We start from the raw sequence: 288,358 nt of genomic DNA, 5'->3' as shown, positions 1-288,358 counted from the left end.
AGAAAGGGGAGAGATGTCAGAATGGTGAGAAAGGGCAGAGAGGTGTCAGAATGGTGAGAAAGGGGAGAGATGTCAGAATGGTGAGAAAGGGGAGAGAGATGTCAGAATGGTGAGAAAGGGGAGAGAGGTGTCAAAATGGTGAGAAAGGGGAGAGATGTCAGAATGGTGAGAAAGGGGAGAGAGGTGTCAGAATGGTGAGAAAGGGGAGAGAGGTGTCAGAATGGTGAGAAAGGGGAGAGAGATGTCAGAATGGTGAGAAAGGGGAGAGAGGTGTCAGAATGGTGAGAAAGGGGAGAGAGGTGTCAGAATGGTGAGAAAGGGGAGAGAGATGTCAGAATGGTGAGAAAGGGGAGAGAGGTGTCAGAATGGTGAGAAAGGGGAGAGAGGTGTCAGAATGGTGAGAAAGGGGAGAGAGATGTCAGAATGGTGAGAAAGGGGAGAGAGGTGTCAGAATGGTGAGAAAGGGGAGAGAGATGTCAGAATGGTGAGAAAGGGGAGAGAGATGTCAGAATGGTGAGAAAGGGGAGAGAGATGTCAGAATGGTGAGAAAGGGGAGAGTGGTGTCAGAATGGTGAGAAAGGGGAGAGTGGTGTCAGAATGGTGAGAAAGGGGAAAGATGTCAGAATGGTGAGAAAGGGGAGAGAGATGTCAGAATGGTGAGAAAGGGGAGAGATGTCAGAATGGTGAGAAAGGGGAGAGATGTCAGAATGGTGAGAAAGGGGAAAGATGTCAGAATGGTGAGAAAGGGGAAAGATGTCAGAATGGTGAGAAAGGGGAGAGAGGTGTCAAAAAGTGTTCCCCTCCTGTTAAGCAGGATATAGAAACTTTAGAGAGGGTGCTGAGATTTACCAAGTTGCTGCCTGGACTACAAATCACGTTTTATGAGTAAAGGTTGAGTGAGCTAGGGCTTCCCTCTTTGGAGTAAAGAGGATGAGAGGCAACTCAATAGAAATTTGTAAGATTATGAGAGGCCTAGATAGAGTAGGCAGCCAGCAACATTTTCAGGGTGCCAGTGCCAAATGCCAAAGGATATTTGTTTCAAGTGAGTGGAGGAAAGTTTTGGGGGGATGTCAGAGTTAGTGTTTTTATAATGAAAGTGGTATATGCGTGGAACACTCCACCAGGGGTGGTGCTAGAGGCTGATCCAATAATGACATTGAAGAGGTGGGTAGGCACATTGGTGAAAGAAAATGGCGGGTTATGGGATGTGTAAAAGTAAAGGATCAGACTGAAGTTAGAGTAGTTTAAAAGATCGACTCAACATTGTGGGCCAAAAAACCCACATGTTTGAACTGCAGATGCTGGAATGCGGAGCAACACGCAAAAGCAGTGGAAGAACTCAACAGGTCAGGCAGCATCAACAGAGAGAAATGCACAGTCGACATTTCAGGTTGAGTCACTTCATCTGGACTGGAAAGATGGAGGGGAGGTAGCCAATTTGAACAAAGTGAAGGGAGGGGCAGTGCAGAAGCTGACAGGTGGATCTGAGTGAGGGAGGAAGGAGAGTGGCAGTGACATCAGAATTTGGAAGGTGTTTAGTGGAAGGGACAAAGGTGTGAAAATGTGGAACCTTGAGAGAGGACTGGGGAACATGGAATAAAGGGAGAGAAGTTGGGAGGGGGGAGTAGTGGGAGGAGTGTGTGGGTGATGGGCAGGTAGAATGGCTGGGGGAATGGGAAAGATAGTGAAAAGAATCACTTGGATCAGGAGGAGAGAGAAAAGAAAAAAAGGGAGAAATGACAAAGGAGGGAGTGGTTACTGCAAATTTGAGAACCCAGTGTTCGTGCTGCCAGGCTGGAGACTGCCCAGGTGAAATATGGTGTAGTGAAGGAGCTTCATACTCCTTACAGATAGAGACAAGGGAATCTCTAGAGGAGCTATAGAAAATGGCAGAAGAACTGTCTTTGTTGAAGGCAAAAAAATAAAACTGGACAAAGGAGGTAAATAGCTTGAATCGGGCCCTTCAGCCCGTCAAGTACCAATCCACTTCTGAGGATGCCCTCCTCTCCACCATTGTCATCTCCATGATTTGGGTTTCATGTGTGTTGGGTCAACTCTTCCTTTGGCCATGATGGTCCAGTGTTGTTTCTTCCCTGAAGGGGCTAGGTTTTCGCTCCCTCAGTTACGTTGATGTGCCTGTCTTCTTTCAACCACCTCGCATTTTGCCTTTCTGGTTCCAGCAGCCTTTTATTGCCAGGAATAAAGCCTGGGTGTGAATCTCATCAGCGACAGCGTACTACCCTATTAGACTGGGCGTTCAGAACATCCGTTCACCATTTCCACCAGCTGCAATGAGATCCCACCACTAGTCACATCTTTCCCTCCCTACCCCTTCCAGCCTGCCACAGACACCACTCTCTCTGTCTACTCACTCCTCCCCTGCCTGGCCGCTGGAACTTCCCCTACAGGTGAAACACTTGTCCTTACACCCCCTCCTTCACCAGCATCCAGGGACCTAAATGGCCAGCTCAGGTGCAGCAAAGGTTTCTGTGCACCTCCTTCAAGCTGGTTTACAGGATTTAATGCTCCTGGTGTAACCTTCCCTACATGACCAAGGCCAAGTGCAAATGAGTCGCCTGCCCTGTAGAGCATCTGCAATCCTACTTCCCATTCGTAGTCCAACTCAGCTCATCCTCCCAATCCCAAACCGACCTATCCAAACAACAACAACACACAAAATGCTGGTGGAACGCAGCAGGCCAGGCAGCATCTATAGGGAGAAGCGCTGTCGATGTTTCGGGCCGAGACCCTTCGTCAGGACTAACTGAAAGGAAAGATAGTAAGAGATTTGAAAGTAGTGGGGGGGGGGGGGGGGAATGTGAAATGATAGGAGAAGACCGGAGGGTGTGGGGTGAAGCTAAGAGCTGGAAAGGTGATTGGCGAAAGTGATACAGAGCTGGAGAAGGGAAAGGATCATGGGACAGGAGGTCTCGGGAGAAAGAAAGGGGGGGGGAACACCAGAGGAAGATGGAGAACAGGCAAACAACTAAAAATGTCAGGGATGGGATAAGAAGGGGAGGAGGGGCATTAACGGAAGTTAGAGAAGTCAATGTTCAACTCATACTCTGTCTACATCCATACGGTATGAACCGATCAAACAACCTTTGCCCCCGTGGGTTCCCCTCAATCTCTCTGATCCCCTGTTTTTGCTCCCTTTCCCATACCTCCCTCCAGTTTTCCTCTCCCAATTTTGACCCCAGCCCCCTCCTAGTTCCTTCCACCTACCACCCACATAGTTCACCCACTGTATCCTATTTCCATCTGGTTCCATCCACCCTTCACCTCTCATCTAATGGTCCCGATCACTTTCCATTATTTATCAGACACCAGCCTTGTGTTCCTGCTTATCTCCTCCCAGCAGCTGTCTCCAGCCTCCCCTGGCCACCTTGTTCCATCTGCCTTTTTTTCTGTCTGCTTCCACCTATCACTCTCCTGCCTCTGTCTCCCAACTCTACCCCTTCCACTGCCCTCCTGGCTCTTTCTGCCCATTACCCTTTACACCTTCTTGGTCCACCAATCACCTCTCATATCCCTCCTCTTCCCCTTTTTATACTGGCCATTGCCTCAATCCTAAGGCAGGGTTTGCACCTGAAATGCTTCATCTCATTTCCCCAAGCTCCCATGCCAAAGGCTGAGACTAGAATACATTTCGCCAATCTCTTTGTCTCACCATCCTCACCATCTGCTGTGTCCTCGAGATCAGCTGAGCTGAGCATGTTGGCTGTCTGCATGCCCTGGCCCAGCAGGACCCAATGTTCACACTGTGTGTCTTCATCTCAAGTATCTCTATGAGGTGTTTCCTCAATGTCATTTGGCCACTCCAAGTATTGTGTGCATTTCTGGCTGCCCATTACAGAAAGGACGTGGAGGCTTAAGGTTCAGAAGAGGTTTATCTGAATTACAGAGTATGAGCTCTAAGGAGACATTTGGCAAACGTGGGTCATTTTCTTTGAAGTGTCAGAGGCTGAGTGGAAACCTAATAGAACTTCATAAAATTATAAGGCATAGAAAATATTTTGGATATATGCCTCGAGAATGGTTGAAAAGAGATAATATTTAATGAATATACTGTTGGTGGCTGGTAAAAAGATTCTTACTAGGAAATGGTTATCACAGGAGAGCCCAACTTTAAATGCATGGATGGAAATTACAATGGACATTTACAAAATGGAGAAGATAGCAGCATCTGTTAAACATAAGCTGGAACAATTTGATTCATACTGGGGAAAATGGTTTAACTACATAATGCCTCATAGGCCTGATTTTATTCTCACAAATCAATGAATCTGTTGTTAAAAAAAAAGATCACTCCCTACTTGTACATAGTTCTTTCCTTTTGCTTGTTTTTTCTTTCCACTCTTTTCTGTAAGTGTATACCTCAGATAAATACTTTGTGGAGATTTGTGATATACATGATTATATGATATATATGTACAATGTCTGAAATACATCTTATGGAAATCGTAGTGTTCTCACTCGGTGTGTAAGATAACGCAGAACTAAACACCGAGATAAACCGTAGTCAATGAAAACAGGGTTGCAGTAAGATTAACCATTTACTGTCCACTCTTCCTCATTAACGTATGGTGAAAACTGTTGATAAAACAATACAAGATTTGTACAGCATTTGTTTCCTCCTTGATATTACATTTACATTGTAAATACTTGCAAAAGTAAAACTACAACAAATACATCACATTAAAGTGCAGCATACAGTCAGAATCTACCTACACCATTGACTGCTTTAAATACACTTCAACTATCCGCAACTCTTTAACTAACGAAAACATAAACCTTATCAACCATCGTTACTTTTAACAGAATCGGCGTTAACATTTCAATTCAACATATCGATTATCTCATAACTTACGGCGTTGCTCTCACTGTGTTCCTAGTGCGTAGAAAGACAACTTTTCTTGCGCTGGACTCGCGCATGTGTGGCCCCCACCTTCCCGTTTCTCCAAACCAGTATTTTCCCACAGGACGCGGCGAAACCGGGTGTGATGTCACCGCATGCCGTGATATATCACAGACAACGAATTTACTTTAAACAATCCTAACTTTAACTAAAATGCTAACAAACGAATTACTAAGTGAAAATATTATAAACTAAATAACTGCCATAAAGGCAACACAGAAATATTTGTTTGATGATGAACTTCAATAAAAAATAAATTACAAAAAAGAAATCAAAAGGAAGTGTAGATTGTCAGTCTCTTTTTGGTGGAGTAGAAATGTTGAATACTAGAGGGCATGCATTTAAGGTAATAGAGGGGAATGTTTAAAGGAAATTGTGGGTAAGACTTTTTTGCACAGAGAATAGTTGGCACATGGAACAAACTGTTTTTTTCTATACAAAATATCTTTATTACAAATTCAGTGTTATATATACAAAACAGTGACTAACACAATTAATACACTACAAATACACAATACACATTAAACCAAAATGTTTCCATCTCTGTCAATGATGGCAATAACCCCCCCCATGGAGCCCAACGGTCCCAGGATGCCTCGAAGGCCGCTGTGGGCAGCATGTGTTCCTTTTCAATATTTACCCAGGCATGAACATACCCCCTAAACATTGCCAGGCAGTCAGCCTGGGCAGATCCTCTTGCCACCCTTTTCTATGATCCATGGATGGCTGTTTTCGCCAGCCCCAGGAGCAAGTTGACAAGGACATTCTCATCCTTCCATGCCCCCTCCTTACTGGACGACCATATATAAATAGGGTGGGGCTAAAATGTAACCAGAAGGCAAGAAGCAGCCCATGCAGATACGCAGAAAGGAGCTGCAGCCTCACACACTCCATGTACATGTAGTACACGGTCTCCTCCGGTCCGCAGAAGTGGCATGCGGGTGGGAGATCCGTGTACAAACTAAAGAATTTATTATAAGGCACCAGCCTCTACCCCAGATCCCCCAAGTGAATGGAAGGAACTCCCTCGTAAAGAGACTTCCTTTGGGAACTGCCCCCCCCCCCAACCTCCAGGTGGTGAGACCGACCGCCATAGCATGTCGGGATGGTGGACAAGGGCTAGGAAGAGGAGGGTGTGGAGTAGCAGCCCATAGAGGTGACTCCTACTTGCATTCCTGAATGGGACGGTGGGTATCAAGGAGAGACGGCTCAAGCTGTGCGGACTCGGCTCTTGGGTAAGATTGCGAGGCCTGGGCCCGACAAGCAGCTCAGCCTGAGTCGTTCCACACACCTGAACCGCGCTGATATCCGTTGAGGTAGGGCAAGTGTTGTCCAGGACTCCGCCCTCTGCCAGAGGAGGGGATTCCCGGCCTGAGGCAACCATGTTCCACACTCTTAGTAGGTCCTGCTAGAAGCCGGGCAGACACCACAAGGCAGCATGGCTGACGCCCGCTGGTGGAAGCCACATCTCTTCATGAAGACAGCAGCCCCTCTGGAGGAAGAATGTCACCAACGCATGCCACCTGGGAGGCTGTTCGGCATACAGGGATCTCTGCAGGGTCCTGAGGCAGAGAGCCGCCAGTCGCGTACATACACACACTAGCGACTGTCTGCCCTCTCCCACTGGGAGACTCAAGACTGCTGCAGAGACCCAGTGTTTCCTGTTACCCCAGAAGAAGTCCACTAACTTCCTCTGCGTTCTCGCTACAAAGGGGTCAGGAAGGGTCAAAGTGATCATTTGGTACCACAACATGAAGCCACCAGCTGGTTTATGACCACCACCCTGCCTCCATAGGAAAGCACCCTGAGAAGGCCTGAGAGGCTCTTAGATATGCACGGAAGGGAGGGATAAGGATTGTATGCAGGCAGAAGAGACATCGTTTAATTTGGCGTCGTGTTTGATGCAGACAGTGTGGACTGTACTGTTCTGTGTTAATTAGAAGAGTTTATATCTCAAGTGGTCTGTGATACTATTCCTCTACATGTGTATCAGTGCGACTTCTCCAAAATAAACGCAGAGCAAGCAGTTACCACTGCTTGGAACTCTATCTGCACATCTCCTGCAAAATCATAGCGCCAGGACCCTGCAGGGTCAGTGACCCACCTTCGTTTGCTGTGACTGCCTCCTTGATTTGATTGACAGCTTGCTCATGAGCATTCAGCCAACTCCTTTCCAATTTTGAAGAATAAATCTCATGATGCTCTGAAAAAAATCATCAGTGATGTAACCTGGGGTCATCGGGTGTTTCAGCTCTCTCAACATCAGACTCCCTCACCCAGGCAACCCGACTGCGGTTGATCAAGCCGTGACTTGTGTTAAAAGAACAAAGGCACAGAAGCAGAATTAGGCCATTCAGCCCATCGAGTCTGCTCCACCATTTCATCATGGCTGATCCCAGATCCCATTCAACACCACCATGATGTCCTGACCGATCAAGAATCTATCTACTTCCGTTTTGAATATACCCATGGATTTGGCCTTCACCGCAGTTCATGGCAGAGCATTCCGCATGTTCACTACTCTTTGGCTAAAAAAATTCCTCCTACTTCTGTTCTAAAATGTTGCCCCTCAATTTTGAGGCTATGCCCTCTAGTTCTGGATATCCCCACCATAGGAAACATCCTCTCCACACCCACCCTATCTAGTCCTTTCAACATTCGGTAGGTTTCAATGAGATTGCCCCCCCTCGCATTTTTCTAAATTCCGGTGAGTACAGGCCCAAAGCTACCACTCACTCCTCATATATTAACCCCTTCATGCCTGGAATCAGCCTCATGAACCTCCTCTGGACTCTCTCCAATGACAACACATCCTTTCTGAGAAAAGGGGCCTAAAGCTGTTAACGATACTCCAACTGCAGCCTGACTAATGTCTTATAAAGCTTCAGCATTATCTTCTTATTTTTATATTCTATTCCCCTTTAAATAAATGCCAACATTGCATTTGACTTCTTTAGCAACCTGTGAATTAATCTTTTGGGAGTTTTGCAAGAGGACTCCTATCCCTTTGCACCTCTGATGTTTGAATTTTCTCCCCATTTAGATAATTGTCTGCACTATTGTTCCTTTTACCAAAATGCATTATCATACATTATATTCCATTTGCCACTTTTTGCCCATTCTTCCAATTTGTCTAAGTCCTGCTGCAATCACATTGCTTCCTCAGCACTATCTACCCGTCCACCGATCTTCATATTATCCACAAACCATCAATTCCGTTATCTAAATCATTGACAAACAATGTGAAAAGTAGCGATCCCAATACTGATGCCTGGGGAACACCACTAGTCACAGGCAACCAACCAGAGAAGGCCCCCATATTCCCACTCGCTGCCTCCTGCCTGTCAGCCATTCCTCTATCCATGCCAGTATATTTACTGTAACACCATAGGATTCTATCTTGTTAAGCAGCCTCAAGTGAGGCACCTTTTTTCAATTTTCCAGTCCTCTGGGACCATGCCAGGATCAAGTGATTTTTGAAATATCATGACCAATGCATCCCCTGTCTCATCACCAACCTCTCCTAGGCCTCTGGGATGTAGTCCACCTGGTCCAGGTGACTTCTTCACCATAAGACCTTTCAGTCTGCCTAGCACTTTCCCTTTGTAATAGCAATGGCACTCAGTCCTACTCCCTGAAACTCACGGATCTCTGACCCGCTGCTAGTGAAGTCTGATGGAAAGTATTTATAAAGTTCATCCGCCATTTCTTTGTCCCCCATCACTACCTCAACAGTGTCATTTTCCAGTGGTCCTATCAACTCTCACCCCCCTTTTCCCTTTTATTCTTAGTATAACTGAAAATATCTTTTACTATCCTGCTTTATATTATCGGCTAATTTGCCCTTATATTTCATCTTTTCCTTTCTTATAGCTTTTTTAGTTGCCTTTTTTTTTGCACCTGGTATTCCCAGGCGGTCTCCCATCCAAGTACTAACCAGGCCTGAGTCTGCTTAGCTTCTGAGATCAGACGAGATTGGGCGTTTTCAGGCTAGTATAGCCGTAGGCCTTTTTAGTTGCCTTTTGTTGGATTTTTAAATCTTCCCAATCATCGAGCTTCCAGAACATATATATCTTATAAGCCCTTTCCTTGGCTTTTATGTAGTCCTTAACTTCCCTTGTCAGCCATGGTTGCCCAGCCCTGCCATTTCAAAACTACTTCCTCCGTGGGACATATCCATCCTGCACCTTGTGAACTAAATTCCCAGAAAATTCAGCCATCTCTGCTCTGCTGTCATCCCTGCCAGTATCCTCCTCCAATCCACCTGGGCAAGCTCCTCTGTCATGCCTCTGTAATTCCCTTTATTCCACTGCGACACAGGTACCTGTGACTTATGCTTCTTCCTCTCAAACTGCAGTATGAATTCAGTCATATTGTGCTCACTGTCTCCTAAGGGTTTCTTTATGTTAAACTGACTAATAAAATCTGGGTTATTACACAATCTAAGATAGCCTTTCTCCTAGTAGGCTCAAGCACAAGCTGCTCTAAAACAGCCATCTTGTAGGCATTCAATAAAATCTCTCTCTTGCGATCCACCATCAACCTGATTTTCCCAGTCCCCCATATTGCATATTGAATTCCCCCATTAGAATTGTGACATTACCCCTATTGCATGCCGTTTCCAGCTCCCTTTGCAATCTCAACCCCACATCTGAGCTACTATTTGGAGCCCTAGACATGAATCCCACAATGGCCATTTTACCCTTGCAGTTTCTTAACTCCACCCACAAGGACTTGGCATTTTCTGACCCTATGTCTCCTCTTTCTAAAGATGTAATTCCATCTCTTACCAACAGAGCCACACCACCGCCTATGCCTTCCCGCCTGTCTGTCCGATACAAAATATATCCTTTGGTGTTAAGCTCCCAGCTATGGCCTCCTTTCAGCCACAGCTTAGTGATGTCCACAACATCATAGTAACCAATCACTAACTGCGCCACGAGTTCATCCACTTTATTCCGAATGCTCTGCACATTTAAATACAGCACCTTCACCCTTATGAATTTTGCCTCTGTAATACAACTTAACTCTTTGGGTACAACTGCAGACCGAGCAATCATTAGCTTGTCCTTCCTTACATTCACCTTATCGACTTGCAAACCTGCTGCTCATCCTCAGCTCTCGCATCCTGGTTCCCAGCCTCCTGCCATATTAGTTTAAAACACTCCCAACAGTTCTAGTAAACCTGCCCACAAGAATATTGGTCCCTCTCCGATTCAAGTGCAACTTGTCCTTTTTGTACAGTTCACACCTGTCCCAGAAGTGGTCCCACTTATCCAGAAATCTGTATCCCCGACCCCTGCTCCAATTCTTCAGCCACACATTTATCTGCCACCTCATTCTATTCCTATCCTCACTGTCGCGTGGCACAGGCACTAATCCCGAGATTACTACCCTTGAGGTCCTGCTTCTCAACTTCCTTCCTAACTCCCTCTAGTCTGTTTTCAGGACCTCCTCCCTTTTCCTGCCTATGTCGTTGGTACCAATATGTACCTGGACTTCTGGCTGCTCACCCTCCCTTTGCAGGATATTATATGCAGATCCTGGCACCTGGGAGGAAATCTACCATCCGTGTTTCCTTTTCACATCCACAGAATCGCCTCTCTGTCCCCCTGACTATAGAATCCCCTATAACTGATTTCCCCCCCCCCCCAACCTTCTGAGCCACAGGGCTAGATGCACGGCCACTGTTGCTTCCCCCGGCTAGATGTTCAGGCAGCAAGTGCTTGCTCTCCTCGTCCAGAGCCACCCCGAGCCTTTCTCTGTTGCCTCAGTGGTGTTGCTGATGGCTGTCTGCCTCCTTGTACCAGCGATGCCCAATGTGCTGACGGCTCAGTAAAGAGACTGGCCGGCGAAGTCCTGGAAGCCCAAGGGCATGCACTTTGCCTTCCATCCCTGCCTCCAACTGTTGCTGATCAGTTCCCAGTATTTTTCTCATAAGCCTCCTCCAGACGCTCCTCTCACGGCACTGTCAGCCCCAGCAGGACGATGTGTTCTGCTGCCTCTGAGGCAGGAAGGATGTCTGGTCTCAAGTTGGTCTTGACGATGTGCTGTGGCAACTTTAGCTGTTTCTCCTACTCAGTCCTGAGCTGCCAGTTACGAGCGGGTGCCCGAATCCCTGCGGGTGGCCGTACTCCTGCTTCTGGTTGCTCTCCAGCTCAATAGGTACATTTAATGTCAGGGAAATGTATACAATATACATCCTGAAATTCTTTTTCTTCGCAAACATCCACAAAAACAGAGGAGTGGCCCAAAGAATGAATGACAGCTAAACGTTAGAACCCCAAAGCCCCACCCCCAGCCCCCACGTGTAAGCAGCAGTAAAGCAACGATCCCCCCTCCCTCACCAGCAAAAAAGCCTCGGCACCCCCCCACCCACCGAGCACTCAAGTGTGCAGCAAAGCATCAATAAAGACAGAGACTTGCAGCACCCCAAAGACTACTCGTTCACCCAGTGATTCGACATACCACAGGCTCTCTCTCTCTCCCTAATATGGGAAAGGGAGGTGTCCCCATTTCACAGCAAGAGGGGAGACATAACAAAACAATTCGCTGACTTGTGTTAAAAGTCTGTTGCCTCGCTTTTTCCAAGCCCTGTGCCCAAAGATCTCGGGTCTCTGGGCACACAGCCAGCAGCCAGCTCGCTGCTTCCGATCTTCCGTGTACTCCCACGATGCATCAGGCAGTGGCGGCAACACCAGCCTCGGATCAGCCCGTCTCCAGAGACGTGAAAATCGAAGGCACACTAGTCTCCCAGGCCGCATCCTTGGCATATCAAAAAGTGGCTGGTCGTGAGGCCCTGAGAGCAGGTCCCATTCCCGCAAAGGACCGAAGTCAGCATGTAACTCCAGGTCAGGGTCTTCAAAAGAAACTTGAAAGGGAAAAAAAAGAGAGATACCAAAGATAGAAATAGAGCTGCTTCCGAAGGTGCAAGTAAAGGAGTTGCCGTCAGGCACCATTGTCCTTAAGCCCTGCCCTCTTCACAAAGGTGATGGTTCAATTGCAGGTTTGAGCTCACCTGCTATTACAGACTGTTAAGAAGATTGCTTCCATGAGGGCTTTCAATACTTGGTCATGTCTCCAGCAGTGTCAGCCCTCTCCGAGGGCTTTAAGGGTATGCTTCCAGGTTCTTCTCCTGGAACACAACAGACAGTCTCCAGCCATGCAGGTTGGTTGGGCTGGGCAAGATGTCACACAACACCTGGACAATGGCCTTGATTTGGTGAGGCTCCACTCGTCAGAGATCAGTCTACGTCACTCTCCTTTCCATGGCCTGCTCCCACCTGGTCCAAGCTCCCTTCTGCTTCACGCCCACTGTTTTGGTGGATCTCACTTCCTCCTGGATGAGCCTGCGCTCCTCCCTCCCATTATCCATGTCATAATCATGGACTGGGAAGCTCTCCCTCGGGTCTCCGCTCCCACCGGGACACTGTGACACAGCCGAGATTCAGCCTACTGCACGGCTTCTTCCACTCTCCACTTCCTCCCGATCTTCACAATGACCCGCACCTGAACCGAGCCGCTAGACTCCCTATACCGCATCACCTCTCCAGCGCATGTCACCTTGAACCTTGCCTCCAGGGATTTCAAGGACAGCCGCGGTTTGGTGTTCTTTCCATGGGGGGGGGGGGGCTGCCGCCGCGCGTCCTGGGGAATCCCAGCCAACTCCGGAGAAAGCTGCCGACCATCTCGACAGTGGAAATTGGAACTTCACACACCGGCAGTGGCCAAAGAACCCATCCAACACCATTCCAACATCCTTCTTGCCTGAGTGCTTCTCAGAAACACACCTCAGAAACTGCTTGACTAGGAAAAGATGTTCCTTTACACTCAATTTAACTGACCAGCCCCTTACCCTTGTACAAGATTTCCCCACAGAGTGATAGTAATTTATAATAGGGTGGTCACAAACATGAACTGCAAAGGTTTTGAAGGTCTGTGCTGTATCACTATGGTTCTGACAGGCTCAGTGACAATTAACGTTTGTAACCAGTAGGTGTCCCTGCAGACGCTGGTCCACAACTCTAACAGACAAGAACAATGGGAATTCCATCAGAGATAGAGACGAGGCTTCCTGAAGGGACACTTCTAAGAAATCATCAGTTACCCTAGACACAAATTCTTTTGACTCTTTCATCTGCTCCTCACTCACACCGTCCATCTCTGACAAGACTTCAGAAGAAGTCTTCGTTTCAATAGGAACATATATAGGTTTCAGAAGCAGACAGTATTTCAATGCAGATGCAAGGGTCTGCAGATATACAGTACTAGAATATAGAAACATAGAAAACCTACAGCACAATACAGGCCCTACGGCCCACAAAGTTGTGCCAAGCACGTCTCTACCTCAAAAATTACTAGGCTTACCCATAGCCCACTATTTCTCTGAGCTCCATTTACCCGTCCAGGAGTCTCTTAAAAGACCCTATCATATTCGCCTCCACCACCGGCAGCCCATTCCACACACTCACCACTCTCTGTGTAAAACACTTACCCCTGACATCTCCTCTGTACCTACTCCCCAGCACCTTAAACTATGGAGCAAGAAACTATCTACTGGAGGAACTCAGTATCAGAGGAGGGGGAAATGGAACGCTCACTGTTTCAGGTTGAAGCACTGCATCAACCTGATGCAATTTTCTGATGTAACATCGACAGTTCCTGACTGATGCTGCCTGTCTTGCTGAGTGTGCACAGCAGATTGCTTGGCTTTGCAATGCATTTCTAAATGCTAATATACTTCACAACCTCATTGGGAAGAGGAGGACATGTCAAGGGACGTTGGGGACACTGATGTGCCCATTGTCAAGGTAGATGCTAAATCCATTTGCAGAGATGGGAAAATTACCCTGCTGACTGTGTGGGGCAGGTCAGTGCAGAGTCGCGATCAGCCGGATAATTCTGATGCCCAAATGGATGCTCCTTAGCACTGCAGATTCTGCTTATTTTACAAAGAAACATGCACCAGCCCCACCACGTACCAGCCTCACCCAACAACACACCAGCCCCACCATACAACAGCCTTACCACACACCAGCCCCACCACACACCAGCTCCACCACACACCAGCCCAACCACACACCAGCCCCACCACACACCAGCCTTACCACACACCAGCCCCACCACACACCAGCCTCACCCAACAACACACCAGCCCCACCATACAACAGCCTTACCACATACCAGCCCCACCACACACCAGCCTTACCCAACACACCAGCTCCACCACACACCAGCCCCACCACACACCAGCTCCACCACACACCAGCCCCACCACACACCAGCCCCACCACACACCAGCCTTACCACACACCAGCCCCACCACACACCAGCCTCACCCAACAACACACCAGTCTTACCACACACCAGCCCCACCACACACCAGCCCCACCACACACCAGCCTTACCACACATCAGCCTTACCACACACCAGCCTTACCACACACCAGCCCCACCACACACCAGCCCCACCACACACCAGCCTTACCACACACCAGCCTTACCACACACCAGCCCCACCACACACAGCCCCACCACACACCAGCCTTACCACACACCAGCCTTACCCAATAGCACACCAGCCCCACCACACACCAGCCCCACCACACACCAGCCTTACCCAACAACACACCAGCCCCACCACACACCAGCCCCACCACACACCAGCCTTACCCAACACACCAGCTCCACCACACACCAGCCCCACCACACACCAGCCTTACCACACACCAGCCCCACCACACACCAGCCTTACCACACACCAGCCCCACCACACACCAGCCTTACCACACACCAGCCTTACCCAACACACCAGTCCCACCACACACCAGCCCCACCACACACCAGTCCCACCACACACCAGCCCCACCACACACCAGCCTTACCACACACCAGCCTTACCACACACCAGCCCCACCACACACCAGCCCCACCACACACCAGCCTTACCACACACCAGCCTCACCACACACCAGCCTTACCACACACCAGCCCCACCACACACCAGCCTTACCACACACCAGCCCCACCACACACCAGCCTTACCACACACCAGCCCCACCACACACCAGCCTTACCCAACAGCACACCAGCTCAAGTGAAATGCAAAAAAGCAGTATCTTCCAGCATTCATGGCCCTTTTTGACCTTACAAAAGCCTTTGATTCCCTCATTCAAGAAGTTATCTTCACAAATCTTGATGACCATAAACATAAGACCATAGAATTAGGAGCCCAGCCCCTCTCATTTGCTCTGTATTCATTTCCGACTATCTACCACCACATCTCAGCTTTAACATTCTCCTGCTTCTCAGGATTGCCTGAGATCTCAGCGTTCCAACAATGATACCAAAGGTATTCCGAATAGACGGTCAGCAATTTGTTATTGAGTTATAGGGTCATTCAGTATGGAATCAGGTCCTTTGGCCCCTTGTGACAAAGCTGACTTTCAAATGCCTTTCCATGCTAATCCTGTTTACCAGCATCCAAAATGTGGTCCTTAGCCTATGAAATCTTGGCAATTCAAGGACTTATCCAGATCCTTCTAAAATGTAGTGAGAGTCTGTGCCTCCACTACCACCTCAGGCAGGATGTTCCAGATTTTAATAATCCTCTGGGTGAAGAAATTCTTCCGAGGTCCCTCTAAACCTCTTAACTCCTCACCTTAAACCCAAGGCCTCTCATCCTAGTCACCTCTGTTGTCTGATGTATGAGAAATATTTGATGGCTCTGGGCCTGTACTCGCAGGAGTTTAGAAGAATGAGGAGGGAGCTCATCGAAATCTCTTGAATAGTGAAAGGTCCAGATAGAGTGGATGTGGAGAGGATATTTCCAAGAGTGAGAGAGTCTAGGACCAGAGTGCACAGCTTCAGAATGGAAGGGTGTCTCTTTAAAACAGAGATTGTGCTGAACTTTTTTAGCCAGAGAGTGGTGAAATCTTTCACAGGCAGCTGTGGAGGCCAAGTTGTTGGGTGTATTTAAAGCAGAGATTAATAGGTTCTTGATTAGTAAGGGTGTCAAAGGTTATGGGGAAAAGGCAGAGAATAGGGTTGAGAGGGAAAATACACCAGCATGAGCAAACTTGATGGGCTGAATGACCTAATTCTGCTCCCATGTCTAATGGTTTTATGATTCCCCTCCCCTAGCAATATGGCGGTGTTGAATGGTGTTCCCTGTTTGAATCTGAGAGCAGAGTTTGAAAATGACACCTGCGTGGTTGTTTTTCAGCCCGAGTCCACACTATCAGATCAGGTGCACTTTAATTAAGTGGCAGTCCCACGAGCTCGGTGTGCAGGCGTTCCCAGTGCTCCACACTGTTCTGCTTCCATTGATTCCTTCTTGATGCCTGAGAGTTGAGCCGCAGCTTCCTAGCTGGTGAACAACAGTGACCCCATGAATACTGATAGTCAGCAGCAGCCAGTGTTGACCGGAGGGCTCGACTTATAAGGAAATTCTGCACCGTTTTCACCGGAATGAAGGAAGCTGAGGGGTAACATCGGAGAGGGTTATAAAATCATGAGGTGAATAGCCACCATCTTTCTCCCAAGGAAAGGACCCCTTAGTTAATGGTAATGATCCATGGTGTAAATAAGCTTGGGAACCCCTGCTTCAGAGGGGTATAGGCTAAACACTGTGATGGGCACTACCAACAAAATGGGAGAAGAATAGTCGCTAGCACCACTTTATCCATGCGCTTGTCCAGACAGATTGGGCATGTATTCCTTGGACTTTGGAAGAATGTGGGATGATAACCTAAGATCTTAAGAGGACTAAGTAGACTCACTTTCAAAGACTCTGGTTGAACAACCTAGTTGGATGGTCTTTCAATAATTCTGTCATGGTTATTATTCTATAGATTAATCCCAGGGTTGTATATGGTGACATATATGTATTTTGATAATAAAATTTACTTTGAACTTAGACTTTTCATCTTAGATTCGCGACATTATTTATTTATTTTTGTTTGTTTATTTATTATTTACTTTCTTTTTGTACTTGCACAGTTTGTTGTCTTTTGCACACTAGTTGTCCACATACTGGTGACAGTTTTCATTGATTTTATTCTGGTTATTAAATTTATTGAGTATGCCCACAAGAAAATGAATCTCAGGTTTATATTTGATGACATAAGTGTACTTTGATAACAAAGATACTTAAAACTTTAAGCCCTGAGGATTGGGCAGAGTAGATGTTGAGATGTTTTCACCCATGGGAATGGTTTTCCAACAAAGGGATGGGGCTTTGAGTGCCAACCTTTCTTCACTCCGAACAGTCAGGGGCCAGATGTTCCAGGTGCATCACAACCTGGAATGGAAGTACCAATGCCCAAGAACGGAAAAGTCTTGGATACAGCCCAGTCCGTCACAGGAAAATCCCTCCTGATCATTGAGCACATCTACAAGGAGCACTGCCACAAGAAAGCAGCACCCATGACCCAGGCCATGTTCTCTTCTCACTGCTGACATCAGGAAGGAGGTACAGAAGCCTTAAGTCCCACACCACCAGGTTCAGGAACAGTAATTACTCTTCAACCATCAAGCTTCTGAACCAGTGTGGATATCTTCATTTGGTTCAACACTGAACTGATTCCGCAAAAATAAGGACTCTACAATTCATGTTCTCAGTATTATGTGTGTATCTGTGTCTGTTTGCTTATTTATTTATTTGTTGTTTTTCTTTAGTATTTGCAGTTTGTCTTTCGCACGTTGGATATCAGGCTTTGTGTGCAGTATTTCATTTCATTGATCTGTTATATTTCTTTGTTCTACTGTGAATGCCTGCAAGACGATGAATCTCAGGGTTATATATAGAGGCATATCCATACTTTGATAATAAAGTTACTTTGAACTTCCAACTCAACAGACTTTTAACACCATAAGCCAGCGAGTTGTTTTGTTATGTCTCCCCTCTCACTGTGAAAAGGGGCCATCTCCTTTTCCCTTATTAGGGAGGGGGGGGAGAGAGAGCCTGTGGTATGTCAAATACCGGGTGAATGCGTAGTCTTTGGGGTACTGCAAGTCTGTGTCTCTGCAGTTACTTTGCTGCATGCTTGAGTGTTCGGTGGTGGGTGCCGATGCTTTTTTTTGCCAGTGGGGGGGGATTGTTGCTCACTGCCACTTACCTGCGGGAGGGAGGGGAGCTGGGGAGGACTTTGGGATTCTAACATTTAACTGTCGTTCATTCTTTGTGGTGTGGATGGTTGAGAAGGAGAAGCATTTCAGGGTGTATATTGTATACATTTCTCTGTACGTTTTCATCTTACACTCCACATCAGCAAAACCAAGCAAATTGCCTGTGGACTGTGGGGAGTCAGGCAAATGTCTCTGAAGGGTCTGATGTGGTGAGCAGCCTCAAGGTCTAGGGAGTCACCTACTCGAAGGACCTATCCTGCTCCCAGCACATAGCTGTGACCATGAATAAGGTGCACCAATGTCTCTACTTTCTCAGAAGTTTAAGGAGATTCAATATGTCTTTGATGACTCTGGCATACTTTGACAGGGATACAGCGTAAGGCATTCTGACTAGTTACATCACAGCCTGGTATGGAAACTCACCAGTCAAAGTGAGTTTGAATGCACATTGAAAGTCCGATACACAGGAATGCATGGAATACAGAGTGCTGGTTCAGCCCGCTCCATTAGAGGCACAGCTCTCCACACTTTTAAGGACATCTAGGAGAGTCGAAATGTCAGAGAGGCAACAGCCATCATCAGGGAGTCAGAAACAATCGGGTTAAGTAGACTGTTCACTCTTTTCCATAGATGATGTTCAACCTGCTGAGTTCCTCCAGTATTTTGGGTGTGTGGCTTGGATTTCCAGCAGCTGCAGATTTCCTATTGTTTGTGATCAGGTTAAATATCACTGGCACAGGTCATGAAATTTGTTGTTTTGCACCAGGATTACAGTGCAAAACATTAACAAGCATAAATTTCAAAGGGTAGGTTCATGGTCCATTCAAAGCTCTGATGGTGGAGGAGGAGAAGCTGTTCTTAGAACATGGAGTCTGTCTTGAGGCTCCTGTGCATCCTGCCTGATGGTAGCAAGAGAAGAGAGTATGTTCTGGGTGAAGAGGGTCCTTAATGATGGGTGCCAACGTTTTGAGGCGTTGACTTTTGAACATGTCCCTGGAGCTGGGAGACCAGTGCTGGTGACGGAGCTGGCTGTGTTTGTGAACTTCTGCGGCTTCTTCCGATCCTGTGCAGTGGCCTCTCCGCCATCTGAACCACGCGTTTTTCTCTTTGCTGGCATCAGGCAGGAGGTACAGGAGCCTGAAGACACACACCTCAAAGTTCAACAGCAATTCCTTCTCCACTGCTATCAGGTCCTGAACCGACAATATGTCAAATACTACTTTGGACTATATTTCTGTCTTTCAAAATGTACTAGTGTCAATTTGCTTATTTTGTTGTGTAAGTTCAAAGTCAAACTCAAGTTCAAGTACATGTAAGCACAGGTGCAATAAAAAGCCTTAATTGCCATCAGTATCACAGGCACATACACCATAGTGTATACAGTTTGAAGTACCAGTTTGTTAGGTACACCTGTTCACCTGCTTGTTATTGTAAATATCTAATCAGCCAATCATGTGGCAGCAACTCAATGATTAAGAGAATGAACATATAGCCAAGAGGTTCAGTTGCTCAGACCAAACTTTGGAATGGGGGAGAAATGTGATTGACCGCCACTGTTGGTGCCAGACGGGGTGATTTGAGTATCTCAGAAACTGCTGATCTCTTAGGATTTTCATGCACAACACCTCTGGATTTTACAGAGAATGGTGAAAAAAGCAAAAAACATTTGGTGAGCGACAGTTCTGTTGGCCTTGATGAAAGAGGCCAGATGAGAACGTCCAGACTGCTTCAAACTGACAGGAAGTCAAATAAAAATACCTTACAACAGTGGTATGCAGAAGAGCATCTCTGAACACACTTCATGTCGAAGCATGAAGTGGACGGACTACAGCTGCAGGATACTACCCCGCGGGGTCTCCGCCTTCTGTGGCCACTTTATTGTGGTACATTCCTGTCTCTAATAAAGTGGGCACTGAGTGTATAAACAGCACTCAGAAAAAAAAACATAAATTACACACAAGTTTTATAAGAGATAACCAAAAAATAAGTCCCCATTGTAGTGCAAAGAGATCAGAACGGTCACAGTGTTGCTAAACTGTAGTGATTAGGGATGTACAGGCTGATTCAAGAATGAATGATTGAAGAGAAGTTCTTGTCTTTGAACCTGATTGTGTGGAACTTCAGGTTTGCATACTTCCTGCCTCATGGTAGTTATGTATAATTCATTAATTTAACATTATGTTAATTGGTATTTGTCATGTTTGTAATGCATTATGCTGCTGCTAGAAAATCTTTCATGGCATTTATACCCTATGTCAAAAGATTGCATTTGACAGGCACTTTTTTGGGAAGGATTAGGGAACATCCCTGAACGTTTCCTCTCTCCACCCAGTAGATGGAATCCGTACTGCACTTCCGAGGACAGCCCTTCAGCCACTTGGAGGAGCTGGCTGAGTAACTTCCTGGCAAAGGTTACAGAGAGCTCCCTGAAGTTAAAAACAAACTGCTGGAGGAGTTTATGAAGGAAAACTCCATGAAAGAGAAATGGTCTGTCGAGATTTTGCATCAGAATGAGAAATTTGTTGTTTTGTGGAAGTAGTGCAGTGCAAAACTGCAAAAAAACTACAAAAAACTACAAAAAAAAACTAAATAAAAGTTCAAAGTAAATTTATTATCAAAGTACATACAGTCACCATATACAACCCTGAGATTCAATTTCTTGCAGACATACCCAATAAATCCATAATAGAATCAGTGAAAGACTACGTCAGCTTGGGCATTCGACCAAGTCAAGTCAAGTTTATTGTCATTTAAGTATAAACAAGTATATAGTGTATATAGAAATGAAACAACACGTCTCCAAACCAGGGTGTAAAGTCCAGTAGTACATGTAACACACAATGATTTATAAAGGTAAGGATAAAACCCGCAGATGAATCACACACAAATAACAAGCTAAAGTGCATTAATATTAACAATCGTAAAGTACGGAACAGTGACACTCCGAATACGATGTGGCAGCGAGTTCAGAAGCCTAGTGGTCTGGGGAAAGAAACTCTCATTCTAACCAGTCTTTTTGTTATGCATCGTGCATAACCAGTGTGCAAAAGACAACAAACTGTGTAAATACAATAATAATAAAATGAAGCAATAAATATCGAGAACAGGAGATGAAGAGTCCGTAGGGGGGGGGGGAACATTTCAGTGATGGAGCAAGTGAAGCTGAGCGAGGTTATCCCCTCTGGTTCAGGAGCCTGATGGTTGAGGAGTAACAACTGTTCCTAAAACTGGTGGTGTGAGTCCTGAGGCCCCTGTACCTTCTTCCTGATGGCAGCAGTGAGAAGGTAGTGTATCCCGGGTGGTGGGGGCCCACGACGATGGATGCCGCTTTCCTGCAACAATGTTCCATGTAGAGGTGCTCAACAGTTGGGACGGCTTTATGTGTGATGGACTGCATCATATCCATTATTTTTTGTAGGATTTTCGGTTCATTTCAGGCTGTGATGCAGCCAGCCAATATACTCTCCACTACACATCTATGTGTCTATAAACTGTTTTGTCTTCCTAGTGGCATTCTGGAACCTCCCAGAAAGAATACCGTACATTTGTGGGTAATTATGTCCTGGACCCATTAGTTATTCTGATCAAAACAGTCTGAGCTTCTTTACATACAGAGACCAAGTGTCTCTTTCCATAGGTGCTCATCTCTGCTGGTTAGGTCTCATCAGCTTGTTTTGATGCCAATTGAGAGGATCTTCCTTTAAGGAAAAGGGACTTCTAGGACACTGTTACTAGAAAGCAGCTCTTTGCCTTGGACACACAATTTTCTCTATGCTCTTGCTGCTTCAGAAAAATAAATCAGAACCAGAATCCGGTTTATTATCACCGGCATGTGACATGAAATTTGTTAACTTAGCAGCAGCAGTTCAATGCAATATGTATTATAGAATAAGTAAATAACAGTGTTTGTATATTGAATAGATTGAAAATCATGCAAAAACAGAAATAATATATATTTTAAAAAGTGAGGTGGTGTTCAAGGACTCAATGTCCATTTAAGAATCGGATGGCAGAGGGAAAGAAGTTGTTCCTGAATCGCTGAGTGTGTGTCCTGAGGTGCCTTGTCTACTGTCTTTTTTAATAGGAAATGGGATGAAATGATCTCCTTTGCAAGCAGTAGGCTGACGGAGATGTTGCAATCTTTAACAATAATTTTATCATGGTGCAGTGGGTAGGACTCACCGCTCTGGTCACCCAGGTTCAGTCCTGACCTCTGTGGCTGTCGTTGTGCCCCACAAGGCTCTAACTTCCTCCCGCACCCCAGACAATGCTGCTTGTTCAGTGGCAATGGAACAAAGGACAGGGAACTGGTGGGCATGGTGAAGAGAATGGTATGGCCCGTATCCCCTGCCAAGAGAGACGTTGTTTACCTGCCCCAATGTTGCATGACTCAGGGTCAGATTTTGTTTGATAACACTTCTGAAAATGGCAAAGTTCAAAGTAAAAGCATAATTATCAAAGTACGTACTATCTGTCACCATAAGCTACCTTGAGATTCATTTTCTTGCTGGCATTCACAGCAGAACAAAGGACTACAGTGTGCAAAAGACAAACAGTGCAAGTACAAAGAAAATAAATAAATACGTAAATAATGCTGTGAGTAGTCCTTGAAAGTGTGTAGCAGTAATGGTCTTGTACAAGGGCAATTAGTTGTTGCTAAAAATGCCATTGTCATCACTGACATTTTTACAGTTTCTAAATCAACAGCCTCCCCTCTTTTAGATGCGCCTGGCTGAGTAACAGCCCTGGGTTTATAATTCCTTCCTGTTTTACTATGTAAATAACATTACTGCCTGATGCTCATACACTCTTTCGATTGCCTTAATCCTTACTCAATTGTCAGCCCTGGACAAACAAGAGAAACCGCAGATGCTGTAAATCCAAGCAACACACACAAAATGCTGGAGGAACTCAGCCGGCCAGGCAGCATCTATGGAAAAGAGTACAGTCGACGTTTCGGACCGAGACCTATCATTAGGACTGGATTTTTTTTTGGTGGAGTCAGAGTGAGAATGTGGGGGGGGGGGTGCGGGGGAGGAAGAACCACAAGGTGAGAGGTGGGGGGAAGGAGGTGAAGTGAAGAGCTGGGATGTTGATTAGTGAAAGAGACACAGGGCTGGAGAAAGGGGAATCTGATAGGAGAGGACATAGGCCATGGAAGAAAGTAAAGGGAGGTGGGGGGTGTGGTCAGCCCTGGGCTGTTTTAGACTCAGCAGCCAGTGAGAAAGGCCCTGGATGGAGTTTCATCTGCAGCAGCTCCTCAGAGAATAAAACTTAACTCTCAAAGAATCGTAGAGACGTACGTCATGGTAACAGGCCTTTCAGCCAATCAACACCCAGTTACACTAATCCTACATTAAGCCCACATTCTCATCAACAACACCCAGAGCCTACCTACACAATAGTGGAAACATGGTATAGCAACTGCTCCAGCTGACACCATAACAAACTGCAGAGAGTTGTGGACACAAAAACTAGCCTCCCCTCCATGGAACCTGTCTGCACTTCCCATTGCCTCGTTAATGCAGGCCAACACAATTAAAATCCTGTGCCGCTGTCTCTTCTTCCCACCCCTCTCCTTTTGGGCAGAAGGTTCAAAAGTTTGAAACATATACCGCCAGGCTCAAGAACAGCTTCCAATCCATGGTTACCTTTTGTATAACAAGATGGACTCATGACCTCACAACCTGTCTCATTATGTCCTTGCATCTTATTATCTGCCTGCACTGCACTTTCTCTCTAAGTGTAAAACTGTATTCTGAATTCTGTTGTTGCTTTTCCCTTGGGCTGCCTCAAAGCAATGAAGTGATTAAATGATTTGTATGGATGGCATGCGAAGCAATGTTTTTTATGGCAGCTCAGTCCCTGTGAAAATGATAAAACGATTTACCAACAGCCATCTTTGGGGTGTGTAAGGAATCTGAATCACTTAGGGGTACACACCTGTTCACAGAGGGAACATGTGCGAACTCCACACAGTCAGCAGTGGAAGTGAGGATTGAACCTATCCAGCCAGTGCTCTGAGGCAGTGGCTTGAGCTGCTGCATCACTGTACCACGGCCCAGCGCAGGTGAACGTCTCCCTCGTGGGAGTGGACATGCCATGGAAGTTTGGGCAGACCCCTGGGAACATTGGAGCTTGGTCTGGTTAAATTGGTAGTTGGGTTTTTATCGTCACTAGTAGCAAGATAAAGTGAAAACTTTTGCTTTGCATGCCATCCAGTCAAATTACTCCAAACATTAAGATAATACCATAGGACCAGACTGGAAAACCAACACCGGGGCTGTTTACAAGAAGGGGGTGAGTAGACTCTATTTTCCAAGGAAGCTGAGATCCTTCAATGTGTGCAGCAGGATGCTGGAGATCTTTTACCAGTCTGTTGCACCGAGTGCAGTCTCCTTTGCTGCTTTATGTTGGGGAGCAGCATCGGTGCTGGTGATACATGTTACGAATGAAGGGCGCAAAGTCGCCCCCCCCCCTTTTTGAGAATCGCAAAATCGCTATTATTTCGGGTCTGATACCCAGGAAGTGAGAGGGATACACATCATGTCAGTAATGAGAGAGAGAGAGAGACGCCGGATCACAGCAAAGACAGTTGTTATAGACAATGCAGAATACACAACAAGGTGGAATGTCTCCTATTGACAAAGAGAGAGATTACTACTATTGTCTCTTGGAGAAGGAATTGTGTATTGAGTACTGTACTAGTCATTGAAACCCCTCAGGGGGAAATCAGAGTGGTCTGGTTGAGGGATTGCATCATCCCAACCTGATTGACATCTGAGACCCCGAGAGTGAGGATAAAAGTCGGGTCTGGGGAAAACACCCCTCAGACGCACCAGGAAAAATGCTAGAAATCCAGTGACAGCGTTTTATAGCGAAAGCCAGTGGGAGCTCGTGTGTGTCCTCCCTTGCCTGGGTGGCGGGCTCATCACGTAAGAATGGTTTAGCTAAAGGAGAGGTCATACTTGAACAGCCACAACAACAAGACAGCGATGGATTGAAATCATAAAGGAAGGTTGGAAAAACAATAGTGGTAATTGTTCCCATTCTTCTATCTCTCTCTCTGTCCAACAAATTGCAACATAGCGACAAACAAACACCATAGCCTGTGTGAACTGAAACGAACTTTATATTTCCATCAGACAATTCATTATCCCCTAGACAACAATAGAGTTTATTTCTTATTGATTATTATTATACCCGCACTTTTAGGTTTAGTATTGATGACGTATATTATCTGTATATTTGCATTGATATTATTTTTGTGTATTTTTACTAATAAATACTGTTTAAAATAGTATCATCAGACTTCAACAGCTACTCCTATCTTTGTTGGTAAGACACCCAGTTACGGGGTTCGTAACATACAAAAAGACTAAATAAACACATCAGAAAGGCTGGATCCGTCCTTGGCTACAACCCGGACCCTTCTGAGTTAGTGGTGGAGAGGAGGTCACTAAACAAACTGTTATCCATTATGGACAATCAGGCACATCCTCTACGTGACCAACTGAATAAGCAGCGGAACCCCCCCCCCCACCCTTTTCAAACACACTCATTCAGCTCCACCATCACAAGGATTGTTACAGAAAATCTTTCCTACCAAATATGATAAGCATGTACAACAGTTCATCTCTGTGCAACAGGACACATTTCATAGTACAATAGTCTCTGTTTTATTATTTCATACATTATTATTGCGCATTGGTAAATTAATATTGTGTATATTATTATTCTGTGCTTCATTATTGGTTAGGTCTGTACACCACTAAGTGTGTTTTTAAATGTTGTTATTACTATTATTATTATTATTACAAGAGGAGAATTAGGTCATTTGGCCCATCAAGTCTGCTCTGCCATTTCAATATTGCCATTCCATTTCCCTCCCAGCCACAATCTCCTGTCTTCTGCCTGTATCCCTTCATGCCCTGACTAATCAAGAAACTATCAACTTCTGCCTTAAATATACCCAATAACGTGGCCTCTACAGCTGCCTGTGGCAACGAATTCCACAGATTCACCACTGTGTTACCTTCAAAGCATTTGTTTAGTTTATTATATTTTCGCTTTAGTAATTCACCTGTTATTGTTTTCTAGTTAAAGTTAAGGTTGTTTAAAGTAAATTCATTGTCTGTGATATATCGCGGCATGCGATGACGTCACACCCGGTTTCGCCGCATCTTGTGGGAAAATACCGGTTTGGAGAAACGGGAAGGAGGGGGCTCACATGTGCAGGATCAGTGCAAGAAAAGTTTTCTTTCTACGCACTAGAAACATCAGTGAAGCAACGCCGTAAATTCGTGAGATAATCGATATGTTGAATTAAAAATGTTAACGCTGATTCTGTTAAAAGTAATGATGGTTGATAAAGTTTATGTTTTTTGTTATCTAAAGAGTTGTGGATAGTTTGTGTTGAAGTGTATTTAAAGCCAGTCGATGGCATAGGTAGATTCTGACTGTATGTTGCACTTTAATGTAATATAGTTGTTGTAGTTTTACTTTTGCAAGTATTTATGATGTAAATGTGATGTCAAGAAGGAAACAAATACTGTATATATTTTGTATTGTTTTATCAACAGTTTTCACCATACGTTAATGTGGAAGAGTGAACAGTAAACGGTTAATCTTACTGGGACCGCCTCATTGGTTTATGCTTGGTGTTTAGTTCAGAGTTCTTTTACACCCGAGCGAGAACACTACAGTGAAAAGGCGGCGTTATCAGGTGTTTCAAGTGCTGCAATGACAACTCGATCCAGCATCAAGTCGTTGCCATCCAGCGACAGGGGCAGTAGGGCATCATCAAGTAAGGCTGCCCATGCAAGAGCTAAGGCAGAAACCGCCAAGGTGCGAGCGTTGTACGCTGAACAAGAAGCAAAATTGAAAAAGGAAGCGGCTGCCAGAGAAGCCGAAAACCAGTTGGAAAAGGTAAGGATAGAGTCAGAGTTAGAAGTGCTGACGCTACACCAAGAAGCCGAAGCTGCCAGGGTGGAAGCAGAGATAATAGAAACTGCTGAAGAAATGCATGTTCTGATTGACATAAAATCTACTTCAGAAAAGATCAGATTGGAACGCACAAGCAACTATGACCGATCTCAAATGGAAGATTCGTTCTTCCTCTCCATACTTATTTGCTAACATCCCACCTCTCGAGGAGTCTCAGAGAGGCCCAATTGCATCACATCCATCCGAGGAAGACAATTTACCCTTGCAACTCCGCAATGAATTCAAGAATGAAAGGGCTGATGACAAATACTTCTCGACACCGAACTTACCAGATTTGGCAAGAGGAGAGGCAAAGGCTGAATTCAGAACAGCAAATTGTATAACAAATGTACATCCTCAGTCACATACTCGCCAACATATTCCCCCATCCAGCATGCCACTAGCAGATGAACTCATGGCACAGTATTTAGCACGACGAGATCTCGTCCCGTCAGGACTATATCAGTTTGACGATAAACCTGAAAATTACCGTGCATGATACTCCACATTCGCCAACGCTATCCACGGAGTCCAGCTCGGAGCAACTCAAGAGTTGGACCTTATGATGAAATGGTTGGGAAAAGAATCATGCGAACAGGTGAGACGCATACGTTCAGTGTACATTAACAACCCCAAGCTAGCCTTACGCAAAGCATGGGAGAGACTTCGGGAGTGCTATGTGGCCCCTGAAATTATTGAAGCGGCACTATTTCGACGTCTGGAAAATTTTCCTAAGGTGTCAGCCAAGGACCACATTAAGTTAAGGGAGCTCGGAGATTTACTCATGGAGATTCAAGGCGCCAAAGAAGATGGCTATTTAACTGGTCTATCATACCTAGATACTTCATACGGATTAGACAAATCGTGTACAAACTTCCATTTGGGCTGCAGGAAAGGTGGGTGTCTGTTGGCTCAGAGTACAAGGAAGAGAACGATGGTCGATTTCCTCTCTTTGAGTATTTCACTAGGTTTGTGTGCAAGGAGGCGAGGAAGCGAAACGACCCTAGCTTCATGAGTCCAGGTAGCAGTACAATTTACACCAAGCCAGTTAAATCCACTTAGAATAATTTCAACATTAATAAACCGGTCTCAGTGCTTAAAACTGAAGTCTTTACAACTACCAATGACCCAAGTAAGAATTGTCCGTTGCATAACAAACCCCACCCCCTCAAAAAATGCAGAACGTTTAAGAAAAAACCCCTTGAAGAGAGAATGGCCCTTCTCAAGGAGAAAAAAATATGTTTTAAATGCTGTTCCTCTACCTCTCACCTTGCCAGAGAGTGTACGATCTCCGTGAAGTGCCCGGAATGTGATAGCACTAATCACGATGGGGCCATGCATCCCGACCCATTACTGCAAACCAACAAAGCTCCTTCACCCTCACAACAGGACGGTGGGGAGGGAGAGGCTCACTCCAGGACAACTGTTGTCAGCTCAAGCTGCACAGAAGTTTGCGGTCAAGCTCAGTCAAGCCGTTCTTGTTCAAAGATCTGCCTCACTAAGGTGTACCCTAAAGGAGCCAAAGATAAGGCCATCAAAGCCTATGTAATTCTGGATGATCAGAGCAATCGCTCACTAGTCCGACCAGAGTTCTTTGACTTGTTCAACATTGAGAGTAATCAGTTCCCATACTACCTTAGAACTTGCTCAGGCAGCGTGGAAACATATGGAAGGAAGGCAGAAGGCTTCCAGCTCGAGTCCCTGGATGGTAAAGTTGTTATTTGTCTCCCTCCACTCTTAGAGTGCAATGAAATCATGAAAAACCGCACTGAGATCCCGACGCCAAGTGCAGTGCTACACCAGCCACATCTCCACCACATTGCCAAGCACATCCCAAAAGCAGAAATACTCCTGCTATTAGGAAGAGATATTCTCCAGGTGTACAAGGTTAGGCAGCAGGTCAATGGACCACACGACACCCCCTTTGTGCAACGCCTGGATCTGGGCTGGGTGGTGATAGGAGAGGTGTGCCTTGGCAATGTACACAAACCGACAGTTAACACACTCAAGACCAATATGCTAGAGAGCGGCCGCCATTCCATTTTTCAACCCTGCACAAGTTTCATGTGTATCAAGGAAGCATGACAAGGCTTTAACAAATGTAAAGTAACCAACAAGACACTGGGTCAGTCAGTCTTCGCTCAAACTGAGCATGATAATAAACTTGCTCCATCAGCACAAGACGCCATTTTCTTAAAAATAATGGACACCAAGGTCTTCAGAGATGAAGCAAATAATTGGGTCGCCCCACTACCTTTCAGAGAACCACGCCAGCGCTTGCCAAACAACAAAGAGCAGGCAGTCAAGCAGTTCACGTCCTTGCAAAAAACCCTGAAAAGGAAACCTGAGATGCAGCAACAATACGTAGCATTTATGGAGAAGATCTTCGCTAATGGACATGCTGAAGTAGTACCGCCACTGAGGGAAGGCGAGGAGTGCTGGTACCTCCCAATGTTTGGGGTTTACCACCCCCAAAAGCCCAATCAGATCAGGGTGGTCTTTGACTCCAGTGCTCAGTGCGCTGGTATCTCCCTATATGATGTGCTCCTTACAGGCCCCGACCTTAACAAAACCCTTCTCAGGGTCCTGCTGCGCTTCCGGAAGGAGAAGGTCGCAATCATAGTGGACATCCAGCAGGTGTTCCATTGCTTCTTAGTAAAGGAGGACCATCGCAATTTCCTCCGTTTCTTATGGTACAAGGACAATGACATTAACAAGGATGTCATTGAGTACCGGATGAAAGTCCACGTTTTCGGCAATAGTCCATCACCGGCCGTGGCCATCTATGGGCTGCGAAGAGCCATCAGAGAGGGCGCACAGGAGCACGGTGATGACACCGTTAAGTTTGTAGAAAGGCACTTCTATGTCGATGACGGCTCGATATCGCTACAGAAAGAAGACGAAGCAATCGATCTGCTCCGATGTACACAAGCTTCACTCGCTGAGTCAAACCTCCGCTTGCATAAGTTCGCATCAAACTGTCAGGCAGTAATGGAGGCCTTTCCACACGATGACTGTGCTCCGGCAATCAAAGACCTAGATCTAGATGGAGAAGCCATACCCACACAAAGGAGCTTGGGTCTCCTTTGGGAGATTACAACTGACACATTCACATTCTCCGTGCCGACCGTGATCAAGCCACTCACCCGCAGTGAATTCCTCTCCACTGTCAACAGTGTTTTCGATCCCTTGGGTCTACTGGCACCAGTTACGATCCAGGGAAGAGTCCTTCTCAGAGAACTTACCTCTGAGCTCTCCGACTGGGATACTCCCCTACCAGGAGACAAGCTAAGCAAGTGGGAGGCTTGGAGAGATTCACTTCAAGATCTAAAACAGCTTCATATCTGACGTAGGTACACTGCGACCTCACTCACTGAGGCAGCGCACACAGAATTGTGTGTTTTTTCGGATGCGTCTAACAAGGCCATCGGTGCTGAGGCTGACTTGAAAGCAGTCGGGAAGGATGGTCAAGTTGAAGTAGGATTTGTAACCGGTAAGGCGAAGCTCACTCCTCAGTCCGAGCCGACAATTCCAAGGCTTGAACTGTGTGCAGCTGTCCTGGCCATGGAAATGGCAGATCTTATCCAGGACGACCTAGACCTAGAGCTGGACAATATCAAGTTCTACACAGATAGCAAAGTAGTGTTTGGTTATATTCATAACGAATCAAAACGCTTCTACGTGTACATTCATAATAAAGTTCAACGTATCCGCCTGTCATCAAAGCCTGAACAATGGCATTATGTACGTACAGAAGATAACCCTGCAGACCATGCATCGAGATCCTTACCTGCATCCTGCCTGGCTCAGACATCCTGGTTCACCGGACCCCCTTTCCTGTATCAGCCACCAATGGAAAAAACTCAAATGAGCAAGATATTTGAGCTGATCGAACCCGAAAGAGACTCGGAAATTCGGCCGCAAATACAAACAGGAGTCACCTATCTCGAAGAATAGATATGTACTAACGAATGCTTTCAGCGGTTCTCCACTTTGAATTCTTTAGTGAGAGGACTTGCGTTCCTCATTCACATGGCCAGAATCACTGCCACATTCCCTAGTAGGGATGGACATCTTAGGAAGGTTGAGTTGAAAACTTCTGACCAAGGTGATGGGAACATTTACCAAAGACCAGTTGCAGAAGTCATTCTACTTCTACCTAAGGACTGATTTAGAGACTGAAGTTTTGTATTATGTTCATTGTGACCTTACGAAGGTCAAGCGGGGAGTGTGTTGCCTTCAAGGCATTTGTTTAGTTTATTATATTTTCACTTTAGTAATTTGTTTGTTATCGTTTTCTAGTTAAAGTTAAGGTTGTTTAAAGTAAATTCGTTGTCTGTGATATATCGCGGCATGCGAAGACGTCACACCCGGTGTCGCCGCGTCTTGTGGGAAAATACCGGTTTGGAGAAACGGGAAGGAGGGGGCTCACATGTGCAGGATCAGCGCGAGAAAAGTTTTCTTTCTACGCACTAGAAACAACAGTGAAGCAACGCCATAAGTTCATGAGATAATCGATGTGTTGAATTAAAAATGTTAATGCTGATTCTGTTAAAAGTAATGACGGTTGATAAAGTTTATGTTTTTTGTTATTTAAAGAGTTGCGGGTAGTTTGTGTTGAAGTGTATTTAAAGCCAGTCGATGGCATAGGTAGATTCTGACTGTATGTTGCACTTTAATGTAATATAGTTGTTGTAGTTTTACTTTTGCAAGTATTTATGATGTAAATGTGATGTCAAGAAGGAAACAAATACTGTATATATTTTATATTGTTTTATCAACAGTTTTCACCATACGTTAATGTGGAAGAGTGAACAGTAAACGGTTAATCTTACTGGGACCGCCTCATTGATTGGTTTATGCTTAGTGTTTAGTTCAGAGTTCTTTTACACCTGTGCGAGAGCACTACAACCACTATTGGGCTAAAGAAATTGTCCCTCTTCTCCATTCCAAATGGACGTCCATTCTGTTCATTCTATTCTGAGGCTGTGTCCTCTGGTCTTAGACCCCTCCCCCATCATAGCAAACATCCTCTTCACATCCACTCTATCGAGGCCTTTTGACAATCAATAGATTTCGATGAGATGACCCCACCCCCACACATATTCTTCTGAAATCCCATACAAAAGTATAAGCAATACCAAAAGATCTGTTGGAAGTCTGGAAGTCGAGGCCTGGGATCCCTGAATCCGGAAATCCACTGGGGAAATCAACGTCTGATGTCTGCAAATCCAGGCAGGGAGGAACAGGACTTCATTTGCTGCTGTTGTTTAGTTACTCATTGTGTTCTGTGTTGCTCTGTCTAGCATTTCTGGCACGTTGCATTGACGCCGGAATGTGAGGTGACACTGGTGAGTTGCCCCCAGCACATCCTTAGGTTGTGTTGGTTGTTACGCAAAAGAACCCATTTTACTGTAATAAAAACAAAGAATCTGAAGTGATACTGTGACAATGCAGGCAGACAATAACATGCAAGGCCATATAGTGTGTTGTCAAGAGCCCACCTTTATTGTACGAGAGTTCTGTTCAGGAGTCTTGATATTGCAGTTCAGTGCATCACAGCGACCCTATGGATAGAGTAGTAAGATATGGAAGTAGATTTCCAGGTCTTTCTTCCGTGCAGATTCTGCTGCTCCCAGGTTGGGAGCTGGCTGGTCTTGAACTCAGGACCATCTGCCACAAAGTCCAGTGCTGATGCCACTGCACCACCGGCCGGCCCAAGCAGGATAAGACACCATAAACATTGATCACTATATCCAGATATGACCACTGATATAGAACTTGTTTCTAAGGGCCATTGCCTTTGATAAACAGAAAAAATCGTCGCAGTTCCTGCTATTTGTTTACAAGAACAACACAATGACGTATGTGACTCTTTTGGACATTTACCGTGTACACATTATTAAAAGGCATATGACCCATTCCATCTGTCTTCTTTGCAAACACAATCAGTTTGCCATGCATGCATTTTCCATGAGGGTAGTTATTTTAAACTTTAGTCATTTAAAAAAAACAATTTACAAGAATAAACTGTGCAATGCCTTTTCATCTTTTGCATTCACAGTCAATCCTTTCAGCACCATTCTATAACATTCCAACACATCAATAAACCATCAATGTGGTCCTCTGGCATGGTATACTGGTAGTGCCTTTAATTACATTTTCCATGGCATTAGGGGCTAAGTGTTTTTGATCCCCACCGCCCCTCCAGGTGCTTTGCTCCTTCTGTTGCAGAGGAAGAGTTTGTTACACAAAGGTTTTATACAGAAGGAAATTGTACCTCCACAGCTCCTTTCATAACTTCAGGATGTCACAAAGAGATCCGCAGCCAGTGAAATGTTTATTAGGGACACATGATATAATGAAAAGCTTTTGTTTGCGTGCCATCGAGAAAGATCATTCCATGAGTATGTCATGACAGTGAAAAACATAAAATACATAATGTAGCCTTGAAATTATTCTGCAAAATGCACGGGACACCTGACCATTGTTGCGCAGGAACCTAGCAGACAATGTGTATAAAGCGAGATCCCAGAGACAACAAAGTGTGATGGACATTGTAGGATAAGCTATCAGAATCTCTTAGAGGTGTCAAACACCAAAGGACCTGCTTTTAAGGTTGGGATGGGAGAGAGAGAGAACTTTTTTTTACACATGGAGAGTGCTAAATGCCTAAAATACATTACCAGAGGTGGTCATGGAAGCAGGCCGTGTGGCGGAGTTTAAGAGGCTTTTAGAGAGACACATGAATATTAAGGGATAGATGGATATGGGCAATACACAGGAGGACATTTAGTATGAATTGGCATCAAGATTGGTACAGTGTTGTGGGCCGAATGGCCTATGTTTTGTAGCTAACTCAGTGTTGATTGAAAAATAACTATTGGCCAGGACAGGGGAATCTCCCTGGATATTCTTCACTCCACTGCTTCACTTAAAAAGATTCCTCTTCTCAACAATCCATTGGGCTTAGGGATGAAATTTACTCCAGTTTGGTGGGTCCTGGAGTGGCTGGGAAGGCACTGCAGGGCCTTTCACAGATAAAGTGGGCAGGTGGACAGTTTATGTGCAAGGACACTGCTTTCAGTGATTATGAAGGGACTCAGTGTGATACCAGTACGTGGCCTTGACATTCTCAGAATCTTCCCAAATGCTGGGATAGCACAGCCGTGTTAGCCAGTAGAGCTGCTGCCTCTTAGCATGAAGACCCATATCCCAATGATGTACTGGTATTGGTTTATTATTGTCAGGGAGAAACTTGTTTGTATGCCATCCAAACAGATCGTTCCACACATGGGTACATTGAGGCAGTAGAAAGAAAACAACATATTATTACAGTTGGAGGGTAAGGTAATTGGGAGAAATGTACATAATTCACAACCACCGCCAGTGAGTTGAAGCCTCGGCAGGGTTGTCTACTGTTCCTTACGGACGCTCTTTCAGGGCAACGCTTCCTGTGTGACATGGGTGCTCAGGTGAGTGTGCTGCCAGCAATGCCTATTGATGAGAAGGCAAAGAGCAACGAAACCTTGCTGGAGGCCACCAACGGAGCAGATTTGTGGGACATGAAGGGCTTCAGCGAGTGACGTTACACATGGGACTTCGTCCTAACTAAAATGGCCAGACTGCTGCTTGCTGCAGATTTCCTGCGTGCCCAGGGACTACTGGTTGATCTAATGAACTGCCAGCTGGTGGATGTCAAGGACTTTGGTCCCTGCTCCCAAGTAAGTTCCCCACAACGACTCTGTCAAACGCATGCACCACCGCATGTGAGCTTACTCGACTGCTGGGCAAATTCCCAAACTTCACCAAGCCCACACTCTCCACTATGTCAAAACGTCTGGCTGAGCACCATACTTCCTCAGCTGGCCCACCAGTCCATGCCACCAGTCCAGAAAAGCTGGCAACTGCAAGGCTGAGTTGCCAACGTGGAAAGGCTTGGCATTGTACGCCAGTCGAATGGCCCCTGGGCTTCACCCCTCCATATGGCCCCTATGGTCCCTCAGTCCGATGGTGGTTGCCACCCATGTGGTGATTAACTAGCTCACCACCCTCAGTGGTTACCCTGTCCAACACATCCAAGACTTTTCACCACCTTTAACCAGATAGTTAATTTTTTCCAAAGTTGATCTAGCTAAGGGCTACCATCAGGTGCCTGTGTGCTTGAAGACATTCCCAAAACAGCTGAGATAACCCCATTTTGAGTTTCTGTGCATACTGTTGTGACTGAAAAATTACAGCACAGACTTTCCAACGACTGATGGACTCTGTATTAAAAGACTGAGATTTTCTTTTCATTTACCTGGATGACATACTTGTCACCAGTGTGTCCAAATCTGAACACATTATCTCATCTCCGCACACTTTCCAAGCGCTCCCTGTGTATAGTGCACTTAAAGGCAATACCCCTAATCATGCGCTTGACTTGTCAGCGGACATGACCAGGGCATTTGCTGATACCAGACGAGCTCTTTCTAACACGACCCAACTGGCACACCCAGACCCACTTGTGAACTCTGACACGTAGTCTGGGTGGCATTGTTGCCATGTAGACCAAGGTTCTGATATTTTGGCCATTTCATGCATGGTGGGGTGGGAGGAGCAGTTTGTAGTCAACGAATGCTGTGAAATGGCGACTCTCTAGAAGGAAACAAAGATGGTGGATAGTCAGATCGAGACCAAGAAGCCCACAGTCAAACATGCTGTACTTCCCTTCAGGGGAACAGAGCATCTGTCGCAAGCCTCTGACCAGCTGTTCGTGCACAGCACCCAGAGCCATTACCACTGACACCTCCGATTATGTGCACTCAAGTTTGTCTGGCACAGCCTCAGAAAAGATTGTGTGATTGGACTGCAACAGCCTCTATAGGGTGCCAGAGGGCAAAAATTAACCATCATGTCCGGGCACCATTGGCATCTTTCGATGTCCCTGAGCAATGGTTTGATCATGTCAACATGGACCCTGTTGGTCCTCTTCCCCCACACACCTCCTTACCATGGTGGACCGTACCAACAAGTGGGCAGAGGTTGCCCCTCTAGCATCCGCGATGGCCGCAGGCATGGTTCGGACGTTGATCAGAACCTGGCTGCTTGGTTTGCTATCCCATCTGATATTTCCTATGACTGCGGTCCCCAATTCTGAGCTGTGATGGCCCAGAACTTCTGTGTTAGACCGCTTCTTAAAGGCTGTTCTGAGGGCTTCCCTGACTGATATGTGTTGGCACAATCGTCTCCCTTGGGTCCTGCTCCAAACGAGGCCCTGCAGTCATCCCTGCCAGAGTTGGTATACAGGCAGCCATTACGAGTGCCCGGTGATTTCATCCCTGATGCCACACCGCCTGGTTGGCCTCTCAACGGCGTCCCACCCTCCTCAGTAAACCCGTTTCTTTTGCACCTATTCCTACCCCATCATGGCGTACAGCATCTTGGGGGTCCCCGTTAACATACATTCTGCCTCGCTTGTTTTCAGCCACCAGGATGCTAACCAACATCCCCTTAGGCCCCGCTTACGATGGCCCACTCTGTGTTTTGGAACAAGGAGAAAAGACTTTGAACATAGATAAGCAGCGTAAACCTGAAGGTAGTTTGGAAGATTGCCTTAAACCAGCCCACCAAGACTTGGAGTATTCCACTGCCATGCCCCTGGCATCACAACATGACCATGAATATGTCAACGCACCTCTGGACGAGCCAGAGGCCTCTGCTGCTCCTCCACCGATGGAAAACAGGACCCGAGCCGGGCAGCTCGTCCGAGCTCCAGACAGGCTCTCAGTGCTGGTTACAGTAAATTCAAGGGGGGCCTGTGTAGGGTAAAGTAATTGTACATAATTCACCACAACCAACATTGATTTGGAGTTTCACTTTAAGAGGCTGGTCTGATGTGATGACATTGTTATGTAAAGACTTTCAGCGGCTTTTGTGTTTAAGGCTTTGGAGTTCAATAAAATGTGTTACAGATTTCATTAAACATAATCAGAATCAGGTTTATTATCACCGGCCTGTGACGTGAAATTGGTGAAGTTAGCAGCAGCAGTTCAATGCAATACATAATCTAGCAGAGAGAAAATAGTAAGTAAAAATAATAATAATAAATAAATAAGTGAATCAATTATGTATATTGAGTAGATTTTTAAAAAGTGCACAAACACAAATACTGTATAGTAAAAAAAGTGAGGGAGTGGCCAAAGCTTCAATGTCCATTCAGGAATCGGATGGCAGAGGGGAAGAAGCTGTTCCTGAATCGCTGAGTGTGTGCTTTCAGGCTTCTGTACCTCCTATCTAATGGTAACAGTGAGAAAAGGGCATGTCCTGGGTGCTGGAGGTCCTCAATAATGGACACTCTTTTTTGAGACATCGCTCCCTAAAGATGTCCTGGGTTCTTTGTAGGCTAGTACCCAAGATGGCATGGGGCCTCACTTCATTTTATTTGTGAAAATCTACACAGTTACAGGGAAAGGGCAGTGCATGTGGTGAACTACGTGTGCCTGTCTGGACATGCCCCCCTGCTGACTGCTCCTGTGGCTCCTCCCACAGACCCCTGTATAAAGGCGATTGGAGGCACTGCTCCTCCCTCAGTCTCCAGGATGTTGTGTGGTGGTCTCTTGCAGCTAATAAAAGCCTATCGTTCGCCTCCTGTCTCTGAGAGTTATTGACGGTGCATCAATTGTATTTGTTTTAAAAGAGAGTCCCCATGGGGCGAAGTTTCTTACAAGTATATTTACAGGTTAAGTCTATCAGGCGGTCGAATCTGTCGCTGCGATCTACATAGCACCGGTGGTGATTGCACCTGTGCCAGTGGTGATTGCAACGGTGACGGTGGTTGTGCTGGCTCCGGCCTGACTTGAGGTGCCAGCCCGTTAGGTGTCAGTAATCCCTCATGCGTGTGCGAGGTGCCCGGTATGGGAGTGTCGTAAGGAGTCTGTGTAGGGCTTGGTGTGCGCGGTGTCTCGTGGGTATACACCTCGGTGGGTATGGGGTTCATAGTCACCGTGGAGTGTTCGGGGTAGTGGTCTGCTGCTCCTGCAGGCGCCAGGTTGCGGATGGAGACCGTGTCCTCCCACCCATCAGGTAAGACCACGTAGGCATACTGGGGGTTCGCATGTAGTAGGTGAACCCTCTCGACCAGCGGGGAGTATTTATTGCTCCTTGCATGTTTCTGGAGCAGCACTGGCCCTGGGGATGTCAGACAAACCGGTAGGGTGGTCCCAATGGCAGACCTCCTGGGAAAAGAAAAGAGGCGCTCATGAGGGGTGGCATTGGTGGACGTGCATAACAGGGAGCGGATGGAGTGGAGTGCCTCAGGGAGGACCTCCTGCCAGCGAGAGACTGGCAATCCCTTTGACTGAAGGGCTAAGAGTGTGGCCTTCCACACAGTGGCATTCTCCCTCTCCACCTGTCCATTCCCCCGGGGGTTATAGCTCATGGTCCTACTAGTAGCAATACCCCTAGCCAGCAGGTACTGGCTCAGCTCATCACTCATAAAGGAGGACCCTCTATCACTGTGGATATAGCAGGGATATCCAAACAGAGTGAAGAGCTGGCGCAGGGCTTTTATGACGGACGTGGCAGTGGTATCGGGGCAGGGGATGGCAAAGGGGAACCACGAGTACTCGTCGATAATGTTGAGAAAGTAGACATTGCGGTCGGTGGAGGGAAGGGGGCCCTTAAAGTCAACACTCAGTCGCTCAAAGGGGTGGGTGGCCTTGATAAGTTGTGCCTTTTCAGGACAGTAGAAGTGCGGTTTGCACTCAGCGCGGACTTGACAGTCCCTGGTCATCGTCCTGATTTCCTCAAGGGAGTAAGGCAGGTTCCGGGCTTTCATGAAATGGTAAAATCGGGTGACCCCCGGGTGGCAAAGATGTGCATGGAGGGCGTATAGCTGGTCGAGCTGTGCACTGGCACACGCTCCCCGGGATAGGGCATCAGGGGGCTCATTGAGCCTTCCAGGCCGGTACAGGATATCATAGTTGTAGGTGGAGAGTTCTATTCTCAAAATTTTATCATTTTTGATTTTGCCCCACTGTTGGTTGCTAAGCATGAATGCAACTGAGTGCTGGTCGGTCAGCAAGGTGAACCTTTTGCCGGCGAGATAGTGCCTCCAGTGCCTAATAGCTTCCACTATGGCCTGGGCTTCTTTCTCCACTGCAGAGTGCCAAATTTCAGGGCCTTGAAGGGTACGAGAGAAGAATGCTACTGGCCTGCCTGCCTGATTGAGGGTAGCAGCCAGTGCGAAGTCGGAAGTGTCACTCTCTACTTGGAAGGGAATGGTCTCATCCACCGTTGCTTTGGTAATGTCCCCTTTCATGCGGCTGAAGGCCGCGCAGGCCTCGACAGAGAGAGGAAATGCGGTGGACTTGACCGGGGGTGGGCCTTGTCTGCGTAATGAGGGACCCATTGACCATAATAGGAAAAGAAGCCCAGGCACCGTTTGAGGGCTCTGAGGGTGGTGGGAAGAGGGAGTTCCAACAGGGGACGCATACGGTCGGGGTCAGTGCAGGTAGACAAGTATAGTGCAAGGGGCATGGTAAGATAGGTTGTGAGATCAAGAGTTCATCATTAGTGTAGGAGAGGTCCATTCTGTGTGGGTTAGCAGGTTAACTGGATGCTGCAGGTTGCCCTGGTGAGATCAGATCTGGCCTATGGGCCTGTTCCTCTGTTGTTTCCATGACTGTATGATCCTACACTTGCTCTTGCAGAAGGAAGACACAGCTCACTTGGCCTGGAATTTATTTTGCACTCACTGCCTGGGTAAGGATCCAACTCACAAACTCCTGACTCGGATAAGAAATCTGGGAAACATTTCCCTTCCCTGGACTGGTGAGAAGAGAGAGATTTAACAGAAACATGAAGAGTAATATTTTTTAAGAAATATAGTCCAGGGGAAGCGGTTGAGACAGGAACTTGGACAGGCACATAGATAGAATTAGGTTTAATACTACTGGCACATGTCATGAAATGTGTTAACTTTACAGCAGCAGTACAAAGAAATAGATGATAATTAAATATAGAGAAAGAATGAGTTATATTAAGTATATATACATATGTATGTCTATTAAATGGTTAAGTTAAAATAAATAGTGCAAAAAACCAGAAATAGAAAAGTAGTGAGGAAGTGTTCATGAGGACAATGTCCATTTAGGAATCATTTAGGGGAAAACGCTGTTCCTGAATCACTAACTGTGTGCCTTCAGGCTTCTGTACCTCCTTCCCGATGGTAACAGTCCATCCTGGGTGGTGGGGATCATTAATGATCCTTCCTAAGGCATCGCTCGTTGAAGATGGCTTGAATAGTAGAGAGGCTGGTACACATGATGGAGCTGACTAAGTTTTCAAGTTTCTGCAACTTACTTCGGTCCTGTGGAGAAGCCACCCACCCCCATACCAGACAGTGATGCAGCCAGTCAGATAGATAAGGTTTAGAGGATAGGAGCCAACTGTGAACAAATGGAGCTAACTTTGATGGGAATTTTGGTCGGCATGGATGTGTTGGGTTGAAGGACCTGCTCCTGTTTTGTATGACTCTGTCACTAGTGCACCTCTGTCAGGTACAGGGGCTGAGATTTCACACCCCTGTCTGAACTGGGGTGTGGCAGGTGAGTGGGGGATTGGAGACCTCCTTTACCCTAATTTGCCCTAACAGATGAGTGGTCACCTGTATGGGGAGCAAGTGTATGGGGATCCTGTTTGAACCTTATAACTGTGTCGTGCAAACATGTTTAAAATGTTCAGCTAAAGATTCCTTCCTCAAAACTTTGCAAATAAAAGCAATATCATGATGTAATCGTGAGTGAGTCAGGGAGGTGAGGCAGCCTTTGGCACACTCTGTATACATGCATTAAGTGACATGTTTCAGGAAGGAGAGTGCTGCTCAGTGTTCACACGGGACTTTTTTTTTCAAAGTCAATCATGTGTTGCTAAAGAATGGTGCCAGCTTTGGGTAGAAAAGCTTGGGTAAAAATTCAATCCAAGAGGGGTCTTATCAAGTTTAAAGTAAAACACTGCAGATGCTGGAAATCTGCAATAAAAGCTGCAGCTGCCTGAAGTGCTTAGAGGCCGGGTAGTGTCTGTGCAGAAAGAAGGGGAAAGGAAATTAACTTTAATTCTGCTTCTCTCTCAGAGACACTGTCTGACTGTATGGGCAATTTTTGTTAGTCCTCATTATGATAGGTGTTGAAATTGGACCGGAAGCTGAGCTCGAATGACCCCGTCTAACAGTGCGGTGCAGTACCTATAGTGCTACAATATCGACTTTTGGATGAGAGCTCGCAAGTGTGAGTTGATGTTTAGTGATCCCATGGAAAGTTGTCTTTGGTAGCCTGTCATACTGACCTCCCATAATTGATACCACTTAAATAATCACAGAGTCACACCTGCAATCTCACAGCTCCAGCGAGCTGATTCAAACACGACCTTGGGTGCTGTTGGCACGTTCTCCCCGTGATCGCAAGTGTTTCTCTCATGGGTTCCAGTTTCTTCCCACATCCCAAAGACCTGCAGGGTCAGTAGATTAATTGCCCTGGGTTAACTGTTCCCAGTGTGTAGGTGAGTGCTAGAATTTGATGGGAATATAGGGATATAAAAAATGAGGTTAATATAGGAATAGTGTCGATGAGTGATTGATTAGTCAGCATGGACTTGATGGTCTGAAGGCCCTGCGACTCTACAACTGGTGATCTGGAACAACAAGTAATCTGCTGGGTGGAGGAACTCAGTTGGTCAAACAGCATCTGCGGAAGAACTGAGCTCACCCCAAGTTTCTTCTCAGGATTGTATTCAGATTGAAACTGCCACGTGACAGATTCCGGGGGTTCCCAACCTTTTTTATGCCATGGAGCCTTCCTGTTATCCATGGACCCCAGGTTGGGAAGCCCTGGGTTAGAGTCAGCTATGCACAAGAAAGTCTGAGGATGTTTGAAATCTGAAGCAAAACAGAAAACATTGGAGGAACTCAGTGGGCCAGACAGTGTCCAGGGAGGGAAATGGATAGTCAATATTATGGGTCAACAACCATTTGCGGCTAGAAAGGAAAGGGGAGAGAGCCATATAAAAGTGTGGTACTAGTACTGGTGAATGATCCAGGTGTGGTGGATGGTGGAGCAAAGATAGACAAGTGATGGAGAATGAGAGTAGATCAAATGTAAGAAGCTAGGGGGAGGGGGGGTGATAGGTGGAAATGACAAAGGGCTGGAGAAAATGGAATATCATAGGAGAGGACAGTGGACCATGGAATGAAATGAAGGAGGAGAGGAAGGGAACTGGAAGAAGGAATTCATCTTCCGGCAAGATGGTGGCACATTCAGATGCAGCGGCCTTTTGGGGGTCAACCAAAGGGGCTTCTTCATTTGTTAAATGTGCTTTTTATGATCGCAAGACTATACTGGACTTCAGGTACAGCAGGTCTACCGCATCAGTGAGCTGCTTGTTGATTGGAGTAGCTAGCCGGGGTGTCAGACGAGCTGGCTGGGAAGTTCCGGTCTGGGTTTGGAGGAGCTGGGTGCAGACCACGTTGATATCTGCTACTCGTAGGCATCAGAGCTGGTGTGCCAAGGTGAGATGCTGCGTAACTGTGGGTGATTGTCTTGGACATTTCTCTTGCAATCGCAAGGCATTGTTGGACATTGATAATGTAAATTGCCACAGGCCTGTTTCCCTTGCTTTGTGGTGTAACACGTGGCGTGGGAGCTGCATAACTTCGGCTGTAGCATGGCCTCAAGCCATGGGCTAGCCTGCTGCTGCAGTCCAGGTGAGGCAACACTGGAGACTGGGTAGCATGGCGTCCGTGCTCAGTTGTGGGCTGGCCTCTCCTGCCAGTGCTGCCCTCCAGCGTCTGATCAGTGGAACGACGGGCTAATTTTCCAGTAAGTGTACCATCAATTTGCGGGACGTGTTGCTCGGGGTCTTGGACTACACATATGTTTCTTTCCATGACTATGTCTCTTTCTGCTTGCAATTTTGAAGGTTTTGCACCTTGGCCCCAGAGGAACACTGTTTCATTTGGCTGTATCCGTGTATGGTTGAATGATAATTAAACCTGATTTGATTTGGTTTGCTTTGATTGATTTGATGTGAAAGTGAGATAGGAGCATGAGATAGAAATGGGGTAAAGTGGAATAAGGACAAAACAGGACAGAAGTATGTGATTACTGGAATTTGAAGAAATCAATGTTCACTTTGACAGGTTGAAGACTACCAAGGTAGAATGTGAGGTGCTGTTCTCTGATCTGTGTCTTAGCCTCAACTTGGCAGTAGAGCAGGGTGTGGCCACCAGATCTGGACTGTTACAGTGGATGGAGTGAAGGTGTCTGATGAGCGTTAGTGAACTTCAGTTCTGAATTTTATTTGCTTACTTTTTAGGAGCATGATTTGTTCTCAGGTTTTGCACTTTGGGTGTTTGACAGTATTCTTTTATTAATGGGCTCAATTGGTTTCCTATCGTGTGGCTGCCTGTAAGGAGACGATTCTCAAGATTGTATACACCATAAATACTTCAACCAATGCACTTCGAACTTTGAAGCAATTACCCATTCTGTGTCGGGTTTCACCAGGATACATTAAATCAGACAAAGTTATGGAGGTGAACAAAACCCTGGTCAGAGATTAGAAATTTTGCACAAGTGTTTACGGAAGGAATTCTTGAGTGGATGCTAGGGAGCTGAAAGCATAGCATCAGTATTGGTGTGGTGAAGGTCAGTTATGTCCAGGAAGCCAGAACTGGAGAAGCCCAGAGATTGTCGAGGACAAACATGGTCTGTAGAGATCTAAAACCTATTTGAGGTCCCTCACCCTTTTTCTGCATATTCTCTCCTCGGTGTTCAGCAGAGCAATCTGAGCAGAACCACTCTCTGGTTGTGCAGTGGCAGAGGAGCATGAGAGTGTAATCTAGTGCAACACAGCTCGAGAGAATATCGAGCGGGTAGAGGCTAGATCCATCCTGCCACTGACCATTCAGCCCATCTATCGATGTGCTCACTCAGGTGCTGGGAAATGAGTTAGAAAGAAGGATGTGCCAAGCTGAGGCCACCCTGAGGGTAAAAGAGCATCACCTTATATTCCGTCTGGATAGTCTCCAACCTGGAGGCATAAATACTGATTTCCCCTTCCAATAAACAAATATCCCCCCTCATCTATTACCCACTCCGACCTTTCATTATTCCCCACTCCTGCCTATTACTTCTGCTGGATCCTCTCCTGCTCCCCTTTTTCCTATGGTCCACTCTCCTCTCCTATCAGATTCCGCCTTCTCCAGCCCTTGACCTTTCACATTCACTTGGCATCACCTATCGCCTCCTTCCCCTCCCCTCATCGTTTTATTCTAACATCTTTCCCCTTCCTTCTCAGTCCTGAAGATGGGCTCTCGGACCCCGAAACATCAACTATCTATTCATTTCTATAGATGCTATCTGATCTGCTGAGTTCCTCCAAAATTTTGCGTGTGTTGTCATAAAATTTGTTGTTTTGTGGTAGTGGTACAGTGCAATGCGTAATAGTGAAAGTATATTCTATAAGTTACAAAAAGAAATAAAAAGTAATTAAGTAATGCGAAAAAAGAGCAAAATAGTGATGTAGTGGAGCAGGAGTAGGCCACTCAGCCCCTTTAGTTTGTCCCTCCAATCAATATCACCATGGCCAAACTCCTCCTATGAACCAGATCCCCAACCTATTAAAAAAAAATCTACCTTCACTTTAAACACCTACTATCTAGCCCCCATAATCATCTGGGTCGGAGGCTCACCGTCATCTGTGAGATGAGATTTCTATGTACTGTACCTCGGTTTCAAATATCTGGCCCTAATCTACTCTCTGCCCCCTCATGGAAAATTCTCCCACCCGTGGAAACATCTCCACATCTACCCTGTTGTTCTTCCTGAGATCTCACCTCATTTCTCTGGCCCGGGACATAAGGGAGAATTGCAGGACACAAGAAAGTGCAAGTGCTGGAATCTGGAACAAAAAAACTGAAATTGCTCGAGGAACTCATTTGATCAGGTAGCACCTGCGGAGGCCGAGGAGTGGTCTATGTTTCAGGCCGAGATGCTGCATCAGGACAGAGTGTGCCAAGGAGCGATAATCAGTATAAAGTGGAACCGAGTGAAGTTGTAGGGTCATAGAACCATACAGTATGGAAACTTGTCCTTCGTCTTTCCCATCTATTGTTAGTCCATTTGCCCATATTTGATCCACAATCCCTTTCCTAACCATGTACCTACCCAAGAGTCTTTTAGATATTGTTACTGTGCCTGCAAAATGTTGTTATTGTGTTGCTGTTGTGGGGAATGATGGGCAGTTGGAGCCAAGTGCAAGGAGGGGGATGTAAGTGGAGGAGAGCGAACGGTTAAGTGGAAACGGATAAAGGAAAAGTTGGACAGAGGGAGGCAAGTGGAGTAAGGGGAAGGTAAGATAGAGGCCAGAAGATAAGTGGACCGAGATAAAACAAGGATGATAAATCCAGAGCGTAGGCAAAGGAAGAAGGAACCCAGGTGGATAGGTATGGAGGAGATGGGTAGGTGGAAATGGGAAAGATGAACAAAAGAATGCTGGGTGGACTGGTAGGGGAGGGAAAGGAACACTAGGGGTTACCTAAAATTGTAAAATCCAATGTTCATATCATTGGGTTGTAGACTACCCTAGTGGAATATCAGGTGTTGATTTAGTAGCTTGTGTTTGGACTCACTTGGCAGTGGAGAAGGCCAAGGACAGATTCAGAATCAGCTTCGTTATCACTGGCAGTTTGTGAAATGTGTTGCTTTGCAAAAACAGTGCAGTGCAAGTTACAAAAACAAGTAAGTTGTGCAAAGGGTGAATAGGCAGTATTCATGGGTTCACAGGCTGTTTAGAAATCCGATGGTGAAGAGGAGGAAGCTGCTCTTAAAATGTTGAGTGTGGGTCTTCAAGCTGCTGTACCTCCTTCTTAATGGTAAGTATTGGAGTATAAAAGTTGCATTGTTTGCTGTGTAACCAAAACTATGTAGTCAGCTTTGAACTTGCTATTTGCTATGCATGTATCCAATTTAGTAGGAGAATGAAATCTTAAGAATGTAGAAGATAATGGTGTGTTAATGAGAGGCTAGCTAAGAGATGTAGATTATAATGGTGGGTTAATGAGAGGTAGCTAAAATATGTAGATTAGAACATGATTAAGTCAATGGGTAGAAACAATAGTGGCGGATGTACTAGTGATACGCAACTGTAGATCGATTGGATATGCTAATGCAACTAAACCAGGAGATTGCTATAAAAAATGCTATGTACAAGGATCGGTGGGCAATTGTCATGGTCGCCAATTTTGTCGTGGTTTCTCGTGCCCCACAAATGACCAGGAGACGCAGAAGATTCTTCAAGAAGTGTTAAACTTTAATTTGCAAATCCAAGCTGAGACAGTCATTGAGCTAGTCGCTGATTACCCACCGATCCTTGTACATAGCATTTTTTATAGCAATCTCCTGGTCCAGTTGCATTAGCATATCCAATCGGTCTACAGTTGCGTATCACAAGTACATCCACCACTATTGTTTCTAACCATTGACTTAATCATGTTCTAATCTACATCTCTTAGCTACCTCTCATTAACACACCATTGTCTTCTACATTCTTAAGATGTCATTCTCCTGCTAAATTGGATACATACATAGCAAATAGCAAACACAAAGCTGACTACATAATCTACATCTCTTAGCTACCTCTCATTAACACACCATTGTCTTCTACATTCTTAAGATTTCATTCTCCTACTAAATTGGATACATGCATAGCAAGTTCAAAGCTGACTACATAGTTTTGGTTACACAGCAAACAATGCAAATTTTATACTACAATATATCCCCCCTTTGAGACCCAGAAAGTAGACTAAATAATGTATGGGACACTGGAAAAATGTTGAATTTCCCCTTGGGGATGAATAAATTATCTATCTATCTATCTATCTATCTAAGAGTCCGCGCACAAAAGCCCCAATAAACTCAAGCACTTATTCCCAACTTGCGAGTTAAACTATAATTTTCTGCGTTAAGACCTCAAAGTATTCTCTCCCTGTTACCCTGGGCCACTGAGCCAAAAACCTGTCCCTTTGTACCTGAGACAGGGAAAAAGACTCAGAAGCCCACACTGTTGTTTTGCTCTTGTCCATCCTGCAGGTGTTATAGGCTGTAACGATACATTTTCGGTGTTTCTTTCTCCACTAAGCTTGCTTCAGTAATTGCCACGAGCATCGGAAATTGTTTGGTTGCAGCACGCACTACAAGAGATTTGAGACAAGGAAGAAAACAGCACAGCACAAGCGCACAGCTCAACAATACAATACTGACAGTTATTGCCATTTTAGTCAGCCATGCTCCCCATCCTCTGAGTCTACATTCTAACCAGTCAAATAACTGATGTCCGAACCCTGCATTCTGTGCACATACCTCTCACTGTGACAAGACTAAGTCCACTGAAGTCTGTAAATAAGGTGACCAAAAACCATCCTTCTTTATTTTCTTTATCACTTCCCCTCTTGCACAATGGTCCTTCCCATGCGCTTCTAAAATCACAATCGTCAGTAGAGGGGTGGGCGCTACCAACAAACCATCTTCCATGCTCCACAAACCTCCGGGTTCTGCTTGACCCCCTTCGTCTCCACATTGTCTGTTCTAACAAAGTTGCCTTACCTTGTATTTCAATTAGGTCCTCTACCTCAGGTTCTGGAGTTAGGCTTACCTGGGGGGCAATGACAGCTGATGTACACCCAGACGCTTTTCTGGCTGCCTCGTCTGCAGCTTGATTTCCCTTGTTATTACATCATTTCCCTTTTTATGTGCCTGGCATTTTACTATAGCCAATGCTTTAGGTTTCATTATGGCTTTTATTAAGTCTAGAATTTGCTGACAACGTTGTATGGGATCTCCACTGCTTTTTTTTAAAACCCCTGTTTCCACACTGCCCTGAACAAATGGCATACTCCATGAGCATATGCCAAATCAGCATAGATGTCTACTGTCTCACCTTCCATCATTTCACACGCAGCTGTCAGGGCTTTGATTTCCGCTGGTTGGGCGGAACACGGTTGGGGACAGGACTCCATCCTAATAATCTTATAGCTCGACTGATCCTGCTGCACTACTGAGAACCCTGCATGATTTCCATCATAATCCCTATAACAAGAGCTATCTACGAACAGAAGCTTTTTATCTGCATCCTCTAGTGGTTCTTACCGTAAATCCGCTCTCAATTTGGCAAATGCCATTGTCTTCCCTACACAATCATGGGGTTCTCCTTCATAGCCCAAAGGGACAAAATCGGCTATATTACTGGTAGTGCATCTCTGTATAGTTATGTCTGGTAATGTCAATAGCATCTGATACGCTGCTATCCTGGCTGGCGTCAGCACAAATTTCCCTCTTTCCAGCAATTCTGCTACTTTGTGGTGTGTGTACAGAGTCACAGGATAGCCCAGGGTTACAGATGATGCCTTTTCATATGCATAGTACAGCGCCGCCAATCCCTGAGCCACCTCATCTAGTCTCGTACTGTAGTATGCTATCGGCTACTTTGCTTTTCCTGTGCCTGTCTCTTGTGTTAGAACCGCTGTGACATAACGCTCCTGTTGGTTGGATACATACAAATGAAAAACCTTCTCGTAGTCAGGCAAAGCTAATGCTGGTGCAAACTGCAATTCCTGCTTAATAGTATTGAAAGCTATCTCCGCCTCTTCATTCCACTGTAAGCCATTCTTCAAATTTGTATGTCCTGCTTCTTTCATTATCTTTCTCAAAGGTGCCACAATCTCAGCATATTCTCCTATCCAATCTGAGCTGTACCCTGCCATTCCCAAAAACGTCATCATCTGCCCTACAGACTGAGGTTTGGGGGCCTTAGTTATTACCTCAATCTGATCTGGTGCTATCGCCTTCACTCCCTTGGATATTACCCTGCCTAAGAATTCCACCTGCTGTGTGCAAAATTGCAGTTACTTTTTGGATACTTTATGTCCTCCGGCGCCAGCTTCTCTAACAGAGTTATAGTGTCCTGCTCACACTGTTCCTTACCGTGGGAGCAAATCAATAGGTCATCCACATACTGTAACAATGTACTTTCCAATGGTATGCCCTCTAGGTCTGCCTTCAACACCTGATTAAAAACATGTGGTGAATGTTTAAACCCTTGCGGCATTCTGGTATAGGTATACTGAGCACCTCTGTAAGTAAATGCAAACAGATGCTGACACTGGTCGGCTGGAGGAATGCTGAAGAAAGCCGAACACAAATCAATCACTGAAAAGTAACTTGCTTCTGGTGGAACATTAGTCAAAAGCATGTGTGGGTTGGGGACTACCGCTGGCCAGTCCTCTACCACGTCATTTACCGCTCACAAATCATGCACCAATCTCCACTTAGATTTATCTGCTTTTAAAACCGGCAGCAACGGGGTATTGCATGGACCGTTTGTTCTTTTAAGCACTCCTATTTCAAGCAACCCCTGCACTGTCGATGCTATTCCCTCTTCTGCTTCTGGTCTTAGAGGGTATTGTGGTCTCCTGGGTGGAATTGCTCCCCTTTTCAGCCTTATTTCCACCAGACTAGCTGTTTTTATTTTCCCTACGTCCGTGTCAGGCTGTGACCACAGAATAGACGGCAACTCATCTAACCTTCTATCTTTCTGCTGGCCTCTTTCCTTTCCCAGCAAGGGCAGGTGTGGTTGGGGAGTTATTTCGACCTCTCTCACTGTCCCTACCATATCTACACTTACCATTATTTTAATGCAATTGTTGTCTTCTGATATCCACACCTCTGGCGTAATTTTCCTCCACACTGTTACGGATTCAACACTCTTAACTAAGGGTCCTAAGTCTTTAGACTGATATCCCTTGTTTACCAACAACGCTACGTGGGGCGCAGCCTCCGGTATCCTGTACCATTTTTCTAAAAAGGTGTTCCACTTAACTTGTAAAGTTGCCCCTTGCCTTCCAATTATCACAGCCTCCCCTTCCAGGTGCTGTTGGGTACATACCTCCAGGTGCCATCTCTCCTCTAACTCCCTGTTCTGAGTCTCGTCAAAAATCACTGTACAATGTAGCTCAGATTTGGGCATTACAGCCCTGGGTAATATAACCTGCACGCCCTTTTCCATTTTTCCCAGGTTTCCTGAATCTGATCTGCGATGTCTCCTATCCAAAAGACATTAGCCTTCTTGTCTTCTCGCACTATCAATTGAGCCCCTGTTCTTTCCACACTCAGCCCATTTCTGGTGCATTCTAATTTCAATTCCAGTTTCAATAAGGCGTCTCTGCCTAACAAATTAATCAGAGTTCCTTTAAATACTAGCACTGGCAAAACAATTCCTTTATTTCCCATTCTCAACTGCACTGGAGCCGTGCACTGTGTCAATTGTGTTTTCCCCGAGAACCCTACCGTCTTAATAAACTTTCCTGACATGGGAAGGTGAAGGGCATACTGTGGCTGTACACAAGTGTACGTGGCTCCAGTATCTATCATCATTGTTCTCAGGTGCCCTTCTAACATAACCTGAACAATGATTCCTCGTCTGCCTCCTTTGTTATCATTGGGTAATGTCCCTTCCCACTCGAATTCTCGGGGCACCCCTAATACCTCGCATAGGGGTTCACAGGTCCGCTTGGGCCTGTGGGGGCTGGTCCTTGGCTAAACTTTAGTTCCCTTCTTATTGGTTCCTGCTGGTGTGTGACAGGCCATGGTGTAAACGGACAATCTCTTCTCATGTGACCTGGCTGATTACATTCCCAGCACAATCTCTCTACCTCTCTTTCCCCCTGTTTCCTCACTGGTCCCCTTTCCCCTTAGCTTCTCTGTCCCCCTCCTTGGAACTTCCAGTCCTGTCTGGGCTGTTTGAATTTGGTCTGTTCCTGATAGGGCATTTGTGGGAATGCTCCTCCAAAGATGTTGATTATTGGCATGGGGTTTTCCACCCCTTGTCTTACAGTATGATCGGTTCCTCCATATAGCAGTGCTTTGTCCAGTTCGATGGCTGTACTCAGACTGGTGGTTGCTGGCAGCATCTTTTTGCTTTTCTCTTTTTCCTTCTTTTTGAGTTCTTCGAGCTGCATTTGTATTAACTTTCTTTGCACCTCTTCCTGCTGCTCAGCCAACCTTCGTTTGTCTTTCCGGTATTTCTCAACCGCATGGACTCTGTGGTCTCTAAATTCTTGTGGGGTCATTGACGTTAGCCCAACCACTTCCTCCAGTTTGGATTTTACTTGTGGAGGCATTGCATCCAAAATGCTATGTCGGAACAGTGTGGTGATAAATAAGCTGTTCTCCACCTCTTGCTCAGTCTCCAGTCTCCACCTTTTCAACTGGTTTTCTACCTAGGCTGCTGGGTTTTCAGTGTCTCCCAGTGGATCCCCCTTTAAGGCTTTGGGGTCCACTTTGAGTGGATAAAGCTTTCTGAGGGCCTGCCATACCCTCTGCCTCACTCTGTCAAACCAGTCTCCATCAGTTCTCGGGTCGTTCGAGTTTACTATGCCAGCCAATTCCATTAGTTCGTTAAATTTGGAGGTTCCCATCAACCGTATCAATAGTGCCTTCAAATCTCCCATAGCCAATAATTTTCCCATCATTTCTTCTTCAAAGGCTCTAATCCATTTTCCTGCTCCTTCATGTATATTGGGCAGAGTGTTTTTCAGCCCTTCTAGGCCCTGGGATCCCCAAGGGATATACTGCACTTGTCCTGATCCTTTAACTAACAATGGCATCATTCTTCCTCCTTCTTCCCACCAGCCCTGGCTCTCCTCCTCACCTGACTCCCCATCTGTCTCAGGGTATGTCTTTACTGCCTCCCACACAAATTTCTCCAGGGTCCTCTTCTTCCCTCGGTCTCCCTGTGGAGTCCTTCCTTTCTGTCCTGATTCGATACTTGGTTGGCCCCTGGAGTATTTTTCGCATCTCTTCTGGCAATCCCCTCTCAGTAACTTATCTGGCTTTCTCTCTACTTCCGCAAGTCGCTCCCCTACCGCCTCCTTCTGCTCTTCTAGGCTTCTGACTCCTAGCTCTTCCCCACAAATTCTCACATCCTCTCTCTCTCCACTTAACTCTTGCTCCTCCAATGAGTCACCTTCTCTTTCTTCCTGTCCGTGTCTGTACACCTGTGGCAGGGACTCCTCATGATCCTTACTCGTGCTTGATTCCCTTCTCTCTTGTGTTTCTCCAAGACTCTCATCTCCTATCTTTTTTCCACTTCCTCTTGAATGCCTCATCTCTTCCTGCCCCGATGAGCCACTTTCTTTTCTAGTCTGTTTATTTCTATGGTATAACCGATACTCCTCATACTCCTTTTCCTCTCTCAAGTATTTCATCTGTTCAATCTCTTCTTTCATTTCTCTCTGTACCTGTTCCACCTTTATCCTTTCTGCCTGTATCTCCTTCCATATCGCCGCTTTTTCCTTCTCGTATTGTCTTTTTTCCTCCTCATTATCCCAAACTTGTACTTCTCCCTGCATGTTTACTGTTCCCGTCAGCAGTGGGCACTGCTTAGGGGGTCCTTCCGCATTATAGGGAGGGGGCTTTTCTGTTTCTTTCGCATCCGGGTACAGAGCTGAAGCCAGCTTCTCACTGTACCTTCCTCTCTCTCTAACAGGCTTTTTCTCCAGCACCTTAGTGTCTTCCTCACTTGTAATCAATATTCTACCTGTCCTCCTCAGCCTTTCTCCCTCCGTTCTGAAGAGTTTTAGCACTTCCATTTCTCATTCTCTTTTTTGCCCTCTTTTCTTAGATTTATCTTTAGGTTTGTAATTTTTAATTAGTGCCTCCATTTCTTTGCACAAGCTTACATCAAACGTTCCTTCTCTTGGCCATTTTGTGACCAGGTTTTTGGTTCTCTTTTCCCATTTTTCTGAAGCTCTTGTGATCTCATATTTATTTACCGGGATTTTTTCGCTCAGAATCTCTACTGCCGTTCCTTTACCTGTCATGTTGTTCTCTCTTTTTAAGGTATTTCAGAGATTCACAGTTCATTTACTGGATAATATTATTTACTCTAATTCTATGCCTAGTCTATCGTCTATCTACCAGCACTTTAAACTATATATTGGACTGTCCTTGTTTCTTGTTCTGTTCTGCCCGTACAGACCTCTATTCAAAGCGGTATCCACAGAACTTTCTCTTTGCACCTCGTCTATTCAGACCCTTATCTCTTAAGGTGGTATCCACGAGGATTTTCTCTATTTTCCTTTCCCTGCCCGTTCAGACCTTCATTTCATACGAAGCGGTATCCACAGGGACTTATCAACACCACGTGGAATTTTTCTTCACTTAACTCCTTATTAACTTATTTGTACTTACCCTCACTGCAGTGTTCTTGATCAATCCTCTGAGCCTCCTGTTAACCCCCAATTCTGCCAGATTCTTTGGACCGGAGAGACCCTTCGGCAGTGGTTCCACACTTCTGAGACTCCAAGACCTCCCCAAAGCCAACAGAATTCTTAGTCCAAATTGTCGCAAAAAGCACTTACCTTGTGTTCGGGTGCACCCTTAATTCTGTTAGCCTTGTGGGAGTCCCTGGAGGACTGGGAAGCGTCCCCAATCTGCTGTTTCCTTTCCGTGGGTCTCCTTCCGGTCCTGCCGCGGTCGCCAATTTTGTCATGGTTTCTTGTGCCCCACAAACGACCAGGAGACGCAGAAGATTCTTCAAGAAGTATTAAACTTTAATTTGCAAATCAAAGCTGAGACAGTCATTGAGCTAGTCGCTGATTGCCCACCGATCCTTGTACATAGCATTTTTTATAGCAATCTCCTGGTTTAGTTGCATTAGCATATCCAATCGGTCTATAGTTGTGTACCACACGTACATCAGCCACTATTGTTTCTACCCATTGACTTAATCATGTTCTAATCTACATCTCTTAGCTACCTCTCATTATCACACTATTATCTTCTTCCTTCTTAAGATTTCATTCTCCTACTAAATTGGATACATGCATAGCAAATAGCAAGTTCAAAGCTGACTACATAGTTTTGGTTACACAGCAAACAATGCAACTTTTGTACTCCAATATAAGAAGGTGAAGAGGATAGTATGGTAAAGATAGTATAGGAATGGGAAGGGGAGTTGATTGGAGAATTCTCTTTGAAATAGTGATCTGTGATCTTTTGAAATGGACTCTTGACTTCACAACCTACCTCATCACGGCTCTTACAACTTATTATCTGCCTCTACTACACTTTCTCTCTTACCTAAACAATATTTTCTGTATTTTGTTATTGCTATTCCCTTATACTAGTGTACTGATGTGATGAAATGTGATGGGTGGCATTCTAAACAAGATTTTTCGCTGTACCTCAGTATGCAGTACATGCTGACATCATCACATCATCATCCCTGAGGCCCGACACAGTCGTTCTGTCAGAAACATCGAAGAAGGTGGCCATGATAGAATTGACAGTGCCTTGGAAAGACCGGATTGAGAAAGCATCTGAGCGTAAGTAGTCCAAATATCAGGAGCTGGCAGAGCCGTGCTAGAGACAGGGATGGAGGGCACGATGTGAGCCTATAGAAGTGGGGTTTAGAAGTTCTGCTGACTGCTCACTCTGCAGAACCTACTCCCTTCTTGGCATTACAGGGACTGCAAAGAAAAGAGTCATCAGGAGCGGTCACAGAGGCTGCTGAGCAAACCTCCAGGTGGCTAAGGGTCAAGCGGTGTGACCTGGACCAGTGCTGGTGGGACACAAGCCGGGGCTTGACCAACCTCGCCAGGGTCAACTCCCGATGACCCCAGGTTACAACGCTGATGATATGTTCCAGTACATCTTCAGATGTATCTCAGCATTATGTGATATTAATAAACCAATTTACCAATTTAAATATCAGATATATTTGTTATACAGTGAAATCCATCATTTTGTGTCAATGACCAACATTGTCCAAGGATGTGCTGGGGACCAGCCTACACTTCTGGCACTAACATAGCATGTTCACAGATTGCTAACGCTAGCCCATGCACCTTTTGGTATATAGTCATAAAGAATTGCAGAAATAAGCCCTTCAGCCCATCTAGTCTGTGCCAAACTATTCTATCTAGTCCCACCCACCTGCATCTGGACCACAGCAAATATTCAATGATCAATGTAATGAAATGCGTGGCTTTGCAGCAAAAATCACAACATATGTCAGTGAATAGAATGTGGGAGGAATCCAGGACACCCAGAGGAAATGTACACGGTCACGGAGGGAACCTAGAAATTCCGTACCGACAGCGATAGGAATTGATCTCCGATTTACTGCCAATGCTGTACAGCCTCAGGTGAACCTCTGGCAATATCATGCTTCCAACTTGTACCAGGACAGGTGGCGTCTGGGATGAAACTCCCCTTGGAACGACAGAAGCTCGGATAGTAAAGCAGTTTCTCAGGTAAGATGAGCAGCTTCAAGTTCCTGGATGTCACTGTCTCTGAGGATCTAACCTGGACCCAACATATCGATGCAGCTACAAAGAAGGCACACCAGTGGCTCTATTTCACTGGAGTTTGAGGAGATTTGGTTTGTCAACTTGCAAGTTTCTACAGGTGCTCTCAGGAGAGCATTCTAACTGGCTGCATCACGGTCTGGTGGGGGCAAGGTGGTCTTGCCTCTGCACAGGATCGAAATAAGTCACAGAGAGTATCCAGGGCATCTCCAAGTATTGATGCCTCAAAAAGGCAGCAGCCATCATTAAAGACTCCTATCATCCAGGCCATGCCCTCTTCTCATTGCTACAGTCAGGAAGGAGGTACAGGAGACTGAAGACACACACTCAACAATTCAGGAATAGCTTCTTCCCATCGCCATCTGATTTCTGAATGGACACTGAACCCATGAACACCACCTCACTCTGCTTTTTTATTTCCATCTTTGCACTACTTATTTAATTTTTTATAGATATATCTTACTGTAATTCACAGTCTTCTTTCTCTGTTATTATGTATTGCATTGTCCTGCTGCCACAAACCTAGCAAAGTTCACGATGTGTGCCGGTGATATTAAACATGATTCTGTTCTACACTGTGGAACTTCCTAATGAGTCAAAGGCTGTCACATCAACCAGCAACCATCTCAAAAGAGCCAGAGCTCTTCTCAAACCATCAGCCCCAAGGCAGAGAGGAGTGAATGGTGATAAGTGTGGGGTTGGTTTGTGATCTCCGAACCAATTGTGTAACACAAATTAACATTTATAAACCCAATCATTAACTCAACAATGTCTCAATTCCTGGGGAATGTTCAGATTACAACACAAATGGCCCTCTAATTCTTATCTACATTTGCACATTAATTTATTGTTACTTTAAGAAGCATTAAGATCTTGGAATCTATTTTGCAGCCTAAACTTTGTTCTCTTCCCCCAAGACCTTCCCCCCACACACTCCACCCCCCCCCCCCAAAATGGTGCCTGATTTGCTGAGGTTGTCATTTACATTTCTATGGCAAATGAATTTCAAAAGCTTCCCACAGCCAACATCTTTCTTTTAAAAAACGCAGTCACTGTTGTAATGCAGTAATTATTTTCACCTGTGCCCTTTTCGCAGCACACACACACACACACACACACACACACACACACACACACACACACACACACACACACACACACACACACACACACACACACACACACACACACACACACACACACACAACCTGATCAAGGTTCTTGGCCCAAAATGTCATCTGTTCATTTCCCTCCATAGATGCTGCTTGACCTGCTGAGTTCCTTCAGCCCTTTGTGTGTTGCATATACTAAAGAATCTGACTTGGCCCATCACCCCTCTCCTATCAGCGCCACTCCCTTTGTTCTTTCCTCACTGCCCTAGCAATGTTCCATCCCAAGTATTGGTCCAATTCCCATGTTGAGGAATTGCTCAAAAAAAATTGAGGAAAAGCTCCTGTTGAGCTTTCTCCCATCACCCTTCTAAACATCTTGCTTCTTTTGGAAACATTTTGGCTTTTCCACCATGATTTCTTACCCTCTCAACAAAGCAACAGGTTTTCCTTTTATGTAATCCCAGAATCATTTTCGATCATATGAGGGGCATTTGGCTCTCAGCCTGTACTCATTGGAATTTAGAAGAATGGGGGCGGGGGGGGGGGAATCTCATTGAAGCCTATCAAGTGTTGAAAGGCCTCAATAGAGTGGATGTGGAGAGGATGTTTCCAATAGTGAGGCAGTGTAAAACCACAGGACACAGTCTCAGAATGGAGGGGTGTCTTTTTAGAATGGAGATGAGGAGGAATTTCTTTAGCCAGAGAGTGGTGAATCTGTGGAATTTGTTGCCTCAAGCTGCTGTGGAGGCCAAGTCTTTATGTATATTTAAGGCAGAGGTTGATAGATTCTTGATTGGTCAGGGCATGAAGGGATACAGGGAGAAGGCAGGAGATTAGGGCTGAGGGGGAAAGTAGATCAGCTATGATGAAATGGCAGAGCAGACCCAATGGTCCAAGTGACCTGATTTGGTTCCTATATCTTTTGGTGTTATGGTGGTCAATCCCCTTCATGATTGCAAACTGCTCTAGCTCTGAATGAAGAAAGAGACTTGAGTTGCATTTCTGTAGCACCTTTCATCTTCGCTTCAGCACATCCTATAGTCAAAGGAGCACTTTCGGAGTGTAGACACTGTCATAATGCAGTCCGTTCACACGATCCCAGAAACAGGAATCTCTATGATGTTCAATATTATCCAGGACACTGTACACCAAACCATGCCAAACCTCCCTCTCCCACCACCATTGAATTTCTTCAAGATCCTATCCAGGGATTGACCCTGAGGCAGCAGACAGGGACACCTCTGACAGCGCAGCTCTCCCCCAGTCCTGCAGCAAGATCCCAGCCCAGCTTCCCGTATGCACCTCTCTGGGGTGTATCTTGAACCACATTCAACCATCGTACAACCTTCCTCGTTCGTTCAACAAGAGCCCACTGCCCATTCCTGAATGCTCTTTCAACACCTTGCTGAGACACTTTGGGAGTCAGTCAAGAGTCAACCCCCTGGCTGTGGGTGCAGAACCACACCAGGGAAGGGGAAAGACTTGAAGCCCTGTGGTGGGTGGGTTTATAGGAATGTCTCTTCACAGTCTGGCAGTAGGGCAGCAGAGCGACAGAACTGGTTGTGATTCTGATTCGGATTAGCTCATTGTCATAGATGCAATGAAATTCCTTGCTTACAGAGTAAACAATCTACGTGGTAGTAGTAATTACAAAGTCGAGCACAAAAAGCACAACTTTGCAACGATTGTACAGCAGTCTGAAGTAATGCAAACAGAAATGCTAAAGCAAATAACCAAGTAACCAAGAGAGGCAGAATTGCTGTCTCACAACACCAGAGACCTCTGGGTTCAGTGCTGAGCTCCAATGCTGTCTGTGCATTCTCCCTGTGACTGAGTGAGCTTCTCCCACAACCCAGAAGACGTGAAAGGTGGTAATTGGCTGCTATGCATTTTTCTCAGTGTGCGGGTCATGGGTGGAATCCGGGGGGCGGGGGGGGGGGGAGGTTGATGAGGATGTGAGAAGAATGAAAATTAAGTGGGTGGTGGATGGTCAGCAGTGGCTCAGTGGGCCGAATGCCCTGCTTCTCTGCTGCATGCCATCTACAAATTCACCAGTGACACAGCTATTGTTGGCAAAATCTCCGCTGTTGATGAGGCATACAGGAGAGGAGGAGGAATGAGGACTGGTTGAATAATGTCGCAACAAGAACCTTGCACAAAGCCTCAGTGAGTTTGTGGAACTGTCTCTGGGCCTCAGGAAGTTCAGTTGAGGGGACACACACAGGCCCCTATTGAGGGATCAGCAGCAAAAAGTGTGAGCAGCTTCCAGTTCCTGGGTGTCAACACCGCAGAGGGTCTATACTGGTCCCAGCATATTGATGCAAATATGGCACACCGGTGGCTAAAATCCGTTATGTCTCCAAATACTAGCAAATTTCTACAGGTGTACCATTCTGACTGACTGGGAAAAGCCTCAGAGGATTGCAGACTGGGCCATCTCTATCATGGGCTGGACCAAGGAGGATATCTTCAAAAGGCTAGGGAAGAGGGCAAGCGTAATGAGGGATCCTCACCTCCCAGGACATGCCCTCTTCCCATCACCACCATCATGGGAAGATACACGGACAGACCCACAGTCGACCACTAGGAACATTTTCTTCCCCTCCAACATCAGATTTCTGAATACTGACAATGCGTCTGATTTTTATTCTGACCTTATAACTTACAAGAAAATGTTTATCCCTTTAAATTTTAATTGCTCAGCCGTCTCGTTGGCTTTTTCTGGGAACACTTTTCTTGCGCGTTGCATTGCTATTTAAATGAAACATCGGACAAGTGGAAGTCGAGGGAGCCAGGAGCGGGGCCGAGGCGTGGGACGTGCTGCAGGTGAAGTTCGCCGGAGTTGTGTGAGTGGGAGGAGCCGGGAGGAACCGGGAGGCCGGGCGAGCAGCCGCTGAGTACGGGTGAAGGGAGACGTTCCTCTCCAACAGCGGGGCGATGGAGGGCGGCGCGGGTCCGAAGCGCAAGAACCTCGGCTTCTTCAAACCCAGGCTGTACATGCTGGAGCGGCGCCGCACCGACACCATCATCGCGCAGGCAGACGAGGAGAAGAGCAGTAACCTGCGCAGGAGCCAGTCCGATCGCAGCGAGTACAGCCAGAAGCTGAAAGGTAGGAGGGGGGAGACGGGGAGGGGGCAGAGAGCGATCCAAGAAGGGAGGGAAAGGAGAAAAGGGGGAAACGAGGGAGAACATGAGCAGGGAGATGGGGAGAGAAGGGACTGAGAAAAGTCAGGTGGGAGAGGAGGGGAGAACTTGGGGTGGGCGAGGACGAAGGAAGGGAGGAGAGAATGTGTGGAGCAAAGATTGAGGAGAGAGAAATGAGACTGGGAGACTGAGATGGGGAGAAATGAGAGGAAGTGGATGAGAGGGATAGAAGGGCAGGGGAAAAGAATGGAATTGATGAGAGCAGAGGGAAGAGAGAAAGCGGGATAGGGAAGGGGAGACAGGAAATGAATGGGGACTGAAAAGGGTGGGGGAAAAGGAAGAGAGGGTCGAGGAGGAAGATTAAATCAGGGAGAAAAGACAGGAATGGAGAAGGGAGAGTGCTAGGAGAATGTAAAGGACAGGCAGAGAGGAGCAAAGGGAGAAGGGGAGTGGATTAGAGTGAATCCAGGGAGAGAATAAACACAAGTTATTCCCGTCCAGCTCCCTAGGATGGCGTCTGCCAGCTCCCCAAGCTCCAAGGTTCTGGGGGTCCAGGGTTTGTGTGTTGTGGAGGTTACAGCAGCGACGTCAGGTGCCAAGGGTAGTGCTCTAAGCCTCTTGTGGCTCTGTCTTACAGCAAGTTCACTGTTGTAATCAGAGGAATTAAATCTGTGTGTGTTTTACACGGGGTGAGTGGTGGTCACACTCCCATAGTAACAGAGCACTCTCTGCAGACTTGGGTCCCGTCCGTACTGGATCCATCTTTCACGTTCTCATCTCTTTATCAGACCCCTCCTTATCCCCATCTCCACAACCTCCTTTTAAGATTTCTGCACCCTTCTGATTTGAATCTCTTGGGATGTGTTGATCCATTCAAAGTAGGTAGAGGACAATCCCACAGCCGCTAAAGAGTAAGGAGTTATTCCAGTTTCCTAGATAACTTCTCTTCACACAGTGCAGAGACCCCAGAATAACTTTTCTTTTTGGTTATTGAGTTCCCAAAACATTAACAATACAGGGTTATTAATACAAACACTTCCTTTAAAAACATAAATCTCTATTAGCACTATCCAAAGATGATCTTTTGCACAGAGATGCCTTGAGGATGTGATTGTATGTACGTAGGCCCAGTGGCACTTTTTGGGTACACATGTACACCTGCTCATTAATGCAAAGTATCTAATCAGCCAATCATGTGGCAGCAACTCATTGCATAAAAGCATGCAGACATGGTCTAAAGGTTCAGTTGTTGCTCAGACCAAACATCGGAATGGGGAAGGAATGTGATCTAAGTGGCTTTGGCCATGGAATGATTGTTGGTGCCAGATGGGATGGTTTGAATATCTCAGAAGCTGCTGATTTCCTGGGATTTTCACACACAACAGTCTCTAGAGTTTACAGAGAATGGTGCAAAAAACAAAAGAAAATGTTCAGTGAGCAGCAGTTTTGGGGACGAAAATGTTTTGTTAATGAGAGAGATCAGAGGAGAGTGGCCAGACTTGTTCAAGCAGACAGGAAGGCAACAGTAATAATAATCATGTGTTACAACAGTGGTGTCTGAAGAGCGTCTCTGAATGCACAACATGAAGTGGTTGGGCTACAGCAGCAGAAGTCCACGAGCACACACTCAGTGGCCACTTTATGAGGTAGAGGAGGTACCTAATAAAGTGACAACGAAGTGTAGTTCGGGTATTGACTTGAGCTTTAACATCTCTTAAATTATTTTGGTACAGAATTTTAGAAAGTGTTTTAGTGATTTGGAAAGTAAATTTACAAGGATGATATTGGGACTTGAAGGCATGAGTTATAGGGAAATGTTGAATAGGTTTGGACTTCATTCCCTGGAGTGTAGGAGAATGAGGGAAGATTTGATAGAGGTATGCAAAATTATGGGGGGTATGGATTGGGTAAACACATACAGGCTTTTTCCACTGAACTTTGATTAGATAAGCAATAGCGATCATGGTTTAAGAGTGAAAGGTGAAATATTTAAGGGAAACATTAGGGGGAACTTCTTCACTCAGAGGTGGTGTGAGTGTGAAATGAGTTGCCAGTGGAAGTGATGGATGCAAGTTTGACTGCAATATTTAAGAGAAATTTGGATAAGTACATGGATAGGAGAATTATGATCTCAGTGCTGAAAGATGGGACTGGGCAGACTTCATCTATTTAATATTCAGACCTGTAGCCTGAACTACTAAGACCATGAAACGTAGTAGAATTAGGCCATTTGGCCCATCAAGTCAGCTAGCCTTTCCACCAAGGCTGATTTATTATCACACTCAACCCTGTTCTCCTGCTTTCTCTCCATAACTTTTGATGACCTGACTAATCAAGTGTCTCTGATCCTCTGTTTTAAATACACCCAATGACTTGGCCTCCGTAGCTGTCTGTGGCAACGAATTCCACAGACTCACCAACCTCTGGCCAAAGAAATCCGTAGTTTGTTTGCTGTCAATATGTCAAGGATTTGGGTCCTGTTCAATGCTGTGAAGTGTAGCTCTGATCTTAAAGTAATTTAAGTTATTCATTGTATCCGGTCACTCTTCATGCTTCTGGGTGTTGCCACCCGCACGCCTGTAAGTCCGGGCAAGTGATTCGATGATGCATGGCTGAGGTGCAGCAGAGAGTTAAAGATGAGCTCATTCTCGAGTGAGTCACTGTGTAATCAGAGCCTGTTCCTTGTTCAGGTACAGCCCATATCATATGGATTCAGATTTACCTGAGCCAACAGGTGCATAGCAGAGTGCATGATGTAATGTGTGAATAGTTCCGAGGAACAGGTGCATTTTTCCAAAGCACAGACTTAACTGACCGACAGCAAAAATTCACAAATCACTATAGGCACCAGAGAAATGTCATGGTCATAGAGGGTTGATAATTATTTAGAATGTTTGCACTTTCCAGGAATTGCTCAGGGGGTTTATGTTGTTGGACTGCCTGCTTCAGTTTCTTAAACTTGTGTCCTTTAATTTAAAGTTTCGCTGCTTGTGAGTGGCATTTGTGTTTGCATTTGTGTCATGCTCAAAACAAGGGTGAAACAGTAAACCGGATGTCACAGATCAACCAAATGATACTGGTACCTGCTCACTAAGGTGACCTACCTGGATGACCTACGGCCCAGATGCTTTGCACGGGAGGAGCAAATCCTTGCATGCTCCTCCTGAGAGCCTGGTGTCAGGTCCATTGCAATACAAGGAATTGAGCTCTTGCTAAAGTTATTGGGACAAATTCACAACAATGAACAATGCAGCGCAGGAATAGGTCTGGTGGCTCACAGTGCTGTGTCAACCTAATTAAACTAGTAATTAAATACCGGACTAAACTAATCCCTTTTGCCTGCACTATGTTCTTATCCGTCCTTTCTCTGCACATTCATATGCCTAAGGGGCTTTTAAGCGCCTCTATTGTATTTGACTAGTACAATAAGATGGACTCATCCACAGAGAAGGTGCAGGGCGGATAGACAGTAAGATGCAAGGTCACTACTTCAGTTTGACCCTGCGCCTTTCTGTCCATCTGCCCTGCACCACCTCTGCACTGTAATGCTCCACACGGTGTATACTGCACACTGTTAGTTTTACCTTGTACTACCTCAGTGTTTCGGTCTGATAAATTGATCAGTATGGATGGTGTGCAAGACAAGCTTTTCACTGTAACTTGGTGCATGTGACAACAATAAACCAATTTACCAATTTAGCCACCTATCCAAGGCAGCCAGCACTCTCTGGAGAAGAAAATAGGCTCTGCAAATCTCCTTTGAGCTTGCCCCTCCTCGCCTTAAATGTATGCCCTCTAGAATTATACGTTCTGACATAGGGAGAAAGACGCTGGCTGCCTACTCTATCTATCCCTCTCATAATCTTATACACCTCTGCCAGGTCTCCCCCCAGCCTCTGCTGCTTCAGAGAAAGCAACCCAAGCTTGTCAACCTTTCTTTACGTCACACTCTCCCCAGGGCAGCTCGATAGGGCAGTGGTTAGCGCAGTCGCTTTACAGCGGCATTGATCACCAATCTCAGTTCGATTCCCACTGCCGTCTGTAAAGAGTGTGCACCTCATCGCTGTAACTTCCACCACGTTGTTTTCACAACTCGGGTTAGTAAGTTGTGGGCATGTCACGTTGACGCTGGAAGCATGCCAATACTTGCGGAACTCCCCCAGCACGATCCTCGCTAATTTTACAGTACTTGACATAACTCATTTCACTGTCTGTTTCAATGTTTCGATGTACATGTGACAAATAAAGCTAATCTTTATCTATAATGCAGGCAGTAACCTCTACTGCACCCTCTTACACACACTTCCTCTAATGACATAACCAAAAAAGTATACAATTCAAATTAAACTGCATTGCAAAAAATAGCTGATTTGCATTTATGTGGCATTTTTTACTGTGGAAACGCCCTCCCCCCACCCCGACACACTTATGAATTAGGTTCTGTCACCAAACCACGTACACAACATTAGACAGGTAATCAAGGAATGAGTGTGTGTTAAAGGGGAAGAGCAGAGTGTTTGGAATTTTGTCAAGAGAAGGTGTGGTTGTCATTGACGGGGAATTGGAATTTGACGCTGGATCTGGAAGGGTGCCTGGTTCTCAGAAATAGGGAGGGATTTGTAGAGTAATACAGCGTGGAATCAGGCCCTTCAGCTAACTCATCTATGCCAGCTAAGTTGCCCACTAAGACGGTTCCATATGCTCGCGTTACATCTGGCAGCTCTAAATGAAACTGCTCCACGGTTAGATTGAATGGAGGGATGACATGGTTAATGCTGGCATTATATAGGAACGTATAGCACATCAGTGACATTGTTTACAAATGATAGGTGTTTGAGTGGAGAGCTGTCACAGATTCACGTGATGAGGAGTCAGAAGGCCATTGATTTTACTATTAATTACCCAATGAAGGAGCAACAGTCAAAGAAATCACTCTTACAGTAAAGTTCAGAGTAAATTTGTTATCAATGTACGTACCTGTTACCCTATACCACCCTGAGATTCATTTTCTTGCAGGCATTCACAGTAAATGCAAAGAATGGGAAAAAAATGGATAAACAGCCAACTGTGCGATACCAAAAAAAAAACGAACAACATAATAATAAATAATTAAGCTGTAAAGTCCTCGAAAGTGAATCCATAGGTTGTGGAATCAGGTCAGTGTGGGAGTGAGTGAAGATGAGTGAAGTTATCCCTTCTGGTTCAAGAGCCTGATGGTTGAGGGTAATACGTGTTCCTGAGCCTGGTGATTTGGGATCCTGATGGTAGCAGTGAAAAGAGAGATGATAGGGGACCCTGCTGATGGGTGCTGCTTTCCCACGACAATGCGCTGTGTAAGTGTGCTCAGTGTGGGGAGGGTTTTACCCGTGACCCGTGATGTACCGAGTACTTTTTGGAGGGTTTTCCGTACAAGGGCATTGGTGTTTCCATGCCAGGCTGTGATGCAACCACTTTCTGAAAACATCAAAGCCAAGCTCATGACCTCTGCCAGATAAAAGCTGGGTGCTCTTTTAATAAATGCCTTCAACGATGTTTATAAGTTTATAGCCTTTTCTGTTTTTATGGAATGTCATTAAATTCCAGGATGCTGTCCAAGTTGCATGCCATCTTGGACAATGACTCCCATCGACTCCATAATGCACTGGTTAGGCACAGGAGTACGTTCAGCCAGAGACTCATTCCACCGAGATGTAACACTGAGCGTCATAGGAAGTCATTCCTGCCTGTGGCCATCAAACTTTACAACTCCTCCCTCGGAGTGTCAGACACCCTGAGCCAATAGGCTGGTCCTGGACTTATTCCCACTTGGCATGATTAACTTATTTTTTAATTATTTATGGTTTTATATTGCTATATTTCTTCACTATTCTTGGTTGGTGCGGCTGTAACAAAACCCAATTTCCCATGGGATCAATAAAGTATGTCTGTCTGTCTGTCTGTAAATTCCTGAAATATCCTCTTACAAACTTTATAACTTCCACATAATAAGAGATCCCTGTCTAAATCTAAACTATCTCGATTTTACCCTAATATTAGTCCTCTTTGTGATAAATGCAAAAGGGGCGAGGCCTCTCTCATTCATATGTACTGGTTTTGTCCTAGCTTGGAGAAATTTTGGAAAGATGTCTTCATATCGTTATCTCATATTCTGAATCACCACCTAGAACCTAACCCTTTAATTGCTTTGTTCGATTTTTTGGGTGAGATAGATTTACGTCTGAGTTCAACTAAGTGTCGAATATTATCTTTTGCTTCTCTCCTGGCTAGACGCTTAATCCTCCCTAGATGGAGAGATGTTGCTCTGCCCATGCATGCTCAATGGCTTAATGATATTATGTCCTGCTTAGACCTTGAAAAAATTCATTATTCAGTTCTTAATTCAGATATAAAGTTCCATAAGGTCTGGGGACCTTTTACTGAGTACTTTCATAATTTTCCTCTTAACTAAGGTTTTTTTTTCGGTCCCTTGCTTTCAGCTCCTTTTTTTTGGTAGTAGGCATTAATATCTTCTGTTGCTAAGTGTATTTACAGTTTTGGGGGTTTGAATGTCCTGATTTATACTCTCTATATTGTGTTGTGGTTTGTCTGGAGTTCTTTTTTTGTTGCGGGGCTTGGGGAGGATATTAATTTTACATGTCTTCAATTTGGGTGCTTTCTCAATTATCTTCTTTTGTATTATATTATTATTGTATGTTTATTTTTGCACTGTATTAATGTTCTTCATTTCGATCTGGGTTTTTTTTTATCTGTAGCGATGTAGAAAATGTATAAAAAAAACTAATTAAAAAAATAAAAGATCCCAGGTCCTCCAGAGAAGCAGAACCAAATCCACACCTGTAAGGTAATAAAGCACAGCTTCAATCAAAAATTTTGACAATTCCTTCACTCTTCTCCCCTCACAGATGCTAATCAACTCGCTTAGTTCTTCCAGCAGTGAGCTTTGAGAGAGATGTTGATGACTGATGCCTAAATGCTCACTCATATGCTACACTGTCCCAACTGTTTAGTGATGCCCGAACATACCAATAGGAATATGTTCTGTTGAGCTTCCTGATTGTTATTGAATTTAATGACGTTATAACTGATCTGTGACACAACGCCTGTGTGTGAACCATTGCCACATAGCCATCAATCCATTTCAGTAGTCAGAAGTACGTCAGGCTCAGATTTAAGATAACCAAAATTAAAGGTGGGTCCATTGCATTCTGCACGTCCATGTGTGCACGGGTGCAACGGAAAACTTACCTGCAGCAGTGTCACAGACTCAGAGGATCAGATAAACAGAGAAACGGAAATTGTACATTAAGTGTTACAAGAAGGAACACAATTAAACAAATTGTTTCATTAGTTCAATTAGAACAAAAAAGTTGATGAATTTATTAGTCACTTGCTGAGGTACAGCATAAAGCTTCACACCATTCATACCGATCAATTCATTACTGGAGTGCATTGAGGTAATAAAAGAGAAAAACAAAACAGTGCAAAGCAAAGTGATATATCTGCAGTGCAGGTAAACAATAAAGTGCTGGGTGCTTAGTGAGGTCTCATGTCCATCTTGTCATGTATTCTTATAAGCGTGGGGCGGAAGCTGTCCCCAAACCCGGTGGAACTTGCTTTCAGGTTTTTCTATCTTCTGCCCAGTGGGAGCGGGGAGAAGCGAGAATGTCTGGAGTGACTGGGGTCTCTGTTTATTCTGGCAGCAGGAAGTGTAGGTAGATCGCATGGAGGAGACTGGTTTCTATGATATACTGAGCTGTGACCACAGCTCTGCAATGGTCAGTGTGGTCGGGACCATTGGCAACGGATATGACCTTCTTGATGCAGTGCCTCCTGTAGGTACTACTAATAGTGGGGAGAGATAGGTCCACGAGTCCTCTCCATTTCTTCTTATGTTCCTGACATTTGAATTGTTATTTCAGAATCAGGCTTAATATCACTGGCATATGTCATGAAATACCAGACCATGACACCAGCATTCAGGATGCTTTCAACAGGAGGTTTAGAGAAGTTTTTAGAGTACTCACTGACATGGCTGAATCTCTTTAGCCTTCTATGAAAGTAAATAAATTTGGATCCACTCCCAGATTCAAACTTTTGAACTTAAGACCATAAGGCAAAGGAGCAGAAGTCAGCCATTCGGCCCATCGAGTCTGCTCCGCCATTTCATCATGAGCTGATCCAATCTCCCCTTTAGTCCATTCCCCCGCCTTCTCACCATAACCTTTGATGCCCTGACTACTCAGATACCTATCAATCTCTGCCTTAAATACACCCAATGAGTTGGCCTCCACTGCCGCCCATGGCAACAGATTCCATTGATTCACCACACTATGGCTAAAAAAAAATTTTCACATCTCTGTTCTGAAGTGGGCACCCTGCAATCCTCAAGTCATGTCCTCTCGTACTAGACTTCCCCTCCATGGTAAGCAACTTTGCCACATCCACTCTGTCCATGCCTTTCAACATTCGAAATGTTTCTTTGAGGTCCTCCCTCATTCTTCTAAACTCCAAGGAGTACAGTCCAAGAGCGGTCAAACGTTCCTCATATGTTAACCCTCTCATTCCCGGAATCATTCTAGTAAATCGTCTCTGAACCCTCTCCAATGTCAGCACATCCCTTCTTAAATAAGGAGCCCAAAACTGCACACAGTATTCCAAGTGAGGTCTTACCAGTGCCTTATAGAGCCTCAACATCACATCCCTGCTCCTATACTCTATTCCTCTAGAAATGAATGCCAACATTGCATTCGCCTTCTTCACCACCGACTCAACCTGTGGAAATAGCTTCTCTCCATCTGCCCCACTAATTCCCCGTAATATCTTCAGCTTCAATCACAAGACAATTTCTTAAATACTAGAACCCAGTGGTATTGTACCTCAGGAAGATGACCCAAACATTGGACTCTGACATAGCAAGAGGTGAGAGTATTTGCCCCAGAATGGTTTACATCACCTGAGAGTGTGCCTCTTATTGAACAAAGAGAGATTGCTTTCTTAAAGCAGCTTGTTTGATGGAAAGTGAAGTGGAAACAACGGTGTGATCAAGGTCGTGAAGCAAGTCCCTGTAACTCCCTTACTGCAGAACTCCATCAATATGACATCCTGGATCAGAGATAAGGGGTTTTTACATATCCAAAGTGGATGCCTTAAAGAGTTTGTACTTATGCAATGCTGATGATGATCTCAGACTTGAAATGTAGCAGTGACTATATATACTTAATATTTTATTATTTGTTAATTTATTAGTGGTAATATTACTTTTTGTTGAGTTGTGAGTTATATGTACTGTGTTGTGCACCTTGATCCAGTGCAACATTGTTTAGTTCGGCTGTATACAGGTATATGTTTGCATGCCAATACACTTGAACTTGAAAAGACAAGGAGAGGGCTTCAGTTATTTCCAAGTGAAGTTGAACCTATTGTCATGTACATAAACATACTGATGTACAGCTACATTGACAAAGTTACCTGCAGCAGCACCGCGTGCATGCAGGTATAGACAATATGCTGAATATAAACTATACATAAATTATCGAAGACAGTGAAGAGAAAGAGGAAAATAGATTGTTCAGTAAACAAGACATTAGTGCAAAAGCAGACACTGAAACAGTACTAAGTGATGCATAGTACAACAAAATAGACTCTTGACCTCAGAACTGACCTTGTTCCAGCCTTGCAGCTTGTCATCCAGCTGCTCTGCACTTCCTCTGTAACTGCAATACTTGTAAATCTGCCCACTGATATTACTTTACCTTGCACTGTTGTAATGAAATAATCTGTATGGATGTCATACAAAAGTTTTTCACTGTACCTCAGTACCTGTGACAATAGTAAACCAATCTGCAACTCCGTAACATTTGTAAATCACAACTAGTTAACAGCAGATGATATTTGATTGGCTCCTCACTCAACCCTGGAACATGTAGACAGTGAAGATGTATACTTCAGGATGCTCTTCATTGACTACAGCTCAGTATTAAATACTATCATCCCCTCAAACCTAAACCTAAGCTTCAAGACTTTGGCCTCAATACCACCTTGTGCAATTGGATCCTTGATTTTGTCACTTGCCAACTCCAGATAGTTCGGATTCTCACTTGCATCTCCTCCATGATCTCCAGCAGCACAGGTACACCACAAGGCTGTGTGTTTTCCACTCTGCTCTACTCCCTTTACACTGACTGTGTGACCAAGCACAACTCCAATGCAATATTTAGGTTTGCAGACTACATAACTGTCATTGGCCGAATCAAAAGTGGTGACGAATCAGCATATAGGAGGGAGATTTGAAAATCTAGCTTGCAATAGCAACAACCTCTCACTTAATGTCAACAAGATCAAGAGCTAATTATTGACAAAAGGAGATCCACAAGCTAGTCCTCATCGATGGATCAGAGGTGGAGAAGGTCAACAACTTTCTACAGAGGATCTGTCCAGGGTCCAGCACATAAGTGCCATTATGAAGAAAGCATGACAACATTTCTACTTTCTTAGAAGCAATGACTCAGCATATCATCTAATATTTTGACAAACTGCGATAAATGTGTGGTGGCAAGTATATTGGCTGATTACATCATGGCCTGATATGGAAACACCAATACCATTGAATGGAAAAGCCTGCAGAATGTAGTTGGTACAGCAAAGTCCATCATGGGTAAAGTCCTCCCCACCATTGAGCACATCTAAACAGGATGCCGTTGCAGTAAAGCAGCAACCATTATCAAGGACCCCAACCATCCAGCCCATGCTCTCTTTTCACTGCAGCCACCAGGAAGAAGGTGTAGGAGCCTCAGGACCCACACCACCAGTTCAGGAACAGTCATTACCCCTCAACTATCAGGCTTTTGAACCAGAGAGGATAACTTCACCCACCCCATGACTGACCTGTTCCCACAACCTATGGACTCACTTTCAAGGACTCTGCATCTCATGTTCTTGATATATATTGCTTATTTAGTATTATCGTTATTAACTGTACTATTGCTGTATTTTTATTTTTTCACAGCTCAAGCTGGTCTGTAATACAGGCATAGCCAAGTACACTCATTTCTCGATTACTAGGAACTTTCAGATCATTCTAGTGGTGTTTAGTATCGTGGTTTTCTGAAGATTTGCATAAATATTGCTGTGTAGGCCTAATTGTTTAATGCTGTTGTGTAGTGACTTCGGGATGATATCAGTTACAGCCATTTCTATTGGGACAGTGTATATTTTGCCCTTTTCATGTTCCATAGTCTTTCAATTTCCTCTTTTAATTCAGCATATTTCTGGTGTTTTTCCCTTATTGATTTCTGTATGTTATGTGTGTTTGGGATGGCGATATCTAAGTTGTTCTTGCTTGTTTATTCTGTGATATATCCAGCCGGTTATCATGGATTGTCCTATCAGTAATAATTGATAGTCAGAATATAATTTGTAGTACTCTGACTGTAAGCTGGATCAGGCTTTAACTTATAGTAAGGTATGGTGTCTTTTATGAGTTTATATTTTAAAGCAAGTTTTTGGTAAATGATGCTTGGCTCTTGAATGTACCTGTGTAAATAATCAGTTAAACTGCTGCAAGATCCTGTAATGTGTGGGATTGTTTCTGGCTTCTCTTGTCATTTTCTACATTTATCATCATGAATTAGTTGGTCTTTTATTATGTATTTTTGGTAATGTTTTGTGTTTACCACCGGGGCCAGTACTGGCACAAGGAACCCTTCTGTTTCTGGAAGGAGGTCTCCGACTCTGAGCCAGGTCTTGATGCTTCCTGGTCAACATCTAGTCTACTCAGACAGTGAGTTGCCTTCCATGGAGGGTCATGCTCTTCCACCGGTTAAGTTTTGCTTCTGTAGTGATGATTTCTTCATTTTTGTGTGTTGACCTTTATTTTAAGTGTTGTGGTGTGTACTTACCAGAATTGCGTACACTCATGTGGAGTACTGAATCCTGTTTTCGTTGATGAAGATGTGTCCTTAGAAGTTTTATCTGACTGTTGTGTAATTTTTTTAATGTTTGTTATTCCTCTTTATCCTTCTGTCCTAGGCAGTGCTAACCTAAGTGTATTTGGGTGTGCATAGTGTTTTCTAAAATTTGTCATTTCAATTCTTATTTTTCTTTGTAATTTTTCCAGATCGGTTTCAGAGCAAGATATTATACCAAAAGAATATGGGTATAACAAAAGTGTTATGGCCTTTGTTATATTTTCACTGTTGAATCAAAATCCGGTTAATATCGCTGGCATATGTAATGAAATTTGTTGTCTTTGTGGCAGCAGTACAGTGCAAAGCATAATGATAGAAAACAACTGAATTACGGCAAATGTATATCAAATAGCTGCATTAAATAAGTAGTGCAAAAATAGAAATAAAGAAGTTGTGAGGTTGAGTTCAATCTCCATTCAGAAGTTGAATGGCAGAGGGGAAGAAGCTGTCCCTGTATCATTGAGCATGTACTTCCTTCCTGATGGTAGCAACGAGAACAAGGCATGACCTGGTTGAGACTCTTCTAAAAGTAAATTCTGTTGGAAGTTTTCCTTTTATCACACTATGGTCTATTTTCTTTGCTTGTTGATATCCCAGATACTTCTATGCTTCATTTTCATCTGTCGGTTGTATTGTATCTGCTGCTCTCTTTTGTATTCTACTAGTTCTGTTGCTCCTTCCTTTATGTTTAATGTTCTGCAGTTATCCAGTCCGAAGTTCATGTTTATATCTTTAGAAAATAGTTCTACTATTTGAATTAATTGCCTTAGCTTTGTAGATGAAGGAGCGTATAATTTCAAATCAATGTATAATTCGTTTAGTTGTCTCTGATTTGATACCGGATTTTTGCCTGATTCAATAAATTTGAGAGTGGGTTTAAAGCTAAACAAAACCATAGTGGGCTTAGAGAGTCGCCCTCGGTTTATTTTGATGTCACTGGCTGCTAATAGGGTGGTTTTAGTAAGCCAATGCTTCATCAGGTTTTGCAGGAATTTCACAAGTCTTGGGTATAGTTTATATACATTAGGAGTTACTAACCATGAGTGTGGGACAGATCAAATGCTTTTTGTAGTCAATATAACAACATGGAAGATTTCTGCTTTTCCACCGGGTTTGATTTAGAAAGAATCTATTATCAGTTGTTCTTTACATCCTTTCATACCCTTATGGTATCCTTTCTGTCTTCTGCAAGAATATTGTGGTTATCTAAGTGAGTGGTGATTAGTTGTGAGATACACGGTACTACAATTTATATATAGTTTGTAAACGTAGTTTGATGGGCCATTTGTGATTCAGGATTTTTAATAATACTTATTACTTTTGCTTTCTGTATTTGCACATTGTACTGGTGGGTGCGGTCTTTCTTTGATTCTATTGTGTTTCTTGTATTTACTGTTGATAAGAAAATGAATCTGAGTTGTATATGGTGATATATGATTTACTTTGAACTTTGAACATGGCTCCAGAGATTTGTCTGCTTGGTACTTTTCCAGCTATTGCCGTCTTTGTGGAGCACAAAGGTTCAGCTAGCAAGCAGCTTTCTGTTCCCCGTGCTGTTTCTCCTGGTCGCTGGAGAAACCGGAGACTCCAACTTCTCCTTTCAAACTCTGGACACACTCCTGGAATGTCACTGTCTAATTCTCTCCTCGCTCGATCTTCACACATCTTCATTATTTTGGAATTACTGGATACTATCAGGAGCGGGAAGTCCAGTTTAGTTAGCTTTGGCTGTGCTCAGAAACTCTAGACTCCACCACTCAACCAGCCCCCATTTTGCAGCAAGAAGGTTGAGTCTCTTGTGAGACCTCAGTAGCCATTGATGAGATGTAGGCCTTGCTGGTAAGGCTCATCCCTACTCGCTGAGTCTTCCCAGGGACAACGAGTCATCCACATTGCTGTGTGTGAATTCACATATTGGGTTTTCAAGGCAGTTAGTGTTCAGTGCCCACCAGACTTTTCTGCAGATTAGGTAGCTATTTAAATTCCCAGTTAACATGAAGCTGTGTCTATAGATCAGGCCTCTGGATTACTAATTACTGTTAGAACCAGAGAACACGGCTTTAAGGTAAGACGAGAAACAGTTAATAGAAACCTGAGGGGTAACTTTTCCACACAAAGGATGGTATGTGTTTGGAACATGCTGCCAGAGGAGTGGTTAGAACTTGGGAAATTGGTTTATCATTGTCACATGTACTGAGGTTAAGGTGAAAAGCTTTGTTTTATGTACTGGCTATAGCATAGTAACATATTATCATAGTTTCATTGCAATAGTGCAGGAGAAAAGTACAGAATGCAGACTAAAGAGTTACAGGAACAATGAGAGTGCAGTGCGGGTGGACAATAAGGTGCAAAGCCATGGCGGTGTAGATTGTAAGGTCAAGAGTCCATCTTGTCGTACTGGGGACCATTCAATAACAGTTTTATAACAATGGGGGCGAGGTTCGCTTTTAATTTGGTGGCATGTGCTTTTAGGTAAGACACATGGACAGGAAAGACTTAGAGGGATGTGGGCCAAGTTTTATTTTATTTATTTGTTTAGAGATTCAGGACATTAACAGGTCCAATGAGTCAATGCCACCCAATTACACCCACGTGACTAATTAATCTGCTAACCCATACGTCTTTCGGATCTGGGAGGAAATCCACACAGTCACAGGGAGAGCATGCAAACTCCTTACAGACAGCGGCGTTAATTGAATTTGTGCCGCAGATGCTATAACAACTTTGTGCTACTGTGCTGCCCCAAGGGACCAGCTTTAATGGGTATGGGTGCACTGGATGGAAGGGCCTGTTACATGCTCAATGGGCATATGAATACACTGCTATCATACTATAACCATATTCAGTCTGATATTGGAGTGCCAGGTTTTGCTAGGCACGCACCCTCCCCATTCAGGAGGATCCAGGAAGCTGATTCAGCACGGGGAGTGCTACTCTGTCAACGGTGCGCTCTTTCAGATGAACCTTTACGAATGAGCTCAGATGACATGACGTATAAGGCCACAAGACGTAGGAGCAGAATTAGGCCATTCAGCCCATCCAGTCTGCTCCACTATTCTATCATGGCTGATTTATTATCCCTCTCAACCCCATTCTTCTGCCTTCCCCGCATAAGCTTTGACACTCTGACAATTGAAGAAACTGTCATCTTCCACTTTAAATACACCCAGTGACTTGGCCGGCACAGCTGTATGTGGCAATGGAATCCATTGATTCACCACCCTCTGGCTAAAGGAACTCCTTACCTCAGTTCTAAATGTGCATTCCTCTGTTCTGAGACTGCTCTCTGGGCCTAGACTCCATCATTATAGAAAACATCCTCTCCATATCCTCTCTAGGCCTTTCAATATTCGATAGGTTTTGATGAGATTCCCCCAACATTCTTCTAAACTCCAGTGTGTACAGGGCCAGAGTTATCAAATGCACTTAGTACATTAACCATTTTATTCCCAGAATCATGAACCTTCTCTGGACCATCTCCAATGCTAGTACTTCCTTTGTTAGACAAGGGGCCTAAAACTGCTTACACTATTAAGTGTGGTCTGACCAATGCCTTATAAAACCCTAGCATTACATCCTCACTTTCGTATTCTAATTCTCCAAAATGAATGCTAACATTGCATTTTCCTTCGTTACCACTGACTCAACCTGCTAGTTAATCTTTAGGGAATCTTGCACAAGGATTCCCAAATTCCTTTGCACCACTGATATTTGAATTTTCTGCCCATTTTGAAAACAGTTATCACATTTATTCCTTCTACCAAAGCCCATGACCACACACTTCTCTACACTATTTTCCACCTGCCACTTCTTTGCACATTCTCCTAATCTGTCTGTCCATCTGCAGACTCCCTGCAACCTCAATACTACCAGCCCCTCCAGTTATCTTCATATAATCTGCAAACTTGGCCACAGAGCCATCAATTCTGTCATCCAAATTGTTGACATATAACATGAAAATAAATCGTCCCAACACCAAACAAGACATCTTCAAAGATGCCCGTAGTATCTATGACATCTTCAAGGAGCAGTGCCTCAGAATGGCGGCATCCATTATTAAGGACCCCCATCATCCAGGATGTGCCCTGTTCTCATTGTTACCATCAGGTAGGAGGTACAGAAGCCTGAAGGCACACATTCAATGATTCTGGAAAAGCTTCTTCCCCTCTGTGCCATTGATTCCTAAATGGACATAGAACCCAGGAAACTACCTCATTTTAAAAAAAATATTATTTCTGTTTTGCACTATTTTTAATTTGACTATTTAATATACACTCCTGCACTCAGACACATGCACTGTTAATAAATTTCATGACATATGCCGGTGATATTAAACCTAATCCTGATTCTGTTTCTGAACCCCTGCGGAACACCAGCGGCTAAACAGAAAAGGCCCCTTTATACCTTTATTCCAATTCTTTGCCTCCTGCCAATCAGGCAATTTTCTATCCATGCTTGTTCTTTCCTGTAAAACCATGGGCTCTTGTTGAGCAACCTCATGTGTGGCACCTTGCAAAGGCCTTCCGAAAATCCAAGTAAATAACATCACTCACTTACTTTCCTTTGTGTATCCCTCCTTCCTCATACCTAATGACCAGAAAACCTGACAGCTGTTTCCTCCAAGAGTTCCAACAGATTTGTTAGGCAAGATTTCGCCTTGGGGAAACTATGCTGACTTTAATATCCATCAGCACTCTTTGAAGAGTAAGAAAAGGTGACTCCAACCTCCCATCCTCCCTCCCCCACCCCTTATGTCCTGGTCAATAATTGTCCTTCAATAACGTCACTGGAAGTACACTGTGTGTCTCAACACTCTGTCATCGTTGCCTGTAGCACAATAGTGTGTATGTACACTTTACCTGCTTTGGCATATCTTGGAGTTACTGACTTGCACTACGGAACTGATTATTGTGCGCCTCCTTCCTCATACCTGTGGTTTCCTCACCTAGGTGATGACGAGAAAAACCTGACAGCTGTTTCCTTGAAGCCTTTTGTCATGTACAATAGAAAGTGTGGAGTGAAGCCTCTTCAGTTCAGTGTGTGATGAGCTGCTCTCTGCTTCTCTTTACAGTACTGTGAAATACAGTCTCCTTCAGTCCTGGTACAGCACCAAAATGCTGCTGGGTCTTGAAGTCCAAGTTGTACAGTGTGTGCTGTTGAACACAAGGATGGCCTTATGCCATAATGTCACTAACTGTTTCCCTCCTTAGATTCTGCCTGACCTCTTCCAGAATTTTGGGTGTGGCTACAGTTCATCTTGAGGAAGGTCAGCCAGAGGATCTGAGGTCTTCCAAAATAATGTTTATGTTGTGTCTTAAGGAGTCTTTGAACTAAAATGTGACACTGAGCAGGAAATAGGGCAGTCAAGCTTGGATTTAAGGAAGCTGTTGTGTATTTACTATTTGAGTAATATTGTAAATATATTGTTTGATTAAGCATTCTTCGATGTTTACATAATTTACTACTGATTATATGTAAAAATGTGTAACTGGCATATTTATTGTGCCTGCACAGCATATGTGTGTATCTCACTAAAAGCAGGATGAAGCACACATGAGTTATAAGACGTAGGAGCAGAATTAGGCCATTTGGCCCATCGAGTCTGCTCCACCATTTCATCATGGCTAACTCATTCTTCCTCAGCCCCAATCTCCTGCCTTCTCTCCATATCCCTTCATGCCCTGACCAATCAAGAATCTATCAACCTCTGCTTTAAATATACACAAAGGCTTGGCCTCCACAGCTGTCTGTGATAACAATTTCCACAGATTCACCACTCTCTGGCTAAAAAAATTCCTGCTCATCTCTGGCCTAAAAGGACATCCCTCTGTTCTGAGGCTATGTCCTCTGGTCTTAGACTCTCCCACCACAGGAAACATCCTCTCTACATCCTCTCTGTCAAGGCCTTTCACCATTCGATAAGTTTCACTGAGGTAAACCCTCATTTTTCTTAATTCCAGTAAATACAGGCCCAGAGCTATCAAACACTCTTCACAAGACAAGCCATACAATCCTGGAATCATTTTTGTGAACCTCCTTTGAACCCTCTCCAGTGTCAGCACATCCTTTGTAAGATGAGTGGCTCAAAACTTCTCACATTACTCCATGTGAGGCCTCGCTGGTGTCATATAAGGTCTTTACATTACATCCTTGTGTTTTATATACTAGTCCTCTTGAAATAACTGCTAACATTCCATTTGCCTCACTCACCATAGATTCGACCTGCAAATTAACCTTTAGGGAATCCTGCACAAGGACTCCCAAGTCCCTTTGCACCTCAGTTTTTTTTTATATTTTCTCTCCATTTAGAAAATAGTCAACCCCTTCATTTTTTTTCTATCTAAATGCATGACCCTACACTTCCTGACACTATATTCTATCTGCCACTTCTTTGCCCATTCTCCTAATCTGCCCAAGTCCTTCTGTAGCCTCTCTACTTCCTCATAACTACCCGGCTCTCCACCTGTCTTCGTATCATCTGCAAACTTTGCAACAAAGCCATCAATTCCATCATCCAAATCATTAACATAACGTAAAAATGCTCAGTTCTAACACAGACCCCCGTGGAACACTAATAGTCAGCAGCAGCCAAATGGGAAAGACTCCCTTTATTCCCACTCTTTGCCTCCTGCCAGTCAGCCACTGCTTTAACCACGCTAGAATCTTCCCTGTAATACCATGGGCATCTAGATTGTTAAGCAGCCTCATGTGTGGCATCTTGTCAAAGCCTTTTGTAAATCCAAAAACAGAACTTTAACCAATAATCCTTTAACCTGCTTGTTATTTCTTGAAAGAATTCCAACAGATTTGTCAGGTAAGATTTCCCTTGAGGAAGCCATGCTGACTATGGCCTATTTTATCAGGTGCCTTCAAGTACATCAAAACCACATTCTTAACAATTGACTCTAACATCAGACTATCTGGCCTATAATTTCATTTCTTCTGCCTCTCTCTGTTCTTGAATAGTGGAGTTATATTTTCAAATTTTCCAGTTTTCTGGAACCATTCCAGAATCTAGTGATTCTTGAAAGATCATTACTAATGCCTCCACAATCTCTTCAGCTACCTCTTTCAGAAGCCTGGGGTGCACACCATCTGATCCAGGTGACTTGCGTACCTTTCAGTTTCCCAAGAACCTCTCTAGTTATGGTAACTTCATACACTTCATGGCCCTGACACCTAGAACATGCACCATACTGTTAGTGTCTTCCACATTGAAGACTGATGCAAAATACTTATTCAGTTCATCCTTCATTTCATTGTCCCCTCATCACTACCTCTCCAGCATCATTTTCCAGTGGTCTGATATCCACTCTTTTACACTTTATGTATCTGAAGAAACTTTTGGTATCCTCTTTAATATTATTGGCTAGCCTATTTCCGTATTTCGTCTTTACCTTAATGAATTTTAAATTGTCTTCTGTTGGTTTTTAAAAGCTTCCCAAACCTCTAACTTTCCACTAATTTTTGCTTTATCATATGCCCTTCCTTTGGCTTTTATGTTGGCTTTGACTTCTCTTGTTAGCCATAAATTGTGTCTTCTTGCCTTCAGAATACTTCTCCCTCTTTGGGATGTATATATCCTGTGCCTTCCGAATTGCTTTTTGGAAACTACAGCCATTGCTGCTCTACCATCATCCCTGCCAGTGTTATTCCAGGCTCCCATGTTTTTCTTTTAATTAATTTCCAGAGTTACAAAATGTAACAGTGGCCAGAAAAAAATTTAAAACAAATCCATGATAATTACCTACCTGTTAAAGAATGTTTAAGTTTTAAAAAAAACGCACAGCACAGTTTTTCAGAAGGGGAGAAAGACATTCTAATTGGGGAGAAAAGGCGGAAAGTAGACAGAGTTCTTGGTGAGTACTGGATGATCATAATAATAAATTTTAAAAAGCAGGAATGGCTGGCTACATCAGAAAGATAGAGGTGTTTCATTGCAACAGATATCTACAGGATGTATACTGAATGAATTGAGCAGTATTTTAAATCAAAATGAAAGATGAGTGTCAGTTTTGCTGAGTGTGATATGTGGAAAAGTATATAGTTTGCTTAGAAATTTGACTGCTCCAACCAGACCATCTGAACAACACAGACACACAAAATGCTGGAGGGACTCAGCAGGCCAGGCAGCATCTATGGAAAAAAGTACAGTTGACATTTTCAGGCCAAATCCCTTCGGCAGGACTGGAGGAAAAAAGTTGAGTAGATTTGGATGTTCATCCAAAGTGAGCTTTCCTGATTTCATAAAAGTAATGGAGGAACATTTAGAACCAAAGCCTTTGTAGATTGTAGAACACTTTAGGTTTTGTAAGCAGAATCAAAAGGAAGGGGTGTCCATTTCAACCAACATGGCTGAATTGAAGCATTGTCAGTTCAGTGATGGGCTTAACAATGCACTAAGAGACCATATAGTTTGAGGAAGAAAGCTTTCAAAAATGGCTCCTAACTGAAGCACAGCTCATGTTTAAAAGAGCAGTTGAAATCACTGTGTCAATGGAAACAGCAGCTAGAGATGCAGTCAGAAATGAAAATGAGAATGAACAAAATTGCAACATCTCAATAGAGACCTGCCTGACCAAACAAATTCTGTTGCCATCATGGCAGGAGCTTACATACACCAGAGCAATGCAAGTTTAAAGGTGAAACTTGCAAAAAGTGCGACAAAGTACGACATATACAGAGAACATGTCAGACAGCCAAAAATAAAAGGACTGTTCAGGGAAGAGAAAAAGTTAAGTCAAGTTGTAGTTTCAAAAAGACCACTGATCTGCATGCTTTTGAAGAAAAATCTGAGAATAGTGACTGAGTATCCTTGAGATTTACCATGTGAAAACTAACAAGAGACAAGCAATATGCTTACACCAGAAGTGAACAGCCAATCAATAAAATGGAATTGGACTCCGCCTCGACTGTTTCAGTCATTTTACAAAATAAGTTAAATGGCATTTTGAAGGTACCAAACTGAAACCTGCAGATATATAACTAAGAACTAATACTGGAGAAAATATAACTCCTGTTGGAATGACATTCGTGCCAGTGAAATACAACCACCACCAGCCACATTGGGCTTGTATATGGGAAAAACAGGAAAGCCAGCATTGGGGGCCATTGATTGGTTGAGACAACTGCAACGTGATTGGAGTTCCATCCACTATTTGCATGTCACATCCCTGGCAGTAGAGTCAACTGAAAGTAAATTAAGAAAGGTACTGGGTGATTCAGCAGTGTTCAAGGATGACATTGGAAAATTCAAGCATATCAAGGGTAAATTAGTGTGAAATGAAAATGCCCCACTCAAGTTTTACAAGCCTGTCCGGTTCCTTATTCCATCCGTGATAAAGTCACCAGTGAGCTAGATTGCATGGAGGCTGAAGGAATTATTTCCAAGGCTGAGTGGAGCCCATGGGCAATGCCGCTGGTCCCAGTGGCCAAGAAGGATGGGTCTATCAGGATCTGTGGTGATTTTAAAGTCTCCATCAATGGTACTGAAATTTAATCAATATCCTCTGCCCAGGATAGAGGATACCTTTGCACAACTTTCTGCGTGATGTACTTGGCTGATGCCTACCTACAGATGGAGATGGAAGAAGAGTCCAAAGTGTTTCTCACCATGAATACTCACGAAGGGCTTTATCACTATACAACAAAGTGCCTGCTGGTGATGATAAACCTGATTCTGATTTTTTTTTTTGGAGTAGCATCTGCACCTGCACTTTGGCAAAAAGACTATAAGATATATGGGCAGAATTAGGCCATTTGGCCCATTGCCTCAGCTCCGCCATTTCATTACGGATGATCCAAATTTCCTCTCCGCCCCAATGTCCTGCCTTTGCCCCATATCCCTTCATGCCCTGATCAATCAAGAATCTATCAGCCTCAGAAAGCTATGGACCAGGTGCTCCAAGGCTGTCCAGACACTCAGTGTTTACTATCTGGATGACATCATTGTTACCAGTAAGAATGCAAGGAACATCTCCAAAATGTTAAAAAGATTATAGGCTCTTGTGAAATTTAAAAATTAGCATAATTTATTGTGATCACACCATTGATGTACAAGAATTACAAAAGTGTTCTGAGAAAATTCAGGCAGTGGTGGATGCCCCAAGGCCAAAGGAAGTGTTGCAGTTGTAATGTTTTAGAATATGTCAATTACAGTAACCGGTTCCTGCCAAACCTCGCTCCCGTGCTCCACCACTTGAACTCATTGCTACAGATCGGGAAGAAGTGGCAAATCACAAAGCAGTGTGAGGTGGCTTTCCAAAAGACAAAGGAAACAGTGATGTCAGATTATGTCACACATTACAATCCACATTGTCCAGTGAAGCTTGCCTGTGCCACCTCACCTAATGGTATAGGTGCAGTTCTGTCAGATGTTATGAGCAATGGAAGTGAATGCCCCATAGCCCTTGAATCACATTCCCTTACTGCTGCAGAGAAAAATTATGCACAGATTGACAAAGGCCTTGATTCTGCTTTGGGGTGTAAATGTTTCACCCAGTAATTGTACAGGAGAGAGTTTACTCTCATTACTGATCATCAGCCTCCAGTGTCCATTTTCAATCCACAGAAGGGTTTTCCACTGATAGCAGCAGCAAGGACAACTAATCAGCAGAGATTATCCAAAAGGAAACCAGAAAAGATCCCATACTGTCTTTGGTCTACATAGCAACCCAAAGTGGCTGAAATGTGGAGCAGAAGTTCCAGTTTCCCCATTTTTACCAGCGCCAGGATGAAGTTGACTGGAACTGCTTCCGTCCGGTAGGCGCTTCAGATCCCTCCAGACTAAGACTAATAGGCACTGGAGAAGTTTTTCCCTACTGCGGTCACTTTGCTGAACAGTTAACTGCCGGTTAACTGTCGGCTAACTATTACTTGGATTGCACTACTTGTATGTATAATCTATATTTTCATCTATATTTATCATTATTATTGTTATGAGCAGAGAGACAACATCTGCTGGAAGTAAATTCCTTGTATGTGCACAGGTACTTGGCGATTAAAGTCTTGATTCTGATTCTGATTCTGATGTGTGGATTGAGAGTTGTTATACCATTAAGCTGAGAGCTAAAGTCTTGTAGAGATGCGTCATGCCAGTCATCTAGGATCAAAATAAAAGTGTCGGTTTGAAGCTTTGTCTGGTGTCCTGGGATAGATCAACGGATCAAGTTGCTTGCCATGCACTGTTTGGGATGCCAACACGTCCAGAAGATGCCAAGGGCAGTGCCTCTCCATCCCTGGGAATGGCCTGTATTGCCCCGGCACAGGATCCACATGGATTTTATCAGATCATTCGTGGGCAGACATTTCCTGGTGGTAGTGGATGCAGCTGCAAAGTGACCAGAAGAGTTTCCAATAGCTTCCACTGCATCCTTGTTGATGTGTTGAGAAACCTCTTCTCAAGAACTGGTGTTAAAGAACAATTTCAATCTTTCCTGCAAATAAATCCTATTACATCTATAACCCATCTACAAGTGGCTTGGTGGAAAGGTTTGTCCAGGGACTAAAGAACACACCAAGAACAATGTCAGTAGAACACAATAAACATTCACTGAGTCAGAAGCTGGCCAATCTCCTGCTTGCATATCGCAATGCAACACACTCCACAACCATCAGCTCACTAGTTGGGTCGTCCCTTGTGCTCACGCTTGGATCTCCTCAGACCCTCTCTCAGAAGGATGAAGAGCCGAGACAAACTGAGGGCTCCTCAAACAAGGTTTGAAGTTTCAATCCTGAACAAGCAGTCCTGGCAAGGGACTGCAGAGGTAAGGACAGAACTCAACCACTCTCCTATCAGTGGAAGTTGCACTTGATGTCATCTGGAGACGAGACATCGATCAGTTGGGAAGAGCAGAGTCCATTGTTGGGGAAGAAAGGTGTCCAGAGCTGTCAGAACCACTTCCTGCAGTTTCAGAATCTATATAGATGTAGATGCATTCGATATTGAGTTGGAGTTTATAGCTAAGTGGCAAGGAGTGTAGTGCATTTAATATTTCAGTAATATTTGATTAATATTGTAAATATATTACTTTGTTAAGCATTCTTTGTTTACATAATTCATTCTGGGTTACATGTAGATATGAAATGCATACGTTATTAAGGCACCACATCATATGTGCTTGCCTCACCACAGTAAAACAAAGCGTACACGAGTTATCCCAGGTCCTGTGTTTCTCTTTCGGTTAGTTTCTGGAGTTTCAACATATACCAGAAGCCTTCAGAGGGGAAAAAAAAGAATGGATTAAGGAGAACACTCCAGGACATGACCATTTGGAGAAGGATATCAAGGGCTTTATGAAGAATGAATCAGACCGCATTTGGAGCGTTGTGAGCAGTTTGGGATCTCATATCTAGAAAAGCATGGACTGGCATTGGAGAGAGTCCAGAGGAAGTTTACAGGAATGATCCCATGGATAAAAGGCTTAATGTATGAAAAGCGTTTGATGACTCTAGGCCTGCACCTGTTGGAGTTTAGAAGAATGAGTGGGATCTTATTGAAACCTGACGAAAATTGAAGTGCACGTGGGGATGATGTTTCCAAAAGTGGAGAGTTTAAGACCAAAGGGCACAGCCTCAGAATTGGAGAATGTCCCTTTAGAACAGAGATTAGGAGAAATTTCTTCAGCTGTGGATGGTGAAATTGTGGAATTCATTGTCACAGACTGCTATGGCGGCCAAGTCCCTAGGTAATATATAAAAAGAGTGTCAAAGGTTATGTGGAGAAGGCAGGAGAATGTGGTTGTGAGGGAGAATAAATCAGCCATGATGGAATGATGGAGGAAACTTGATTGGCCAAAGGACCCGATTTTACTCCTATGTCTTATGGTGTTATCTTTAAAACCTGCTGCCTCAAGGAGGCAGCGTCCCCTACCAGGGCATGCCCTCTACTTATTACTACCATCGAGGAGGAGTTACAGGAGCTGAAGACCCATATTCAATATTTTAGGAACAGCTTCCTCCCCTCTAGATTTTTGAATGGCCCATGAATACTAATTCATTATTCCTCCTGTTGCACTTTTCTGTAGCTTATGGTAATTTTTATGTATTGTGCTGTACTGCTACCAAAAAACACAAATTTCACGATGTATGTCAGTGATAATAAACCAGATTCTGATTTCTCCAAGGCAATTGAATAGATAAGACTTGGAGTGCTGGAAAAATATCAGCCATTTATATGAAACCTTTCTAGAATGGCCAGGGGGATTGGAGATATTAAAGAGCGGTAGTAACACTAAGCATAAGACCAGAGCATGTGTAGACCATTTGGCCCATCGAGCCTGCTCTGCTGTTTGCTAATCTGATGAAGCCACATATATGGAGAGGGTTCAAAAGAGGTTCACCAGGATGCTGCCTGGATAAGGAGAGGTTGGAAAAACTTGGATTGTTGTCTCTGAAGTGTTGGAGATGAGGGGAGATTTGATAGAAGTGTATAAAGTTAAGAGAGGGATAGATAGTGTAGAAAGTCAGAATCATTTTCCCAGGCTAGAATTGTCAAACACTAGAGGACAGAGCCTTAATGAGAGGTGGAAAGTTTAAGGGAGATGTGCGGGCCAAGTGTTTTTTTCCTTTACACAGAGAATGCCAGCTGCCCAGAACAGACTGTTGGAGTAGTTTCACCTCATAGTACAAGGATGTCGCTTTAGAACAGAGATAAGGAAGAATTTCTTTAACCAGATGATTTATAATAAATAGTATGTACAACAGGACAGTCAATATAGCATAGAAATACAATTGTGTCAGCATGAGTTCATCAGTCTGATGGCCTGATGGAAGAAGCTCTCCCAGAGCCGGTTGGTCCTGGCTTTTATGTTGCGGTACCGCTTCCTGGATGGTTTCCCAGGTGGGGTGACTCTGGTCCCAATGATCCTTTGTGTCCTTTTTACACACCTGTCTTTGTAAATGTCCTGAATGGTGGGAAGTTCACATCTACAGATGTGCTGGGCTGTCTGCATCACTCTCTGCAGAGTCCTGGGATAGAGGGAAGTACAGTTCTCATACCAGGCAGTGATGCAGCCAATCAGAAAATTCTTAAGATTTGAGGAGTCATGCCAAACTTCTTCAACTGTCTGAGGTGAAAGAGGCGCTGTTGTGCTTTTTTCACCACACAGCCTATATGTAGGGATCACGTGAGATCCTCGGTGATGTTTATGCCAAGGAACTTAAAGCTGTGTACCCTCTCAATCCCAGGTCCATTGATGTCGATAGGGGTTAGCCCGTCTCCATTCCTCCTGTAGTCCACAACCTGCTCCTTTGCTTTTGCGACATTGAAGGAGAGGCTTTTTTGACACCACTGTGTCAGGGTGATGAATTCTTCCCCGTTGTTATTTGAGATGAGGCCAATCAATGCAGTATTGTCAGCAAATTTAATTAGCAGATTGGAGCTGTGGGTGGCAACACAGTCATGGGTGTACAGAGAGTAAAGGAAGGGGCTTAGGACACAGGGGTTCCTGTGTTGAGGATCAGAGGGGTGGCAGCGAGGGAGTCCCCTCTTACCACCTGCTGGCAATCTGACAGGAAGTCCAGGATCCAGCTACGCAAGGCAGGGTGAAGGGCCACAATGACTTGTCACTGTGTCTTCGCAACCTCTTTGTTTACTATGAACATGCGATCAGGATGTGCACAGACTTCTGACTGCATTTTATTTGCATGTATTTGTTAAAGTTACCTTACCTCCCAAAGCCAGAGAACAGGATGCACTAGAAACAGTTTACATTGTGGCCTGTGCCTTGTGTATGCAGGATTATAATGTGCTGATGTCATAGATTTGGAGAGTTATGCATGGAAACAGACTCTTAGCACCAACCAGCCCATGTCAACTGCTTCCTTGCCCTTGTCCACCGTCCCAACATGCCATGGCAGTCGGTCTTTCCACCTGGAAGTGAGGAGAGTCCCCACTGGAAGTACCTTTATGGATCTTCCCATGCATCTGGGGGATCTCGGCTGGAGGGTACTGCATAGAGCGGTGTCCTGCAATAAGTTCTTTAGTTTGTACATGAATCTCCCACCTGCATGTCACTTCTGTGGGCTGGAGGAGACCGTGTACCACATGTACCTGGAGTGTGCAAGGCTGCAGCCCCTTTTTGCGTATTTGTGTGGGCTGCTTCTTGCCTTTTGGTTGCAAGTTAGCCCCACCCTATTTATATATGGTCATTCAGTAAGGAGGGGGGCATGGAGGGATGAGGATGTCCTTGTTAACTTGCTCCTGGGGCTGGTGAAAATAGCCATCTGAGGGTCTTGAAAATGGGTGGCAGGAGGATCTGCCCAGGCAGACTGCCTGGCAATGTTTAGGGGGTATGTTCGTGCCCAGGTAAATATTGAAAAGGAACACGCACAGTCCGCAGCGACTTTAGAGGTGTTCCGGGACCATTGGGCTCCGTAGGGTGTAAATGCCATCATTGATAGACGGGAACATTTTGGTTTAATGTGTATTGTGTATTTGTAGTGGAATAATTGTGTTAGTCACTGTTTTGTATATATTGTATAGCACCGATATTTGTAATAAAGAAATTTTGTTTAAAAAAAAGATTCCCATTTAAGCTGGCCCCACTTGTCTGCATTTGGCCCATATCCCTCTAAGCTTTTTCTAATCCAGGTACCTGTCCAAATGTCTTAAAATGTTGTGATTGGATCCACAAGTACCCCTTCTGTCAGCTCTTTCCATGCATTCCCAGGTGTATGGTTCCTGTATATTTGGGCATTAATGGCTCTTTGCCACCTTCACATCACTTTCCCATTGAGCCCAGAATCTCAATGGAATTTTGTCCCCAACAGTTCCCAGTTCTTAAGGACATGTAAGTACCAACAGATCCGGTGTGAGCCAGTGCAACACCGTCCTAAAATTCATTACACCCATTGACACAAAATCTTTCAGTAACACCGACTGAGAATCAAATAAGATGTGGAGTGCTGGTGTGGCGGGGCGGCACATGCTGGAGTTATTGATGCTCCCCCCACTCACTTGTGTTCGCTCTGCAGAAGACCAGCTGTACTGTACTTCGACTACAGACTGCTGCAACATGCATGAACTCAGGGACTTGACTATATATCTTTTGTGTGACTGTATTTTCCTGCTATCTTATATGTGCTCTGTGACTTGTGCAGTGTATGACTGTTAGCACTACGTTTTGCACCTTGGCCCCGGAGTGACGCTGTTTTCGCTTCGCTGTATTCATTGATATTCTTGTATGGTTGAATGAGAATTAAACTCGAACTTGAATAACAAGAGAAGCAATGAATTGTATCAGAATGCGGAAGAACCTTGTAATGAGAAACAACAGCTGGTTGTTTAGTGAGGTGTTTCGTTTAACTGGTTGGATGACTCTCTGAAGCCTGATTTTTGAAATACTGCATCCAATCATTTACAGATTTAACTTTGATATTTTAGTCATTTGATTAAACATTATTGGCTGTCTAGCCTGAATGAAAGCACCCAGGTAATCTTCCCTGTTGTTCACACCAGAGTTTACATTGGTCTGTGTAACAGTGAGTCATTTTGAGTTACATTACTGTCCTCCATTCACTGCCTATTACTGGAGAAAATCAGCCTGCTCTTGCTCCAAATTATTTGATGTTACATTCACGAGTTTAGGAATCCTATTGTAGCTAGAATTCGATAGACTCCTTAGATAGCACCTTCCAGGTCCCCACCACTACCAGCTAGAAGGAGAAAGGCAGGAAAAGCAGAGGGAGCAACTCCATTGGGAAATTGCCCTCCATCCTGACTTGGAAGTACAATCAGTGATCACTTTATCAGCTATACCTGCTTGCTAATGCAAACATCTAATCAGCCAATTATGCGGAAGAAACACAATGGATAAAAGCACGCAGGCACAGTCAAGAGGTTCAGTTGTTATCAGACCAGACACCAGAATGGGGAAGAAATGTGATCCAAGTCATTTTGACCGTAGAATGATTGTCAGTGCCAGTCAGGGTGGTTTGAGTATCTCAGAAGCTGCTAATCTGGGATTTTCATACACAACAATCTTGAAGAGAATGGAGTGAGAAACAAAAAACATCCAGTGAGCAGCAGTTCTGTGGGTGAAAACACCGTAATGAGAGAGGACAGAGGAGAATGGCCAGACTGCTTCAAGCTGACAGGAAGGTAGCAGTAAGTCAAATAACCACACATTACAACAGTGATGTGCAAGGAAGTATTTCCGAGTGCACTACACGTCAAACCTTAGAGTGGATGGAATTCAACAGCTGAAGATTATACCTGGTTCCACTCTTGTACCTAATAGCATGGTCACTTAGTGTATACCACCATACCCTCACTGTTTATGGGTCAGTCCTAGAGCTACTTCTCAACAGTAATGTTACTATACTCACACATCAAGGACCGGAATGGTTTGAGAACGCAGCTCACCACCCCCTTCTCAAGAGCCATTAGGGATGGGCAGTTAAATGCTGGCTCAGTCTGTAACCCCACATTCTTGGCTAGAGAAAGAAATTAGAACCACATGTCTCCTTCTTAAATCCATTTCCTGTTACTCCAACTTTCAATCCAACATTATGGTCCACTGGGAAATTCTTTGCTGTTTTCCTAAATAACTTCATACAACCTTTGTGAAGTGCACCCTGAGAACGACAAGGAATTCTTGGGAATTTCTGGAACTGATTTTCCACAGCCTCGTGCCCTTGCCACTGCCTTTCCCTCTTGGTCTGGAGGTTGCCCATTCCTGGATTTCAGCAGCTGGTACACCAAGCGTTAGTTGATCCATCTCCTGCCTACACACCTGGTTGGCACAGTTTGTTGGAGACACAAGAGTCTGTAGATGCTGGAAACAGGAACAAAACAAAATTGTTGGACAAACTTGTTTGAGCAGCATCTATGGCATCAAAGGGACTGTTGCTGTTTTAGGTTGAACCCCTAATTCAGGACCAAATTGGGGGAGGGGAGGGGAGTATAAAGTGTCCAGTGTTGCCACTTCCTCATTTCTATTATTTTGTATTTGTACAGGCAATCAGTCAGACATTCTTTGTGTGGAATTCTCATTGATTATTTTGTATTTCCTTGTTCTACTATGAATGCTGCTTCAAAATGAATCTTAAGGTGATATATGGTAAGATACATGTACTTTGATAATAAGTTTACTTTGGTCTTTGAACTCCCCCTACCTCATACTCCAAATCTTCTGGGCATGAGGGAAAGGTTGAAACTTGAAGAAAGTCCCAGCAGGGACTGGGGCCTAGTTCCACTTGGGTCTCCTCTACACATCACAGTGATACTGCACTGGGTTGGTGTTGCATGATCCCGCTTTCTGGCGTACACATTTTGTATAAACACCAAGCTTCTCCAGGGGGAAGTCCCTATTGTATTTCTTCTTGAGCTGTTTCATTAAGCTGTTGCTGAGCAACTTGGCAAAAACCTAGAAGAGGTGATCACTTGGGAAGTGTGCAGATGGGGATTGGAAAATGTAAGCTTTAAAGGGAGCTTGATACAGTGTAATTCCCAATCCAAGAGTGTCTGACCCTACAAGGTGTTCACAAATATTCCATTCATAGTGTCCATGAACCGAAGAACACTATCCATTTTAGTCTCTCTTTTGCACTATTTATTTATCTTTAATATATTTGTTATTGGAACTCATAGTAGTTTGTTATGTATTACACAGTACTGCTGCCGCAAAACAACAAATTCTGATTGATACCTGTTCCCTCTATACCTGCGAAAGAAACAAGGTCTTCTGACAAACATGGCATCCATTTTCTGTCTTAGTTCTACAATCTTTGATGTGCTCAGCAGGCATCTGATCACGGGTGATAGAAAAATGTTAAATGTAGGGTAACACATTAGCTAAAATGGGGTGAAACAGCACAAGACACCTGGGAGATAAAACAAGTAAATGGAACTCTCAGGGTAGAAGGTTGGAACCCACCCATGCTAACTCAAAGCCCATAGGACATTATACACATGGTGTTCTCTCTATTTAAAGAAGTCAGTGTTTACGCTCGGTTTGCTTCATTAACTAAAAGGATCAAAAAAGCAAACAGTCAGTACCACTGCCACAGAGTAGAGGATCCAGTGTATGCATAAAGAATGGTTAGACCAGCTGGAGTTAGGTACCACAGGGGTCAGTGCTAGGCCGTTATTTTCTATTTACACTAACTATTTGTTACTTCACAGAGTTCAGAGGGTGCCACCGTGGCAGAGCCCCAGAGACCAGGTTCGATCCTGACCTCTGGTGCTGTCCATGTGGAGTTTGCATGGTCTTCCTGTGACTGTGTGGGTTTCCACTGGGTATTCCAGATTCCTCCTACATCTCCAAGAGTGTACAGAGGAGGTTCACTAGAACAATCCCTGGAATGAAAGGCTTAACATACAAGAACATAAGACATAGGAGCAGAATTAGGCCCTCTGGTCCATCGAGTCTGCTTCACCTTCAATCATGACTGATCCTTTCTTCTTCTCCCCCCTCATCCTTCTGAGTTCTACTGAATACAGACCCAGAGCTATCAAATGTTCCTCGTATGATAACCCTTTCATTCCTGGAATCATCCTTGTGAACCTCCTCTGGACCCTCTCCAATGCCAGCACATCTTTTCTTAGATGAGGGGCCCGAAGCTGTTTACAATATTCAAAGTGAACCTCACCAGTGCCTTAGAAAGCCTCAGCATTACATCCCTGATCTTGTATTCTAGACTTCTTGAAATGAATGCTAACATTGCATTTGCCTTCCTCACCACCGACTTGACCTGCAATTAACCTTTCGGGTGTTCTGCACAAGGACTCACAAATCCCTTTGCATCCCAGATTTTTGGATTTCTCCTCATTTAGAAAAAAGTCTACACATTTATTTCTACTACCAAAGTGCATAACCATGCACTTTCCAATGTTGTATTTCACTTGCCACTTTCTTGCCCATTCTCTTAATCAGTCTAAGTCCTTCTGCATCCTACCTGTTTCCTCAACACTACCTGCCCCTCCACCAATCTTCATATCATCTGCAAACTTGGCAACAAAGCCATCAAAGCCATTCGTTCCCACAGGGGGCTTTAGAGGCCAAGCCATTGTATTTAAGGGAAAGACTGATAGGTTCTTGATTGGTAAGGAGGTTACCAAAAAGTTGCAGAGAGAAGGTGAAAGATGGGGTTGAAAATTAGTGTCTGAAGTTCCTCTCCATCAAGGTTTGAAACTTCAGTAACATTGTCTGCTCCCCTGGCAGGTTGTTCTTCATTTGGCATATGGCCTCTTTGACTCCTGATTCTTCAGTGGTCGTGCTGAGTTTGTTAGATCACGTGTGGTGGAAGGGAGTCGGGGGCCATTGTTTCAACACCAGAGTTGCTCCAAGTGCTCCTACCATGGGTGCTGACTGCCTCTCTGCCCTTCATGACTTTTTCTCCTTCTGGCTTCAGCTGAATGGGCTTTTGGCTGTTTGGGCCGTGGATCACATTGACAACCCAGACATTAATCAGTTTCGTTACTGACGGAGGGATGCACTGTCAGAGGCACTCTCTGCTGGGTGAGCCATTAAAACAAGACTTCATTGGTTCTCTTGGGTGGATGAAAAAGATTCTTACATAAAATAAAAGGTTACTACAAAGAGGAATGGAGGACTAACATCACTAAAACTGTTCAGGTCTGTTGGAAAATCATTAGCTGTTTCTTTACAGACACTACCTGATCTGAGGATTTCCTGTGGTTTTTTTCATTCTTATTTCATGAAACAAGATTATCTGATCTTAATTTCACTGGCATTAGTGTTAAGAATATAGCCTGTGATGTTGTGCCAAACTTGTAATTAAATGCCTAACTAAACTAACCACTTCTTCCAACAGATGGTCCATACCGCTCCATTCTCTGTGCATTCATGTGTCTCTTAAAATGCCTTTATTATATCTGTCTCCACTACCACCCGGGCACCATCCACTGCTCTGTGTAGAAGAATCTGCCCCATACCTCTGCTTTCAACTTTTGCCCTTTACTGTGGCTGGTAACAATCGCCTCTTGCCTCAGTACTAAACTGGCTCCGTGGTGTGGACTCACTTTTGGTGACTCTATGGGTTATGATACCGGTTCCCTCTATGAATGTTTGTTGTTTGTTTACATTTTTATTGTTTACATGACTTGGTCTTTGTTGTGTGGATTTTCCCCCATAGTTCTATTGGGTGTCTTTGTTTTGTGGTTGCCTGCAAAAAGACAAATCTCAGGGTTGTCTAGAGTGTTCATACTTTGATCATAAATGTACTTCGAACCTTTAACTCTAGTATTAGACATTTCAATCCTGGAAAAAGGATACTGGATGTTCACTCTTATCAAAAGTATGCTGCTGAGAATCTTATAAACTGATATCAGCTCTGCCCCCAGCCTCAACGGCTCCAGAGAAAACAGCTCTGCTTGTAGCACTTGCCTTCTACACCAGGCAGCATCCTGGCGAACGTCTGCAAAGCCTCTAATCCTCCCTATAATGCACGACCAGAATGCAACACAGTGCTCCAAATGCAGCTTAGCTAGAGTTGTATATTGTTGAATTCAGTGCTTCGATGAATAAATGCCATAATCATTTTCTGACAGTCAATCAAACGATGGTACGACTTTCATGGAGCTATGAACTTGGACCGCAATATCTCTCTGTATGTCAAATTTATTAAGTGTCCTGCCTTTAGCTGCGCACTTTCCTTTTACATTTGATCTCCCAAAGTGCACTACATCACGCATGCCAGGATCAACGTCCATCTGCCATTTCTCCTCCCATATCTGCAACTTACGTATATCCCACTGCATCCTTTGACAGTCTTCTGCACTATCCATAGCTTCACCATTTACTTTGTGGTCTGGGACCTTACACACTGATCCAGATCATTTATATATTGTGCATATCGCAAAAGCAGAGGTCCCAGTACAGATCTGTGCAGAGCAACACTCGTCATGAACGTCCAGCCAGCACAAATCCCATCAACCACTACCCTCTGAATCCTTGGTCCCATACAACTTAAATCTTCTGGATGGGCTTACCATGTGGGATTATTTTGTTTTGAAACTTGGCACCAATATTTCCAGTGCCACCTGGGCAAACCTGTCAGCCAGATGTTGCTCTGGAGATACTGAAGGGCCCAAAGGCAATTAGAATGATGCATCTTACTTTAATTTTCCAACACTATCATTTTTCAACTTCCACTGTAGTTATAGTAATGACCTTCCTAAAGTTCAAAGTAAATTTATTATCAAATTACATATACTGTATGTCACCATATACAACCCTGAAATTCTTCTCTCTTCTGGGGATACTCAATAAATCTATAATAGAATAATAATCATTTAGAAGCAATGAAAGACCACACCAACTTGGGCAGTCAACCTGTGTGCAAAAAAATAACGAGTCAGGCAGAAAGAATAGCGTGCCTTCAGGGCGCCAGATTTCTGTGGCCGATTCGAGGCTGGTGCCACCGAATGATGCGTTGCGGGAAAACAGGGAAGGTCGGAAGCAGCAGGATTGCTGTTGGCTGTGCCCAGAGGTACAGAGCTCAGATAAAGCGACGCAACTAACTTTTAACATCATTTAAGGACCACAAAATAAATGGCGAGTTGTTTTGGTTATGTCTCTCCTCTCACTGTGAAATAGGAACACCTCTTTTTCCCTTATTAGGGAGAGAGAGAGAGAGCCTGTCGAATACCAGGTGAACAAGTAGTCTTTGGGGTACTGCAAGTCTGTGTCTTTATTGATGCTTTGCTGCACAATTGCTTTGTGGGGGGGGGCACTGATGCTTTTTTTGCTGGTGGGGGGTGGGGGAACATTGCCTTGTTGCTGCTTGTGAGTGGGTGGGGGAACTGGGAGGGGTCTTTGGGGCGCTAACATTTAACTCTCATTCATTCTTTGGGGCACTCCTCTGTTTTCATGGATGTTTGAGAAGAAAAAGAATTTTAGGATGTATATTGTATACATATCCCTGACATTAAATGTACCTATTGACCCATTAGATATCAAGAACATGAGATGAAGAGTCCTTGAAAGTGTTCATAGAAAAGAAGAATATTTCAATGATGGGGCAAGTGGAGTTGGGTGAAATTATCCCCTTTGGTTCAAGACCCTGATGATTGAGGGGTAGTAACTGTTCCTGAACCTGGTGGTGTGAGTCCTGAGGCTCCTATACATTCTTCCTGATGACAGCAGCGAGAAGAGAGGATGTCCGGGTGGAGAGAGTCCCTGGTGATGCATGCTGCTTTTCTGTGACAATGTTTTGTGTAGATGAGCTCAATACCCATGATGGATGGGGTCATATCCATTACTTTTTGTAGGATTTTCCACTTAAATGCATTGGTGTTTCCATACCAGGCTGTGATGCAGCCAGTCAATATACTCTCCACTACACATCTGTAGAAGTTTGTCACAGATTTATATGTCATGCTGAATCTTCGCAAACTCGTAATGAACTAGAGGCATTGCCACGCTTTCTGTTAAAGTGCTGAATTATTGCTTTCTCCTAAGACTCCTTTCCATTGACAGCTCTGTCTTATTTTATCCAACTGGGAGAAATGTGGACTTTCATCTTAAGTCAGACTAGAATTTATGTTTGGGATCTGATGAGGACAGAACTGAGTTCAAAGCTCAGTACATAAGTTGTTCCCCTATCTATATAGTCATGGTTACAGGAAGCCTACGATCTTCACAGGTTCTCTTTGAGCACGTTGTTTGGTCATTGTATCCACCAGTAATAGAAAACAGGATCAAATAACATTTGTTGTTGATTTACCACTTCCTCATTAAATATTTGTTCTTCCATTTTTTTTTACAATGGAAGATTTATTCACAGGACAACAGGGTAAATAGAGATCTGAATAGCCATTCAATAAATCATTCCATCATCTCTACACTAATCTTTTACAGGCAATGTCTTTCTATATTTTTATATTTCAGGAGGCCATTGAGCCCATCAAGTCTGTGTAGCTCAAGATTCGTTTAATGTTATTTCCAGACACAAATGTAAAGGAAAACAAAATAATTGTTGTCCCAGATCCGATGCAGCACAAAAAATCACAATATGATAAAGAGCACAATAATAAAAACAGAATAAGTATAAATACATAAGATTGCTTATATACAGACAATGATTGTATGTCCATAAAGTAATGCTAGGCACAGGAGTGTGTGCAAAGGAGACGGACAGGAAATGATTAAGTGGTAGTGATGAGGGGGGTGTGGAGGGATGGGTCCATGGATGGAGGTGTTGACCAGCCTCATTGCTTGGACAAAGTAACTGTTTTCGAGTTTCGTAGTTCTGGCATGGATGCTACATAGCCCCTTGATGGAAGTGAGACAAAGAGTCCATGAGCAGGGTAGGTAAGATCCTTCATGATGTTACTGACCCTTTTCCAGGAACTACCTACTATATGTCCTTGATGGTGGATGGCTGGTGCCAGTGATGCATTGGAAAGTTTGACTACCCATTGCACAGCCTTCCTGTCTGCCGCAGTGCGATTTCCAAACCGTGCAGTGGTGCAGCATGTTAGGATGCTCTCGACTGCACATCTGTAGAACGATATGAGTATAGATGTGTATAGTCCAGCTCTCTTCAGCCTCCTCAGAAAGTAGAGGCATCAATGAGCTTTCCTGGTTTTGTAGGATGTGTTCTAGGACCATGAGAGTTTGGGTGAGATGTGGACTCCCAGGAGTATGAACCTGTTCACAGTTTCCACTGCTGTGCTGTCAGTGTAAAGAGGCGTGTGAGTTCTCCTGAACTTGATTACTATCTCCTCTGTCTCGTAGACATCGAGGAAGAGGTTATACGCCCAGCACCAGGCCCCAAGTTCTTCTACCTGCTCTCTGTAGGCCATTTCATCGTTGTTGGTGATGAGCCCCACCACCGTTGAACTTGACAATGTGATTTACTTGGGTGTTTGACCATGCCGTCGTGTGTGGCGATGTGGAGAGTGATGGGCTCAGCGCACGGCCTTGGGTGCAGAAGGTGAGGAGGGAGGAGCGCTTGTGCATCCGGACTATGAGATCTGTTGGTTAGGAAATCCAACCATTGCATAGTGGTGTACTTAGACTTAAGAATGAGAGCTTGTTCACCAGAATCGTTGGGACAATAGTATTGAATGCCGAACTGAAATCCAGTAAAAGCATTCTGATATGTGTCCTTGTTTTTTTAGGTGTGTCAGGGCCAGGTGATTGACAGATGCTACGGAATCTGTCATAGGGCAGTTCTGTTGGTGAGTGTCCAGTGTGGCAGGAAGGGAGACTTTGATATGTGGCAGTATCAGCTGCTCAAACCACTTCATGATGATCGGCATCAGTGCCACTGGGCGGTGGTTGTTTTGTTCCGAAGGTGCAGAGTTCTTTGCTACAGGGATGATGGTGACTGATTTGAAGCATATGGGGACAGCAGCCTGGATGAGTGGAGTGTCTCTGATGTCAATGAGCTGATGTTCACAGTCCCTGAGTACTCAGCCTGTTTGGCACCGGAAGCGGGTTGATTCTCTGCAGAGTCCTTCTCTCTCCTGCTGACTGCTCACCTGTGAAAGGGGTAACTTTTGTGGCCAGTGTTGTGTTGCAGTCCTCGAAGTGTGCATAAAAGTTGTTTAGTGTGTCAGGGAGAGAGGCATCGCTGATACAGTTGACACTGTTTTTCCTTGCGTAGTCAGTAATGCCCTTGATGCCAGCTATGTACACCGGGGACCATGTTCCTGAACATTTCGTGCATAGGCAGACTTTGCTCTCTTGATGCCTAAGATGAGATTTCTCCTGGCTGCTCTGAGAGCTGGTCTGTCACCTGACTTGAAGGCAGCGTCCCAAGCTTTTAGTAAGGAGCGCACCTTTGCATTCAGCCAGAGCTTCTGGTTGGTCTGTGAAGTGATTGCTCTTGAGGTACCAATGTAGCCTGCGATGGATGAGACGTATTCCTTGACATTTGTGTCTTCCCCGCTTTGTGGCAGCCACCAGTTCGTCCGTTCAGGGCAGTGGTGAGCACAACAGTAAACTCCCTCGGCAAGTAATGTGGCTGGCAATTAATTGTGAAATGTTCAATTGCCCAAAAACAGTGACTTCAGATGAATTTGTGCACCAACCTCTGTTAATGTACATGCAGATTCCACCTCCTTTGGAGTTCCCCGACAGGAAGTTTTTGTCTGTGCAGAACAGAGTTAAATCACTGAGTCGGGTATGTTGTTGTTTAGCCACGTTATGGTGAAAACCAGACTGTAGCAATTTCTCATCTCCACCTGTGCATTCAGAACACAGAGAAATCTCCTGAGTCTAGTCGTTTTATTTATTTCTCTGTTGTCTCCCACATCCCCATCAACTACCCTGTCCCCGTTTCTCCTATCACCCCCCCCCCCCCACACTAGGGGTTGATTTGCAGTGACCAATTAAACTACAATCAGAACATCTTTGGGATGTGGGAGGAAAACAGAGCACCATGAGGAAACACCATGGTCATGGGATAGCATACAATGTCCACACAGCAGCACCAGAGGTTGCAATCAAACCCAGGTCTCTGAAGTTGTGAATCAACAGCTCTACCTTCCATACTGCTGTAACAATCTTGCATTAGACCCTGGACACCCATTCCTTGTTAAAGCAAGACTTGCAGTTCTATAATGTCCTTGTGAAACATAGTATTTTGTAGCTACTGAAATATAGTCACTGTTATGATAAAGCTATCGAGACCAGGGCCCAAAGCTGATCTCAGGCACACTTTGTGAGGAGTTTGCACATACTCCCTATGACCACACAGGTTCCAGTTCCCTCACACATCACAGAGATATGCTGGTAGGTTAACTGGCCAGTGTAAATTGTCCCTTGGTAGATGATGGTGGAATAACCAGATGGGAGATGATTGATTATGAAGAGGACAGTTCAAAGGGAAAAGGGGACAGAGGGTGGGGACCTGATGGCCTGAGTGGGGTCCTTCTGAGCCATAAATATGTAAATAATCTGGAAAACATCCATTAGCACCACAGCAAGCTCCATCTAAGGCCATGAGATATAGGAGCAGAATTAGGACATCTGGCCCATTGACTCTGCACTGCTATTTCATCATGGCTGATCCAACTTTCTTCTTGGCCTCAATCTCCTGCCTTCTCTCTGTATCCCTTCATGCCCTGACCAATCAAGAATCTATCAACCTCTGTCTTAAATATACATACAGTCTTGGCATCCATAGCTGCCTGTAGCAACAAATTCCATATTCCATAGAAAGAGCCAGGGATCAATTGGCAAAACAATCTTTATGTATAATACAGGCCAAGATGATCTCTCTGCTTTCCAGGTAGGGTTGTGGGATCTTTTAAGTCCATCTGAGGGAGGAGACAGCCCATGATAGTTTTGGCATCTCTAATGGTGCAATATGCCCTCAGTACAGTTTTCAAACTAAATTAGAAGTAGAAAGCTGGAAGAACTCATCAGGTTGGGCAGCATCTGGGGAGGGAAAGGGTGTAAACTTGGTGTTTTGGGTGAGAACTTGCATCAGGACAGTAGAAAAGATTGCCATTACACAGCAGTATGAAGTGGGCTAGGTGGGATGGAGAGGTGATGATGGGCAGATGGAACTAGGGATAGTGTGGGGTGGGTGAAGTGAAGTAAGCTAAGTAGTCAGATGAGTGTATGCATGTCAGTGTGTGTGCCCTGGAGCAACTGGAAAAAGTCTGGGCAAGGGGAGACAGCATGGAGCCCAGGCACGAAGATCTGAGTTCAGTTGGGCAAGAGCAAGCAGAAGCAATGGGTCTTTAAGAAATAAGCATTTGTGTTCAGGTCGTGGTGTGGGCGGGACTTGCCAAATTATGACTTGGGAGCAGTCCACTGAGACAGAACTAACAAGAACAAAGATGCTTGTTATTATCCAATGAACTCTGTGTTTACGCTTCCACTAAATCCCTGATCACCTTGATTGCTTCTTCATGTTTCTTTGGGCCTCCTTAAGATCATTCCTTAAATCCACTTAAAATCATTCTAACAAAGACAGAGTTATCAGCAGGCCCTATGGTTCAACCTGCTTGTTCAGTGACACAAAATTATCTTCAGAACTTTAAACCCCTCCATCAATGAATCCCTGACTTTTTGCACCTTGTTGTATTTTATAATGTGGGGACCAGAACTGAGCATCATGCTCTGTGTAGGGTCTAACCAAGTCTTTGTATAAATAATGACCCATGTCCAACTGATAACACTTTATCCTGAAATAATGGTTTTAATTTTTTCCCATATGTTACACTTTAAGGGATTGTCTCAGAAGCTTTCTTTTAAGAACGGCACTTTTTCTTGCATTATTTTGAGAGATATGTCTGGGCAAGTGAAGAGGTAATTGAGAGGAGCTACTGGAAAGTGGTCACCCCAAGGCTACAGGAGATACATAAATGGGTGACTTGTCTGAAGGGAGAACTTCAGATAGTGGAGTGCACCCCTGTGGCCTTTCCCCTCAACAATAAGTACTCCACTTTGAATGCTGTTGTGGAGAACGGCCTTCCTGGGGGAAGCGACAGTGGCTGTGCCTCTGGCACTGAGTCCGGCCTTGTGGCTCATAAGGTTAGGAAACTGAAGAGCATGGCAGCAGGAACAGTGGACTGTATTGTCGGGGGACAGAGAGGCGATTCTGAGGATGTGAAAAAGAAACACGATTGATGGTTTGCCTCCCAGGTGCCAGAGTTCGTGATGTTTCTGAACATGTCCACAGTATTCTGAAAAGAGAGGGTGAGCTGCCAGAAGTCGTGGTACACATTGATACCAACAACATGGGTAGAAAACAGGAGGAGGGCCTGAAAAAAGAATACAGGGAGTTAGTAAGGAAACTGAGAAGCAGGGCCTCAAGGGTAATAATCTCGAGATTGTTGCCTGTGCCACGCAACAGTGAGGATAGGAATAGAATGAGGTGGCAAATAAATGTGTGGCTGAAGAATTGGAGCAGGGGTCAGAGATTCAGATTTCTGGATAATTGAGACCTCTTCTGGGGCAGGTATGACCTGTACAAAAATGTTCGGGTTGCACTTGAATCCGAGGGGGACCAATATTCTTGTGGGCAGGTTTACTAGAGCTGTTGGGAGTGGTTTAAACTAATATGGCAGGAGGCTGGGAACCAGGATGGAAGAACTGAGGATGAGCAGCAGATGATGGACGTAACATGAATGTAAGGAAAGACAAGCCAAAGATTGGGTACAAATGCAGACAGAACAAAGAATTAAATTGTACCACAGAGGCAAAATTCAAAAGGACAAGAAATGCAGGACTGCAGGTACTGTATTTAAATGTGTGTAGCATCTGGAATAAAGTGAATGAACGTGGTGCAATTAGTGATTGGTTATTATGATGTTGTGGGCATCACTGAGTTGTGGCTGGAAGGAGGCCATAGTTGGGAGCTTAACATTAAAGGATATATTTTGTGTTGAAAGGACAGGCGGGAAGGCATAGGTGGTGGTGTGGCTCTGTTGGTAAGAGATGGAATTACATAGTTAGAAAGAGGTGACATAGGGTCGGAGAAAGTTGTAGAGTGAAGAAATTGCAAGGGTTAAAATAAAACATTAGGGGAATCATATCTAGGGATCCAAATAGTAGCCAAGATGTGGGGTTGAGATTGGAAAAGGCATGTAATAAGGGTAATGTCATAATTGTAATGGGAGACTTCAATATACAAGGGGATTGGAAAAATCAGGTTTGTGTCAGATCACAAGAGGGGGAATTTGTTGAATGCCTACGAGAGGGCTTTTTAGAGGAGCTTGTGCTTGAGACTACTTGGGGAAAGACAATCTTAAATTGGGTGTGGTGTAAAAACCCAAATTTTATCAGTCAGCTTAACAGAAAGGAACCCTTAGGAGGCAGTGATCATAATCTGATATAATTCATACTGCAATTTGAGAGAGAGAAGCACAAGTCACATTTTTCAATATCACAATGGAATTAAGGGAGTTACAGAGGCATGAGAAAAGCCCTTGCTCTTTAGATTGGGGGAGGATACTGGTGGGGATGACAGCAGAACAGAGATGGCTGATGTTTCTGGGATTAGTTCACAAGGTGCAGGATGGATATATCTGCAGAAGAAGTAGTTCTCAAATGGCAGGAGGTAGGCAACTGGGGCTGACAAGGGAAGTTAAGGACTATATAAAAGCCAAGGAAAGGGCATATAAGGTATAAAAAGTGAGTGGATAGTTGGATGTTTGGGAAGCTTTTAAAATCCAACAAAAGACAACTAAAAAGCTATAAGAACTGAAAAGATGAAATATGAAAGTAAACTAGCCAATAATATAAAGCAGGATTCTAAAAGTTTTTTTTTCCCAGATATAAAAAGAGTAAAAGGGAGGTGAGAGTTGATCAGCAGGCCAGGCAGCATCTGTGGGGAAGAAGTACAGTCGATGCTGCCTGGCCTGCTGAGTTCCTTCAGCATTTTGTGTGTGTTGCTCGGATTTCCAGCATCTGCAGATTCTCTCATGTTTGAGATGAGAGTTGATATTGGACCACTGGAAAATTATACTGGTGAGGTAGTAATGGGGGACAAAGAAATGGAAGATGAACTCAATGAGTACGTACAAACAAGCTGGAGGAACTCAGCAGGTCGAGCAGCATCCATGGAAACGAGCAGTCAACGTTTTGGGCTGAGACCCTTCGTCAGGACGTCTTGACGAAGTGTCTCGGCCCGAAACGTTGACTGCTCATTTCCACGGATGCTGCCCGACCTGCTGAGTTCCTCCAGCTTGTTTGTACATGTTGATTTGACCACAGCATCTGCAGTGTACTTTGTGTGAACTCAATGAGTACATTGCATCAGTTTTCACTGTGGAAGCAGTGTGCCAGAGGTCTGTGAGTGTCCGGGAGCAGGAATGAGTGCCTTTACAAAGGGAAAATGTGCTGGACAAACTCAAAGATCTTAAGGTGGATAAGTCACCTGGGCTAGATGGACTACATCCCAGAGTCCTGAGAGAGGTTGCTGAAGAGGTGATGGATGCTTTGGTCAAGATCTTTCAAGAATCTCTTGATTCTATCATGGTGTCAGAGGGTTGGAAGATGGCAAATGTCACTCTGTGGTGACCCACTTCCCAGTGCATTCGAACCCGCTCACACAGTGGCGCGCGCCAGCATTGAGACCAGTCCCAAAAAGGGCACCAAGTCTGCTTCACCAGCAAGGGGAAAAGCCCGCGCGCGGGACGGGACTGTGAATACGTGCCCCCTACAGTATTCCTGCCCGGGGAGGGCGGGATCAGGAAGGCTTTAAAGCGAACCCGCGAAGTTTGAATAAATCTCTTTTGCAACTGCAGCTCATCAACTCCGTGTCGTTATTTAAGCGCTGCGTGTAACACACCACTACAACTCCACCCTTTAAGAGGGGAGGAAGGAAAAAGAAAGGAAATTATGGGCCAGTTAGCCCAACCTCAGTGGTTGGGAAAGTGTTGGAGTCTCTTTTTGAGGATGAGGCTTTGGGGTACTTGGAGACTGATGATAAAATAAGTCAAAGTCAGCATGGTTTCTGTGAAGGGAAATCTTGCCTGACAAATCTGTTAGAGTTCTTTGAGGAAGTAACAAGCAGGGTGGACAAAGGAGAGGCAATGGATGTCATTTACCTGGATTTTCAGAAAGCATTTGATAAAGTGCCTCACGTGAGGCTGCTTAACAAGATAAAATCCCTATTGCATTAAAGGGAAGATACAGACATACATAGAGGAATGGCAGACGGACAGGAGGCAGTGAGTGGGAATAAAGAGAGCCTTCTCTGGTTGGCTGCCAGTGCCAGTGGTGTTCCTCAGGGGTCAGTATCAGGACCGCTACTTTTCACGTTGTTTGTCAATGACTTAGATAGTGGAATTGATGGCTTTGTGGCAAAGTTTGCCGATGATACAAAGATAGGTGGAGGTGCTGAGGAAGCAATGTGATTGCAGCAGGATTTAGACAAATTGAGAGAATGGGCAGAAAAATGGCAGACGGAATACAGTGTTCGGAAATGTACGATAATGCATTTTGGTAAAAGGAACAATAGTGCAGACAATTATCTAAATGGGGAGAAAATTCAAACATTGGAGGTGCAGAGGGACTTGGGAGGCCTCATGCAAGACTCCCAAAAGGTAAATTCACAGGTTGAGTCTGTGATAAAGAAGGCAAATGCAATGTTGGTGTTTATTTCAAGGGGAATAGAATATAAAAACAAGGAGATGACACTAAGCCTTCATAGACAATAATCACTTCACACTTGGAAGATTGTCAACAGTTTAGGGCTACATATCTCAGAAAGGATGTGTTATCATTGGAGCCAGTCCGGAGGAGATTCACGAGGATGATTCTAGAAATTAAGGGGTTAACATAGAGGAGCATTTGGCAGCTTTGAGCCTGTACTCACTGGAATTTAGAAGAATGTGAGGGGATCGCATTGAAACCTACCAAATGTTGAAAGGACTAGATAGAGTGGTTGTGGAGAGGATGTTTCCTGTGGTGGGGGTATCCAGAACTAGAGGGCACAGCCTCAAAATTGAGGGGTGACCTTTTAGAACAGAGATAAGGAGAATTTTTTTTAGCCAGAGAGCAGTGCTCTGCCACAGACTGTGGTCAAGCCCAAGGTAGGTGTATGGAGTTGAGTGGGATCCAGGATCAGCCGTGATGGAATGGCGGAACAGACTCGATGGGCTGAAAGCCTAATTCTGCTCTTCTGTTTTATGGTCTAGCCCACTGATGGTTTGCATGATAGTGGCACTCTGGGTCTCTATAGTCATTTATTGAAGAAGCTATGCCTAATGCATAACCAACTTTTCTTTACTCCAGGTTTGCTCATTAAGGTTACACCGACCCTGTAATCCGGATTTTTTTAGCAGCTTTTTTAATGCAGTAAAATAGACCAGGTTTTTCCCAACGGGAAGCGCAGAAAGTGATGGAGATCACTGTTACTGGGTATGAATTTTATGGGGGCATTGATGGAACTGAGAGGGCGTGAAAATGTAGTGGAACGAAGAATGGGCAGTACACGTTGGGGCAGAGCAAGGTTGGTATCTTTCAGTGGGTGAAATTGTGAGAGATAATAGAAAGCTGAGGTATTTTTAAATCTTGGGAAGCTTTGACATGCTTCTGTTGTCTCAGTGGAGAAGGAATGGGGAACTGTTCATCTACTGGTGAGGAAATGTGTAGGGGAGGCTTATCAGCTCCTTCTGCATTCTCCCAGAACAGCAACTGCATTTGATATGTTCTGAAGTTATAATTCTTTCTTTTGAAATCTCTTCTTGCAATCCAAGTAAATTACACTCAGTGGAATTCTGGTTATTCCCAGGCAATGTCAATTAGAAGGGTTTAAAGGGAGTGTGTCCCAGGAGACATACACACTTAACTCTTTGGCTTATTACTAAATTTGATATCATCCTGCACCTTTACTGATTCCTGAGCAAGTTGCTGGAGAAAACGGTCCAGAAATTCACTCTTTTTCTAATGAGTCCCTTTCTGCTTATCTCAGTCCAGTTCGGGAACAATTATCCATGAATCATCAGGCTTCTGAACGAGAGGGGATTACTTCACTCAACTTCACTTGCGCCATCACTGTTCCCACAACCTATAGACTCACTTTCAAGGACTTTTTGATATTTATTTTTATTTTATTTTCTATTTGCATGGCTTGTTGTCTTTTGCACACTGGTTGTCTGCCCTGTTAGTACCGTCTTCCATCAAATCTGGATTTATTGAGAATGCCCACAAGAAAATGAACCTTAAGGTTGTATATGGTGACAACCTTATAGGTGATAATAAATAATTTGATAATAAATTTACTGTGAACTTTGAAGTTAATGCAGTACTCCTTGTTCATAGGGTCTCAGTGTTAACAAAATCAGCTCATTATGATGCAGAAAGATCTACATTCCTTTCTCACAATCAATGCCTGAAGACATCCCAAGCACGTCTGAGCTGTGCACTCTCCATAGCCTCAAGATGTCCCAAAACACATCCCAACTGTGCAGTTTGGCTGCCGATGAGACACTTGGCAGCCAAACTGTGCACAGCAAGCTCCCCCAAATAACATCATCAAAGTACCACCCCTGTTGGTCAGAACACAGTATTGCCCCAGTTGTCTTAAACTTTCAGGGGATCATAGAAATCACTTATTCACACGAAGGGAAATGGGAAACTGAAGCTTTTGATTTCCCCAATCCCCTTCCCCTCCCTGTTCAATTAAAAACTGTCAAAACTTGAGGATAGAACATGGAACAGTACAGCACAGGAGCAGGCCTTCAGCCTACAATGTTGCACTGAATTAATTATACTAATGGCACCTATTGTCTTCTACCTGTACATCCCTCCATTCTCTGCACGTTTGTGTGTCTGTCATTAAATGACTGTTTTATTTACCTCCAGCATCACCTCTGGCAGTGCATTCTGGTCTCCTTCCACTCTCTGCGTTTAAAAATATCTTGCCCCACATATCTCATTTTTCCCTCTCACCGTAAAGCAATCCTGTAGTATTTGACATTTCTACCCCAAGAGAAAGATAACAGCTCTCTTTCAATCTGCTCTCATAATTTTATAAACATCCACGAGGTCTCCCCTCAGCTTCCATTACTCCAAAGACAATAAATCAAGTTGTCCAGCTGTTCCTTACAGCTCATGCTTCTAATCCAGGCAGGAACCTTGTAAACCTAACAGGAGCAAACCTGCAGATGCTGGAAATCCGAAGGAACACCCACAAAATAGAACATAGCACAATACAGACCCTACAAGTACTGTGTGTAAACCTATTCTACAGCTCTCCAAAGCCTCAACATGGGGCAACCAAAACTGAATCCAGTTCCTCAGATTCAGACTAAAGTGTTGATAAGAATTATGGGTCAGGATATTCAAATACTGACCAGCCATGGCTTAACTGATTGGTGGAAGAGACTAGAGAACTAAGTGGCCTGCTATTCTTCAGAAAGGCGCCTTCAGCTTTCTCTTCATTCAAATCTTTCTCCCTTTTCTTCCCCCACTCAACTAACATCCCCACAGCTAAGATGACTCCCCACGCAATTCCTGAAGCCTCAGCAACCCCGGCACTGGACCCAAAGGAACAGAGAGAGCAAATGATGCGCAGGAGGTTAAAGGTCATCGAGGAGCTAGTACAGACCGAGAGAGATCACTACAAGGACCTGGATCTGTGTATCACGCATGTAGTGCAACCTCTCCGGCAGAAACAGGTAATCTTTTTGTACCTAGTCGAGCCACTCTGTGCTGTGATCCTATTGCTCAGCTCCCTCTGCTGGTTAACGTATGGAACGTGCTGCCAGAGGAGATGGAGTCGAAGCATGATTATGCCATTTTGCCAGGCACTTAAGTGGGGGTATAGAAAGACAGAGGTTCAGTGCTGGAACAAGGGATTAGTTTAGTGGATGTGCGTCACGTTCCTGGGTTTAAACACCCTGGAGTATCTATCCTGCGTCCAGATGCAACCATACTGCCAATGTTCAATAGTGCCCTTTGACATCAGAGAATGCATACAGTATACAACCTGAAATTCTTGCTCTTCACAGACATCTACAAAAACAGTTGCGTATTCCAAAGAATGAATGACGGTAAAATCATTTGAACCCAAAGCCCTCTTCTCCCCTGAGTCCCACGCACAAGCATCAACCTCCAACAGCTGATCCGCTGTTCCTGATATTCCCTCTTCTCCAGCGACACTTCAGGCACTGGCACTGGCATAGAATCGGCTCATCCACAGGCCTGCAAAGTTTAGGGCCCCTGAAGGCCCTCTTGGCTTCTTGGCTCTGCCCTTGGGATATCGAGAAACAGTCTGGTCAGTGAACCCCGAGAGCAGGAACCATTACCATAAGGAACCACAGTTTGAGTGCTGGCGCAGGTCAAAGGCACTGACAGAACCCATCCTTGAAAAGGGGGAAAAAAAACAGACATTCAAGGTAGTAATTAAGCATTTTCCACAGATGAGCTCAAAGAAGCTACTGTCTAACACCATCATAGCTCCGGCCCAAAGCCTCCATTTTCTTAGAAGTTTAAGACAATTCAGTATGTGATGCACCATCAATAACTCACTCTGAGACACAAAGGCGAGATATCGGTTTTTATTGACTGGAAGAAGGAACAAGCAGTGAGTGACCATCATACTACATCCTGGAGACTGAGAGGCCGGGCTCAGACCTTGATCGCCTTTATACCGGGGTCTGTGGGAGGAGTCACAGGAGCAGACAGCAGGGGGCGTGTCCAGACAGGTATATGTAGTTCACCACAGTATGTCATCAAAAACTGGCAAATTTGTCTACGGTGGAAGTCAATCTGACTGGTCGTGTCATGGCCTGGTAAGGGAATTCCAATGCGCAGAAATTCAAGAGGCTACAGAGAGAGGCGGACTCCTCCATTTCCCTCGTGGGTACAGCTCTCCCCACCATTGAGGGCATCCATGTACCGATGACTCAGCAGAGTATAGCATCTATCATCAGGGTCCCCCACCTTTAGGGGGAGGGGAATGGCCGACCTCTTCTTGATGCTGCAATCAGACGGGAGGTACAGGACCTCAAAGACCCACATCCCAAGGTTCAACAACAGATTGTATCAGGTTCCTGAACTTACTCGTAAACCTCAATTCTACCTCAGATCATGTCTCCCTCATCTTGCACTAACGTGTGACTATGTTTCTTTCCTTGTTATTTTGTCCCGTAAGTTGTACGTGATTTAGGTGGCAGACCAGCTGCTGGGGATTGGAAAAAAACATCCTCGTCATGGAGAAAGGTCTCAGCCTGAAACGTCGAGTGTTTATTCATTTCCATAAACGCTGCTGGACCTGCTGGGTTCCTCTGGCATTCTGTGTGTGTTGTCTTGGATTTCCACATCTGCAAACTTTCTCATGTTTATTATTGCTATTCCTGTGTTTTGTATCATTAAATGTTCTCTTTGTGATTTATATAAATGACCTAGATGAGGAAGTGGAGGGATGAGTTAGTAAATTTACTGATGACACTAAGGTTGGGGGTGTTGTGGATAGTGTGGAGGGCTGTCAGAGGTTACAGCGGGACATTGATAGGATGCAAAACTGTGCTGAGAAGTGACAGATGGAGTTCAACCCAGAGAAGTGTGAGGTGGCTCATTTTGGTAGGTCAAAGGTGATGGCAGAATGTAGTATTAATGGTAAGACTCTTGGCAGTGTGGAAGATCAGAGGGATCTTGGGGTCTGAGTCCATAGGACACTCAAAGCTGCTATGCAGGTTGACTCTGTGGTTAAGAAGACATACAGTACATCGGCCTTCATCAAGCGTGGGATTGATTTTAAGAGCCGAGAGGTAATGTTGCAGCTATATCGAACCCTGGTCAGACCCTACTTGGAGTACTGTGCTCAGTTCTGGTCACCTCACTACAGGAAGGATGTGGAAACCATAGAAAGGGTGCAGAGGAGATTTACAAGGATGTTTCTTGGATTGGGGAGCATGCCTTATGAGAATAGGTTGAGTGAACTCGGCCTTTTCTACTTGGGGCAATGGAGGATGAGAGGTGACCTGATAGAGGTGTATAAGATGATGAGAGGCATTGATTGTGTGGATAGTCAGAGACTTTATCCCAGGACTGAAATGGCTAACATGAAAGAGCACAGTTTTAAGGTGCTTGGAAGTAGGTACAGAGGAGATGTCAGGGGTAAGTTTTTTACACAGAGAATGGTGAGTATGTGGAATGGGCGACAGTGGTGGAGGTGGATATGATAGGGTCTTATAAGCGGCTCCTCGATATGTACATGGAGCTTAGAAAAATAGAGGGCTATGGGTAACCTTAGGTAATTTCTAAAGTAAGTACATGTTCAGCACAGCATTGTGGGCCGAAGGGCCTGTATTGTGTTGTAGGTTTTCTAAAAGAGGGCAACCTAATCATGATAGGCAAGAAGTGGCAAGGTTTTGGGACTGGTGGAGAGACCAAACAATGGAGTAATAATGTAAGAACAACTGATGGATCAATAGGGTCTGTAGCAGAAAGTTCCACAGCAAGGCAGCAGTGGGAATGTAGGAGTTGAGTGGCAAAGGGCAGAGATGGGTTTCAGTGGAAGCCATATGAACACGAGTGTGAAAGGAACTGAGTGGTGAAGAGAGAAGATTAGAAGGGATGGAAGCAGGCAGGTGTTAAGTCCAAGCACCAGAATGAAGCAGGTGGACTGAATGGCCTGGCCCCTGCTGTGGACTTAATGCAGTTTAATTGCTGCTGCCCAGGTATTTCAATCTGAAGAAAGTACAAAGAAGATCTCAAATACCTAATGACAGACAGAAATCTAATCACAGTCTACATGTCTCTACTTTCTGTGAAGGCTGAGGAAAATCCATCTCCCACACCCCATCCTCATCACATTCTACAGGGGTTGTATTGAGAGCATCCTGAGCAACTGCATCACTGCCTGGTTTGGTAATTGCACCATCTTGGATCGCAAGACCCTGCAGCGGATAGTGAGGTCAGCTGAGAAGATCATCGGGGTCTCTCTTCCCACCATCACGGACATTTACACTACACGCTGCATCCGCAAAGGAAACAGTATTATGAAGGACCCCATGCACCCCTCATACAAACTCTTCTCCCTCCTGCCGTCTGGGAAAAGGCTCCGAAGCATTTGGGCTCTCACAACCAGACTATGTAACAGTTTCTTCCCCAAACCTATCAGACTCCTCAATACCCAAAGCCCAGACTGACACCTTGCCCTACTGTCCTATTTATTATTTATTGTAATGTCTGCACTGTTTTTGTGCACTTTATGTAGTCCTGTGTAGGTCTGTAGTCTAGTATAGCTTTCTCTGTGTTGTTTTTTTACGTAGTTCAGTCTAGTTTTTGTACTGTGTCATGTAACACCATAGTCCTGAAAAACGTCGTCCCATTTTTACTATGTACTGTACCAGTAGTCATGGTTGAAATGACAATAAAAGTGACTTGACTTGACTTGATGTTGATTACAGCCAGATGCAGATATTTTGGATATATTCTATGAACCAAATCCCACGGGACACTAAAGTCGGAGGATGTTAATTGCCACACAAAATGCTGGAGGAACTCAGCAGGTCAGGCAGCATCGAAGGAGAGGAATAAACAATTGACATTTTGGCCTCAGATCCTTCATCAAGACTAAAGGAATGGGGAAGAAAACAGAAGCCATGTTGGCTCCTTCCTCATTCCTTTCCAGTCCTGAGGAAAGCTTTCAGAATGAAACATCGATTGTTTATTCCTCTCTGTAGATGCTATCTAAGCCGCTGAGGAGTTCCTCCAGCATTTTTTGTTTACTCTGGACTTTCAGCATCTGCAGTATCTCTTGTGTTTATGTTAATTTCCTGTTGGACTAAAACTATATTGCCTGATGTTTGAAGTGACGAATCTTTATAAATTAATTCAGCTTTCTCTCTGCAGATAGAGTGTCTCGATGTGGACGGGTTGTTCAGTAACATCGAATCAGTCCATCAGATATCTGCCAAGCTCTTGTCAATGCTGGAATACACAGTCACTGAGGATGAGCAAGAAACACAGATGATCGGTATGGAAGCAATGACCTGGAATATATTTGTATTTAACAGTTGGAGATCCCAGAAATCCATATCGATTTCTACAGAGATCTAAGCGGAGGAGTTGTAAAAGTAGAGGAAACCTATTCAACATGTTCATAATGTAATTTTTTTTAATGATTGGGTGGGTTGAAAGCTAGGATAATAAATAGAGAGAAAGGAAAGCCTTGAGGTTGTGCATAAAACCTAGAAAATTTAATTAATGTATTTCAGTCAGAGTGCTGCCCGGCTGCGAAGGGGACAATATAAAATGAAGTTCAGCAGAGATCGGAAAAAATGGGGTTGCCTCTAGATAACATTGCTGGGTAAAAACATACTGAGGCCAAAGGAAGTCACATCCAATGCACACCGTTTAAGGGAATACAAAATACTTAGGGGAACAAAATTAGGAAATCAAAAAGGAACTGTGAAATTGAATCTTGAAGGAAAAATGTCTTAAATTATGGGAGATGCAAATTGTAAAAAAAAGAGGATGATGATGAAATAGGGTAGACAGTCGAGAGTTAGAATCATTGCCCAGGTAGAAATATCAAGTACTGGAGGACACGCATTTACGGTAAGAGGGGAAATATTCGAAGAGATGTGTAGGACAATTTTTTTTACAGAGTGGTGGGTGCCTGGAACAGGTACCGGTGGAAGCAGATACAGTAGTGGTCTTTATACGTATCAACATGCAGGAAGGATCTAGTTCAATTCAGCATCATGTTCGGCACAGACATGATGGGCTGTAGGGCCTGCTCCTGTGCTGTGCTCTTCTATGTTTTATGAATATAAAACAAAATGGGATAGGTTCCCACATACAACTAATAAAAAGAAAAATTGGGATTATTATTGGCATATTCACTGGAGAGAGTAAAACCATCATAGTCTTTGAGTTATACGGTACAGTGCAAAAGCTTAGGCACATATACAGTTGGCCCTCCTTATCCGCGGGTTCAATCAACCGTGAATCAGGAAATCCCAGAAGTTCCCTCTCCAGCACTTCTTGTTTGAGCGTGTACAGACTTTTTTCTTGTCATTATTCCCTACACAATACAGTATAAAAACTATTTACATAGCATTTACATTTTTATTAGGTATTACAAGTAATATAGAGATGATTTAAAGTATACAGGAGGATGTGCATAGGTTACCGCAGATCGGGAATTTAAAAAAATTGGAAATTCTCTGAGTCAGAACAGATACATACGGTATTATTTAGTGTCAGTTAGTCAAACGTTTGTCTTAGTATATAGTATATATTTTACCTTTCTATGCATATAAAACACTTCAGAAACTTTATCCTTTAAAATTGTTCCAATCGTAGCCTAATGTTTTTCCAATGATCGATGGCGTTTCACCTCTTTCTGATCACTTTACTGTTTCCACTTTATTTTCAATTGTGATCGTTTTCCGGAGCAGAAACACTGCGGGTGGTGGGTCCTGAGCTCTGCTGGGCCGTAAAGTCCACCGACTTGAGCATCCGCATTTTTGGTATCCGCAGGAAGTCCCAGAACCAATCCCCCGCAGATAAGGAGGGTCGACTGAATATAGCTAGGGTGCCTGAGACTTTTTCACAGTACTGTATTTGTCAACGTGAAGCGGAGAGCAAGTTTGTAGATCTGGTGGGAGTAATGTTGGGAATGGCGACGGTTATGCACCGTGGGCGGGGTAAGGGACAAGTGGCAGAGGAGTGCCAGGAGCAGAGGGAGGGGTGGTACAGGTGCAGACACACCCAGCCCTGAGACACCAGGCAAGGTAATTTAATTCCAAACAATTGGTTTTATTGATCATTACAGAATGTATCTCTGCTTCCCTCCCTCTCCCTTCCCATTTCCCAACCGTGATTCTCCTTTCCCTGCCCCCTTCCCGTTTCCCAACTGTGATTCTCCTTTCCCTGCCCCCTTCCCGTTTCCCAACCATGATTCTCCTTTCCCTGCCCCTTTCCCGTTTCCCAACCGTGATTCTCCTTTCCCTGCCCCCTTCCCCCTCAGTCCACAGTAGAGACTCGTATCAGAGTCAGGTTTATCGTCACTCACATACGTCATGAAATTAGCTTTTTTGCCACAGCAGTGCCGTGCAGTACATAAAATTACAACAGTACTGTGCAAGCTACATATGTACATGTGCTCTAGACTTCTGCACAGTACTATACATGGAAATGGGCCTTTACTGTAATTTATCCATGTGCTGCACAGTAATCTAGTTCCATCTGCCCATGTTAGCCCATAGACTCTAAACCTCTCCTATCCATGTACATACCTAGATGGATTTTAAATGTTGCTTTAAATGCACCAGCAGCAAAAACAAAATGACAGATGTATTAAACAATTTGGTTTGCTATGTTAAATACAAGGGAGATGTTTTAGGTGAAACTGCAATTAGAAGTAAAATATCACATTATAAAATATTTTTAAAAAAATGCTTAACAATTAATCAAGTGCATGGACATGTTGGATCAAAGAGCTTTTTCCATGCTGTATGACTCTATGACTATGACTCAATAAACTCAGAAAATAAAATTCCTAGTTCAGGACCATTATATTTTAAAAGAGATTGCAGAGGTGTTGCTATAAATGAATAATAATTGGTTATCGTGTCAGAACATGGGTAGAGAGCTGAGATAATGCTACACTTAGGAAAAGAGATGGACTGTGATCTGGGAACAATAGATCTGCTTAACATCAGCAGTAGAAATTTATTGATGTTCTTGATAAACAAGGAAAGTTTAAATAAATCTTGAAAGCTAAAAGAGGTGAAATCAATGCTTGATTTTCAAAAGCAAAATCTTGTACAGCCAGTATTAAATTATTGAAGTAGTTGTACGGTAGCAACTCTGGTGGTTAAGTATATTTGAAGTTGCAGAAAACCTTTGATAAGGAGCCACTTATCAAGAGTGTGTGGGATCAGGTGCAGAAAAATGTGAGGCCAGCCATTTTGGTAGACAAAAAGAAATGGCAGTTTTAAATGGTGAGTGATTAAGAGGGGTTGGAGTTCAGAGGGACTTGGGTTCCCTTGTACAAAATTCACTGTAAATTAGCATTCGTTATAGCAAAGAATTGTGAAGATAAGCCTCTATTGCGGGAGGATTAGCATACAAATTTGGAAATGCCTTGGGCTCAGTGAGGTCACATCTGGAGTATTATGTACAAGTCTGATCTCCCTATCTCGAGAAGGAGGTATTTATTACAGAGCAACCCGCAAAATGCTGGCGGAACTCAGCAGGTCAGGCAGCATCTATGGAGGGGAATAAACAGTTGATGCTTCGGGCCTGATGAAGGATCTCGGCCTGAAATGTCGACCGCTTACTCCTCTCCATGAACGCTGCCTGATGTGCTGAGTACCGCCAGCATTTTGTGTGTGTTGCTCTGGACTTATAGCATCTGCGGAATTTAGTTTGGTTATTTATGACAGAGGTAGTGCAGCAAGGGTTCATGCAATTTGTTGTAAGAGAGAGATAAAGTATTTTAGTCTTGTATTTTTAGAGGAATGATGGGTGATCTTACAACATTCCATATAGAACTTGGGTAAGTAGATGTAAGGATGATGCTTCCCCAGGTCGGGGGTTTCCGGAGGTCTCAGTTACACAATAAGGGATCAGAAGTGAGGTGAGAAGAAATTCTCTCATTCAGGGCTAAATTTTTGACATTTTTTACCAAAGAGGGCTATTGGGGATTAGTCACCGAGTGCATTCAAGAAAGAGATTGATAAATTGTTAAAACTGGAGGGGATATGGAGTGGGAGAAGCAAAAATGGCTTTGAAGTAAAAGATCGACATTGATTGGCAGGTTATGGGTTCTCATTATTGGAGACCACAAAGTCTGCAATAGTGTGATCAGTTAGCTTCAGGATGGAGAGAGCAAGTGGTGTTTTCAGAGACCCAGAAATCTCACAAGTATCAGCGCTGGCACCACAGTTATTCATAGTAATACGGCACCAAAACAGACCCGTGGCCAAACTGATCCATGCCAACCAATGTACTCATCTCACCGACTCCCATTTGCCTCCATTGGGCCAATACCCCTCTAAACTTTTCCAATCCATGTACCTGTTGAACTGTCTTTTAAAAGTTTTTTTTGTGTCTGACTCAACCACTTCCTCTGGCAGCTCATTCCACCACATCCACCCTTTATATAAAAAAACTTGCCTTTCAAGTTCCTGTTAAATCTTCCCCCTCTCACCTTAAGCCTATTTCCTCCAGTTATTGAAAATACATGTCAACTGTCTGTACACTGGTCTTTGGAATCAAAATTACAATTTCTACATTTGAAATCTGAAAACAAGTTACAGTAGCAGTAGTCAATAGGAAAGAGGTGGTCATAAAGTCCTACAACTTGAAAACAGGCTATCTGGCCCAACTTGTCAATGCTGACCAGTGGAGACCCATCTGTATCAATTCCATCTTACATCATGTGGCCTGTAGCCTTCTATGTGTGGGTCATTCATAGAAACAGCCCTTAAATGCTGTCAGAGACTCTGCTTCCATTACTCTCTCCAGCAGTGTATTCCAGATATCACCACCCTGGGTGAAAATATCCCCCTCAGGTTCCCTATGAATGTCTCCCCACAAACTTACTCTAAATCTCTGTCCTCTCCTGTTATCTACTCTTACACGGGGAAAAGATTCCTGTGGTCCACTCTATCTAACACTTGCCTATATGCTCTCCATTCTGTAGCCAAGTGGCCACCCAGTTCTAGCATTTGATAATGAAAATTCCTATCCAACCAGTCAATGAAGATCTTTTCACTTTCCTTCTCTTACCCCACATGCCCTTCAATTTTAAGAATCTATCAACTTCTCTCAAGTACATTGACTAAAGACCTCAATCATGTCCTTTTTGAACCTCCTTTACTCCAGGCAAAACAGACCCAGCCTCTGCATTCTCATCTCTGAAATGCTCCATGAATCAACAACCTGGTGAATCTTCTCTGTGCTCTCTCCAGCGTGCTCACACTTTGTCTAAAGCAATTAAACAGGACACGTTACTAACGTACGAATAGTTCGTTAATACATTTCATCATTGTATCTTATTATTGTAACCCTATTTTGGGGTCAGGTGTCACTGGGGAGGGCAGCAGTTATTGCTCACTCTCAGCTGTCCTCGAGAGCGTTTAGATGAGCCTCTTTGAACCTCTGCGGTCCTTCCAGTGAATCTTTTCCCACTGTGCTTTTGGGAAAATTAAGGACTGATATTTTATTGTCATAATGGTATGAAACATTACCCAGAAAATAAGGAACTGAGATCCTAATCTATGGCGGAATAGTATATTCTTGTATTTTCAGCAATATTAGAAATCTTCTCAAGTCTGTGCCATAGTCATAGTTATTAATATAAACTTATTGTTGAATTAATCTCTGTTGCTCTCTGTGACTTTAATGTCTGCTCTTCAACCTTTGAGCCCAAAACTACACAAATAATTCCTCATGTCATCTACACAAATAAAATCAAAAAGCTGCCCATGTTGGAAAATTGAAGCACAAATAGGAAATGCTGGACATACTAAGCAGCTCAGACTGCAGCAGTTAACATTTCAAGTAAGGGTCAGACCTGCTTCCGTCCTGCCCTTTGGCCACCCATCACCGCCTTCTCACCTTGCACCTCCTGTTCCAATCCTCCCTCTTACTGATTTACCCTGACTCGCTCCCCTCCAGTGTCTCCATCCAGGTGAAATGACTCAACCCAAAGCATCAACTTGTACATTCCCCTCCATGGATGCTGCCCGACCCGCTGAGTTCCTCCAGGTTCCAGCACCTGTAGTGTTTTCACTCTCCATTTAACTTCTCCACTTTGAAGGATTTCTCCTCCCTTTGATAGGAGTTTCTGTGAGATCCCCTCTCACCGCTCCTTCTCTGATTTCTGCTCTTCCACCACGTTCTCACCTAGACTCACTCCCACAGCTGCTTGTCCTTCCGTTCTTCTACACTCTCTCCACCTCCATCGGCCTGTCACCCCTTCTCCCTCTCTCTCATACTGCCCTTTATCCGCAGCTACAGAGAAAGCGCAGTGCAGGCAGAGAGTAAGGTGTAAGGCCATAACGAGGTGGGTTGTGATATCAGAAGACCACCTTAGAACAAAGAATATAGAACAGTACAGTCTTGGTGTTGGGCTATGTTGAAAGCACAGTCAGGGGAGATGTTCCAGAGGCCAGAGTACACAGACATGCTCTGACTGAATCCATCCTTGTAAATTCATGAGTGAAGGCTTCGGCCTGTTTCCACTGATGCTTCGGTCTAATGTGTATTTTCTTCAACAGGTGAAATATTTTTGCAGATTAAAGCTCCTTTAGAGGAAGTCTATAAAATCTATTGTTATCACCATGACGACGCCAATAATTTGCTGGCAGTGTATGACAAAGATGAAGACATTCGGCAGCATATAAGAACTCAAGTTGATATTCTGAAGTAAGTGAGCTGTTGTTTTTGTTTTAATGAACATGTTAGCCACATCTAAGTGAGCGTCACTATCAGCTCTGGGTCTGACAAGTCTCAGTCCTGATGGCTGTCCTGGGCAGTTCTGAAGGAGTGACCTTTCAAGGAAACATTTACCCAGCCTGTCAGGAGTGAAGCCAAAACTTGAGGGAATTCTGCCAGTCGCGACCAATGTGTATTCCTCAACCACAACACGAATGGTCAGGTGTGACGTGGTTGGACCTCAACGAGGTGCAGCAGGTCCAGAGACATGGGTTCAGTCCTGAGCCCCTGTGCTGCCCGTGTGGCGTTTGCCATTTCTGTGTTGGCATAGCTTTCCCCCTGAGTGCCCTGCTTTCCTCCCTCATCCCAAAAACGTACCGGGAGATTAACTGGCCACAGTAACTTCCTCCAAGCTTTGGGAATTAGGGTGGTGAGGAACACGTGAGCATGGGTTAGGAATGCTCTGAATCAACAGAGATTCGATGGGCCAGACAGGTTCCTTCTGTGTTGTGAGGAATGTCTCTAAAGCAGAGCCTAAGGAGCACAGAGTGTCCTAACTCCCCACCGGCCTCAAAGGGTGAAGGCCACGGGAGCATCAGGGACAGTTTCTTTACTCAAAGGGTGGTGCGCATTTGGAATGAACTGCCAGAAACACTGGCTGAGGTGGGCACGTCAGCACCGTTTAAAAGGCATCCGGATAAATGTATGGATAGGAGAGGTTTCGAAGTCGACGGGCTGAACATGGGGAGATGGGACTAGCTTGCTGAGTAACACATTTGGGGTGGACAATTTGGGCCAAGGGGCCTGTTTCGGTGCTCTATGAACTATTGAATTGTGAGGGGAGACCGGATAGGCTGGAAGCCAAGGGGGACCTGGGGTATATAACTGTGTGGGACACAGTGAGGGTTAGAGGAACATTGCCCCAATAATGCAGTACTTGTAACTAACTTTAATTTTTGCTTCAGCATATTTTAATTTTTATCTGTTTCTTTTTTTAAATTAGGAAAATATATCAAGAGCAGTAAGTATTTATTTTATTTCGAAATTTTGATTCCTTGTCTGGCTTCTCCTCTCTCAGCAAACTGTTTTATAATGTAGTCCTTTCGTGTGTGTGTGTGTGTGTGTGTGTCCTTATCTGATTAGGCATTCCTGTTTGTTTAAATAATTCATTATGGGTTATATGTAAAATACATTAATTGCAAATGTTATCTTTTTAAATCCTTTTATTAACTTTTTAAGCAATCATAAATGAAACATGAATACAAAGTGTTTGAGAGTACATAGTTAATAGTTTAAGTAGACCTTCAAATATACAATAATCAATATATATAGCCTCCCAAACTCATAGTATTTATAAGCAAAAGAAATAAAAAGAAGAAAAAAAACCCAAAAAAGAGAAAAAAAACACTAACCAACATGGGCCATTGCATAATGTTAGATATATACAGTAGTGCCAATAACTCCAAACCTCCATCCAAATAATTAAGGATATTAAAAGTGAGGTTTAGGAAAAGACAATTTAACGCATATGAAAATGTTGAATAAGTGGTCTCCAAGTTTCTTCAAATTTAACTGAAGGATCAAAAACAGCTCTTACAATTTTTTCTAAGCTCAAACAAGAGATAGTTTGAGAAAACCACTGAAATATAGTTGGAGGATTAATTTCTTTCCAATTCAATAAAATAGATCTTCTAGCCATTAATGTAACAAATGCAATCATTCGTCGAGATGAAGAGGATAAACGACTATTATCCACCATTGGTAAACCAAAAATTGCAGTAATAGGATGCGGTTAATTGCAATGTTATCACACTACCATGTGATACACATGCACCTCGCTAAAGTAAGCTCAAAGTCAGACCCCCATTCACGGACTCTCATGTCTTCCTTGGGATTAGTTTAAAGTTTTGAAGTTACAAAACGTAACAGGATGGAATTGCTGATGCAGGGTTTTGACCCAAAGCCTTGGCAGTTTCTTCCCCCACAGATGCTGCTCGGCCTGCTGGGCTCTTCCAGCAAATCATTTGCTGCACCAGATTCTAGCAACTGTCATCCCTTGTGTGTCTGTAACTTGGGCGCGGTACCAAATCATTCATCTTAAATGGATTGCAGTTACCTTTTTAATAATAGCAGGAAGGTTTAAATCCTTTTGAAACTGCTGACCAGCCTAGGGTGCAAAGCCTGAGTTACAGCATGTGTAAATGTGAGGTGTTTTAAAAGGAAGCCAAGAATAAACCGAGGGTGGGGATGCACTGGTGGTAGGGTCAGACAGAGTTGTTTTTGCATCCACATTAAAGTGCTTTGCAATGCTGTAGCAGTAGTGCAAACCAACCTACTTAACACAAAGTCTGAAGCACTGTGTTGCTCCTCGACGGGTCAGGTCACCGTGGTTACCCTCCCCTCTAAATGTAGCAATAACTGCACCTGCGTTGTAACCACAACCTCATTACTTGTTTCCCTCTGCTTCTCTGTCAGTTATGTCTCTGTGTCTCAAAAGGCACTCACGGCCTGGGTAAGCATCGCCCTGCCTTTGAATTGTCTCCATTTCCGACACCTAGTCCCCATTACCAAAGATTTCTCCATTGTACAAAGGTTAATTTTTACACCTGCACTTGTATGAATGTCTCACTTGTGGGCTCTGAGCGTCAATATAGAACTTGGAACAAAGGGATTTATGGCTCAGTACAGGCCCTTTGGCCCATAGTTCTGTGTTGACCTTTTCATCTACTCTAAGGTTGATCTTACCCTGCCCTCCATTTTTCTATCATCCATATGTTGTCAGAAAGACTGGCAGTTATAGAATATAGAACATAGAATAGTACAGCACATTACAGGCCCTTCGGCCCACAATGTTGTGCTGACCCTCAAACCCTGCCTCCCATATAACCCTGATGCACCATCAATAACTCACACTGAGACGTAAGGCGAGATATCGGCTTTTATTGACTGGAAGAAGGAACCAGGAGTGAGTGTCTATCATACAATGTCCTGGAGACTGAGGCCGAGCGTCAGGCCTCGATCGCCTTTATACAGGGGCCTGTGGGAGGAGCCACAGGAGCAGTCAGCAGGGGGCGTGTCCAGACAGGCACATAGTTCACCACAAACCCCCCACCTTAACTTCCTCCATATACCTGTCTAGTAGTCTCTCAAACTTCACTAGTGTATCTGCCTCCACCACTGACTCAGGCAGTGCATTCCACTCACCAACCACTCTCTGAGTGAAAAACCTTCCTCTAATATCCCCCTTGAACTTCCCTCCCCTTACCTTAAAGCCATGTCCTCTTGTACTGAGCAGTGGTGCCCTGGGGAAGAGGCACTGGCTGTCCACTCTTGTCTATTCCTCTTAATATCTTGTACACCTCTATCATGTCTCCTCTCATCCTCCTTCTCTCCAAAGAGTAAAGCCCTAGCTCCCTTAATCTCTGATCATAATCCATACTCTCTAAACCAGGCTGCATCCTGGTAAATCTCCTCTGTGCCCTTTCCAATGCTTCACCACAATTCTCTAAATGTCCATAGATCCTATCTCTAAGAATTTTTTCCAACAGCTTTCCCACCACAGACTTAAGGCTCACTGGTCTATAATTACCCGGACTATCCCTACTACCTTTTTTGAACAAGGGGACAATATTCACTTCCCTCCAATCCTCCAGTACCATTCCCATGGACAACGAGGACATAAAGACATTTCAGCAATCTCTTCCCTTGCCTCGTGGAGCAGCCTGGGGAACATTCCGTCAGGCCCCAGGGACCTATCCGTCCTATTGTGTTTTAACAGCTCCCAACACCTCCTCTCCCTTAATATCAACATACTCCAGAACATCAACCTCACTCATTTTGTCCTCACCGTCATCAAGTTCCCTCTCAGTGGTGAATACCGAAGAAAAGTATTCATTGAGGACCTTGCTTACTTCACAGCCTCCAGACACATCTTCCCACTTTTATCTCTAATCATTCCTACCTTTACTCCTGTGATCCTTTTGTTCTTCACATAATTGAAGAATGCCTTAGGGTTTTCCTTTACCCTGCTCACCAAGGCCTTCTCGTGCCCCCTTCTTGCTCTTCTCAGCCCCTTCTTAAGCTCCTTTCTTGCTACCCTATATTCCTCAATAGACCCATCTGATCCTTGCTTCCTAAACCTCATGTATGCTGCCTTCTTCCACCTGACTAGATTTTCCACTTCATTTGTCACCCATGGTTCCTTCACCCTACCATTTTTTATCTTCATCACCGGGACAAATTTATCCCTAACATCCTGCAAGAGATCCTTAAACATTGACCACATGACCATAGTACATTTCCCTGCAAAAACATCATCTCAGTTCACACCCGCAAGTTCTAACCTTATAGCCTCATAATTTGCCCTTCCCAATTAAAATTTTCCTGTCCTCTCTGATTCTATCCTTTTCCATGATAATGCTAAAGGTCAGGGAGCAGTGATCACTGTCCCCCAGATGCTCACCCACTGACAGATCTGTGACCTGACCCGGTTCGTTACCTAATACTAGATCTAGTATGGCATTCCCCCTAGTCAGCCTGTCAACATATTGTGACAGGAATCCATCCTGGACACACTTAACAAACTCTGCCCCATCTAAACCCTTGGAACTAATCAAGTACCAATCAATATTAGGGAAGTTAAAGTCACCCATGATAACAACCCTGTTATTTTTGCACCTTTCCAAAATCCGCCTCCCAATCTGCTCCTCGGTGTCTCTGCTGCTACCAGGGGGCCTATAGAATACCCCCAGTACAGTAACTGCTCCCTTCCTGTTCTTGACTTTCACCCATACTGACCCATATTGTCCATCCCTATTGACCCTTGAAAAGGTGGGGCAAGCCAGCTCCTTGAACCACTGCAGTCATACCGGGGAAGGTACTCCCACTGTGCTGTTGGGGAAGGACTTCAAGGATCTGGGCTATTGAAAATGAAAGGGCAATATCTCAACAAGCTTGTTCTTTTTATGAAAGTGTCATTAGCTCTTATGCAATTGAACATTTCCACTGACTCCAGCTGCAGCAGCTTCGTAAAAACGTACAGCACAGAAACAGGCCTATTTGACTCAACTTGTCCATGCCTATATTGATATCCCTCTGTGCCTTTCTTATCCAAGTACCTGTCCAAAAATGGAATTGTATGTGCCTCCACCATTTCCTCTGCCACCTTGTTCCAGATTTTCACCACCCCCTACGTGGAAAATTTTCTCCCCTTTCACTTCAAACCTGCACCCTCTAGTTCTACACTCCCGTAACCTGGGGAAAAAGCTATCTTATCTTATCTACAACCCTCAGAATGTTTTTCATCTCCAAAAGGTTACCCCTCTGTCTCCTACATTCAGTGGGAATAATCCCATCGTATGCAATCTCTCCCATCGAGGCAACATTCTGGTAAATCTCTTCTGTATGCTCCCTATTGCTACCTTTGCGTCTGCCCCATAGTGTGTGGCCAAAAGTGCTCTGAAATGTAATCTAAATAACGTCTCGTACAGCAGTAACGTGACAACCCAATTCATATACCAGCCTCAGTCAATGAGGCAAGCATGCCAAATGCTTTCCTTGCTACTCTAGCCACCCGCGTTGGTACTTTGAGGGAGTTCTGTTCTTGTATCCCAATCTGTAATCAATGTCCTTAAGGTCTCTGCCATTTGCACTATATTTCTACCAGAATTCGACTTCCGATCTATCATCAGGTCATGGAGTCGTACAGCACAGAAATGGGCCTTTCAGCCCAACCAGTCCATGCTGACCAGGATGTCCATAAACTTCTAACCCTTACCGATCCACGTACCTATACAATTGCCTTTTAAAGTTATTGTATCCGCCTCAACTACTGACAGCATGTTGTATTAAATCTTTTCCATCTTGTCTTAAACCTTTGCCTTCTGTTCTGTGATTTCTGCAGCTCTGCAGGGGCGGAGTGGAAAGGTTGAGTGCCTTCACCCTCATGATTACCTCCCAGTTCCCTACACTCCAAGGAGGAAAGTCCTAACCTGGTCCAACCTGTGACACAGTCACTCAGACCCTAGCAACATCCTCGTAAATCTTTCCTGCACTTTCCAATTTATTAACATCTTTCCTATAACAGGACGACCAAAACTGAACTCATTACTCCAAATGTGGCCTCACTGGCACCTTCATGCCTTGGTCTCCCAGCTTCTACACTCCGTGCCCTGGTTGACGGAGCCCAGTGTGCTAAAAGCCTTCTTCAGCACCCTTTCTACCTGTGACTACCTCTTCCATTGAACCATCTGCTTGTACTCGTATGTCTTTTCATGACTCAGCACTCCACAGGGCACTGTCAATCCTTGCTCCTACCTGGAACACAGCTCACGTATCCAGATTAAGCTCCATTTGCCATTCCATGGCCCACTTTCTCTGCTATGCGAGGAAATGTTCCTTAACATCACCCTTCAACATCCTTGCTCTGATCTCTCCACTCGTCCTTGCCATGAAGGTCTCTGTATTGGAGGAAGAAGCATGCCTTGTCTACACAACATGTTCTCTGCCTCTCTACCCAGGGGGAAGTCTACCCTGTTGGAAATGGGATCACTGCTCATTAAACCTGTGCAGAGAGTAATGAAATACCCGCTGCTGCTGAATGAGCTTCTCAAGTCCACACCGGAGCTACATGCCGACCACAGGCCTGTTGAAGAGGCTTTGCTTGCGGTGATGCAGATCAACACCAACATCAATGAGTTCAAGAGGAGGAAGGATCTGGGTAAGAAATAAATTCAGATTCAGATTCAAAACATCAGCCTGTTACTTAAATATATAGTGGCCTCACCAACTCTTCATAGAGCATTGTGGACATGCTGTGTTGGTACCGGAAGTGTGACACACATGCGAGCCCCCAGCACCTCCTTGCATGTGTTGGGTGTGAATGCAAGGGACGCAGTTCACTGAATGTTTTGTGACGTGGTAAATAAATCTAAATCTAAAATCTAAAAGTTCTCTGCAATCTGAAGCAGATCTTCTAGTTGTTGCCCGGGTGACTGAAGCATTCACTCAGAGGCCAGGCGTAATGGAACAAGGATTTATTAGTGGGATGTGGGCTTCACAAGCCCAGTTGGCATTTAATTGTTTACCCTGAATTGTCCTGGAGGAGGTGGCAGCGAGCAGCCTCTTTGGATTCCCAGACCAATTTAGGTAGCAGGGGCTGCTGAAGCTCTTGGAAATGAGGATATTGTGCCCGGAGATGCAGTCAAGGCAAAGCAAAGTTCAGAACTAGGACGTGGGCAAACCCTCCACTCTTTACAATAGCAGCCGGAGGGGTCATTGTCTCCTACTGGGAGGAGCACACTCTCCACATTCCCACCCCACTGTGGGAGTTTGGTGCCAGATTGGAAATTTGCAAGGTTCATCATTGAGGTTTGTTTAGAAATTTGGAACCATTGTCCCTTACTTATAAATTTGCACCAAAATATAAAGTTTATATTGATGCCTTAGATTTTGGGATGAATTGGAGAGTGTGTAGTTCCACTAGTTGTGGATCTGGGGACCTTGATATTCCTGACAGTCTGACCAGTGAAGAACAAGTTTCTGGAACAGGCTCTGTTTGAATTTTATGTGTCTAGCAATTCACTGAAAGTGTGCCAGGTATCCACCCCTCTGTAACTTGAGCTCTAACCAAGTATGCGAAACAAGCAATTAAGCCTTGTTGTGGTTCCAAAGGCCACGCATCTGGATGTTAAACAAACCACAAATGCCCTTGGAAACCTGCACCTTCCATAGAATTAGCTTGGCTCCTCCCTTCTAGTGATCAGGTTAATACAGGGTAAAGCAATTAACTCATGACAGTCAAATTAAGCGGGGAATTCCTGCTGCCCCTATTCCTCCTACTGAATCCTGTCACAGATTCAAGGGCAACCACTTTCCTGCAACCATCAGGCTATTAAACTGACCTGCACAGCCCTAACCTTGCCTCAGTAACAGAACACCACCTAGACGACTTCTTGCACTACCGTGAACTTGTCTCTGATTATGTCTTCTTATTTTGCACTAAGTCTTGTTTTTCATTTTGTTTCTCTTCGCAATCTTGTATGATTGGCATTGTGCATTTTCTGTACCTACATAAGCTGCTGCGGGCAAGTTTTTCATTGCACCTGCCCCTCACTGTAATATCCTTTGGGATCTATAAAGTATCTACTATCTATCTCATGGTGCTTGTACATGTGGTCTGACCTGACTTGACTCATGACTGGAAGAATTGGATCAGCCCATGACTGAATGCAGGAGCAGACTCAAAGGGCCGAATGGCCTATGTCTGCTCCTATATTTTATGGTCTTATGGACTCTAGGTGAACAATTAAGACTCTTGGCAGTGTGCTGATTAATTTCACTTGCAACGCGTTCCTCAGTGATGAAGTACAAGCGGAGTGACGAAGACGAGTCTCTCAGGGACAAGCTGACTAAGGTGAACATTCGTTCGATCAGGAAGAAGTCGAACCGTGTCACCAGCCACCTGAAGATCCTCACTGGAGGAGAGCTCCAGGTGAGTGCACATTATATCTGCACTAACGTCCACGCGCTGAGATCCTAATTCCAAGTCCTTCAGTCGCTCAAATGTCGTCTTCACATCACCCTGCCCCAATCTCCCAGACTCCATTCCATTGTCAACAACAGGCTTAGATGTTCCAATGCTCCCCGCCACCCCCACACAGTAAAACATCCTTCATCCATCAGTCTGTCACCCATATCATGACTCTTACCCAGACCATTCATCCATCACTGGCAAACAGCTATGTCATGAAGTTTGTTGTTTTAAAACATAAGCAATACTATGAATTATATATAAATATTGATACAAAACAATGACTTACTGTTCATGGCCCATTCAGAAATCTGATGGTGAAAGGGAAGAAGCTGTTTTATGAATCATTGAGTGTGGGTCTTTCAGCTCCTGTACCGCACCCCCGACGTTAGTAATGAGAGAAGTGAGCATATCCCGGATGTGAGGCTCCTTCATGACGGAAGCTGTCTGCTTCTTGAGGGACCTCCTCTTGAGGATATCCTCGGTGGTGGGGAGGCTTGTGTACATGGTGGATCTAGCTGAGCCTACAACCCTCTGCAGTCTTTTGCAATCAAGTCACTGCTCATTCGCTGACTTTGCAATATAGAAAGTGTGCACAGCCAGCACTGTGCTCTTCAGAATAGCAATCCAAAGATCTTTCATGTTCACCTGAGACAGCGGGCATCACTCTGATTTGATATTGTGTTGCTCAGTACAATGCGTACACCTATAGAGCATAGTACAGTAGAGGAAGAGGTCTTTCAGCCCATAATGTCTGTGCTGACCAATCCAAACTAACCCCTCTGTCCCCACTTGATCTATACCCCTCCACCCTTTACCAGCTTATGTGCCTGAATAAAAGCCTCTTAAATGTCATTACGCCTGGCCAGCAATTCCAAACAATATATTCTTTTTACAAGCACTACTCTCCTATAAAAGCTTTCCTCAGGTCTTCTTTAAACTTTTCCCCCTCACCTTAAAACTAAGTCCTCCAGTATTTGATATTTCAACGGTGGGAGAACAACTCTCACGATCTATCTATGTTGTCAACGCAGTACGTAGGGCCGGCGTTCAGCTCAGCTCATGTTGGACTCTGCGCTGAACTGAGGCTGTGGCCTGCAGCTAGTGGGCTCCTGGATCAGCTGTGACAGGCTGCAGAGCTGTGAACTCACTCTCCTGAACTTTAGACCTAAATGTTATTTGCTTGCTTTTAATTGTTTGTGTAATTTGGTTTTTTTTTTGGACATTGGTTGTTTGACAGTCTTTTTTAATGAGTTCTATTGGGTTTCTTTGCTTTGTGGCTGCCTGTAAGGAGACAAACTCAGAAGGTCATGCAGTATATCTTTGTAGTACTTACTACAAAGCGAAACCCAATAGCATGAATGGCAGCGATGTTTCACTACCAGATGAACTCAACACCTTCTATGCATGCTTGGAAAGGGAGAACACAACTACAGCTGTGAAGATCCCTGATGCTCCTGGTGACCCTGTGATCTCTGTCTTGAAGGCGGATGTTAGGCTGTCTTTAAAGAGGGTGAACACTCGCAAGGCAAAAGGCCCTGACAGTGTACATGATAAGGCTCTGAAAACTTGTGCCAACCAACTGGCGGGAGTATTGAAGGACATTTTTAACCTCTCACTGATATGGGTGGAAGTTCTCACTTGCTTCAGAAAGGCAACAATTATACCTGTGCGGGCTGCCTGAATGACTATCACCCGGTAGCACTCACATCGACAGTGATGAAATACTTTTAAGAGGCTGGTCATGACTAGACCAAACTCCTGCCTCAGCAAGGACCTGGACCCATTGCAATTTGACTATTGCCACAATAGGTCAATGGCAGATGCAATCTCAATGGCTCTACACATGGACTACTGCACAAGACCGAACAAAGCTATAGAGGGTTGTAAATTTAGTCGGCTCCATCTTGGGTACTATCCTACAAAGTACCCAGGGCATCTTCAAGCAACAGTGTCTCAGAAAGGCAGTGTCCATTATCAAGCACCCCAGCACCCAGGGCATGTCCTGACGAAGGGTCTCGGCCCAAAACGTCAACGGTGCTTCTCCCTGTAGATGCTGTCTGACCTGCTGTGCTCCACCAGCATTTTATGTGTGTTGCTTGTCCTTTTCTCACTGTTACCATCAGTTAGGTGGTACAGAAGTCTGAAGGCAATTCAGGAACAGCTTCTTCCCCTCGGCCAAACGACCCTAAATGGACATTGAACCCATGAACTCAACCTCGCTTTTTAAGTATATATTATTTATGTTTTTGTATGATTTTTAATCTATTCAATAGACAGATACTATAAATGATTTACTTATTTATTTTTTTTCTTCTATATTATGCATTGCATTGAACTGCTGCTGCTAAGTTAACAAATTTCATGACACATGCTGGTGATAATAAACCGGATTCTCATTCTGCCTGTGGAGAGAGTACGACTATCTTTTCACTAGCGCCCCTGCACTTCAGGATCTGTGCTGTTGGTAGTGAGGTGGCCCTGAGATGTCCTCCCATGGATAGACTTGCTTAACTTCTTGATTCCAGGTCAAGGATGAGACATTCGACCAAGAAGAGAAACTGTTCCGAAACTTGGAGAGGGCTGTGAGACTTACTGTGAAGAACATATCATCCTATGTTCAGAATATTCAGGTGGGTGCCAGTGTAGATCCTGAGCCGTTCACTAACATCGAGCTGGTCGGTTCTGTCTGGGTGATGGGATTTGCTCTATATTCACAGCCAGCTGCCACTCTCTTTATTGGCAAATTGATTTATCATTGTCACACGTATCAAGATACAATAATAAAATCTTGTCTTGTTTGCCATCCCCACAGATCATTTCTTTTCAGCAGTGCACTGAGGGTGCAAGGGAAAACAATAACAGAAAGCTGAATGAAGTGTTCCAGCATCTCTCAATCTCTCAGATTCTATCTCTCAATCTTTCATATCTGTCTGAAGGAGCAAGCCTCATGCTCAGAGCTGTACACAATGTGTTAGTCTAGCATTCCTGGAGCAGAGCTTTAACCTGTAGTCACCTGGCTCCTGGATGTGATGCTAACAATTTTGGCTTCTACCTGGGTGTTTAACTTGCCAATGAAACTTGAGAACAGGGAACATGTTGTTGAACTTCCACTCTACTCATCTGTGACATTCTGGCATTTAATACAACTCTAAGGTTTATGTTTATGATGTCAAACCATCCGTGAAAAAGAAGATAATTGTAGGTTATAGAAACATGCATTACATTCGTACATCAGAACTGGAAGAATTTACTTTACTCATCGTTCATTGGGAGTGGTAATTAATGCCCAAAAGGACTGGAAGTACTCAGCAAGTCAGACAGGAACTGCTGAAAGAAAAAACAAGTTAACGTTGGGTTATTGAGCATCAAAGATAATGACATATGCTGGGAAACTGAAATAACAACCAAAAAGTTGACTCTTTCTCTCTCCACTGTTGTTGTCTGACTTGCTGAGATTTTCCCAGAACTTTCTGACTTAGTACCATGTCATCAGCATTTCAAGTTCAAGGACTTGTCAAGAATAGTTAAAGTTAAAGTCAATCCTGAGCCTTATAGGCTCAGCAGGCCGGTGCTAATGCTGGTTTCCGTGGCATGAAGTGACTGAGTCGATGAGACCCCCGTCCCCCGGATAGGACGCCAGTCTATCACAGTGTTAACCCCCAGCATTTTTCGATGAGACCCCCGTCCCCCGGATAGGACGCCAGTCTATCACAGTGTTAACCCCCAGCATTTTTCGATGAGACCCCCGTCCCCCGGATAGGACGCCAGTCTATCACAGTGTTAACCCCCAGCATTTTTCGATGAGACCCCCGTCCCCCGGATAGGACGCCAGTCTATCACAGTGTTAACCCCCAGCATTTTTCGATGAGACCCCCGTCCCCCGGATAGGACGCCAGTCTATCACAGTGTTAACCCCCAGCATTTTTCGATGAGACCCCCGTCCCCCGGATAGGACGCCAGTCTATCACAGTGTTAACCCCCAGCATTTTTCGATGAGACCCCCGTCCCCCGGATAGGACGCCAGTCTATCACAGTGTTAACCCCCAGCATTTTTCGATGAGACCCCCGTCCCCCGGATAGGACGCCAGTCTATCACAGTGTTAACCCCCAGCATTTTTCGATGAGACCCCCGTCCCCCGGATAGGACGCCAGTCTATCACAGTGTTAACCCCCAGCATTTTTCGATGAGACCCCCGTCCCCCGGATAGGACGCCAGTCTATCACAGTGTTAACCCCCAGCATTTTTCGATGAGACCCCCGTCCCCCGGATAGGACGCCAGTCTATCACAGTGTTAACCCCCAGCATTTTTCGATGAGACCCCCGTCCCCCGGATAGGACGCCAGTCTATCACAGTGTTAACCCCCAGCATTTTTCGATGAGACCCCCGTCCCCCGGATAGGACGCCAGTCTATCACAGTGTTAACCCCCAGCATTTTTCGATGAGACCCCCGTCCCCCGGATAGGACGCCAGTCTATCACAGTGTTAACCCCCAGCATTTTTCGATGAGACCCCCGTCCCCCGGATAGGACGCCAGTCTATCACAGTGTTAACCCCCAGCATTTTTCGATGAGACCCCCGTCCCCCGGATAGGACGCCAGTCTATCACAGTGTTAACCCCCAGCATTTTTCGATGAGACCCCCGTCCCCCGGATAGGACGCCAGTCTATCACAGTGTTAACCCCCAGCATTTTTCGATGAGACCCCCGTCCCCCGGATAGGACGCCAGTCTATCACAGTGTTAACCCCCAGCATTTTTCGATGAGACCCCCGTCCCCCGGATAGGACGCCAGTCTATCACAGTGTTAACCCCCAGCATTTTTCGATGAGACCCCCGTCCCCCGGATAGGACGCCAGTCTATCACAGTGTTAACCCCCAGCATTTTTCGATGAGACCCCCGTCCCCCGGATAGGACGCCAGTCTATCACAGTGTTAACCCCCAGCATTTTTCGATGAGACCCCCGTCCCCCGGATAGGACGCCAGTCTATCACAGTGTTAACCCCCAGCATTTTTCGATGAGACCCCCGTCCCCCGGATAGGACGCCAGTCTATCACAGTGTTAACCCCCAGCATTTTTCGATGAGACCCCCGTCCCCCGGATAGGACGCCAGTCTATCACAGTGTTAACCCCCAGCATTTTTCGATGAGACCCCCGTCCCCCGGATAGGACGCCAGTCTATCACAGTGTTAACCCCCAGCATTTTTCGATGAGACCCCCGTCCCCCGGATAGGACGCCTGTCTATCACAGTGTTAACCCCCAGCATTTTTCGAGTACCCATTTTCAGCTGGGTGGACAGGAGCAATGTGTGGTTAAGTGCCTTGCTGAAGGACACAACCCGCTATCTTGGCTGAGGCTTGAACTCACGACCTTCAGATCACTAGTCCAACGCCTTAACCACTTGGCCACGCGCCACAATCAAAAATAGTGTGTATGTTTAATTTATGTTTTCCTTGTGCATGCCGCTTGTATGATACTTTGTGACTCTGATATTGCTGCATTTAAGTTCTTCATTGCACCTATGCATACATAAAAGCTTGGCTTTGACCTTTCCAGTTTCCACCCTCTGTTAAACTGACTGCTTGTACACAGAGTCATAGAGCAATACAAAATGGAGACAGACTCAACTAACCTAGGCCAACCATGGTGCCCATCCAGCTGGTCCTAATTCCCTGCATTTGGCTTATATCCCTCTGTCCCACCCCTACACATACCAGTATTCAGGTGCTTCTTAAATAATACTATTGTAACTGCCTTAACCACTTCTGGCAGATCATTCCATATACTCACCACCCTCTGTGTGAAAGAGTTGCCCTCTCACCCTAAATATCTGCCTCCTGGTTTTAGACTCCCTTGCCCTGAGGAAAAAAGACTATTGCTTTTTCCATGCCTCTCCTAATTTTATCAACTTATGTAATGTCACCCTCACTCCCCTACGTACGCTCCGAGGAACAAAGACCTAGTAAGGCATACTTTTCCAAGTAACTTGTGCCTTCCAGTCCTGGCAGCATCCTCATTCATCAATTCTGTGCCCTTTCCGGTTTAACTATTTCTTTCTTATGACAGGGTGGCTGAAATTGTACACAGTACTCCAAGTGTATCCTCACCAATGACTTATATAACCACAACATCTGTACTCACTACCCCGACTGACGAAGGCTAGCCTGCTAAGTGCCTTTTTCTCCACCCTGTTTATCCCTGATGCTACTTTCAATGATACTCCTATCATTTATTTCACTTACATTCCTAATTCCTTCTGTTCCATTACACTCCATACTGCCCTACCATTCATTGCACAATTTCTGCCCTGGTTTGACTTTCCAAAATGCATCACATTACCTGCATTGAAAATTATTTGCCACCCCTCAGCCCACTTCCCTAGGTGATCAAAATTCACTTGAAATTGATAATATCTTTCATAATTATCAACAATAACTAATTTTGTGTCATCTGCAAGTTTATTTATCAAGCCTTGTGCATTTGCATGCAAATGGATGATAAAGATGAACTCTTCATCTCTATGTCTACCTCATCACGGGCCTTATATATTTTTAATATATATTCACTATGCACTTTCTCTGTAACGGTACCACTGTTCTGAATTCTGTTGTTTTCCTTCTGTGGTGTCTTCATGTACCGATATCTGGAATGATTTAACAAGGGAAAATCTGCAGATGCTGGAAATCTAATGGTTGTAAAAATTAGGAGCAAGTGTGAGTGACCTGTTTAGTTTCTGAGCTTCAACTTCCTAAGACAGACCATCGACAATGACTTTATTACTCCAATCACATAGACACTAAACCAAGGAAGCTCATTAGAGCCTCTATTTCTTCAGGTGGCTAATAAATTTGACGTGTCCCCTTTGACTTCGCCAATGTTTATCAGTGCCCCTTTGAAAGCATCCTACCCAGCTGCATCACGGTTTGGTTTGGCAACCACTCTACCTGAGATCGCAAGAAACCGCGGAGAGCTGTGGGCACAGTTCAGCACGTCGCAAAACCCAGCCTCCCCTCCGTAGATCCCATCTACGGATTTTACTGCCTCAGAGAAGCAACCCCATCCTCCCTAGACATACTCTATTCCCCCTACCAAGCCCCCTATCAGGCCTGACAAAAAGTCACACAAGCCTCAATGCTCAATGACATCTTCTAACCAGTTGTTCTAAGACTATTAAACAGTCTCCTCGTACAATACGATGGACTCTGAACCTCTGAATCTACCTCATTATGGCCTTACACTTTTATCATCTACTTGCACTACACTTTCCCTGCAACTGTAACACCTCTGTTATTGTTCTCCCTTGTACGACCTGTGTGGATGGCATGCCAAACAACATTCTTAACTGTTGCTTGGTACATGTAACAATAATAAATTCAAGTTACAATTTACCAATTTGCTTACTGTAACACAGAAGGATGCTCAATCTTGTCCGTGCTATCTCCCAGCAGTCCCATCCTCACCACGCCTGTCTCTGTGACCTATTCTCTCTCTCAAACCTGTCAACTTCCTCCAACTTTCCCGCCATGCACCTGCACTAATATTGGTCATACTTTTCAGCCAATATTTGACCATCTGCTTATGTTCTTGTTCAGGAAGGTATGCTATTGGCCGTTCAAAATGTTCACGGACTTCAAAGTACTTTCCAAGACTCGCACCAGACCAATGGCAACTCTCTAGACGGACTCAGAAACTATCAAAACTCTTTTGAAAGTTTTGTAAGTACTTATCAGTATCGTCCTCTTTGTTTAGTGACCTAATCCTTGAGGTATAAAGAAATGAAAGCTTAATCTGGGTGCTGTAATGAGCCAAGAGTAAGATGATACTGGAATTAAAGTAGTTCAAGTTTATTATCATGGACATTCATACGCAGGGTATAAATGACATGAAAGTTACCATTTCTTCAGCCACAGCAGAGTTCATTATAAACATGACAAACATAAATGACATAAAAAACAAATTAACATAGAGTATACATAATTTGCACAACAAAATTCAGAAAAATAAAGTTAATGGTGTTAGTAGAAGTTGAGAGAAATTTGGTCCATTGTAGTGTGAGGGTTTTTCAGGTTGGTTCAAGAACCTGATGGCAGTAGGGAAGAACCTGTTGTTGAACCTCAAGGTGTGGGTCTTCTGGCTGCTGTTTCTCATGCCTGATGGTAGCATTGAGATGCGGGCAAGACTCAGTAGGCTTCCTGAGACATCACTTGTTGTAGGAGTTCTCGAAGGTGGGGAGAGCTGTAGCCATGACAGATCTACGGAGCTCTCCACACTCGTCCTGTGCAATGGCATTACCATACCAGGCCATGTCTGGCACCAGAGGTTGCCGTTGTCTGTGTCTGGCACAAGACTAACATTTTGCAATGGTTTGTCTTCATTGACAGAGAGACCAGCTGGAGAGGGCAGTGGTCCTGCCGCTCGGCACGTTGCAGGTCCTCTTCTCGGCTCCGCAGAAGCTGATACAGAAGCGCTACGACAAGCTGCTTGATTACATCAGCTGCCTCAAGCAGTCAGAGAGCGCGAAGGAGAGGAAGGCCGCAGAGGAGCTGAACCAGGCAAAGAGGGATTACGAAGCTCTGAATGGACAGCTGGTGGAGGAGCTGCAGAAGTTTAACAAAATGGCAACAAAAGTTCTGATCAACTGCATTTACTGTTTTATGGCCATCTTCAGGGATCTCATGACCTCTGCACTAGAGGCATCTCCGTCCATCAAAAACATACCGGTAGGTTCAAGCTGTGGAGGAATTGGACTGGCTGCACTGCTTCCCTTATTGCTAAAATTCTGCACAGGGCAGATCAAAGCTTGCACACCCTGCAGAAATATAGATCCACAGGGTAACCCACCTGAGGCAAATCATCCCTGGTATTTCCTCCGCCTTCACTTACTCCTCAACAAACGTTGTCAATAGCAGACAGCAAAAGTCCTTGTCCACTTCTGTGTCTGTGATATATTGTCGCACACAGATAGATGGCTGAGATTTCCTACACTGTAATCTTCACAATACTTCAAAGCTAGAACCTCAAGGTGCAGTTCTCCACATTGCCTGGGTCAATATCGAGTTGTACAGTGCAGAAACAAACTCTTCAGCTCACCAAGTCTATGCTAGCCCACCTGCAGGAAGTTTATTCTCACTCAACACACCCGGGGCAATTTACAGCAGTCTATTAATCTCCCAACCTACAGGTTTCTGGGTCATGGGAGGAAACTGGATCACCCACACAGACACAGGGAGTACCAGTGGTTGGAAATCAAATGTCAACTGTTTATTCCCCTCCATAGATGCTGCCTGACCTGCTGAGTCCCTCCAGCATATTGTGTGCGTTTGGTTCTCAAGATTTCTAGCATCTGCAGGGTCGTGTGTGTTTGGGAGCAAGCCCAGGTTTCTGGAACTGAGAGGCATCAGCTTTACCCACTGCAGCCACAGCATCACAGGATTATCTTATGGAATCTTGCTGTGTAGAAAAGGGCTTATCTTATGTCCACATTACAATTGGTTAAAAGACTGGTTTATTGGCTGTGAATCCTGTTGGGATGCCGTGTAGATACAAGGCAGGCCACTTTTCACTAGGTGGCAGCATTGACCTGATCTCAATGCCCTCACGTCCTTAGCTGCTTCATATGGAAATCATTCAACCTTGCACAGTAAAAGGCCAGTTCTCACTTGTCTGTTCCAACTTTCACCACTCTCTACATCCATCGTTTCATATTCCTTAATAGCTTAGACCACTGCTTTAAAATCAGAGGTAGCTCAATTTTAACATTAAACCAGAAAATACGTGTAAAAGACTCTGGATTAGGTAGATGGATAGGAAAGGCTTAGAGGAATTTGGGCCTAACACAGGCGGTTGGGACTTGCTTAGACATGCATCACCTCCAAATGCTGAGGTACTTTAGCCGGAGGAAGGAGAGCAGTCTCTTTCATGTCCTGAGACCCACTTTGAATGGCGACTGAACACAAGCCTATACATACAGTAGTTCTGGAGAGAGACATGGCATGAAGACAGGCCCTTCCACCCACTAATGTAAAGACTCATAGGGTCCTGATTAGTTAGAGAAGTACCCTGAATTAGGTACAAGTAGGTAGGGTGGTAACGAAGATGTGTGACATGTGTGCCTTCATTGGTTAGGGTATTAAGTATACGAGTCAGGAAGTCATGATGCAGCTGTGTAAGGCTTCATTTAGGCCACATCTGGAGTGGTGTCTGCAGTTCTAGTCAGTCAATTACAGGAAGGGTGTTGAAGCTTTGGAGAGGGTGCAGAAGTAGGAAAGAAGCCAAAATAAGGAGGTAGGGGGAAGGGAAAAATCAAGTCAGCGGGTTATAGAGGAAACCAGGTGAGGAGGAGGGGAATGAAGTGAGAAGCTGGGAGGTGATAGGCAGAAGTAGTAAAGGGCTGAAGAAGAATGTCTCTTATGGGAGCGGAGAGTAGACCATGGGAGAAAGGGGAAGAGGAGAAGCACCAGAGGGAGGTAATAGGTAGGTGAGGAGAAGAGAAGGGGTAAGAGGGGAGCCAGAATGGGGATTGGAAAAAGAGTGGAGGGAGTAATTACTAGAAGTTAGAAAAATCTATGTTCATGCTCCTCCAACCTGAGAGAGTGCTCATTATGGTAATAGAGGGAGACATGGACCTACACGTCAGAGTGGGAATGAGAGGTAGAATTAAAATGGGTGGCCAGTGGGAAAACCTGCCTTTTGTGGCAGACAGAATGAAGGTGCTCAAGGCAGCCTTAACTCAGTAGCATTCTGTTTTGGATTCCTGATGTTAAATGCGGTCATCATTGGTGATGGGAGATAGATGTTCCCTATATAGACTTCAGTAAGTTATTAGCCAAAATCCCACATGGTCCAGAAGACACTTGGGATCCAGGCAAGCTAGTTAACTGGATAGTTTGGTATTAGGAGGCAAAGTTAATAGGAAATGTTTCAGATCGGAAGTCTGTGACCAGAGACTGGGGCTGGGACCCTTGTATAATAACTCGGATGAGAATGTAGGAGGAACACTTAGTATGTTTGCCATGGCATGAAAGTTGGTGTTGTTACTAATAATGAGGAGGTTGTCTAAAGCAAGATATTCACTCAGTGGCAATTTTATTTACATCTGTACATCTGCTCAATAATGCAATATCTGATCAGCCAATCATTTGTCAGCAACTCAATGCATAAAAGCATGCAGGCATGGTCAAGAGGTTCAGCTGTTGTTTGAATCAAACATCAGAATGGGGAAGAAATGTGACTGCAGAAGGATTGTTGGTGCCAGACAGGGTGGATTGAGTATCCCAGAAACTTCTGATCTCCTGGGGTTTTCACACATGACAGTCTCTAGAGTTTACAGAGAATAATGTGAAAAACAGAAAACATCCAATGAATGGGGGTTCTGTGAGCAAACACGCTTTGGTAATGAGAGAGGTCAGAGGAGAATGGCCAGACTGGCTCAAGCTGACAGAAAGGCAACAGTAACACAAATAACCCTGTGTTACAACAATGGTGTGCAGTAGAGCATCTCTGAACTCACACCACCTCAATCCGTGAAGTGGATGGGCAGCAGAAGACCACAAACATACACTCAGTGGCCACTTTATGAGGTACAGGAGGTACCTAATAACGGGGCACTAAGCATAGATCAAATTGGACGTTGCTGGAGAATTGGCAGATTCAATTTAATCCTGACTATTGTAAAGTGATGCATTGTGATGCACTGATTTCGGCAGATGAAGTGTCACCTCACCTGGAGGGACTATTTATGGCTCTGACCAGTGATGAGGGAGGAGGTGTAGGGGCAGGTGCAGCACTTGTCCTGCTTGCAGGGATAAGTGCCAGGAGGATTGGATTCAGAATTAGCTCAGTACTAGGAAGCACTGAGCAGTAGTCGAGAATCTTTTCTTGGACTAAAGGCTTGTGTCCAGTGCCAATGCTGGCACCTTTGTAATTTACACAAATGATTTGGATATGAATGTACAAGGCATGATTAGTAAAATAGTTGATGTTGTAGATAGTTTGAAACAGGCCAGAAATAGGCCCTTTGGTCCATCTAGTCCATGCCAAAACCATTTAATCAGCCTACACTGGGACCATAACCTGCCATGCCCCTACCATCCATGTACCTACCCAAACTTTGCTTAAATGTTGAAGCTTTAATCCTTAAGAAGGTTATGAAAAATTACAGAGTGATTTTGATCAGCTAGACACTGTTTGTGCATTGAGGAAGGGCAAATGCCTTCAGTCCAGAAAAATATGAGGTGTTGCATTTTGTGAGGTCAAATCAGGGTAGAACTTGTACGCTGTAGGGCCCTGAGGTGTGGTATGAAACAGGGAGATATATGAGTGCATGTGTATAGTTTGCTGGCTCAGGTGGCCATGGTGGTGAAGACGGTGTTTGGCACACAAGAACATAAGAAATAGGAGCTGGAGTAGGCCATCTGTCCCGTCAAGCCTGCTCCACCATTCAGTAAGATCATGGCTGATCTAACCATGGACTCACCTCCACCTACCTGCCTTTTCCCCATAACCCTTAATTCCCCTACTATGCAAACATTTATCCAACCTTGTCTTAAATATATTTACTGAGGTAGCTTCCACTGCTTCATTGGGCAGAGAATTCCACAGATTCACCACTCTCTGGGAAAAGCAGTTCCTCCTCATCTCCGTCCTAAATTTACTCCTCTGAATCTTGAGGCTATGTCCCCTAGTTCTAGTCTCACCTGTAGAAACAACTTTCCATCCTGTATCTTACCTATCCCTTTTATAATTTTATATGTTTCTATAAGATTTCCTCGCATTCTTCTGAATTCCAGCGAGTACAGACACAGGCGACTCAATCTCTCCTCTTAGCCTAACCCCCTCATCTCTGGAATCAACTTGATGAATTTTCTCTGCATTGCCTCCAAAGCCAGTATATCCTTCCTCAACTGCAGAACCAGACCAGAACTACACAGAGAACTCGTAGGTGCGATCTCCTATATAGTTCCCTATACATTTGCAACATAACCTCCCTGCTATTAAATTCAATCCCTCTAGCAATGAAGGCCAACATTCCATTTGCCTCCTTGATAGCCTGCTGCATCTGAAGACCAACCTTTTGTGATTCATGCACATGTACTCCCAAGTCCCTCTGCACAGCAGCATGCTTCAATCTTTTACCATTTAAATAATAACCTGCTCTTTCATTTTCCCTTCCAAAGTGGATGACCTCACATTTACCAACATTGTACTCTGTACTGGTCTTCAATGGTCAAGACAGTATAGGAGTTGGAAAGTATGTGTACGTCATTAGTGAGGGCTATCTTGGAGTCTTGTGCACAGTTTTGGTTGCCCCATTATAGAAAGGATGAGAAGAGATTTACGTTGCCTGGACTTGGGGATCTGAATTACAAGGAGTGGTTTCACAGACTAGGACTTTACTCTCTGGAAAGTAGTAGATTAAAGGGTGATCTAAAAGAAATATAAAAGGTCATGGAGGACATAGGCAGGGAGAAAGCACATGGGAAGAGATGCTGAAAACGATCAAAGACAAGAGATATAAAATGAATATCTGGGCAGCGTCTGCATGCAAATAGTACTGCATATTTGGAATGAACTGCCCAAAATAGTGGTTATGTACATTAGCAACATTTCAAAGCCATCCAGATAAGTACATGGATAGGAGAGGTTTAGAGAGCCATGGGCCAAACGCAGGCAGGTGGAATGAGTTAATTGAGCAGTATAGTTAGCCAAAGGGCTCGTACGACTCCGTGTTTTCGTGAGAAGAGTGTTTTATCTGCATTGTGTGCAGTGGGAGGAAAAAATGTAAATAAACAAAAATTACCTGTAGCTACTAATCATTCTTGTTCCATTCCTTCAGCTCTTAACTGACATTTTACAGGTATGCTCAGGGGCACGTATTTCATTTAGGAAAATAGATCATATCTCATGCAGGCGCATAAAGACAGCAGTAGAAGAAGGGGATTTGTTTGGCATAAAAACAAATTTGCAAATCTACGTGAGGGTGATGGAACTTTTTTAGTGAGAACTTCAGTGACAAATGTAGTGATAACTTTTAAGAATGTTTGCAGAGGTAGAGGGGAGCAAGGTTTGTTTGGAGGGTGACAAAGGAGATGAGAAGGGGCTTGCTCAGACATGGTGGGCCTCCGGTAAAGTTTGAATACTGAGCATCTGTTTTAACTTTTCAGATTACCTCCACAAGGAATGTCCAAGACAAGCAAAAACAAGTCATTGAAGAAATATGCAAGCTCTCCTTTGGTAAGGAGTTCAGTAATGGATCTCAGAGGGTGCTGGAGAGAAGGAACAGCTCAGAAGAAAGGTCAAAGAAAAGGCTATCAGCTTCCTTGGTTAGTGACCATTTGATACGGTTCCATACAAAATATACTGTGCACCCTGCTACACTGTACTGCTGGCACAAAACAACGTATTTCATGACATATATCAGTGAGAGTAAATGTGACTGATTCAGATTCTGTTTCTGATCTGAGATGCACATGTGATTCTGTAAAGGAACATCCTGCAATCTCCTTCTGGGTGCTAATCTCGGCTAATCTCGATTTAACCATAAAACAGCTGCCTGGATAATAGAGGTGTACAGATAGTGGCCAACTCACTGATGCATCTGCTTACAACTGTTCACCTTTTGGGGCCTGAGATGAGAATTATCCAGCTAAGTAATAATTGACAGGGCACCCGCTGGCACCGAGCGGGTTCTTCTACAGACAGCCATAGCCAATGTTGTCTGTAGATTAGAAAATACACAAAAATCACTTGATATGGTAACCAGCATTATAATGAATGGCATCACAGATACTTAAGACTGATAAGAAAGCACAATTGCTAAGAGTAGAGGGAAGGAGAAGATACTAGTTCTACCATTCATGAATGTTTGTACGTACATTTTCGTTTAATAATATTAAGTCAATATCAAGTTTATTGTAACGTGCACAAGTACAGTTATGGGATCAGCCATGATGGAATGGCAGAGCAGACTCGATGGGCTGGATGGCCTAATACTCTCCTACATCTTACATATACACAGGTGCAATGAAAAACCTGTTTGTAGCAGCATCCCAGGCACACAGCATCAGATAAGCAGCATTCACAAGGGGCAGGTACAATACTCAAAAGGCATTTGAACAGGTACCTGGAGTTGAGGGATTCAGGGTTAACGAGAACAATGGGGATTGGTTTTGGTAGACATCCCAGTTTGCAAGAATGAGGTGGACAGTATAGGCCTGCTTTCATGATGTACATATTTATAATTCTATAGAGGACTGGACTATTTGAGAGACACGAGTTCAAAGCCCACCTTGACAGCTGGGGAACTTAAAACTCATTTAATTAATTAGGTCTGAAATTAGAATACTCCTCTCTGTAACAGAACCTATTGAAGTACCAGATGCTAGTAAAATACCTGGGCTTCACTAACATTCTTCAGTGCCATCATTGCAAGGTTTTCCATCTCTGTTTGTCTTATCCATGCAGCTGAATGCAAATGCTCAGACAGATAGCAGTAAATATTGAAACATGCCTATAAGAACTATTCACCTCCCCCCTTGGAAGTTCTCATGTTTTATTGTTTTACAACATTGAATCACAGTGGATTTAATTTGGCTTTTTTGACACTGATCAGCAGAAAAATACTCTTTCATGTTGAAGTGAAAACAGATCTCCACTACGCGATCTAAATTAATTACAAATATAAAACACAAAATAATTGATTTCTTAAGTATTTACCCCTTTAATATAACACAGGAAATCATCACTAGTGCAGCCTATTGGTTTTAGAAGTCACATAACTAAATGGAGACCTGTGCGCAGACAAGGTGTTTCTATCAATTGTAATAAAAATACACCTGTATTTGGAAAATCCAGCTGCTGGTGAGTCAGTATCCTGTCAAAAACTACACCACGAAGACAAAAGAACACTCCAAGCAACTCCACAAAAAGGTTATTGAAAAGCACAAGTCTGGAGACAATACAAGAAAATTTCCAAGTCACTGAATATCCCTGGAGTACAGTTAAGTCAATCATCAAGAATATGGTACAGCTGTGAATCTGTCTAGAGTAGGCCGTCCCCAAAAACTAAGTGACCGTGCAAGAAAGGGTCGAGAGAGGGAGGCCACCAAGAAACCTATGACAACTCTGGAGGAGTGACAAGCTTCAGTGGCTGAGACGGGAGACACTACACGTACAACTGTTGCCCGGCTGCTTCACCACTTGCAGCTTTATGGGAGAGTGGCAAAGAGAAAGGCATTGTTGGGGGGAAAAAATCTCACATGAAATCTCGGCTAGAGTTTGCCAGAAGGCATGTGGGAGACTCTGCAATCAATAGGAAGAAGGTTCTATGGACTGATGAAACCAAATTTGAGTTTTTTGGCCATCAGACTGGACGCTATGTTTGGCCAAACACCGCACATCATCAAAAACACACCATCGCAACTGTGAAGCATGGAGGTGGCTGCATCATGCTGTGGGGATGCTTCACTGTGGCAGGCCTTGAAAGGCTTGCAAAGATAGAGGGTAAAATGAATGCAGCAAAATACAGGGAAATCCTGGAGGAAAACCTGATGCAGCCTGCAAGAGAAATGTGACTTGGAAGAAGATTTGTTTTCCAGCAAGACAATGATCCCAAGCATAGAGCCAAAGCTAAACAGGAATGGGTTAAAAACAACAAAGGTAATGTCCTGGAGTGGTCAAATCAGATCTGTTTTCACTTTGACACATCAGTCTTTTTCTGTTAATCAGTGTCAAAAAAGTCAAATTAAATCCATTGTGATTCAATGTTGTAGAACATCAGAACTTCCTGGGGGGGGAGGTGAATACCTTTTATAGGCACTGAGGGCAAAGAACAAATCTTACAGTTGAAACCATTATGTAGTTAGGCAGAAAGCATATTTTTCCCTTGATTTTGCGTTATCTTATTTTCAGGAACCAGTTGTCTTTTGGTTCTAGTTTCACTTCAACCTTTGACTTAACTTTTCTAATCTTAGTTCTGTCTAATGGGTTAGTTCAGCAAGACAGTCTCTCAGCAGATTTCCTGAATAAAAGGTCAATAAATGTGAGTGGGGAGTTACTGAACTTTGATCCAGTTCTTCTTTCCATTCCTTACCCCATTGTTTTGTAAAGCTGGGAGTAACTAAAACTTTTAGTAACGCGGGTAGGTGAATCCTTGGTGAATGAGATACTTAGTTATGGGATGAAAGTAGATGTGTGGAGCTGTAGGGCCTGATGGAATGGAATCATGGGAGGTACAACACATAGACAAGCCATTCAACCCACTGAGTCCACACTGACCATCGAACACACACTTGCATGTCTCCCATTTTTCATTCTAGACACATTCTCATCTACTTTTCCCTCCAGATTCTATCACACACTTACACACTGAGGGTAATTTCCGGTGGCAAGTGACTGACCTGTCTTTGGGACGTGGGAGGAAACCAGAGAACGTGGATTAAATTCATGTAGTCACAGGGAGGTGCAGACTCCACACAAGGCAGCAGCCAAGGGGCCAGGTGTAAGCCAGGTCTTTGAAAATGCAAGGAAATTGCCCTCCCAGCCGTGCACAATGAACTCAGAAGATTGACTGCTCTCGTCATCTTCCATGTTCCTTCTAACTCAATGATTATTATCACATGTACAGAGATGCAGTGAAAACCTTTAGTTTTTGCGTGCTGTCCAGATCGATCGTTCCATGTATAATTGCACTTTGTTCGTCTGTTATGTGCCGTGTTGTATGATGTGGGTGATCATAGTCTTTCCATGACCATGATTGTTCCTGGCAAATTTTTCTATTGTCTTTGCCATTGCCGTCTTCTGTGCAGTGTCTTTACAAGACGGGCGACCCCAGCCATTATCAATACTTTTCAGAGATTGTCTGCCTGGCATCAATGTTCACATAACCAGGACTTGTGATATGAACCAGCTGCTCATACGACCATACATCGCCTGCTCCCATGGCTTTACGTGACCCTGTTTGAGGGGCTAAGCAGGTGCTACACCTTGCCCAAAGGTGACCTGCAGGCTCGCAGAGGGAAGGAACACCTTACACCTCCTTTGGTATAGAGTTGTATCTCCACCCCGCCACCCAAATTACACTGAGGTAGTTAAAAAAGATACAGAATATACTGTAACAGTTTCAGAGAAAGTGCTGTACAGGCAGGTAGGTAACGTATAACATGACATGATGAGGTAGACTGGGGATCAAGTGTTTATCTTCTAGCCTAAGAAAGATCTATTCAACAGACTGACTGACAACAGCAGGACAGAAGCTGTTTTTGAGTCTCGTGGTTAAAGCTCTTGGGCATTTGCATGTTCTGCCCAATGGGAGGTGGGAGAAAAAAGAATAGCCAGGGTGGGAGGGGTCTATGATTACTTTGGCTGCTTTCCCAAGTTAGTGCGAAGTGTGGAGGGAGTCACTGGTTTGCACGATGGACTGAGCTGAGTTCACAGCTCTACAATTTCTTGATGTCTTGGGTAGACCAACTGCCAAACCAAGTGGTGATGCATCAGGATAGGATGCATCTATAACTATTACTCTGGCCAATGGATAATTACATGCTATTATCCTGAACTATGTTCTAAATGTACTTTTTATACTGTTTCCATTCTCGTGTCTCAGGTGGTTGATTAGTATAGACTTTTCAAGGTCCACCATTCCAAGATGGAGTGCAAAAAATGTTTATGTATATGGTTTAAGAGTATGTGAAGGACTTGAGGATTTATTCTAGGTAGAACTTAGGGAAACCTCAAAGCCAACATCATATGTATGCACAGATGTAGCAGCATCACAGGCACATAGTATCATATAAGCAGCATTCACAAAAAAAAAACAACTTGTCAACATCTTTACAAAAAAAAAACACAATTAAAACAACGGAAAACGAAGTTGACTTTCATATGAAGTGATCAAAGTGGTCACAGTTTGCCTAAATTGCAGTGATTTGGGAGCAATGTCCAGCACCAAATAGTTGAAGGGAAGTAACTGTTGTTGAGGCTAATGGTTTGGGATTTCAAGCTTCTATACCTCCTGCCCAATGGAAGCTGTGAAAAGATGGTATGACCTGGAAGGTGGGGATCTTTGATAATGGATGCTGCATTCTTGAGGCAGCACATCTTGTAGACACCACTGATGATGAGAGAGATGTGCCCGTCGTGTATTGGGCAAGCTCCAGTACTCCCTGCAATGTTTTTTTTCCCCTTTTTTGAGAAATATAGCACAGAAATAGGCCCTTTGTCCCATCTAGTCCATGCCAAAACCATTTAACCTGCCTACACCCAATGACTTACACCTGGACCATAGCCCTCCATATCCCTACTATCCATGTACCTATCTAAACTTCTCTTAAACGTTGAAATCAAGCTCACATGGGACATTTGCGCTGGCAGCTCATTCTACTCTCTCATGACCCCGAGTGAAGAAGTCGCCTTTCATGTTCCCCTTAAACTTTTTACCCTTTTACTCCTAAGCTTATCTTAAGCTTACCTTAACCCTATCTACTCTCCTCATAATGTTGTATACCTCTATCAATCTCTCAATCTTCTATGTTCTAAAGAATATAGTCAATCTTTCCTTATAACTCAGGTCCTCCAGACCTAACAACAACCTTGTATATTTTTTCTGTACTATTTCAACCTTGTTTACATCTTTCCTGTAGTTAGGTGACCAAAACTGCACACAATACTCCTAATTGGGTCTCAATAATGTCTTATACAACTTCAATATAACGTCCCATCTCCTGTACTCAATGCATTGATTTATGAAGGCCAGTATGCCAAAAGCATTCTTTACGACCCTTTCCTCCTGTGTTGCCACTTTAAAAAACTTACGTGCCTGTATTCCCACATCCCTTTGTTCTACTGCACTCATCAGTGCCCTACCATTCACTATGCTAGACCTACCCTGGTTGTTCCTTCCAAAGTGCAAAACTTCGCACTTGGCTGCATTAAATTCCTTCTGCCATTTTTTTCAGCTAATCCAGATGCCTCTGCAAGCCAAGATAGCCTTCCTCACTGTCCACTATACTCCTAATCTTGGTGTCATCTGCAAATTTGCTGATCCAGTTAAGCACATTATTATTCAGATCATTGATATAGATGACAAACAATAAAGGACCAAGTACACCACTAGTCACAGGCCTCCAGTCAGACAGGCAATCCTCTACTACCACTCCCTAGCTTCTCCCACAAAGCCAGTGTCTAATCCAGCTGAACGACTGAACCTTCTTGACCAGCCTCCCATGCGGGACCTTGTCAAATACCTTGTGCATCATTGTGCAGACCATGATGCAACCAGTCAGAATACTTTGGCTTGTGACCCAGTGAATGATGTCTGTGGGTTATTTCAGTGAGTGAGTGACAATTTTCAAAGGAATCGATAGAAGTGATATCTTGGTAAAGAGTCAAGGGACCTATGCATCAAAATCAAATGCATATCATTCAGACACATTTCTCATTAAAGGTTTAGAACAATTCCCACAAAAAAGGGCTGTTGTTGGGACTTGTTCAAGAACATTAAATCCAAGTTTGATTTTCGGGAACGGTGTAAATGGATTTGGAACTAAAATGAATGAGTGCCATTACACTGATCACTTATACACATCTCCTCTAGTCAACATCTGCTTTGTCAATTTATCCATTACTTTAGGACTTTAGCTTCCTGACAGGGCTGTATTTCAGCCTTGTCAAAGGGTGCCTTCATCTTCCCTCAGTATCGTTATCTTCCCACCTTGAAGGTCACTGGCAAACAGGCAAATGGGGACCTCACCACCAAGTTGCCTATTATACTGGCTGGGGAACATATTCATCCATTATCGCTGGGTCAGAGCTCTGTAACTCCCTGCCCACCAACTCTTCTCCCCTTCTACTGAAGTGGATTCAGAAGGTAGTTCACCTTCACCTTAAGGTCATCAGAATTTGAATCGGGAGCAAGTCACAGCTTGTGATTCAGCTGGGAGCTCAGAGAATTCGACCGTGTACGTAGGATTTAAGCCTACCTGCTCATTACCTGTGGAGGAGGGGGAACTGCGCAGGCGCGAGTGACGTCAGCGTCGAGCGCGCACTTTAAAAGGCAGGACTTCTTGTCAGAGCGGGCAGCGGAGTCCGTGGAAGCAGAGTTCTGGGCTTTGGCTAAGTGGGCTTCGGCGTAAGGGGACTTCGGTAAGCTTGTGTGATTGCTCGCTGAGGGGAAGAAGGTAAGGTCGCTAGGTGCTTTTTAGACTTATTCTATTAATCCAGTTCAGGTATGGGGGAGAGAGTCAGAGCAGTGGTGTGCTCCGTATGCAGTATGTGGGAGGTCAGGGTCAACACAGTTGTCCCTGATGACCACACCTGCAAGAGGTGCGTCCAGCTGCAGCTCCTATCAGACCGAGTTAGGGAGTTGGAGCTGGAGCTGGATGAACTACGGATCATTTGGGAGGCAGAGGCAGAGATAGATAGGAGTTATCAGGAGGTAGTCACACCAAAAAACCGATGGGTGACGGTCCAGAGAGGCAGGGGGAGCAGGCAGAGAGAGCAGAGCACCCCTGCGGCCATTCCCATTAACAATAAGTATACCGTACTGGATACTGTTGATGGGGATGACCTACCAGGAATGAGTTGTAGTGGTCCTGCCTCTGGCACAGAGGTTGAACCCTCATCTAGAAAGGGGAGGAGGGAAGAGAAGAGAGCGATAGTTTTAGGGGATTCTATAGTTAGGGGGGCAGATAAGGAGATTTTGTGGGGCAGATTGGGAGTCTCGGATGGTATGTTGCCTCCCTGGTGCCAGGGTCCGGGACATCTCAGATCGGGTGCAGGCTATTCTTGAGAACGAGGGCATGAACCCAGATGTAGTGGTCCATGTAGGGACCAACGATGTAGGTAAGGTGAGTGAGGGGGTCCTGCTTAGAGAGTTCAGGGAGTTAGGAGTGAAGCTGAAAGGCAGGACCTCCAGGGTGACAATCTCGGGATTGCTACCTGTGCCACGTGCGAGTGAGGCGAAGAATAGAATGATTATGCACATTAATACGAGGCTGAGAGCATGGTGCAGGAAGGAAGGGTTCAGGTTTTTGGATAATTGGTCTTTGTTCCAGGGACATTGGGATCTGTTTCGAAGGGATGGTCTACATCTGAACCGGAGGGGTACTAGCATTCTTGCAGGAGTGTTTGCCAGTGCTGCTCGGGGGGGGGGGGTGGTTTAAACTAGATGTGCAGGGGGCAGGGATCCAGATCCAGAGGGTTGGTCAGAAGGAGCATGGGATTAAATGTGTAGAAGGTTTGGGTAATCTTGAGAAGGTCATCAAAATTCAGGGTGCAATTAGCCCGATGGAAGTTCAAGGAGCTGGGTTAGGTACAGTAGACAGTCTTTTAAGCAAAGAGAGGAGGAATGGGCTAAGAATTCTATACTTGAATGCACGTAGTGTCAGAAATAAGGCAGATGAGCTTGAAGCTCAGATGAAAATGGGGAACTACGATATTGTTGGGATAACGGAGACATGGCTGCAAGGGGATCAGGCCTGGGAATTGAGTGTACCAGGGTATACGTGCTATCGTAGAGACAGAAATATGGGAAGAGGGGGTGGGGTGGCCCTGTTGGTAAGGAATGAGATTCAGTCCTTAGCAAGAGGTGACTTGGGAACAGGGGAAGTAGAGTCTGTGTGGATTGAGCTGAGGAACAGCAAGGGTAAAAAGACCCTAATGGGTGTTGTGTACAGGCCCCCAAACAGTAGCGTGGATATTGGGTACAAGTTGATTAGGGAGTTAACATTGGCATGTGCTAAAGGTAATGTAGTCGTTATGGGAGATTTCAACATGCAGGTGAACTGGGAGAATCAGGTAGGTGCTGGACCCCAGGGTAGGGAGTTTGTGGAGTGTCTAAGGGATGTATTTTTGGAACAGCTTGTGCTTGAGCCAACCAGGAACGAGGCTATTTTGGACTTGGTGATGTGTAATGAACAGGAATTGATAAGTGATCTTGAAGTAAAGGAGCCATTAGGAAGTAGTGATCATAACATGATAAGTTTTTATCTACAATTTGAGAGGGATAAGGGCAGATCAGAGGTGTCAGTGTTGCAATTAAATAAAGGAGACTACGGAGCCATGAGGGAAGAGCTGGCCAAAGTTAAATGGGCAGATGCCCTGGCAGGAAAGACAGTGGATCAGCAGTGGCAGATATTCTTGGGCATAATACAAAAGATGCAAAAGCAGTTCATTCCAATGAGAAGGAAGGATTCAAAGAGGGGGAAGGGGCCACAGTGGTTGACAAAGGAAGTCAGAGATTGTATAGCATTAAAGAAAAAGAAGTATGACAGGGCTAAGATGAGCGGGAATACAGATGATTGGGAAAGTTTTAAGGAGCAGCAGATCTTAACTAAAAAAGCAATACGGAGAGAAAAAATCAAGTATGAGCTCAGTCTAGCCAGGAATATAAAAGGGGATAGCAAAAGCTTTTTTAGCTATGTGAAGAGAAAGAAGATAGTTAAGAACAATGTTGGCCCCTTGAAGAATGAATTGGGAGAAATTGTTATGGGAAACAGGGAAATGGCAACAGAATTTAATGCGTACTTTAGATCTGTCTTCACCAGGGAGGACACAAGCAATCTCCCAGATGTATGGATGGGCCAGGGTCATAAGATATCAGAGGAATTGAGACAGATTGACATTAGGAAAGAAACTGTGATGAGTAGACTGGTAGGACTGAAGGCTAATAAATCCCCGGGTCCAGATGGTCTGCATCCGAGGGTTCTAAAAGAGGTGGCTCAGGAAATTGCGGATGCATTGGTAATCATTTTCCAATGTTACTTAGATTCAGGATCAGTTCCTGAAGGTTGGAGAGTGGCTAATGTTATCCCACTTTTCAAGAAGGGAGGGAAGGAGAAAACGGAGAACTATCGCCCTGTTAGCCTAACGTCAGTCGTGGGAAAGATGCTTGAGTCCATTATTAAGGACGAAATAGTGGCACATCTAGATGGCAGAAATAGGATTAGGCCGAGCCAGCATGGATTTACCAAGGGCAAATCATGCTTGACTAATCTGTTGGAGTTTTTTGAGGGTGTAACAAGGATGTTAGACGAGGGTAAGCCAGTGGATGTTGTATACCTAGATTTTCAGAAGGCATTCGATAAGGTGCCACATAGGAGATTGGTGAGTAAAATCAGAGCTCAAGGCATTGGGGGCAGGGTTTCAACATGGATAGAAAACTGGTTGGCTGATAGAAAGCAAAGGGTAGCAGTGAATGGGTGTTTCTCGGACTGGCTGGAGGTGACTAGTGGGGTACCACAGGGCTCTGTATTGGGACCACAGCTCTTTACGATTTATGTCAATGATTTAGATGAGGGCATTGAAAACTATATCAGCAAGTTTGCTGACGATACTAAACTGGGTGGCATTGTGACATGCGAAGAGGACGTTAGGAGAATACAGGGAGACTTGGATAGGCTGAGTGAGTGGGCAGATACTTGGCAGATGTCATTCAATGTGAATAAATGTGAAGTTATCCACTTTGGAAGCAGGAACAAGAGGGCAGAGTATTGTCTGAACGGTGTAGAGTTAGGTAAGGGAGAAATGCAAAGAGACCTGGGAGTCCTAGTTCACCAGTCAATGAAGGTGAATGAGCAAGTGCAACAGGCAGTGAAGAGGGCAAATGGAATGTTGGCCTTTGTTACAAGGGGAATTGAATACAAGAGCAAGGATGTCCTTTTGCATTTATACAGGGCCCTGGTGAGACCACACCTGGAATATTGTGTACAGTTTTGGTCTCCAGGTTTAAGGAAGGACATTCTGGCAGTTGAGGAAGTGCAGCGTAGATTCACTAGGTTGATTCCTGGGATGGCAGGGCTGTCTTATGCAGAGAGATTGGAGGGATTGGGCTTGTACACGCTGGAATTGAGGAGATTGAGAGGGGATCTGATTGAAACGTTTAAGATAATTAAAGGATTTGATAGGATTGAGGCAGGAAATATGTTCCAGATGTTGGGAGAGTCCAGTACCAGAGGGCATGGATTGAGAATAAGAGGTCAGTTATTTAAAACAGAGTTGAGGAAGAGCTTCTTCTCCCAGAGAGTTGTGCAGGTGTGGAATGCACTACCTCGGAAGACGGTGGAAGCCAATTCTCTGGATGCTTTCAAGAAGGAGCTAGATAGATATCTGATGGATAGGGGAATCAAGGGATATGGGGACAAGGCAGGGACTGGGTATTGATAGTAGATGATCAGCCATGATCTCAAAATGGCGGTGCAGACTCGAGGGGCCGAATGGTCTACTTCTGCACCTATTGTCTATTGTCTAAATGGGGTGGACATTTGCAAAGCCTACCAACTCAGTAGGTCAGGCAATATCTATGGAAAGAAATAGACCGTCAGCATTTGGGTTTGAGACCTTTCATCTCAACTTGAAAAGTAGGAGGGAGACACCCAGGATAAAAAGGCTGGCGGCATCAATATCAAATTCTTAAACTTGTGGTAATCTGTCCCCCATTCCTATTTCCCCTGTTTTTCTTCCCCTCTCGATCTAGCCTCCATCGCCATAACCCTTCCCCCCACCCCTCTCCCCTCCTCCACTTCCTTCCTCTCCATTCTGCCCATTACCTGCCTCACTGGATCCCTCCCCATCTCCATTCCATTTTCCTCCTAACAGGTTCCATCATCTTCGGCCCTTTGACTCATTCACCTTCCAACTTCTAACATTGAGCCTACTCTCTCCCTCCCACATCTGCCTATCATCCCATTCATCTGGATCCACCAATCGCCTGCCCACTCTTGCTCCCCCCTCCCCCCCCACACCTCCTGATGCCTTCGGTAGCAGCTATGTTATGTGAACCTAGTTGTTCAATACTCCTTTGATACATAAAACAGTACAATACGAACAGGCCATTGCCAATTGATAATGTTGTTCCTCCTCCTGTATATCATCAATATGCTTCCATTCCCTTCTACATAAAAGCCTGTTAAACACCAATTTGTCAGTTTCAACTGCTAGCTCTGGCAACCCACCCCCAGGAACCTACCACTCTCTGCATAAAAAAAATTGTTCTTCATATCAACTTTAAAATTCTCCCCTTTAACCTTATAAATACCTGTTCTCTGGTGTTTGATATTTGCAGCCTGGGGAACAGATCCTGACCATCTACCATGTCTATGCTTCTCATAATTATGAAAACCTCTGTCATACCTCCCCTTCAGCCTCCATCGCTCCAGGGAGAACAACCCAAGGATGTCCAAACTTTCCTTAAAGGAAGTCCTTAGATACTTGTCTACAAAGAATATGGAGTTTTCCTGAGGTATTGACTGCTATGTTCTATTTTCTCTGAAGCCCAAAGCTCCCCATCAGACCGAAGACCACCGGGCTAAACTCCTGTCGATGTACAGTCCTGACAAGCTGTTTCAGGCAAAGCGGAAATTCAACGCCACCCAAGAGTTAGACGCGTCTCTTCACGAGGGTGAAATCGTGGCCGTTCTTGAGAAGCAGGATCCTATGGGCAGTGTGAGCAGGTGGCTCGTTGACACTGGAGGTTGGTTTGCTCCTTCTGTCTTTAGAATATGGACAAGGCTATTTTTTTATCTTGTTGTTGGAAGAGCTATCGGATTTGTTCCCGAGAACTTGCCTCAAACAGACAGCATCTGGGGAAGCAGAGGCCTAAAGCAGGTCTTGACCTGAAACATTGACCAACGCTTTGCCTCCACAGATGCACCCTGACCTGCTGAGTTCCTCCAGTAGCTGATTTGTGGACTAGTCAGATGTTTGGACTTTGATCACACTTCATAAATTTAAGCACAAAATCTAATTCCAGTCAACTTGTAAGCAGCATAGAATTGTTAAAGAGGCTGGTGCTGAGGGAATGCTTCACTCTCTGAGCTGGTATCAAGGGACTGGCTTCTTCTTGGAGTAGGGGTACAAATAATTTGTTGCAGTATCGAGGATAGGACATTGGAGGGCTGATACTGAGGGAGTGCCATATTGCTATATGCATGGTACTGAGAGCACTGTAATATTGCAAAGGGCACTGAGGGAGGGCTGTACAGTCGCAGGAGAAATATTGAGGAAGTACCCATGGGTTAGCATTGAGGGAGAGGCTTACTGTCAGAGGGACAGTACTAAGGGTGTGTGTTGTCAGAGGGACAGTATTCAGGGAGTGCACTATTGTCAGAGGGACAGTACTGAGGGAGTGTGTTGTCAGAGGGACAGTACTGAGGGAGTGCGTTATTGTCAGAGGGACAGTACTGAGGGAGTGTGTTATTGGCAGAGGGACAGTACTGAGGCAGTGTGTTGTCAGAGGGACAGTACTGAGGGAGTGCATTATTGACAGAGGGACAATACTGAGGGAGTGTGTTATTGTCAGAGGGACAGTACTGAGGGAGTGTGTTATTGTCAGAGGGACAGTACTGAGGGAGTGTGTTGTCAGAGGGACAGTACTGACGGAGTGTGTTGTCAGAGGGACAGTACTGAGGGAGTGTGTTGTCAGAGGGACAGTACTGAGGGAGTGTGTTGTCAGAGGGACAGTACTGAGAGAGTGCATAATTGTCAGAGGGACAGTACTGAGGGAGTGTGTTTTCAGAGGGACAGTACTGAGAGAATGCGTTATTGACAGAGGGACAGTACTGAGGGAGTGTGTTGTCAGAGGGACAGTACTGAGGGTGTGTGTTGTCAGAGGGGCAGTACTGAGGGAGTGCGTTATTGTCAGAGGGACAGTACTGAGGGAGTGTGTTGTCAGAGGGACAGTACTGAGAGAATGCGTTATTGACAGAGGGACAGTACTGAGGGAGTGCGTTATTGTCAGAGGGACAGTACTGAGGGAGTGTGTTGTCAGAGGGACAGTACTGAGGGAGTGTGTTGTCAGAGGGACAGTACTGAGGGAGTGCGTTATTGTCAGAGGGACAGTACTGAGGGAGTGTGTTGTCAGAGGGACAGTACTGAGGGAGTGCGTTATTGTCAGAGGGACAGTACTGTGTTATTGGCAGAGGGACAGTACTGAGGCAGTGTGTTGTCAGAGGGACAGTACTGAGGGAGTGCATTATTGACAGAGGGACAGTACTGAGGGAGTGTGTTATTGTCAGAGGGACAGTACTGAGGGAGTGTGTTATTGTCAGAGGGACAGTACTGAGGGAGTGTGTTATTGTCAGAGGGACAGTACTGAGGGAGTGTGTTGTCAGAGGGACAGTACTGAGGGAGTGTGTTGTCAGAGGGACAGTACTGAGAGAATGCGTTATTGACAGAGGGACAGTACTGAGGGAGTGTGTTGTCAGAGGGACAGTACTGAGAGAGTGCGTAATTGTCAGAGGGACAGTACTGAGGGAGTGTGTTGTCAGAGGGGCAGTACTGAGGGAGTGCGTTATTGTCAGAGGGACAGTACTGAGGGAGTGTGTTGTCAGAGGGACAGTACTGAGGGAGTGCGTTATTGACAGAGGGACAGTACTGAGGGAGTGTGTTGTCAGAGGGACAGTACTGAGGGAGTGCGTTATTGTCAGAGGGACAGTACTGAGGGAGTGTGTTGTCAGAGGGACAGGACTGAGGGAGTGCATTATTGACAGAGGGACAGTACTGAGGGAGTGTGTTATTGTCAGAGGGACAGTACTGAGGGAGTGTGTTATTGTCAGAGGGACAGTACTGAGGGAGTGTGTTATTGTCAGAGGGACAGTACTGAGGGAGTGTGTTGTCAGAGGGACAGTACTGAGGGAGTGTGTTGTCAGAGGGACAGTACTGAGGGAGTGTGTTGTCAGAGGGACAGTACTGAGAGAATGCGTTATTGACAGAGGGACAGTACTGAGGGAGTGTGTTGTCAGAGGGACAGTACTGAGAGAGTGCGTAATTGTCAGAGGGACAGTACTGAGGGAGTGTGTTGTCAGAGGGGCAGTACTGAGGGAGTGCGTTATTGTCAGAGGGACAGTACTGAGGGAGTGTGTTGTCAGAGGGACAGTACTGAGGGAGTGCGTTATTGACAGAGGGACAGTACTGAGGGAGTGTGTTGTCAGAGGGACAGTACTGAGGGAGTGCGTTATTGTCAGAGGGACAGTACTGAGGGAGTGTGTTGTCAGAGGGACAGTACTGAGGGAGTGTGTTGTCAGAGGGACAATACTGAGGGAGTGCGTTATTGACAGAGGGACAGTACTGAGGGAGTGTTATTGTCAGAGGGACAGTACTGAGGGAGTGTGTTGTCAGAGGGACAGTACTGAGGGAGTGCGTTATTGTCAGAGGGACAGTACTGAGGGAGTGTGTTGTCAGAGGGACAGGACTGAGGGAGTGCATTATTGACAGAGGGACAGTACTGAGGGAGTGTGTTATTGTCAGAGGGACAGTACTGAGGGTGTGTGTTGTCAGAGGGACAGTACTGAGAGAGTGTGTTGTCAGAGGGACAGTTCTGAGGGAGTGTGTTGTCAGAGGGACAGTACTGAGGGAGTGTGTTGTCAGAGGGACAGTACTGAGAGAATGCGTTATTGACAGAGGGACAGTACTGAGGGAGTGTGTTGTCAGAGGGACAGTACTGAGGGAGTGCGTTATTGACAGAGGGACAGTACTGAGGGAGTGTGTTGTCAGAGGGACAGTACTGAGGGTGTGTGTTGTCAGAGGGACAGTACTGAGGGAGTGCGTTATTGTCAGAGGGACAGTACTGAGGGAGTGTGTTATTGTCAGAGGGACAGAACTGAGGGAGTGCGTTATTGTCAGAGGGACAGTACTGAGGGAGTGTGTTGTCAGAGGGACAGTACTGAGGGAGTGTGTTATTGTCAGAGGGACAGTACTGAGGGAGTGCGTTATTGACAGAGGGACAGTACTGAGGGAGTGTGTTGTCAGAGGGACAGTACTGAGGGTGTGTGTTGTCAGAGGGACAGTACTGAGGGAGTGCGTTATTGTCAGAGGGACAGTACTGAGGGAGTGTGTTATTGTCAGAGGGACAGAACTGAGGGAGTGCGTTATTGTCAGAGGGACAGTACTGAGGGAGTGTGTTGTCAGAGGGACAGTACTGAGGGAGTGTGTTATTGTCAGAGGGACAGTACTGAGGGATTGTGTTGTCAGAGGGACAGTACTGAGGGAGTGTGTTATTGTCAGAGGGACAGTACTGAGGGAGTGTGTTGTCAGAGGGACAGTACTGAGGGAGTGTGTTATTGTCAGAAGGACAGTACTGAGGGAGTGTGTTGTCAGGGGGACAGTACTGAGGGAGTGCGTTATTGTCAGAGGGACAGTACTGAGGGATTGTGTTGTCAGAGGGACAGTACTGAGGGATTGTGTTGTCAGAGGGTCAGTACTGAGGGAGTGTGTTATTGTCAGAAGGACAGTACTGAGGGAGTGTGTTGTCAGGGGGATAGTACTGAGGGAGTGCGTTATTGTCAGAGGGACAGTACTGAGGGAGTGTGTTATTGTCAGAGGGACAGTACTGAGGGAAAACTGGAGCAACAAAGATTCCATCATCCTAAATTTCTTGTGTCTTTAGTCGGAGGGGGCCATTCTGAGGAAAATGTGCTTTGTCGAGGAACACTTCCCTGGGAGGTGGTGACACAAGAAAGGACAGATGCTAGAATCCGGAGTAACAAACAATCTGGTGGCAGAACTCGGTGGGACGAGCAGCGTCTGTGGGAGAGAAAGGAATTGTTGACACTTTGGCTGAAAATCCTGCAGCAGAGCTGATGCAGGGTTTTGACTCAAACGTTGACAATCCCTTCCTCTCACTTAGATGCTTCTCAACGCACCGCGTTCCTCCAGCAGATTGTTTGGATCCGCTAAATATCTAAAATATTAGTTTATTGGAAATTTATTTATTATATTTGTATGTACCGAATTGCATGAAAATTGTTTTGCATCCTATCGATACAGATAATTTCATTATATCAGTACATCCAGAGAAGCAACATATAATAAAAATAATGCAGAACAAAGTCTACTACAATAAAGTGCAAAGTCATAGTGAGGTAGATTGGCAAGTCTACGGTTCATTCATCGTCCCATTCAATAGCTTTCTAACAGCAGGAATGAGGCTGGGAGTACATGCTTTCAGGCTTTGATATTTGAAGGGGAGGGGAGAGAAGACAGAATGTCTGGAATGGGTGGGGTCTTTGATTATGCTGGCTGTTTTACCAAGATAATAATAAATGTATTTGATGTAGTTTTAAAAATTGATGAGTGACTCATCTTTTGATTCCATGTAGTGACACAGGGCTATGTGTACTCCTCATTTCTGAGGCTGTACAACCCTGCGGTTGGACAGAATGGCCAGTCGAGTGAAGGACCCGCTATGGACAGCGATTTTGATGACATTACTCTATTCGTAACTTCGTACTCTGACATCATGAAGACTTCACATTTCAGCACCAGTGACAGTGACACTCCTCTGAACAGTTCTCGGGAGGTTAGTCCGTGCAGCGCAGAAACAACGTCGTTCAGTGGAAGTGATGACAACTCAAGTGACCTGGGAGAGCAGCAGGTAAACCAAGTCGCTGTTACCCAGTCAGTGCTAACTGATCAGTATGGTAACCATCCAACCCACCTAAACTTCTAGTCACTGTCATCATTATAGCTTGTCGCACCAGACAGCCAGCCACTCTAGTACTGTTTGGTTGATTCAGTGTCAGCTGAATCAGGTGCGCAGAACGTGTTGAATATTCTGCACCCTCACAGGATTCACTGGTCCCTAAACCCCACTTCACCATATTGTCTCCCGTCCCACAAACTCCTGCTCTCGCTTTGTTAAGAGTGACCACTTCCGGCTGTCCAGCAGTGCCCCGTCTGGCAACGTTTCTGCGGGTCTTGCACTGTTTTGTTTGGTGCGGTTCTGGCTTCTGTTTGTTGTCAGAGGTCAACCCTGTATGTTTGGAGGGATGTTCGATGCGGTAATTCCTCCACTGTAGCAAAGCTTTTCCTCGATTTTAGGCGGTTGGAAACTGGCACGATGATATAGTGGGTGCCATAGATCCGAGTTTGTTTGCCTTTTTCAGTTTTTGTTGTAGTGTGTCTTCAGATCTCTGGGGGAGCAAGTCTGTAAATGATGTTAGTGGGTGTGGGGTGCAGTGTGCCCGTGATTATTCAGCAGACTTCGTTAAGCAACGGGTCTATTTTCTTTGCATGGGCTGATCTGCCCCACACAGGTGTACAGTATTCTGCCGGTGCATAGCAGAGTGCTAGGGCCGTTGATCTAAGTGCGTGAGCATTAGCTCCCCACTTTGTGCCTGCTCATTTTTCCAAAAGAGAATTACGAGAACCAACTTCCCCTCAGAGTTTTTGTATGTGGGAGGCAAATGAGAGCGTCCAATTCAGTGTCACGCCCAGGTAAATTGGAGTCGAATGTTGTTCGAGCTCTTTCCCACACCAGAAGATCTTGAGTTTCCGAGATGCTTCGCGATTCCTCAGGTGGAATGCACACACTTGAGTTTCTGATGGATTTGGGTTCAGAGACCATTTTTCATAATACTGCTTCATTGCTTCGAGGGCCGCTGCAAGTCGTACTTCAACTTCTTGGAAGGAGTTAGCTTGTGTTGCTATGCATAGATTGTCTGCAAAGATAAACCTGCATGTGTTAGGAAAGATTGGTTGGCCATTTGTGTAAACATTAAATAGTAGAGGTGCCAGGACTGATCCCTGTGGTAGTCCATTCTTTTGTGGACGCCACCTACTCTTAATTCCATTCATTTCTAAATAAAATCTACCATTTCCTAGGAGGCTTCTTATTACTTTGACTGTGGTTTCGTTATTTAACACGTTAGATAATTTCAGTAGAAGGCCTCTGATTCACAGTGTCGTATACTGCTGTTAAGTCAACGAATACTGCCCCTGTAATTTGTCACATTTTAAAGCCATCCTCAATATACCGGTTTAAGTTCAGGACTTGACTGCAGCAGTAACGGCCAGGCCTGAACCCGGCTCAGTCTGGTGTTGGAAGATCTTCGACTAGGGGATATTCTTTTCCGTATGAATCTCTCGTAGAGTTTATAGAGGGTGCAGAGCAAGGAAATCGGTCTGTAGTTTTTAGGAATGTTGGGGTCTTTACTGGGTTTTACGAGAGCAACAACTTTGGCTCTTCTCCACTTTTTAGATATTTTTAATGATCTTAGACAACAGTTAAAAAGGGACAGAAGCCAAAGGAATGTTTTAGGTCCAAGATGTTTAAGGACTAGGTTTTGAGAAAACATGGCATTGTTTTCAACAAGATGTTAAATTGAGATGTAGAGTAAAGCTGATTAAATATCAAAGGTTCCCCCCCCCCCCACCTTGTTTGAAAGAAAACAAGGGCAGAGGACTCCGACTCTTTGCCCTAGTTTTTACATCATAACCAATTACTTTAGAGCGGACAACCTGTCATTATCACATCACTGCTTGTGAGGTCTTGCTATGCAAAATCTTTCTTAAGTTACAGCAGTGATAACGATTCAGAAGCATTTAATTTTACGATCCAGAGGCAATGAAAAAATATGCAACTCCAAGACTTTTATTAGTTTGTGGTTTCCAATACTATCTTGATCAGGGACCAGTTCTGTATTCCAGTAAAGATATTGTGGAAAGTTTTGGATGTTTGTAACCTCAGTCATTGGGTTTTTTTTGGATGCATGGCCTGCTATTTTAATGCCAACAGATTACCTTCATGCTTTGTGTGTTTTTTCCCATAATGTGAACCCCAAGGAACAAAGATGCACAGATGCTAAACCAGTGTTAGCTCCAAACTGTGTTGGTCATTGTTTCAATGATAGAACTTTTCTGGTAAGGATTTCACTCCAGATATAAAACATTAACCTGACGGGACCCTTCAGCCCAGTATATTGCATTCATAGAAAAGATGTCAGCATGAGTCAGATATGACACCAAGTCCCCACGGTGGAGGAAGTGGGTGTAATAGATGCCATTGTCACACTCGAAGAAGAGCAGTGTAACTATTTTAGAAATTTGCCCCTTGCCACAGTGTCAGCTGTGCCCCAATGGGAAACCCTAATGTGTTAAGTCAGATTGCAGGAAGACTAAGCCCAAATTCAGACTTTAGACAAGTAGCTCAGCATGAGATTCTGGAGCAGTGCTGCATTATCAGAGACTCCGTCTCCCTAATAAAATGTAATACAACAGGCCTGTTAGAGCAAAATCGCACAGTGATATTTTGAGAAGAGGCATGGCTGGTGGCTTTGTGGAAATAGTTTTTCCTTCTGTATATCCAATTGAAAATTTGGGTGAAATTTCTTTACCCAGAGAGAAGTGAGAATGTGGAACTTGTTCCCTAAGGAGAGGTAAGATAAACAGGAGAAGCTGGATAAGTATATGACAGAGAAAGGACTAGAAGATGACAATGGGGGAGGTGGAGGAATTGGAAGTATAAATACCAGCTTGGTGCAGTGGGGCCTATAGTAATGATTTCAAGCCAGATATGAAAGTCGAGCAAAGGCCTTGTGCTGGATTCTTACCCAAGCCCACTGTTTTGTTCTTTACAGATCTTCTATGCTGTGTACCCATTTCAAGCAAGGAGTGACTACGAACTCAGCCTCCAGGAGTACGAGCGAGTGAAGATAGTCAAATCCAGTGACTTGAGCGGCAACAAAGACTGGTGGTTGGCGGAGGTCAATGGCAAAAGGGGCTATGTCCCTGCAAACTACTTGGGAAGAATGACTTATGCATGAAGACCCAACAAGTTAAAACCTTTGAGATCCATGAATGGACCTTCATTAGCATGCGGTTGCTGACCTAGCTTTGGGCATCATGTTGAAGGAGCAAGGCCTGTTTAATTGGAAGTGGAGAATAGTAATGGGAAGCTGTGGCTGCAGCAACTGAGACTGTCTCGTTGTCAATTTTAAAACTAGTGCTCCTAATGCTCCATTAAAATCAACACAAAAATAAACCTGGAGACACAAGAGATGGCAGGTTCTAGAATCTGGAGCAGAAATGTAAGCTGCTGGAAGATCTCAGCAGGTCAGGCAGCACCCGTGGAGGGAAATGAACAGTTGATATTTCAGGTTGAGACCCAAAATTGTCAACTGTTCAGAATCAGGTTTATCATTACTGATATATATCATGAAATTTGTTGTTTTATAACAGCAGTATTGTGCAAAACATGAACATTACTCTAAGTTGCAGACATAAATAAATAGTGCACAGCAAGAATCATGAGGCAGTGTTCATGGGTTTCAAACCCTACATTGATGTTGCTTGACCTGCTGGGTTCTTCCAGCAGTTCTTCTTTTGTTCCATAAAACAATTTCTTGTGTCTCCATACACTTTCCAAAGAAATTGACTCATTTTCCATGTGGATAGGACACTACTGCTTTGAAGCAACTGTGTAGTGAAATGTTCAGTTGTGTGCATGTGTATGTGTGAGTGGGAGTGAGCACTATATGAAGGATATGGTACCAATGACCCAGATACCAAGGCTGTGTGTGAGTGGGAGTGAACACTATATGAAGGATATGGTATCAATGATCCAAATACCAAGGCCACAAAATCTAGATGTTGCTATTAAACGTACTCCTGTGGAGTAGAGACTTCATTAAAAAATCCTCTTGAGATATGAAAGTATACACTAATTCAAAGCTACCGGGAATATGCAGAATATTTAACATGAATCTTTTCTTCTATTAGAATTTCAATTATTAAGTATCACAGAAGATGAAGCCAAAGAATACATCAAGTTTTATTTCATTGTGGGATAGCATTTATCTTCCATCCCAGAGGATGGAAGATAAATACTGTCAATTAAGATCCAACTGTGGAGTTGCACAGAGACCAGAATGGATAAGCGAACAAACAAGAGAAAATCTGCAGATGCTGGAAATCCAAGCAACACACACAAAGTTCTGGAGGAACTCAGCAGGCCAGGCAGCATCTATGTAAAAAGGTACAGGCGACATTTCAGGCCGAGAACTGCCGAAGGGTCTTGGCCTAAAACATTGACTGTACTTTTTACTATAGATACTGCCAGGCCTGCTGAGTTCCTCCAGCATTTTGTGTGTGTTGCTGGGATAAGCTAACATTTTTTCCCCCTGTAAACATTAATAAAACAGCTCCTCCTGCATTAATCCAGCAGTTCTATAATTGCAAGATTGTAAATTCCAAGATTTTATTTACTAAAGTAAGTATAAAAATCCTCAAAATTCATAGTAAATTTATTATCAAGGTACATATATGTCATCTGAAATTCATTTTCTTGCAAGCATACTCAATAAATCCATAGAGTAATAACCACAATAGAATCTATAAAAGGCTGCACCAACTTGGGCGTTTAACCAGTTGTCAGAAGTCAACAAAATGCAAATACAAAAAGAAATAGTAATAATAATAAATAAATAAATAGATAAATAAGCAATACGTATCGGGAACGTGAGATGAAGAGTGCTAGTTTGTGCAGTGGAATTTAAACTTGTGCCTCCAGATTGAGTGTAGCATTATGGATAAGTTGTGTATTAAAGTACCTCCTATGTTATTGTTGCCCTTAGAAAGATGCAGCACAGCTTTTTGTTTTGCTACACCTGCACCAACCTATTGATAGTGTACACGGATAGCCCTTATATTAAACAGACCAGGGATGCAGAGATGAACAGGTAGCTGATCTTCTAGAATGCAAGCTAGAATGAAGATTTTTCCTGATTAATTATGATGACAGCGGGCAGTGCTGCCAATCTTTCAAATATTTGAACTCTGTGAAAGGCTTTTGCTAATAATTATCTTCTGCCTGTAAAATTCTGCATGGGAGAGACCACCTTGACAGATCCTGCCTGCAGTGTTTGCATTGGGTTTGTGGAGCTAATTCTCACTTTTTTCCCCCCCAAATCCATAACTTCTGCAAAATATGATAGATTTTTCAATTGATCATATTTCACAAGGGTTACAAAATACTACGCATTCTGAATCAAATTCCTGATTATCCTCCCTCAGTGAAGAGCGTAAATATTACTGTGCCTTGAAATCCCCAGTGTTACGATTAGATGAGATGTTTTCCTTGTGAGGTTGTTGAGGTACTTGTTATTGTTCAAGTATGCTACTTGTGCCTGTTTGTTAAAAGTGGAATAATCTTATTATTTATGCATTGTATTTGAACAACATCACTATCACTAGTAGATACAGCAGGATAGTGACCATGAATTTCAGCAAGCTGAATAGTGCTCTCTGTAACCCAAGTTTCACTGGGTTCAGGCACAAATGTTTTGGTGATGCAGTAACACCTCAGAAATGTTAAGAGCTTACTGTTGAAACCGAGAGCAAACACAGGAAGAGTTAGTGCCAAATGTAGCTACTCTCCCAATTGCCTCTGCAACTGCCTTCAAAGCTACACAGCTCTTAATACAATTCAAGTAAAAAGGAAGCAGTATTTTGGATCCAAGTGCTGTCATCAGTTTCTTCTAGGGAGTTGGCCCCAGTGACCTAGTCAAAAGTTTTCCCTCTAACAATGTCACAGGGATTATCTGGTCATTACCACATTCCTGTTTGTGGGAGCTTTCAGTGCACAAATTGTACAACAGTGAAACCTCTACAGTAAGTTTAATTGGCTGGGAAGAGCTATAGATGTCCTGAGTTCATTTTATAAATGCACATATTTATTTTAGACAGACTGCCAGACTAATGTGTGAAAACTAATTATTTTGGATGAATTTTATTACCAATTCTTTTATTAAGTTGTCCAAACACATCACTTTTTTTTAAAATCTGGCTTTTATCAACAACATTTTTCCTGTGAGCAGAACCAAAAGCCTATCGTATGAAACCACTGAATCTTGGTTTGAGGAGACATGCCTTCTGTTAACTTTTCTTTTGAGGCCAGTTAATGTGTAGCTTGGGCTGGAAGATATGAACAGCCTTCACATTAAAATGGTTATGAGATGGAAAAGCGACTTGGCTGCTGAATAAATTGAGTTAAAGCCTTAACTCGTGAAAAACTGTGAATTCTAGCCAGTTTCTTTTGAGGCAACTTTCTTTTTTTTGCCCATTTCTGTGCAGCGACTTTATACACTTTTATGGTACACATTTTAAAGTACAGGACCTGATGTGAAGTGCAATAGTTGTAGCTTTACCATGAAGGTGATGTGGAATTCAGGAGCTTTCAATTCTGGGTTGGGATGATTAATGATAAGACTGACCCTGTTTCAGAGTGAGTGTGTATGTGTGTAAAATAAAGATTGCTGAAGCTTTTCCTTGCTGCCACCCATTTTGTCTTGATCTAGCTCTTAGACTACACGACAGTTGAGTACTTTGACTAGTGGGGTGCCTTGTTCCGTCTGTACTTAAAGGAACAGCCTTTGAAGAGATGCAAATGATTTATCATAACCATGCAGTATGGAAAGAGATCCTTAGGCCCAGTGTCCATGTATAGCTTTCTATACTAACCTTTTACCTAAAGGTCAACCCTTCCAGGGACTCCATGTGAAGGATAGTGTGTACCCCTCCATTACTTTCACCAATGATTTCTCCAGCGCATTCAAACCCATTAAGAGATTTAGCCAGTTCTTTGATCATGAGGTTCATTTGGAGAAACCTCATGGTTTTTCAGTTAGCCAGATACACAAAGCACATTATTGGTTTTGATAGGACTTAGGAATTATCCTGTGCAATTTTGTAGAATTTGTTTTGTTTTTGTAAATATGTCACACATTTCTTGTGCTCAGCATTTTAAACACTAACACAATGTGTGTGTGTGTGTGTGTGTGTGTGTGTTTCTGAAAGGAAATAACTTTCTCTTATCAAATTGTAGCTGCACTATATGATTCATGAGCTGTATAAGTGATGATTTGTTTTGGATAATCTTGCACAATAAATTATTTTTAGACGTTAAGTGGCAAAGGTAAAATTTCTTAAAACAGCAGAGGAAATCTAGATGTAAGGATAATTGTGCCTGGCTGTATGAAGAGGTATAGGTTATGTTCAGGCTCCCATCGTGCACCTTGCTTTCTGGGAACGCAGCTGGTCTTGGCATTAACAACAGCTTTCCTGCAATCTCTGACAGGTCTTCTATTTACCCCAGCTCTGGTTCAACCCTTCTTTTTACAAAACTATAACAGTTTCTTTACATTACAAGGTACAGACAATCAGTATTTGCAAGATGGTGAGCACACTCAGATTAAAATATGGTTACTACGATCTATTAGGCAATCAATACCCCAGGGGGGCCCACCACATTTGGAAGTCCCCCAGTGTGCCCATTGAGACCAGATGCTCCCTCTCCAAGGACAGCCGGGACCCTCCATCTTTGTTGCCCAAGCAACAAAAGCTGCCAGTCCATTTCCTACAATGAGTTCAACTTAAATTTTATAACTTGCTGGCACATTGCCAGCCTTTAGAATTCAGTGCTCAAATCAGGAATTTCTGACAATTGTATCTCATGTTTTTTGTAATCACGTTTTTTTTACTTACTCTTCACTTACCTGGTCCAATTACCTCCTTTTCCTCCTAATCACTCTCTGTCAGCTAATGTCACTCACCCATTCTTCTCTTTCTCTCTTCATTCATCTGCCTCAGTCCTTCTGTATCTTGGGTGCTCTCTCTCTATCTCTGTATCTGTTTAACTCTAGCTTCTCGTTCTCTATAATATATCACTCTCTAGTTCTCTCTCTCTGTCCCCCCCCTCTCTCCCCCTTCTCTGTCCCTCCCTCTCTCTCTTTTGTCCCCCCCTCTCTCTCTCTCTCTCTCTGTCCCTCCCCTCTCTCTCTTACCCCACTCTCTCTGTCCCCCATCTCCCTGTCTGTCCCCCTCCCTCTCTCTCCCCCCTCGCTCTCACTGTTATCTCTCTTTATCCCCTGGCTCTCTCTCTCTGTTCCTCTCTCTCTCTCTGTTGCCCCCCTCGCTCTCACTGTCCCCTGCTCTCTCTGTTCCTTCCTTTCTCTCTCTCTCTCTCTCTCTCTCTCTCTCTCTCTCTCTCTCTCTCTCTCCCCCTCTCTCTCTCCCTCTCTCCCTCTCTCTCTCCCTCTCTCCCTCTCTCCCTCTCTCCCTCCCCCAGTCCATTTCCTACAATGAGTTCAACTTAAATTTTAAAACTTGCTGGCACATTGCCAGCCTTTAGAATTCAATGCTCTCATCAGGAATTTCTGATAATTGTGTCACATGTTTTTGTAATCGCGTTTTTTAAACCTTTCCATCTGGTCTGTCAGTTCAATTACCTCCTTTTCCTCCTAATCACCCTCTGTCAGCTAATGTGACTCACCCATTCTTCTCTTTCTCTCTTCATTCATCTGCCTCAGTCCTTCTGTATCTTGGGTGCTCTCTCTCTATCTCTGTATTTGTTTAACTCTCTAGCTTCTTGTTCTCTATAATATATCACTCCTTAGTTCTCTCTCCCTGTCCCTCTCTCTGTCCCCCACTCACTCTTTCTCTGTCTCTCTCTCTGCCCCCCCACTCTCGGTCCCCCCTCCCTTTCTCTGTCCCCCCTCTCTCTCTGTCGCCCCACTCTCTCTCTCCTTGTCCCCTCCCTCTCTCTCTGTGTCCCCCACTCTCCCTCTCTCTCTGTCCCCCTGCTCTCTCTTTCTCTCCCTCTCTGTGTCCCCTCTCTCTCTGTCCCCCTCTCTCTATCCCCCACTCTCTCTCTCTGTTCCTCTCTCTCTGTCCCCCCCTCTCTCTGTCCCCCCCTCTCTCTCTGTCCCCCACTCTCTCTGTCTGTCCCCCCTCTTTCTCTCTCTGTCCCCCCCTCTCTCTGTCTCCTACAGTCTATCTCCCACTCTCTGTATCTTTCTCTTCCTCTGTTCCCCCCCCCCGTCCACAACTGTCCCCTCTTCCTCCTCTCTTTCCTCTCCCTTCTGTCTTTCCTGCTCCCCCTCCCTCCCCCTTTCTTTCTCTGTCTCATCTCTTTCATCTCACCCCCTTTTGAGCTCTTTGCCTGTTTTCCTGTCTCTGAAGCTTCAATTATCTCATTTCTGGTGTCTCCCATCGCCAGAGGAAAAAACCTTTCCCTCCACTGTTGCTGCCTGACCTGCTCAGTATTTCCACCACATGTCTGCCTTACGCACACAAATTGGGGTGGGGAGGGGGCTCCAAGGACTGTGCACGGTCTCTCCCCACCATCATGAACATTGTTGCAATACTCGGAGCACGACTCACCTGACTGAGGGTGAAGTAACAATTCCTGTTTTCAGTTCAAAGAGTTGGCTTTGGAAACATGAAGACTGACCAGTTCAACAAGGTGCCAATAGTCACTTCAACATGTTGAAGTGCACTGCAACCTCTTTCATAATCCTCAGACATCGAGACTTCTCTGAGATCTTTTAACTTCCTCAATGAGCCAGTCAGTGCCTGGTGATCTTTTTCTTAAACTTGCTTACGTTTAAACTGCCGTTCCACCGATAACAGTAAGTGCATTGAAGCCGGAGATCACTTATAGATGGACCGTAGAAAGCAGATGATCATAGACTGGGATTGCAACTGCAAGATGTGACACGAGTACCAGCCTCCCCACTCCACTGACTCGGAACCAACATAATCAAAGACCCCTCCCATTCTGGTCATTCTCTCTTCTCCCCATTTCCATCATAGAAACAGAAAACCTACAGCACAATACAGGGCCTTCGGCCCACAAAGCTGTGCCGAACATATCCCTACCTAGGCTTTACCCATAGCCCTCTATTTTTCTAAGCTCCATGTAGCCATCCAGGAGTCCCTTAAAAGACCCCATTGTTTCTGCCACCGGCAGCCCATTCCACACACTCACCACTCTGCGTAAAAAAACTTCCCCTGACACCTCCTCTGCATCTACTTCTAAGCACCTTAAACCTGTGCCCTCTCGTGCTAGCCATTTCAGCCCTGGGAAAAAGCCTCTGACTATCCACACAATCAATGCCTCTCATTATCTTGTACACCTCTATCAGGTCACCTCTCATCCTCCACTGCTCCAAGAAGGCCAAATTCACTCAATCTATTCTTGTAAGGCATGCTCCCCAATCCAGGCAACATCCCTGTAAATCTCCGCTGCACCCTTTCTGTGGTTTCCACGCCCTTCCTATAGTGAGGCAACCAGAACTGAACACAGTACTCCAAATGGGGTCTGACCAGGATCCTATGTAGCTGCAACATTACCTCTCAGCTCTTAAACTCAGTCCTATGATTGATGAAGGCCAATGCACCACAGAGTCAACCTGCGCAGCAGCTTTGAGTGAAGGCAGAAGATACAAAAATGTGAAAACATGCACCATCCAACTCAAGGAGAACTTCCACCTGCTGATCTGACTTGTGAACAGTCCACTCACACGATAACGATAAACTTTTGATCTCCTAATCAATCTCGTTGTAGCCCTTATACCTTACTGTCTATCTGAAACGTAAATTCTCTGTAACGAATTCTGCACTCTGTTATTGCTTCTCCCTTGCACCCACCTCCATGCACTGATGATTTGAAATTATCTGTATGGATGGCATGCTAAAAATAGTTTTTCACTGTACCTCAGTACACGTGACAATAATAAAGTCAGTGAAGTTTGAGCATCAATTTTCATTTTGACTTTAGAATGCCATATTTTCCCAAATACTGGGGTGGTGGGGGGGGCATACCTGAAGTGAAATTGGACATTCTCAATGGGCAGAACATAAAAAGAGCAAGGTTTAGCATTTCAGGTCAATGATCTTTTATCAGAACTGTCCAAATAAACTAAAAAGCAGATAAGTTGACAAAAATCTTCCCTAGTTGAGCAGTATTCCTTTGTTGAACTCTGACAAATGAGAATTGCATGAAAGACTCAACCTGATTGGGTAAATTATGACCATGGAAACAACCAAGATGAGATCCTGCTAAAACTATAAACAAAATAAAATCTACAGATGCTGGAAAGCCAAGCAAAATGCTGGAGGAACTCAGCAGGCCAGGTAGCATCTATGGAAAAGAATATTGAAGCTCTTCGGAGTCTTGCTGAAGGGTTTCAGCTCAAAACCTCGACAATATTCTTTTCCATAATGATGCCTGGTCAGCTGAGTTCCTCCTGCATTTTGTGTGTGCCACTAAGATAATCTCAGATCTGAGCTCCTGCTTCATCCTTTGTAAAAAGACTTTGTTTAAGAAAGTTTTCATAATTGTCTCTCTGTGAACTTTCCTAATCTGAATCTGAGGTTTATGAAACACAAAGAATTTATTTCACCCACGTTGCCTGGGCTGACAGAAAAGGGGCTATCTGGACTCACTTCCACCTGGATGCTGCATTGAGACCATCCATGGCCTTTTTAACTGTGATGCAGATTTTTGTTTCTATCACTCCTTTAATTTTTTGTTATATATTCCCATCTCCCTTTTTACTTGAAAAGCTTTCTCTTAAAGCCTTCAGTCACTTCTTGTTATTGACCTCCCTGTTAAAGGAAATTTGTCCTATTTGTTCGTGCTATCTAAAGCTCTGGTAATTTTATGTACAGTATGTCACTTAAGCCACCCCTCTTTCTCCTCTAACCCAGAGGAAATTGCTGGCAATAATATTCTTCTCCTACACCCAAGGTTCTCAGTCCTGGCAACAGCTTTTCTGCAGGACTCTGGAATGGGAACACACATGGAAGGGGAAATTAAACACAAAAAAAATGGGAAGTTATTCATTTTCGAAGAAGTATGAGAAGGGTGATATCACACAAATGATACAAAGGGGCTGTAGGAATAGAGACCGGTGGGATGGGGACACACGTGTTATGTATCCATCAACCAGCACTGCTGATAAATAACAGTTCTATTTGTTAGGAGATAGAGCATCTGCAGAAACTCTGTGTCTGTGAGAAACTTGTAACCCTTAACGTGATGAAACAGGTATGAACGGCATAGTGTCCGTGCCACCAATTACACCCCTGGGATGTGATTTGCCAAGCTTTCAGGAATGCTCTGTGATACAAAGAAATGAAATGTTAATCTCCAAGACACTATCTGAGCAAACCTCAGGAGGAAAACCATAAAGATCATGACAATATCATAAAATGATGTTCTTTCGCTTGTTTCCATGAGCCCTCCAACTGCAGGAAGACTGCAGATTGTGGACAGACGTAGTTGTCACTTCAGTGATTACTCAGAAGGGTAATAGAGGAGCTTAATATTTAATTGGCTGTGGTGTCCTGGGTACCGTGAGGATGGATGTGGAGAGTCTGAGAGAAGCACCATAGAAACAGGATCTTCGGCCCACCAAGTCCGTGCTGACCATCAACCAAGAAATGTCACCCTAACCCCTTTTCACCTTCTTCACATTCCCAGTGGATGTTTGGTCAGTTCACGGCAGGAGGGCAAGGGTTTTGCTGTGTTTACATCAGGGCAGAAAAATGCACACCCCCCCCCCCCCCAGCAAGGCTGCAGATACTGAATGCACGCAATCATAGGAGGAAAGTGTGCAGCAAGTTGATTATTAACTGATGTGTTGGCTTGATGCTGCCCTTCTCACCTTAGCCCTACAAACGGTTAATGATAAACCATGTCCGAGTGTTATCATGCGTTATGATATGCTCCTTATCACAAGGGAATAGCAGGTGAAAGGGAGTGTTGTTATGTGTTTAGTATAGAGCATGACAGCACAGGAATGGGATCTTCAACCCACAGTTTTGAGCTGAACTAGCAAACCTAATGACGCCTAATTATACTAATCCCATCTCTTTGTACATGATCCATAATCCATGCATATTCACATGCCTATTTAAGAGCCTCTCAGCCATCTCCATCACATCTGACTCCACCACCTCTGGCAGCTCACTCCAGACACCCATCACTGTGTAAAAAAAACTCAACTTGTCCCCCCCCTCCCACCTTAACTGCATGCCGTGTAGTATCAGACATTTATTCGGATTCCTCTCAGCCCCTGACTCTCCAGGGAAAACAACCCAAATTTGTCAGACCTTTCTTAGAATATTTGCCCCCTAATGCATGCAGCACCCTCTTCTGAGTTCAAAGCCTGATTCAGTATGCATTTGTGAACATGAGCTGTACAGCCCACTGTTAAGTGTGAGCTCACATGGACGTCGAGCGGATGTCACTTCACATCATTGTATTTGCTGTTGGTGCAGGAGTGTGAATTCACATTGTGTGCTGGCTGGAATTAGTGACCGGGTTCACAATAGTTGTGCGTGTTCTGGGTAGGGGGTACAAGTTTGCATTGATGTCATCAGTGAGTGTGAGCTTGCACGGAGTCTGTGGATAACACAGAATATTACAGCACAGTACAGGCCCTTCAGCCCACTAAGTTGTAACCACCTTTTAACCTACTGTAAGATCTATCTCATCTTTCTCTCCCTCATAGCCCTCCCTATTTCTATCATCCGTGTGTGCATTCACACTGGATTTGATGGGGGTGAACTCACACTGGATGAATGTGAGTTCAAACTGGGTTTGGTGAACGAGTGTGAACTCACACTGGGTCTGGCTAAGGATGAGTGAGAGTTTGGTGAATCAGTGTACCTTTGGTTGTGGGTGAGTGCGAGCTCACACCGGACCTGGAAGCGTTCAGACTGTTCCTCCGGCTGTGGTGAGACGCCGGATCCGAGGGTGAGCGAGTTTCAGAGGAAGAGGCGGTGCCGCGCAGGACGGGGCGGCGCCTCCCCGGGAAAGCGCGCACTCGATACCCTCTCGTGCCATCCCATGCCGGATTGGGAAGGAGGGGAGCGGATCGAGCCCTGGGGATTTCTGCAGAGTGCAGCCGGCACCGCTGAGGCCTGAGCGTTGTTACTGACAGGTGAGCGAGAGAAAAACGTTACGTTAATTCGAGGAAGGCAAATTGATGCGTTTTGGGGGGGGGGGGGAAGAAAAGACTGAGAGGGAGCAATCCATTATTGGGGCGTAAATGAGATTAGTACCGTACTGGAGGAAGCGGGAGAGAAATTACTGCAACTCCGGGAGAGTGAGAGAGCTTGATGCAGCAGTGAGGAAGCTGAGATAACGGTGTAACGCTGGGGAGAAAGATAGAAATGCATCACGGGGGTATATTAATGCAATACAGAAGGAGTCCCCAGTGCATCGGGTTAATGCAATGTTGGTGTGTGTCTGTGTGTGAAGTGGCAAAGGCGGAGGGGTATGGTCGTAGAGTAGTGTACTGAACAAAATGGTCTGAGCTTAGAATCTGTGTTTCAGCAGCCGGTTATTTCATGCTGCAGAAACCTCAGTGGCCAACTTCACACAGTTTTGTTTTGGGGGGGGGGGGGTGTCTGCGATCTTCACTGAAGTTTTGGTTAGTGAACAAACTGAGTTACAGAGTTGAGTTTATCTCTGTGAGTGACGGTCTTCAGCTGGTGAATCAGATGTTAAAAATAGCCGATCAGAAATAATCATGTATAATTTCTGTTACGTAACTTTTACATTTCGGGGGGAGAGTGTCGCTGGATAGTTCTCTGGCACCCAGGCTAGAGGGCTGGAGGCCGAGACCCCAATCCAAAGACTGAAATTATTGAATGGTTCCAACAAAGTTGGCCATTTGGCCCATCACGTTCATGCTGACTTTTTACTGCAGTACAGTACCACTCTGAGGGTGTGCTGCTCAGTTAGATGAAGCAATGAGCAGAGGTCCCAGTTTGCTCGGTCCCATGGTTTGACTTTGCAAGCTCCAGGGATGTTGGTGTTGCTGAATATGTCACATTCCACCAGTGAGTTTTCTTATTTGAACTTGGTCAGTCAGTTCTGTCATTGCAGTGCCGAAATTTACAAACAAATTATGTTCAGTTTATTAAATGTATTTAACAAAGAGCAGTTCCTTAAGGACATTATAGCCAGGGGTGGTAATGGGAACAATATCCCACTGCGGATTAAATGCTCCCACTGGCCTCCGCCTCAAATAGCCTTTGACAACCAAGTGCAGTTCCTGGCCTCCACGTGTGGTTTAGCTACTAAGCCCGTGGAACCATTTCTCCTGACAGGAGGAGGGGCGAAGGTGGGTTACTGGCACCTTAAAACCAATCGCTTCGGGCAGACGGTGCTCGTGGGCAGTGGTTGGCAGCTGATCTAGGAGAAGGAAAACTCTGATCTCAAACCTCTGCTGCCTTGTGGCTGCACCCACTCGTAGGAAGGCTTTGGGAGTAAAACTGAGGGAAAACCTGGAGCTGGAGTCCCTAAGGCAGTCCTACGTTGAGTTCAACGCTGACTGACAACTCCTGCGACGCTGGTGGTACCAAACTGTATGGGTGTCTGCCGTTCCTTTTGGATTGATCAGATGTGCGGAGAGGAGGAGGCTGCACTCCTTATTGTACTGGCCTGGCTTGTGCATCTAGACAGCTAGGACGCAGCATCATCATCCATGGTTGACCCTGACCGACGGAGGCCTCATCCTCATAACAAGGAGCACTAGAAATTCCGTTGTGTAAATCCTCGCCACTCTCCCTCATTCATGCAGGACAGGATTGCAACCTGATCCAAATCTGTGTGAGTTATCTTCACGATTTAACTCCCTTATCCCAGCTGCACTGCATTGCGTCCCTCTCAGCCTGATCTCGCCTTCCTGACTTCTGTCTACAGAAAATGCTTTCAACAGTTCTGAATTTAGTATAGAGTATTATCTTTCAGAGTCACAATTTTCATCACTGCCTTTCTGGACTGAGTTATTTGTCAGACACACACTCACTCACACTCTAAACTTCGCATTAATCTGTGTAAAAGTCATTATTATCTCACACTGACACCCTCCCTAGGAGGGCGCAGCTTAATGGAACTGAAGTAATTTGTCTGTCTCCTTTGAGCTTCAATAATTCTTAATTGGTGCACCATAAAAGATGTCCTTTCGGAATGCATTATGGCTTGCTCTGCCTGTGACCCAAAGAAACTGCACAGAATTTGGACGCTGCTCAGCACAGCACAGACACCAGTGTCCCATTCATTTGACTCCATCTACGCTTCTCGTTGCCTCAGTAAAGCAGCCAGCGTAATCAAAGACCCCAGTCACAACAAACATTCGCTCTTTCTTTCCCTTCCATTGGGCAGGATATCAAAAGCCTGAAAGCACATACCACCAAGCTCAAGGAGGCCTTCTACCCTGCTGTTGTAAGACTATATAATAACATCACAACGTTATTATGACCTTGTACCATACTCTCTACCTGCACCGCATTTTACTTACTTACTCATTTACAGGATGTGGGCATTGTCAGCTAAGTCAGCATTTATTGTCCATCACAAGCTGACATTGAGAAGGATGTGATGAGCTGCCTCCTTGAACCACTGCAGTCCCTGAGGTGCAGGAGCACCCACAGTGCTGTTAGGGAGGGAACTCCATGATTTTGACAATGAAGGAATGTCGGTATGCTTCCAAGTCAGGATGATATGTGACTTGGAGGGGGATTTCCAAGTGGTGGTGTTCCAGGTATCTGCTGTTCTAGTCCTCCTAGATGGTCGTGGTCGTGGGTCTGGAAGCTGCTGCCTTAGGAACTCTGGTGTGTTGTTGCAGTTGCCCTTGTAGATAGTACACACTGCAACAACTGTTCATTGATGGTGGGGGGATTGGATTCTTGTGGAAGGGGTACAAACCAAGTGGGCTGCCTTGTCCTGGATGGTGTCAAGCTTCTTGAGTGTTGATAGAGCCGCACTCATCCAGGCGAGTGGCAAGTACTCCATTACACTCCTGACCTGAGCCTCGTAGGTGGTGGACAGGCTTTGGGGAGTCAGGAGGTGAGCTACATGCTGCAGGGTGTCTGGCCTTTGACCTGCTCTGGTAGCCATGGTGTTTATAGGGCTGGACCAGTTCAGTTTCAGTTGCTCTGTGCAGGATGTTGATAGTTGGGGATTCAGTGTTGGTGATGCCTCCGAATGTCAAGGGATGATGGTTGGAGCCTTTCTTGTTGGAGATGGGCATTGCCTGGCACTTGCATGGCTCGAATGTTACTTGCCACTTGTCAGTCCAACCTTGGACATTGTCCAGGTCCTGCTACATTTGGGTATGAACTGCTTCACTAATAACAAACACTTTTGTTATTATTTTACCTTGTACTACAGTACCTCATAGAGTCATAGAGCACGACAGCATATAAACAGGCCCATCTAGTCCACGCTGAACTATTATGCTGCCTAGTCCCATCGACTTGCACCTGGACCATACCCTACAATCCCAATCCATCCACGTACCTCTACAGATTTCTCTTAAACATTGACATTGATCTCACATCTACACTTGCCCCAGCAGCTCATTCCACTCTCTCATCACCCTCTAAGTGAAGAAGTTCCCCTTCATCGTCCTTAAATATTACACATTTCACACCAACCCAAAACCTCTATCTCTAGTTCTCACCCAACCTCAGTGTAAAAAAAACTGTACCTCTCTCAAACTTGTCCTCATTTTCCTACACTTCGGAAATAAAACTGTAACCTATTCAATCTTTCTCTGTAACTCGGGTTCTCAAGTCCAGTCAATGTACTGTGTAATTGATTGATCGGTATGAATGATATGCAAGACAAGATTTTCACTGCACTACGAGACTACTTTAGTCTAGAGACAGAAATTTACATAACTTTACAAACACGAGATAATCTGAGATGCTGGAAATCCAAGCAACACAAACAAAATGCTGGAGGAACTCCGCAGGCCAAGCAGCATCTGTAGAAAAGACTAAACGGTCAACATTTTGGGCTGAGACTCTTCACGAGGAGGAGAATGAAGATGAAGTCAGAGCAAGAAGGTGGGGTAAGGGAAGGAAGAAGTACGAGGTAGCAGGTGATGGGTGAAACAGAGGAGGGAAGAGTGAAGTAAAGAGCTGGGAAGTTGATCGGTGAAAGAGACGAAGGGCTGGAGAAGGGGGAATCTGATGGGAGAGGGTAGAAAACCATGGAAGAAAGGGAAGCAAGAGGAGCACCAGAGGGAGGCGATGGGCAGGGAAGGAAAGTGGGGGGGGGGGGTAGTTTATATAACTTTAGCTGGTTTACATAACCAGAGCATATTTGGAAAAAATTGTGTCCTGCCAAACCTGTTTAGCTTTGCTGACAAAATCTGGAAAGGTTTATTCATTGGTTTAGCCCAAGATTGGTATTTGCTAGAGTTTAGCATTTCCTGCACCACTGCATTCCCCCGACTCTTTCAATCATGTTTCCAACTACACTGTGAGAGAGCCTCCGCTGTGAGGAGCTTGGTTTCCTCCGGGTGCTCCGTTTCCTCCTACAATCTTAAGACGTCCTGTTTAGTAGTTTAATTGGTATTGTAAATTGTCCTGTGATTAGGCCAGGGTTAAATGGGTGGGTTGCTGGGTGGTGCCAGAAGGGCCTGTTGCATTCTGTCTGACAGACAGACAGACATACTTTATTGATCCCGAAGGAAATTGGGTTCCGTTACAATCGCACCAACCAAGAATAGTGAAGAAATATAGCAATATAAAACCATAAATAATTAAAAAATAAGTTAATCATGCCAAGTGGAAATGAGTCCAGGACCAGCCTATTGGCACAGTGTCCAACACTCCGAGGGAGGAGTTGTAAAGTTTGATGGCCACAGGCAGGAATGACTTCCTATGATGCTCAGTGTTACATCTCAATGGAATGAGTCTCTGGGTGAATGTACTCCTGTGCCTAACCAGTACATTATGGAGTGGATGGGAGTCATTGTCCAAGGTGGCATGCAACTTAGACAGCATCCTCTTTTCAGACACCACCGTCAGAGAGTCCAGTTCCACCCCCACAACATCACTGGCCTTATGAATCAGTTTGTTGATTCTGTTGGTGTCTGCTACCCTCAGCCTGCTGCCCCAGCACACAACAGCAAACATGATAGCACTGGCCAGCACAGACTCGTAGAACATCCTCAGCATCGTCCGGCAGATGTTAAAGGACGTCAGTCTCCTCAGGAAGTAGAGACGGCTCTGACCCTTCTTGTAGACAGCCTCAGTGTTCTTTGACCAGTCCAGTTTATTGTCAATTCGTATCCCCAGGTATTTGTAATCCTCCACCATGTCCACACTGACCCCTTGAATGGAAACAGGGGTCACTGGTGCCTTAGCCCTCCTCAGGTCCACCAATGGCTCCTTAGTCTTTTTCACATTAAGCTGCAGATGATTCTGCTCACACCATGTGACAAAGTTTCCCACTGTAGCCCTGTACTCAGCCTCATCCCCCTTGCTGATGCATCCAACTATGGCAGAGTTATCAGAAAACTTCTGAAGATGGCAAGACTCTATGTTGTAGTTGAAGTCCGAGGTGTAGATGGTGAAGAGAAGGGGAGACAGGACAGTCCCCTGTGGAGCCCCAGTGCTGCTGACCACTTTGTCTGACACACAGTGTTGCATGTACTGTGGTCTGCCAGTCAGGTAATCAATAATCCATGACACCAGGGAAGCATCCACCTGCATCACTGTCAGCTTCTCACCCTGCAAAGCAGGGCGGATGGTGTTGAACGCACTGGAGAAGTCAAAAAACCTGACCCTCACAGTGCTCGCCAGCTTGTCCAAGTAGGCATAGACGCGGTTCAGCAGGTAGACGATGGCATCCTCAACTCCTAGTCGGGGCTGATAGGTGAACTGGAGGGGTCTAAGTGTGGCCTAACCATAGGCTGGAGCTGCTCTAGAACAAGTCTGTCCAGGGTCTTCATGATGTGGGAGGTCAATGCCACCGGTCTGTAGTCATTGGAGCCACTGGGGCATGGCATCTTCGGTACAGGGACGAGGCAGGACGTCTTTCACGGCACAGGAACCCTCTGGAGACTCAGGCTCAGGTTGAAGACATGGTGAAGTACTCCACATAGCTGGGGGGCACAGGCTTTGAGCACCCTGGGGCTGACACTATCCGGGCCTGCAGCCTTGCTTGGGTGGAGACGTTTCAGCTGTGTTCTCACCTGTTCAGCTGTGAAGCCCACCGTGGTGGTTTCAGGTGTGGGAAGGGTGTAGTCACGAGAGCAGGGTGGGGTCTGTGAGGAGGGGTAGGAGGGGAGAGTGGAGTATGTGTTGGTTGGGGGCTGACAACGGATCAATCATATGGGAGGGGCCACAGTGTCAAATCTGTTGGAAGAACAGGTTAAGTTCATTGGCCCTGTCCACACTGCCTTCAGCTCCTCTGTTGCTAGTTTGCCAGAACCTAGTGATGGTCCTCATCCCACTCCAGACCTCTCTCATGTTGTTCTGCTGGAGTTTCCACTCAAGCTTCCTCCTATACCTGTCTTTAGCCTCCCTGATCTTGGCTTTCAGGGCCCTCTGTATTGTCCTCAGCTCCTCCCTATTTCCATCTCTAAACACCCCCTTTTTAGCGTTCAGGATGTCCTTAATGTTCTTTGTTACCCATGGCTTGTTATTTGAATAACAAAGGACAGTTCTTGCTGGAACACTGCAGTCCACACAGAACCAGTGATGCACTCAGTGAGCCCATCAATGTCCTCTCCATGTGGCTCACAGAGGGCCTGCCAGTCTGTCGCCTCATAACAACCCTGGAGTGCCTCATAAGCCTCCCCTGACCATTTCCTCACTGTCCTCGAGGTTGCAGGTTTACTCTTCACCAGAGGCACTTAGCAGAGATTCTCTCTGTATAAAGAATATAAAATAAATTAAAGCTGTGAACATCTTGGAGTGTGGTTATCTGTCCGACTTCCTGCTGCCAGTTCCTTTCTTCCCCAAGGCCACTCAATCCATGGACCTCCACAGATTCCCCTTCTCTCCAACCTGCTTCAATTCCAGACCCACCAAACTGCTGACCAGACAAATTCCCTCTTCTCCCGAAACAAACCTGCAAATGTTGGTAACCTAAAATAAAAGCAGAATATGTTGGAAATTCTCGCCCTATCAGGTAGCATACATGGAGAGAAACAAGAGTTGGAGGTATCAGGTCGAAAGTGCTTTATCGGAACTGAGAAGGAGAGAGGACAAGTTGGTGTCAAGCTGTTAAAAGCGGGGGGGGGGGGGTACGGTTAGGGAAAAGGGATGTCCCTCATGGGGTGAGGCCAGGGTTGTGCTGTGGATAAGCTGTAAAAAGGGCAGTCTGTTTGATGGGTTAGTGGGAACAGTCAGAGGGAGAGAGCATGGCCCTAAAGAAAGGGTTAACTAACAGGTCCATTAACCTACCAGCACCCCTGAGAGGTGGGAGTTAACTGGAGTGCCAGGGGGAAACTCAGTAGGAGAACGTGCAAACTCCATGTGGGAGAAGTTTAACGTGGATTTCTTCATTTGTGAATCAGCAACTGTAATTGCTGCCCAGCTGCTTATTAATTGCTCACTTCCGAGAATAAAAATCCAGTGGATTCTGGTTAATTGGGACACATCTGGACCAGTACGTTTTGGCCCAATTAGCTGAAATTTCATGGAAATAGTTAAAGTTATAACTGAGTAGCAAATTATGTACAAAGCAAATGAGAACACTATAAATAATCCTCCAAATCTTCATTTTCATTGTAACACTCAATGTGATTGTTGATACTTTCAAATTCTTCAGAGGTCCTAAGTTGTTGATCCAGGGAGATTGTTTCATTTTCACACCTAGCCATTTAAGCCTGAATGTTGAAAACCACAGTGAGCAAAACAGTTCTGAATTGCCTTTCTGCTTATTTCTGGTCAACCATCAGTAACTGAAGTCAGTACTTTTTCAACGGAAGTGCACGCAGATGATGCTGTTTCAAAATTGTCCTCTCTAACAGCCACACACGTACACATGTCTGACACTAGTTAGAATCTGTTCGGCAATGGTCTCCTGCCCCAATTAAGTGGCATGGTGTCCCAAATAAACAAAGGGAATCTTGGCTATTTTCCTCATTAGTTTCAACTCTTTATTTAAGAATTGTCCCAAATAAGTGGTTGCCCCGATTAACCAACAGCCCAATTAACTGTAGTCCACTGTATACTCTATGTCAGACTTCGATAAAAAGATTTGCTTGTATAGATGTGGAAGTAGAAATGTGTTTCATAGGGGATGGTAATTCCACAAAGCTGGTCACTAGTAGGTTTGTGGTGAGAGTGGTTGGAGGTGGATGGATAACTGCAGCTGTTCATTCTCATCAACCCCAGGACATCACCACAAGAGTTCCTCAGGGCAACATCTTTGGTCGTTGTTCTTCAGATGCTTCATTAATCGCTTTCATTCTGCCATAAAGCAAAAAGGAATATTCTGGATCTGATTGCACAGTGTTGATTGGTGTAGGCAAACCCTCAGCAAATGTATCAGCCCATCCCTGCATGCACCAAGCCCAGGACAACAATCAGAATCAGATTGAATATCACCGGCATTTGCCGTGAAATGTGTTAACTTTACAGCAGCAGTACAGTGAAATACACGATAAGTAAAAATAGAGAAAAAACTGAATATATAATATACGTGTGACCATTAAATAGTTAAATTAAAATAATTAGTTCAAAATAAACAGAAATAAAAAAAGTAGTGAGGTCGTGTTCATGGATTTAACATCCATTTAGCAATCGGATGGCAAAGGGGAAGAAGCTGTTCCTAAATTGCTGAGTGTGTGCCTTCAGGCTTCTGTATCTCCTTCCCGGTGGTAACTGTGTGAGAGGGCATGTCCCGGGTGGTGGGACCCTGCCTTCCTAAGGCTCTACTCCTTCAAGCTGTCTTGGATCCTACAGAGCCCATGATGGAACTGACTTATTTCAATCCTGTGTAGTAGAACCCTACCCAACAGTGATGCAGCCAATCAGAGTGCTCTCCACTGTACATCTATAGAAGTTTTTGAGTTCTAGGTGACAAACCTAATCTCAAACGTCTGTTTGTGGGAGCATGTGTTTGTAGCTTAAATTGTTACATTGTCTACATTTTTAACAATACCTCATTGGCTCTAAAACATTGTATAATTAACTAAGTTTGTGCAAAGATTACACTAAGCAATTTTTAAAGTTAGATTTGTATTATCCATCTTGATAAACAAATAAATATCTTGATTCAACTGCAGGCCCATTGTCCATTATGCTGGTTTCCCAGGCCCGTTGTCCATTGAGCTGGTTTCTCAGGCCTGTTGTCCATTGAGCTGGTTTCTCAGGCCTGTTGTCCATTGAGCTGGTTTCTCAGGCCTGTTGTCCATTGAGCTGGTTTCTCAGGCCTGTTGTCCATTGAGCTGGTTTCTCAGGCCTGTTGTCCATTGAGCTGGTTTCCAGGACTGTTGTCCATTGAGCTGGTTTCTCAGGCCTGTTGTCCATTGAGCTGGTTTCTCAGGCCTGTTGTCCATTCAGGCCTGTTGTCCATTGAGCTGGTTTCCAGGCCTGTTGTCCATTGAGCTGGTTTCTCAGGCCTGTTGTCCATTGAGCTGGTTTCCAGGCCTGTTGTCCATTGAGCTGGTTTCCAGGCCTGTTGTCCATTGAGCTGGTTTCTCAGGCCTGTTGTCCATTGAGCTGGTTTCTCAGGCCAGTTGTCCATTGAGCTGGTTTCTCAGGCCTGTTTATTTTGCAGCATAGCAATGGTCTAGTGAATCCCAAAGCTTCCACCAGTTCCATAACTCTTCACATCTTTTATAAAATTAATGGGTTTGAGACATGAGGTAGCAGTGAGATTGGGGGTGAGGTATGTAGATCTCATCAGCTACCACCTCACATGCAGTTCCATTGATCCCGACACAACTGAATATTGGATCAAGTGGCATCTGTAGAGAAAGAGAAATAGATAATTTTGTATCAATAACTCTTGATTTGACTAATAAATCTAATATGGAGTTCAAAACAAAATGCCCCTGAGTATATGGTAGATACTGTTGGATTAAACAGCCCAATGTTGTTTTGCACATTCACTGTTAATTAATGGTCTGCGTCAGGGGGGCAGAAACCTGAAGTCCCACACCATCCAGTTCTAGAACAGCTGCTTCTCTTCAGCTATTTGGCTCTCGATCCAACCTAAGCAACACGCACGCATGCACAATGCTGGAGGAGCTCAGCAGGTCAGGCAGCATCTATGGAAAAGAGTGAATAGAGAGTGGATGTTTCGGGCCGAGACTCTACTTCAGGACTGAGAAGGAAGGGGGAAAGTTGCCAGAATAAAAAGGTGGTTGGAGGGGCAGGTGATAGGTGAAGTGAAGCCAGGTGGGTGGGAAAGGTCGAGGGCTGGAGAAGAAGGAATCTGATAGGAGAGGAGGGTGGACCATTGGAGAAAGGGAAGGAGGTGGGGACCCAGGGGGAAATAATAGGTGAGAAGAGTTAAAAGGGCAGTCTGGAGAGTACAACTCTAAGTTCCCCCTCAGTATAGCGACAGTGAATACTTTACACTGCCATGGTCTTTGTTTTATATTTGTTTTTGTTATAGTTGTTCTTGCTTGTTTCATTCATGTTTAATTGAATTTTTTTTCTTGGTGAATGTTTTTTTCTAAAGCTGTATGCCTGTGATACTGCTGCAAGTAAGTTTTCACGGCATTTGTGTATGAGTGTGCAGTACTGTACAATAGTCTTTATATACCCTAGCTTTATGTACAGTAAGTGCCTAAGAGTTTTGCACAGTACTGTACTTCTGCATATGACATTAAGTGTGACTTGACTTGCTATTTGTATTGATGAATATAATGACCCTTGTCCCTACAATGAATTTGTAGCAGATTTGGTACACTGGTTGTAAATCTTAGAAGTGTCAAATGCAATTGAGCCAGAGACTCAGCCACCCCAACCACAAACTGTTTCAGCTGCTTAATTCTGGCAAATGGCGCCGCAGCATTAAGGCCAGGACCAACAGGCTATGGGACATCTGCTTTTACCAGACCATCAGATTTATCAGTACACATTGACCTGGTTACATATCTGACTGTGCAAACATGGATACAACCTTAGTGTTTGGGCAGTATCCTCCCACATTTCCCTCCCTTATTACTTGTACATTGCAACGGAGATGCAACATGAAGAGTTTTACTCCCTCATGTTGTAAGATGGATGTAAGATAGAAAATTCTAAATCTATATGACGTGAAATTTATTGTTTCGCAGTGCAGTACCGTGCAAAGGCAAACAGGACTGTAAACTGCAAATATGAATGCTGCAAGAGAAAAGCAATAAAGAGATCGTGGTCACAGACCATTCAGAAATCCGTTTCTAAATCATTGAGGCACGAAGCTGGAAATCGTGAGCAACACATACAAAATGCTAGCAGAATTCAGCAGGTCAGGCAGCATCTACGCAGGAAAAGAAACTGTCAGTGTTTCAAGCCAGGGCTCTTGGGTCTCATGCTGAAGCATCAGCTGTTTATTTCCCTCCATCGGATTTGCCTGACCTGCTGAGTTCCTCTAGCATTTGTGTCTCCATCATTATGTCTTCAGGCTTCAGGCTCCTCCCTTACGGTACTGACACGAGGACATTTCCGGGATGGTGAAGGTCCTTGATGATGGATATCACTTTCTTGAAGCACTACTTGTTGAGGATGCCCTCAGTGGTGGGGAGGGCTGTGCTCATGATGGAGGTGGAGGAGTCCATAACACTGCAGTCTTGTGTGTTTTGGAGCCTCAGGTCCCATCTGTAGTCATTGGTGAGAGAGAGAGATTAAGGATTAATTTACAGGACTTTAAAATCTAACAAATGGTTGTGTTTTCCCCCTTAGCTGATGGTAACGTGCTAACATGGAGGAGACCGGACACAACAGTGACGTGCAGCTCAATAATGTGTACTCTAATGTGGAACCCAGCCGTTCTGACTCGTACAGTCACGGAACGTTCAGTGGATCGACAGTGACTTTCAACAATATCTGCTACCAAGTGAAAGTCAAGACGGGCTTTCCATGCAAACGGCAAACTGTTGTGCGGGAAATTCTCAATAATATCAAGTAAGTGTTAGTGGGCAGTATCTGTAGTTTGACTCTGAATGTTAGCTGCAGCAATGGTGATGAAGTGGGGTGGGGGGAACGGAGTGAAGAGAGAAAAGACAAGAGGGAGTGTGGAAGGGTGCGTGTTGGTGTGTCTCCTTATACTATGAGGAGATTCATTTTTTTGGCTGGCATTAACAGTTGAAGAATTAGAATAAAATTTAATGGAAAATCTACAGATGAACAAAGACTGACAAACAATGAGTGTGCAAAAGAAGACAGATTGTGCAAATAAAAAATTACTGTATAATAGTAAGCAAGTGTGCAGTCTACGGGAAATCCTAGCACAGCCTCTGGATCTCAATGGCATCATCTTTTTTAAAAAAAAATGCATGGCAATCTCCAAACTGATAATATGCCAGAATAGCCATTGACCTGGGAGACTTGTGGGCTTGCCTGTAATTTCTCTGCAGTTATTCAGAGGAGGAGACAAAAGAAGGAAGTAAGTGTTTGTTTGACTGAGGCGTAATGTATGTCAGGCACTCTGAAAGGCGTTGTGTTTGTCAACAATTCACTATCTGAACCTTTGTCTCCATCAAATGTTCCAAGGTCATTCTGCTGGACTGATAGCCTGCCAAAGGAAGGAAATTGATTAATAAATAATTTAGTTCATAGCAGTGAAATTAATGGTAAAGATGATTCCCTCTTCATGTGTAAGCAGCAAATCAAAGTTCAAAGTAAATTTATTATCGAAGTACATATTTGTCACCATATTCTTCCTTGAGATTCATTTTCCTGCGGGCATATTCAATAAATCAATAATAGAATAATAACCCCAGTAAAATCAGTGAAAGACTGCACCAACTTGGGTGTTCAACCAGTGTGCAAAAGTCGACAAACTGTGTAAATAGAAAGAAATAATAGTAATAAATATATGACCAATCGGTTTAATATCACCGGCATATGTCATGAAATTTGTTAACTGAGCAGCAGCAGTACCATGCAATATATCATAAAATATAGGGAAATAATAAAATAAAAAGAATGACAGTATAGATGTATTCTAAATAAATACATTAAAAATAATAGTGTAAAAGTAGAAATAAAGTTTTAAAAGTGAGATAGTGTTCATGGGTTCAATGTCCGTTTAGGAATCGGATGGCAGAGGGGAAGAAGTTGTTTCTATATTGCTGAGTGTGTGCCTTCGGGCATCTGTACCTCCGGGCATCTGTACCTCCGGGCATCTGTACCTCCTTCCTGATGGTAACACTGATAAGAGAGCATGTCCTGGTGATGGGGGTCCTTAATAATGGATGCCACTGTTCCAAGGCACCATTCTTTGAAGATGTCGTGGATACAACAGAGGCCAGTACCTGAGATGGAGCTGACTAATTTTACAACTTCCTGTAGCTTCTTTCGATCCTGTGCAGTAACTCCCCCCGCCCCACCCCCATGCCAGACAGTGATTCACCCTGTCAGGATGTTCTCCACAGTACATCTGTAGAAGTTTTTGAGTGTTTTGGGTGACAAATCTCCCTAAACTCGTAATGTAGTACAGCTGCTGTCATGCTACCTTTATAGCTGCATCAATATGTTGGGGTCCTCAGAGATATTGACACCCAGGAACTTGAAATTGCTCACTGTCTCCAACTTCTGATCCCTCTATGAGGATTGGTTCATGTTAACCTTGTCTTACCCTTCCTGAAGTCCACAATCAGGTCTTTGGTCTTTCTGACGTTGAGTGCAAGGTTGTTGCTGCGACACCACTCAACTAGCTGGTATATCTCACTCCTGTACGCCCTCTCATCTCCATCTGAGATTCCGCTAACAGTGGTTGTATCATCAACAAAGTTATAGATGATACTTCAGCTATGCCTAGCCACACAATCATGGGTATAAAGAGAGCAGAGCAGTGGGCTGAGCACACATCCCTGAAGTGTGCCAATGTTGATCGTCAGTGAGGAGATGTTATTACCAACCTGCACAGATTGTGTTCTTCCAGTTAGGAAGTCGAGGGTCCAATTGCAGAGGGAGGTACAGAGGCCCAGGTTCTGTAGCTTCTCGATCAGGATTGAAGGAATGATGGTGTTAAGAATAGCATCCTGACATGGGTGTTTGTATAGTCCAGGTGATCTTAGGCTACGTGAAGAGCCTTTGAGATTGCATCTGCCGTAGACCTATTGTTGCAATAGGCAAATTGTAGTGGGTCCAGGTCCTTGCTGATACAGGTGTTGATTCTAGCCATGACCAAACTCTCAAATGATTTCATCACCATAGATGTGAGTGCTACTTGACAATAGTCGTTCAGGCAACTTGCACTGCTCTTCTTGGGCACTGGTATGATTGTTGCCCTTTTGAAGCAGGTGGGAACTTCTGACCATAGCAGTGAGAGATTGAAAATGCCTTGGACTGAATATTGAGAATGTGAGATGAAGTGAGTCCATAGGTTGTGGGAACATTTCAGTGATGGGGCAAGTAAAGTTAAGTGAAGTTATCCCCTTTGGTTCGGGGCAATAACTGTTTCTGAACTTGATGGTGTGAGTTCTGAGGCAGTGAGAAGAGAGCAACACCTGGGTCCTTGATGACGGACAGTTCAGTAACTTTAGTTCTTGTACATCTTGTTTTCAGAATTTTTGGACAATCTCTCTGTTGCAAATCATTAAATGCTTAGCAATGGACACAAGATCCTGGAAGAATTCAGCAGGTCAGGCAGCATCTATGGAAATGAATAAACAGTCAATGTTTCAGGCCGAGATCCTTCTTCTGGGCTGGAAAGGAAGGGGGAAGATGCTAGAATAAGTAGGTGGGGGAGGGAAAGGAGGACAAGCTAGAAGGTGATAAGTGAAGCCAGGTGGGTGGAGAAAGTTGATGAAATAAGAAGCTGGGAGGTGATAGGTGGAAAAGGTAATAGGCTGGGGAATAAAGAACCTGATATTAAAGGATAATAGACCATGGGCGGGGGGAAGGAAGGAGGGCACCATTGGGAGGTGGTAGGCAGAGGTAGAGAATTGCAGAAGAGGGAAGGGGGAGGGTGAAAAGTTACCAGAAGGTGGAGAAATTGATGTTGATGCCATCACGTTGGAGGCTACTTAGATGGAATATAAGCTGGTGTTTTCAAGGAGGCCATGGACCAACATGTCAGAATGGAATTAAAAGTGGTTGGCCATTGGGAAATCCTCCTTTTTGCGGATGGGGTGGAGGTGCTCGACAAGGCAGCCCCTCATTCTACTTCTGAGTCTCACCAATGTAGAGGAGGCTGTTTTGGGAGCACTGGATACAGTAGATGACTCCAGCAAATTCACAGGTGAAGTGTTGCCTCACCTGGAAGGACTGTTTGGGGCCCTGAAAGAAAGTGAGGGAGGAGATGGATGGACAGGTGTGGCACTTGTTCTGCTTGCAGGAGTAAGTGCCAGGAGGGAGATTAGAAGGAAGGGATGAATAGACAAGGAAATCACACAGAGAGTGATCCCCACAGAAAGCAGAAGGTGGGGGTGAGGGAGTGTGGTGAACTACATATACCTGTCTGAACACGCCCCCCCCCAACCCGCTCCTGTGGCTCCTCCCACAGACCCTGGTATAAAGGTGATTGAGGCCAGAGCCCTGCCCTCAGTCTCCAGGATGTAGCATGGTGGTCAATTGCTGCTTGTTCTTTCTTCCAGTCAGTAAAAGCCGATATCTCGCCTCACGTCTCAGAGTGAGTTATTGATGGTGCATCAGGGAGGGAAAGAATTATATGCTTAAGTTAAAAACACAAAATGCTGGCAGAACTCAGCAGGCCAGACAGCATCTATGGGAGGAGGTAGTAACGACATTTCGGGCCGAAAACCTTCACTCCAGATGAAGGTATTCGGCCCGAAACGTCGTTACTACCTCCTCCCATAGATGCTGTCTGGCCTGCTGAGTTCTGCCAGCATTTTTTGTTTTTATTTATCTCCAGCATCTGCAGATTCACTCGTGTTGCCTTTAAATGCTTAAGTTCTTGCTTAACAAGGGGCCCTCATTTGAAGCCAGCGTGTAAATAATCACTGATTTGTGTTGCGTGAGGATCTTGGTGGCCAAGAGTGATGTTCCCACTAGAGGCTTTGGCCTTTCTTCAAGGACATCACCGAGCAGCCTGCTTCCCATGATCACCTTTGTGTCTGATAAAGAGGGAGTGCCTTGCACTTTATAATTCCGTACCAACTCCACCCCTACCTGACTCGCTCTGCTCGTCATCCTTTGAGTCTTTTCCTCCTGTCCTCTTTATACCGATCATCTCCCCTCGTCACTCCTGGTCCTGATAGAACCATAGAACATTACAGCACAGAAACAGGCCTTTTGGCCCTTCTTGGCTGTGCCAAACCATTTTTCTGCCTAGACCCACTGACCTGCACCTGGACCATATCCCTCCATACAAGTCTCATCCATGCACCTGTCCAGGTTTTTCTTAAGCGTTAAAAGTGAGCCCGCATTCAGCACTTCATCTGGCAGCTCATTCTACACTCCCACCACTCTCTGTGTGAAGAAGCCCCCCCCCAATGTTCCCTTTAAACTTTTCCCCTTTCACCTTTAACCCATGTCCTCTGGTTTTTCCCTCCCCTAGCCTCAGTGGAAAAAGCCTGCTTGCATTCGCTCTATCTATACCCGTCATAATTTTATATACCCCTATCAAATCACCCCTCAATCTCCTACGCTCCAGGGAATAATGTAGCTCAGTTTCTCAAGTCCCGGCAACATTCTTGTAAACCTTCTCTGCACTCTTTCAACCTTATTAATATCCTTCCTGTAATTAGGTGACCGGAACTGCACACAATACTCCAAATTCAGTCTCACCAATGTCTTACACAATCTCACCATTACATTCCAACTTTTATACTCAATACTTCTATTTATAAAGGCCAAAGTACCAAAAGCTCTCTTTACGACCCTAACTACTTGTGACGCTACTTTTAGAGAATTATGTATCTGTACTCCCAGATCCCTCTGTTCTACTGCACTCCTCAGTGTCCTACCATTTACCTTGTATGTTCTACCTTGGTTTGACCTTCCGAAGTGCAATACCTCACACTTGTCTGAATTAAACTCCAAGTGCTATTTGTCAGCCCACTTTTCCAGCTGGTCCAAATCCCTCTGCAAGCTTTGAAAACCTTCCTCACTGTAGGGTTTTGACCTGAAACGTCACAGTTCCTTCGCTCCTTGCCCCACAGACCTCCAGCAGACTGTTTTCCACTCTACCTTCCAGCATCTGCAGTCTCTTGTGTCTCCAGTGTCAATGATCTCTCTCCCAGTCAACATCCCGGGTGCTGTAACCCTGGCCGCGCTTGGTCCACTACATTCAAAGCCATGTTGCTTGCATCATCTGCAGCTGAAGCAGATACTCCACACCAGGCTCTGCCAGGGGAATATTAAAACCGGGCAGTACCAGATGTGTGGAACTTCACAAAGGAAGTTGGAGACTCAGGAGAGCGGCGATGTTCTTTTGCTGAGTGATGAGAGGTGAATTATTCAGTTTAATCACTGCACCATTTTGCAAATTAAATAACCCAGCTGCCAAGTAACATCGCAGACAACTGTAGTCACAGTCTCTCTTTGTGATCGGTATGGATACTCCTCAGAACCCAGTTGATAAATGCAGCCTCATGTACTGGTCAAGGGCAGGCTGGGCCAGCAGACTGTGTGGTACCCTTTCAGCACCCTGGCAGAGAGGGCTGATGTTATCAGAAGGTAACACCTTGTTCTTCCCATGAGGACAAGGCTACCACCCTTGGGTTTAGCATTTGTATGGCTTTACAGAGCAGCAGCATTTGGGAGTAATACAGAGCAGTGGAGGATGAGTTTCTATAGTACAGGGTATCGGAGTATCACCACTCTGAAGTTCCCTTGGGCATTGCACATTATCCCTGTTTGGAAGTACTTTGGTTAAACTTGTCATCTCTCCCTGAAAATCATGCAGCATTTTCCTTAACTGTGCACGTTCCCCACAGTGCATCACGAAGGCAGCTCCACCTCTTCGGAAGCACAGTCCCAGCGATGAGCCATCCCTCAACTCATCAGGCTTTCCTTTCTCCCCTTCCGCATCGGGTGCCGCAAAAACAAGATGGTAGCTTACCGAGCTTCCATGGATGCAGTGCAAGGTTGAATTTCTGGATAATGTTTTGCCCTCACAATAATTCTATACGTTGTGGCGACCCACTTCCCAGCGCACTCGAACCGGCTCACAAATTGGCGCACACCGGCATTGAGGCCAGTCCCAAAGAGGGCACCAAGTCTGCTTCACCAGCAAGGGGAAAAGCCCACGCGCAGGACGGGACTGTGAATACGCGCCCACTACAGCATTCCCACCCGGGGAGGGTGGGATCAGGAAGGCTTTAAAGCGAGGCCGTGAAGTTTGAATAAATCTTTTTTGCAACTGCAGCTCATCAACTACGTGTTGTTATTTCAGCGCTGCGTGTAGAACACCACTACAACATCTCCCTTTCCATCTGTGTGGTGAACTACATATACCTGTCTGGACACACCCCCGGCTGACTGCTCCTGTGGCTCCTCCCACAGATCCCTGTATAAAGGCGATCAAGGCCTGAGCCCGGCCCTCAGTCTCCAGGATGTAGTATGGTGGTCACTCACTGCTTGTTCCTTCTTCTAGTCAATAAAATTGATGCACCATCAATAACTCACTCTGAGACGTAAGGCGAGATATCGGCTTTTATTGACTGGAAGAAGGAACAAGCTGTGGTTGACCACCATACTACATCCTGGAGACTGAGGGCCGGGCTCAGGCCTCGATCGCCTTTATACAGGGGTCTGTGGGAGGAGCCACAGGAGCAGTCAGCAGGGGGCATGTCCAGACAGGTATATGTAGTTCACCACATTCACCCCCCCTTTGTTTTAAAAGAGAGTCCCCATGGGGCGAAGTTTCTTACAGGTTAAGTCTATCAGGTGGTCGAATCTGTCGCTGCGATCTACGTAGCACCGGCTGTGATTGCACAGATGCCGGTGGTGATGATTGCACAGATGCCGGCGGTGATGATTGCACAGGAGACGGAGGTTGTGCTGGTTCCAGCCCCACTAGGCGTCAGTGATCCCTCACGCATGTGCGAGGCGCTGGTATATATGCGTACGAAACACCCGGTATAGGAGTGTCGTGAGGAGTCTGTGTAGGGCCTGGTGTGCGCGGTGTCACCTCGGGTACAGGGTTCATTGTTACCGGGGAGTGTTCGGGGTAGTGGTCTGCTGCACCTGCGGGCGCCAGGTCGCGGACGGAGACCGTGTCCTCCCGCCCATCAGGTAAGACCACGTAAGCATACTGGGGGTTCGCATGTAGAAGGTGAACCCTGTCGACCAGCGGGGAGTATTTAGTACTCCTCACGTGTTTCCGGAGCAGCACTGGCCCTGGGGACCTACATATACCTGTCTGGACATGCCCCCTGCTGACTGCTCCTGTGGCTCCTCCCACAGACCCCTGTATAAAGGCGATCAAGGTCTGAGCCCGGCCTCTCAGTCTCCAGGATGTAGTATGGTGGTCACTCACTGCTTGTTCCTTCTTCCAGTCAATAAAAGCCGATATCTCGCCTTGTGTCTCAGAGTGAGTTATTGATGGTGCATTAATCTGTACAAAGTATATGATGGTGCTTTATTGTGTTTGAAGTCATTGAACCCAGTCTGTAAATTGCTGACATGTAATCAGTTCAGAATTTTTACTGGCCATTACTAAGCAGAATTTTATTGGAGGTAATTTATTAGTTGCACCTTGAACTTTAGACACCGTAACCTTTCCTGATGAGGTATTTTTTGGGTGAACCAGCTTTAGCATGCAACTCAGACTGTAATCACTTGTTTCTGAACCAGAACCAATAGAAGCCGCTATCTTTTCGGATCAGCATGTACAATTACGACACTGTAGCCATTTGAGAGTTTTGGTTGCAGGAGAGGCAGGACAGGCAACTTAAAGTTCAGAGGTTCTGTTGTTTTACACGCAAGAGAGCGGTGGGGGGGAGGGGTGGTAATACTCGTCAGGAAAAATGTCACAGCAGGGCTCAGTCAGGACAGACTGGAGAGTTTGAATAACGAGGCTTTATGGGTAGAACTGAGGGATAACAAAAGCATGACCATGTTAACAGGATTATATTATAGACCACCCATCAGTCCACAGGATTTGGAGAAGCAACTATGTAGAGAGATCGCAGACCGTTGCAAGAAGCACGAGGTTGTGACAGGTGATTTTAATCTTCCACGTATTGACCTGGATTCCCATACTGTAAAAGGGCTGGATGGGAAAGAGTTTGTCGAATGTGACCAGGAAAGTTTCCTGAATAAATACATGGATGTCCCAACTAGAGAGAGTGCGAGACTAGATCTTCTATTAGGGAACGAGAAAGGGCAGGTGATAGGTTTGTATCGGGAAACACTTTTCATGTAGTGATCATAAAACCATAAGAGCAGAATTAGGCCATTTGGCCCATTGAGTCTGTTCCGCCATTTTATCATGTCTGATCCATTTTCCCTCTCAGCCCCAATCTCCTGCCTTCTCCCCTTATCCCTTCGTGCACTGACTAATCAAAATTCTATCAACCTCTGCCTTAAATATGCCATGACTTGGCCTTCATAGCCGCCTATGGCAGATTCACCACTTTGTTTAAATAAATTCCTCCTCATCTCTGTTCTAAAAGGACACCCCTCTATTCTGAGGCTGTGTCCTGTGATCATAGCCTTTCCCAGCATAGGAAACATCCTCTGCACATCCACTGTATTGAGGCCTTTCAATATTCGATAGATTTCAATGAGGTCAACCCTCGTCCTTCTGAATTCCAGTGAGTCAAGGTCCATCAAACACTTCTCATATGACAAGCCATTCAATCCCGGAATCATTTTTGTGTACCTCCTTTGAACTCTCCCCCATGTCAGCATATCTTTTCTTAGATAAGAGACCCAAAATTGCTCAATACTGCAAGTGAGGTCACATCAGTGCTTCACAAAGCCTCAGCTTTGCATCCTTGATTTTATATACTAGTCATCTCAATATGAATACTAACATTGAATTTGCCTTCCTCACCACTCCCGAAACCTTTAGGCAGTCCTGCACGATGATACCCAAGTCCTTTTGCACCTCAAATTTTTGAATTTTCTATCCATTTAGAAAGTAGTCTTGTGTTTTTATTTCTTTTATCAAAGTACATGACCATACACTTCCCAACACTGTATTCCATCTGCCACCTCATTGCCATTCTCCTCATCTGTCCAAGTCTGTCTGCAAGCCCCCCCCCCCCCGCTTTCTCAACACTACCTGCCCCTCCACCTATCTTCATACCATCCACGAACTTGGCCACAAGGCCGTCAATTCCATCATTGAATTATTACGCAAAAAGAAGCAGTCCCAACACAGACCTCTGTGGAACACCACTAGTCACCGGCAGCCAACCAGAAAAGGCTCCCTTTATTCCCACTTTTTGCCTCCTGCCACTCAGCCCATACTAGCATCTTTCCTGTAATACCATGTGTTAAGCAGCCTCATGTGTGGCACATTATCAAAGGCCTTATGAAAATCCTAGTGCACATCTGATTCTCCTTTGCCTATCCTGCCATTAGTTTCAAGGTAATTTTGGAAAAGGATAGGAGTGGTCTTCGGGTAAATTGGAGAGAGGGTAATTTTGGTGGTATCAAAGGATCTGGCAAGTGTGAATTGGGACAAGTTGTTTTCCTGCGAAGGCTTAGTTGGTAAGTGGGAGGCCTTCACAAGTGAAATTTTAAGAGTACAGACTTTATATGTTCCTGCCAGAATAAAAGGCAAGGATAACAAGTTAGGAAAGCCTTGGTTTTCAAGAGATATTGAGGCCCTGCTTAAGGAGTAAAGGGTGCATAGCAGGTATAGGCAGGCAGGAACAGTTGAGGTACTTGAGGAGAATACTTCAGAAGGAAATCAGGAGTGCTGAAAGAAGACGTGAGGTTGTCCTACCAGACAAGGAGAAGGAAAATCCCTAGAGCTTTTACAGATTCAGTATGTTAAGAGCAAAAGGATAGCAGGAGACACAATTAGTCCTCTGGAATATTACAATAGTAATCCATGTGGGGAGCCAAACGAGATGCAGAAGATTTTAATTTGGATATTTTTGCATCTGTATCTGATTGGGAGACAGATGCAGAGCATAAAGGAGTGAGGCAAGGCAACAGTGAAGCCATGGACATGGTATAGATTACAGTGGAGGAGATGTTTGCTGTCTTGAGGCAAATTAAAGTTTACAAGTCCCCAGGGACTGACAAGGCGAACCCTCGGACCTTGCGGGATGCAAGTGCAGAAATTGCAGGGGCATGAGCAGAGATATTTAAAACATCCTCGGCCACGGGTGAGGTTCAGTGGCTTCATGTAACATCAGAGAATGTATACAATATGCAGCCTGAAATTCTTACTCTCCACAGACAGCCATGAAACAAGAAAAACCCCAAAGAATGAATGACAGAAAAAACATAAGAACCTGAAAGCCCCCAACCCCCTCCCACACACAAGCACCATCAAACCTGCCCTCCCCCATTTGTTCCAGCAGAGAGCACCAGTACTCTCACCACCCACCATGCAGGCAACAGCAAAGTGCCAAACAGAGACCATGGTCTGCCGTCCATCAAAAGCAACAGTTCGACGTCCCACAGGCTCTCTCTCCCACAAACAAGGGAGAAAGAAAGATAATCACTCCTTCTACAGCGAGAGGGGAGACAAACCATCACTGTTACAATGTTGCAGTCTGCAACGCTGCTTTTATTTCCTGTTTCCCCGACTCAAGAATGGGCTGCAAACTCACTCACCATCAAGAGAGGGAGAGTGATAGCCCTAGTGAAGAGGCCTCCAACAGCTGCTGTCTCCGTGTCCCGGTTCCTCATGGTGCTTCAGTTCATGACGCTGGCAAGAAGTTGGGTCCACAGGGCAGCACAAGACCCCAGAGGTGCCCCATCTTCCAAGCCGCTCCTGGAGATAATCGAAAATGCGGCCAATTGGCAAGCTCCAAGAACGGGAACACACCACAGTTTGAATGCAGGTGTGAATCATGGACTCCAACAGGACCCCAGCCACCTTGAAAAGGGAAAAAAGAGGCATTAGAAAGAAGAAGAATTTAAACTGTTCCACTGATAGGCTGGGGGAAGTTGCCGTCTGATGCCATCTTTAGCTCCAAGGATGCCAGAGGATTGGAGGATGTGATTCCATTGTTTAAGAAAGGCTCTGAGGGTTAGCCAGGATATTATAGGCTGCTGAGCCTGACATCTGCAGTAGAAAAGTTATTGGAGGGTACTCTAAGGGAAGGGATATATCAGTATTTGGATAGATAGGGTTTGATTAAGGATATTCAACATGGCTTTGTGCATGGTAGGTTGTGTCTAACCAGTCTTAGAGTTTTTTGAGGAGGTTACCAGGAAAGTGATGAATGCAAGGCAATGGACGTTGTCTACACAGAGTTTAGTAAGGCTTTTGACAAGGTTCCGCGTGGGAGGTTGGTCAGGAAGGTTCAGTCACTTGACATTCAGGATGAGATAGTAAATTGGATTAGATATTGGCTTTGTGGGAGAAGCCGGAGAGTGGTAGTAGAAGGTTGCCCCTCTGACTGGAGGCCTGTGACTGATGGAGGGCCACAGGGTTTGGTTCTGGGTTCATTGTTGTTTTTCATTTATATCAACGATCTGGATCAATGTGGTTAACTGTATCAGGAACTTTGCAGGTGACACCAAGATTCGGGGTATAGTGGACAGCAAGGAAGACCATCAAAGCTTGCAGCAGGATCTGGACCAGCTGGGAAAATGGGTGGAAAAATGGTAGATGGGATTTAATGCAGACAAGTGCAAGCTTGTGCACCTTAGTAGGAGCAACCTGGGAATTTGTTCATACTTAGTTGAAAGTGGCATCACAGGTAGGTAGGGTCATACAGAAAGCTTTTGGCACATTGGCCTTCATAAATCTGTGTGTTGAATACAGGAGTTGGGATGTTATGTTGAAATTTGTACAATATGTTGGTGAGGTCTAATTTGGAATATTGTGTGCAGTTTTGGTCACCCACTTACAGGAAAGATGCCAGTAGGATTGAAAGAAAATTTTAAAATATGTTGCCAATACTTAAGGAGCTGAGTTACAGGGAAAGGTTGAATAGGTTAGTACTTTATATCCTAAAGCATAGAAGTGAGATGGTGGTGCGTTCGATTGCAGCGGCTTCCACTGAGTCAACGAAGGATGTTACTGTCTTTTTTAAACATTTTTTATGATTGCAGGGTCTGGCTAGACGTTAAGAACCTAAAGTACTGCAGTATAAGTTCTCAGCTGGATATCTGCAGGCTGCAGTTCAGTATCTTAGAAATGCCAGTCAGGCTGGTCTTGTGGAATGACTGAAACAGCTGAACTAGTATGAACATTCATTTTAATTAATTTGCTGTTCACTTCTGGAGTAAGCAAGCTGCTTATCTGTTGTTAGTTTTCACTTTGTAAATCTCAAGCCTATCCAGTTCTGTGTCACTCTCATCATTATCATATTTTTCATCAACAGTGTGCAGATTAGTGCTCCTTTCAGAACTGTACCTTAACTTTTTATCTTTTTCTCTATGAGGCGTGCACTTATGAAGTAGTGGTGACGTGGTGGCGTAATGAAGTATGCCATTAACCTGCTTTTATATAGGACCTATAATTAATTATGTAAACAACAATGTTGAATCAAACAATATACTTACAATATTACTCTAATGTTACTGAAATATTAAATACACAACGGTAAGAGTTTGGGATGAGCTGCCAGCACAAAGGATTGATCTCAACATTTAAGAGAAATTTGGATAGGTACATGGATGGGAGGAGTATGGAGCACTGTGGTCCAGGTACAGGTCGATGAACTAGATGGGCTGAGGGGCCTGTTTCTATGCTGTAGTGTTCTATGATTATATTTTACTGGGTACCATTTATCTTTTATGACTATTAAATAGCTTAAGTTCTTTGTGCAGTTTTTGAAACTATGAAGCAAGATTTTTGAATGGCAGGATTTTTGTGGTTCTTTGTGTCAATTAACATCCCAAGCCAGAGTTCAATGTAGTTTCACAATATTTCACTCCTGTTTTCTTTTGCAGTGGCATCATGAGACCTGGTATGAATGCTATTATGGGTCCCACTGGTAGTGGCAAGTCATCGTGAGTATTGTAATTAAGACAAGACTACAGTACAAACTCCAAATGCTCCAGCTGAGCTTGTTATTCCATGTCCGTCTCTTCCCATCTTCATGTATCGCGACATAATAACGTGGCCTTTTATTTCCAGTTCACACTTATTTATACATGTTCACACTGATTTAAATGCCCTCACTATTTTTCTTGAATGCTCCTTGAGGGGATGAATTTTGCAGAGCAGAGGCAGTTTGGAGCTCTGACCACACACAAAAAAACACAACTAAGGTTAGGAGTGTAAGTTATTTTAGTACTGGGATAATTTCAGTAATTGCAACACAGAAGGAGACCGTATGGGGCATCGTATCAGCTCACTGTAAGAGCTCTCCAATTAAATGCATTCCACTGCAAATTCCCACAGGCTTGAAAATTCCTGAAATTCACTTCCAAAGTAACAGAAAATTGGAGATGAAAGAAATAGTCTTAAACACAAAATCAGGTCCATTGACCCAGCTTGTCCTTGTCCACCAAGGTGCCTAACCAAGCTGGTCCCATTTGCCTGCTTTTGGCCTATATCCCTCCATACCTTTCCTATCTATGTGCCTGTCCAAGTGTCTTTTAAATATTGTTAATGTACCTACCTCAACCATTTCATCGGCAGCTCATTACAGACCAAACTCTGGGTGGAGAAATTTACCCCTCAGGTTTCTAATAAATCTCTCTCCTCTCAACTGAAACCCATGCCCTCTAGTTTATGATTCCGCAGCCCTGGAAAAGAGGCCAAATGCATTTACCCTGTTTGTGCCCCTCATGATTTTATACACCTCTATAAGGTCACCCCTCAGTCTTGGATGCTGTAATGAATAAAGTCCTAGCCTGCTCAGTCCCTCTCCAGAACTCAATCCCTCTGGACATGGTAACACTCTTTTCAGAAAAGCATTCTATCAACTAGTACTTTGATTACAGGTGCTACAGTGCTTTGTAGGGGAGGCATGCATAAGGACTTGCTTCCCACCATTAGTAAGGAACTTGAGGTAATGATGTTTTCAGGTTACAGAGCTGTTGTTTTGTATTGGCAGCTATGCTCCAGAGTATGCTTAAACATTTTGTACCAAAGAAATACCAATGTAATAATATGATTGGATGTCGATCTTGTTAAAGTTTTACAAAACGGTGATTTGGCTACACTTGGAATATTATGTTCAGTTCTGGTCACCCATTATAGGAAGGATATGAGAAGGTGTAGGAGAGAATTGTAAGGACACGGCCTGGATTGGTGGACTGAGGAGAGGTGAAGGTTACGGGCAGATAGAGCAAGGTGGGGGAGGGGTAGAGTAGAGAGCCAGAAGCAGGTAGATGCAAGACGAAGAAAATATGGGCCGGGATAGCTAAATGTACGGGTTCAGCGCAGTAAATGACACACTATGATCTCTTATTTATCCAAGTGAAGAAGTGAGTAAATATTCAGTAATAGTGGACACAGGGCATTTTTTTTGGCTGGAGCAGCATGTAGGCAGACCATACCTTCAAGCCATTCATTAAGATCTTGGCTTGTTTTCCACTTCAGCTTTAATATGTAGCTCTCTACCCACACTCTTTAGCTATCTTCATATGTCTGGCAATGTTCTGATCTCTGAATCAACCTCCCTCCAAGTTAAGGATATGTCTTCTTTTCAGAGTCATAAACAGCCGACCGCTTATTCTGAAACTGTGTACCAAGTCCTAGATTCCTCTTCCAGGTGACACATCCTCTCTGGATCGAATAGTCAAATTCCTTAGGAAAGACCCCATCTACCCTGCACACTCTCTCTTCTCCCCTCTTCCATCAAGCAGATAGAAAAACCCAAAAGCCCTTACCAGCAGGCTCAAAGATGATTTCTGTCCTGTTCTTATAACAATATTCAGTGGTCCCTTAGTATGATGAAACAGACCCTTAACCTCATAATCTGCTTCGTTATGGACTTGCACCTTATTGTCTACCTTCGCTATAGATTCTCTGTAACTGTAACACTTTTATTCTGCATTCAATTATTGCTTCACTTGTACTCACAATGCACTGTAATAGTGAGATAATCTGTCTCATGATAATAGTGCATTGAGATAGTGTAAGGAAAAGGTAGTGAGAAATACAACGGTGCATTGTGATAGTACAAAGGAAAAGCAATAACAGTGCAGATTAAAGTGTTAACAGTTACAGAAAAGGTACTGTTTTTCACTGCACCTCGGAACACGCAACAAAAATAAACACATTTATCAGCTTTTTTTGTATGTATAGACAAAATCTCCTTTCATTCTTCTAAACACTAGAGGTTACAACCCCATTCTACTTGATCTCAGATCACTCAGCAGCCCTGATGCCCTTGAGTTAGACTGGTGAATCTTTGTTCCTTTCCCTCTGCACCAAGTGCATCTTTCCCTTGGTAAAGAGACCAAAACTATGTGCAGTACTTCGGATGTAAACTCACCAAGACCCTTTAGACAAACAAGGGAAGATCTGCAGATGTTGGAAATCCAAGTGTAACTCCCTGGGTCGCCTCAGGCTCGCTCAGCTTGTTCTCGTCTAGGGGGAGCAGCCTTCGGCCCCGCCAAACTGGGTAATTAGCTGGTGTGGATGCTGTGTGATGTCCCCGCCTCACCCAAAAACAGACAGTACACCATATGCGATTAAATGAGTACAATTTATAAAGGTTACTATAACTAAGTGATTAATAATGATACAGTATATATGAAGAGAAAATTAAAGAAAAGGTGCCAAACTTATCAAAGTCCAAACCACTTCGTGCACAACTGTTGGAGCTCAATTACTGAAGTCTTCTGGCCACCATTCGATCCCCTCCGAACTCCTCGACTCGCAGCTCAGGACCCTCCGAGTGGTCAACCAAGCACATCTAGCTTCATCCCCCACCCCCCCTCGGAGAATCTCCCGGCCTCGGACCCCCCTTTGGGGTTCGATCCTCGCCCAGCTTAGAGCATTGCGTCCTCTCTCTCGACCCCCTCGCGCCGATCTGCCCAAAAGCCCGTCAACAAAAGCTTACAGACTCAGAAGAAAGAACATTAATCCCCATTTGGTTTACAAAGGAATACCATTCTCGTTATGAGTAAATTAGCATTCCTGCTAGTTAACAAAAGGAAACCCTTTCCCAACAGTAACAAAGGAAAAAAAGAAACCCCCTTTACACAAGCAACACACACAAAATGCTGGAGGAGCTCAGCAGGCCAGGCAGTATCAGTGGGAAAGAGTACAGTCGGCGTTTCAGACCAGGACGCTTCATCAGGACTCAAACCCTATAAAACTGCAATGAGACTTACTCAAATCCTCTTGTAATATAAACTAACAGACTATTTGCCCTCCTAATCAATTGTTACACTTGTGTTGAAGTACACTTTGATCCCTTTGAACATCACTGCCAGCTAGTCTCTTGCTATTTGGGTGTAGACGCAATTTGCTATTATGAGATAAACAATAGACAATAGACAGTAAGTGCAGGAGTGGGCCGTTCGGCTCTTCTAGCCAGCACCACCATTCACTGTGATCATGGCTGATCATACACAATCAGTACCCTGTTCCTGCCCTCTCCCCATATCCCTTGATCCCGCTATCAATAAGAGCTCTATCTAACTGTCTCTTGAATGCATCCAGAGACTTGGCCTCCACTGCCTTCTGGGGCAGAGCATTCCACATATCCACCACTCTGGGTGAAAAAGTTTTTCTGCATCTCTGTTCTAAATGGCCTATCCCTTATTCTTAAACTGTGGCCTCTAGTTCTGGACTCACCCATCAGTGGGAGCATGCTTCCTGCCTCCAGCGTGTCCAATCCCTTAATAATCTTATATGTTTCAATCAGATCCCCTCTCATCCTTCTAAATTCCAGTGTATACAAGCCCAGTCGCTCCAATCTTTCAACACATGACAGTCCCGCCATTCTGGGAATTAACCTTGTGAACCTACGCAGCACTCCCTCAATAGCAAGAATGTCCTTCCTCAAATTTGGAGACCAAAACTGCACACAATACTCCAGGTGGGGTCTCACCAGGGCCCTGTACAGCTGCAGAAGGGCCTCTTTACTCCTATACTCAATTCCTCTTGTTATAAAAGCCAGCATGCCATTAGCTTTCTTCACTGCCTGCTGTACCTGCATGCTTGCTTTCATTGACTGATGTACAAGAACACCTAGATCTTGTTGTACTTCCCCTCTTCCTAACTTGACTCCATTTAGATAGTAATCTGCCTTCCTGTTCTTTCCACCAAAGTGGATAACCTCATATATATCCACATTACATTTGCCACTCTGCCATACATTTGCCCACTCACCTATCCTGTCCAAGTCACCCTGCATTCTCATAACATCCTCCTGATATTTCACACTGCCCCCCAGCTTTGTGTCATCAGCAAATTTGCTAATGTTACTAATCCCTTCATCTAAATCATTAATATATAATGTAAATAGCTGCGGTCCCAGCACCAAACCTTGCGTTACCCCACTGGTCACAGCCTGCCATTCCGAAAGTGACCTGTTAATCGCTACTCTTTGTTTCCTATCAGCCAGCCAATTTTCAATCCATGTCAGTACTCTGCCCCCAATACCATGTGCCCTAATTTTGCCCACTAATCTCCTATGTGGGACTTTATCAAAGGCGTTCTGAAAGTCCAGGTACACTACATCCACTGGCTCTCCCTTGTCCATTTTCATTGTTACATCCTCAAAAAATTCCAGAAGATTAGTCAAGCATGATTTTCCCTTCATAAATCCATGCTGACTCGGACTGATCCTTCTACTGCTATCCAAATGTGTTGTAATTTCCTCACTTATAATTGACTCCAGTATCTTTCCCACCACTGACATCAGGCTAAACGGTCTATAATTCCCTGTTTTCTCTCTCCCTCCTTTCTTGAGAAGTGGGACAACATTAGCCACCCTCCATCAGCAGGATTCCTGAATCTATAGAAAATGGAAAATGATTACTAATGCGTCCACGTTTTCTAGAGCCACCTCCTTAAGTACCCTGGGATGCAGACCATCAGGTCCTGGGGACTTATCAGCCTTCAGACTCAACAGTCTACCCAACACCGTTTCTTGCCTAATATAAATTTCCTTCAGTTCACCCGTTACCCTAGTTCCTTTGGCCACTATTACATCTGGGAGATTGTTTGTGTCTTCCCTAGTGAAGACAGATCCAAAGTACCTGTTCAACTCATCTGCCATTTCCTTATTCCCCGTAATAAATTCACCCATTTCAATGGCCCAATTTTGGTCTTAACTATTTTTTTGCTATTCACATACTTCCTTTTGAAGTGTGGATCAATGATTTTATGAGAAAATTCAGATTTCTTTAGAACTTTAATTAGGGGTTTTACAACACCAATGCTATATAATATAAAGATTAGTTTTATCTGCCTCACGTACATTAAAAGATACAGCGAAATGTGACAATGACCGACGCAATCCGAGGATGTGCTGGGGGGGCAGTCTACGAGTGCCGTCCTGCTTCTGGCGCAAACAAAGCGTACCCCAATTTATTTACCCTACTCCGCATGTCTTTTGAATGTGAAAGGAAAATGGATCACTTGGAGGAAACCAATGCAGTCAGAGGCAGCAGCGGGAAAAGAACCCCGAATTTTGGATTGCTGGCACTGTAATGAGTTATGCTAACCACTAAGACACTGTGCTGCCCTCCCTTTAAGCTTATGCAATAGTTTTTGAGTAACAGTACTCTCCATGGATTAACCCAAACTATTGACTTTGTTTTCCCCTCTCTCTGCACTGTACACTCAGTGGGCATTTTATTAGGAGCAGGTGTGACCCACCCACTTCAGAGTTTGACATGCACATTCAGAGATGCTCGTCTGCACACCGCTGTTGTAACTCATGCTTATGTGAGCAGCTTGAACCAGTCTGGCCATTCTCCCCCGGCCTCTCTCAATAACAAGGCATTCTCACCCACAGAACTGCTGTTCACTGGATGTTGTGTGTGTTTTTTCTCTCCCCCCCCCCCACACCATTCTCTGTAAACTCTAGAGACTGTTGTATGTGATCAGCAGTTCAAACCACCCAGTTTGGCACCAACAATAATTTCCCTGTCAAAGTCACTTAGATCACATTTCTTCCCCGTTCTGACGTTTAGTCTAAACAACAACTGAACCTCTTGACCTTGTCTGTATGCTTTTACACATTGGGTTGCTGCTACATGATTGGCTGATTAGATATTTGCACTAATGATCAGGCATATCTAATAAAGTGGCCACTGAGTGTATGTTCCTGCTTCGGGCATTCTCTTGTGTCTCCAATATATAAGTGTTATCCAGCTGTCGGAAGTGGCTGACTGGCTAGGATGACCCTGTGCTTCCGTTGCATGTCACTTTGATTTTCGACTTAGCCCTTACACAATTCCAACAAAGCCCGGCACAGGCTCAGGGCAAAGTTCCTCTCATAGTTTTGATCTAATACACTTCAGGGCTTAGTTGCCGTAACCAGCCATTCAGGTTCTTTTGAGTCAGCAATCCAAAGCATCCACTTGCCCCCCTGCACGTCCCTCCTAACTTTCATGCTGCCACTAAATGGATATGTAAGTTTTTCACTGTACTTCCGTTCATGTGACTATATTAAACCAATTTACTAATGTTTTTGATTTTGATGTTTAAGTGGGTGTTGCTACAATATTATTCAGTGCTAGATTTAAAAGCCCTCCAGCCAGGGTGTCACTGAGGTTGCAGCTCACGTCTCACTTTGATCCTCTGTGCCAGGCCATGCTCAGTCAATTGTTGGTCTGTGGCATTGTTAAAAAAAAAGGCCATTGCAAGCTTGAGGAACAAACATCTCATGGAGCCATAGATTTGTATAACTGAGAAACAGGCTCTTCTATCCTCCACGTCCATACCATCCCACTCACCTGCATTCGTTCCATACCCCTCAGAGCCCTGCTCGTTCAAGTACTTTCCAGGTACCTCTTGAACAGTGTTACTGTTTCTGCCACCAGCTCCTCTGGCAGCTGATTCCTGACCATCTATAAACCTCCCCCCTTTCACCTTGCGTGTATGGGATTATATATCTGCACAGTGGCTCCAGAAGAACGAGAATTTGTTTAGCTGCATGTACACATGTGCATGGTAAAATGACAATAATCAAACAAATGCCTGCTGTCTAGTTTTAGAAACTCCCTACCATGAAAAACAATAGCAATTCCCCCTATCTATGCCTATTATAATATTACACACATGCGTCTTCCGATCCAGGCAATATCCTTGTTCCCTCTCTTGATCACACCCTTCCTGTAATATGACGACCAGAAAGGCACACAAGATCCACAGTGCAGCCTAACCAATATTTTGTACAATATGATATATGATTAATCATATTCTTACCTTAGTATTTATTTGATACAAAGTGTTTAAACATAGTTGTCAGTACAAAATCCAACCTCTATAGCTTGCAGATATTTTTACCTCCAGTTCCTTTTGAGAGGTGTGAGTCCTTCAGCACGTCTCACCCACAAAATCTCGCAGCATCTGCAAAGACTGACGGAGTTTTGCATTTGGACAGGTACATGGATAGGAAAGGATTAGATCTAATAATATACTACATAATTGTCCTTGTGAAGTGACACAGTAGTCTCATATTTTAAATAATGAGATTTTCCTGGCATTAACTCAAAATATTGATCTTGTTTTCAATTTACTTATGTTCCTCCTCCTGGTGCTTTCCTTTTTTCATATTTCTGGCATCTGCAATGTTTTTTATTCCAAATGTTTTGGGATCTCCTGGCTCTGTCAATGTATTTATCACTCCCTTTGCTTTCATAGTTCACCAATTCACACCTCCTGTAGGTTTATCTGCTGCAGTTAACAAGCTCACACTACCATGTTCCCTCAGTCTCTTTTTCACCCTATCGTACACATTCCCTTTTGTCCTCTCCACCTTACACCTTTCTCTGTGCTTTGTGTTTGAACACCACCTTTTCTCATTCATCAAACAAATAAGTTCAACCCGTTTCTCACTGCAGGCTCTGGCTGACCTGCTGAAAGTTTCCGTCTTCACTCCAGAAGACCAGAAGACGTAGGAGCAGAGTTAACCCATTCAGTCTGCTCTGCTGGGCAATCATGGCTGATTTATTCTTCCCTCTCAACCCCATTCCTGTGCCTTTGCATCCTTACTAATCAAGAACCTATCAACCTCCACTTAAAACTAACTAATGACTTGGTCTTCACAGCTGTCTGCAACAATACATTTCATAGAGTCACACCCACTGACTAAAGAATTTCCCCCTTCATCTCTGTTCCAAAAGGATGTTCTTCTATTCTGAGGTTGCACTCGCTGATCCTAGACTCTCCCTCGAGTGAAAACAACCTTTCCATGTCCATTCTGTCCAGGGCTTTCAATATTCAGTAGGTTTCAATGAGATCCTCCCAATCCTTCTAAACTCAATTTACTATGTGCTTCAAATTATCTCAGGATCTCATCTTTCAGTATCTAATGGACTCTGAAGTACAAGCAACCAGTGAAGTTAGGCTCACAATCTGTAACTTATTGCCTTGCTTCCCTTGCTTCTTAAAGAATGGAGCGACATTAAGATTTTCCAGTCCTCTGGAACGATTCCAAAATCTAATAATTCTTGTAAGATCATTACGAATGCCTCTCCAACCTCTTCAGCTACCTGTTTCGGAACCCTGGGGTGTATAGTCCATCTGGTCCAGGTGACCTAGACACCTTTAGACTTTTCAGCTTCCCAAGCACCATCTCCTCAATAAGTGTGACTACACTCACTTCTGCTCCCTGACCCTCGCAACTTTCTGGCACGTTCCACAGTGCAGATCGACTCAAAATACTTAGTTCACCCCCCTTTTCTTTGTTCCCCATTGCAGCTTCTCCAGTGTCATTTTCCAGTGGTTCACTCTTGCCTCCCTTTCACTCTTTATAGAACTGGGATAAAAACTTTTGGTGTACTCTTTAATGCTATTAGCTAACTTGCTTACATATTTCATCTTTTCTGCTAGCATTGCTTTTTTTTAAAGTTGCCTTTGCTTAATTTTTTGAAAGCTGCCCAGTCCACTAACTTCCTGCTAGTCTTTGCAAAATTGTATACCTTCTTTGTGTATTCCTTTTGGTTCTTTTCTCAGCTCCCTTATCTTGTTGTCCCAGTTCCAGTTTCCCATTTACTCTATATCTATTTCATTGTGGTCTAGCTAATTCCTTTGGGAGGAGTTACGTCAGTTCACACAAGCTCACAATGATTTTGTCAGTGAACCATTGAGCCAGACAAGCCCACGTGGATAGAAGTTTTGGGTTAAACACGTAATGGAACTAGTTTAGATGGGTGCCTGGTCAGCGTGGATGAGTTGGACCAAAGTATCTTTCTATTCTGTTGTACTGTTTGGCTGTATCTGCTATCATAGGAGTATCCACCTATACCAGGGGTCGGCAACGTTTACCACTGAAAGAGCCAATATGGACCCATTTCCCACAGAAAAGAAAACACTGGGAGCCACAAAACCCGTTTGATATTTAAAATGAAATAATACTGCATACAACGAGTTTTTTTGCCTTTATGCTATGTATAAACAAACTATAATGTGTTGCATTTATGAAATTGATGAACTCCTGCAGAGAAAACAAAATTACATTTCTGCATGCAACAAAAACATTTTGAACTCTGAAAAAGAGACGTTGGGTTGAAGGTTACTCCATAGGTAGCCTACCTTGGATCGAAGAATTAAAAGAAAGCACGCACTGGCGGGTGTCAGGCATTGGCAGTGGTGATGTATATTAATAGCGATAAAAAACACGTTGTAGCGGTGTGCTACACGCAGCGCTAAAATAAAGACACTGCAGTCAAAGGTAGCTTTATTCGAACTAAACAGCCTTGCTTTAAAGCCTCCCTCAACCCGTCCCCGTGGGCGCGGATGCTCCAAAAGACACGTACTCACAAACCCCCGTAGGCTATCTCCCTTAGCCGGAACGGTGGCTAATTGTGAGCCGGTTCGGATGTGCCAGGAAATGGGGTCTCCACAAAGTTTTTAGATTGTACAAGATCACCATAATCTTCAAAATTCAAATTACATTTCAAAAACTAACAAACCACGGGGAGCCGCATCACAGAGATGAAAGAGCCACATGCGGCTCCGGAGCCGCAGGTTGCCGACCTCTGACCTATACTAATTGTAACTCCCTGGGTCGCCTCAGGCTCGCTCAGCTCGTTCTTGTCTAGGGGGAGCAGCCTTCGGCCCCGCCAAACTGGGTAATCAGCTGGTGTGGATGCTGTGTGATGTCCCCGCCTCGCCCAAAAACATTAAATGATTAAATGAGTACAATTTATAAAGGTTACTATAACTAAGTGATTAATAACGATACAGTATATATGAAGAGAAAATTAAAGAAAAGGCGCCAAACTTATCAAAGTCCAAACCACTTCGTGCACAACCGTTGGAGCTCAATTTCTGAAGTCTTCTGGCCACCATTCGATCCCCTCCGAACTCCTCGACTCGCAGCTCAGGACCCTCCGAACTCCTCGACTCTCCATACAGCTCAGGACCCTCCGAGTGGTCAACCAAGCACATCTAGCTTCATCCCCCCACCCCCGGAGAATCTCCCGGCCTCGGACCCCCCTTTGGGGTCCGATCCTCGCCCAGCTTAGAGCATTGCGTCCTCTCTCTCGACCCCCTCGCGCTGATCTCCCCAAAAGCCCGTCAACAAAAGCTTACAGACTCAGAAGAAAGAACATTAATCTCCATTTGGTTTACAAAGGAATACCATTCTCGTTATCAGTAAATTAGCAGTCCTGCTAGTTAACAAAAGGAAACCCTTTCCCAACAGTAACAAAGAGAAAAAAGAAACCCCCTTTACACACTTCCTCCACCAAATAAAAGTCATGTCCTCATGACTACTAAATAACTCGCCACCTTTCCTGCCAACACACCGTAACCCAAGCACAAACAGTGACATCTCCTCCTCACAGTAACCCTCACGCCCTGTTCCTCAGGCGCTACTTAGGCCAACTATCTGGGAGTTCCCTAACCCTTCTGAGGCCTCCGTACCCCCTCACCTAAACCCTTCAGGCTCGGACATAACTGGGGATACCTTGGGCCCACTACCAACTCCTCTCTAAACCTCTCACTCATGCCCCACACTGCACACAGCTAACCCTCCCCGCTACACCTGACTCAATGGGAGAAGGGCCAAAGGTCTCTTCCTCAATCGAGGGAAAGTCAGCAAAAGGCAGCATGTACCACACATCCAGCACATCATCCATCGAATCTGTATTCTTCCTCATTCCTGTGATCGGTAGCTGCTGTTTGATCTTCTCCAAACGGAAACACGTGGCCTGCACTGCTCCCGCAGTCTCTTCAGCCTCCTGTTCAGTATTCACTGCACTTCTCTCCAGCTTTTTCTTCCTCATGACTTCTTCCAGATCAACTTTCCTCAGTCTCTCCGTCTTCATTTCAAACTTGATTCCGTAGAGACAGTCACTCACGAGCTGCGACCTTCGCCAGCCCTGGCACGCGTCCCGAAAACACTTTAACTCGGTAGTTCTCAGCTGCTCCTGCAACGACCTCACTTCATATTCTCCTGAGGCAAATCCAAACACCAAGAGATCATCCACATACACCAAAACTCCAAACGCCTCCACATCCCCTATGGTCTTCCACCTGCCCAGCAGGAAGGTTGCAAGGGCTCCAGATATGCCCTGTGGCATCTTTTCAGACCCGAAGACTCCTAGGGAATGTATAACGGCCGTCTTCTCCTTGTCAGCCCCACTCATCGGGATCTGGCAACATCCACTCCTCAGATCCAGCACCTTAAACCATTTCGCACCACTCAGACAGGCCATCGCCTCTCCGGCCCTCAGGGCCATATTCTGGTCACTGACAGTGCGCCTCTTCAACGCAATACAATCCACACCCACGCTGCCTACGTCTTCCACGGCTTCAGGGGCCAGTCGCTGCAACCTCTCTCTCTCCGAGGTGTCTTCAGCAGTCAACTCCCCTCCCCCGTGGTATTTCGCAGCGTCCACTAAGAGGGTCTCACCCTCAGATACTTCCCCCAGGCCGTACCGCCACTGGCTCTTGTTTGATTTCGGTATCAGCCCAATGCTGCTACACACGTCCACACAAGCAGCTCGAAACTCTGGGTGCATCGACAATGCCTCCAAACAACGCTCACCTGCCTCCTCCGGGCTGGCCCCCAAGCACACCAGCAGGATATTGGTTCTCTCTCGAACAGAAACGCTGCCCGTCTCAACAGGGTCCGGACACATCAGCATTAACGATTCATGAACCTCAGTCTCCTCCACATTTGCCTCCAAGAACTCCATTTTCACTGACCAACAACCGTCGTCTGGATAATCACCGGCACTGGTAACCCGAATCTCCAGTGTCCTCAATGTCGTCAAGGGTAAATGCTTCCAATAACGGTTATGAAACAAACTGTACAGCAACTTAACCGGCGCCCCGGTGCCGAGGATGGCTTTAACTTGACTTCCATCCATCCGTAACAACACCTGTGCGCGTGGCCCCTCTAAGCCTTCAGGAATAGGGTCTGCTCCTTTTGGAAGTTCCTTGGTACATTGCTGGGAATGTGCTCCCCCAGAGACCCCAAGCCGTTCCCCCACTAGGCCTCCTCTAAGTTTCCCGACACCTCTCGAATCAACGGAACAACTGATCCCCTTGACAGATCCCCTTTGCACCACAAGCAATTTATCTGCCCCCCTAGGCAAAAAGGGATACCCTAAAAACTTCCCACCAATCTCCTGCCACGGATATGATAAGCCCCCCAGCTGCGGCATTTGACTTCCAGTCGAACCACACGCATTTTCCCACACTTTCCCAGAACTGGCAGCGGTCACTTCGAGGTAATTGCGCCCGACAGTTCTAACAAAGTCACCAGCCCGCCTACTCAAACTTTCAACCCGTCCCTGTCGCTTTCCCTCAGCCAAGCACTGCCACTCACCCAACAACTGAGGGGTCCGCTCCGCCCACGCCTCCGCCCCTTTAGGGCTGGACATTATTCCAACAACCGGGCGGAGCTCACCACTGCTGAAACATCCCAACCTGTCACTCCTCACTCTCCAAACAGTACAGACAACCCATGGTCCCACCACCATTTCGTCAGCACTAGTCGGAACTCGAACAACGACCTCCAGGCTACCAACAGCAACCACCCCACACAACACACACGCAGCGATAACCAGCAATCGCACACCCACAAAGGCACACCAGCTCTTTGCCGCAGACACAATTTAAAGAGGGTGATCACACAGCTTCCACAGAAATCAACCTCGGACGAGCACCCCACAATGTAACTCCCTGGGTCGCCTCAGGCTCGCTCAGCTCGTTCTCGTCTAGGGGGAGCAGCCTTCGGCCCCGCCAAACTGGGTAATCAGCTGGTGTGGATGCTGTGTGATGTCCCCGCCTCGCCCAAAAACAGACAGTACACCATATGCGATTAAATGAGTACAATTTATAAAGGTTACTATAACTAAGTGATTAATAACGATACAGTATATATGAAGAGAAAATTAAAGAAAAGGCGCCAAACTTATCAAAGTCCAAACCACTTCGTGCACAACCATTGGAGCTCAATTTCTGAAGTCTTCTGGCCACCATTTGATCCCCTCCGAACTCCTCGACTCGCAGCTCAGGACCCTCCGAACTCCTCGACTCGCAGCTCAGGACCCTCCGAATTCCTCGACTCTCCAAACAGCTCAGGACCCTCCGAGTGGTCATCCAAGCACATCTAGCTTCATCCCCCCCCCTCGGAGAATCTCCTGGCCTCGGACCCCCCTTTGGGGTCCGATCCTCGCCCAGCTTAGAGCATTGCGTCCTCTCTCTCGACCCCCTCGCGCCGATCTCCCCAAAAGCCCGTCAACAAAAGCTTACAGACTCAGAAGAAAGAACATTAATCTCCATTTGGTTTACAAAGGAATACCATTCTCGTTATCAGTAAATTAGCAGTCCTGCTAGTTAACAAAAGGAAACCCTTTCCCAACAGTAACAAAGAGAAAAAAGAAACCCCCTTTACACAATATTTACCAGCATTCAGTCCGTCACCTACACTTGATGACTCAAGCGTTGGTCCAGGTACGGCTTAAACATGGTGAAAGTACTTGCCTCCGTTGTCTGCTCAGGTAAATGTGTTCCAGGTTCCAGCCATCCTTAAGGTAAAAAAAAACTTCCTCCCCCCCCATCATATTTTAACCCTTCACTCTGTTATCTTGTATTCTCTACCTTTAGACACCTCTGCCATAGGGAAGGCTTTACAGTGACTCACATAATTTCATCAGGTTCCCCTTAATCTCCTCTGGTGCAAGAAAAACACACTTAGCCTGTCCAATAACTCACCAACCAAAACTCTTCATTCCCACAATATCCCAGTTCTGCTCCATGCCACAGCTATTGGAAGTACATAAATATCCCAAATGCCTTCTTCACTCCCTTCCCTACTTGTGTTGTCACCAACACAGATTCTTGGACTTGTACACCAAAGTCCTCTGGGTCCCCAAAACTCCTCGGTTCATTGTGAATGTCCTCGGCAGTCCAGCTGCACCACGGGAAGCGGAAAGGGGTTGCTTTTTGAGTTGAAACCCTTAGTCAGGAGTGTGCAGCTGATTGTGTAACTCGGCATTGACCATGGGGATAAACTGTACAATAGGTTATCTGAACACTGATGAATGGGAGCAGTTAGAGGTGAGAACATAGGACAATCCCCCTCCACTTCTCCTTCCTCCCCTGCCACTTCCCATTCGTCACCCTCCACTTCCCTCTCACCCTCACCCTAACCCTCCCCTTCCTCCCCATCGTCTTCCTCCACACTCCCCCACCACTTCCCCCACCACACCCCCACACTCCCTCCACCACTCCCCCCACCACTTCCCCACATCGTCCCCCCTCCACTGCCCCTTTCCTAACCCCTCCCCTTCCCCATCCTCCCCTTCCCCACACTCCCCTTCACCTTCATCCTCCCCTTCTCCACCCCCTCCCCTCCACCCCCCAGCTTGCCACCCCACTCTCCCTGCCCTCCACTGTTGCTGACCTGCTTCCTCCCTCTCACCACCATGCCCCCTCGCTCCCCCCCTCCTCTTCTTTCCCCCTACTCACTCACATCATTATGGTGGTGCCTCATCGAGGCATTTTTCTCTTTATATTTCCAGTAATTGCAAATTGAAAAACTTTTCATTGTGAGGTGGCTGTTCAACTCAGTCACCCCAAAGTGCATCACCTCACACTTCAGTAGATTTAATTCCCTGTGGCCCTACTGATCAATATCTCATCCTCTTCACTATCAACACCACCAAGCATTGTTATGTCAGCTGTCAACGTACCTATGTGGTGTTGTGACAGTAAGATGAGATGGTACGTCCGATAAAATTGGTTAGACCAGCTGCTCAGTACATTGTTGTCTTCTAACCTATTTCACAACTTAACACTTTTCTTACCCCAAAGCCAGCAAGCATAAGTCCACAATTCAAAGAGTCTATGTATTTGGTTACTGGGATTAGCAGATTTGTCTACAATTGGCTTCACATTTCTTGAGCCAGGTTTTGAATGCTATGATCTTTCTTGGCTCTTTGCAACTTTGCTCCTGCCTCAGGCTATCTATTCCTGATTCATACCACTAGCAGCTTAGAGACCAGTGATTCCAATGCTTTTTTCCCCCCGGTGTTTCATTCTGCAAACATAAATGTTCTACTGCCTATTCTAATAGTGACTCACTTCTACATTCCCAGTCCCTGGTGGTGGGCAGTGATAGTCCAGTGGACAGCACTCTCATCTCTCACTCAGGAGGATCTAGCTTCAAGTTTCACTCCAGAAAGGCAGGGACGAAGTCCAAGTTGATGCTCTCGTGGGAGGACTGAGGAGTAACGGTAGCCTCCGTGGTACCACCTTTCTGATGAGACGAGAAATTGAGGCACTGTCAGTGGAGTGGGTTTAGGAATACCTGAAGAAACTTGGGAGTGGAAATGGTTGTCCACTATATGCCAGCCAAAATTAGTTTGATCAGCTGCTCAGAACATTTTCTCTTTGTAACTTATTTCACATCTTAACACTTTTCTAACCCAAAGCTAACAAGCGCAAATCCATAATTTAAAGAGTCCATGTATTTTGGTTATTTTGATTAGCAGATTAGTCTACAGTTAACTTCACATCTCTTGAACAAGAGAAAATCTGTAGATACGTTGCTCACATTTCTTGAGCCAGGTTTTGAATCCCAAAATCAGTCTTTGCTGTTCAAGAATATCTCTTGATATTCATTATTTAAACAGATTATGCAGTAATTACTGTATTTCTGTATGTGAGGGCTTCCAAAATCAATTACCATATTTTCTATAGTACAGCAGTAGCAACACTTCAGAATTGACAGTAAGGCCCATTGAGACAATCTGATGTAATGAAATATATAATGGCTGAGAAACCTGTACTCCTACCTCTTCCTTTGATTTCCAAATTCTTTTTTAAGTTAACTGCAAAGGACACAATATTTTATAAACTAATAAGTGATTTTGGCAGATGATTGGTTCTTGCTGGTGGACACTGACAATTTGCCTTCTCTTTGCCCACCAGCGTCTGGTGGGTTACACTCTCTGATTCCCGTGTACAATACTGTCAGGCGCCAAGTAATGTTTTTTGTGGATAGATTTTCCCCCCTGTTAAATAACAAGTGCATGTTACTTCCTAGCTTACTGGATATCTTGGCTGCCAGGAAAGAACCTACTGGTTTGAAAGGACAAGTGCTGGTAGATGGTGCTCCACAGCCTGCTGACTTTAAATGTATCTCCGGTTATGTTGTGCAGGTGAGAATGTTTACTTTCTGAAAAAATGACACTTGAAATATTTTTCAAACACAGCACCATTCTGTCCATTATACCAGCCAGTGGTCAGCTATTTTAATTCCAGTTTCCATTTCCAGACCGACATGTCTGTCTACAGCCTCCTCTGCTGCCAAGTTGAGGCTGGATGCAGATTGGAGAAACAGCATCTCATATTCTGCCTTGATAGTCTCCAACCTAATAGCATGAACGTTGATTTCTCCAACCTCCTTTTCCTTTTTGCCCCTTATCTCACTGGCCCCGTCTCCCTCTCCTCCCCAACACTTTTGATCTGCCCATCACTGACACATTCCTCCCACCACTTCACCTCCATCCCTTTATTCCACGGTCTACCCTCCTTTCCTGTGAGATTCCATCTTCTTCAGTCCTTTGTCAATTCCACCTACCACCTCCCTGCTTCTTATATCATGCTCACCTCCTTCACCCGCCTATCACCTCCACCCCGTCCTCCCATTTTTTATACTGGTTATCAGCCCTCTGGTTACAACCCAGATGAAGGTCTCGACCCAAAATGTCGACTGCCTATTCCCCTTCATGGATGCTGCCTGACCTGCTGAGATCCTCCAGCACTTCGTGTGTTACTCCTGATTTTTAGCATCTGCAGTCTCTTGTGTTCTCATTTTGATGTATCTTGAATGCCACATGTGACTCATTCTTTTCATTGCAAAGATTGTCTTGACTATTATGGAATAGTGGGGGGTGGGGGAGCTGGTGCAGAATTGGCCATTTGAGGTCTGGATAAGGTGCTTAGATCTGAATTCTTCCACTGTTGTGAGAAGCTGGCAAATACAAGTGTGATTATAGTAGCTACCATTGGCAGAAGGAAGTCCCTCATTTCTACCTGTAGTGATGCTTCCTGGTCATTCCTGGAGAGGGTGGCCTAACTTTTAAGCTAGTTCCAGACCAGCAAAATAGTTTTGCTCTGTCTGCTCCGTGAACTTCATTCGAGAAACATTTTGCTGCAAAGCTTGCCGTGACATTGTGAAGATGCATGGGATGCGCTGTAGTTATCCAAGTCTTCATTTCTGAGTGATTGAAATGTCAGTGTTCCGTGTGTTATTTTGGGCTCGATGGTGATTTTTCTATTCTGGTGCGTGTTGGCTTATTGTTACTGTTCGCTTTGTCTTCCAGGATGATGTGGTGATGGGAACACTGACGGTGAGAGAGAATTTGCAATTTTCAGCTGCTCTGCGTTTATCGACTAGTATTCGCAATAAAGAAAAGAATGAAAGGATTAACCAGGTCATTAAAGAGCTGGGACTGTCCAAAGTAGCAGACACCAAGGTACATCACCATCTTTGTTTGTCCAATATGTAAAGTGCCCTTTTTGCCATTTTTATCTGCAAGACTTAAGGAACCAGAATTTGCTGTTAGACAAGTGTTAAGAACATAGTGTTAAGAATAAGAGTGTTTAGAACATAGTAATTGCACGACAGTAGTAGAATTGTGCGTGAAAGAGATTGCGATGTGTCATGGAACAGTGGACAGTTTCGGTCATCGATTCTCAGAAAAGAAGCCAAATATATTACCGTCAGCCAGCAAGTCCTTGACAATATACTGTATTGTTGTATTTCCACCTTCAAAATTAATTAATTACGTGGCACCTATTAAGTGTGGCCAATTTGAGTCAAAAACATCCTGTTAGAATTGTGTTATTTTCTGGCATGGAAAACTAACCTCAGGTGATCTGGAAGGGGACACTGAATCTGTGTAGACTCAAGTTCATCACAGAGATTTTTCTAACACACCCCAAATAGCTCAGTTGGTAGAGAATTAGACTTTTGGGGCACCATGGGGGCATGGCGGTTAGCGTGAGGCTATTACAGCTCTGGAGATGTTTGAAGTTCAATTGTGACTGTATGGAGTTTGTACATCCTCCCCGTTCAATGCGTGGGTTTCCTCCCACATTCCAGAGAAGCACCAGTTAGTAAGTTAATTGGCCATTCTAAATTGTCAAGTGATTAAGCTAGGATTAAATTAGTGGGTTGTTGGGTGGAGCAGCTTATTGGACCAGAAAGGTCTGTTCCACACTGTATCTCTAAATAAATAAAGTGAAATATATGTTGAATTAGGTTTTGTGAAACAAATGTTGAATTAGGTTTTATCTTTTCCATTGTCTTCCATCTTCCCATACCTCATTCTCTTTTCTCTGTCCAATTTGATTCCCGTTTGTATTTCTTCATCTTATTTCTAAATCCTTAACTCTCGACAGCTATGAGGATACATTATTATTCACAATGCTGCCCTCTTTCTGTTGTTAGCAGTTAGACTTTCAGCAAATACAATCATCTGAAGGGTTGACCCGGTTCACAGCAAGGTGGAGCCCTCAAAAAAAAGTGTTCAAGAGTTAGTTTTTGAAAGCAGAGTTACTTTCATGTTAAGCCATATGTAGCAGCAGGGATGTATAATCCTCTCCCCTCCAACAAGTTCACCCCATCAAACATATATATTTGTTGATGGGACAACTGGTTCTCAGATTTACCTGTGTCTCTAGTGACCACAATCATAACTTCCTTTCCGCATTATCATCCAGAATATGTAACTATAACTTTGTCCCATTCCATTTGGTGATGGTCAGAATCTGTTTGCATTGCCTGCATTTCTCGTTTCTTCCTGATGGACATAATTACCATGGGCTCTGCAATTCCCCGTTAGTGGGACGTGATGTTATGGTTTTGTTGAAACACAGCTTCACCCTCACGAAAGTGGGGAACAGCCCCATTTAAAAACTCTTTGCAAGGACTTGGGTGCACCCTTTCTGATAAACAGACCAAAATCTTTCACATGCCTCCCCACCATAGTGGACCTCTTCAGGAGGTGGTGCGTGAAGAAGGTGCCATTATCACTGAGGACCCTTGCCAACTTGGACATGCCCCCTTCTCCTTACTGCCATCGGGGAGCCTGAAAGCACACATTCAATGATTCAGGAATAGCTTCTTCCCCACTGACATCAGATTTCTCAACCTATGAACGCCACCTCTTTATTCTTTTTATTTTGCACTATTTGCTTTTTTCGGTAATTTATGGTAATTATTATGTCTTTGCACTGTTCTGCTGCTGCACAGCAATGATTCTCATGTAATCTAAGCCAGTTATAATATTATAGCAAAATAGTTGGTGGAACGGATAATGAGAAACATTACGTTCAGATTATGGATGATAAGGGATTTCAGGATTATCACAGTCCTCTCACTTCAAAAGTAGTCAAGAAATTTCTAATATTTCCTAAAGTGTTTTTTCCAGCCAGAAATGTTCTAAATCCTTTGGTTATCCAATTAAGATATTATCCAGCCTTCCCTCTATCAGCCATCAGTCACCAATTCAGACCAAATTAATTTGTACTCCATTTGTTCTCTTTGCACCCACTGCAGAAATCATTCCTGAATCTAAAGAGCTTTATTTTCCTAAGTAATTATTTTGGGTCTCAATTATCTTAAAGATTTTCCAGTTTATAGTTTCAGCCTCTGTTTATTGAAGCTATTTTGAAACTGCTTTTTGACTGATGTCTGATGGTCTAAAAGTAAAGGACTTGCAGATAGAACATAGAAGAGTACAACTCAGGAACAGCCCCTTTGGCTGCACAAATATCAGTCTCTTCTGCCTGCATGTGATCTGTGTCCCTCCATTCCTGCATATGCATATGCTTATCTAAAAGCCTCTGAAACAGCACTATCATATCTGTTATCATCATTTCTTCCAGTCGTCCATTCCTGGCACCAGTCACTCCTTGTGCTTTTTAAAATAAAACTTGCCCTGCACGTCTCCTTTAAGTTTCCTCCCCTCTGCTTAGCTGCACGTTCTCCAGTATTTACTACTGTGTTTAGTTCTGGTCACCTCACTACAGGAAGGATGTAGATACTATAGAGAGAGTGCAGAGGAGATTTACAAGGATGTTGCCTGGATTGGAGAGCATGTCTTATGAAAATAAGTTGAGTGAACTTGGCCTTTTCTCTTTGAAGCAACAGAGGAAGAGAGGTGTCCTGATAGATAAGATCTATATATAAGATGATGAGAGGCATCGATCGTGTGGATAGTCAGAGACTTTTTCCCAAGGCTGAAATTGCTAACATAAGAGGGCATAGTTTTAAGGTGCTTGGAAGTAGGTACAGAGGGGATGTCAGGGATAAGTTTCACACGGAGAGTGGTGAGTGCATGGAATGGGCTGCCGGCGACGGTGGTAGAGTTGAATACAATAGGGTCTTTTAAGAGTCTTTTACATGGAGCTTCGAAAAATAGAGGGCTATGCAATAAGGAAATTCTAGGCAGCTTCTAGAGCAGGTTACATGGTCGGCACAACATTGTGGGCCGAAGGGCCTGTAATGTGCTGTAGATTTCTATGTTCTATGGACTGCTCTGGAAAAAGGCTTCTAAGTGTCTGTCCTATCTACCCATCTCATAATCTTACAAATTTTTGTCAGTAGTTTGAGAAGCTTATCCTGAAAACACTGAGTTACAGAGAGTACAACAGACTCTCTGTAACAGGATGTAAAATATCAGAAAATACCTAAAATGCTCAGTAAGTCAGTCAGCATCTTTGGAGAGAAGAAGAGTTGATGTTCCGATGGATTTGTTTGTTGACGATGTTTTGCATTTTGTATCTGTATGAAGTAAGGAATATCTGATCTACCAGTCTATGCCATCGTGGTTCTTGCACCAAATAAACACTTTATTCTGCACTTCTTTATAGTTTTATCTTGTACAGCTACGTCACTACACCATTGGTCTGCATGAACAAAGGTGAGCTTTCCTGTGTACTGCAGTAGATGTAACAAAAATAAACCAATTACCTCTCCCCCAGATGCAGTAGAGTTAACATCAAAGGGTTTTTAACATTAAAGACAACATCAACATTAACATCAAATGCATCCTAAACCCAACAGAGTTAACATCAAAGCATTCTAACCTCAGTCGTCATTGCAAAGCGAGTTAAAACTGCATTTCACTGGATAGAAACATAGAAAACCTACAGTGCATTACAGGTCCTTCGGCCCACAATGTTGCGCAGACCAGGTAACCTACTCTAGAAGCTGTCTAGAGTGTTCCTGCTGCATAGCCCTCGATTGCTGCTTTTTAAATCAGAATATGGAGCATTCAAGCCCTCTCCCTCCCCCCCCCCCCCCCCCCCAATCTGATCAGACTGCCGCTTGCCGTTCAGGGCAATACATTTCCAAGTCAGGATGGTACAGAATCAGAAAGAGATTTATTATTTTGATTTAGATTATGTGAATTTTTTTTGTTTTGTGGAGCATTACAGTGCAAAGACTTAAAAGTGCAATTATATCATAAGCAACAAGGAATAACTAGGTAGTGTTTGTAGGTTCTTGGATAATTAAGATATTCAATAGTTTTGGAATCGCTGAGTGTGACTGAGAGGAATCTGCTGGTAGTGGTGTTCTACATCTGCTCATCTTTTTCCTCTTGGTGAAAGTAACTAGCACAATTTGTAGGTGTGCACACTCTAACCATCCGTGCTTGTGCTAGAGCAAACAAATATTTAGGGTGTTTGATGGAATAGTTGCTTTGTACCGCATGGAGTTGAGTTTTTTTTATCACTATCATCATTAAAGATGTTGAATAAAAACAGGCTTGTTCTTCCTTGCTAGACACTTTTCCTACAGGATCTCTTGGGTTGTAATTCCCAATTGTTGCCAATTTTCTATTTCATTAAATGAATTTGTTTCTAACGTGGGACCTCAGTGTCAGAACTACCAACAAATCTTCAGGTAGGTGGAGATGAGTCGATGGCCAGAGCAGCCGTGATCTAATTGAATGGTGGAGCAGGCTCGATGGGTCAGATGGCCAACTCCTGCTGCTTTTTATTGTCTTCATTTGGTTTCCCTTTTAATGATTGAAACAGGTCGGAACTCCATTTATTCGGGGAGTGTCTGGTGGAGAAAGAAAGAGGACAAACATTGGAATGGAGTTGATTATTGATCCATCCGTCTTGTTTTTGGACGAACCCACCACTGGATTGGACGCCAGCACAGCTCTTGCTGTGCTACGCTTGCTACAAAGGTGCCTAGCTGTGCCACTGGGAGGGCGAGGGGTGGGAGCGGGAGAGGGGAGTAAATATACTACCTAAAGTAGAAATTTGAAATGGGTATACAGGCGAAGGTTTGTATTAATGTGGAAAGTAGGACTAGATTAAATAACAAAACTGGAAGACGCTGATGGCTCAAGGTGGCAAAGTGGATTGCAGTGAGACAAAAAATGAACTTGGCCTGGAGGAGAGATTACTTGCCTCCGATTCAGTATCAAGTCTTGCTGCCATTGAGAAATAAAGAAAATATTGACATCTTTGTGAATTCATTCAGGTTGTAAAATGTGTGAAGATTTTAATTGGATAATTTTTAACATATTTCCTCAAAAATATTTAATTGGGAAAAGTGAGCACTTAAGACTGAGGAGAAAACTAACAAATCTCAGGGCGTTAGGAAAAAGCAGGACAGCTCTAAGAGGACCTATCTTAGAATAAAGTGAGTGGCTGGTCTGTAATACTGTAACAGTCATGCGCTATCTCAACTTGCTCATGGTGTTTAAGGCTACAACAACAGGGTATACACTCAGTGACCATACATTTATATACTTTGGGGTGTATGGGGTGGTTTGATCCTGACTAAATCTCAGGAAATACCAATAGCGACTATATAGCTTCTCCCACCCAAGACAATATACATGTTTAATGGTGTATATAAATCTGATGTATTGCCCGACGATCTCTTGAAATCAGTCATTATAGCTCTGCCAAAAATTCCTGGAACTATTGACTGCGAAAATTATAGAACAATCAGTCTTATGAGTCACATAATAGAGATTTTATTGAGAATTGTTCTTAGTCGAATTAAAAACAAGTTAAGGCCAGAAACTTCTAAACTGCATTATGGGTTTATTGAGGATAGTGGAACTAGGAACGCAATTTTCATACTATGAATGCTTTCAGAAAGGGCAATTGAATATCAAAATGATGTCTTTTTATGTTTTATTGATTTCATTAAAGCATTCGACGAAGTGCAACATGAAAAATTATTTCAAATTCTCGCTAAACTAATCATTGACGGAAGGGTCCAACAACTGCTTCAAAATTTATATTGGAATCAAATGGTGGCAGTAAAAATTGATGATTTTAAGCAGTTGGACTAAAATTCAAAGAGGAGTTAGACAGGGATGCGTTGCCTCACCGGAATTATGTAATATCCATAGTGAAATGATTCTCAGAGAAATAGAAGGCCTAGATGGCATAAAAACACAAAGTACACTGCAGATGCCGTGGTCAAATCAACACATACAAACACGCTGGAGGAATATCCTGACGCAGGGTCTTGGCCCGAAATGTTGACCGCTCATTTCCACGGATGCTGCCCGACCTGCTGAGTTCCTCCAGCATGTTTGTATGTCTAGATGGGATAAAAATTGGAGGTGTTAACATCAACAATATAAGATATGCAGACGATACCACCCTAATAGCAAGTGCTGCAGAAGACCTACAAATCCTCCTAGGCAAAGTAGTACAAATAAGTGCAGATTTTGGTCTAACCATCAACTTTTAAAAAAACCAAATGTATGGTAATATCAAAACAGCAGGATGCTCCCAACTGCCAATTGTACATTGGTAACCAAGAGATTGAACAAAAGACACACAAGATGCTAGAAGTAAAGTAGAAGTAAAAAGAAGGATTGCCATTGCCAAAACCAACTTCCAAAACATGAAACCCATTTTTACCAACAGGTACATCTCTATGACAACAAGGCTGAGGCTACTAAAATGTTACCTCTGGTCAATCTTGCTGTATGCTTCTGAAACATGGACTGTAACACCAGAACTCCAAAGAAACTTAGAAGCAACAGAAAAGTGGTTTCTTAGAAGAATGCTAAAAATATCATGCCACACAAAAAGCTTTTTAATGAGAACGTTAAATGAGAGGAAACTTAATTTCCTGTGCCATGTCATCAGAAAGGGAGAAATAGAATGCCTTACAGTACAAGGCTGTATGCCTGGGAAACGCGGAAGAGGAGGGCAAAGAAGGAAATATACAGACATTGTGAAAGAACTAACAAATCTAAATGTGCGAGAGATCATTGACTCTGCGAGGGATTGTTTGATGTGGAGAGCTATGATCGCCCGAGCATGTAACGTGTAAGGCAAGTGAAGAAGAAGAAGATATACTTACTGCTGATCTCCTGGGACTTTCACACACGACAGTTTCTAGAGTTTACAGAGAATGGTGCGAAAAACAAAAGATCATCCAATGAGCAATAGGAAGGGGACAGAAACTCAGATAACCACGTGTTACAACAGCGCTGTGCAGAAGAGCATCTCCAAATGCACAATGCGTCAAACCCTGAAGTGGATGGGCTACAGCAGAGGAAGGCAATGAACTTGCACTCAGCGGCCACTTTGTTGGGTACAGGATGTAAAGTGGCCACTGAGAATAGATCAGTAGATCAACTGGGAAAGTGGGCCAAGGAACAGCAAATGGAATTCAACACAGACAGGTGCAAAGTGATGTATTTTGGGAAGTTAAGCCAGGGCAGGATATATACGGTGAATGGCAGGGCCCTGGGCAGTGTTATAGACAATAAATCACAAACCCCTGAATGTGACAACACTGGTGGACAAGGTGGTGAATAGGGCATGTAGCGCACTTGCTGGTCAGTCAGTCGGTCAGGCCACTGAATAATAGAATTGGGCTGTTAAGTTACAGCAGAGTGAGACATCGTTGAGACCTTACCTGGATTAGTGTATGCAGTTCTGGTTTTCACACTCTAGGAAGGGTGTGATTAATCTTGAGAGAATGCAGATATTCACAAGGTCGGGCTTGAACCTGGATGGACTGGCCCCTATTCTCTGGAGTGAAGGAGGCTGAGTGGTGGTCTTTGGTGACATGGCTGGTCATTTGCTCAGAGTAAGAGAGTCTGGAGGTGGAGGGCACAGGTTGTGGATGAGAAGGGAGGAACTGAAACATGGTCTCAGAGTGAAGTTTCTGACGTGGGTTGGTAGATGTATGGAAAGAGCAGCCAGAGGACATGGTAGAAGCAGGTGCACTTACGATGACTGTAAGATACTTAGACAAGTACATGGATGGGAAAGGTTTAGAAAGACAAGGTTCAAGTTCAGGCAAATGGGACTAGCTCAATGGGGCCTGTTTCTTGTATGATTTCTTTGTCCACTCTCCTAACCTGCCCAGGTCCTTCGGCAGACTCCCTGCCTCTGCAACACTACCTGCCCCTCCACCTACCTTTGTATCGTCTTTACACTTGGCCGCAGTGCCCTCATCCAGGTGATTAACAATAGGGACAATTAAGAGGCTCTTATTTAGCACATGGGTGTAAGAAAAATGGGTTATGGGTTGTGTAGGAGGGAGGGGTTAGATTGATCACAGAGTGGGTTTATATAGGTCACCACAGCAGGGCCTGTGTGGTACTGTTCTACCTCTCCCCTTTTCTATGGATTGTTTTCCTTATCTGATCTCAGTCCTGCTGCAGGGTTTTGAATTGAAAAGTTGAAAGCTTTGCAGACGTCTGTCGTGAGAACTTACTCTGTTCGCTTCTGACTTTCCCTAGGATGTCAAAGAAAGGTAGAACTATTATCTTCTCAATACATCAGCCGAGGTATGCAATCTTTAAGCTGTTCAGCAGTTTGACTCTTCTGGCCAATGGCAGACTGGTTTACCACGGCCCATCCAATAAGGCACTGGACTATTTTTCTTCAGTTGGTGAGTTGTTTGTTAATTGACCAATGGTTTACTACTGAGATTTTAGGTTAACCAGATTAATGAGATCTCATTCCACTTTAGTTTTGTTATAAAGTTCAGCTCAGTTACTAACAGTGCAGATGCGCTCAGTGCTCAGGGTGCACCTGTACCATGACTTAAGCTCATCACCCCTACTGAGGCACAGGCCACCAACAGTGGCTCGCCAGAGGCCTCCATCTTGGGCTAAAGGTTGACCGGCCCTGTGACTTCCGCTTTTACTACATCATACATCTTCCAGGCAAAGATCGTTCCTCTCGCAGAGATGACGTCTTTGGAGCTCCTGTTGGCATGTCTGTAGCTCTGGGTTTTTACGGGTGGGGTTGCTAGCCAGGATGCCCAACCCTCCTCCATTTGCAGCCGGGCTTTGAGTTGTCCACCTGCTTGTTAATGCAAATAGGCAAATACAGGAGGTACCTAATAAAGTGGCCACTGAGTGTATAGTGGATCTGAATTTCCTGGGGACATTATTCCAAGAGCTGTTTACAGACTGTTAGTTCTGTATTAGTCCCTGGATAACCCCAGGAGCCTGTGAGCAGGAGGGATACTGCAATCATTATAACGTCAAACACGAGGAAATCTGCAGTTGCTGGAAATTCAAGCAACACACACAAAATGCTGGTGGAATGCAGCAGGCCGGGCAGCATCTATAGGGAGAAGGGGAGGACCCTCCTGACAAAGGGTCCCGGCCCAAAACGTCGACAGTGCTTCTCCCTATAGATGCTGCCTGGCCTGCTGTGTTCCACCAGCATTTTGTGTGTGTCGATTGTAACGTCAGACTGATTTGATGGTTCATAGACCTATTTGTCATTGAGAAGTTGGCGTGTGGTAAAGTGGTTAAGGCGTTTGTCTAGTTATCTGAAGTTATCACTAGTTCAAGCCTTGGCTGAGGCTGCATGTGTGTCCTTGAGCAAGGCACTTAACCACACATCGCTGTGCGACAACACCGGTGCCAAGCTGTATGGGTCCTAATGCCCTTCCCTTGGACAACATCGGTGGCGTGGAGAGGGGAGACTTGCAGCTTGGGCAACTGCCGGTCTCCCATACAACCCTGCCCAGGCCTGCGCCCTGGAAACCTACCAAGGTGCAAATCCATGGTCTATCGAGACTAACGGAAGCCTACACTACACAGGCACTGAGAAGTATTATCTGCCAGCAGTGACTAGTCTGATTAAAGAAGCAGTTTTATTTTATGGGTGAGCATGTTCTCTTATTTTAATTTACTATTCCTCTTGTAATATTAAACAGGGTACAATTGTGAGTCATTTAACAACCCTGCTGATTTTTTTCTGGACATCATCAATGGAGACTCAACTGCCGTGAGCGCACAACCTCTTACAGAAGTTGATCCAGGTACGGTTGCCTTAATGTTAGCTGGTTGTCTAAAGTACTTTATTTCCCACACTGCTGTCTTTCAGGTGTTTAGCTCCTTTTCTCTTTTAAAGTCATGTCCTTGCCTACAATAAAAATGCCTAATTAGCAGTATGAAGCATTCTGACCTAGTTTTATCCAATACTGGGTGAAGGTAAAGAAGCATCCATCTTGTCGGATCAGAAAGGCTCCACGGCCCGGAGGTGACTTGTTTAAAATTTAATTGCGAGATGCAGGCATCATTGAAAAATTTGGCATTTTAATGTGTATACTCAGTTGTCAGAAAAGATGGGCTGGGAACCCCTATCGAACTATTGTAGAAAAAGCTTGATATAACTCACAACATTGCTGGGCCACTTCAAAGAACAGTTAAGTGTCAACAGCACTAGCTAGTTTAATGTAAGGTTTAATGAAGCAGTTACTTTTTGAAAAATGTCTTATTTTATTCATTGTGTAGATATGGCCTTCATAGACAAGATCAACATTTAATGCTGTCCAGTTTGCCCTTGATTTCAGTGCTTCTTTAACACAGGAACAGGCCCTTTGGCCCGCAATGTCTGCGCTGAGTATGAAGCCCTGCACATCCTTTTAAGCTTTCTCCCCTCATCTTAAACCCTCATCCTCTAAGATTGGATGTTTCCATGCTGGGAACTATCCATTTTCTCTGTGCCTCTCATTATCTTATAAACCTCTGTAAGGTTTCCCCTTGGCCTCTGATGCTCCAGAAAGAACAACCCAAGCTCATCCCCTCTAATCCATGCAGCATCCCAGTGAACCTCTTCTGCACCCTCTCCCAAGGCTTGCTGTAATGCAGTGACTAGAACCCCATACACTACTCCAAATGTGATTTAACCGAAGTCTTATACGGTGGGAAAGCTGTATGTTAGGTCATTGTAGAGGGAAGCTCAGAAATGATCACCTTGCTCCTTGTGTGTGTGTGGTGTGTGTGTGTGTGAGTGTGTGTGTGAGTGTGTGTGTGTATGGAGACACCTACTGACCAAGTAGTGTAAGGACACCTGAAAAAGCCAGTCAGCAAGCTTGGGTATTTTAGGTTTCCAATCACCTTCAAATGCTGCTGATATTTTCTTTTGGAGCAGTTTATCAGTATAAAACTTGTGCCAACTAAAGAAGTTTTTCACGATAAGGAAGCCAAGGGATTGTAACTTCTGATCAAGACAAAACGAGTTAGGGCTATTTCTCTAAAACTAGTAAACTGGTTTATTGTTCTCACGTGTACCAAGACACAGCGATACACCTTGTATTACATGCCATTCATACGGATCATTTCATCACATCGGTGCATTGAGGGAGTACAGGGGCAGCAAATATCAGACTGCAGAATAAAGTGCAAGGCCAGAATGAGGTTGTGTCCACTCGTTTCATACTGGGGATTGTGGAAGAGCAGGATAGAAGGTTCAATGAGCCCATGGTGACTGAGAGATGACGTGGTGCTTTGCTTTATGAGTATAAGATGGCTTAGCAGGGCTGACGTTGGAATTCATTTATTATTATCACATGAACCAGGGTACAATGAAACACCAGGGACAGTATTGAAATAAAGGCATTGAGAAGGTGGTGTGGGAGTCTGAGCTAACAGATTGTTATTAATAAATCCATAGGAAATTCAGGACAAACTGTTTTCTGTCAAGTGCGATGTGAATGTGGGACTCACCATCACTCGTACAGGGATCTGCACAGACAAACAAGATTTGATTTTAGGACGAAGCTATTAAGTGAAATTCAGTATTTCTGTGATTTATACAAAAATCACAACTGACTACATTAGGGTTGCTAATTCTCAGTGCTAGACGGGATATATCCCAGCTTCCTTGCTATGGGAAGCGAGGGAAGAGATTACTGCTCCTTTGGCAATAATCTTTGTGTCTTCACTGGACACAAGATTATTACCACATGATTGGTGACAAATATCATTCCTTTGTTCTAGAAGGGGAGTAGAGATAACCCTGAGAATTATAGATTAATGAGTCTTAAGTTATTGGAGAATAATCCTAGAGACAGGATTTATGGACATTTAGAGAAGCATTGTCTGATTAGGGATGGTCAGCATGGCTCTGTGAGGGGCAGGTCATACCGCACGGGCCTGATTGAGATCCTCGAGGATGTGACATAACACATTGAAGGTAGAGCAGTGGATTGGGTGTATATGGATTTTAGTAAGGAGCTTGGTAATGTTGCCTGTGGAAGGCTCATTCAGAAAGTCAGGAGGCATGGAATTTAGAGAAACTTGGTGGCGTGGACTCAGCATTGACTTGCCCATTGAAAGCTGACATTGGCTGTGGATGGAGCATGCATGGATTTGATGCAGAAAGAGAAACAGAGGGCAAGGATGACTGGATTGTTATAGAGCAAAAAAAAGATGAAAAGCTTAAAAATGTAAATTTGTCGACATTACCATTAGTGGATCATACGTACTTCTCACTACCTCAGCAAAGTAGCCGACATAATCAAAGACTCCACTTACCCCAGACAATCTCCTCACCCTCCCATTGGGCAGAAGATACAAATGGCTGAAAGCATGTAGCACCGGGCTCAAAGTAGCTTTAATCCTGCTGTTATAAGACTATTGGACTGGCCCCAGTACGATAAAATGAACTTGACCTCACAATGTTCCTTGTTATGACCTTGCACCTTATTGTCTACTTGTATTGCATGTTCTCTGTAACCACAACACTTTATTCTGCATTCTGGTATTACTGTCTCAATGCAGTGTTGTAATTCGATTGTTTAATGTCATTTCCAGTACACTAATGTAAAGGAGAACAAATTAATTGTTACTCTGAATCTGATGCAGCACAAAAAATAACCACAATAAGGTAAAGAACACAATAATTCAAATACATGATCAATATAAATACATAAGATAGCTTTAAATAAACGGGTTGTATGTACATAAAGTGATGTTAGGTACAAGGATGTCTATATATATGGTGACAGACAGGAAATGATAAAGTAGAGGTGGTTGGTTTGGGGTAACTATTTTTGAGTCTGGTGGCCCTGGTGTGCATGCAGTGTAGCCTCCTCCCCTCCCTGAAGGAAATGGGACTAACAGCCCAGGAGCAGGGTAGGTAGGATCCTTTGTAATATCACTGGCCTTTCTGTATATACGTCCTTGATGGTGCTGGTGATGTGTTGCGTAGTTTTAACTGTAGAGCCTTCCTACCCACCGCAGTGCAGTTTCCATACCATGAAATGCAGGAGTGCAGGTCTACCCTCCTTAAGGATCTCTGCTGGGATCCAGTCCGGATCAGTGACTGTGTTGCTTTTCAAGCTCCTGAAGACATCATGGTCCCTTTTCATACTGGGAGATTCTCCCATGTCTTCTCTCATAGGTCTCTGGAAGATTTGGTTAATAACCTGTAGTTCAGAGTGCTGTCGTGGTTAGAAAACTCTTGAAAGTGCTCTCTCCATCGATCCTTTAACAAGTTCTCCCCATCCTTTGAACACGGGGAGATTAATCCGCAGGAACCTGGACCATAGACTTCTTTAGTGGGACTGAAGAAGCCATTCATTTCACCGCAGTTTGTCAGTCTCCAGATTTCTAGGGCTTTCTTAGCCCACCAGAATTCTTTAGCCTCCTCACCCTGCACTGGACATTTGCCTTGGCTCTGGAGTGAGCTTTTCATTTGGCCTTGCTGCCATTGTCGTTCTGCCAGACACCAATGGCTTTCCTTTCCTTGGAGATAAACTGTACTGTCTCTATCCCATTATTATCAAACCAGTCTTGATGTTTTCTGGACTTGTACCCAAGATGTTTTTGTGGGTATAGAGGATGGTGATCTAAGCAGACCCCACTGTTCTTCAGTATCTTCCAGATGTTCCTGTTGGAAGTTTTCCCTTAACAAGGTCTGAAGGTTCTGTTGAGTGTCAGTGTCAAGCAAGCTCTCGAGTTTTAGTCTTGGCCTGGTCTGCTGCTTATGAACCCTCCTCTTTTTCATGAGTGTAATGGACATGGTTGTGCAGATCAGGTGATGATTTGACCAGCTGTCATCCATGTCAATCAGGCCCTTTGTGATAGTCACTTCATGGTGGTCCCTCGCTCATACAATGACATAGTCAATGAGATGCCACCATTTGGATCGGGGATGTTTGCAAGATGCCTTGAATTTATTGTTTGGGTGGAAGAGAGTGTTTGTAATGATAAAATTATACTCAGCATATGTGATTAGAAGTGGTACTCCATTTGACTGATGTTATCAATGCCTTCCTTTCCTGTTGTACCCTTCCAAAGGATGAAGTCCTGACCAACCCTGGTATTGAAGCCCCCCAAGAGAATTATCTTGTTGTCCTTGGGGAAGCCTCTTCTTCATACTCATGTGAGTCTAGAGTTGGTGAAGAAGCACTCACGGCGGTTGTCAAGCACCAAACGGGTCGTCATGAGATGTTGAGTAGACCCCACGGGCAGTTTAGAAAGTTAATTGACAAGATGGTTCTTATTGCAAGCCCAACACCATGGATGCTGGGCTTGTCAGCTGCCTTCCCTTTCCAGAAGAAGATGTTAACCATGCTCTTCCTTCTTCAATTGCCCTGCACTCTTGAAGCCCCCTTGTTCCTTGCTCCTGACGGTCTGGGGAAAGGAACTCCGGGATGCCCTGTAGCGCTACCAGGGGCTCAGCGTGGTTCACAGAGCCTAATCCGCTACCAGGAGCTCAGCGTGGTTCACAGAGCCTAAACCGCTACCAGGGGCTCAGCGTGGTTCACAGAGCCTATTCCGCTACCAGGGGCTCAGCGTGGTTCACAGAGCCTATTCCGCTACCAGGGGCTCAGCGTGGTTCACAGAGCCTATTCCGCTACCAGGGGCTCAGCGTGGTTCACAGAGCCTAATCCGCTACCAGGGGCTCAGCGTGGTTCACAGAGCCTAAACCGCTACCAGAGGCTCAGCGTGGTTCACAGAGCCTAATCCGCTACCAGGGGCTCAGCGTGGTTCACAGAGCCTAATCTGCTACCAGGGGCTCAGCGTGGTTCACAGAGCCTAAACCGCTACCAGGGGCTCAGCGTGGTTCACAGAGCCTAAACCGCTACCAGGGGCTCAGCGTGGTTCACAGAGCCTAAACCGCTACCAGGGGCTCAGCGTGGTTCACAGAGCCTAAACCGCTACCAGGGGCTCAGCGTGGTTCACAGAGCCTAAACCGCTACCAGGGGCTCAGCGTGGTTCACAGAGCCGAATCCACACTAAATCGGTGGGTCGCTGTCAGCTTGGTTCACAGAGCCTAATCCACACTAAATCGGTGGGTCGCTGTCAGCGTGGTTCACAGAGCCGAATCCACACTAAATCGGTGGGTCGCTGTCAGCGTGGTTCACAGAGCCTAATCCACACTAAATCGGTGGGTCCCTGTCAGCGTGGTTCACAGACACTAATCCACATTAAATCGGTGGGTTGCTGTCAGCGTGGTTCACAGATACCAATCCACACTAAATCGGTGGGTCGCTGTCAGCGTGGTTCACTGAGCCTAATCCACACTAAATCAGTGGGTCGCTGTCAGCGTGGTTCACAGACACTAATCCACACTAAATCGGTGGGTCCCTGTCAGCGTGGTTCACAGAGCCTAATCCACACTAAATCGGTGGGTCCCTGTCAGCGTGGTTCACAGAGCCTAACCCACACTAAATCGGAGGGTCGCTGTCAGCGTGGTTCACAGAGCCTAATCCACACTAAATCGGTGGTTCGCTGTCAGCGTGGTTCACAGAGCCTAATCCACACTAAATCGGTGGGTCGCTGTCAGCGTGGTTCACAGAGCCTAATCCACACTAAATCGGTGGGTCGCTGTCAGCGTGGTTCACAGACACTAATCCACACTAAATCGGTGGGTACCTGTCAGCGTGGTTCACAGAGCATAATCCACACTAAATCGGTGGGTCGCTGTCAGCGTGGTTCACAGAGCCTAATCCACACTAAATCGGTGGGTCGCTGTCAGCGTGGTTCACAGAGCCGAATCCACACTAAATCGGTGGGTCCCTGTCAGCGTGGTTCACAGAGCCTAATCCACACTAAATCGGTGGGTCGCTGTCAGCGTGGTTCACAGAGCCGAATCCACACTAAATCGGTGGGTCCCTGTCAGCGTGGTTCACAGAGCCTAATCCACACTAAATCGGTGGGTCGCTGTCAGCGTGGTTCACAGATACTAATCCACACTAAATCGGTGGGACGCTGTCAGCGTGGTTCACAGAGCCGAATCCACACTAAATCGGTGGGTCGCTGTCAGCGTGGTTCACAGAGCCTAATCCACACTAAATCGGTGGGTCGCTGTCAGCGTGGTTCACAGATAATAATCCGCACTAAATCGGTGGGTCCCTGTCAGCGTGGTTCACAGAGCCTAATCCACACTAAATCGGTGGGTCGCTGTCAGCGTGGTTCACAGAGCCTAATCCACACTAAATCGGTGGGTCGCTGTCAGCGTGGTTCACAGAGCCTAATCCACACTAAATCGGTGGGACGCTGTCAGCGTGGTTCACAGAGCCGAATCCACACTAAATCGGTGGGTCGCTGTCAGCGTGGTTCACAGAGCCTAATCCACACTAAATCGGTGGGTCGCTGTCAGCGTGGTTCACAGATAATAATCCGCACTAAATCGGTGGGTCGCTGTCAGCGTGGTTCACAGATACTAATCCACACTAAATCGGTGGGTCCCTGTCAGCGTGGTTCACAGATACTAATCCACACTAAATCGGTGGGTCGCTGTCAGCGTGGTTCACAGAGCCGAATCCACACTAAATCGGAGGGTCGCTGTCAGCGTGGTTCACAGACACTAATCCACACTAAATCGGTGGGTCGCTGTCAGCGTGGTTCACAGAGCCGAATCCACACTAAATCGGTGGGTCGCTGTCAGCGTGGTTCACGGAGCCTAATCCACACTAAATCGGTGGGTCGCTGTCAGCGTGGTTCACAGAGCCTAATCCGCACTAAATCGGTGGGTCCCTGTCAGCGTGGTTCACAGAGCCTAACCCACACTAAATCGGTGGGTCGCTGTCAGCGTGGTTCACAGAGCCTAATCCGCACTAAATCGGTGGGTCCCTGTCAGCGTGGTTCACAGACACTAATCCACACTAAATCGGTGGGTCGCTGTCAGCGTGGTTCACAGATACTAATCTACACTAAATCGGTGGGTCGCTGTCAGCGTGGTTCACAGATACTAATCCGCACTAAATCGGTGGGTCGCTGTCAGCGTGGTTCACAGAGCCTAATCCACACTAAATCTGTGGGTCGCTGTCAGCGTGGTTCACAAAGCCTAATCCACACTAAATCGGTGGGTCGCTGTCAGCGTGGTTCACAGAGCCTAACCCACACTAAATCGGTGGGTCGCTGTCAGCGTGGTTCACGGAGCCTAATCCACACTAAATCGGTGGGTGGCTGTCAGCGTGGTTCACAGACAATAACCCACACTAAATCGGTGGGTCGCTGTCAGCGTGGTTCACAGAGCCGAATCCACACCAAATCGATGGGTCGCTGTCAGCGTGGTTCACAGATACTAATCCGCACTAAATCGGTGGGTCGCTGTCAGCGTGGTTCACAGAGCCTAATCCGCACTAAATCGGTGGGTCGCTGTCAGCGTGGTTCACAGACAGTAATCCACACTAAATCGGTGGGTCGCTGTCAGCGTGGTTCACAGAGCCGAATCCACACTAAATCGGTGGGTCCCTGTCAGCGTGGTTCACAGAGCCTAATCCACACTAAATCGGTGGGTCGCTGTCAGCGTGGTTCACGGAGCCTAATCCACACTAAATCGGTGGGTCGCTGTCAGCGTGGTTCACGGAGCCTAATCCACACTAAATCGGTGGGTCCCTGTCAGCGTGGTTCACAGAGCCTAATCCGCACTAAATCGGTGGGTCCCTGTCAGCGTGGTTCACAGAGCCTAATCCGCACTAAATCGGTGGGTCCCTGTCAGCGTGGTTCACAGAGCCTAATCCACACTAAATCGGTGGGTCCCTGTCAGCGTGGTTCACAGAGCCTAATCCGCACTAAATCTGTGGGTCGCTGTCAGCGTGGTTCACAGATACTAATCCACACTAAATCGGTGGGTCGCTGTCAGCGTGGTTCACAGAGCCGAATCCACACTAAATCGGTGGGTCCCTGTCAGCGTGGTTCACAGAGCCTAATCCACACTAAATCGGTGGGTCGCTGTCAGCGTGGTTCACAGAGCCTAACCCACACTAAATCGGTGGGTCGCTGTCAGCGTGGTTCACAGAGCCTAATCCACACTAAATCGGTGGGTCGCTGTCAGCATGGTTCACAGAGCCTAATCCACACTAAATTGGTGGGTCCCTGTCAGCGTGGTTCACAGACACTAATCCACACTAAATCGGTGGGTCGCTGTCAGCGTGGTTCACAGACACTAACCCACACTAAATCGGTGGGTCGCTGTCAGCGTGGTTCACAGAGCCGAATCCACACTAAATCGGTGGGTCGCTGTCAGCGTGGTTCACAGACACTAATCCACACTAAATCGGTGGGTCGCTGTCAGCGTGGTTCACAGAGCCTAACCCACACTAAATCGGTGGGTCCCTGTCAGCGTGGTTCACAGACACTAATCCACACTAAATCGGTGGGTCGCTGTCAGCGTGGTTCACAGAGCCTAACCCACACTAAATCGGTGGGTCCCTGTCAGCGTGGTTCACAGACACTAATCCACACTAAATCGGTGGGTCGCTGTCAGCGTGGTTCACAGAGCCTAACCCACACTAAATCGGTGGGTACCTGTCAGCGTGGTTCACAGAGCCTAATCCACACTAAATCGGTGGGTCGCTGTCAGCGTGGTTCACGGAGCCTAATCCACACTAAATCGGTGGGTCGCTGTCAGCGTGGTTCACAGATACTAATCCACACTAAATCGGTGGGTACCTGTCAGCGTGGTTCACAGAGCCGATTCCACACTAAATCGGTGGGTCCCTGTCAGCGTGGTTCACAGAGCCTAATCCACACTAAATCGGTGGGTCGCTGTCAGCGTGGTTCACAGAGCCTAATCCACACTAAATCGGTGGGACGCTGTCAGCGTGGTTCACAGAGCCGAATCCACACTAAATCGGTGGGTCGCTGTCAGCGTGGTTCACAGAGCCTAATCCACACTAAATCGGTGGGTCGCTGTCAGCGTGGTTCACAGAGCCTAATCCGCACTAAATCGGTGGGTCGCTGTCAGCGTGGTTCACAGACACTAATCCACACTAAATCGGTGGGTCGCTGTCAGCGTGGTTCACAGAGCGAGTCCACACTAAATCGGTGGGTCCCTGTCAGCGTGGTTCACAGAGCCTAATCCTCACTAAATCGGTGGGTCGCTGTCAGCGTGGTTCACAGAGCCTAATCCACACTAAATCGGTGGTTCGCTGTCAGCGTGGTTCACAGAGCCTAACCCACACTAAATCAGTGGGTCGCTGTCAGCGTGGTTCACAGAGCCTAATCCACACTAAATCGGTGGTTCGCTGTCAGCGTGGTTCACAGAGCCTAACCCACACTAAATCGGTGGGTCGCTGTCAGCGTGGTTCACAGAGCCTAATCCACACTAAATCGGTGGGTCGCTGTCAGCGTGGTTCACAGAGCGAGTCCACACTAAATCGGTGGGTCCCTGTCAGCGTGGTTCACAGAGCCTAATCCACACTAAATCAGTGGGTCGCTGTCAGCGTGGTTCACAGAGCCTAATCCACACTAAATCGGTGGTTCGCTGTCAGCGTGGTTCACAGAGCCTAACCCACACTAAATCGGTGGGTCGCTGTCAGCGTGGTTCACAGAGCCTAATCCACACTAAATCGGTGGGTCGCTGTCAGCGTGGTTCACAGACACTAATCCACACTAAATCGGTGGGTACCTGTCAGCGTGGTTCACAGAGCATAATCCACACTAAATCGGTGGGTCGCTGTCAGCGTGGTTCACAGAGCCGAATCCACACTAAATCGGTGGGTCCCTGTCAGCGTGGTTCACAGAGCCTAATCCACACTAAATCGGTGGGTCGCTGTCAGCGTGGTTCACAGAGCCGAATCCACACTAAATCGGTGGGTCCCTGTCAGCGTGGTTCACAGAGCCTAATCCACACTAAATCGGTGGGTCGCTGTCAGCGTGGTTCACAGAGCCTAATCCACACTAAATCGGTGGGTCGCTGTCAGCGTGGTTCACAGATACTAATCCACACTAAATCGGTGGGACGCTGTCAGCGTGGTTCACAGAGCCGAATCCACACTAAATCGGTGGGTCGCTGTCAGCGTGGTTCACAGAGCCTAATCCACACTAAATCGGTGGGTCGCTGTCAGCGTGGTTCACAGATACTAATCCGCACTAAATCGGTGGGTCCCTGTCAGCGTGGTTCACAGAGCCTAATCCACACTAAATCGGTGGGTCGCTGTCAGCGTGGTTCACAGATACTAATCCACACTAAATCGGTGGGTCCCTGTCAGCGTGGTTCACAGATACTAATCCACACTAAATCGGTGGGTCGCTGTCAGCGTGGTTCACAGAGCCTAATCCGCACTAAATCGGAGGGTCGCTGTCAGCGTGGTTCACAGACACTAATCCACACTAAATCGGTGGGTCGCTGTCAGCGTGGTTCACAGAGCCGAATCCACACTAAATCGGTGGGTCCCTGTCAGCGTGGTTCACAGAGCCTAATCCACACTAAATCGGTGGGTCGCTGTCAGCGTGGTTCACGGAGCCTAATCCACACTAAATCGGTGGGTCGCTGTCAGCGTGGTTCACAGAGCCTAATCCGCACTAAATCGGTGGGTCCCTGTCAGCGTGGTTCACAGAGCCTAACCCACACTAAATCGGTGGGTCGCTGTCAGCGTGGTTCACAGAGCCTAATCCGCACTAAATCGGTGGGTCGCTGTCAGCGTGGTTCACAGACACTAATCCACACTAAATCGGTGGGTCGCTGTCAGCGTGGTTCACAGAGCCGAATCCACACTAAATCGCTGGGTCCCTGTCAGTGTGGTTCACAGAGCCTAATCCACACTAAATCGGTGGGTCGCTGTCAGCGTGGTTCACGGAGCCTAATCCACACTAAATCGGTGCGTCGCTGTCAGCGTGGTTCACGGAGCCTAATCCACACTAAATCGGTGGGTCCCTGTCAGCGTGGTTCACAGACACTAATCCACACTAAATCGGTGGATCGCTGTCAGCGTGGTTCACAGACACTAACCCACACTAAATCGGTGGGTCGTTGTCAGCGTGGTTCACAGAGCCGAATCCACACTAAATCGGTGGGTCGCTGTGAGCGTGGTTCACAGACACTAATCCACACTAAATCGGTGGGTCGCTGTCAGCGTGGTTCACAGTGCCTAACCCACACTAAATCGGTGGGTCCCTGTCAGCGTGGTTCACAGACACTAATCCACACTAAATCGGTGGGTCGCTGTCAGCGTGGTTCACAGAGCCTAACCCACACTAAATCGGTGGGTCCCTGTCAGCGTGGTTCACAGACACTAATCCACACTAAATCGGTGGGTCGCTGTCAGCGTGGTTCACAGAGCCTAACCCACACTAAATCGGTGGGTCCCTGTCAGCGTGGTTCACAGAGCCTAATCCACACTAAATCGGTGGGTCGCTGTCAGCGTGGTTCACAGAGCCTAATCCACACTAAATCGGTGGGACGCTGTCAGCGTGGTTCACAGAGCCGAATCCACACTAAATCGGTGGGTCGCTGTCAGCGTGGTTCACAGAGCCTAATCCACACTAAATCGGTGGGTCGCTGTCAGCGTGGTTCACAGATACTAATCCGCACTAAATCGGTGGGTCCCTGTCAGCGTGGTTCACAGAGCCTAACCCACACTAAATCGGTGGGTCGCTGTCAGCGTGGTTCACAGAGCCTAATCCGCACTAAATCGGTGGGTCGCTGTCAGCGTGGTTCACAGACACTAATCCACACTAAATCGGTGGGTCGCTGTCAGCGTGGTTCACAGAGCCGAATCCACACTAAATCGGTGGGTCCCTGTCAGCGTGGTTCACAGAGCCTAATCCACACTAAATCGGTGGGTCGCTGTCAGCGTGGTTCACAGAGCCGAATTCTCACTAAATCGGTGGGTCGCTGTCAGCGTGGTTCACAGAGCCTAATCCACACTAAATCGGTGGGTCCCTGTCAGCGTGGTTCACAGAGCCTAACCCACACTAAATCGGTGGGTCGCTGTCAGCGTGGTTCACAGAGCCTAATCCACACTAAATCGGTGGGTCCCTGTCAGCGTGGTTCACAGAGCCTAATCCACACTAAATCGGTGGGTCCCTGTCAGCGTGGTTCACAGAGCCTAATCCACACTAAATCGGTGGGTCCCTGTCAGCGTGGTTCACAGAGCCTAATCCACACTAAATCGGTGGGTCCCTGTCAGCGTGGTTCACAGAGCCTAATCCACACTAAATCGGTGGGTCGCTGTCAGCGTGGTTCACAGATACTAATCCACACTAAATCGGTGGCTCCCTGTCAGCGTGGTTCACAGATACTAATCCACACTAAATCGGTGGGTCGCTGTCAGCGTGGTTCACAGAGCCTAATCCGCACTAAATCGGAGGGTCGCTGTCAGCGTGGTTCACAGACACTAATCCACACTAAATCGGTGGGTCGCTGTCAGCGTGGTTCACAGAGCCGAATCCACACTAAATCGGTGGGTCCCTGTCAGCGTGGTTCACAGAGCCTAATCCACACTAAATCGGTGGGTCGCTGTCAGCGTGGTACATGGAGCCTAATCCACACTAAATCGGTGGGTCGCTGTCAGCGTGGTTCACAGAGCCTAATCCGCACTAAATCGGTGGGTCCCTGTCAGCGTGGTTCACAGAGCCTAACCCACACTAAATCGGTGGGTCGCTGTCAGCGTGGTTCACAGAGCCTAATCCGCACTAAATCGGTGGGTCGCTGTCAGCGTGGTTCACAGACACTAATCCACACTAAATCGGTGGGTCGCTGTCAGCGTGGTTCACAGAGCCGAATCCACACTAAATCGGTGGGTCCCTGTCAGCGTGGTTCACAGAGCCTAATCCACACTAAATCGGTGGGTCGCTGTCAGCGTGGTTCACGGAGCCTAATCCACAATAAATCGGTGGGTCGCTGTCAGCGTGGTTCACGGAGCCTAATCCACACTAAATCGGTGGGTCCCTGTCAGCGTGGTTCACGGAGCCTAATCCGCACTAAATCGGTGGGTCCCTGTCAGCGTGGTTCACAGAGCCTAATCCGCACTAAATCGTTGGGTCGCTGTCAGCGTGGTTCACAGAGCCTAATCCACACTAAATCGGTGGGTCGCTGTCAGCGTGGTTCACAGAGCCTAACCCACACTAAATCGGTGGGTCGCTGTCAGCGTGGTTCGCAGAGCCTAATCCACACTAAATCGGTGGGTCCCTGTCAGCGTGGTTCAGAGACACTAATCCACACTAAATCGGTGGGTCGCTGTCAGCGTGGTTCACAGATACTAATCCGCACTAAATCGGTGGGTCGCTGTCAGCGTGGTTCACAGAGCCTAATCCACACTAAATCTGTGGGTCGCTGTCAGCGTGGTTCACAGAGCCTAATCCACACTAAATCGGTGGGTCGCTGTCAGTGTGGTTCACAGAGCCTAACCCACACTAAATCGGTGGGTCGCTGTCAGCGTGGTTCACAGAGCCTAATCCACACTAAATCGGTGGGTCACTGTCAGCGTGGTTCACAGACACTAATCCACACTAAATCGGTGGGTCCCTGTCAGCGTGGTTCACAGACACTAATCAACACTAAATCGGTGGGTCGCTGTCAGCGTGGTTCACAGACACTAACCCACACTAAATCGGTGGGTCGCTGTCAGCGTGGTTCACAGACACTAATCCACACTAAATCGGTGGGTACCTGTCAGCGTGGTTCACAGAGCATAATCCACACTGAATCGGTGGGTCGCTGTCAGCGTGGTTCACAGAGCCTAATCCACACTAAATCGGTGGGTCGCTGTCAGCGTGGTTCACAGATACTAATCCACACTAAATCGTGGCTCCCTGTCAGCGTGGTTCACAGATACTAATCCACACTAAATCGGTGGGTCGCTGTCAGCGTGGTTCACAGAGCCTAATCCGCACTAAATCGGAGGGTCGCTGTCAGCGTGGTTCACAGACACTAATCCACACTAAATCGGTGGGTCGCTGTCAGCGTGGTTCACAGAGCCGAATCCACACTAAATCGGTGGGTCCCTGTCAGCGTGGTTCACAGAGCCTAATCCACACTAAATCGGTGGGTCGCTGTTAGCGTGGTTCACGGAGCCTAATCCACACTAAATCGGTGGGTCGCTGTCAGCGTGGTTCACAGAGCCTAATCCGCACTAAATCGGTGGGTCCCTGTCAGCGTGGTTCACAGAGCCTAACCCACACTAAATCGGTGGGTCGCTGTCAGCGTGGTTCACAGAGCCTAATCCGCACTAAATCGGTGGGTCGCTGTCAGCGTGGTTCACAGACACTAATCCACACTAAATCGGTGGGTCGCTGTCAGCGTGGTTCACAGAGCCGAATCCACACTAAATCGGTGGGTCCCTGTCAGCGTGGTTCACAGAGCCTAATCCACACTAAATCGGTGGGTCGCTGTCAGCGTGGTTCACGGAGCCTAATCCACACTAAATCGGTGGGTCGCTGTCAGCGTGGTTCACGGAGCCTAATCCACACTAAATCGGTGGGTCCCTGTCAGCGTGGTTCACGGAGCCTAATCCGCACTAAATCGGTGGGTCCCTGTCAGCGTGGTTCACAGAGCCTAATCTGCACTAAATCGTTGGGTCGCTGTCAGCGTGGTTCACAGAGCCTAATCCACACTAAATCGGTGGGTCGCTGTCAGCGTGGTTCACAGAGCCTAACCCACACTAAATCGGTGGGTCGCTGTCAGCGTGGTTCGCAGAGCCTAATCCACACTAAATCGGTGGGTCCCTGTCAGCGTGGTTCAGAGACACTAATCCACACTAAATCGGTGGGTCGCTGTCAGCGTGGTTCACAGATACTAATCCACACTAAATCGGTGGGTCGCTGTCAGCGTGGTTCACAGAGCCTAATCCACACTAAATCTGTGGGTCGCTGTCAGCGTGGTTCACAGAGCCTAATCCACACTAAATCGGTGGGTCGCTGTCAGTGTGGTTCACAGAGCCTAACCCACACTAAATCGGTGGGTAGCTGTCAGCGTGGTTCACAGAGCCTAATCCACACTAAATCGGTGGGTCCCTGTCAGCGTGGTTCACAGACACTAATCCACACTAAATCGGTGGGTCCCTGTCAGCGTGGTTCACAGACACTAATCCACACTAAATCGGTGGGTCGCTGTCAGCGTGGTTCACAGACACTAACCCACACTAAATCGGTGGGTCGCTGTCAGCGTGGTTCACAGAGCCGAATCCACACCAAATCGGTGGGTCGCTGTCAGCGTGGTTCACAGACACTAATCCACACTAAATCGGTGGGTCGCTGTCAGCGTGGTTCACAGAGCCTAACCCACACTAAATCGGTGGGTCCCTGTCAGCGTGGTTCACAGACACTAATCCACACTAAATCGGTGGGTCGCTGTCAGCGTGGTTCACAGAGCCTAACCCACACTAAATCGGTGGGTCGCTGTCAGCGTGGTTCACAGAGCCTAATCCACACTAAATCGGTGGGTCGCTGTCAGTGTGGTTCACAGATACTAATCCGCACTAAATCGGTGGGTCCCTGTCAGCGTGGTTCACAGAGCCTAACCCACACTAAATCGGTGGGTCGCTGTCAGCGTGGTTCACAGAGCCTAATCCGCACTAAATCGGTGGGTCGCTGTCAGCGTGGTTCACAGACAGTAATCCACACTAAATCGGTGGGTCGCTGTCAGCGTGTTTCACAGAGCCGAATCCACACTAAATCGGTGGGTCCCTGTCAGCGTGGTTCACAGATACTAATCCACACTAAATCGGTGGGTCGCTGTCAGCGTGGTTCACAGATCCGAATCCACACTAAATTGGTGGGTCCCTGTCAGCGTGGTTCACAGAGCCTAATCCACACTAAATCGGTGGGTCGCTGTCAGCGTGGTTCACAGAGCCTAACCCACACTAAATCGGTGGGTCGCTGTCAGCGTGGTTCACAGAGCCTAATCCACACTAAATCGGTGGGTCGCTGTCAGCATGGTTCACAGAGCCTAATCCACACTAAATCGGTGGGTTCCTGTCAGCGTGGTTCACAGACACTAATCCACACTAAATCGGTGGGTCGCTGTCAGCGTGGTTCACAGACACTAACCCACACTAAATCGGTGGGTCGCTGTCAGCGTGGTTCACAGAGCCGAATCCACACTAAATCGGTGGGTCGCTGTCAGCGTGGTTCACAGACACTAATCCACACTAAATCGGTGGGTCGCTGTCAGCGTGGTTCACAGAGCCTAACCCACACTAAATCGGTGGGTCCCTGTCAGCGTGGTTCACAGACACTAATCCACACTAAATCGGTGGGTCGCTGTCAGCGTGGTTCACAGAGCCTAACCCACACTAAATCGGTGGGTCCCTGTCAGCGTGGTTCACAGACACTAATCCACACTAAATCGGTGGGTCGCTGTCAGCGTGGTTCACAGAGCCTAATCCACACTAAATCGGTGGGTCCCTGTCAGCGTGGTTCACAGAGCCTAATCCACACTAAATCGGTGGGTCGCTGTCAGCGTGGTTCACGGAGCCTAATCCACACTAAATCGGTGGGTCGCTGTCAGCGTGGTTCACAGATACTAATCCACACTAAATCGGTGGGTACCTGTCAGCGTGGTTCACAGAGCCGATTCCACACTAAATCGGTGGGTCCCTGTCAGCGTGGTTCACAGAGCCTAATCCACACTAAATCGGTGGGTCGCTGTCAGCGTGGTTCACAGAGCCCAATCCACACTAAATCGGTGGGTCCCTGTCAGCGTGGTTCACAGACACTAATCCACACTAAATCGGTGGGTCCCTGTCAGCGTGGTTCACAGACACTAATCCACACTAAATCGGTGGGTCGCTGTCAGCGTGGTTCACAGACACTAACCCACACTAAATTGGTGGGTCGCTGTCAGCGTGGTTCACAGAGCCGAATCCACACCAAATCGGTGGGTCGCTGTCAGCGTGGTTCACAGACACTAATCCACACTAAATCGGTGGGTCGCTGTCAGCGTGGTTCACAGAGCCTAACCCACACTAAATCGGTGGGTCCCTGTCAGCGTGGTTCACAGACACTAATCCACACTAAATCGGTGGGTCGCTGTCAGCGTGGTTCACAGAGCCTAACCCACACTAAATCGGTGGGTCGCTGTCAGCGTGGTTCACAGAGCCTAATCCACACTAAATCGGTGGGTCGCTGTCAGCGTGGTTCACAGATACTAATCCGCACTAAATCGGTGGGTCCCTGTCAGCGTGGTTCACAGAGCCTAACCCACACTAAATCGGTGGGTCGCTGTCAGCGTGGTTCACAGAGCCTAATCCGCACTAAATCGGTGGGTCGCTGTCAGCGTGATTCACAGACAGTAATCCACACTAAATCGGTGGGTCGCTGTCAGCGTGGTTCACAGAGCCGAATCCACACTAAATCGGTGGGTCCCTGTCAGCGTGGTTCACAGATACTAATCCACACTAAATCGGTGGGTCGCTGTCAGCGTGGTTCACAGATCCGAATCCACACTAAATTGGTGGGTCCCTGTCAGCGTGGTTCACAGAGCCTAATCCACACTAAATCGGTGGGTCGCTGTCAGCGTGGTTCACAGAGCCTAACCCACACTAAATCGGTGGGTCGCTGTCAGCGTGGTTCACAGAGCCTAATCCACACTAAATCGGTGGGTCGCTGTCAGCATGGTTCACAGAGCCTAATCCACACTAAATCGGTGGGTTCCTGTCAGCGTGGTTCACAGAGCCGAATCCACACTAAATCGGTGGGTCGCTGTCAGCGTGGTTCACAGACACTAATCCACACTAAATCGGTGGGTCGCTGTCAGCGTGGTTCACAGAGCCTAACCCACACTAAATCGGTGGGTCCCTGTCAGCGTGGTTCACAGACACTAATCCACACTAAATCGGTGGGTCGCTGTCAGCGTGGTTCACAGAGCCTAACCCACACTAAATCGGTGGGTCCCTGTCAGCGTGGTTCACAGACACTAATCCACACTAAATCGGTGGGTCGCTGTCAGCGTGGTTCACAGAGCCTAATCCACACTAAATCGGTGGGTCCCTGTCAGCGTGGTTCACAGAGCCTAATCCACACTAAATCGGTGGGTCGCTGTCAGCGTGGTTCACGGAGCCTAATCCACACTAAATCGGTGGGTCGCTGTCAGCGTGGTTCACAGAGCCGATTCCACACTAAATCGGTGGGTCCCTGTCAGCGTGGTTCACAGAGCCTAATCCACACTAAATCGGTGGGTCGCTGTCAGCGTGGTTCACAGATACTAATCCGCACTAAATCGGTGGGTCCCTGTCAGCGTGGTTCACAGAGCCTAACCCACACTAAATCGGTGGGTCGCTGTCAGCGTGGTTCACAGAGCCTAATCCGCACTAAATCGGTGGGTCGCTGTCAGCGTGGTTCACAGACACTAATCCACACTAAATCGGTGGGTCGCTGTCAGCGTGGTTCACAGAGCCGAATCCACACTAAATCGGTGGGTCCCTGTCAGCGTGGTTCACAGATACTAATCCACACTAAATCGGTGGGTCGCTGTCAGCGTGGTTCACAGATCCGAATCCACACTAAATTGGTGGGTCCCTGTCAGCGTGGTTCACAGAGCCTAATCCACACTAAATCGGTGGGTCGCTGTCAGCGTGGTTCACAGAGCCTAACCCACACTAAATCGGTGGGTCGCTGTCAGCGTGGTTCACAGAGCCTAATCCACACTAAATCGGTGGGTCGCTGTCAGCGTGGTTCACAGAGCCTAACCCACACTAAATCGGTGGGTCGCTGTCAGCGTGGTTCACAGAGCCTAATCCACACTAAATCGGTGGGTCGCTGTCAGCATGGTTCACAGAGCCTAATCCACACTAAATCGGTGGGTTCCTGTCAGCGTGGTTCACAGAGCCGAATCCACACTAAATCGGTGGGTCGCTGTCAGCGTGGTTCACAGACACTAATCCACACTAAATCGGTGGGTCGCTGTCAGCGTGGTTCACAGAGCCTAACCCACACTAAATCGGTGGGTCCCTGTCAGCGTGGTTCACAGACACTAATCCACACTAAATCGGTGGGTCGCTGTCAGCGTGGTTCACAGAGCCTAACCCACACTAAATCGGTGGGTCCCTGTCAGCGTGGTTCACAGACACTAATCCACACTAAATCGGTGGGTCGCTGTCAGCGTGGTTCACAGAGCCTAATCCACACTAAATCGGTGGGTCCCTGTCAGCGTGGTTCACAGAGCCTAATCCACACTAAATCGGTGGGTCGCTGTCAGCGTGGTTCACGGAGCCTAATCCACACTAAATCGGTGGGTCGCTGTCAGCGTGGTTCACAGATACTAATCCACACTAAATCGGTGGGTACCTGTCAGCGTGGTTCACAGAGCCGATTCCACACTAAATCGGTGGGTCCCTGTCAGCGTGGTTCACAGAGCCTAATCCACACTAAATCGGTGGGTCGCTGTCAGCGTGGTTCACAGATACTAATCCGCACTAAATCGGTGGGTCCCTGTCAGCGTGGTTCACAGAGCCTAACCCACACTAAATCGGTGGGTCGCTGTCAGCGTGGTTCACAGAGCCTAATCCGCACTAAATCGGTGGGTCGCTGTCAGCGTGGTTCACAGACAGTAATCCACACTAAATCGGTGGGTCGCTGTCAGCGTGGTTCACAGAGCCGAATCCACACTAAATCGGTGGGTCCCTGTCAGCGTGGTTCACAGATACTAATCCACACTAAATCGGTGGGTCGCTGTCAGCGTGGTTCACAGATCCGAATCCACACTAAATTGGTGGGTCCCTGTCAGCGTGGTTCACAGAGCCTAATCCACACTAAATCGGTGGGTCGCTGTCAGCGTGGTTCACAGAGCCTAACCCACACTAAATCGGTGGGTCGCTGTCAGCGTGGTTCACAGAGCCTAATCCACACTAAATCGGTGGGTCGCTGTCAGCATGGTTCACAGAGCCTAATCCACACTAAATCGGTGGGTTCCTGTCAGCGTGGTTCACAGACACTAATCCACACTAAATCGGTGGGTCGCTGTCAGCGTGGTTCACAGACACTAACCCACACTAAATCGGTGGGTCGCTGTCAGCGTGGTTCACAGAGCCGAATCCACACTAAATCGGTGGGTCGCTGTCAGCGTGGTTCACAGACACTAATCCACACTAAATCGGTGGGTCGCTGTCAGCGTGGTTCACAGAGCCTAACCCACACTAAATCGGTGGGTCCCTGTCAGCGTGGTTCACAGACACTAATCCACACTAAATCGGTGGGTCGCTGTCAGCGTGGTTCACAGAGCCTAACCCACACTAAATCGGTGGGTCCCTGTCAGCGTGGTTCACAGACACTAATCCACACTAAATCGGTGGGTCGCTGTCAGCGTGGTTCACAGAGCCTAATCCACACTAAATCGGTGGGTCCCTGTCAGCGTGGTTCACAGAGCCTAATCCACACTAAATCGGTGGGTCGCTGTCAGCGTGGTTCACGGAGCCTAATCCACACTAAATCGGTGGGTCGCTGTCAGCGTGGTTCACAGATACTAATCCACACTAAATCGGTGGGTACCTGTCAGCGTGGTTCACAGAGCCGATTCCACACTAAATCGGTGGGTCGCTGTCAGCGTGGTTCACAGAGCCTAATCCACACTAAATCGGTGGGTCGCTGTCAGCGTGGTTCACAGAGCCTAATCCACACTAAATCGGTGGGTCGCTGTCAGCGTGGTTCACGGAGCCTAATCCACACTAAATCGGAGGGTCGCTGTCAGCGTGGTTCACAGACACTAATCCACACTAAATCGGTGGGTCGCTGTCAGCGTGGTTCACAGAGCCGAATCCACACTAAATCGGTGGGTCCCTGTCAGCGTGGTTCACAGACACTAACCCACACTAAATTGGTGGGTCGCTGTCTGCGTGGTTCACAGAGCCGAATCCACACCAAATCGGTGGGTCGCTGTCAGCGTGGTTCACAGACACTAATCCACACTAAATCGGTGGGTCCCTGTCAGCGTGGTTCACAGAGCCTAACCCACACTAAATCGGTGGGTCGCTGTCAGCGTGGTTCACAGAGCCTAATCCGCACTAAATCGGTGGGTCGCTGTCAGCGTGGTTCACAGACAGTAATCCACACTAAATCGGTGGGTCGCTGTCAGCGTGGTTCACAGAGCCGAATCCACACTAAATCGGTGGGTCCCTGTCAGCGTGGTTCACAGATACTAATCCACACTAAATCGGTGGGTCGCTGTCAGCGTGGTTCACAGATCCGAATCCACACTAAATTGGTGGGTCCCTGTCAGCGTGGTTCACAGAGCCTAATCCACACTAAATCGGTGGGTCGCTGTCAGCGTGGTTCACAGAGCCTAACCCACACTAAATCGGTGGGTCGCTGTCAGCGTGGTTCACAGAGCCTAATCCACACTAAATCGGTGGGTCGCTGTCAGCATGGTTCACAGAGCCTAATCCACACTAAATCGGTGGGTTCCTGTCAGCGTGGTTCACAGAGCCGAATCCACACTAAATCGGTGGGTCGCTGTCAGCGTGGTTCACAGACACTAATCCACACTAAATCGGTGGGTCGCTGTCAGCGTGGTTCACAGAGCCTAACCCACACTAAATCGGTGGGTCCCTGTCAGCGTGGTTCACAGACACTAATCCACACTAAATCGGTGGGTCGCTGTCAGCGTGGTTCACAGAGCCTAATCCACACTAAATCGGTGGGTCCCTGTCAGCGTGGTTCACAGAGCCGAATCCACACTAAATCGGTGGGTCGCTGTCAGCGTGGTTCACAGAGCCTAATCCACACTAAATCGGTGGGTCGCTGTCAGCGTGGTTCACGGAGCCTAATCCACACTAAATCGGTGGGTCGCTGTCAGCGTGGTTCACAGATACTAATCCACACTAAATCGGTGGGTACCTGTCAGCGTGGTTCACAGAGCCGATTCCACACTAAATCGGTGGGTCCCTGTCAGCGTGGTTCACAGAGCCTAATCCACACTAAATCGGTGGGTCGCTGTCAGCGTGGTTCACAGAGCCCAATCCACACTAAATCGGTGGGTCGCTGTCAGCATGGTTCACAGAGCCTAATCCACACTAAGTCGGTGGGTCCCTGTCAGCGTGGTTCACAGACACTAATTCGCACTAAATCGGTGGGTCGCTGTCAGCGTGGTTCACAGAGCCTAACCCACACTAAATCGGTGGGTCCCTGTCAGCGTGGTTCACAGACACTAATCCACACTAAATCGGTGGGTCGCTGTCAGCGTGGTTCACAGAGCCTAATCCACACTAAATCGGTGGGTCCCTGTCAGCGTGGTTCACAGAGCCTAATCCACACTAAATCGGTGGGTCGCTGTCAGCGTGGTTCACGGAGCCTAATCCACACTAAATCGGTGGGTCGCTGTCAGCGTGGTTCACAGATACTAATCCACACTAAATCGGTGGGTACCTGTCAGCGTGGTTCACAGAGCCGATTCCACACTAAATCGGTGGGTCCCTGTCAGCGTGGTTCACAGAGCCTAATCCACACTAAATCGGTGGGTCGCTGTCAGCGTGGTTCACAGAGCCCAATCCACACTAAATCGGTGGGTCGCTGTCAGCATGGTTCACAGAGCCTAATCCACACTAAATCGGTGGGTCCCTGTCAGCGTGGTTCACAGACACTAATTCGCACTAAATCGGTGGGTCGCTGTCAGCGTGGTTCACAGACACTAACCCACACTAAATCGGTGGGTCGCTGTCAGCGTGGTTCACAGAGCCGAATCCACACTAAATCGGTGGGTCGCTGTCAGCGTGGTTCACAGACACTAATCCACACTAAATCGGTGGGTCGTTGTCAGCGTGGTTCACAGAGCCTAACCCACACTAAATCGGTGGGTCCCTGTCAGCGTGGTTCACGGAGCCTAATCCACACTAAATCGGTGGGTCGCTGTCAGCGTGGTTCACAGACACTAATCCACACTAAATCGGTGGGTCGCTGTCAGCGTGGTTCACAGAGCCTAATCCACACTAAATCGGTGGGTCGCTGTCAGCGTGGTTCACAGAGCCTAATCCACACTAAATCGGTGGGTCGCTGTCAGCGTGGTTCACAGAGCCTAATCCACACTAAATCGGTGGGTCGCTGTCAGCGTGGTTCACAGAGCCGGGAGGGTCTACTCCGCACTGTATCCTTAAATTCCCGCGCTGCCTCTTTGTTCATTCTCCCCTTGATCACACGGATTCCCTCCCATAGTCCAAAGACATACTGGTTGGTAGGTTAGTTATTCATTGTAAATTGTCCCGTGATTAAATCAGGGATTGCCATATGGCACGGTTCAAAAGCCCGAAGGGGCCTGTTCCGAGCTGTATCTCAATAAAGTTAAAATATAATATATCTACTAAATGTTTACCAATATTAATAAAAACTTAAGACTCTCAGATATTGCTGTTTCAAGGCCAGTTAATGAGAGGATGAAGATGCATCTCTTTTTGCTTTTCATGTTCTCGTTATCTATTTCGATGTATTTATACTTTCACTTGCACCTTTTGTTGTCTTTTATGCCCTCAATGATCCTGTTTACAGTTAGTATTCGATAGATCTGCTGAGTTTGCCCACAGGAACAAGTACAGTGGCATGCAGAAGTTCGGGCACCCCGGTGTAAATTTTGTGTTACTGTGAATAGAACGTAGAACATAGAATAGTACAGCACAGTGCAGGCCCTTCGGCCCACAATGTTGTGCCAAGCCTTAAACCCTGCCTCCCATATACCCCTCCGCACCTTAAATTCCTCCAATAGCTAAGCGAGTAAAAGATGACCTGATTTCCAAAAGGCATAAAGTTAAAGATGACACATTTCTTTAATATTTTAAGCAAGATTACTATTTTTTCCCATCTTTTACAGTTTCAAAGTAACAAAAAGGAGCAAAGGTTTGGGCACCCTGCATGGCAGTACTTAGCAACATCCCCTTTGGCAAGTATCACAGCTTGTAAACGCTTTCTGTAGCCAGCTAAGAGTTTTTCAATTCTTGTTTGGGGGATTTTCGCCCATTCTTCCTTGCAAAAGGCTTCTAGTTCTGTGAGATTCTTGGGCTGTTTTGCATGCACTGCTCTTTTGAGGTCTATCCACAGATTCTGGATGATGTTTAGGTCCGGGGACTGTGAGGGCCACAGCAAAACCTTCAGCTTGTGCCTCGAGGTAGTCCATTGTGGATTTTGAGGTGTGTTTAGGATCATTATCCTGTTGTAGGAGATCAGCATCCTCTTTTCATCTTCAGCTTTTCTACAGACAGTGTGATGTTTGCTTCCAGAATTTGCTGGAATTGAATTCATTCTTCACTCTACCAGTGAAATGTTCCCCGTGCCACTGGCTGCAACACAAGCCCAAAGCATGATCGATCCACCCCCGTGCTTAACAGTTGGAGAGGAGTTCTTTTCATGAAATTCTGCACCCTTTTTTCTCCAAACATACCTTTACTCATTGCGGCCAAAAAGTTCGATTTTAACTTCATCAGTCCACAGGACTTGTTTCCAAAATGCACCAGGCTTATTTAGATGTTGTTTTGCAAACTTCTGACACTGAATTTTGTGGTGAGGACGCAGGAAAGGTTTTCTTCTGATGACTCTCCACGAAGGTTATATTTGTGCAGGTGTTACTGCAAAGTTCAAGTAGATGGAGCTCATCAGCCTGGGAAGGCAGTGAGGGAAAACTGATTTCAAACCTCGGCTGCCTTGTGGCCATACCCACTCATAGGAAAGGCTTCGGGTGTAAACCCTGGGGACAAATCCGGAGCTGGAGTCTCCAAGGCAGGCCTGGCAACTCCTGTGACAACACTGGTGCCAAGCTGCATTGGCCCTTGCCCTTCCCTTGGACAACATCAGTGTCGTGGAGAGGGGAGACTTGCTGCATGGGCAACAGCCGGTCTTCCATACAACCTTGCCCAGGCCTGCGTCCTGGTGAAGACTTACCAGGCGCAGATCCATTGTCTCGCGAGACTAACGGATGCCATCCATACACTGCACAGTAGAACAGTGCACCACCACTCTAAAGTCTGCTAAATCTTCCTGAAGGTATTTTGCAGTCCAACGGGGGTTTTGATTTGATCTTTTTAGCAATCCTACAAGCAGTTCTCTCGGAAAGTTTTCTTGGTCTTCCACAACTCAGCTTGACTTCCGCCATTCCTGTTAACCATCATTTCTTAATTACATTATGTACTGAGGAAACAGCTACCTGAAAACGCTTTGCTATCTTCTTATAAAGAAGAAGAAAGCCTTTAACTCTGGGTAGAGTCAGGGATGCCGTCATGACGGCGTTTTTTTTATCAGGCTTTTTTGTTTTTACGAGGCCGAGTTGCTATCTCAACACTCAACCCAGCACGGATGGAAAGCGTGCAAGGGAGCTGGCTGGATTCGAACTCAGGAACCTTCGGTTTGAAGTCCAGCGCTGTTGCCGCTATGCCACCAGCTGGCTCTCCTGCTTTGTGGGTATCGTTATTTTAATTTTCAGAGTGCTAGGCAGCTGCTTAGAGGAGCCCATGGCTGTTGATTGTTGGGACAGGGATTGATAAAGCTTTGAAATTTGCATCACCTGGCCTTTCCTAACAATGACTGTTAACAAGCCATAGCCCTAACAAGCCAAGTAAGGTCTGAGTCCTTGGTACAAGTTATCTGAAAGCTCAAATCTCTTGGGGTGCCCAAACTTTTGCATGGTTTTCCTTTCCTTTTTCTCACTCTAAAATTGGACAAAACAAAAATAATAACTAATCTTGCTTAAAATGTTGAAAAGAATGTTTTATCTTCAACTTTATGACTTTTGGAGATCAGTTTGTCTTCTACTCACTTAACTATTCACAGTAACAAATTTTGACTGGGGTGCTCAGAATTTTGCATGCCACCGTACCTTCGGGTTGTATGTGGTGACATGTATGTACTCTGATAATAAATTCGCTTTGTACTTTGGTGTTCATACAAAACGGACTGAGCCTGTAAAGGCCAGAACTCGATGTGCCTGGCATTCAGGATTGTTTAATGTCATTTCCAGTACACGAGTGTAAAGAGAACAAAATAATTATTCGTCCAGATCCGATGCAGCATCAAAAAACAGAAAAGATAAAGAACACAATAATAATACTAAAAAAACACTGTAATTACATATGGTAGCTTATTGAATGTCATTAAAGTGCTGCTAGACTGTATAGAAGGTGACTGATGGGAAATAATGAAGTAGTGGTGGAGTTAGTTGGTGGGGGTGTGGATCAGTTTAACTGCTTTTGAGTCTGGTAGTCCTGGTGCGGATGCTGCACAGCCTCCTCCCTGATGGAACAAACGGCCCATGAGCAGGGTGGGTGGGATCCTTCATGATGTCACTGGCCCTTTTCCAGCACCTTTCTGTATATACGTCCTTGAGTCCGGGTAGGCTGGTGCAGGTGATGCATCGGACAGTTTTGACTGCCCATCGTTGGGCTTTCCTGTCGGCTGCAGTGCCGTTTCCGTACCAAGCAGTGATGCAGCCTGTTAGGATGCTCTGTACCGCACGCCTGTGGAGTAACATGAGTGTGGATGTGCAAAGTCCAGCCTCCTCAGAAAGTGGAGGTGTTGGTGAGCTTACGTGACTGTGTTCTGAGAGGGTGTGTGTGATGTGCACACCCAAGAGCTTGAAACTGCTCGCAGTCTCCACTGCTGTGCTGCCAGGTTAAAGCAGGAATGAGTGATGTGCTTTCTTCTGAAGGTGATGACCTTCTCCTTTGTCTTGTTGACATTTAGGAAGAGGTGATTTGCCCAGCACCAGGCCTCAAGTTCGCCACCTCCTCTCCACAGGCCGGCTCATCGTTGTTGGCGATGAGCCCCAGCACCATGTGCAATCAGCGAACCTGACAATGTGATTACTCGTGTGCAGTCACGTGTGAGCAGAGTGTACAGTGCACAGCCCTGGGGTCACCTGTGTTGAGGATGATGGGGAGGGGGGAGCAGTTGTGTCTGTTGGTTACCCAGTTGCACGGTGGTGTGTTTAGACAAGGAGTAGGAGTTTGTTGACCGAGGTCTGTGGGACAATACTGTTGAATCACGAGCTGAAATCCAGGAACAACATTCTCACATAAATATACTTGTTTTCTTGGAACATCAGGGCGTGGTGAATGACTGATGCTATGGCATCTGTGGTAGAGTGGTACTTTCAGTAAGCATATTGGTGAGTGTCCATTGTGGAGTGTCTGGTATGTACCATTATCAGCTCTCGAAGCACTGATTGGCATCAGTGCTACTGGGTAGCAGTCATGTGGTTCTGAAGGTGCAGAGTTCGTTGGTACAGGGATGACGGTGGCACGTGGGGACAGCTGCCTAGGTGAGTGGAGTGTTGAAGATGGCAGTGAGCTGCTGTGCACATTCCCTGAGTCCTTGGCCTGCCCTGGTCTGGCTGCCTTGTAAGGGGTTGGCTCTGCAGAGTCTTTCTCATGTTTGCTATTTTTTCAGACAGTGGCTGCTCACTTGGGAAGGGGGTAGCATTCGTGGCTGGCGTTGTGCTCCATGCCTCGTAAAGATTGTTTAGAGCACCAGGGAGAGAGGTGTCACTGGTACAGTCTACACGTTTTTCCCTTACGGTAATGCCCTTGATGCCAGCCACATATGCAGGGATTGTTCAGTCTTTGCCCTCTTGAGGCTTAAGATGAGGTTTCTCCTGGCATCCATAAGATGTCAAACTTAACAAGTGGCAATAGAAAGATGGTTTCAGAGACTAGTCTTAATTTTAAGTGGACCAAGGTTCATCACCATGGCCAGAAATGAGGTGGGGGGTGGTGAGACTCCAAGCCAAGCTGAAGCAGAGGGGGATGAGGCCCCTCTACCCGGCACCATGTTAGCAAATGTGCAGTTGTTGGAGAACAAAATTGAGGACCAGAAGGTAAGATTGTTGTATTGAAGGGAAATGAGAAATTGTTGTGTCTGTGTTTTACCGAGGGGTGGCTTACTCAGAGTATGCTAGATAAAGCAATCAAACTTGAAAGCTTCGTGATGGACAGGATAAACTAAACTGCGAAGGCAACAGGTGGAGGTGTGTGTTTCATAATACACTCCCTGTGGTGCTCATCTGTTGTTGAACTCGTCTTCTCACAACCTTGAACGCCTAACGATCCAAGGCCGATCATTCTATTTACCAAGAGTTCTCCTCCATGATCCTGACCACAATTTAAATAAAACCATCGGCTGACTGCAGTCAGTCACTTGAGATGCTGCACAATGCCATCACCAAACAAGAAACCGTCCACCCTGATGCATTTCAAACCAGTTGGGGATTCCTGTCAGGCTTGTGTGAAGAAATCCTTGCCTAATTACCATCAGCATATAACCTGTAGCATCAGAGGTCCCAACACACAAGACCACTGTTATCACAAGGAAATCTGCAGATGCTGGAAATTCAAACAACAACACACACAAAATGCTGGTGGAACACAGCAGGCCAGGCAGCATCTATAGGGAGAAGCGCTGTCGACGTTTCGGGCCGAGACCATTTGTCAGGACCACTGTTATACTAAGATACGGAATACCTACTGTTTCGTGCCCGGGCCACACTTCGGAAAATCTGATCACTTGGCTATCCGTCTCCTACCTGCATACAGGCGGAGCGTAAAGAGCAAAGCTCCAGGGACTAGGACAAACAAGAAGTGGTTGCAGGAGGCAGAGGACTGGCTACAGGGCTGCTTCAGATCAGTGGACTGGGCCGTGTGCAAGGAACTCATCTGTGCATCTGAATGAATACACCATGATGGTCACGGACTTTATAAAACAATTGTTGTAGACGAGTGTGTTCACACAAAATCATTCAGAGTCTTCCCCAAAGAGAAGTCCTGGCTGACCATAAGAGCCACAGTTTGCTGAGAGTGAGGTTGGAGGCATTCAAATCTGTTAAGCAAGTAAGTTACAAGAGGTCCAGGTACGATCTCTGAAAAGTCACCTCACAAATGAAGTGGCAATTCTGGACTAAACCTGAGTCACTGAAGGATGCTTGACAGCTGTGACAGGGCTTGAAAGGCTATCTCCTCTTACAAAGTGAAACCAGGTGACATAGGTGACAGCAGCACTTCGCTTCCAGATGAGCTAGATGCCGTCAATGCTTGTTTTCACTGTCAGAACATGGAGGGACGATCACAAGCTCCCACAGCCCCAATGACCATGTGATTTCAGTCCCTGATGCCGATGTGAGAATGTCCTTCAGGGGTGTGAACCCAGTGAAAGCATCCAGCCCAGTAAGGAACCCGACCAACCTGCTTACTGAGATCTTTAACCTCTTACTTCAGCAGTTCGTGGTACCCATCTGCTCTAAGCAGGCTTCAATTATACCAGTGCCTAAAGAGGACATGGTAACCTGTCTCAATGACAATTGTCCACAGCGATGAGGCATTTTGAGAGGCTGGTGATGAAGCATATCAACTCCTACCTGAGAAGCAACTTGGATCCGCTCCAGTTTGCCTCCTGGCACAACAGGTCCACAGCAGATGCCATTTAATTGGTTTTTCACTCAACCCTGGAATATCTGGACAGCTCCAATGATGTATATAATTGTAACCCTTACCCAACAGGCTGGTATATGTCTAGGGGAAAAAAGAGATCCAGCCACTCTCCAACCCACCTCCCGTACACGCAGGTGCTGTGAGAATCGAGTTAATGCCTCGCGCCTGCCAACAGTATCAAACCCACAACAAATACCATTATGAAATACACTTTAAAGAGTTTACTAAAATTAAAAAATAGTAGGCAATACAATATATATATATATACATACAAGGAAAAAAACAAAAGGCGCCAACTTATCAAAGTTCATTCTGTTTAGTGCACTCGTTGGAGCTCAATCAACGAACCAATCGACCCATCCGGCCGTCGCACCTGGGACCACCCCGGTGGTCTTACGAGCAGTCCAGCACACGTCCACCTTCCTCAGCCTCTCCCAAAAATCCCGCAATAAACCCCTCCCCCAAGTTCCCAGCATCACAAGACACAATGACATTCCCCATTGATTAACAAATGAATACAATTACCATATCAGCCATTCTAAAGTGAAACAACGGCGAGAGAAACACTTATCCGACAAAGAAACATTCCTACTTGTAACAAACCAAAGAGGCCATTTTGAGTAACATACCCAGGACATTGTACATAAGTTTGCTGACAACACCACTGTCACAGGCTGAATCAAAGGTGTTGATGAATCAGCATATAAGAGGGAGATTAAAAACCTGTCTGAGTGGTGTCACAACAACAACCTCGCACTCAGTGTCAGCAAGACCAAGGAGATGATTATTGACTTCAGGAGGAGGAAAGTGGAGGTCCATGAGCTAGTGCTCAGAGGTGGAGAGGGTCAGCAACAACTCCTTGGTGTTCCCATTTCGGAGGATCTGCCCTGGGCCCAGCCCAAGTGTAATTACGAAGGAAGCACAGCAGCATCTCTACTTTCTTGGAAGTCTGTGAAGATTCGGCATGACATCTAAAACTTTGACAAACTTCCGTAGATCTGTGGTGGAGCGTATATTGACTGGCCTGGTATGAGAACACCAATGCCTTTGAATGGAAAATCCTGCAAAAAGTAGTGGATACAGTCTAGTCCTTCACGGGTAAGGCCATCCCTGCCATTATCTTGTCTCACCACACATTATCTTTAAAAAAGCTGTGCTGTTCCACACAGGTAACAAGCTAGCACTATTGAGAGCTGAACCTGCACTGATACTTTTGTGCATTATTATATGTTCTGGATTTACTTGTCCAGGTACATGTGAAAAATGATTACATTATGTCTTTCCCAAGTACAAATAAATCCAACCAAATTAAAATCCATCATTTTAAATTCTTGTTCTTTAATTAAAGTAACTGCAAGTGATTACTTAAAGAGTTCTGATTACAAATCTGGATAATAGTACAATTAAAATTTTGTGCTTTACCAAAGTAATAGATGCTTTTTAAAGCAAAGTTAAATTTAAATTCTGTGGGTTTCATTTGAGCAACTAAAGTATTTTCTTTTTTTTCTTCATCACAGAAAAGGCTCCTGATGAATCTGATTTAAGCAAGGAAATTTCCATAGCAGAGAACTTGGAAGAAGAATTTTCCAAATCCAACTACTACACAGAGATGATGTCTGAATTAAAAAAGGCTGCTGGGGAAGAAATTGCAAACTCGACTTCAGTTTCGAGAAAGATCACCTATGCAACTTCATTCTTTCATCAATTCAAATGGGTGGCTAGACGATCGTACAAAAATCTCTTGAGGAACCCCCAGGCCTCTGTTGCTCAGGTAAGGTTGAAACTTCATGGTTTTAATTGTGACTTCAGAAATTCAAAACCAGGGACACACAAATAAAAGTCCAGTGCTGTATAAAGGTTGCCATAATGGTGTTATAACAAACAAAATGCTGGAGGAACACAGGCTGCAACTGTGGTCCAACATACAGCAGATATTTTGGGTTGAAACTCTTCACTTGGACTGGAAAATGGAGGTGGAGGGAAGGGGTAAAGTGATATTTGGGTACAGGTGATGAGGCAGATGGAGGAGGGGAGAGAGCAGGGAGGTGATAGGTGGAGTCAACAAAGGGATGCGGTTGATGGAATCTGATGAGGGAGGAAGGCAGACAGCATAGAATCAGATGAAGGAGGTGGGGAGAGCAAATGGGAACAGTAGGGAGGGGAGCCATTGGGAGGAGTGTGTGGGTTAGAGGCAGATGGATTGGGTGGAGAGAAGGAAAAGTTCAAAGTGAATTTATTATCAAAGTTCATAAATGTCACCATGTACAACCCTGAGAATCATTCCCTTGCAGCACACTCAATAAATCCATAGAAGAATATTAACCATTAACAGAATCAATGAAAGACCAGACCAAGCTGGGCATTCAACCAGTGTGCAAAAGACAACAAACTGTCTAAATACAAAAAAGAAATAATAATAATAATAATAATAATAAAGTAAACAAACAATAGATATCAAGAGCATGAGATGAATAGTCTTTGAAAGTGACCACAGGTTGTGGGAACATTAGAGTGATGAGGCAATTGAAGTTGAGTGAAGTTATCCCTTTTGGTTCAAGACCCTGATAACTGAGGGGTATTAACTGTTCCTGAACCTGGTGATGTGAGTCCTGAAGCTCCTGTACCTTCTTCCTGATGGCTGCAGAAAGGAGAGAACATGGCCTGGTTGATGGGGGTCCCTGATGATGGATGCTGCTTTCCTGCAACAACACTTTGTGTAGACGTGCTCCATTGTGGGGAAGACATTACGTGTGATATACTGACTTTACGTGGGGGCCATATCCACTACGCTTTTGTAGGATTTTCCATCCAAAGGCATTGGTGTTTCAAAACCAGGCTCTGATACAGTCAGTCAGTATACCACATGTCTGTAGAAGTTTGTCTGTGATTTAGTTGTAAACTTCTCAGGAAGTGGAGGCACCATGTTGCTTTCTTTGTAGTTGCACTTGTGTGCTGGGCCCAGCACAGTCTCCTGAGTGATAAGACAGAGGAACTTAAAGTTGCTGATCCTCTCTACCTCTGATCCTCCAAATAAGACTGACTGATGAAGCTCTGATTTCCTCCTCCTGAAGTCAGTAATCAACTCCTTGGTCTTACTGATACTGAGTGCAAGGTTGTTGTGGCATCACTCAGCCAGATATTCAATCACCTTCTTAGAAACACAGAAAACCTACAGCACAATACAGGCCCTTTGGCCCACAAAGCTGTGCCGAACATGTCCCTACCTTAGAACTACTTACTTGAAAGAGGGTGAAGATGGGCTGGGAGTGGAGTGTAGAAGAACTGGGTAGGTCTGGAAGGGAGAAAAGGGACGGGGGGGGAACAGGTTACTTGAACTGAAGAACACAGATGGAGAAGGGGTGTGAAAATGGGAGGGGGCTGCCGTGAAAGAGACACGGGAGCACAAAGTGCTGCCATTGCTGGATTTGGAGAAGTGAAGGAGGTGAGAATGGGCATCATTAGGGAGGGGTGAATGACAGTTACTTCCCTGTAATTGGTGCTTAGGACATGGCTTTCAGGTGAGTTCTGGCAAGAGTTAATAGGAGTGTACTACCTGAGTCTATTATGTATTGCCTGTATCTGGATCAAGCGAGCTACTTCCTTGTGGCTGTGCTGCAAGATGGTGACCTTTGTCCTACCAATTCTTACCCCAGAAATTATATTTCTAAATGTCTTGAACATTACAAGACCATAAGATACAGCAGCAGAATTAGGCCATTTGGCCCATTGAGTCGGCTCTACCATTTCATCGTAGTTGATCCAATTTTTCTCTCAGCCCCAAATCCTCCTGCCTTCTTCCGGTATCCCTTAATGCCTTGTCCAATCAAGAATCTATCAACCTCTGCCTTAAATATACATAAAGACGGCCTCCACAGCTACCTGTGTCAAAGCATTCCACAGATTCACCACTCTTTGGCTAAAGAAATACCTCATCACCTTCATTCTAAAAGGACAGCCCTCTATTCTGAGGCTGTGTCCACTGGTCTTAGACTCTCCCACCATAGGAAACGTCCTATCCACATCCAGTCTATCAAGGCCTTTCACCATTCAATAGTGTCACCCCTCATTCTTTTGAATTCTAGTGAATACAGGCCCAGAGCCATTAAATGCTCTTCGTATGACAGGCCATTCAAGCCTGAAATAATTTTCATGACCTCCTTTGAATGCTGTCCAGTTTCAGCACATCTTTTCCAAGATTAGGGGTGCAACCCTGTTCACAGTACTCCCAAGTGAAGGCTCACCAGAGCTTTATAACATTTCCTTGCTTTTGTATTCCAGTCCTCTTGAAATGAATGCTAACATCACATTTGCCTTCCTCACCACAGTCTCAGCCTGCAAATTAATCTTTAGGGAATCCTGCACAAGGACTCCCAGGTCCCTTTGCACTTCCATTTTTTGTATTTTCACTCCATTTAGAAAATAATAAACCCTTTAATTTCTTCTACCAAAGTGCATGACCATACACTTCCCGACATCGTTTTCCATCTGTCATTTCTTTGCCCATTCTCCTAATCTGTTTTAAATTCTTCTGTAGTCTGTCTACTTCCTCAAAACAACCTGCCTCTCCACCTATCTTCATATTGGCTGCAAACTTTGCAACAAAGCCATTCAAATCATTGACGTACATTGTAAAAATAATTGGTCCCAACATAGACTGCTGTGGAACACCATTAGTCACTGGCAGCCCTTTATTCCCACTCTTTGCCTCTTGCCAATTAGCCACTGTTTTATCCATGCTAGAATCTTTCCTGTAATACCATGGGCCTGTAGCTTGTTAAGCAGCCTCATGTATGGCACCTTGTCAAAGGCTTTCTGAGAATCCAAGCACACAACATCAACAAATTCTCCTTTGTGCTGCTTGTTATTTCTTCATAGAGTTCCAACAGGTTTGTCCAGCAGGACCTTCCCTTTAGGAAACCATGCTGACTACACCTATTTTATCATGTGCTTCCAATTACCTTGAGACCTCATCCTTGATAATCATCTCCAACACCTTCCCAACCACTGAGGTCAGTCGGGCCTATAGTTTCCTTACTTCTGCCTCTCAAATGTGGAGTGACATTTGCAATTTTCCAATCTTCCAGAAACATTTCAGAATCTAGTAATTCTTGAAAGATCATTACTAATGCCTCCACAATCTCTTCAGCCACCTCTTTCGGAATTCTGGGTGTACACCATCTGGTCCAGGTGACTTATATACCTTCAGACCTTTAAGTTTCCCAAGAACCTTCTCTCTAGTTATGGTAACTGCACACACTTCATGGCCTGGAACCTCGTCCATACTGCTAGTGTCTTCCACAGTGAAGACTGATGCAAAATACTTTCAGTTTGTCTGTTATTTCCTGGCCCCCATTACTACCTCTCCAGCATAATTTTTCAGCGTCCAATATCCACTCTCATATCTATTCTTGTATCCAAAGAAACTTTTGGTATCTTCTTTAATATTATTGGCTAGCTTACTTTCATAATCCATCTTTACTTTAATGACTTTTTTAGCTGCCTTTTGTTGGTTTTTAAAAACTTCCCAAACCTCTAACTTCCCAGAATCAGACTCAGGTTTATTATCACCAGCATGTGACGTGAAATTTGTTAACAGCAGCAGTTCAATGTAATACAAAATCTAGCAGAGAAAAAAATAATAAATAAAGATGATATTAATAATAAATAAACAAGTAAATCTATTACGTATTGTTGAATAGATTTTAAAAATGTAAGAACAGAAATATTGTTTTTTTTAAAGTGAGGTAGTGTTAGAAGATTCAATGTCCATTTTGGAAATCGGATGGCAGAGGGGAAGAAGCTATACCTGAATTGCTGAGTGTGTGCCTTCAGGCTTCTGTACCTCCTACCTGACAGTAACAGTGAGAAGAGGGCATGCTTTGGCTGCTGGAGGTCCTTAATAATGGACACTGCCTTTCTGAGACACCGCTCCCTAAAGATGTCCTGGGTACTTTGTAGGCTAGAACTCGAGATGGAGCTGACTAGATTTACAACCTCTGCAGCTTCTTTCGGTCCTGTGCAGTAGCCCCTCCATACCGGATAGTGATGCAGCCTGTCAAAATGCTCTCCACAGTACAAGTAGAGAAGTTTTTGAGTGTATTTGCTGACATGCCAAAACTCTTCAAACTCCTAATAAAGTATAGCTGCTGTCTTGCTTTCTTTATAACTGCATTGATATGTTAGGACCAGGTTAGATCCTCAGAGAGCTTGACACCCAGGAACTTGAAACTGCACACTCTCTCCACTTCTGATCCCTCTATGAGGATTGGTATGTGTTCCTTCGTCTTACCCTTCCTGAAGTCCACAATCAGTTCTTTCGTCTTACTGACGTTGAGTGCTAGGTTGTTGCTGCGGCACCATTCCACTAGTTGGCATATCTCACTCCTGTACGCCCTCTCATCACCACCTGAAATTCTACCAATAATGGTCGTATCGTCAGCAAATTTGTAGGTTGTATTTGAGCTATGCCTAGCCACACAGTCATGTGTATGTAGAGTAGTGGGCTAAGCACGCACCCCTGAGGTGCACCAGTGTTGATCATCAGTGAGGAGGATACGTTATCACCAATCTGCACAGATTGTGATCTTCTGGTTAGGAAGTCGTGGATCTAATTGCAGAGGGAGGAACAGAGGCCCAGGTTCTGCAACTTCTCAATCAGGATTGTGGGAATGATGGTATTAAATGCTGAACTACAGTTGATGAACAGCATCCTGAAGTAGGTGTTTGTGTTGTTCAGGTGGTCTAAAGCCGTGTGGAGAGCCATTGAGATTGCGTCTGCCATTGACCTATTGTGGCAGTAGGCAAATTGCAATGGGTCAGATCCTTGCTGAGGCAGGAGTTCAGTTTAGGCATGACCAGCCTCACTAAACATTTCATTGCTGTTATATGAGTGCTACCAAGTGATAGTTATTAAGACAGTCTACTAATATTTGACTGACTGACAGACAGACATACTTTATTGATCCCGAGGGAAATTGGGTTTTGTTACAGCCTCACCGACCAAGAATAGTTAAGAAATATAGCAATATAAAACCATAAATAATTAAATAAAAATAAGTTAATCATACCAAGTGGAAATGAGTCCAGGACCAGCCTATGGCTCAGGGTGTCTGACACTCCGAGGGAGGAGTTCTAAAGTTTGATGGCCATAGGCAGGAATGACTTCCTGTGTTGTTCAGTGTTATATCTCGGTGGAGTGAGTCTCTGGCTGAATGTACTCCTGTGCCTAACCAGTACATTATGGAGTGGATGGGAGTCATTGTCCAAGATGGCATGGAACTTGGACAGCATCCTCTTTTCAGACACCACCGTCAGAGAGTCCAGTTCCACCCCCACAACATCACTGGCCTTATGAATGAGTTTGCTGATTCTGTTGGTGTCTGCTACCCTCAGCCTGCTGCCCCAGCACACAACAGCAAACATGATAGCACTGGCCAGCACAGACTCGTAGATCATCCTCAGCATCGTCCGGCAGACGTTAAAGGACCTCAGTCTCCTCAGGAAGTAGAGACGGCACTGACTCTTTGCTCTATTATATGCCTTCTCTTTGGCTTTTATGTTGGCTTGGACTTTCTTTCAGAATACTTCCTCTTTGGGATGTATACATCCTGTGCCTTCCGAATTGCTTCCAGAAATTCCAGCCATTGGTGCTCTGCAGTCAACCCTGCCAGTGTTCTTTTCCAATTAATTCTGGTGAACTCCTCTCTCATGCCTCTGTAATTCCCTTTACTCTACTGTAATACTGATGCATCTGACTTTAGCTTCTCCTTTTCAAATTTCAGAGTGAATTTGATCAAATTATGATCACTTGCCACTAAGGGTTCTTTTACCTTTAGGTCTCGAGTCAACTCTGATTCATTGCACAACTCCCAGTCTAAAATAGCTGATCCCCCAGAGTGTTCAAACACGAGCTGCTCTAAAAAACCATTTCACAGGCACTCTAGAAACTCCCCCAACTGTAATCCAGCACCAACCTGATTTTCCCAATCTACCTGCATTTTGAAGTCCCCCATGACTATGGTAGCATTGCCTTTTTGGCAACATACCGTCCAGGAATCTCATTCTCACCCACAGAATCTTCTACCCTTTCCCCTAACCAGTGAATTCTCTATCACTACAGCTTGCCTCTTCTCTTCCTTCTGAGTCACAGAGGCAGACTCAGTGCCAGAGACCCGACCACTGCGACTCTCCTCTGTTCAGTCACTCCACTCCTCCTCCCCCGACAGTATCCAAAGTGGTATACTGCTGTTAAAATAGTTGATGATAGGTGCAGAAGTAGGCCATTCGGCCCTTCGAGCCAGCACTGCCATTCACTGTGATCATGGCTGATCATCCACGATCAGTACCCCGTTCCTGCTTTCTCCCTATATCCCTCGACTCTGCTATCTTTAAGAGCTCTGTCTAACTCTTTCTTGAAAGCATCCAGAGAATTGGCCTCCACTGCCTTCTGAGGCAGAGCATTCCACAGATCCACAACTCTCTGGGTGAAAAAGTTTTTCCTCAACTCCATTCTAAATGGCCTACCCCTTATTCTTAAACTGTGGCTTCTGGGTCTGGACTCCCCCAACATCGGGAACATGTTTCCTGCCTCCAGCGTGTCCAATCCCTTAATAATCTTATATGTTTCAATCAGATCCCCTGTCATCCTTCTAAATTCCAGTGTATACAAGCCCAGTCGCTCCAATCTTTTGACATGTGACAGTCCCGCCATCCTGGGAATTAACCTCATGAAATGCCTCAATAGCAAGAATGTCCTTCCTCAAATTTGGAGACCACAGGGCTATAGCGTTATTTTTTTGAGTGATTTATTGTGCGTGCATATTGGTTGGTTGTGCTTCACTGTGACTGCATTTCAAAGTGTATTTCATAGATAATAAAGAGTGGTGAGGTGTCCTCGGTGGAAGCTGCTATATAAATGCACCTGTCTTGAATTTGGTATTCCACTTGCACCTGATGTTAACTGAGCTTGATTGGCTTTAACTTCTGCAAATGATCTCTTCTTGCTAGAATTTTAGTTTCCCAGACTGATGTGTAACACTATCTTAATATGTTAATGAGTGAAACATGATGCTGTATTAGTTGCTGAAGAACTGCAGTGTACTATAAAGCTGTTGCTGTGTGGCCTGATGAAGGTTTAGTGAATGCATTTTCAGAAACTAATGTTTTCACACACCTCACCTTTTCAGTGGGATCTCCTGATGGTTCATTGGGTCATACATCACAGAACAGGCCCTTTGTCCCAACAGGGCCATGCTGAGCAAGATTCCCACTTGGCCCATATCCCTCTAAACTTTCCTATCCCATGTACCAGCTCATCTGGTTTAAGTAATGGTAACCAGGTCATGGGGTCCAGGAAGTTTTCAGTCTCTGTTTAGTTTAATTGCGCGGTTATGGTTGGGGGAGATGGGAATTCTACCGCTGACATTCGCTGCCCCCCCCCACCCCTTTCTGTTAAAGGGAGAATTCACTGGAGTTGTTCCTCCTGGTGGAATATCCATTGGGAACGGTTTGAGCTGCCTGGGAGTGGGCTTCCAGTAAAAGTGGAATGAGCATCATTTGTGGTTCTCTACCCAGATGAAGCCCAGGGGCAACAGGAGGTCTATCTCCATGGCACATCAATGAATCCATGAGCTTCCAGAGGAAAAATGCATAGAAGAGTAAGAAAAGGGAGAACTGAGGAGATCATCTTGAAGTGTTTCATTGATTATATTCTATTTTATTGATTTTTTTTATTATTAGGTAATGGTTTCAGCTGTACTTGGACTGATGGTTGGAGCCATATTCTTTGGAGTGGAAAATAACCTGTCAGGAGTTCAAAACAGGTTGGTGAAAAATTTTCACGCTTGGGACATAGAACAGTGCAGCACCATATGGACCCTTCAGCCCACAATGATGTACCAACCTTTTAACCTACTCTACAATCAACCTTACCCTTTGTCTTACACAGCCCACAATCCTCAATTTTCCTTTCATCTATGTGTCTAAGACTCTCTTAAATGTCCCTGATGTATCAGCCTCTATCACCACCCACAACAGTGTTTTCCAGGTAATTATGACTCTTTATGTAAATAAAGCACTTCCTCTGACATCTCTTCTAAATTTTCTTCCAGATGTCCTTTGATATTAGCCATTGCTCCTCTGGGGAAAGTAACTGGCCGCCCAGTTTATCTACGCCTTCTATAATTTTATACACCTCCATCAAGTCACCTCTCATCCTCCTTTGTTACAAAGAGAAAAGTCTTAGCTCAATCAACCTTTTCTCATAAGATGTGCTCTCTTATCCGGGCAGCATCCTGATAAAACTCCGCACCTTCTCAAACGCTTCCACTTCTGTCCGAAAATGAGGTGATCAGAACTGAACACAATACTCCAAGTGTGGTCTAACCAGAGTTTTATAGAGCTGTAACATTACCTCACAGCTCTTGAACTCAGTCCTCTGACTAATGAAGACTAACATATCATATACCTTCTTAACCACCCTATTAGCTTGTGAGGCAAACTTGAGAAAACTAAATGGAAAATCTAAGACGAGAAAAACATCATGGACAACTGTTAGTGTGACAATATAATGCATTTATATAAACAAGTAAATGAAGAAAAAGGTCATAGATGGGTCTCAGAAAATCTGTCACTCAGCCCCTTAATTATTTAGCAGCTTAATATTGAATAAATTAATCCTATCATTTGTATTATTATTGCTTGTAAAATATATTACATGTGATCAAAATACAAAACTTCAGATACTGGAGATCTGAAATAAAAATCAAAATGCTAAAGAAACACTATGAACATTTCAGGTTGATGATTTTAATCAGAACTGAAAATATAATAAAATAATTGTTTTAAGTTGCAGAGAGGAGGGAAGTAGTGATAATGTCCGTTATAGGACAGTTTGGTTGTCCAAAGGACACAGTTAGTGTTGATATTGTCCAAGCGAGTGGTTGAGTGCTTGTTAATCATGGAAAAGAGTAAACAGATGACGTCTCAGGCTGAAGGGTCTCAGCCCAAAATGTCGACTGTTTACTCTTCCATAGATGTTGCTGAGTTCCTCCAACGTTTTGTGTGGGTTGCTTTGGATTTCCAGATCTGCAGACATTTTCATGTTTGTTAATCATAACTGGCTTCTGGAAAAGTACAGATGGGAGGGGGGAATGAATGAGGCCACATGGGGGTGGGGGGGGGAGGGGGAGAGAGCAGAAAGCTGGGACTTTGAGATGTCTAGCATAGAGGCTGCTGTAGATTTGAAGAATATTGGAAAACTGGAAATGTAAGCAGCCAGGTAGCATTAGTAAAGAAACTGAGTTCAAGTTCACTCCCGGTATCAGATCATTGAATTCAGTGTTGAATCCTGAGAAGTATCCCTCACTCTTCTAAACTCCAAAGCCTGTAAACCCAAACTATCTGCTCCCCTTTAATACTTTGCGTTCGCTTGGGTGCTGCATGGTGTGAGGAAGTATTGTGAAGAAGGTGTTTTAAACGTGGGCCCTTTTTTTGTTTGAGCAACACCAACGTATGGATGTATAGTTCATGGTAGATTGCATCAATTGACTTTATTTATTTATTTATTTATTTGGAGATACACCCCAGAACAGGCTGTTACCACACCACCAGCAACCCATCTCTTTAACTCTAACCTAATCACAGGGCAGTTTACAATGACTAACTGGCCACACTCCAAAGACTGAATGTTAAAGTGCAAACTACTTCAGCAAACATACAGGACTACTTTGGTGGGTACCGAGATTGGCATTGAGGGCCATTTTCTATACTGTATTATCCTATGACTCTATGTGCAATGTGCCTGCATGGAAGATGAGCTCCTGTTCCTCAAGCTTATTTTGGACTTTACTGGATATTGTATGAGGACAAAGACGCAGATGTCAGAGTAGGATGGAGAATTAAAATGACAGGAGACTGGAAGTTAACAATTTCCTTCCGGAAGGTGCCGTATTGTTAGAACCAAATGCACTGCACGAAACTGGAAGACGAGTTTCTCAGCCTCCAAATTATTTTTCTGTAATTTCTGCCTCTTTCCACTCACTTTCATTTCATCTTTCAAAGGGACTGTTACTCTCCACAACTTTGTTCCTCCATCCCTTACAACTACTCTCCTTCTCATTTGTGCTTTCCCACGCAATGTCGGGAGATGCAGCGTCGCTCTGCTGCTTTCTCTCCTCCCTGCTGGCCACCCAGGATTCAGGCAGACCTTCCAGGTGAAGCAGCAGTCCAGCTGCATTTCCTTCAATTCAGCTCTCTCAAAGTGACAGCACAGGGATAAAGGTGGCATAAGGTATAACTGCATTCATAGGTTAGGTCTTGGCTTTTTAGAGTTGTGTTACAATTTTATAGAGCATTGATTAAGCTGTTGTGTGGAGTTCTGGTTGACAACACTAAAGGAAGCATGTGATTGTACTGAAGAGGGTGTAGGGGAGATTATTCAGGGTGTTGTCTTAGAGAATTTTGGTTAATGAATAAGTCTATGTTTCCTGGAGGTTGAGGTGTCAACTGATTTTTAAAAAAAATATATATAAGCTTACAAGAAGACTTAGATGGTTAGAAGGTTTTTCCTATGGTTGGTGTATCAAAAACTTGAGGACATTAGCTTGGAGAGGAAGCAGTGTTAAAGGGGACGTTTTTTTTTTGTGTGTAGCCGATACCTAAAATAGACTGTCAGAGGAGGTGAGGAAATTGGATGCATTTATTATGTTTAAGAAACATTTAAATAGACAAGACATGGTCCGAACATGGGCAAATGGGATTTGTGTAGATGGGCAAAAAGCTTAATGGGCAGTTCTACACTTAAGATTGTATGACACTAATTCAAAGTGAGTATTATCCTCATATACTGGCCTGGATTTATCCTTCCAATCAACATCCTTTAAAAAAAAGAATCATTACTATGTTGCTTCTGCATTTCTAGATCTTAGGATGATTGCACTTCTATAAGCATTTCATCAGTCATATGACACTTTATAATGCCCTCTTCTTTCTCATCTCTTCTCTCCTTTTCCTCTCTTCTAACCAGATTTTAAACCACATGATTTTCTCCCTAACTTCACAGCAGATGAGGTAGTTTCAGTTTGTTTCAAACAAAATTAGGAAACCTGGAGTAGACCCAACAGTCCCATTATTCCATTGGCTGCTTTCCCAAATAGTGTTCTCTGTAAATGAGACTGTATCATCAGCTGACCTTCATTGCCTCTGGGTCAGCCAATGCTTTGATTTTAAAGTCAATGCCTTCAGATCTTTGTGTAGTCCTGTCCCTTCCTTTCTCCAAAACCAAGGCTGCTTGTGCCTCATATTTCCAAATGGCTTGTATGATTTTAGCTGCAGAATCCACAAAATCCCTCCCTGTTTGTCTCCTCTCTCTCTCTCTTCTATGATGCTTTCTAAAACCTTCCTCTTGGTTTATTCAGTCATCCTCAACACCACTACGTGGCTCAGTGTCATTTTGTTGGATGAAATTGCTGTGAAGCATTTTGCAATGTTGCCTGTGTTAGATGTGTTGAAGTGCTTGATGCTTATTGGTCAAGTGTGGTGTAAAAACATCTGATAATTTCTGTTTTCCTTTTCAGAGTGGGTTCAATGTTCTTCCTGACCACTAACCTGTGTTTTACCAGCATCTCTGTAATTGAATTATTTGTCATAGAAAAGAAGATTTTCATGTAAGTGCTTTTAAATTTTTGCAGTTATATTGATCATTTTTGTTTCCCTATAACTAAAATACAAAACCATTTATAGTCAATAAGCATTTAGTGATTGGAAACTTTCAGTGATGGAAATGTACAGTTAAATTGATAGCCTGAAGGTATCTGAAGGGATGGGGGTGGGAAGTATGGCAGGAAGTAATTGGGGGCAGTGGCAATAATTGTTCCATGCTCTTTGCATTATCCAGATTGTCCCTGATGTCTGGAGAGTGGGGAAAGTTACTGCCTTGTTCAATAAAGGGAGCTGGGTTAAGCAAGTAACTAGAGGCCAACCAATTTGAAATAAATTTCTAAAATTGGTTTATGATTGTCACATGTACCAAGGTACAAAGGAAATCTGTTTTCTGAATGCCATCTATACAGATCATTTTAGCACAGTGACAGTAGTACAAGGGAAAACGGAAACAATGCAGAATATAGTGTTACAGTTTGAGAAAACACCATGCAGACAGATAAACTCGTGCAAGAGCCATAACAAGGGAGACTGAGAGATCAAAACTTCATCTTTATCATATAAGAGGTCCATTTAAGAATCTCAAAACAGTGGGATAGAAGCTGTCTGTGAGCCTGGTGATAGTGTTTTCAAGCTTTTCTGCAATGCCTCTGCCATTCAACAAGATATCTGATCTTTTATATTGGTTTGGCTTTCCTGCACAACTCTGTTCTCCTAATACCTGAAAATCTCTCTGTCATGAACATACTTGGAGACTGAGCTTCCATAGTGCTGTTGGCTAATGAATTCCAAAGATTTACCACCCTCCTGGGTGAATAGGTTTCTGCTTATCTTCATCCACACACACCCTCAGGCAAGGGGAAACATTAACTCTGCCATCTACTCTGTCAAGCTACGTTTGAATGAGATCTCAATGGCAGGTAACCCAGACTACTTGTGTTCCTTTCCCACTTCCCTCTCCCTTTGTTCACCTTTTCCATCTCAACCCCTCCACCCATTATCCAAACCCCATTCCCGACCCTCACTTGGTTTGATCTGCCCATCACTCAAAAACCTATCTGCCGAGGTTTCTTCTCCCTTGCTTCCCCTTCCCGTTTTCCATCTGCCCATCATTCCTCCCTTATCTGATTCAACATCTCTTGTGCGGACCTAGTAGATCTAATCTGCTTAAACGCTGCCCTCCCAGGAATCGGGCTGGAGAACCTTGACTCCATTCCCTTTATCATAAGTAATTCTTAGCTTGGGAGTCTAGACCTGTACACAATATTCAAGATGAAATCTCACTAGAAGCCTCTACATTTGGAGCAAATGTCCTTCTTCCTGTATTCGGATCCTCTTCCATTGAATGCCAACACACTATTAGCCTTTTCTATGCTTAGTGAATCTGAATATTCACTTCCAGTAATTTGCGTACAAGGACATCAAGATTCAGTTGAAGAACAATGTTGTCAATCTCTTACCACTGAAGGAATACTCTTGACTTACTACTTTTACAACCCCCCGCCACCCCATCTGACTCCATCTTCTGTCTGATTCCATCTAGCACACGTGGGCCAAACATCTTAGCTTGTACATGGTGAATCACTGAAAAGTAGAGTCCAAATGCCCATTGTCTTTCGAAGAGCAATATAGTTAGTACTTCTTCTCTTTCATCATATTCCTCTAAGCGTTGTGCAGTTTCGTTTTGAAAAAAAAACACAAATAGGCAGTGGATTGTAAATCCTGACCACTTAGTGAGTAAGAAAATTCTATATGTTGCCTGTGTGTTTTTGGCAGTCACCTTAGATCTCTGTCCTCTCCTTACCAACCACTAGAAACTTCATTAGTCTTCAACAAAGACATTTGCTAACAATGGGTTCTTTGCAGGCACTGGAATCTCCGGTACATCAATAACTTTCATGGTCTTTGTTTTCACATTGTGGAAATCAGATTTGAAGGATGGCATTCAAAGATCCAGAAAAGGAGAGCAACAACACAATGTACTGATCATTTCAAAAACTGCACACAGATCCAAAGTGCAGGCAATCCATGGGCGAAGCTTCTGTGCTGCACAAAATTGATACATTTGCAGATACTTAGAGTGATCGGCATATCATTTCTCACAAGTATATGCTAAATACGATATTTGTCTACCTCCAATATCACATAGTAATTTGATAATAGTACTGTTATCTTTATTCACAGCCACGAGTATATCAGTGGATACTACATGATAATATCCTACTTCTTTGCAAAGTTATTTGTTGATCTGATACCCATGAGAGCAGTACCATCCATCGTATTTACAGTCATCACCTACTTCATGATAGGTAAGCAGCAGGTTCCATTATCCTCGTTATTGAGTTTCCAGAGCTATAATTCATTGAAGAGCATGAAATGAAATTAGCATCAATAGATATTTCACCACACTTCAGTGTACAGATTTGAGGATTGATCGAATTTGAACAGATTTGAGACAAGGCGATAGACTCTTTAGGGATGATATCACAATTGTACAAGATGGGGGGGGGGGTGGATATCCAGTTAAGAGGCAAGAATATTAAAGAACCAAGACAGATAAATGGAGTCAGCCACAAACTTATGGAATGGCAATATACTGTATATAGAGCTTCCATTAGTAGGAGATTCTAGAATCTGAGGGCATAGCCTTAGAATAAAGGGATGTCTCTTTAAAACTAAGATAAGAGAAATTCTTCAGCTAGATGGTGGTGCATCTGTGGAATCCATTGCCATAGTGTGCTGTGGAGGCCAAGTCATTTTGTTCGTTGTAAGTCATATCTTGATAAGTTCTTGATTAAGGGGATTAAACTTTCCAAGGAGAAGACAGGAGAATGGGGTTAAAAATATAACATCCATATTTGAATGGTGGAGCAGACTCAATGGGCTAAATCATGTAATTCTGCTCCTATATCTCACTGTTTTGTATCTGAGGTGGGTGAGTAACCTCACCATGACAAAAATTAAGGTGAGCACTGAAAAGATATCTCTGCAGTGGAGAGGTCAATGGGTTGTTCCAAGTTGGAGCTCCTGTGTCTCTTTTGTTAATGAAATAGATCATGAGAAGTGAAAAGGAGAATGAGATTCATGTGTACTGTTAATGATGGAAAATGTAAAACTTAAAATAGTAATTCTAAAGCTGTACAAATTGACCAGTTCAAAACAATAATTGCATCAAGAATGTCTTGTATCTGCCACTAGATTTAACTTTCAGTAATATCTCCAGTAGCTACTGATACAGGAATGTTGACCCTCTACATAGTGCAAACAGTGGTAATTAAGTTTTCTTTAGGAAAAGCTATGCAAAAGTATGAATGTGAATTGGGTGTGAAATCCAGTTCCTAATAAAGAAGTTCTGAATACATTTGTTCATGAGCATTTTAAAATAATATTTAGAAGATGAGATTCAAAGTAACATGTTAGTGTGCCATAATTATAAGAAATTTCTATCTTTTATAAAATGACTTGCACAGAATGCATCAACCTCAAAAATCCAACATGTACGTTTTTAAATGTTAAGTAAAATTGTTTGTTGCACTGTGCAGTGTGTTAGGGTCTACTTTCTGATACAAGGAACAGAACAAAGATAATACTTTAATTGGGCTGATGTTTAATTGGTTGTCTCTTTGAAAATTAGAAGTGTTTTGTTTAATTTTTCAGGCTTCAAGTTGGATCCTGGCGCCTTTTTCTTCGCATTGCTGACATTAGTCCAAGTCTCCATCACAGCCACATCTCTGGGATTGGCCGTAGCAACTGGGCAAAGTATCATTGGCATTGCAAATCTCATTATTAGTGTAATATTTGTCGTCATGATCGTAAGTCACATTTACCTGATTGCTTACTGTTTCTCCAATGTGTTAGTTACGTTCCCTAGCCTAGTACACTCCTTTCACCCTAAAGCCTACTCAGCAACTAGTCCTGGTCTTCTGTACATATTGTATTTTCATTTATTTCACTGTAACTGCTAGCAGTGTTTTTGCGTGAGCACTTGAATTACTTCTCTCATTCCCTCTTAGAGACTCCTTACTATCTACAAAATGAAGTACATAGAAATAAAAAATGGAAGTAAATTTTTTCATACATTTTCGACATCGCTACAGATAAAAACACCCAGATCAAAATGAAGAACATCAATAGTGCAAAAATAAACATACAATAATAATATAATACAAAAAAAGATAATTGAGAAAGCACCCAAATTGAAGACATGTAAAATTAGTATCCTCCCCAAACACCGCATCAAAAAAGAACTCCAGACCAACCACAACACAATATAGAGAGTATACATCAGGACATTCAAACCCCCAAAACTGTAAATACACTTAGCAACAGAAGATATTAATGCCTACTACCAAAAAAAAGCAAGGGACCGAAAAAAAAAGTTAAGAGGAAGGTTATGAAAGTACTCAATAAAAGGTCCCCAGACCTTATGGAACTTTATATCTGAATTAAGAACTGAATAATGAATTTTTTCAAGGTCTAAGCAGGACATAATATCATTAAGCCATTGAGCATGCTTGGGCGGGGCAACATCTAAGGAAGATTAAACGTCTAGCCAGGAGAGAAGCAAAAGATAATATTCGACACTTAGTCGAACTCAGACGTAAATCTGTCTCATCCAAAAAACCGAACAAAGCAATTAAAGGGTTAGGTTCTAGGTGGTGATTCAGAATATACGATAACGTTATGAAGACATCTTTCCAAAATTTCTCCAAGCTAGGACAAAACAGGTACATATGAATGAGAGAGGCCTCGCCCCTTTTGCATTTATCACAAAGAGGACTAATATTAGGGTAAAATTGAGATAGTTTAGATTTAGACGTATGGGCTCTATGAACAATCTTAAACTGTAAAAGGCAATGGCAAGCACAACGAGAGGTTGAATTAACCGATTTGAGAATCGGGTCACAAGTCTCATCAGATAAGGAGGTATTTAAATCATGCTCCCAAGCCATTCTAATTTTATCCACAGGGGCACGTCGTAAGGATGCTAATTTATCACGAATAAATGATATTAAACCTTTACCTAGTGGATTAATAGAAAGAAAGAAATCCATAACATTTTTCTCAGGCATTTCAGGGAAGTTAGGAATTAAAGGATTAATAAAGTGTCTAATTTGGAGATACCTAAAAAAATGAGCATTGGGCAGATTGAATTTAGCAGAGAGCTGTTGAAAAGATGCGAAGCGATTATCAATAAAAAGATCTTCAAAATGTCTAATGCCCTTCCTATACCAATCATGGAATGCTGAATCATACGTAGTAGGTAAAAAAAGGTGATTATGTAAGATAGGGCTAGAAAAGGAAAAACCATGGAAACCATAAAATTTCCTAAACTGAGCCCATATACGCAAAGTGTATCTAACAAGAGGATTAACAATTAATCTGGACAATCTACTAGGGAGTACAGAGCCAAGAAGTGCAGAAATAGATAAATCTTTAGTGGAACTCAACTCCATTGCCACCCAATTAGGGCACTCAAGTTGGCCATGGAAAAAAGACCAAAAGGTAGCACAACGTATATTGGCTGCCCAATAATATAAACGAAAGTTAGGTAAAGCCACGCCACCCTCTTTTTTAGATTTTTGGAGATAAACTTTATTAATTCTAGAGCGTTTATTCTTCCACAGATATGACAAAATAATAGAGTCTAAGGAATCAAAAAAAGATTTAGGAATAAAAATTGGGATTGATTGAAATAAATATAAAAGTTTAGGGAGAACATACATTTTAACAACATTAATATGACCTACCAAAGACATAGATAGAGGTGACCATTGTAACAATTTTGTAGTATATGAAAAATTGGCAAAATTTTCATGAAAAAGATCTTTAAACTTCCTTGTGACTGTAAACCCAAGATAAGTAAATTGATTATGAACTACTTTAAAAGGGTGATCACGGAATGTTAATTCTTATGCTTCTTTATTAATTGGGAAAAGTTCACTCTTATGTAAATTAAGTTTATAGCCAGAGAACTGGCTAAACTGATCAAGAAGTGAAAACGTTGGAGGTAAGGATGTAGACGGATTTGAAAGAAAAAGTACTAAGTCATCAGCATAAAGAGAAACTTAATGCTCAACACTCCCTCTCCAAATCCTGGTCAATTTAGGACAATTTTAAAATGCTATCGCCAAAGGTTCTATAGCCAAATCAAAGAGAAAGGGACTTAAAGGGCATCCCTGACGGGTGCCACATTTGAGGTTAAATAACCGGGATTTCTGAAAATTAGTCAAAACAGAGGCAGTAGGACACAGATACAGCAATTTGATCCAAGAGATAAAACTTTGACCGAAGTCAAATTTTTCTAAAACTGCAAAAAGGTAGTTCCACTCTATACGATCAAATGCTTTCTCTGCATCGAGGGAAATAACACATTCAGGAATCCCAATTGGAGGTGAATATAAAATGTTAAAAAAAGGAAGATGGTTTTTAATAAAACCAGTTTCATCATCAGAAATAATAGAGGGAATAACAGTTTCTAATCTATAAGCCAAAACTTTGGCCAAGATTTTAACATCAACATTAAGCAAAGAAATCGGCCTATACGAGGAACACTGTGTTGGGTCTTTACCCTTTTTTAATAAAAGAATAATAGATGCCTCATTAAAAGAGGGTGGCAATTTAAGGTAATTAAATGAGTCAGATAATACTGAGAATAACTGAGGAGAAAGAAGTGAAGAGAATGATTTATAAGATTCTACGGGGAACCCATCAGGTCCAGGAGATTTCCCTGAAGACACTGCAGAAATTGCAAAAGATATTTCTTCTGATGATATAGGCGCATTAAGTTTGGCTTTAAAATCAGATGAAAGAGAAAGAATATTCAGATTATTTAAAAAATGATCAACAGAGATATTCTCATTCAGAGATTCAGAGGAATAAAGTCGAGAATAAAAATTTTTAAATGCATCATTGATTTCTAAGAGATCTGATGTAAAGTCTCCGTTCTCCTTCCGGATCTTTGTAATATGTTGTTTGGCTTTGGAACGCCTCAGCTGATTGGCTAGAAATTTACCAGATTTGTCACCATGAATATAAAAGCGACTCTTACTTTCAAGAAGTTGGCGTTTGACAGGTTGAGTAGACAGAAGATTAAATTTAGTTTGAAGTTCTACACGCTTCTTGTATAATTCAGGATTCTTAGTTTGAGCATACAGTTAATCCAATTCTTTAATCTGATTAATGAGGTCTAATCGATCTGCACGGGACTTTCTATTAAGATTTGCTGTATAGGAGATTATTTGACCCCTCAAATATGCTTTCATGGCATCCCAGACAATCTGGGATGACATTTCAGATGATGTATTGGTGTTAAAATAAAAGGTTATCTGATCCTTAATAAATTTTAGAAAATCATCATCCGATAATAAAGTTGAGTCAAAACGCCAGTGTTTATTCCTCTGAGGGAGACCAGGAAAATTTAAAGACAAAGTAATTGGGGCATGGTCAGAAATCAGTATACTCTGATAATCACAAGAATAGATAAATGGAATAAGTTGATTATCGAGTAAAAAGTAGTCAATTCTAGTAAAGGTATGGTGAACATGTGGGGAAAAAAAGAATAATCTCTCTCAGTAGAATGAAAAAAACACCATATATCAGAGATACCATAATTAGAAAAGAGTGAATAGCTAAGGCATATTTAGTAGGTAGTCTAGTAACAGAGGACGATCGATCCAAATTAGGATCTAACCAACAATTGAAATCGCCACCCAGTATAAGAGAGTATGAGTTTAAATCTGGTAGTGAGGAGAAAAAACGTTCAAAAAAATTAACATAATCAAAATTAGGAGCATACAGGTTTGCTAGTACAACTTTAGTATTATATAATTTACCAGAAACAATAATAAAACGGCCATTTGTATCAGATATCTTATTATGGAATTCAAAAGGAATATTTGAATTAATAAGGATGGAGACCCCCCCCCCCCAGCTTTGGCGGCAAAGGATGAATGAAAATGCTGACCTGCCCACTTTGACAAAAGCCGAGAATTATCAAAACTACGAATATGAGTTTCTTGAAGGAAAGCAATGTCAGCTTTGAGTTGTTTAATATGCGAGAAGACCTTCCTTCTTTTACCAGGATAATTCAATCCCTTTACATTCCAGCTCACAAATTTAAGTGTATTAACCATTATCAATTGTTAGTGCATAGAAGGTAGCGGGCATACAAAAAATCTATCAGTACAATAAGTCTGGGAACAAAAATGTAAACATAGATCCGTAGAATCAAAACAGTGACAAGTCCTGAATAACAAAGGAAAACAAAAGAAACAGTGAGTTGTGTTGGAACTGGAGAACCCACCCCACCCTCGCAACTCAAAACTAGACGGCTACCTAAAAAAGCAGCTAGCTCTACCAAAAAAATTAACCCAAATATGACTTCCAGTTCTGTGTCATTAACAAAAGTTCCGTATAAATAATATAGCAAATAATAACTAATTTATGCACTAGAAAACAGAATTACAAATAGGAACAACTTCAACAGAAGTATAAAACTTAATACAAAGAAAATCAGAAGAAAACTAAAACTAACCTACCTGCGAAAAATTATAAAAGATTAAAAGAAAAAAAAAGGGAGGGAGAAAAGGGGGAAATTATAAATTACTTATCAACCATTTACAGAAAAAAAAGCAAAAATTAAACTATGAATCAACCAACAGGGAGGCCTTCAATAAAAACTCCAAACCTCCAAAACAAGTTAAAGTCGATTGTAGTTCTCTATAGATAAAGTTATACAAAAATAAAATAGATTACACAAGTAAAATCTAAAAGGCCGCAGGGAAACATTAAACTTAAATTATCTATTTAGAAAAAACGCACCAAGTCCAGGGAGAGATTGACTACAGTCCTTAGAGTTTCAATAGATAATGTCTGAATGTAAAGTCTGAGTTCGGAAAAAATAGTTTTACTTCGAGAAGTACTTATCAACCATTTTAGAAGGTCAGGCCGGTTCTGAAGAAGACGAGGTGGCCGGAAGACTTCCAACAAACGCCTCAGCCTCCTTCACTGATTTAAACCACTTATAATCTCCAGTAGTAAGCATAATTCGAAGATCGGCTGGATTTCGGAGAGAGGGTCTGAATCCGCGATCAAAAAGCACTTTCATTACACCTTTAAACTCAGCACGCATCTTCAGAACCTGGGGGGCATAATCCGCCACAAAACGAATGACCGTATTTTGAAAAGCAAAAGTACCTCTGCGGCGTGCCTCCATAATCAAAACGGTTTTTCACCTGGTATTGATGAAAGCATAAAATAACCAGCCATGGACAGGAACCCAGAGATGCACGAGGAACATACATCCTGTGAGCCCTTTCAAGCTCAGGTAGAGTCGGAAGAAATTCTTTCCTGAAAATCTCACAGAGAAAGTCAGAAAAAAAATTCAACAGGAGAGCCCTTTTCGGTGGCCTCTGGCAAACCAAAAATTCGTAGATTGCAACGTCTGCTCCGGTTTTCAAGATCCAACATTTTGGAAAAAAGTTTACTGTTCTTTTCCAATAGGCTGGAGCAGAGAGTTTCAAGATATTGAACACGGCGTTTTAAATCTTTAGAAGTTAAGTCAATGCGAGATAAATGTTCAGCATGTTCATCCACTCCAGCATTAATCTGATCCAATTTGAAATCCAGCTGGTTGAAAGAAGTTCTAAATTCAGTTCTAAAATCCATTAAAGTATCTTGTCGATGTTGTTCCAAAACAGCGAGAATGTCAGCCGGCAAACCCGTAGAAGTTTCCTTTTTCCCGGTTTTAGTACTTTTGGTAGCCATTATAAGATAGATGTGTTCGCAGGCAGGTAAAAGAGAACTAATAAAATACCTAACTCAGGTTTAAGAAGGGAGACATATTGTGCAAAGATAGGAAGAATAACGGAGCAAAAATTCGGAGCGACTAAACAATCGCCATCTTACCGGAAGTCCCCCCTAAATTTGCTTCTTTGGTGGAAAAGTTGGAAGAAATTATAACAAGGAACATTATTCTCAGAAGGGTATAAGTGTAGTGGTGTAATTAATAGAAAGTAGAGCAGCAATGAATCTAAATGTTAAAAAATTGTCGTTGATGCAATGCTCATATTGCAGAGTAGATTTTCAGATTAATTCAGGAATGTTTCCCATGATTAATAGTTGTGTTTTATCATCACATTCCAATCCCCTTTTTTTGGTGCATATTTATTTCTCTCTTTTTTTTTGGATGAGAGCTTTGCTAGCAAGGCTATAATGTATTACCCGGCTCTAATTGAACTTAGAAGGTGCCATTGAATGGCTTCTCGAACCACTGCTGTCTTTTTGGTGGAAAAAGTTCCCTTTGGGAGGCGATTTCAGTATTTAAACTCAATGAACTGGAAGTATATTTTGAAATTGGGGAAGTGTGTGACTGCTGTGTGAATGTACTGCGCCCCTTTTTCCTTCTTGCTTTGAGGAGGTGCTGTCACAGTAGCTCAAGCAAGGGCTGTAGTGCACCTGGCAACCTTGGTGAAATGGTGCTGGAGGGAAATGTCACAGCAGAGCACAGTGAGAGATGGTATTGTTATAGCCTTGGGCTGCTAACTCTTTGCATTTATTTTCAGATATTCTCCGGCCTCTTAGTAAATCTGCCAAGCGTTGTAAGTTGGTTATCCTGGCTGCACTATTTAAGTATCCCTTATTATGGCTTCACAGTAAGTACCAAGTAGGCTAATATACCCTGAAGACCTTTCCTACAGGTCCCATCACCAAGCTTTTCCGTGCCAAACCCTACCTGTACTAAAGTTGTTATTGAATCTGCTAACTGGTAAATTGGAAGTCATTCTCTATAAGTACATAAAAATTCCAACATTTTCAAGACAAATTACTTAGATTAAATCTAAACAGTGTAAATTCAAAGTGGCAAGAGAAACAATAAATGAAATGGAATGCTGTTCAGATGTTACCATGATTAAAGTCTTGGTTAGACCATATCTGGAGTTCTATAAGCTGTCCTTTTGGAAGGATACGGTGTAGATTTGCCAGAATGAGAATAGGTTGAGTGAACTCAGCCTCTTCTCCTTGGAGCGATGGAGGATGAGAGGTGACCTGATAGAGGTGTACAAAATAATGAAAAGGCATTGATCGTGTAGTCAGAGGCTTTTTCCCAGGGCTGAAATGGCTAGCACAAGAGGGAATAGTTTTAAGGTGCTTGGAAGAAGGTACAGAGGAGATGTCAGGGGTAAGTTTTTTACACAGAGATTGGTGAGTGCGTGGAATGGGCTGCCGAAGGTTGTGGAGGCAGAAAAGATAGGGTCTTTTAAGAGATTCCTGGATAGGTACATGGAGCTTAGAAAAACAGTGGGCTATGGGTAAGCCTAGGTAGTTCTAAGGTAAGGACATGTTCGGCACAGTTTTGTGGGCCGAAGGGCCTGTATTGTGCTGTAGATTTTCTATGTTTCTAATGATAGATGGATTTCTAGATTTAAGTTAAAAAGTGATGTTTGAATAACAAGCAACACACACACAAAATGCTGGTGGAACACAGCAGACCAGACAGCATCTATAAGGAGAAGCACTGTCGACGTTTTGGGCCAAGACCCTTCATCAGGACTAACTGAAAGGAAAGATAGTAAGAGATTTGAAAGTAGGAGGGGGAGGGGAAAATGTGAAATGATAGGAGAAGACCGGAGGGGGTGGGGTGAAGCTGAGAGCCAGACAGGTGATTGGCAAAAGGGATACAGAGCTGGAGAAGGGAACGGATCATGGGACGGGAGGCCTAGAGAGAAAGAAAGGAGGAGGGGAGCACCAGAGGGAGATGGAGGACAGGCAATAATGTTTGAATAATGTTACTTCGAATTTCAAAGAGTTAACCTAAATATTTTTCTATTATTAATTGGAACTGTTAAAGTCGAGAATAAATCTGTATCTGCTGATGGGAAGTTGAGGATTTGGTGGAAGAGCCAAGATATTAAATCTAGGCCTTTAAAGAATGACAAGGGGTAAGAGCTATATGGTTTAAGGTGAAAGGGGAAAGATTTAAAAGGGGCCTGGGGGGCTGTGACTTTATGCAGTGGGTACCGTACACATGGACAGTCTAATAACAACTTTGTAAAGAGATTTGGTAAGAATATGGACAGGGTTCGGAGGAGACTCACAAGGATGCAAGGCTTAACATATGAGTAGCGTTTAAAGTCTCAGAATCAGGTTTATTATCACTGGCATTTATCATGAAATTTGTGGTTTTGTAGCAGCAGTACAGTGAAATACATAAAATTACTACTTTGCAATAAGAAATATACAAATTAACTAAATTAGAGCAAAGTAGTGAGTTCATGGACCTTTCCAAAATTTGATGGCGGAGGGGAAGAAGCTGTTTCTAAACCATTGAATGTACGTCCTCAGCATATGTTGACAGGGTGACTGTCAGGAAGGGGAAAGGAGTTAAGGAGCCAGTGCAGAATGCCCCTGTGGCCCCTGTGATAAGTATATCACTTTAGATACTGTCGGGGTTGTGGGTGGGGGTGGTGACCTAACAGAGAACAGTCACAATGGTGAGGTCTCTGGCATTGAGTCTGCCTCTGTGACTCGGAAGGGAAGGGGGAAGAAGGGACAAGGTGTGGTGATGGGGGATTTGTTATTTAGGGGAACAAATAGGAAGTTCTGTGGGAGAGAACGAGACTCCCGGATGGTATGTTGCTTCCTGGGTGCCAGGATCAGGGATATCTCAGATCGAGTCCTCAGCATTCTTAAATGGGAGAGTGAACAGCCAGAAGTTGTGGCCCACGAAGGTACCAAAGGCATGAGTAGGACAAGTGATGAGGTTCTCCATAGGGAGTTCAGGAGGTTAGGTGTTAAGTTAAAGGGCAGGATCTCCAGGGTTGTGAACTGAGGATTGATACCCATGTCACGTGCTAGTGAGCACAGGACTAGGAAGATTATACAGTTTAATACATGGCTAAGGAGCTGGTGCAGGAGGGGGAGCTTTGGATCATTGGGCTCTCTTCCAGGGAAGGTGGGACCTGTAAAGAAGGGATGGTTTGCACCTGAACTGGAGGGTGACTAATATCACAGCAGGAAGGTTTGTTAATGCTGCACAGTGGGGTTTAAACTAGAGTTTCTGGGGGATAGGAACCATAGTGCCAGAACAGTTAGTGGAGAGGTTGTGAAGGCAGATGTTCATAAGATCTCAGAACAAAGTTAGGAATCTAAAGTTTGTGCATGGTGTGACAAATCGAAAGGGTGAATACAGGACTGAATGCGCACAGTATACAGTATACAGAATAAGGTCGATGAACTTGCAGCACAGTTGCAGATTGACAGCTATGACGTTATAGGCATCACTGAATCATGGCTGAAAGGATATAGCTGGGAGCTTCATTTCCAAGAGTTCACATTGTATCTAAAGGATAGGCTGGAAGGCGGGGTGGGCGGTGTAGCTCTGTTGGTAAAAAATGAAATCAAATCATTAGAAAGAGGTGACATGGGGTTGGAAAGTGGTGAATCATTGTGTTGATCTAAGGAGCTGCAAGGGTAAATAGACCCTGATGGGAGTTGTACACAGATCCCCAAACAGCAGTAAGGATGTGGCCTACAAATACAATGGGAGATAGAAAGTGCATGCCAAAAGGGCAATGTTACAATAGTCATGGGGACTTAAGTATGCAGGTAGATTTGGAAAATCAGGTTTGTGCTAGGTTACAGGAGGAGTAATTTCTAGAGTGCCTATGAGATAGCTTTAGAGAGCATTTTGTGGTTGAGCTCTCTAGGGAATCAGCTATTCTGGAGTGGGTGTTGTGCAGTGAAACAGAATTCCAGGCTGCTCCTGGAGATACTAAAAAAAGCTAGGCGACTCAGTGAGCTCTGGAAACAGGAATCCAGTGCCGTGTAGAACCGCAGTTTGAGCGCAGCTGTAGATCACGGACTCTAACAGGACCCCAGCCACTCTGAAAAGTAAAAAGAGCCATTAAAGATAAGAATTTAAGCTCTTTCACAGATGAACTCAAAGAAGTCTCCTGGCACCATCTTAGCTGAGGGGAGTCTCACATTGAAGCTTACTGGATACTGAAAGGCCTGGATAGAGTGGACGTGGAGCGGATGCTTCCATTAGTAGGAGAATCTAGAATCCAACCACAGCCTCAGAATAAAACAATGTCCTTTTAAAACTGAGATGGGGGGGGATTTCTTCAGCAGAAGTTGGTGAATCTGGAATTTATTGCCACACTGGGCTGTGGAGGTGAAGTTTATATTTATAGCAGAGATTAATAGGTTGGTAAGGCAGCTAATGGTTACTGGAAGAATGGAGCTGGAGAAAAACAGCCATGATTGAATGGCAGAGCAGAATCAGAGGGTTGAGTGATCTAATTCTGCCCTTGTGGATAGGAAACTTTCAGAGGGATATGGGCCAAATGAGGGCAAGTAGGTGAGCACCTTGGTTGGCTTGAATGAGTTGGCCCAAAGGGCCTTTTCCACACTGTATAATTTTATGACTCTCTCTAATTGAATGGCATAACTAGACTTAAAGGGCTAAATTGACTCCTATTCCCATGTGTACTAACAATTTGCAGTACACTGCACAAAAGTATGCCCAACATCTCTCAAAAGTCATTTGGATAAATACTTAAGTGGAAAATATTTTCTGGGCTATGGGGAAAGAATGATCGAGGGGGATAAGCGCAGTAAGCACAGGCATGGTGGGCCGTATATCTTCTTTCTGAATACTGTTAGTCATTGATTTAATGATATGGCCATAAATAATAAGTTGTGTATTTTTAAACTGCAGTCCAGAATGTCTCTGAAACAGAGGAAATGCAGTCTCTTTTGCTTTTAGTGCTTATGGCATTGTTTCTTTTACCATATGCATCACTTTGGTTTTGTACAGGCTCTGGAGATAAATGAATTTGTTGGTCTGATCTTCTGTAATGATTCTGAATTGCTTTCTGCTTCAAATACTGGAAGTGTATCTCCTGAAGTAATGTAAGTACAAACAAAAAAAACACAACTGTAGAATAAATTGTGAATACCAGTTTCATTTCTCAAAGAGCTGATGCACCCTATCACTTTCTAACACATCTTTGCCTGCAAACCCATGACATTACTTCTCCATTTCAGTAGTCCACAGATGAGTTTATTTAATAGAAAAGTGGAAGGTAGTGGGGAACGGGGAGAAAGTCGGAGAGGAAACTATGTGGCATGGAGGTCTGAGGGGATCGTATTTTTACTCAAAGTTGTCAGACTCTGAGCGCTTCAAAATGTGGTGGGAGTTGATTCCATAAATGATATCGAAAAGCTAATTAAAGATGAGGCTAAGAACAAAAATAAAGAATACAGGACAAAGATCAAATTTCTTTTTTAAACATCAACACGTCTAAGTGTTTGGCCACCTTTACAGTTTACTGTGTTCACAACTGACATTCTATTCCATTTTGTTTGATTCAGTGGAGGCTGGGGGAGGAGGGGTGGGTAGTAGTGCAGAATGGTGGTGGGAGGTTAGAAGTTTGTTTGAACACCAACAGATAAACTAGAAACCTTGTTTTTTCTTTGAGGACAATTTAATGAATTGGTGAAACTAGAGAAGTTGCCTGCCTGTCTTAAGGCTGATTTATACTTGTGCATCGTATCTACGCAGTAGGTGCCGCGTACCCTATGCTGTAGGGTGACATGCACCTCCCCAAAAAAGTAACTCATGCATCGCGGCAATGCAGACCACAACAACTGTGATTGGTCCGCTTGGTCGCATCGCATTTCTGGTTGCTTCTTCTCCACCGTGTCTGTACACCAATGCGAAATAGATGAACCAAGTCGTTAAATCTTACCTGCTGACATGCAAAAATGTTTGAAATGCATTTCCTCATTCATGTCTCTCACAAAGAAACTCAACACAGTGGCATAGAAACCCCACCGCCAACTAGCGTTTTGGCACACACCAACACATGCTCGCTACGGCATAGAGTGACGCAGAAGTGAAAATCAGGGTTAGGGCATAGCCCGTACACACAAGTATAAAGCAGCCTTTAGACTACATTGGTAGAAGGAGTCGGTAGGGATATCTAAAATTGTAAGAGTTATTGATAGTAAAAGCGAAGGAGAAAGACTTCCCAATTGTGGAATGGTGACTAACTAGAGGAAATGATTAATGGAGCAAATAACAGAGACCAGACATTCAGAGCAATACATACAAAATTCTGGACGAACTCAGCAGATCAGCATCTTTGGAGAGTAATAAACAGTCGACTGTGGTCCTAATGAAAGGTTTTGGCCTGAAATATCAACCATTTATTCATTTCCATAGATGCTGCTTGACCTGCTGAGTTCCTCCGGCATTTTCTATGTGTTGCTCTGGATTTCTAGGATCTGCAAAATCACGTGTTCCATACGTTCATAATTGAGGTGTGATTATCTGGGAAATGTTGTTAGATCGGGCACTGGAATCAGAGGCAGAGTGATTTTCAGAGGATGTGAATAAATACTGGAAAAAGCCAAATTGCAATGTTTGAGGAAAGGGGAATGGAACTATATTTCATTTATATTCCACACAACCCACCTCTCACCTCTTATTTAACTCTGAATATATTATTTACCTTTCTCCCTTGTATGTTTATGTTGCTTTCTAAAATGCATCTGTTCTGTATCTTCTTAGCCATTCCTATGTTAGTGTACTCCACGTACTTCCCATGCTCGGGATAAAATTTCCTTAGTTCCCAGTTGTAGTAATTAATAATATTCCTACATTACAACAGTGATAGCACTTTTAAAAAGTTTCATCATCTTTGTTAGCTTGGTGTTTGATTTTTGAACTCCTATCGATGTTAAAAATCACATATATATATATAATAGAAATAGGACATAAATAAGAATCTGAAAGGTTAGGTTGAAGACCCAAGCATGTAGGAATAACATCTTCAAAATGATTTATTTCTTACTTGCAAAATAGACTTTTAAACGTAGAGATATAAACACTAAGCCCCGACAGGATGAGAGTGGTAGGGGTGGGGTTGGGGGGGTTGTTGCTGGAAATCCGTAAGTATTCACCTTGTTTAAAAAAGTTTTCAATCATGTCTTTGGTGTTTTTAGACTCAGTTGTTCTAGTCTTATTGAAAGCTCAGCTCGCATCAAATAAGTTTCACTGTCAATATTACCACCTGATCTGCAACACCTGTACTGGACTTTTTGGTATCAAATCCCTGATGAACTCCATCCATCTATCCAATCAGATAATTCAGTCCAATCCAGTAACATGCTCTTTTGGTCCAGCGAGTCCATGCTGCCCAATTATACCCTGTGTTTGGAATGTGGAAGGAAACCAAGGGACATAGAAGAATCCCACACAGTCACAGGGGGAATGAATAAACTTTCAGAGAGCAGCAGAATTGTCTGCACTCTATTCACTCCCATCACCCTTACTGATCTCTGCTGAATTCCAATCCTGGATTCTTGCATGTCCCCAAATCCTTTTCCTCCACCATTGAAGAGCATTTTCAAAATCCAAAACTTCCAAAGTTCCTTCCCTCAACCTCAGCCTTTATATTCCTTTAAGACTCCAATATCAGCCAAGCATTTCATCGCCCACCCCAATCTTTTTTTTTTGCAGTTCGATATCACATTTTATTGAATCCCCCTCCTCTTCACGCACCTATTAGGATGAACTGAAATAAGGGTGCAATGAAATTGGTGTAGCTGTTGTAATGATGGTGACTGTTGGCAAATAAGTTGGTAATTTTTTGCCAGCTAACCAATTATATGTAGTAAAAATGCATCTGTTGTAAATAAAAATGCTTTGTGTTTTAGATGTACTGGAGAGCAATATCTTGAGAGACAAGGAGTTGAAGCAACTAATTGGGCCTTGTGGAAAAATAATCTGGCAATGGCATTGATGATGACCATTTTGTTTACAATTGCTTACTTAAAACTTCGATTTATGAAGAAATTTTCATAGTGTTATTGTACAAGAAGGTGATGTTACATTCCATGATTCATACCATGGATGTTTTCTAAATTGTGTTGTTCAGACAGTGTCACTGATTCTACATTTTCTGTATTCTGGTGAATGATTTGTTACTCTACATTAACTGAGAAAATTCCATTTAACAGTCTGTGCATAGTTTTGTACTTATCACAAACTTTGCTACTCAGAAGCTTCATGCTACCTCAATCAAGAATAAAGAAATGTTTATTAGTTCTTCAAAAAAATTGCCTTTATCTGAAACTGGACTCCACTGCTGGACATATTCCCAGAGTTTCCATGAAATGATGACCAACTTACAATTTGCCACCTGATCATCTCATCTGGCGATGCATTTACTCCATTCAGCCAATCCAAAATCAGTCACATGAAAACTGAAAATGCGGGAAACAATGGTCCACAGCATCTGTGGAGAGAGACAGAAACTGAGTTACTATTTCAAGACAGTGATCAGGCCTGAACTCCTGAGTGTCTCCATCAATTTCTGTTCTTGTTTCAGGTTTCCTCCTTTTTTTTTATTATTCTTTTCATTATTAATGCAAATAGAAACAGGAGTAAACTATATGACCCAATGAGCCTATTATGTCATTGACTGATCCTCTACTATGCCTGCATTCCTGCTTGATTGTTGCATCCTTCAATCCCCTAAATGTCTAAAAATCTGTTGACTTGTTTATCAATAGTTACAGCCTCTGGAGTTGCAAATCCCAACAATTTATAGTCTTCTGCAGAAACAATTTTCTCTGTGTCACCTACTGTAGTTCTATGGTTTTCAGCTACTTTCTCAGAATCTACCCAGTCAGACAATACCTACCACTCCACCCCCCCCCCCCGTATATTTTGTTTTCCTTCTCGCTTTTCTGAGCTCCAGAATCTATGCCCATTTTACTTAATTCATTTGTAAGGTAAACCCCTCATCCCAGATCTCAATCTAACAAAATCTGTTCTGCCCACCCTCCATGGTAGGTTTATCTAAGCTTCCTATTACACGGGATTGTCAGACCTGTAAAATAATAAACCTGTAAAATGAACAATGCTGTTCACCCCAATGTTGATATTTAATTGTGAGTAAAAATGCTGTTTTCTTTCTTGGGTACTTTGAAATTTAAGCTGTTGTATCTGAAAATGAAGAACCATGATGAAGAGGACAGAAGTTCAATAATGTGTTTTATACGATTCTTTGAAATTATATAGCTAATTATTTTAATAAAGTGGTTTTCTTTGAATTAGGTTATCAGATTGAATGGGTGCTTGCAGTTTAAAAATGAAACCTACTCTGGCTTTTCATGGCTTTTATTAATTGTACACAGTTAGAGGCGCTACAACATTCCTGCCTTCTGAACTGATTTGTTTGTATGTCTGTCCTGTTTGGTACCACATCACTCTGCTGGCATTGAAGCTTCCCAGCACTTTGTTATATTCCCAGTATTTCTTCCAGATTTATAAGAACAGCTGAAAAAGGAGCAGGAATAGGCCAGCCGGCTCTTTGAGCCTGCTCCATATTTCATCCCGATCATAACACATATTCTCTTCAGTTCCATTTTCTAGCATTTCCCATCTACTTTTGATTTCCCACTATTTTGAATGAACACAGCAACCAAGACTTCACACATTTCCAGGTTAGAGAATTCCATCCTTCTGTCATTTTTAAACTATGGACTGGTCCCAGAATGCTTCAGACAAGGGAACATCAATCCTGTCAACCCTTTAAGTATGTTTCCATGAGATCTATCATTCTTCTGTACTCCAAAGAATATAGGCCTGCCTGGTTTACTCGATTTCTTACTGTAAGCTAACCTGTAATCCCTGGAAACTCTCTAATGAATCTTAGTTCGCTCCTTCTGTGACAAGTGCATTCTTTCTTAGATATGAAGACCAAAATTGTATCTGATACTCTCAGATACAATTGCAGTAAGACTTCCTTACTCATTTATTCAAATCCTCCCATGATAAAGGCTAACGTTCCACTTATCTTCCTAATTGTCTTCATTTTGGTCTTCAGTGACTACCATTGAATATCAACATTACCCAATCCCTCCCATTCCTTTGGTATTTACAGTGAATTGTTCTGTATTTTTGTTGACTGAAGCTGCTTTTTTTTGCTATTTTCCACCTCTTTTTAATATACATGTAATCATTTTGGCTGCCACTGGCATCATAGATTGATCTTTTTCTTTTCCCCTCCCCACTTTCTCTCTATTTTAAAACCTATTTATCTGTAACAATTCACAGTGGTAATGAAAAATCATTGACTTGTAGCATTAACTTTTTTTGTTTTTCCATAAATGTTGCAGCGTTTGTTGTGTATTTTCAGCATTTTCTGTCTTTTGGCTCCCAGGCTGGTACTCTCTTTCAGTTCTGACTTGAAAAGCTCTCCCATTTTTAATAGGAGTACCAATGGTATCCTTCAGCTTTCAAAACTCTGAACTCTAAAATTCCTTCCCTAAACCTACCTTCAGCTTGTTCTCCTTCAATAAATTAGTTAATTATGATTTTTCATCGAACTGTGTTTGAAACTAAATCTTATTTCAACTTCAAATGCCCTATTATAACATCTGTATTGATCATTTCTAACATTTTCCTATGGCAGATAGCTAGCTTGTCATTTTCATTTTCATTGTGTCTAGCTGAAGGCTCTTGACCTGAATGTTGACTGTCCATTTTCCTCTATAGGAACTGCTGAGTTCCTCCAGTGGTTTGGTTTTCTTGCTCCAGATTTCAACATCTGCAGTGTCTTGTGCCTCCCAAGGGTTACATTTTGTGTTTCTAATCTAATGGAACCTTGCCTGAATGCAGAGGATTTTGTAAAATTGTAACCCAATGTGTCATCTACAACCAATTATTTTAAAACCTTGAGAGGAGGTTAGTCAGG

The 288,358-nt window shown here is 44.7% G+C and overlaps 2 protein-coding genes and 1 pseudogene across 3 annotated transcripts; 2 read left to right on the top strand and 1 right to left on the bottom strand.

The window, feature by feature from the left end:
* Positions 1-8,806: 8,806 nt before the first annotated feature.
* On the bottom strand, positions 8,807-8,918 carry LOC132392023 (5S ribosomal RNA; annotated as a pseudogene).
* A 50,430-nt stretch (positions 8,919-59,348) lies between these two features.
* On the top strand, positions 59,349-161,728 carry arhgef38 (Rho guanine nucleotide exchange factor (GEF) 38). 2 transcript variants are annotated; one of them, XM_059965458.1, is made up of 14 exons: positions 59,349-59,657; positions 106,527-106,714; positions 110,898-111,021; positions 117,284-117,431; positions 118,444-118,461; positions 123,959-124,158; positions 125,798-125,931; positions 128,499-128,603; positions 133,566-133,688; positions 134,355-134,693; positions 140,136-140,294; positions 152,239-152,437; positions 157,062-157,336; positions 160,320-161,728. In XM_059965458.1, exons 1-14 carry the CDS (start codon positions 59,486-59,488, stop codon positions 160,503-160,505), a joined length of 2,370 nt encoding a protein of 789 aa, XP_059821441.1. In that variant the 5' UTR covers positions 59,349-59,485; the 3' UTR covers positions 160,506-161,728. The 2 variants fall into 2 exon arrangements, with proteins under 2 accessions (XP_059821441.1, XP_059821442.1); XM_059965459.1 differs by lacking the exon at positions 106,527-106,714 and having other exon boundaries at positions 59,571-59,657.
* Positions 161,729-171,308: 9,580 nt separating this feature from the next.
* On the top strand, positions 171,309-286,712 carry abcg2a (ATP-binding cassette, sub-family G (WHITE), member 2a). The gene is made up of 16 exons (XM_059965460.1): positions 171,309-171,470; positions 183,184-183,405; positions 196,447-196,506; positions 213,144-213,258; positions 214,426-214,578; positions 219,152-219,309; positions 222,856-223,007; positions 224,292-224,396; positions 255,443-255,696; positions 263,664-263,746; positions 267,500-267,589; positions 269,769-269,893; positions 271,242-271,396; positions 278,150-278,239; positions 282,406-282,500; positions 285,312-286,712. Exons 2-16 carry the CDS (start codon positions 183,203-183,205, stop codon positions 285,457-285,459), a joined length of 1,986 nt encoding a protein of 661 aa, XP_059821443.1. The 5' UTR covers positions 171,309-171,470; positions 183,184-183,202; the 3' UTR covers positions 285,460-286,712.
* The last annotated feature ends 1,646 nt before the right edge of the window (positions 286,713-288,358 follow it).

This window comes from Hypanus sabinus, chromosome 3 (genome assembly GCF_030144855.1).
Source record: "Hypanus sabinus isolate sHypSab1 chromosome 3, sHypSab1.hap1, whole genome shotgun sequence".
NCBI classification, from domain to species: Eukaryota; Metazoa; Chordata; class Chondrichthyes; order Myliobatiformes; family Dasyatidae; genus Hypanus; species Hypanus sabinus.
The sequence above is the reverse complement of the archived record's forward strand: the minus strand, read 5'-3'. Positions and strand labels throughout refer to the sequence as shown.

What these genes read in the sequence shown, in the direction of transcription:
- arhgef38 (XM_059965458.1), top strand. Translation starts at nt 59,486, where the DNA reads ATGGAGGGCGGCGCGGGTCCGAAGCGCAAGAACCTCGGCTTCTTCAAA. An exon ending in AACCTCTCCGGCAGAAACAG is followed by an intron (nt 106,715 to 110,897) that starts GTAATCTTTTTG and finishes TTCTCTCTGCAG; the next exon opens with ATAGAGTGTCTCGATGTGGA. An exon ending in GTGGCTCGTTGACACTGGAG is followed by an intron (nt 152,438 to 157,061) that starts GTTGGTTTGCTC and finishes GATTCCATGTAG; the next exon opens with TGACACAGGGCTATGTGTAC.
- abcg2a (XM_059965460.1), top strand. Translation starts at nt 183,203, where the DNA reads ATGGAGGAGACCGGACACAACAGTGACGTGCAGCTCAATAATGTGTAC. An exon ending in TCTCCGGTTATGTTGTGCAG is followed by an intron (nt 213,259 to 214,425) that starts GTGAGAATGTTT and finishes TTTGTCTTCCAG; the next exon opens with GATGATGTGGTGATGGGAAC. An exon ending in GGACTATTTTTCTTCAGTTG is followed by an intron (nt 223,008 to 224,291) that starts GTGAGTTGTTTG and finishes AATATTAAACAG; the next exon opens with GGTACAATTGTGAGTCATTT.